Genomic DNA, 288,358 nt, shown 5'->3' on the forward strand with positions numbered 1-288,358 from the left:
GTCTTTCATGGCAATGGTTAACAGATCAAAAACTGCCTTGAGGGTGTTAGTGCCTGACAGTTTTTTTACTCCATGCTGATCCCTTACCCCAATAAAGAACTGGGTGATAATCCTGATGAGACAAGTACTGCCAGTCATCACACTACTACTTGAAAATATTGCAGCACAGATGATAGAGCAATCGTTAACCGACTGACTCGGGACTACTGATCATTCAAGACTGGCTGTAGGTTTAGTTACCCCTGCATCTAGAAAAATTTTACTTTTAATGGAGGTGGAGGCAGCTCCAGTAGAGCCCAAAGCATAGACATATATACACCAGCATTCATAGGTATAGATCTTAGAATATCTCTACCTGGGGTGAGAGGGAGTAGAATTTTGTTTACTGTGCAAGATGGGAGCATTGTCCAAGGATTGACAATCCCAAATAGCTTAGAAGCAGCAGCAGTCAAAGTATACTTGTAAGCAGACATCTCAATAATGCTGGTGTTCAACTTTGTGGAGTCTGCATTTTAAAACATTTTCTCATCAAAATATACCACTGATCTATTTAGTCCTTCCACACTTTGAACGTTGTCTTCACAGAACTCCAGTCCATGATTGATAAAAATGAGCTGCATGCCTTGGTAACCCTGATACATGCACTGATATGTGCCCTGGGTTAAAAAAATTAAACAAAAAACAATAGCTGGAAACTGCATCAGAATTAGCTTACTTGTGTGTGCAAACCATAAAGAAAGATAAAAGATGCAAGCAATTTGTATAAAATTAAGAATGCACTAGTTTAACTTAAAAACTAAGACTACCAAGGTAACTAAATGGAACAATGTAAATCCTTTTGAAAAATTTGAACACCCAGCCCAAGCAAAATTAAAATTAAAAACTCATAATACTCTCATATATCCTATACATATTAGGTAGTGAGACCAATTAAGTAAAATCGCCAACACATAAAATTAGCTAAATAACAAGTTAGCAGAAAGCAGGTTGCCATAAAAAAATAAAATAAATAAATAAATCACAACTTAATACTTGGAAACAGGGAATGATGATGGTATGATACTGCACTACAGTCTGGGCATGAGCAGTAGGGCACTGCCTTTTCCTTTTATTAGCTAGATTGGTATGGGTGCAATTTTTTTATCCAGAATATGGCATCATACTATTATTGTTGCAGTGATCAAATGCTTCTTTATATTAGTTTCCTAATACAAACAAAATATCATGCAAAATTTCCCTTCTGATTATCAGAAAATTTACACATTAAAAGGGGGCTTCCCATAAAATATTCCATTTCAGTGTTAAAATGTCAAAGGATATTAAATCCCCAAAGTCTTGTAAAATATCATTTATTTTACTAAGATTTGCACAAATAGCTGAATATCAAAATTTTTTGCCAAAACCGACTTCCACCTCTTAAAACAGGGACAGAAGATATTTGGTTTCTCAAGTAAAGATAACACGCACACTTACTAAAGATGGAGGACATTAAGTCCTTTCTATCAAATACAACTATTGAAATTGGCAATGGTTCAAATGCATTGCAACATTACATGCAGCAATCCTCCAAACCACTCTTGCTACACTGCTGGTCGTGAATTCACGAGTCACTTTTTCACAATAACTTTTGAGGAGTACGTATCAAACGCCTCAAAATGCGTGCAAAATCTACATCCACTACCACTAGGTACAATTCTGTAGAGGCAGTCACCATCTATACTCACTTCATCATTCAAGACTTGCTTTCACAGTTACACATAATCCTTACATGATACTCTCAACTTGAGAGCTAAATCACATGGCTGCTGATGTCTTCCACCAGTCCAAATATTCTATTCAATTATTGAGGCCATAATATGCACATCTGGTAAATGAAACTGGAGAGATTTGAAATAAAAAAAAAATTTAAAAAAAAGGCAGAGAGAGAGAGACACCTGAGATGAAGCTTAATTAGCACTGATAAAAATGTAACATACATATTCTAAGCTATAAAATGCCTCTTATTTAATCTTGGCCCTCTCCTAACCTGCTAAATACTGAATATATTTTAAAGTGTTAGTGCTTGTGGCATACATACAATATATACATACACATACACAAGGCCATGTGTTTACGTATTATAATGTCACGTTTACGTGCATGTGTGTGTATGTGCACATACATACAGTACTTACAACATTGGCATTTCAGATTACACCTTTTTTCCAACATACTTATTACAATTGGCTGACATCAGAGAAAGACAACTAAAGCAGTAAGCTTTGCAGTTTAACGCTCTTACCTTGTAACTTAAGAAAAAATCTATAATGCTCCTTTCTTTAACTGCATTAATGTTCATTTACCTACATTAATGTTCATGTTGACAATTTGGAAAAAAGAAAAAATTTCAAAGTACAAAGGAAAAGGTTCAAAGTACAATGTAAAGTAATTTCTGCTGTTCCCATGTGCCCTTCCTGTCTGTGTCATATTATATACACACTTACATGCAGTGTTTACATCTGACATTGTCAACAAAACCCTGCATTAATTATTTGTGGAGCAAAGCTTCCTCCAATAAAATCTAACGAAAGAGAGAGAGAGAGAGAGAGAGAGAGAGAGAGAGAGAGAGAGAGAGAGAGAGAGATATTGGTGGTTTAGTTAACACATCTCAAGGACACAACATAACACTGATTATCATCTCCAAAGTCCCTTTTTTATGGAGGGAGAGAGAGGGAGGGAGGATTTTTTTTTTCGTTGTTTTTTTGTTTTTTTTTAATACCTTTTAAGAGTTAAACAGAAACCTTGCCCAATTCTTACAATCCCCTCCAATACAAAGACATTATAATATGAAGATATAAAAATAAACAGGGCAAGCCGATCTACAAAACCAATACGTAGCTTCTGGGGTGGAAATAAAGGGTTATGAATTTCAAAAAATCATGACGACTATCCCACATAAACGAGTTAACCTCACGTGTATTCATATCTCTGCATCTGCTGTATGTGTCTACAGTGTGAGTGTATCTATTTGCACATATACAATTTGCTAACAATTGAAAAAAAGCCTACAAAGAACATAAGCGTAATGAACGAGAAGAGACCATGGAAGTTTCCTTACAAATAAATTGGATTTGACTATGGCAGCATGGCCCCACAAAGTTAAATACTACAAAAACTCAACAAAGACGACCTCACACGAGGACTTTTCTACTAAACGTACATTCAAGGGGTAAACTGTCTCAAAATAAATTACACACATGAGAGTTTCACAATGGAGAGGTTTGCCAAATAACAAGGATTGTAAACAAGCTCCTACTGATATTTCAGACATTGTGGCTCCAATATCAACACTAATAACGGGGCACTTCACTCTAGAGCTAGGCCTTGGTACTTTATGCTGACTAGATGATACTATTGAGATAAGGTAAAAATAATTGACAAGGGAAAAATTAGGAATTTGTCAACTATGCTTTGTACCACAGCACTTTATTCATATACTTTGGGGAACTGACAAAAGGCTAAATTTACACTAAAGATTATGTATGCACAAATGCATTTCCATCTATTACCAGTATCATGAATATCGAATGTAGATCACAAAAGCACATAAATGACTAAAAAAAATTTGGTATGTAGTACTTCCAAAAATGTAAATAATGTGTATGTTGGTACATTAAAAATCCCAAACAAGATACCATGACTAAATACAGTTAGATTTTTCTACCATACTGAAAATGTGGTACCAAGCATTTTAATTTTTTCAGGATTACTCAAGGTTTGACCGTTATGAGCATTTAATACTTGAAAAACACATTAAAATAGGAACTATGTTATGGATATTGTGAGAACTTCACAGTTCAGCCCTTGTTGCTTGCTAAATCTCTCAGATTGGCAGCTCACTTTTAGCAGTCACAACTAAACAAATTCAAATGTTTACTACAGACAGAAATACATACAACTTTCATCCAATATCACAAACTTCGGTCACAAAATTTGGGAAGTCACTCCTTCAGAAATAAGTCACTAATATTGTTGAGGAAAATGAAGTTCCTTTATGTTCTGAACTACTGAATTTTGGGAGATCAAAAAAATATTTTAAGAACAGAAACAGAAATGAGACATTTTAAGAAGTTCTTTCAGCAATTGTGCAAGATCAGACTGAAAGTTAATAAGTTAAAATAATCTCAGCCACATAGACTAAACACAACAGACATCCAGTTTACTTCTCAAGGGCACTTTACTACTTGTAAATCAGCACATTCTTAAAGCTTGCTCAAGTTTTCCTAATCTTTAAACAGTGTACATGAAAAATCCAAATGGGAAAGAGTATTGTCAGCAGAATAAATAGTTCTCAATCTGATTTTTGATCTTATCATTTCATCACCAATGACACTTTCACAGAATAAAGACTAGATATAACTGGGGTGTACCACTAGATATCCCAGTTCTCAAGATCAACCATGACAATACATAAAGTTTTGTGGGTCAGGATAATAAGACATTTTATAGTGGACCTCATAATCATAAATAATTACATTTATACTTCAATACTGTCAGCAGTTTCTGATGAGGTACGACTGGGTAGGTCAAGTTATACCTTCAGCCATTTTGCTATGGTCAGACATTTTTTTTTCTAATTCCTTGATTATAAAAACAGGAACTAGATGGAATAAGTCATCTGAACATGGAATGAAAAAGTGGATTTAGCGTTACAGATGGCAGGGCTGAGTAAGGGCTCCAAATATAATAGAAGAGGAAGGAACTGATAGCTGATTTTTCAAGTGAATCAAATCAGAAAACAGTGTCACTGATGAACTGCAATAATTAAGTGAGCAAGAGACTAGATAACAAACCAGTTGTAGTTCCCCAGTGGACTATGTTGGAGGCTGCCAAAGCACACTAGCATGCAGTGGACTTTAATAACACTCATCTGGTCAGTACACGTAGAAGAACGAGTAACTACCATTGATGCTTTCATCCAAACCCATGGTGACTGCAACTTATGCTTAGCAGGTGGTTTTGTATGACTGAATCTGGCTGGTGTTAATCACTTGTCTAAAATCGCAAGTTTGTGACTGCACAATAAATATGAAAATTAAAACAAGCTCTCTGATAAATGTAAGAAATGTTCTGCAGATTTCAAAGATAGACAGTACCACAATAATCTCCAGTTTACAGCTGATGTCCTTCTGGCATCAAGCATACTACTATGAACAGGTTAACTAACATTAATGGACAATAGGGAAATACTGCAACAAAAACTTATTATCTTCATGATAAAAACATACAAGAACTTATCTTCATGATAAAAACATTAAATATTTATATACTCCTTGTAATTAATATATCCTACATGCACAAGGAAATGTATGTGAAGTAAATTTTGTTCTTTACAATACAAGAATATCAATTTTACTTTATTTTTTAATGTATGCAGCACATATGAGACTGTCACAACTTTTCACCCAAATTTTATTATACATATAGCATATAAAATTTCTGTCCATGACATAAGCCTTTTTGTTAAGGCCTTCACTTTCTGCCTTTAATTTTCAACAGTTTACTTTTTCTTCCCGTCTAGCTGTCAACCTTTTTAAACTGGTCTTGCAACAATCTCCACCTTTCATGTTAAACAGATAACGATTCAACTAGCCTTTGAATCTAAAAAATGACTACCTGATATGGTTATTTGTAAGTTTTTCTACTTATCTTGCACCAATCACGTTCTTTATCTTTTGATATAAATGACTAAAACCCAATGTTGTGACCATTTCCATATCCTGTTCTTTAAGAAACGACCGTATTGATAAAAAATATTTATTATCACTTACTTTTTGGCAGTGGGCCATGAATATATTGTTGACAGACCCTTAAAAAGTTCCATTACAATATTCAAATTATAAAAAATAAATATTTAAATCCAATTCATCATTCCTTACTTTTTCCTTGCTTTCCAATAAATTACAAGCGAAAAAACCATTCATTCAAATAAGTGCACTAAGTACTATGCTCTAATATAGTAAATAAGACAAGCATGCCCTTGATGCTTAGTCGTCAATCTTATCAACTAACAAAAAATAAAGTCAATGCCTAATTTTTCACCGCCAAGCTTAGTTATAAGGCTCATCAACTTACAGGAATAAAAATACATCACCAAAGAACTTTACTTCAAAAACAACGGACAAATTAAAATTTATGAAGAAAAATGTGAAACTGAATCTGTTGTGTTTTTACCAGTGATATGAGACATGACTTCTATGTACACATCAACAAACTGAAAGTAAAGTCATTCAAGGAAGAAGATCAATGTGACATGGTTTGTGATCACACAAAGTTTTTCATACTTGGACCAAACTTCTCAAAAAATAAAGAAATTTAGGTCATACTGCTAGCAACAAATCCCATAACATGAGCTGTGTCCTACAAGAACAATAAACTAGTATGGCAGACATACTCTGTTTGTTAAGCTTTTACAACCCAAGCTTTATAAAATACCTGAATGAACTTTACCAAAAAATGTACTTCTCAGTCGGTTCACATACAGGTAACACAAAGCCTGGAATTAGCTTTAAATCCAGCCAAATATGCTCGGCCTAAACCTAAGCACAAGGCTGAATTGTAATTCTCTATTACTTCGGTAATGAGGAATACAAACTCTCTAGTCTTGCATTTCCTCAGGCAACTCGTGTGGATTTAAGATGCCTGGTACGCTCATCTGTACACGCCTCTTCTCTTCCTGTGCTTGTCTGAGGGCTGCTTCTCTTTCGTCAAGGAAAAGGTCGCTATCATCATCACCAGTTACCTCCTGAAAATTATCAGCAATATCACATATATTTCAGGATGATTAAAGAACTTTACCCGTATAGAATTTAACATGCCTTCTACATAAAGCAAAACATTAAAATGGCAATAATCAGTTCACAATCATGTGTAACAGAAATAAACTTTTCAGTAACTTGCATCAGGATGGAAGCACCTTAGCCATTCATTTGAGAATCATGGATTCAATCATGTGTAAGTTAGAAATTTATATATATATATATTTTTTTTCATAATTTAGTTTTTAATGAACTACTTAAGCTATTAAAACTGAATTAAGGGGGCAGCTGGTACCCCCCATATAGGGCAAAAACAGTCATGATAAAATTCATGGAGCTTCATATGGCAATGGGGAATGCATATACGAAACATTTTGTCAAAATTCCTCTTACTTTCATAGTTACAAGGTAATTAGTAAAAGTAACTCTATAAGCCAAAAACATTGATCCGTACAAGAATATGTAGTATTTCTTCTGTTATCATAAAATTTGATAATTATTATCAAACAAATTGTGAGGAATGGCATCTGTAGATTCCATGAGTCACAAGACGGGAAAGTAATGCTTATACGGCCTTCAGTGCGAGCAGAAACATGAGAGTAAACATGTTTGAATTTCACCTCTGACATTCGCTTGCCTTAACGTGTTTTTCTTTGTTTCAGTAAGAATTTCATCATCCCAATGAGGAAATGACAAGCAAAACATCTCGCTAACATACAGAAGAAAAAAATTCGCTCTAATAAGTTAAGATCATAATATCGGCGATATTAGCCGAGTTAGTGTTGCGTAAGGAGTGCTGTCTCGCCTGGACGCAGTGCCCCAGGCTATGATCCTTGAGGAAAGGGATCTTCATTTATGATTAAATTGTGATAACAGTTTTGGTTTATTAATGCACAAAAAGGAATTTAAAATTCATAGTAATCATGATTTATTAATGTCTTTATAAACATACAAAGAAAAACTTTGAACGCTCATATCTCAAAATTATACTTATTGACCCTCAAAGTCTATCTTCTACCTTTGTTTTAAAGCTTTAGCATTGAAATTTGGTATTTACCTTAAAAAGACATTATAGAACAATAAAATGAACCCCTCTTTCCAATTTTTTTACAATTTTTATTTTTTCCTGGTTTATAAGGTTTATTTTTAATTAGAGGTCTACATCAGGACTATATATGGTAGTAATCCCAGGTCTTAATATTAAGTATCAAGGGAGGAGATAGAATTTGAAAAATGGTTACTTTTGGTTTAAATTGCACCGATGTCACAAAACCGAAGGTCAGAGGTGAAAATCATATGCGATTTAGAGATGTCCCAAGTCACCTTCAACTATACGTACTTGATTTTAGTAGCTGATATACTAAACTGTCATAGGAAGATCTTATCTGATATACTGTGGGCCTTTATTGAAATATTTTAAACTGGATGTAGTTATACATTACTACAATAAAAAAAATTAACATTGGCAAATTTAATTTTGTTGATCTGTTGAAGTTGGTATTAATTTCATTAAGTTTAACAATACAACAAATAATAATTCCAACATAGGCAAATTACAGTCCTACTGTTGCCAACTTTCATGAATCAAAATTTTTAAGAAGACACAGTTCCACTTTCAGATTCATTAATGTTACCTCTGAATGACATACGTACTCTGTTTAATGTCCATTCTGTGCATCCTAAGGTCTATGAAGTCTGTAATAATATTGGGTCTTAATAATGTGCATTCATTTCTAATACTATTCATACTGGCATTCAATGTAAGGTCATTTCTAATACTATTCATACTGGCATTCAATGTAAGGTCAAACAAAATTTTACGATAGAAGAAGGGACTTTAGCTGTGATATACTGCCTATAATCACCACTGCACCATAGTTGCCAGTTGCCAGGGTTTTCATTTTGCGTACATTACATCTTCCAAAGTCAATTTCACACTTCTATTATGAGCTCATGTTTGTATGCAAAGATGCTTTATATTCAACTGCCAGATTTTATCGACAGACAGCTAAATCATGGATTTTCCCTAATGCTATAAGAGAAATACATTGTTAAATTTAGTTAAAGAACTATGTAATGTCTTAGCAAATATACCTAACAAAATGGCAAGATACCTAAGTTTTCACTGATTTGCAAGCAAAAATATTTCTGAAACAATTATGTGCATAATTTTAAGGACAACAATATGCATCCCTCTGCCCATTTTGTACGCTTGATTGTTGCTACTTTTACTATATCCTTTAACTTTCACCAATTATTTACGTAATGAGGCTGACGACACTTGTTGAGTACTGGGTAGTAAAATGAGTTCAACGACAGTCTTGAGGCACTACCTGGTCTTTAGCTGTGGGGCCTGTGATATTGTAATAAATCTGCCTTTTCTTATACTATTTTATAATACTTTATGTTGTTAATTTTTAATATATAACTACCTTATCTATCTTTAGCTATACAATATATTATTCATCTACTATTTTTAATATCAAGTGATTTGTGCATCATTATTTACTCAATTAAAATTAAAGAACTTCACCTAATTAGTTCCTAAACCTACTTCCTAGTTTTAATTAAGATCCTTGTTATTTTCCATAACCAGTAACCCTACAACACCATGTATGAAGTCAACAAGTTTTAAATTTATACACTACCTAAAATACTTTTCAACATGAAAATTTTCATATCAATCAATAAATAAGACCAATTAACTTTGTAGTAACCTTCCAGATTATAAGATGGCCTTATTAGATGCAAAATAAATTATGGAAATGTACAATATGCATCAACAACTACATATATTACATAGCAACTTACCCTTATCTGAACTAAGAAATCTCTTAGATGCTCCTTGAATGCTGGGATGTCCTGGTTGAGATCATTCATGCCTTGAACTGTAATCTTGATTTGATTTTCTGTTAAATGAGGAAACGCTGCTTTCAAGAGGTTAGCCACAAAGCCCTGAACATAAGTGACATTATTTGTACTTGGCGCAGTGGGGTTGGCTTGGTCCAGGCTAATTGTGATTCGGTTCTGTTCTACCAATGTGAACATATATGCCAAGATGGAAGCGTGCATGGTCAAACCTGGGAAAGAAAAGAAAACCAACAGGTAAAACATATTTGAAAACTTTTGCAGTTGGACAACACATCCACACAACTGAACAACTGGATCATATTTTTCCCAAGAACACTTCAAAAACCATGACTAACCTGCAGTATGAGAGGAATCTGTAACGACTGAAAAGATGTGTTGAAGAATGTCTGTGTAATAGGTCTGATAAAAACTGCTAGCTGCTTGTTCATGACTGGAAATATTCTGCAGCAACTGATACAATATCTGAAGTCCAGTGTCAGCAACATTTCTCATTGTATGCTTAAACGCCCAAATGATGGAATCTAAAACGAGCTTGAACTGAGCAGGGGGAATACTAAGGAGTGCAGTAAAGCAGTGGGTATTAACAGCCTGAAAATATAAAAATAAAAGGTTAGAAAAATTTCATAAGGGCATGTTCAACTTATATCTAACATTTCTAGTCACAAACATTGTCAACTTCTGTTCTCATATATATATATATATATATATATATATATATATATATATATATATATATATATATATATATATATATATATATATATATATATATCTTCCTTCTCTTCTGTCCCATACTCTCTATCCAAGATTTCTTATTGATTCCTTACAGGTCCTCCTCATTTACTTCCATAACTACTGGTTTTCTGACCAACTGTTACTCATCCCTTCCAATCAATTCTTACACCTCTAACCTTTGAGATCTGGCATTTTTCAATGTTTCTTGATACCACATCTCCCAAGCAACTCCTCACTCACTATAAAGCTATGAATCAAATGTTCCAGTTACATCTTTTCAAAATAGCCTCAACTGTCCTTGCTTCTGCTGCATAGGGCAGTACAGGCTCTGAACTATTACACAACTTTGTTCTTCTACTAATGGGACATTTTATGTCACTAGCCTAACTAAATCTCAGTTTCTTCCATGCTGCAGCTAATTTTCAGCTGCTCACTCTATACTTCTCCTTCACAGCCAAGTATGCCCCCTAAAATAAACAGAAATGCTCTAATTCTTCTAAGACACGTTACTTTGCCAACCAATAAAAATGAAATTAATAAAGGTTCCACAAAGCCAGCAAATAGAACTCCTAAGACGTTTAAAATTTGAGCATTATAGAACTCTTAAATTGAACAAGCAGAGAAATGAAGGCTTTAAAGAATGCAGTGCTTACCATTGTTGATAGATCAGTGGCTATTATGGTAATTTGGCTTTCTCAGAGGAATGGCAGTATGTAGATGATTTGCAGACCACTAATCTGGGTTTATTATCAAACATAGGTTTGCTTTCACATACTAGAACTATTTTCATAAAAAGGCAATAATGACAAGAGCATATTATGCCTGGCATTATACCATACTGGAAGGATGACAGCATGCATCAAAATCACCACACAACTAAAATACTAACCTGCAAAAGCAAAAAGAAATTTGTTCTATGCTCTGGGAATTCTTCGAAGTCCTTGTTTATCATTGACAAAGTACACTCAAACACTGCATCAAATATTTTTGGAACCTGCTGGGTTATGTGGGACTCCAATTTATTGACAATTGTTGCCATTGTGGACAACACTTCTGGTTCACGTGCAGAAGGAACTCCAGTTCTCTGGAAAGGCATAAAAACAATTGCTTCATTGAAGACTTAATTAACATCTACGACTAAAACATTTTACTTCTAAATACTAGCTCCATACAAATATTGAGCTTTACTCAAAAAATATTTGTCTTGGTGTCAATATGAAAATTTTGTGTATAAAATTTAAGAAATAAGATATTAAATATCACAATACTTGTCTTGGTGTCAACATACAAACTTCAATTGTGTGTACTAGAATTTAAGAGATAAGATATTCACAATACAACAAATTTCAACATTTACATCATCTTCATATACAGCAGAATGGGATCAGCATGCTAGACAAAATTATTTTAGCCAATATCATTGAAGATTTTCTTACCACTTCTAGAAATACTTCAAATGAAATTTCAGTGGTGGCATTTTTTTTTAATAACTAACTGATGGTCATGCTGAAAACAGTTTGGTCATCAACCCATAAGAAATATTCTGTGCTGATTCTCTAGTTGCTGCTCCTGCAAATTCTACTCCAGGATGAGATTTGGAACCAAGAGTATAAATGTCAGTGCAATATTTTTTATTACATAGTTCATAAGTATGCTTGCAATAGTACCAAGCAAATGATTAGAGTTCATGCTTCTGAAGCCGTATTAGATTTTATTTTGGTTTTACAGGGATCCTAAAATGAATTTTTCAGTAAAAAAAAATACCACTGTCCAGTATTTTTCAGATTGTTTAATGCCAATGTTTTTGAGCTATTTATTGGCAATTTTGATTTATATAATGGACACTGTTCAAATATTGATGGTTTTTCTCATTTAATATTATTCTAACCTTTAATATAATATATATATGCATTAACACTGAAACTGCATGGTTTGTAAGTTATAAATTCACCAGAAAACCCAATGCTTTGTTTTCTCCCACAATAAAGGTGATTGATGCTTTCAAGTTAACGTTAAATTTGGCTTTTGAATTCAGACAAAATGAATATACAACCATTAACCACTATACGAGTATCAATGTATATATACACACTGTAGGTCCTAAATTGTGATTTCCAATGTGCAAGGCTTTTGTTACCCATATTCCTGCAAATTACACATTATGTGAATGATTTGCTTGTATGTTGGTACAGGGCAATATTATGACAGCTTTATAATAATTTGATATGTATTGTATGTTTATGAGAAGAAAAAGAATAATACATTAAAAGATCACACCATCAAGAGATGTATGACCCTACCTGTGTGAATCTGCTGAGAGCAAGCTTAAATTTGACAGCACTACTACACCATTCACATATTCAAAAGATGTATGTATATATTCACCTGGTAATCCAGAAGAACAGCTTCCAGCAATGGAGGAATGAAGTTTTCTAACACCAATGTATGGTCGTCTGATCTTGAAACCCATCCTGATATAAGCTTCAATGTTTCCTTTTTAACAACACGCATACTCTTGATAAGGGGCTGTTTCGTGACGCTTTCTCCGTTTAGAGCAATAGCTGCACTGATATTCTCACTCATGACTTTGTACACATTCAGCATATCCAAGTATATTCGGCCAAGCTGTGAGGTAATAATGGTACCAGGTCATAGAAATTAAGGTTAAAACATTATTGAGTACTTCACAACCTCAGAGAGAGAGAGACATTAGTAAGATGAATGTTAAAAACCCATTGGGGCAGTAAGAGATCCTCCTATACATATACAGCACAAGTGAAATAAAACTTTAAAATCATAAATACTGTGATATTATGGGACCTTTCCTCAAAACTGTAAGTAATTAATGCAATACACTAAATTGCAAAGTCAGGTTAATTTCCATTCAATATTAATCACAATGCAAGAAAATTTATTTCCTACCTGGGTTACAAAAGGATGACCAAGGGCTTTACATGCACGGACGTTGGTTTTCAAAATGTTTGCCAATTGCTTCACGACATCAGGATCCTTCAAAATGTCAACATTCTGAAAAGACAACCAGTTACTTCACTTAAAATACCAGATCTTTGAATGCAGCATAAAGCCATAACACTTGAATAAAATTACTTGTTTCACAACTAATGTAACAAGAGGCAAATCTGAATCAATGTGACCATAAGGTAAAAATGTTATTGTTATGATACAATAAAGTTTGTTCATACTTACCTGGCAGATATATATATAGCTGTATTCTCCGACGTCCGACAGAATTTCAAAACTCCCGGCACACGCAGTGGGCGGCCAGGTGGTTAGTACCCATTCCCGCCGCTGGGAGGCGGATATCAGGAATCATTCCCATTTTCTATTCAGATTTTTCATACCACTGTCCCCTGAGGGGAGGTGGGTGGGTACTTTAATTATATATATCTGCCAGGTAAGTATGAACAAACTTTATTGTATCATAACAATAACATTTTGTTCATGAAACTTACCTGTCAGATATATATATAGCTGAATCCCACCATTGGAGGTGGGAAGGGACAGAATAGAAGGATTTAGGAAACACCTCAAGTGCAGATGATTGACATCTTGATTCCTTACCTGTTAGCATAGCTGACTTCTTGATTACTGTCACCGAAGTCTGCTTTTGCTTTACTAGAGTTGCCAACAAGGTAGTGACCTGTGTAGTTGGTGCGCTCTAGATGATCTGTCAACGGGGGCGTGACCACAATGTGACTAGACCATATTGACCATACTGTGAGGGCAACGAAGCTAAAAAACCACCACCTGACCTAACCTATTGAAGTTAGTCCCATAACTTCTAGGCTAAAGAAAGGGAAGGCGCCTCAAGCAACCAACCCTTCAACCATAAACCAACACCAAAATTAAAAAGCACACCTACCCCTTTTCTATAGGGTAGTATTTGTGCTGCTCCCTGCCCCCAACACCATTTCTGCGGATATGTATGGTCCAAGCGACTCGCAGTTCTCATATGCCGTCTTCACATCCCGCAGGTAATGTGAAGCAAACACAGAGTTGCTTCGCCAAAAAGTAGCGTTAATGATATCATTAAGTGCCATATTCTTTCGAAATGCCATTGAAGTCGCAACCGCTCTCACTTCATGGGCTTTTATTTTCAAAAGCTTCATATCACCATCCGAGCAGGACGCATGGGCCTCCGTGATGGTGCTTCGCAAAAAGAATGCCAGTGCATTCTTCGACATAGGAAAGCCGGGTCTCTTAACCGAACACCATAAGTTCTCAGAAGGACCCCGACAATCTTTGGTCTTTTGCATGTAAAATTTGAGAGCCCTGACAGGGCACAGGACTCTCTCTGGCTCTTGTCCGATGAACTCTGTTAACCCCTTGATTTCAAAGGTTTTTGGCCAGGGGTTAGATGGGTTCTCATTCTTCGCTAAGAAATTAGGATCCAAGGAGCACACTGCACTGTGTCCTCTGAAACCCACATCTTTACTAATTGCCTGAATTTCACTAACTCTCTTCGCCGTGGCAAGAGCAGTTAGAAAAATCGCCTTTCTAGTAGTGTCTCTCAATGAGGCAGCATGCATAGGTTCAAAGGGAGCCGACATCAAGAATCTTAGAACTACATCAAGGTTCCATGATGGAACCTTTGATTGTAGTACTTTGGTTGTCTCAAACGATCTCAATAGATCGTGAAGATCTTTATCATTTGTCAGATCTAATCCTCTGTGGCGGAAGACAGCTGACAGCATGCTCTTATATCCTTTTATTGTGGGCACTGCTAATTTGTCCACATTTCTCAAATGCAGGAGAAACTCAGCGATTTGGTTCACAGAGGTCGTGGAGGAGGAAATACCTTTCTTCCTACACCATCTCCTGAAGACAGTCCACTTCGACTGATAAACTGCTCGAGAGGAAGCTCTTCTCGCATTGGCAATAGCCTCTGCCACTGATCTTGAAAAACCTCTCGCTCTGGCCAACTTCTTGATAGTCTGAACGCAGTCAGACTCAGCGCGGAGAGGTTTCCGTGGTACCTCTCGAAGTGGGGCTGTTTGAGAAGATCGACTCTCTCTGGCAGGGTTCTCGGGAAGTCTACCAGAAGAGACATGACCTCCGTGAACCAATCGCTTGAGGGCCAAAAGGGGGCGATCAGAGTCATTCTCGCTCCTGGCGACGCCGCAAACTTCCTTGTTACCTCTCCTAAGAGTTTGAACGGGGGAAAGGCGTACACATCCATCCCCGTCCAGTCCCATAGGATGGCATCTACCGCTATTGCTTCCGGGTCGAGAACTGGAGAGCAATAAATCGGAAGCCTCTTCGTTTTCGAGGTTGCGAAGAGGTCGACTAGCGGCCGTCCCCACAACTTCCATAGCTCTTGACAAACTTCTAGATGTAGGGTCCATTCTGTGGGAAGCATCTGATGTCGACGGCTTAAAAGATCCGCTCGAACATTTTGAATTCCTGAAATGAACCTTGTCAGGATCACTATGTTTCGAGCTTTCGCCCATAGAAGGATATCTCTCGCTATCACGAACAGTGATCGAGAGTGTGTCCCCCCCTGCTTTTTTATGTAAGCGAGAGCCGTAGTGTTGTCCGAGTTGATCTGGACAACTCGGCTCACCAATCGTTCTTCGAAGAACTGAAGAGCCAACCGAATAGCCTCCAATTCTTTTAAGTTTATGTGCCAGGACCTCTGTTCCCCTCTCCAGAGGCCTGACACTTCCTCCTTTCCTAGTGTTGCTCCCCAGCCCACCATGGAGGCGTCTGAGAACAACACTAGGTCGGGGCTCAAAAGCTTGAGGGACATCCCTTCCGAGAGTTTGGTCGGATCTTGCCACCACTTCAGATGATCCTTGACCGTTTTTGAGATAATCAAAGTCGAGTCTAGATTCTTGTCTTTCCAGTTTTCTGTCATAAAAAACTGGAGTGGCCTGAGGTGCAACCTCCCCAGGGAAACAAACTTCTCCAGCGAAGAAATGGTTCCCAGCAGACTCATCCATTCCTTCGCCGAGCATGTTTCTTTCCCTAAGAAGGCTAACACTTTCTCTAAGCATCTCTGCTGACGTTCCTTTGATGGAAAAGCTTGAAAAGCCGCTGAATCCATCTGAATCCCCAGATACACGATGGACTGCGTGGGGATCAGATGGGACTTTTCGTAATTTACTATAAGGCCCAGGGCCTTCGTCAGCTGTAATGTCGTCTGAAGGTCCTCCAGGCACCTTGACTTCGAAGGCGACTTGATTAGCCAGTCGTCCAGGTAGAGCGAGATTCTTATTTTCGATAGGTGAAGCCATTTCGCCACATTCCGCATGAGGAAAGTAAAAACCATCGGCGCCGTACTCAGACCGAAGCACAGAGCCCTGAACTGGAAGACCTGTCCTTTTAAGACGAACCTCAGGAACTTCCTTGATTGGGGATGGATCGGGACGTGGAAATAAGCGTCTTGAAGGTCCAATGACACCATCCAATCCCCTGGTCTCAAGGCTCCTAGCACAGACTGAGAAGTTTCCATCCTGAATTTTTCTTTCTTTACAAAAATGTTCAGTCTGCTGACGTCTAGGACAGGTCTCCATCCCCCAGACTGCTTCGGAACCAGGAATAACCTGTTGTAGAAGCCTGGGGAATCCAGCATCAGAACTTCCTCTACGGCCTTCTTTTCCAACATTTGATCTAGAAGGTCGAGTAAGATCTGTTGCTTCTCTGACTGGTATGCGGGCGACAGGTCTATCGGCTTCGTGCTCAAAGGAGGCGTAGAGAGGAAAGGGATCTTGTATCCTCTCTCGATCACATCTAGGGTCCAGGTGTCCGCCCCTATCGTCCTCCATGCCTGAGCAAATAAGGTGAGTCTCGCACCTACAGGTGCCTGAAGGGCAGAAATGTCAATTTTTTCCCTTCTTGGTAGAAGAGATCTTACCTCTGAAGGACCCCCTTCCTCTCGAGGAACCTCTAGAGGAAGGTGCTCCATGAAAGGGCTTAAATTTCTTCTTGGGTGCTGGAGCTGTTGAAGTAGAAGCCTGAGGAGTAGGTCGTCTTGAAGATTGAGTCAAGAGGTCCCTTGTTGCTTTTTCTTGCAAATTTACCGACAGATCCTTAATCATGGACTGCGGAAATAAATGCGTAGAGAAGGGGGCGAATAATAACTCCGCTTTCTGAGCGGGAGAAACTGCTTTCGCCGTAAAGCTACAATAGAGAGCTCTCTTTTTAAGCAGACCTGTAGCAAAATGAGATGCTAACTCATCAGAGCCATCCCTTACTGCTCTATCCATACAAGCTAGTACACTCGAAAGCTCTTCTAGCGAAATTGAGTCTTGACTCCTCGATTGTACATCCAGCGCCCCGAGGCACCAATCTAAAAAGTTAAACACCTCTAGCGTCTTATATAACCCCTTGAGGTGATGATCCGTCTCCGTCATTGTCCAGGAAACCTTAGCCGATGACAAATAAGACCTCCTTGGAGCGTCCACCAAATTGGCGAAATCTCCTTGAGAAGAGGACGGTGCCTTCAATCCTGCTTCTTCTCCTGTTTCGTACCAGATCCCGGCTCTCCCTTTCAGTCTAGATGGAGGAAGCGCAAAAGAAGTCTTCCCTTTAACCTTCCTTGAATCCATCCAATCCTGGACTCTCTTAAACGCTCTCTTCGCGGAGAGCGAAGTGGCCATCTTAACGAAGCCAGGGGCCTTCCTGGCCTTCGATGAAGCAAATTGTGAAGGTGGAGAGCAAGGAATTGGCGCTTGAAAATTATCTGGGAATAATTTCTTAAGTAAATCCGTCAACGTCTTATAGTCTGACGACGCTGACGCATTTGGTTCGTCATCATCAGTAGGGCAGCGATCACTAGACGAATCCTTCTCTCGGTCATCAGTGCCTTTCAAAGATCGCGATGACTTCGACACTTCAACCTGAGAAACATCCTTACGTTTCGGACTCAACTGTTGATTGTCCTGGAAAGCGTCCCGATATGCAAGGCGCCGTGCTTTCTGAGAAGCGTCCTGCAGATCGTCCTGATGTGAAGGACGCCGTGCGTCCTGAAGAGCGTCTTGCTGAGCGTCATGATGTGAAGGACGCCGTGCGTCCTGAACAGCGTCAGCTTGAGCGTCTTGCTGAGCGTCATGATGTGTAGGACGCCGTGCGTCCTGAACAGAGTCAGTTGGAGCGTTTTGGCGAGCGATCCGCGCGTCTTGAAAAGCTTCTTCTCGTTGTTTAAGACGCCGAGCGTGATCATCAACATGCAAAGCTTGACGTTCCGATCTTGATTCTTGAGCGTTCTCGGCCTTTTGACAAAGACGCTGGCCGCTTGTGCGACAACTCACGTCTCTGTCAAATTCGTCTCTCCTAGACGCCCTTTCATGAGGAACGTAATCACGTTCTCTAATGCGTCGGCTACTAGGAGTAGACTCAAAGGCCGAAAAACGCGGAGTAGGAGCCGGGGACTGCCTAGTTCTCTTAACAGGCAGCCACCTATCCTTCCTTCTATGACTAGTTTCTGCCTCCTTTCTCTCAAAAAAGGAGGCTAACTGTCTCTGCATTTCCCAAAGCATTTTCCTTGAAGGGGAAAGTTCTCGATCAGGAGAAGGACTCATCCTGTGCGAGGAAGATGGGCGAGGGGATGCCCTTTCCTTCAACTCAGGAACAAGCTTAGAGCGACTTGGACGCTCGAAAGAGTCCTCCCCTGATGAAGCCTTGTTCCTTTTCTGTGGCGGAAAAGCTTCAAAATCTTCAGGTGACGAATCTACATAACGATCAGAAGGACGTGAAGCGTCCTCTTCTCTGAAACCTCTCTTAAGAGGGCGACAAGGGCGACGGCCGCCTGTGCGACAACTAGCGCCCCTGCCGCTCTCCCTTTGAGAGGTCTTCCGAGCGTCCCAACCTCGGCGAGGAGAGGAAGTCTCGGAAGAAGAGAAGCACTCTTTAAGTATTCGTGCCCGTGCACGAACACCGGCAGCCTGAGATTCGTCCTCAGTTTCTGCCGAAGGGACGTCAGACCGGTCATTAGATCCCGTAACCCTCCTTCGGCTTTCGGCTGCCCTCTCCCTAAGGCCTGGGAGTCCGGCAGGGGCCTAGGCCTAGAGGCATTATGGGACCGATCTGACACCCCTTCCATTACACTAGATGCACTAACACTTTTATCACAATTCACATTTGACTGTAGAGCAATCACTTTAGATTCCAAGGCGCGAATCGACTCCATGATCGTAACTAATACGCTTCCTTCTGCAGACACTTCCTGATTGTTCGGAGGCAATACAACAGGATCTGGTTGAATTACATCTACAGGAGGATTTAATGGAGATACAATTCTACCTTGACTTCTACTCACAGAAGCACTCCTAGAGGAAGACCTCCTGATTCTATCACGCTCAAGCTTTTTCACGTAAGAATCATATGCCTTCCATTCAATTTCAGTCAATTGCTCACACTCGATGCATCTATCATTCAACATACATACATGACCACGACATTTCGAGCACACTGAATGAGGGTCTACCGAAGCTTTCGGCAACCTCACCTTACATTCATGCACCTTACACACCCTGAAGCTAGCAGCGCTAGATCCAGACATCGTAATCAAAGAAAAGTCAAAGCCAAATCCAAATCAAATCCACTATCACGTATGCCAAGCCAACAAGCCAAATCAAAACCAAAAGTCAATCAGAATACTCAAGTTAGCACAAGAAGTTTCAAAATCCTAGGCGGAGGTCTGTAAACAGTTGTTTACCGACCGGCGACAGAGAAAAATCTGAATAGAAAATGGGAATGATTCCTGATATCCGCCTCCCAGCGGCGGGAATGGGTACTAACCACCTGGCCGCCCACTGCGTGTGCCGGGAGTTTTGAAATTCTGTCGGACGTCGGAGAATACAGCTATATATATATCTGACAGGTAAGTTTCATGAACAAACTAATTATTATGAATTACACTAATCTACTGAATTAACATTCTTGACTCTCATACAGCTGGCCTGAAGGGTTTGTTCTTAATAAAAATAAAGCACTAGATTTTATTTAATATATTGCAGCTACTTAAAAACTTAATAGCCAGACATAGACATTTAGACAATTTTTTTTCTCCTGATTATCAATATCCTTCCTTGCAAGTTGAAAATTGTTCGAACAACAAATTTGACTGGAAGTGTGTTCATACACCAAATTTGACTGGAAGTGTGTTCATACACCAAATCTGACTGGAAGTAGTGTTCTGCAATCACCATGTTCAGGGATTGGGTCATGTGGGTTATTCCTGGAAGACTACGTAAGATCAGTGGGTCCCAGCTGAAGATGGGATAATATTTTAATGGGGTTACACTTTGGAATGAATACCACACACTAACAGTTTAATGGTAATGTCATTCATTACTCCTTGATAGTTGCTGTTTCCTAATAATACCCAACCATTAAGGAAAAGATACTTAGAGCAAAGCACCTCTGATCACTGATCAGAACACATTTTCATCAGCAATTATAGCAGTACCCTTGATTTGCAAGACATCTTATCTCCAGATTTTATTGAGAATATTCTTTGTATATTTCAAGAATCATCATCATCACTCCAACAGTTAACAATTATTACTTATTTCTTCAAGCAACCATCACATATGTGTCCAAAGGATCATTTTTTATTTTTCAGCCTTACTGTTTTTTTTTATCACTCGACTCACTTTACCGTTAGTGCCAAATAGGTTCCTGAAAACTAAATCACACAAATCAGCGTAGACAACTTCTCTACACACTTTTAGTCCAAAAAAAATATTCACTTGTGGGCGACTCACAGAGGTCAATTCTAAACCAACTAACCAGCTCACTAATTCAAGAACAGAATTAATAGAACATTCAGCAGCCTGGTAAAAACTTGAAAGCATCTAATTATACTTACCCTGGATGCCTGGTTGATTATTTCATCCCATACTTGATTAGGCAACATCATATACTTCTCAATGAGGTGCTCTTGAACTAACTGGTCTGTCTGGGCACTTATCATAAAGCCCACCGCTTCATAGAATGTATGGACCTGCCAAAGAGGATCACAACATTATCAACAAGAAATTCCTAGCTTCATGTTGTAAATACAGTGTCACATGATGACAGTAATCCCATATACACAGCATCTTTGCAATCTTTATAACATCTTATTGACTGATGTGAAGTAGAACAAAAATATGTTTACCAACATTCAATAGGCTGTGCACAGAGACATACCTGCTGCGGCTGCAGATCACAAATGATGGAATTTATTGATGACAATATTTCCTCTATGAACGGCATAGCTTCACCCACTTGCATCTGGACAAACTGTCTTCTGCATTTTTGTGCAATCTTGATGAATGTGTCACACGCCATGTCTTGTACACCATCATGAGTCTCTGTTATAAATAAAAAGGAGAGAAATTTTCATTTAAAATACCTTATGACACTTGTAGCTCTCTGACACCCTTTTTCAAGATTCTTCATTACTGGCAAATTCTAGTGTCTACTAATCTGCTGATTATCTAATACTGACTTGACATCACAACTGTCAGGCAGTTAACAGCTGGAGAAACTACATAACCAAAACAGGTTCATATGACAGAGTAATTAAGATTTCTGTAAAGGTCAGAAGAGCCCTGTGGAGGTAGATATAATATAAATATAACAAATTAACAATACCCTGGATGGATTGAGAATAATCAGCAACAGATTCAAAGCAGGTGAAAATCCAATCATTAAAGTGCTGGCCTAAGCATGGAATAACCAAGGAAGAGACAGAAACAAGACTTTGAAATCTGCACTGCAATGATATTGCACAAGGACAATTAAAGTAGGAAAGTAACTACTACAATTTCTGGAAAAAGCTTAATAAATAACTTACTAATATTAACAACTGTCAGCTTGACTAAATGTCTGGAAAAGCAACCAAATAGGCAATCATACTGAAGCATTGACATAAATAAATTGCTATTATTAATTCAACTAATTTAGATAGTCTCTGAAAGAGTAAAGCCCCGTCCACATGGTTGAGCTTTGTCCGATGAACTTTGCTAGATGTGACGTCAGAACCTAATCCACTTTTTCTGTGCTTCTGACATCACATTGAGCAGAGTTCCCCCCAGATGGGCCTTTACAAGGATTAGGATGTCTCAAAGAATTATTGGTCCATCCATGAAGACATTGTGTGCTCACTTACCTCTTGGAGCAGGTTTTACTGTTCATTCAGTGGCCTAATGATTTTGTTTAGCTTTCTTTTAGACTCTTCCACACTGTTGCTGTTTACAACTTCTGGTGACAGTATGCCATGTGTCACGTATCTTGTATGTAAAGAAGTTCCCACAATGGGATGTGTTGTATCTATTCAGTTTTGTTTCCACACATTACTTCTTGTCTGGTTTTTGTTTAACATAAATAAGTTACCATCTACTTTTGTTATTTGTTTCAGCATTTTGAATGTTTCTATTAGTTATCCTCGTAATCGTCATGTTTCTAAACCATACATGTTCAGGCTCTCTAGTCATCATTGGTAACTTATTTGCCTGATGGCCGGATTTAACTTTGTGGCTCTTGCTTGTACTCCTGATCTATTTATGTCCTTTCCTGTGCCAAACTTCCCCTTACTCCTTCAGTGTTTGACATTTTCCCAACTGCTCTGTATAAAGGTTCTGAGGGCACCTAGTATTTTGTGTCGCCTAAGTATTTCTTAAGGAATTTAAGTTGATTTTCTGATAAAGGTATAAAGCAGACAGTAATGCACTATGGTTCACTCTGAACTTTCAGTACGACCACTAGTATCCTATAACTGTGAACCTTTCAACAGGAAACAGACTTTATAAGCAGCTCCAAAACCTTTCAGCTTACTGCCTCTTATGTTTCATTACCTTCCACATAAAGAAAAATATACAAAATCTGCTCTCCACATACTGTATTGTGGATATATACACTGTTAAGTCTGGCAGCAACAAATGCCAGTGATGGGTAAAGTACTACTGCCCCAAAAAAATTGCCGAGAAGATAGCCTTTAAAAGTTTCAAGTTGGATTCTGTAACGTATATTATTGTGAAACAATGTTTCTACTTACCACTCAAATGGACAATATTGACAAGAATAAAATGATGTCTTACTTTTACAATGCCATTTTTGCACTTAGTCAATTATTTGCAATGTTTGTATCTATGAATACATCACTTTCATACATCATTGCACCTGAATGTGTTATTCAGGCAAAAAAGAACAAAGTACTATGAGCTGAAAATTAATTTTTACTTCAAATAAAGTTATGTATGGTAATGTAGTCAACGAATGACCTGAAACATTCTCTGAAAACTAATTTCCTTCAAAAGGCATAAAACTGATAAAAATGACAACCTCCATGAAGATTTTTTAATACTACGTACTGGGATTTTAAGTGTACTTGTTCAATTACAGCCATAAAGGATTGCATTTAGTGATTATAAATCTCAACAATGCAGACAAACTGTACATGATTGGTCATTTTCCTTGGATTTGTTTCCCCCTGTTCTGTCTACTGCACTTACTTGTTGAGTATGAAATATGATTGATATTCTTCTGGAGAAGTTGAAGTCCACCAAAGTGAGGTGATATTTTACAGTTTCTCTGATAGTTCTACCTTTACAATGTTAATAAGTTTTCCTCTACATTTCCACTGCTTCCATTTCTTTTTATTTGCACTACACACATATACCATTTATGCCAGGAACTTCCATGCATTAACACAGACCTTTGCAATGTAAACATTTAAAACATTAATTCCTTCACAAAAAAGAAACAGTTTACCAATATTCCAGTATGTGCTAAATTGTAAGTATAAAATGGAAGAAGAGAATATGAATGAGGTACAGTAAAAGGAATGAAATGAGTTGCAGCTAGGGGCTGAAGGGATGCTACAAAGTACCACAAGTTATGCCTACATCGCACCGCATGAGGTGCACTGATGGCACTACTCCCCTACAAGGGAACCTGCATTGGTACTAGCACAAAAAAATCTCTGGTTATGTCACATTGCTCTGTAAGTACGTACCATGCATAAATTCAAATAACTTGTTGATGACGGTCTTCAGAAAACGCCAGTGAATCCTTAGAAACCTTGGATACTGCCCAACTATGTACATAATATTTGAAGCAATGATTGCCTTGTTATCTTTTCCTCGTTTCTGTTCACATAAGCCCAACAGATCCTTGATAACTATCACCAAAAATCTTTTCTCATCCTCTTCTGGCATTGCTCCACTGATAGAACCAACTGCCCAACATAAAGTGTTCAGATTCCTCCAGGACCATTCTGTGCCATTAACCTGCAAAATGCACGGGTTGCCATCGTTACTAATAACAAGCACGATATCAGTTATTCACAGCAAGTACAACACACTACAAGGAAATGAATTTATTAAGCTTTAACAAAACAGAATAGTCATAGCTGTCTGAAGCAAAAAATGTCTTGTCCCTTTACACTACACTATTAATCACAACCTTATGTATGTTATGCATATTATCAAGAAAAACTACATTACAAAAATCCAATCTTGTTTTATGGGAAAACTACAAAGTAATTTCAGTAGCATACCTGATTAGCTAATTTCTCTGTCATGATGCGTTCAGTGTCTGCATAGTCCAAATGGGTGAGGTAGACCAAAGTTTCTCTCATATTTTTGTACATGTTTATAGAATCTGTGTCACGCATAAACTCTCTAACGACTTCTCCTTGCTCATTTTCCACAACTAACACCTCCTCGGGCTTGGCCATTCGCCCAATCATCAATGCTCGGACCTGAAAAATTGTAATTTTATAAATATAGCAAAATCTCCTAACAGACAAACAATAAAGAAATAGCCATTTCTCATGTTTAAACTAACCGCCGACCAGTACATAGTCAATACATTCATATATTTAACAAAAGTCTCAGCCAAATACAGTCTCACATGGCTGGACCACACTGCTATGATTTCAATCTAATAAAACTCCAAATCCTTGAAAAATAAGATACATAAATGTAATTATGACAAAATTCTGATCTTCCCAAAAACCAAGAAATGGGTTCAACTGTCAGTGTTGATACCATTTTCATAATAGTGCACTGTATGTACTGGGATTGTCATGGGTTAATCATTACATTTCTGGAAGCCGAATGAGTGCAATCAATCAGTAAACAAGATTCATTATTCAAAATACCACCCAAAAATCCTAGATAAAAGGTTTTTGATTAAATTAAATAATCTCTAATAGACTTATCAACTAGTCAAAATAGTTGTAGCTATGGTTGCTGCATTGGCATCTTCACTTTCCTAAGCCAACATTGGCAAAGAAAGTCACACTATAATTTAATATATACAACATTCTTCAAAAATTTATGGAATGAACAGTTAATTTTTGTCTAAAATAAAAATTTTCAGCTGTGGCACACTAATAATTTCAACTATCAACTTGATTGCAAACATTTCTTGAGTTTCAGGGCTCTCTTCTCAAAGGTTAAATCATCTAGCAACACATTACCTTTGTGAGAATAGGCTGGTAAAACTGTCTTCTTGAATTTGGTCTTGGAAGATACAATGGGGAAGAACCAGTGGGAGGAAGAAACGGAGATTCCCTGTACAGATCTGATGCCAGTGCATTCCAATATTCAAGGCATATTTTAAATATTTCAGTGTCTTCTACTTCAGATATCAAAATCAGGTACTGCAATGCCTGAAATAAAGTATTTCTTAATTATTAACACGTCGACGATCCCAATAGTTTTTTAATAGAAATTTTACGTCTCAAGAACTGAAGTGGTCTAATATTTTTTTCTCTTCCTAATGTACAGCCTATCAAACATCCTCTTTCCAGACATGTTCTATCTCAAAATTCTCCTTATATCAGTGCTTGAGACTATCAATTCTGCCCATGCTTCCATAAACCCACATAGATTACATTTGATCCAAAAGATTTCTTTTTCAGTCTTTAAGCATCTCACCTAATGTCAGAAAACTCACTACTATTTACAGAGGATCATGATTCAATGCAATTCACAAGAAAAAATTGGTAATTTTGCTCGACACTTATGTTTTATACGTATTATACTTACTTGACTGTGAAACTTTCCTCGGATTCTGAATACTTATGAAAATGTGATCCACATTGATTTAGCAAGACACTAGTTCCACAGAATACTTAAATTATAGAAGATAATTCATCTTGATCATGCAGTTGTAAACTGAACTGTAAGCGTTAATGTTGAGTTTCTCATAAACTACATTATTTCTTCTGCCTGCTATACAAAAGTTTTTCCCTTCAAAGGAAGGGCAGGAAGAGGGACATAACACAACGAACAAGCCATACTTCACCTTGAGCAAAGAATCACTTAGTTGTTCCTTCTCAACCAAAGACCCTCTTTCTTTTAGAAAAGTACACAAAAATAAGGCTAGGTTCTGGATGAACTGCTGCTCGGCATCTTGACCATTGGCATATGCATCTTTGATGTTGGTACTTAGAGGAAGCATCTGGAATTAAAATTTTATCATTGCATTATTTGATTTCATATACTGCTCAACTAAGATGTGAAAAAAATTCTCTAAGACAGAGACCAGTAAAAATTATTCTACTGATAAACATTCATTAAAAATATTTCATGACAAGTTCTTTCCCAAATTAACCAAATTTTGCTTTAGTTCTGCAGACATGCAAATCCCAGCCTCAATAGATTCCTATTAGTTAAATTCCCAAAAATTCTTAATGGGCATGCTCCATTCTGCTACTGGTACTGCCTCTGCTTCATCCTCACATTTTCAAATGAATTATATCATATTTTGATATATCACAACTCCAATAACCATGTACTGTCTCAGGGGAGGCACTTGCCATACGATTTTTGTAAAAAAATGTTACAATACCTGTTTGTTTTTTCACAACTCCAATTGTCATATATTGCCAGAATACGAAAATGTCAGTGACCTAGTCGCAAGCAGTATACATTATCCAACTGAGGACTTGAGGATGAACAAGTCAGTAATCAGGGGTCATCAATGTATAAGTAAAATGTAATACCATAAATACCATGGTCCTTAGCTAGTAGGTTCTTTTCCATCAAAAAGATGTTAAAGCCAGTAACCTGGATTACTGTATCTTATGATTATATCAGGAGGAGTATACATTCCGTTCTTGGATAAAAATCTTATGTCCTGTAAGCAGAAATAAGGAAATTGTTCTTTCCAAGGATAGAGCACCTTCCTTGCTAACAGCAGCCTAAGGGAGGGAATGTCAAATGGGGCAACAGTTACGACAACAATGTCTTAACTTAACAGCTTCTTCCTTTGACAGAACTGGGGTCCCATGCATGGCTACAAGATGACAACTATTTAGCAAGTCCAAGCTGAAGGGATTCGATCCTAACCCTGTTGTGAAGAACTGGCAACTCCAACAATGTCAGATGACTTATTTGGATTTTCTGTGACTTGGTAGTCTGACTATGACTCATACACTTACATCACTGCCTTCAACACCTTATTTCTTTTGAGGTTTTAACTTTACCAATGAATTACATGTTACTTTCATGGGGATACTCCAAAAGCCTTGTCTACAATACTAAAATGCAATCCCCCCCCCCTCATAAATTTAAGTATTTTAAGATGGGTAAACTCTTCCCAATCCCATATTATAGCACATCTAGCTCCGAGGATCTGAAATAAAACCTATGTGACTTCATAAGAATCGTCCACCAGAGGAGCCTGGCCCACAACCCAATTGAACCTAACTCTCTAGGTGGAAGAAGGTGATGACTGTCATACCAGCATTATTTGGGAGTTTCCAGGATGGCAAGTACTACTAAACTGTCAGCTGCCGTTCTGAAAGTAGCTGGGTCCCGTCCCAACAGAATACATGACAAAACCTGTGGCTCTTGCTGGGAAAAGAAATCACTCGAGGATTGGGCATCAGAAGTGATGTAGGATTACATATCAACTGCGAAGTTTGATACATAATGGAAAGTTTTAATCAGAGGCTTGGCAGGTACTAGACAAATGCTCCCTGAGGAGTCACTCGCACACAACCTCTGCTAAGCTGCCTGTCAGTGACAAGTCTTTAATACTTTTCTGACAACTGCCATCTGATCAGAACACTCATTCTGGACACCCATGGAACAGTCCTAGTCACCAAAACCGGACCTGATACAACAATACAGGTAGTCCCCGGTTATTGGTGGGGGTTCCGTTCTTGGCTGGGTGACGATAAGCGAAAACTGCCATTAACCCTCTTACGCCGGAGCGGTAAATAAAAAATTGTCTCCCGTGTGCCGGAGGGGTTTCGGAGTGAGTGCGGAAGCGGAAAAAATATTTTTTTTCAAAAAAATCACAGCACGCTTAGTTTTCAAGATTCAGAGTTTATTTTTGGCTCCTTTTTTTGTCATTGCCTGAAGTTTAGTATGCAACCATCAGAAATGAAAAAAATTATCATTATCATATATAAATAATGCAATATATGATAGCGCAAAAACGAAATTTCATATATAATTGTATTTAAATCGCGCTGTGCGCAAAACGGTTAAAGGTAACAAGTTACTTTTTTTTTGTAATGTACACTAAATTGTGATCATTTTGGTATATAACACATTGTAAAACGATAAAAGCAACACAGAGAAAATATTATCACAAAATAATGCATGAATTCGTAACGCGCGGACGTAAACAAATATTTTTTTTTCAAAAATTCACCATAAATCTAAATATTGTCCTAGAGACTTCCAATTTCTTTCAAAATGAAGACAAATGATTGAATATTACTATACTGTAAGAGTATTAGCTTACAATTGCAGTTTTCGACCATTTCTGACGAGTTAAAGTTGACCAAATGTCGAATTTTTTTTATATATATATTTTTTATATGCAATTATTTCGGAAATAAGAAAAGCTACAACCTTCAAATATTTTTAGTTTTATTCTACATGAAATTGCACACATTTTCATATATAAAACTCTATGAAATGCCTAATATGAAACGGAGCAAATATTCCGAGAATGGGACGTACGTATTTCGGAGATTTGTGGCGGAGAATCCGCGTGCGGAGGGAAGGAAAGATTTTTTTTTTTTAAATTCACCATAAATCTAAATATTTTGCTAGAGACTTCGAATTTGTTTCAAGATGAAGATAAATGACTGAATATTACTAGACTGTAAGAGTTTTAGCTTACAATTGCGTTTTTCGACCATTTCGGTAGAGTCAAATTTGACCAAACGTGGTTTTTTTTCTATTTATCGTGATTTATATGCAAATATATTTCAAAAATGAGAAAAGCTACAACCTTCAATTATTTTTTGTTGTATTCTACATGAAATTGCACACATTTTCATATATAAAACTTTATGTAACGGCTAATTTAAAATACTGCAAACATTACCACAATCGCACGTATGATTTTTTCGGAAGAGTTACCGCGTGGACGTAAAGAAAATGTTATTTTTTTCATAAATTCACCATAAATCAAAATATTGTGCTAGACTTCCAATTTGTTGCAAAAATGAAGGTAAATGCTTGAATATTACTAGAATATAAGCGTTTTAGCTTACAATTGCGTTTTTTGACCATTTCGGTAGAGTCAAAGTTGACCGAAGGTTGAAATTTTGGCAATTATCGTTATTTATATGAAAATATCTCAAAACTGATAAAAGCTACAACCATGGGTTGTTTTTAGTTGTATTGTGCATGAAATTGCGCACATTTCCATATATAAAACTTTATATAACGGCCAATTTTAAAATGGTCCAAACATTACCACAATCGCATGTATGATTTTTTTCGGAAGAGTTACCGCACGGACGTAAGTAAAACGTTTTTTCATAAATTCACCATAAATCAAAATATTGTGCTAGAGACTTGCAATTAGTTGCAAAATTAAGGTAAATGATTGAATATTACTAGAATAAAAGCGTTTTAGCTTACAATTGCGTTTTTCTACCATTTCGGTAGAGTCAAAGTTGACCGAAGGTTGAAATTTTGGCAATTATCGTTATTTATATGAAAATATATCAAAACTGATAAAAGCTACAATCATGAGTATTTTATTGTTGTATTCTACATAAAAATGCGCACATTTTCATATATAATACTTCATGTAACGGCTAATTTACAATGGTACAAAAATTATGTCAAAGTGACGAAATAATTTCAGAGATGTGTCACAGATACTTTTTAGTGCGGCAAGAAAGAAATTCGCGCTTGCGCGCCTACGTAACGATTGTAAACAAAACAACACCTTGATCCGTGAACTCCCAGCATCCCCAAGGCGCGTGATTCAAAAGTTTTAGGCTGGTAGGCCTATTAAGTATTTTTCCGCGAATTCTAAAAAAAACTTTTGTAAGTTGACGTAAAATACGTCCAGTCGGCACACGGGAGACAAAAAATGTTGACGTAAAATACGTCCAGTCGGCGTAAGAGGGTTAACTGAAACTTGGGCTTTATGGCACTTATGGCTGCGAGTTTCAGTTAATGGTGCCTCTGTTAAGTAGGTTTTGGTGCCATAACTCTTATTATGAGCACCTTATGGTACCACGAGGAAACCATTTCCCGACAGCAACACGCCAGGCATCTCGAGATTTCAGAATAAGTTTCCAAAAACTCACTGAAATTATGGGGTTTCTCTCTACTATCTCTCCCACATCCATCGCTACAACTTCATTAAACGTTTTACTCCAAGAAAAGACTACTACTGGTTTGGCGGGGTTCCTTTTGTATCTTTTACAAACCTCACAATTTTCAATCAGTTTTGTTAGTAACTTTCTTATTTCCTCTTTTTCTTTTTCGATTAAGCCATTACTCCATTGTGCTTCCTCTGTTAGCTTCCATATTTTATCTACACCGATCCTGATCACCTGATCCTAACACGAGGGTTAGTGCTTAAATTGAAAAGACACATCCCCAAACTCCTTTCAAACAACCCAAAGAAAAACATGACATTAAATAAAATTTAACTCACTAGTTAAGGATCAGTATCGGCTCCCTATCCCAGCAACGTATCCGCAGACACGTATCAACCAAGAGAGAAGGATCTCTCGTAGGTTATCTTGACATCCTTCGGGTAATGGGAAGTCAACACAGAGTTGCATCTCCCGTATGTGACAGCTAATATGTCCTTTATGACATATTGTTATGGAAAGAACAAGAATTCGCAAAAGCTCGCACTTCCTGCGTTTTTAATTCTCAACTTTGGAGATCACAATGAAGGAATCATCAAGGCACTTATCAAGTGCTTTGGAGATCACAATGTCTCAAAAAAGACCAGGGCGTTCTTTGATACAGATCTCTTCCGGATGAAGCCTGGAGCCTGGCAGGGGCCTTGCGCCTGATTGGCACCTAGCGCCTGGCTAGCGCTTTTTGGCGCCTGGCGCCCGGCTAGCTCCTCCCCCTTCGCTGGAGCTTCGAGCTTGGCTGGAATCTTGAGGTTGGCTGGCGATGTCCACACCGGACACACTCATCTGTCCGATCTGTTCGTCTCTAGCGCATTTGCGCCAGGCTGGAGGCCCGCTCTTTCTCCACCTCAGACAATAAAAGCGTTTATTTGAGCTGTCTGCCTCAGGCGTTTCTCGCCTGTTTGGCATTTGGTGCCTGGCTGGCGCTACGTTGCCCGAGGATCCTGAGCAAACCACAAGTTTATCAGGAGACTGGAGAAGGGTGGAAGGAACTCTTCCACCTTGAGCCTCTGGCCTCGGACGAGGGAAGGCGTTTGTAGCCAGTTACATCCAGTAGACGATAGGATATCTAAACAGGACAAGAGAGAAGTCTTCCTCCGAGGAGGATCCTTCGTGAGTACTTCCGTTGCAAACGAGATCTATTCCTACCTGTTGAGGTTTCTCGTTGCAGAAACTTCCCTCTCCTTGCCCAAAGGAGGGGAAGGAGCCTGGAATTCGAAGGAGACTCCGAGCTGAAAGTGGGCGAACCCAGGCTTTCTTAGCTCTTATCGTGTCCCTCTGAGTACCTTCTGGGAAGCGTTCCAAGCCCTCATCGCATCCCAACGAATCTGTAGGCAAACGTTAAGCCATTTCTTCTGCTGAAGATAAAACTTACGTACCCTGCCCGGGCAAATAGACCCTTCTATTTCTTCCCTTATCAATTGGGAAAGCCCCTTGACTTCAAAGCTCTGAGCCAGGATTAGAAGGGTTTTAGTTCTTTGCCAGACATAGTATTCTAGCAAGAACCTATCGCCGAATCTCCATTGAATCTGATGCGAGATACCAAAACACAAAAATTCACTTGTCCTCTTGGTAGTTGGTAAGGTCAAGAGAAAAAATGAATTCCCTCATAAAATTTCTAAAAGAAGCTTGATGAGGAGAAGTTCCAACTAGTCGGAACAAGGAATCTGCGGGCCACGAAAATATCTCAACTCGAAGTACATGATATCCTACTCTTGGTCGTATCGAGGTATCGTATAAGATCCCGTAGATCTTAGTCCCTTGCTATCTCTAAGTCCCTTTGCAGAGACGGAGTATAGCCTGCTACTGTATTCTTTGATAGCAGATATATACAAAGGTGATTCTTCTCTCAGAAAGGGAAGAAAACCGTCATGTGGATCACATGACACTGTCTTTCACCTTGAAAAACCTCTCATTCATGTCAACTTCTCATCAGTCTGCATGCAGACAGACTCAGAGTGGAGTGAAGAGGTTCTAAGGTCCTTTTTAAGTGAGGCTGATAGAGTAGACGGACTCTCTTGGGAAAGCCTTTAGAAAAGTGCTGTAAGAAGGACGTGACCTCTGTCAATCCAGCCTCTCGAAGGCCAAAAAGGGGCGAAAAGCATCATCTCCTCTTCCTCTGACGCCATTAATTATCTTAATATATCTGTTAAGAATTTATATATATAGGGAAAAAAAGACTAATGTTTATTCCCCTTTCAAACTAAAGGATGGCGTATCTTGCTACCGCTCTTGGATCGAGAATAAGGAAGCAGTCTAGAGGAAGCCTCTTCGTCTTCAACATTGCGAAGAGATCTATGAAGAAGACGTCTCGCAGGTTTCCACAACTCTCTTTCCAACTAATATTAGACAGACGTTATAGTTATTATCGTCGATCAAGAAGGTTCTCACGGACGTGCAACATCGTGCAGCAAACCTCTTAAGGATCGTTACGTTCAGTGTCTGTGTTCCAAACAGGTTCTCTCTTGTTAACGTGAACAGGGGCGAAAAGAGAGATTCTCGATGCTCCTTGAGATATGAGAGAGCTGTGGAATTGGCCTAATTGATTTAAAAATTCATTTTGTCCCTCCTTGGGATCGAACCCTCCTCCAGTAGCCGGGGAACAAAATCAGGAACGAATCGTGAAGTTACCGAGCCTGCTGTTAGAGAGGCTACTGAACCCTCCGGTTAACAACTCGCTATATCGAGAAATTATCAAGTCACCTAAATTGCTTGTAATTCCTTTAGACTATGTGCCAGAACCTCTGTACCTCTGTCATGGTACCCGGCACCCTCTCATATGTTATTGCCATTCTTGGTAGGAAAAAAAAAAACTTATAGGTGTAATATAGTCCATTCAGGGAAACAAACTTCTGCCACGAAGAAAACGGTTCCCATCAGACTCATCCATCTCACTGCGCATGCTCCGTTCTCTAATACAGCTATGCTTTCGTAAGCATGAGAGCATTATATAATATAGTGCTCTGCCGCGTTAGAATCCTCTATAATTCTGTTACATTGCAGTAAACAGCATTGAAAGGTTGCGAGAAAACTTTCTATTGAAAGCTTCTTTAGCAAAATGCAGACAATGTTATTCATGTTTGCCTTCAAATCCTCTCCATTCGAGGCTAAGTCCGTGATTGTAGGGGAGAGATACGGTTAGCCAGTAAATCCCGTAGGAGAGAGAAATGTAACCAACCGCTCATGACCGAGACCCAGATGGTACTGTGTTGGCCTACAGTGACAGCAGCCTTCAATCGCTGTCTCGCCGTACTTCCTGAGTTGCCAGTTACTCCATTTAATGAAGGAATATTATAAAATTATTATCGAGCCTAAGGAAGTTCTCAATAATGCATATTTAAGCGAAACAACCTTCGTTAAATACAGAAGCTGAGTCGGTGTTGTCGTAACAAACCCTTTAAGCGTAGTCCTTACCTAGGAAACTCCTGGAAGGATACAGGGAATTCAGTTGCCAACCATAGAGGTAACTACGTTAAGCGCATATGACTTGACCATACAGTAGTCCTATACACCATATTCTCTACTACATTCTTTCCTCACCGAGCAGAGAGAGAATGGAAATTTACTATCTTTGTTCTTTTCGTCAATAGAACGATTTAGTATTAGCCGAAGGCGATCCCAAGTGAGTACTGAGGATCGAAGAGAATCTCTCAAGCTTCCTATTCTCTCGGACATAAGGACGTATTCTACGCATCTATTACCTGGAAGTCTCTCTAATCAATGAATGAGAGCTCCTCCGAATCTTGTCCAAGAGAGCTTATATGCTTACGCAATAAGATGTATCGAGATCTTTGTCAATGAGAACTAACCCATGAAGATACAAAGAGTATACATTTTTTGTTAATTATGTGTAATGCACTTACTTGACAATACGTTTAATATCTTCCTAAGGAAGAAAGTTAATCCAGGAACTCGATAAGTCTTCGTGATTTCCATAGAAATCGCGGAAGGGACAGGATTCCTGTTCAGATCCTGAGCTTACGGAAGGAAGATTGATGTTCCCTTTAAGCAGTCATTCCCGAACGCCAAATAGATGAGATTCTTATTAAGAAAAAACTCCCGTAGCTCTTGCCTCGTCATAATGAGGGAAGAGTATGAATGAAGGAGAGAGTCCACACTGAGAGGAACTGCCTGTTACAGCAGTCTTCTGAATATTGGAGAAGGGCTTCTCTCAGTATCAGAATCATCCTAACAAAAGCGACGGCCGCCTGTGCGACATCTTGCGCCTTTGCCAGGAGAAGGCTAATTTTGCTAAAAACTAAAAAGAGAAGCCTCGCGCCTGGAAAGTTCCTTATGCCTCCTAAGCTCTACTTGCTTAGAAGGCTCCTTTCACGCTTCTTAGAAGATTGCGGATCAGCAGAAAGGAACTCTAGCGCCTTGCGCTTGAAGGAAGGAACTCTGGCGCCTCGCGCCTGGTTGCTGGAACGGGGCTCGCGCCTGGCTGCTGGAACGGGGCTCGCGCCTGGCTGCTGGAACGGGGCTCGCGCCTGGCTGTTGGAACGGGGCTCGCGCCTGGCTGTTGGAACGGGGCTCGCGCCTGGTGTTGGAACGCGGCTCACGTCTGGTGTTGGAACGCGGCTCACCCCTGGCTGTTGGAACGCTGCTCGCGCCTGGTGTTGGAATGCAGCTCGCGCCTGGCTGCTGGAACGCGGCTCGCGCCTGGTGTTGGAACGCAGCTCGCGCCTGGCTGCTGGAACGCGGCTTGCACCTGGTGTTGGAACTCAGCTCGCGCCTGGTGTCGGAACGCAGCTCGCGCCTGGCAGTTGGAACGCGGCTCGCGCCTGGCTGCTGGAACGCGGCGTATGCCAAACCAAAGACCCAGTACTTCCCTGCAAAAGACAGCCCAAAAGATCGATGGCGATGAAAAACGAAAATCAAGTCAGGAGGTACCAAAAACGTATGTTTACAATACCGGCGACAGAGAAAATCTGATAGAAAACGGGAATGGTTCCTATTCCTGCCACCCAGCGGCAGGGCGGTAGATCACCTGACCTACCTGTAGCGTGTGCCGCGAAATTCGAATTTCTGTCGGGGACGACGGAGTCTACAGCTAAGTATATATCTGACAGGTTAAGTTGAATATATAAAATGTTGATTTACACCGTGTCCAAAATTGCATCAACCACCTCCCACGACGCTTCCACTATTTTATTAACTTCTCCTACATAAACCTCCTCCTCTTCTGTCCCAGTTTCTGTTTTCAGCTTATTTTCTTTTCGTCTTGTTTCAGTTTTCTTCCTATTACGAAAATTCTGAGGACAATCCCTAGCCCAATGCCATTCCAAGGTGCATATTGCACATATTGTTACATTCCCTTCTTTGTTTATAGGATTTCTACCAACCCTGCCTCGGTTCCATCTTCCCCGATAACTCTGGTTTTCCCTCCCTCTCCCAGAACTGGCATTGCCTTCTGATGACCCCCACCATTCCCGTTCCTCTTTAGTCCCTAATCCCTCAAATAGTCTTTTCATTGTTTGCGACACTGTTTCATACTCTAGCTTTTCTTGCCCACAAGCCGATAATACCATTTGTTTTTGATTTTCTGTGAGATTTGCTTGGTCTATTACATAACCCTTGACTTCCCCTTCAAGCGCGCCTTTCCTCATTGCTCTTTCACACTCAGATGCTGCCTTCTCGTATCTAATTAAACAGTCCGCCATCTTTTCACTAGATTCTCTTCTTATTAGAAGGTATCTTTTTATTCTGCCGTAATTCTCCATTACCGAGTCTTTTAGATAGGCTTCATCTAGTTTCTCTAGGATTAACTTTAGACCCTCTGTACCAGTAAGTTTATCTCTATCTAATGCTTCCACTAGCTCTCGGGCTTTCCCTTTTAAGCTCATTCTCATTTGTATCTTCTCCATACAACAATAGCCAATCTTCGGCTTGACCTTTCCATTCTTTGTATTCTTCTTGTATCCCACTAAACCTAGGACATTCCCTTCTCCATCTAGTAGTCTCCTTTTGTTCACTGTCGGATCCAGGCATCTTTGATCAACCACGCTCTGCTACCAGTTTGAATTTTACCCTAGCCTAACCCCTTTTATTTACACAAATGAATAATCTACCCACCTCTAAGGTTTCTCCAACTTCAGTATACTCCAGAAATCACCTTAGAACAACAAGACTTACGACCCAAAAACTCCTACCAGACAGAGAGCTCTCCCCTACCAACCACACACCATCAGCACGTGCCTTCTACTCCACTTAATATTGTTTACATCCCCCCAACGCCGTCGCCATCTTCTCTATGACGTCACAACACAACTTAAATACATCAACAGACACCTTATAGAATCAACCATATGCTGTCCATATATAGGACACCCACCATATTTCAACAATGCATAAAATACCAATCACAATCATACAATATATAATCAATTAAAACTATGTAGGAACCTGAGCACTCCGTACATATGATGGCACTTGTACCTTTTCTTGGCACTTATGAAGTGGGCCTAAACAGCATCTACAAATTTCAATAGCAAGAGAGATGAATCTTAGACACTAAACATACAAAAGCAGAGCAAAAGTTAACAAATATGTGAATATATTCAGATAATGACAGAATGGTTATAAAGCAAAAAGAATGTTCCTGGGCAGAGTGACAATAACGATGTTTACTTCTTGGATTACCCCGAAGGATAAGCAAAGGGAATGTGGATGTGGACATACCTAACTCTTCTAGGTATGGTAGAGTTTGTGCAACAATGGTTTCATTCATTGGAGGCAAGACCATATATGATTAAAGCGTTTGTATACAAACCGTGTTTTGTACTAAAGTTTATTTTCATAGCAATGAACAAATTTGGTATTTCAAACTTGAATGGGTAAAATTCATCAATTCACAAGGCTAACCCAAGGACAGGTGTAATTACAGATGTTGTTTCAAGGAGGAAAGAAAAAAAAAATTATCTCTTAAAACAGCTCACCTCTTGAAGCTGAGCAATAGTCTGCGAAAACATCATGATGTATGATTCATCATATGAGGGCACTGCAACTCCTGCTATCTCCGTCAAGCATTTCAAAGTTACATTGCGGAAAAGGGGCAGACCCAAAAACTGAAAGAAACAAAAGTTGCTAATTATAAATGTCAAAGGAAAAATATAGTTCTTTACCATTTTTTAATTATCAACCCTTGAGTCTTGGTTACAATGACAGCATTAACCTGTTTGATCCCCATGATTAATGCATAATTTTTGTTTTCAGAACAGAGAAAATAGACTATTACCTTATATATGAGTGTGCTTATTAATTTTGTTTCAAATATATATCCTAATGGTATCCAGTTCAAAAATCTCAATAAGGTTTCCAGAGTTGCACTAACTAGAGTTGGATTCTGGGAATTCTCCTGAAAAAAATAAATATAAAAGATTAATGATAATTTTTTTTATTCATTTATTTTTTTTTACTAATTTGTATTTTTCAGCTAACAAAGCCGAGGTTTTAACATTTGGATAAATTTTCTGGTGCCAGCTGGAAACTGGTCAAAAACAAAGATTGTAAATGCAAGGAACCTGTGGCATCTGGTATCCGATACGTAGAGGTGGAAGAGAGTCAGAGACTATGCTTGAACCTATTGACACATTAGTCTTTATTTCAAAGCCAGGATGAAACATAAGAGGGGTGGCTAGAGGTGGGCAGTCTACGTCTAGACATCAGGACTGTTAGCTATGAAAAATACAACTTGATTAAAAATTTGTCATTTGTTCATACGTGCGAAACAACCCTTTGGTCTTAACAATAGGATACTCATTTTTAGGGAGGTAAGAGAATCCTGAACCGACTGGAGGTTTGGTACACAAAATCAAAAGGAACTATATCTGTTCAAGCAACAAACAATGTTAGCCTTGCTGGGGAAAGGAGTTGAAGCTACTGAAAAGCAGATTTATGTTTCATGGAATATAAAAAGTGCTGTAACAGTATGGCTGCAACGCTCACCTGCATCATGCTAGCTCTAGTGTATGATGCTATTCTTCAAACTGCCCATAGGTATTGAAGAAGGAGAAAAGAGAAAGAAAAAGAGAAGTGAACTAAGTGGGTACAGGGATATAGTTCATCATCCTTCCATGGTCCTAAAGTCTTCTTGGTTTAGACTTAAAATACCTAACCAGTTGAGTAGGTCTCAATAGTACATCTATGGAGTTAGAAAATAATTCTACTCGCATCAGAAAAACGCCTTGTATGATCAGAATTGAATCCTTCTTTGTAAGCGTAAGAGCCATGGTTCCACAGAACTTCACTGTAAACAAACCAACCTATTGACTAGCTGTAACTACTTTGGGTCAAAGTCGAAGTGTTAGGTCAATATTCTAGTAGCAACAATCCAAATTGTTGCTACACGAATATTGACCTAACACTTCTACTTTGACCCAAAGTAGTTACAGCTGGTCAATAGGTTGGTTTGTTTACAGCAGGGATGTCGAACTCAAATCCTTTCGAGGGCCAATTATGCACTTGGTTATGGTCTTGAGGGCCATCAAAGATTTGGTAATTACTTATTCCGTATGACTCATTTATTAAGATTTGCAATAAAAGAGCCTTATTACCAGCAATTATAATATGAAATAAATTAATAAATTATCATATGAATGAAAGGTAAAACTTATGTCTCGTTTCAACAGTTTAGTAGCTTTAGTTAAGTTTTCCTCAGTTCAAACAGTTATAGTAGCTCTAGTTGAAAAATGTCTTGGCACCTCGTGGGCCACTCAAGACCATCCCGCGGGCCATGAGTTTGACACCCCTGGTTTACAGTAAAGTTCTGTGGAACCATTTGTCCTTACGCTTACAAAGAAGGATTCGATTCTGATCATACAAGACGTTTTTCTGATGCAAGTAGAATTATTTTCTAACTCCATACTTCTACTCAGCTGGTTAGGTATTTGAGTCTAGACCTAGAAGACTTTAAGACTATGGAAGGATGATGAACTTTTTCCCTGTACCAACTTACTTGACTTGTCTCTTTTTCTTTCCCTTTTCTCCTTCTTCACTACCTATGGGCAGTTTGAAGAATAGCATCATACATTGGAGCTGAAACGAGAATTCTTCCTACCTGAGAAGGGCTGAAGTCTTCAGGTCAATACAAAGACTGTCAATTCCCACAATGAAGGCCATAGGGCCTGACTGAATGAATTCATAGACTTGTTATGAAGGATACAACAGTTGGAAGATTGATCTTGTATGTAGATGATCAGGATGTTACGAGGGTAACATCCATTTGCTGCGACCAATGGCATTGCACAGGACAAGGGTCCATTTGAATCTCGTACACAGAAGATATGGAATGTCTGTAGGATACCACCAAGGCAACATCCACACCCGGCCGTAACATCTTGAGATAGCCTCCTCCCTGGAACGAGAGTGTTGATCTACAGCTTTCTAGTCATGTATGTGCGTCCACCTCTGACCGTGAAGTCACGTACGCGGGTGTGCCACGACTTGAAGGCGAACATGAGACTTCCGAAATGCAGAAGTGCAAAGATCATCTTCCACAGGAACATATCTGTGTAAATGAAGGGGAGATTCACGTCCATGAGAGGAAGACTACATTACAGCTCTTGGGAAACACATCCATGGACGTCTATAAATTGGAACTAAGGTGACTAACACACGAACGTGCGAGTGTCAAGGCGACAACACCTATGCTGGAAACACATCCCAGAATGTCCAGAATCGCTAACGTCCAACAAAGGAAACTGCATTAACTCTGGCTAGTACGCCGTAGAATCCTTCACAGCTACTTCAAACTGGAGAAAATCTTCGGATGGGAGTTCTGAAGAAAATCAATAATAGTAAGCATCCTTAGTCTTGGTTTCCGCAGAAAACTGAACTTGGATGGGCTTCCAAGCCATGAACAGGATAATTGGTTGCTCCTACCAAAGTGTCAGAAGATACACGGGAGAAGATACTAGTTTGGGAAAATCCCACAACTAGTATAGGTGACACTGGTTATCTCTCCAACTCGCTGACTGAGGAAATCGTGCACCTGGAGCTCGAGTTGCAGGTTCTTGAGGAGAAGCTCCCCACACAAGACAAATCCCCGCTTGCAGACAAGGGAGAGAGAGCACCAAGAGAAGAGGGCCTCACCAGTACACGTACATGTGAAGGAAAGCGAAGAATTTCCCGAGAAATTTGAACGCCTGAGGTAGCAGAAGATGGGTAGCACTTTTCTTGAAACACAGATTCGATCAAAACTATGTCGTTATAAGAACTAGCCACGACGTCACAAGGAAGACTACTCTTACAAAAGCAGAAAACATTGTAATAGCGGATTAATAAAAAAATTGTGATGACAAGTGAACGAAGGCAAACAAGACACCAGAGAAGCAGATGAAGATGCATTGGAGAAGTTGTCTGTTTAGATTGGTACCCCTGAATGACGACGTAAACTTCGCAGGTCACCTCGGAGAAGGGACTCAGATTCTTGAAAGGAACACTGCCATCAGCACTGATGGGGTTCCAAGCTCCCCCAACATCACCAACGAGCATACCAATAATTAGTGAAGAGGCAACTCTGGGAGAGGGAAGCGAACACAGAGGGGGCTCCCAGGATCTGAGTGAAACCCACAGCTGACCGACTGCAAGGCGAGAAGCAGGGCTGATGCTGACAACTGTAGAGCCTGAAAAGAAACAAATGATAAGCCTTCCCCTTCAGGAAAAGAAGTAACCTCCCACCTTGAGAGAAGGAAAAGAAACATATGTAAAGGAAGGGAGTGCGCACGCCATATGACTCAGGCCTGCACCATTGTTGGAAAATATACGGAAACTTCTGATTGGTCCTGAGCAAGTAGTTGGGACCAAAGCAATCAGAGAGCTTCTGCCATCAAAATTCGTGTTGAAAAAGTGAAGGAAAACTTTCATGTTTAGTAAAACAAATCCTCGCACATACCCTTGTCTGCAACATGAACCCATAGTCTTGACCTACACAAAATCTGACAAACTAAAACATTACCATGTTCCTAGATATTGTGTTGCTGAAACAAAATATTGTCTAGCCAGTAAATGAAAAAAATAAAAATATATCGTTACGCACACCTAGAAGGTGTTAGAGAAAAAAGAACAAAGGTGCTAGAGAAAAAAGAACAATGACATACTAAAGCCTACTATGCAGCAAGTTAGAAATATATCAATGAAGAAGAAATAAAACATATTGAAATGTCCCTGAGAGACAGGGCAGCATATACCTAAAACAGTTGATGATGAATATGTTGACAGTCATGGGACATGCTTAGACTGGATAGAACTTTTAAAACAACAGTACAGGCGTGAAGAAAGAAAAAAAAAAAAAAATCAGCACGGGGTAGGAGGAGAGCAAAGCGAATGTTTATTCGCCAAGGAGGTTGCTGAAACTCATGTGTCACTAGGTTCAAGTGCAGTATCTGACTTACTTCCACCTCAAATACATATCGGATACCAGATGCCACAGATTCCTTGCATTTATGATCTTTAATTGTTTTTAACCGGTTTCCAGCCGGCACAAGAAGATTTATCCTAATATTAAGACCTAAGTTGTTCCACGTATCAAGTCTACGTATCAAGTTCCATAGGTAGCTGAGCAAAATTACTGCAGGACATTTTACTGAAATTAAAGATATAACAGCATTTTTTTTTTCTTCACAAATACAATTGAATAATTACAATGTACTCAAATTTTGACGTCTTAATATAAAAGAAGTTGCTAGACCACAACGTACAATTGGACACTCGTAATAAATCGACAAACCACTTACCATAACAAAAAGACAAAGAAGAAACACTTGCTGAAATTCTGAACACATAGTGTCCTTGAGATGTTTGGCTTTAGTTTGTGTCATTTGGCCAGTGGAGAAATCAAACACTTCCTCTGACAATAATTTCAATATGACCATGTTGTTCTGGCACATGGATTCATTGGTTTTACTAGCCCCAACAATGTCTGGAATAAATGACTGCCAGTTCTTAGGCCACTCACGTTTCAAAATCTGTAAATAAATGAATAAATTGTTGAAATGAGATCAAGATGGCTTTCTTTCAAAAGTTTACATTCACAATAACAGACAACTTAAGTCTGAGTTACCATACCACAGACTTCAGAAGCTGGCCTAATATGTATACTAACATATTTCCTTTAATCCATCTGAGTAAAAGATTAGTATATAAAGTGCCAACTTTCCTTCAATATTACCACAAAGAATTTGTCTACTTTGGAAAATTAAACTTGCTATACTATGAGGATACTGCAGAGGTAGTCCTCATGTCCTGTTTTCTATTGGAATCTATTCTAATCAACATATGATGGTAACTGATATCCTATGCATCACCTGTTTTTTTTTTTATATATATAATTCCTCATTTCCTATTAGAAATAAAAGATTGCTGAAATGACATACTCAGTGATTCTGGGACAATATGTTAGGGGTTCTGAGGTTGAGTAGGCATTATACATCAGTAATCCACGAGAACCAAATGGCTTTTGGAGGATTAGAGGGATAATAGAGTCCTTTAAAAGATAAGTCTTCAATAGGTTGCAGAATTTATGGAATCAAGAATTTACTGGGACACAAGAAATTTTTTGTTTGTTTTTTGGTTAAATCTCGAAAGAAAGCACTACAATACATATCACACTAACAGGCTGATACCTGGAGTAAACTGATAAACTTCATCAGCCTTTGGAACATAGGGCAAATGACACTGACAAAATTACTACAAGCACTAATATGTCAAGTAGTAAAGCCAGGTTATACAGTTAACATCACTGGGCTGTTCTGAAGGGTTTGTGTTGATAAATAAAATTATCAGAAGCTTTTAGAAAGTTTAAATATTTAAAAGATTGAAAATTCTGCCAATATTTCCTAAAGATTGTGTCCAAAACTGCAATTCGCTGAAGCTAAAACTTACATAACACAAGTTCCAGGAACATCTACAACATGGATTTGCAACACTTCAATGTACTGATCTACTAATTGTAAACTGGCTTACCTGCACTAGGATCATGTTGAGTTTATTTAGATAAACCTTCTCTCTTTCCAAAGATTCTGGTGTACTAGAGAGCTTTATGATGACATTGACAATGTATTTCTTAATACCTGAAGGATAAGAAAAAAAAAGTCATTATCTAGTTTCATAAAAAAACTGCACACTATAATCGAAGCTGTATTATACATTAAAATCTACTATAAGCTAAGCATAATGAGCTGTCCACAAGTTACTGAATACACCACAGAGAGAGAGAGAGAGAGAGAGAGAGAGAGAGAGAGAGAGACGAGAGAGAGAGAGAGAGAGAGAGAGAGAGAGAGAGAGAGAGAGAGAGAGAGAGAGAGTAACTGTTCACAATAAAAAAATTTCCATTAATGTTAACTATACTTCCATGATATAAAGCTGACAAATACATTTAGCTTGATTACCAATATTGATATTCTATTCTAGTCATTATTACTACTATAAAAAAATTCAATAAATTGAAAACGGCAGTGGACAAAATTCTTCAATGATTTTGTTTCTAAAACTATACATTCTACATTGTGTAATATGCACCATCAATAAATTCTAAATTCTATACACTGGGGCAAATGGACAATCATAATAGGGGAAATGGACAATCATACATAATATACGTAAGCAGATCTAAGAAGTGGAACCAATTCAAAGATGGGATACTGTTATTTCAATGCAGCATTTCCCCCCTAGAATGAAGACCACCACAATCTATTTTTAATTTAATGTTATAAATCTGGCTCATCAATACACACATCGAAGCTGCTTTATCAGCATCTTAATTATCCTTATTCCTACCAAGTTCCAGTTCAACATATATTTACTATAATTTTATCTTCATCATAAGTTTCTAAGCCAGCTTATAACTTATGGAAACGAGAAACAGTCAATCTATATGTGTGATCATAACTACCTAATAACCAATGTTTTCTTGAAGAACAAGAGTATATTCCTCTGGGAATAGGTCAGTTCAGCACCACCATTACAGCACCACTGATTCAGCGCTGCCAACTGCTTCTTTAGATCATTTGTAAATTTGTAAGTGTTAATACTGTATAAACAAGGATTTACACTTATTGAGTCATTTGGTTGTTTCATCATTCTTGGGACTGTCTGTTTTGCTTTTAGAGCTGCAGTACCAAACCCATGTTCTATCTCTTTAAACCTTTGGCAGACTGCATTCTATTTCTTTAAACTGTTTGAATAACCAAGCATAACACAAGAGCAAGTTAAGTTTTGGTGATGCCATGAAGAAGTTACTTAAGTGCAAGTCCAGAATTCACACGTTAGAAAGAGTGGTGATCAAACAGGTCAGCAAACATACTCATCCACTTTCAGCAGTTGCCATCGAAGTGGAAAAGGTCATAACTGATGCTAGAAACCAGACTGAAAAGACTTGAGCCTTCAAGTAAGATATCAACAAGTGCATTGAAAAAATGTCTGTGGCAGGTATGGCATAGCTACCAATCAGGTAAGCAATGTGAAAAATTATTTGTAGAAAACAAAGTGAAGTTAATCAGGCCCATGAAAATCCAGGTCCACACATCATGAATACACGATGTACAGGTAGTGCTCGAGTTACGATAATCCGTTTTACGATAATCCGATGGGGTTAGCAATTAATAAAAAAAAAAGTAAGTTGAAAATGCGTATTTTTAAATTTCGCGCACAGCGAGCGCTGGCAGCAGCGTACTACGCTGTACGATATGTTGGCCCGAGAGCGAGAGGCTGGCGTAGGTACAGCGGCAATGAGTTCGACCTCACTTGCGCTCGTTTTGAACCAAGTAACATTTGGTCGGTGTTCGTTTGTGATTTTTGAGTGTTTTTTTAAGTACCGAAAATTAAAACAAAAAACTATGGTCTGCCAAACAACCAAATAGGTGTCCTGCTGGTAGTGCAAAAAAGAAGAGGCAATCCATCACTTTGGAGCAGAAACTGAAAATAATAAACCAAGCGTGAAGCGGGAAAGGCAGTCATGGTTTATCGCACGTGACGAACGTTCTTTATCGCAATCGACGGTATCCACCATCTCAAGGACAAGAAACGCGCATGCTTTTTGAAGAACTGAAGAAGAATTATGATGATAACCACAACAAAAGTTTTGCAGCAAGTGCGGGATGGATGGTTTCGTCGTTTCAAGAACCAACCATAATTTTTCACAGTGTGAAAATTAGCGGTGAAGCAGCAAGCGCTGATGCCGACGGAGCCGCTAATTTAAGGATGTTTTACACGAGATCGTCGTTAATGAAGGCTACTTGCCAGAGCAAATCTTTAATGTTGACGAAAACCTGACTTTATTGGAAACTTATGCCACAACGGTCCTACATCCACAAAGAAGCAACGGCGATGCCCGGGTTTTAAGGCATACAAGGATCGATTGACTCTTTCGCTTGGGGGGAAATGTGGCTGGGGTATAAACTTAAGCCCTTTATGATTTATCACTCAGAAAATCCAAGGGCTTTAAAAAACATCGACAAGCAGACACTTCCTGTGCATTACCGTCATAATAAAAAAGCTTGGATGACTGCAATATTGTTCGAGGACTGGTTCGTTCATTGCTTCATTCCGGAAGTGAAAGATCATTGTAGGAAAAATAACATCCCCTTCAAAATTCTTCTGATTCTCGACAATGCTCCTGGCCACCCTCAGCACATCGGAGATATTAACGAGAATGTAAAAAAGTTGTGTTTCTGCCACCAAACACAACTTCTCTCATACAACCCAGGGATCAGGGTGCTGCTGGGGCTACGTTCAAGGCGTATTATCTTCGGAACACGTTTGCGCAGGCTGTTCAAGGCTACGGATAACGAGGAGAAAAGATCTCAGAACTTTCTGGAAAGAATTTAGTGTTCTTAACTCCATTATGAACATTGGAAGGGCGTGGAAGGAGGTAAAGAAAGAGTGTATGAATGGGGTCTGGAAAAATCTGCTGAAAGTGTATGTGAACTCGTTTTAAAGGTTTCGATCAGAATGAAGAAGAAGTGGAAATCAATAAAAAGATCTTGATACTTGGGAAAAAGTTTAGATTTAGAAAATTGACGAGGAAGATATCCAAGAACTTATAGATGTGCAAGATGTAGAGCTAACGGCAGAGGATTTAATTGCACTTGCAGAAGAAAAAAAAAAAGCAGAAGAGGAAGAAGAAATAAAAGAGCCGGAGCGAACGTTTACGACTAAAAAACTGGCAGAGGCTTTGCTTTATTTGATCAAGGACTGAAACTTTTAACGTGGAAATGGATGGGGACGAGGAACGGTTTGCCAAAGTTCAGAGGGCTCATCAAGACAGTGCTGCATGTTACCGATTATTTATGAAGAACGAAGAAACGCACTGTGCAACCTACAATGGATTTTTTCTTCAATGAGAACGACTCCAGTGCATTCCGCTTCCCCCAGCCCTACCCCCTCACTTGAGACTCGATCCTGTACGTCTCGGAACAGTTGTTTCCTCGAGACACCTGAACTAACAGAAGAAGAAATTCTATCTGAGGAAGAGCGAATTGATGATCCTGCTGCTTTATCATCATCCTCCTCTTCCGATCTTTAGTTATAGTAGCCATGAACAGCCTGACACCGATCATGTATGCCGACAACGGACCGAATCTTGGTGAGTACCCTTTACGCTACAGTCTGATCCTTGTTCTTATTATTAAGTTTCTTTTTATACTTAATTATCATAAGTCAATCTGCATTGAAAAACACCCGAACTAGCTGATATTATAATTAATATACCTTATTATATGTATAGGTATACTTGGTGTGTAGTGTAGGCTAATCTTCCATATATGTGTATATAGCCTAGCCTATATGGTACTGATTAACTTAGTGTAGGCTAGGCTATATCCGAGATACGATTTTCTCAACTTACGATGGGTTTTTCGGAACCTAACCCCATCGTAAGTAGGAGAATACCTGTATACACTGACCCCAAAAACAGAAGAAAATTTCTGCTTGATGGATAGAGGGACAAACAATGAACGGATTATTGCATTTGGGAGAGAGCAACTTCCAAAACTATTTTATCAAGTGTATATCATCACAGTTAGGGAAAATAACGGAGTTTAGTTTACCCTGTACTGTATGCGCTTTTACAAAACAAACAGTAGGCAACCTATACAAAGATGTATGAGATGGTTACCATCATGAAAGATTCCTTTCCCAGTGTGGAAGTCAGAAGCTGCCTTTTTCATGTCTCAAAATCTATTACAGCAGTTAAATGATTTTGATCTCATGCATTTATATACAGTAGTACCTCAGGTAGTAAAATGTGGAACCTTTCCTTTCAAGTGAGGCAATCTCTGAGTGGCAACAGAGGAGGAGGACAAATGGCAGAGAGCATGAACACTTAACTTTACGAAACACATTAAAAATGGCAGAAAACATTAACATTAAACTTTACGAAACACATTAACAAATGGCAGAAAACATTAACACTTCTTGATTATCTCCATCTTCGTTCTCCATAGAAAGCATCCTCTTCTTTCCGTGAACTTCAGCAACATTCTTGGGACCCATGGTTAATAACGTAATTAAGTTCACAAAACTTACAGTACAACAAAAGCGAAATCACTAACATGAATTTACGTGAACAAGCAAAATACATATATGTGAACAAACTAATTCCGATGTTTACGATAACGCTGCCGCAAAAAATGGTCAAGGAACGCCTTTACATAGAGGCATGATACTGACCAATAAGAGAGCAGGATCTTATGGCAGTGACTAGCATCAGGAACCAATGGGAGAGTGGGAGGAAGGTGGCGAGTCTACTCAGTTGGTGGCGCTTGAGTTTTAAAATTGTTCTTGGTGGTCCGGGCGAATCTTGGACTTTACCCTTTCGCAACCTAAATTATTTTCATATATAGAGGCAAAAAAATCTTCGTCTTTGCTTTCGAAACTTGGATTTTTTGTAAGTAGGAACTTTCGTATGTCGAAGTTCCATTGTATATAACAGCAATCCCGACACTGTATTACGTACATGAAAAAATGGTAACTGGTCAATGTTTTGTGCCAAACTGGTTCGAAGACAATTATATTAACCGCCCTAATCAGCATGGAGCAGGCAGACAAAGTCCTTTATTTCTGATGGAGATGTGGAATATGCATAAAAAAAAAAAAAAAAAAAAAAAAAAAAAAAAAAAAAAAAAAAAAAAAAAAAAAAAAAAACAAAAAAAAAAAAAAAAAAAACAAAAAAAAAAAAAAAAAAAAAAAAAAAAAAAAAAAAGGTTAGATGGAGATAACAGAACAAATAACTACAGTGAGGGGGTCTGTGAGGCGACCAACAGGAGACAGAAAAGTGAATTGGGAAGGTTAATCCCAACCAAATGGATATTCATCAACGTCCTAAATATGTTCAAAAGGGAAGAGACAAGTACTTAGAGAAACTTTCAGCTGGCAATGAACCCCATTTAAGACTACTTAAGGGGACCGGCCGGAACCCTTATATATGGGGGTATAGGGCGAAAAATGCAGTCATGAAAAAATTCATGGAGCTTCGTTTGGCCATGGAGAATACATATACAAAATATTTCTTCAAAATTCATCTTATTTTCGTAGATACAGGGTAATTAGTGAACGCAACTCAATAAGCCAAAAACATTGATCAGTACAAGAAAATGCAATTTTTCTTATCGTAAATTTTGATATTTAGTCAAAGAAATTGTGAGCAATGACGTCTGTAGTTACATGAGGCGGCAGGAGGGAAATTAGTCAGTTTACTACTTTCTAGTGCTAGGAGAACCTCTTGTAGTGTGTGCGTTCGGGTCTCACCTCTGACATTCGCTGGCTTTTATCTCTGTTTCGGCAAGAATTTCATCATGCAAATGAGGAAAAGACTAGCAAAACATCTCTCTAACATACAAACGAAGAAAATGGCCTTAATATGATTACAGGATATTAAAATACATGCGATATTAGCGTAGTTAGTGAAGAGAGAGGGAGGGGTGCATAGTTAAGAAGCCCCCGTCTTGCCTGACGCACGTCGTGCAGTACCCCAGGCTACGGTTCTTTGAGCAAAGGGATCTTCATTTATGATAAATAACATAACTTTGGTTTATTAATACCCAAAAAGGCATATGAAATTCATAATAATCATGATTTATTAACATTGTCTTTGTAAAAAGTGAGTACACATTCGAGTTTCACATCTGACATTCTCTTGATTTTACGTCTGTTTATCTTTGTTTCTGTAAGATTTTCATCATGGCAAAGAGGAAAATACAAGGAAAACACCTCGCTAACATACAGAAGAAAATTCGCTGTAATAAGCAGAGTTAGTGAGGGAGAGAGAGAGAGAGAGTTGCATAGAAAGGAGTGCCCCGTCTTGCCTGACGCAGTGCCCAAGGCTACGATATATGAGCAAACAGATCATCATTTATGATTAAATTATGATAACATTAGTTTTGGTTTATTAATACCCAAAACAGAAATATGCATTCATAATAATCATATTTATTAACATTGTCTTTATAAAAATACAAAGGAAAACTTTGAACGCCCGTATCTCAAAACTATATTTATTGACCTTCAAAATCTATCTTCTCACTTAGTTTTAAAGCTATAGCACTGAAATTTGGTATATAACTCAGAAAGACATTATAGAACAATCAAATAAAGCCCTTTTTCCAATTTTTTTTTTTTTCGTCTTCCCCCCCATTTATAGGGTTTATTTAAAAAAAAAAAACTCATTTGATTGGAGGTGTACATCAGGTCTATAAATGGTAGTAATCCCAGGTCTTAATATTAAATATCAAGGGAGATAGAATTTGAAAAATGGTTATTTTCGGGATAAATTGCCTTGGCATCACAAAACTGAAGGTCAGAGGCGAAAATCATGTGTGTTTTAGAGATGTCTAAAATCACCTTATCAAGTAGTATGAATATCAAAGTCCTGTCCTTAAAAAATGACATAAGCCAGCCAGACAGCCCCCTCCCCCTTATATCCTTAAATATGGAAAAGCTGATGATGTTAAAAATTTTCCCAATATGTATGGCAGCAGGAATGAAATTAGAGTGCCTTTGTTCAGCAAGATTAAAATAAGAGTACCTTTGTTCAACAAGATTTAAGTTTATATATTTGTTCAACAAGATTTAAGTTTTTTTATTTATATATATATCTATATATATATTATATAATATAATATATATATATATAAAATGCCTTTCTAAATATAAGACAGGTTTGCATTTTCGTAGAAATAGTACATGTCATACATGACCAAACTTCCTCTGGAAAATGTCAGGTGCCAACCCTACAAGAACTCATACAGCAAACTATGGCAGAACCTACAAGAAATCAGACAGCAAAGATGGTCATATTTTCCAAGAAATAATTTAAAATCTCACCTTCACACTGGTCCCGTGGCAACACCTTCCATCTTGAATTGATAACTTGTTCAAGAATCTGAAGAGCATAATATTTTGTTTGTTGGTTCTGCGAAAATTCTAGTATCGGCATTCTACACGTGTCCATGCATCTGGGTGTTCTTTTAGTGTGGTCAATACTTCTTGAGCTATCCTTTGCTGGATGAAGGAAGAGCAGAACACAAAACATTACCGAGGCATTAACCATGAAGAAATTTCACTGGCATATATCTCATCTTGTCTCACAAGCTTTCGTTATTGGTCTTATCACAGTTCACAAGCAGTGCTGTGTTCATAATTTTAGCATTCTATAAAATACATGCACTGGTTTTCCCCTCCCATACATATCTAAATCCTGCTAAAAAGCTTCACTATACATCCTAAAATACCAAATTTGTAACTAATTTGTATTTTTCATAACTAACAACCTGAGTCTTAACATTAGGATTACTAGTTTACTAGCGCCAAGCTGGAAACCATTAGTAGAATTAAAATTACCTGTGAGATCCAGGGACTAAATGCATCTATACCAGGTCACGGGGCATGTATACCCAGAATGCCCACGGCTACCTGTGACCCATCAGTTATATTTCTAACCCAGTTTAGACTGCTAGAGGGGTGGTTCGAGGTGGGCCTTTAATGTTAAGACCCTCAGGTTTGTTAGTTATGAAAAATACAAATTAGTTACAAATTTGGTATTTGTTCATACACGAAACAAACTTCGGTCTTAACATTAGGATAGACTTACTATTGGAGGGAGGTAAGTCTCTACAACTGACTGGAAGTTTGCCACCTTATCCATTTCCGAATATATAGGGAAATTCTAGAGAATGGACAATGAACCTAGGACCAAAGATATAAGCGGGTCTATTGGTTTCCTCCCACTGGGTGTAGATACCATTTCTCACTGTTTACTCGTCCCTTGCGACTGGATCCACCTTCACCCTCTTTCCTTATTATCCAGAGGGGTGTGTTGCTACTGGAAAAGTATATCATCAGCTAAGATAGCTTCACAGTATGGCTGACCATCTCACCTGCATCTAGTCCGTTCCAGCACATGACGGTATCTCCTTCATATTGCCCGTAGTTAAAGGAGTAGGAAGAAAGTAGTAAAGAAAAAAGACCAGTCATCCCATTCATTCTACTTTCATACCTTCATCTTAGACTAGACGCAAACTGACCGCCAGGGGCACTGGATGAACTATATCACTTGTTGGGCGCCACCACTGGACCCAAGGAAAAGGTGTCCAAGGATCTATGGGCAACATCTTTCAAATAAAATGAGGTGAGTTGTTTGGCGCTTCCACACGCCAGCTTTCAGAATTTTATCCACAGACATGTTCTACTTAAATGCCAGGGAAGCACTCACACCCCTGATGTCATGAGCTCTAGCTCCCACCTGGCTATCTGACCCTCTGTCTTCTGCAGTATAAGCATTTCTGATTGTCTCCCTTAGCCAAAAGTGATGTATTCTTGGACACTTCCTTCTTGTTCCGTCCTGTACTTACGAACAACCTCTGGCACCGGCCTGAGGTGCCTTGTTCTCTTTAAGTACTCCCTTAGTGGCCCTGACGGGGCACAGGAGCATTTCAGCTTTGTCGTTGTCTACAAAGTCTGCCAAGGAAGGTATGGTAAGGAGTCGAATCTGCCGTCTACTATTGTTGGATTTTGGTCTTTGCCACGAATTCTGGGACAAACTCACACACCATTGATCTCCAACCTCTCGAGGTGCTTTATGAGATATGAGAGGCCATGTAGCTCCCCCACCCTTTTGGTTTGAAAGCCAGGGCCAATAAGAAGACTGTCTTCAGGGTCAGCTCCTATCCGTGACTGCCTTAGTGGTTCGTAAGGGTGGGGTTTTTGTCAGACTACTCAGTACCTTGGTCGATCCCAATCTGGGGTTTTTAGCTCCTTTGGTGGGCATGACTGTTCAAAGCTCCTCATCAGCATGGCCAACTCCCATGAAGACGATATGTTCACTCCTTTCATTCGTAAGACTGAGGCTAGAGCAGCCCTGTACCCCTTCACTGCAGATACAGACATGTTTTTCTGTTCTGAGATATATCAGAAAGCTGCTAACTGCTGAATAGTGTACCGAGTGGAGACACGTTTCCCCTACGACACCAATCACAGTATGCTGACCACTTCCCTTGGTATACTGTCGCAGATGATTTTCTGATATTACCTGCCATCTGAGTTGCTGCTTTCCTGCGAAACCCTCGCTCTCGGAGGAGATACTTGACAGTCTCCACCCGTGAAGCGATAGGGACTTCACCGACTGGTGGTACCCTCTCCACGTGAGGCTGACACAGAAGGTTGCTCCATGGAGGTAACTCTCTTGGCACATCTACTAGGAGTTCCCAGTTAGGTCTGGAAACCACTCTGCTTTTAGGCCCCATAACGGGGCTACCAGGGTCATCTTGAGGTTCTGAGACCGCATTACCCTGTTCAGAACCTGACGGATTAGACAAAATGGAGGAAATGCGTACACGTCCAGATTGTCCCAGGGGTGTTGTAGCGCATCTTCTGCTGCTGCCTCTGCGTCCGGACTACTGAACAATACACTTCCAACTTTTGTTGTACCTGGTTGCGAATAGGTCTATGATCGGTCCTTCCCACAACATGAGCATCCTGTCCACTACCTGTTGGTGTAGGGACCACTCCGTTCCCAGAATCTGATCCCTGCGGCTCAACTTGTCGGCCACATGTTTCTTTTTCCCGGAATATACCTGGCCTTGATGTCTACCAGGTTCTCTATAGCCCACTGGTGAAGTTGAACTGTCATCACATGTAACTGCCGAGAAACTAGGCCTCCTTGCTTGTTTATATAAGCTACTACTGTGGTGTGGTCTGACATCAATACCACCGAGTGTCCCTTTACTCTCTCCCTGAATTCTTGTAGAGCCAGGAAAGCTGCTTTTTCACTCCAGCACGTTTATATGGAGTTCTCTGTCCTTGCAACTCCATTTTGCTGACACCATCAACTCCTCCATATGGGCTCCCCAGCCTTCTAGTGATGCATCCGAGAACAGCAAGAGGTCTGGGGAGGATTGTTGAAGGGGGACACCCACTGGTCAGATTGTCGTCGTCCACCCACCACAGCAAGGCTTTCCTCACTTCTGCCGACAGGGAATTTGCTCGTACGGGTGATCTACTGTTGGTGACCAAAACTCCTTCATCCTCCATTGTAGGGACCGAAGGTGTATGCCTTCCTTCCTTGTGTTACTAGCTTCTCCAGGGAGGTTAGGATTCCCAGCACCACCTGCCACTGTCTTGCTGGCTGTGTCTGCTTTCCCAGAAAGGCATTCACCACTTGTTTGCATTTCTGTACTCTTTGGTCTGTCGGGAATACTTGGTTTCTGTTGTGTCTATCACCATTCAGATATTCCAAACGTTGACATTGGATCCAGCTGCGACTTCTGCTGATTCACCACAATACCTAGGCTGTGACAAAAGCTGCAGGAGGGCCGCCCTGTCCCTGAGTAATTTCTCCTGGACTTTGCTATCACCAGCCAATCGTCCAGATATCTTATCAGCCTGATCCCCTGAGCGTGCGCCCATGCCGACACGAGGGTGAACACTTGTAAAAACTTGAGGAGACGTGTCAATCCGAAGCACAGGACCTTGAACTCGAAAGCTTTCCCTGCAAGACTGAAGCGGAGAAATTTCCTTGAAGACTGTGGACTGGTATCTGAAAGTATGCGTCCTTTAGATCGACTGTCAGCATAAAGTCTCCGATTCTGACTGCTTGTAGAACCGTTTTCGGAGTTTCCATCTTGAAACTGGTTTTCCTTATAAACAGATTCAGCGTTGACAGGTCTATTACTGTCCTCCACTCCCCGTTGGCTTTGGGTACAGGAAAATCCTGCTGTAGAAGCCTTTTTTTTTTTTTTTTTCGGACTGCATACTTGTTGCACAGCTCCTTTTTCCATCATCTTCTTCACTTCGTCCTGCAGAATAGTGGCCTTCTGAGATTTGTGGGCATAAGTGACGTGGGTAATGGTTGATCTGTCAGGGGCGGGGTTTACCTCGAACGGAATCAAATACCCGATCCTGAGAACATCCACCACCCACTGCTCTGCCCCCAGTTCCTGCCACACCTTCCAGTGATTTGCCAGGCAACCCCCCACTGGTGTGGCCGAGTGATGGCAGGCGCCCATCCTATCTTCTTGCGCCTCTCCCCCTTCCTCTGTTGTTTCTATTGTGAAAGGGCCGATGAGTTATCCTCTTTGGGGAAGAGGGTGTCTTGACTCTATTAGGGATGCTATGTCTCACTGGTTTCTTTCGAGACATCTGCTGTTGTCTTCTCCAAAGGAATAGTTTGACTGTTAGAGGTTTTCCTAACTGCCTGTTGCACCAACCTATCGTTAGTGTCCATCCTTCTTCTATCTATTGCTTCTTCCAGTATGACCTCTGGCAACAGTAGTTGCGATTCCAAGATATCCCCATTCCTCATTGCTAACAGGGAATCCAAATCCACATTGCGGCTTAGTCTAGCCAATGCTGCATCTCTCCTCATTAGCAGGATATTTGCCCAAACATTGGCACTTACGTTTGTCAGGTACGCAATCGCCTTGGACCCTGACTGTAGTAATCTAATGAACAATGGTTCATCTACTACTTTCCTTGTTGCTTCCGAGGATGCAATTTTCGCCACTGCTGTTGACCAAAGGTCTAACCAGGACGCAGCCTGAAAGACAGAAGAAGCTGTTGCTTCTAACGTGGCAGCCTCTTGGTACGTCATCGAAGGGCACTCCATTTTAACTTGATCCAAGGGTAATCCAGGCCTTAACCTTACAACATTAGGGTTCATTTGTCTAGACAGCAAAGGGACCTTCGGTGTCGTATAATATTTCCTTTGCTTTATCATTGGAGGGGGAATAAATTTAAAATGATCTATTAGATCTTAAGGAAATTATCCCTCCCTGCAATCTTTGCGTTTACGTGTTTTGCAAGACCGATTCCGCATGAACTCGAACAAGGCAATTCATACGACACCTTGGTATCCCTCTTTAGTCCAAACGCCATGTCAATTCCAGGAGGAAGCATACTGGCCGGTGTTTCTGTCTTCTCCGAAAGGCTATTGAATTGACGAATCAAATCAATAACCTCTGCATACGAGGCCAGAAACTCTTGGTTTTCTCCTTCCTCCGGCTCTAGTGTACCACTCTCCGTCACGAGAGATGTTGTCTCGCCTCTATCTTCTGACAGACGGCCCGGAATTCCACGGCCGCCTGCCCCTACGGCCGCGCCTCTTTGATCTTTGCTGGCCGCTGTTGGCTCGATCCCAGATAGTCAGCAGGAACGAGAACGTCTCACTCTTTCTCTGCTCACGGATCTAGAGCGAGAATCTCGTCTAGATCTCCAAGATGAAGGCTCCCTTAAGACAGAGGTAGTTCGTCTTTATTAGCATTGGCATTGTTTTCGAGCGTCGGCGAGTCCAGACGGACACTGCCTTCCACGAACGTATCCGCCGAGGTTGCCACTCTCTATTTTTTTGTACTTTTAATAGGAGCCTTATCGTCCTTCGTACGTATTTTGAACGGCCTTACGGGCGAAACTGGGACCATGCATTCCATCCTCTGCTGCAACCTTTCGCCGCCAACGTCGATTTTACCAGAGGTATCGCAGTTTTTGCGATCCGAACTGGCAACTCCGCCTCGGCCGCTAGCTCGCCGGCCGTCACCTCTCTCGCTTGTTCGGACTCTTGCGAACGGCTTCGTCTGGCAACCTTGTGCTTAATGCCACTGATTTTCCGACCTTCTTGCTGACTTGGAAATGACAGTCTTCGTCCGAAGGAGAGGAAGAATTGATTCTTCTCTCTTGGCCTGAGGATCCGCTAGGAACTCCCGAATCCTCCTCCAACGCTTGACTGGCGCTCGCCGTGACGTTATCGGACTTAGCGATGACGCCGAACTAGAGGAAGACGAGAAGGTGAATCACTTTTTCTTTTGTCTCTCTTATTCATTCTCTCCTCTATATCCTGTAACTTCTGCATTACAAGTTTGCATTGACGGATCAGAAGGCGTATTAGCGTCTGGGTGCAGCGAAAAAGGCCGAGAATCGGTCTGTGACGTCATCACGCCTGCCATCTCAGAGTTGTGTGACGTATGTTGTGACGTCATCGCTCTCGTAGGGAGAGACTGAGAGGTTTCTGCTGGTAACGCACGTTTGCTGCCAAATTACCTCCCACGTTCTGCATTGCTGTAAATACTGAGTGGGATGGAGAAGCAGCGGCATTAATTCCCATAAATTGCAAGCCCGGGGGATGAGGAACATTCAGCGCTGCCGACCCTGCTGGAACCGTGACATCATATAATGCGCAAGCAGACCATCCAAGGTTGGTACGCCTGGTAGGCCTAGCGCTGACCACGTACCATCTAACCTATGCGCTTGCGTAGAATTACCCAAGGCCCCTCCTGACGTTTCCGATACAGAACCGCTAGGACGAAACCGAAGGGGTATGAGACAATTCAAAAGCAGGTGGAGAAACATATGGAGCAGCCTGGTTTATTACCGATACAAAGAAGGCCGGTAAGGTTTGGTCATCCAAAGATGGCGTCACCCCCATTTCTCTTTGTATTGGCTTTTCCCAATAGAACTTCTTCCATGTTCCACCGACCAACCGCGACAAACAGAACACGGATTAGCAACCGTACATAACGTTTTCCCTGCACCTACTACACGTTGGATGAGGATCCGTCGACACCGAGGTTAGGAACCTAGAACAAGGGAAGCCACTGACTCCTGGGCATTTCCTTTGTCTCCTCTTCGAAGCGGTAGACGATCCGATGTTGAGGCAAAATTCTCCATCATACCACGTATACACTTACCACACACTGATACACTTGGAGAAAAGAAACGGAATGAAAAAATTAAATGGATAAAGAACGGGGCAAACTGAAAAAACCGGCTTTAAATGAGATAGACAGTAACACGTCTTATCTTAAAGGCGGTGGAGGAAAATAACTGATGGGTCACAGGTAGCCGTGGCATTCTGGGTATACATGCCCCGTGACCTGGTATAGATGCCATTAGTCCCTGGATCTCACAGGTGTAATTTTAATTCTACCGGTTTCCAGCTTGGCGCTAGTAAACTAGTAAATCCTAATGTTAAGACCGAAGGTTTGTTTCGTGTATGAACAATTCTTGTTCCATGGTTCGCGGCCATCAGCCGACAAATTTCTTATCAAGTAAAAAATTCCCCTTCGGTTAATGTATATAAAAATATATATTAATTCCGAGGTACAGCAAATGAGATATTCAAGGACATTTGTAGCTTGGTGAGCATACTGTACTGTGTACCTACACCTCTCCTAAGCTGGAAGATACAGTTTGTGATAAAACTTTTATAAAATACAAACCACATTATATCCAACATACCTGTTCTCCCATTCCATTGTACATACAACCGATGACATTGTCTAACAATGGTATATCAAGTTTTTGGTTAAAGTCAAGAAGCTTCGACGCCTCAACAGTCAAACTCATTCTCTCAATCTGTAATAAATAAGAAAAGAAATTGTTTAAACATAAAAAAAACAAAAAAAAATTGAAAACTTTTCATCAATTTGTATTTTTCATAGCTAACAAACCTGTCACCACAAGGTTGCAATTTTTGAGATAAAACTTTTTTTCAATATGGACTTTTCCTTCAGAAAGTAGGAAAAATTGTGGATAATATGAGGGTGTTTGTTAAAAAAAGATTATGGGTAGTAAATCTTGGATAAATTGAATTTACCTTAGAAAAAAAAAAAACTGTCACTAGTCCCTACAAATGCAAACACTTGTCTTTTATTATTATTTTTTTTTTCAAGAGAGGTATTGTCCCTGAAGTAAAAGTGGTGTTGGTCCTACTACCCACATTGCCTGCTTTCCAGTTACTGGCGGACTCTGTTATCGGTGAACTCGTTTAGCTCTATAAAAACGATGATTTATGGTGCCATAACAGGCAGAGTTCCAGTTATCAGTGCCAATAACATACCAAACAGAGATGCCATAATGGTGCTTATGGCGTCGATAACCGGTTATCAATGCCACAAATTGCAGTTTCAATTAATGGCGGTTTTCACTTTTCGGCACTCCCGCTGGTAAACGGGGACTGCCTGTACATTGAAATAATGACTATTACACAGCTTGACAAGTTCCTAGGTATACAGTTAACCTAAATTCTTATGTCTGCAGACAAATGCCACTGTTGGGTCGGAACAAGTTTTGTGCATCCTCACCACAGACCTCCCCATGAGCTCTTTTCACAAGTTCATGACCTTCTGTCACTATTGGCCTTGAAATTCAATCAAATGCCCTCTGCCAACATCAAAATATCTTCTCACAATTTTACTTGGAAGATTATGGAGTGGCATGTTTTCTCTATTAGGAGGGGCATGTCATTTACTATAGTTATCATCTTCACGATTCTCATTCCTTATGTTTTAGCGCAAATTGGAGACATTTTTCCGGAGTACCTGTATTTCCACCTTAGGAGATTATTGACAAAACTGTAAATGCTTTTACAAAATGACAAGCTTTTTAATCAAGTTGTATTTTTCATAGCTAACAAACTTTAGGTCTTAACAAGAGGATAATCTTACATTAGCTGGAAACCAGTAAAAACAATGAAAGATTGTAAAAACAAGGAATCTGTGGCATCTGGCAACTTATGCATATACGCAGTCTTCGACCAAGCACGGAATCCCCGTGATACGCCAGTCTTTCGTTTACTGCCTTGGAGAGTGGTTTCATCACTTCGCTCTCCTTTTCCAAGCCCTTTTTTTTTTTTTTTTTTTTTTTTTTTTTTTTTTTTTTTATTGTAGCCTGCACTTTATTTCTTTTTATTCACACTAGAAGTTCTGTGGACGTCAACTTTTTAGACAAGCCTTCTTTGTTCCCGTGTTGAACTTCCTTGGGACAGATGCTGTTGCAGTAGATACGATACGTCTTTAACTCTGCATCAGCATCGCTTATGTTATGGGCGATAGGCTAGTCCTTGTCCTAAGGGAGTATCGCCCCTTCAGAGAGACAAGACCCCTTACTTCGCTTTAGTGTTTGACTTGAAAATGTGTACTGACATTTATGTTTTTGTATCTTTCACACGTCTGGGAACTTTGTAATGTTTGTCTTTCAGAATGTGTGCGTTTTGGGATGTTTGGGACGAATTCTAATGGCGGACGATTCGATCTTCCCCTCTTCTTGCAGGGCCTATTGGTTTGTCGTCTCGTCTCAGAACTTCCAGCCACTGTCTATAAATGATACAAAATTTTGCATTACACCACCTGGGTAAAGGAATAGACATCTGATCTCACGTCTCCTCTCCATTCAGTCTCATATTGGTTATCTTCATCTCGCTAAACAGATTACAATTCAAGCTATTATGATAAATCTATTCATAAAAATAAGAATATGCGGTTGAAAATTAATATCTTTCCAACTAACCATTAACAATAAAATGTTGTGCCCTCTTCCCACCTCTGAAAGTTTTGTCTGACATTAGGATAGATGAAAATTTTATGAGGTGGTCTGGACATGAGCACTGGGGTCTCTTGTCCTTTGGAATCTAACAAGTTGGGCTGTAATTGCTTAGTATGAAAATGGTTTCATTAAAAAAAAAAAAAAAAAAAAAAAAAAATTTAAAAAAAAAAAAAAAAAAAAAAAAAAAAAATTGGTTTCTTGTGGTAAATGCCTTAATTTTCCTCTTATTATGGATCCCTTGTCTCCTTATGAATGAACTGGGACAACAGATCACACCCATGAAGGTTATGAGGAAATATTTCCTCCCAAATGCTATTCAATACAATCCTACTGACAATGTTATGGATTTTCAGGCCTAAAATATTTCCAACACTGGATTCATATCTAAATCTACACAATCCAAATTGTTTTCTATTCATGTCACAACTTCCCACCAGCACAGCAACAAAATGAAATGCCACATGGCTAGGAAAAACAACAAATTCAATATCACTTAACCATCAACATTCTCAGATTAACAGATTTTAAAACCCTTAAAATAAACCCTAGAAAAGCCAGGTACAAAGTTTAACCAAAAGCAAAAAGTATTACCTCTAAATTCACACACAATGTAGTCTATTGTAATTTACAAATAAACACCATGACTACTGACAGAGAGGAGTACAAAATAAGCCTCCAGCACAAGTGTTTGGGTGAGTAATGTCAGGGCTACCAACTGACAGAATTCTACGATTTAAAATGCTAAAGAAAAAAAAAAATTTTTCTTTAAATATGTGTCATTGTTCTTAATGTTGAAAAAATACAATTAGTTTCTTGATCTTGATTAAGATAATATGTATCACCACTCCAGTGACTAAAAGAAAGCACAACTCATAATACAAGAAACCTTTAAGGTAAGCTCCTTTATGAACAAGAATGCGTTTTGGATACTTAATAGTTCATCCTCATCTTGCATTTTTCAGATAATTAGTATTCTATATATAAGAAGAAGAAGAAGAAGAAGGAAAAAAAAAAAAAAAAAAAAAAAAAAAAAAAAAAAAAAAAAAAAAAAAAACCTGGGCAGTCTCCACCCCCCACCCCCTTAAGAGGGCTTTGTACTCAGTCAAGGACAACCACCTTCCAACCATTTCTAACTGCAAGATCTCTTCATATTTACTACCCTAAATAACCTCTTTGTACAATTAATTTTCCTTAAGTAAGTGCTGCTGCTTGTTAGATATCTATATTGCACTCTGTAGTTCAAAGCACTTTCTTCCCACCCAGAATATTTGATAAAAACCTTGACAAAACTCCACACAGCAGTGTTATAAGTGGCCTGACATGCTAGAAATGTCAGAACATGAAAAAAGAAAAATAATTGTTTCCTGCCTGAGCTGTCATTACGAATCCAAGAACTTGTGCACTTCACAATCTACTCAAACTCCTGTAAATAGAAATTACTTCTCATTGGACATTAGAAAATTACTATGTCAAGACAGAGGTTCTGCATCTTGCTTACTCATGAAAAAGTAAACCAGTATACACCTACAAAAAGCCACAAAAACCCTGCAAATATACACTGCAAGAATGTGTGTTTAATATATATATATAATATATAATATAGATATATATATTATATAAATATATATATATCTAGATATATATATAATATATATATATATATATATATCTATATATATAATATATATATATATATATGTATATAATATATATATATATATATATATATATATATATATATATAATATTATAGTGTAACTGGAAAGAAAAGCTGCTGTTAAAACTAAAGTCCAGGGGCTTTACTACCTAAAATGAGAGAGAGAGAGAGAGAGAGAGAGAGAGAGAGAGAGAGAGAGAGAGAGAGGACAGAGAGAGAGATAGAGAGAGAGAGAGAGAGAGAGAGAGAGAGAGAGAGAGAGAGTGCAATCAATTCTCAAGGTAAAGACCTAACATGCAAGAGCATTCCCCTTTAGCGAATGGCTGAATTGGCTTCAGTCTGTTTCAGCCAGTGCTGTCTGGATTGGTTTTCAGGAGGAAACCTTCAAAAAGAATCCAGAGAATGTGTCAATGCAAAGCAAAATAAAAGCCAAATTATGCTTGGACAACAATGCACTAAATTGCAACACTTGACATCCTTTTCAATAAATAAAAAGGGCATTAGCTATACAGTACCATACATACTGAGACGGGAAAAGGAAATCTGTTGCATGACTTAGCATTTTTAGCCATGCTTGAGAGAGAGAGAGAGAGAGAGAGAGAGAGAGAGAGAGAGAGAGAGAGAGAGAGAGAGAGAGAGAGAGAGAGAGAGAGAGAGAGAGAGAGTAAAACAAGCTGCCACATTTCTGTCCCTTTGCTTTGGGAATAGCATCAAGACAACATGACACTTACAGGCTATGTTGGGTTAATTGGGGACACTATGCTAAATGAAATAATTAAGATTCTGTAACCTAGCCTATCCCATTAAATAAGGCCCTGTCTAACATTAAGGTACAACCAAATAATGCAATGTAGCTCTTGTACAGGATAACAGCAAAAGCTCAACCAGGCTATTAGGTTACACTATTAGAAAGTGTGCGAACATACCTTCTTGTCACATGGTAACATATCTTTCTGAGGAAACATTACTTCTTAGCTTTAATGCAGTATTTAAAAAAAAAGTTCTGTGATTCTAACAAATGAAAATGCCACTGGAAAAGCCATAATAAACCCATTACAATTGCCCTTTGTCTAGCAATAATTGGGGACTACAAAAAGGAAATTCATGAATGCAATCAACTTGCACTACAGCATTGGTTTTGGAGGGTTATTAGATAGAGTACCTCCATTTAACTCTTAAGAAATTCAGACAAGTATTAACCTTAAACCCCCCATAAAATGACCAGATTGGAGAGCCTCCAGGAATTGTCAACCTGACCTGATCTGAGGCACTTCCAAATCAAAGAAAAATTTGCATATATAACTTGGTCATGTTATCTTATTGCTTTTCCCTAAGGAAAAATAGATGGAAATGCCAACCCAGCCCACAGAACCTAACCTGAACCAAGGTCATATATTACCAGTGGTGTCACCTATTATTTGGTACTCAAAAGCAGTATCATGGGTAAAATAAACCCTTCTCACATAAACAATCTCATTTAAATAAAATTTTTGTAAACTATTAGAGTACTAACAATTGTTGCTTAAAATTCCTTAGTGTACCAGCTTGAAAATCCTATAACCTTCAACTAAAACCATCTTTCTTAAATACAGTAAAGGCAGTTCCCCGGTTATTGGCAAGGTGCTGGTAAGTGAAAACCGCCATTAACAGAATCTTGGCAATTTATGGTGCTAACCAAAACCTGGCTTGTTACAGTGCCATAAATCGTCGATCTTATGCCGCTAGTCAAGCGCCATAAACAGTACCCCCAATAACTGGGGATTGTCTGTACTAAATCCATTTCACAGACTACACAGATATTAATCTTTCTTAAAACAACTCCAACAGGGCACCATTGTTACAAAAATATAAAAAATGATAAAAATGACCTAGTAATAAACCAAAAAGGAACATAAAAAAAAAAAATAAATAAACACCTAATACAATTTCTATGAAATATATATATCCAAAGTCAGGGATTTGGTAATATTACTTTGTTAACTAAAGGTGGCTGTATTTCCTTGGTCCTGCTGTTTACGCACAATTTCTATAGCCACTATTGAAGTTTACTGAATGCATAATGGCAAAATTTTTGAATGCTTATGCTGAAAGTAACCATGACATTTTTATAACAAAATAAGATTTTACACATACTACTAACCAAATAATTACATAGCTACGTGTTTAGTGACTACTTTTGCGGGCAATCAAAATTTAAAAAAATCGTGTAGTACTCTATTGTTTTCGGTGTCCATATACTTATATAATTCAATAAAGATGAATTAAATTAGTAAATTAGGTGGCATCTTGTAATGCTTCCTGTGAGGTGACCACAGTAGATCTGTACAGCCTCTGGTTGAAGCTCCTCTAAACAGTCCCCCTCTACTCTAGTGGGTGCTTTGCAACATGGGATTAAACCGCAGGTTGCCAAAGCTAACAATACACACACATAAATATTATATATAATGTGCCCCTTCCCAACACAAATAACCAGAAAACAATTCTACACCAAATTAAAATCTTCCAACCAAACCATTACACATGAAAGATTGGTGGGCACTCCAAACACACAGTGCTCCCAGGATTCCCCCATATAACTACTAATCAACCCTCATACAAGGCGAGGTGTTAGAGAGAGAGAGAGAGAGAGAGAGAGAGAGAGAGAGAGAGAGAGAGAGAGAGAGAGAGAGAGAGGAGAGAGAGAGAGAGAGAGAGAGAGAGAGGAAAAAAAAAAAAAAAAAAAAATCCTTCGCTACCCAATACTGTGCCAGCTGCGAAGAATGGACATTATGTGCAGCATTCTTCATATACTGTTTCAGTATTGTGAAGGTATATAATGCATAGGGAACACCAACTTGCATCTCCAAAATGTGGATTGCAAGATCGTGGAAACGGAGAGAGACTGCCTGAAAGCCAATGAAGTTGCTACTGTGCTTATCTCCTGTGCTTTCGTTTTGCACAACAGGACATCATCCTCTTGAATTTTCTGTTGCACTTCCCAAATGCAGTTCTTAAACTGGGCACAATACCTTCTCCTGGTCTGTTGGGTCCAGTATATCCACCAAAATGTTAATAACAAATGACTGCGGCCAAGGATTAGAGGGATCTTTGTTCTCAGATAAAAATCCTAAGATTAATGAACATAGTACTGCATTCCCTTGAGAGAATTCCACATTTTTGTCAAGGCCTTGCAATTTGGCTACTCTCTCGGTCATAGCTAAAAATAGCATCTTTCTTGTCAAATGTCTTAATGAATAAGACTAAAGGTTCGAACAGAGTGCGACACCCATTCAGGGCCACATCCAGATTCCAGGCGATTATAGTAGATTTCTTTTGCTTCGATGTACCCAAAGACTAAGTCCCCAATATCTTGATTTGTCAACAAGTCCAGTCCTCTATGTATAAATACCAAACTTGACATAGCTCTGTACCCTTTTTCAGTAGATGTAGTCAGTCCTTAGTTTTAGAAGACGAGATGTTATTATCTCAGCATCACCCTCTAAACACTACCTACTTTGCTTGATAGACTGCAGTAGAAGATAAGTCTCCTACAATTTGCAACTGCCTTCACAGCTTCTCTTGAAAACCCCTTTGCTCTGACAAGTTCCCTGACAGTCTGAAGCCTGTTAGAATGAGAATGGATAAGTTTTGGGGAAACCTGTAAAAATGGGGTTGTCGGAGAAGACTTTTCTTCCAAGACAGTCTTGGGAAGTCTACCAAAGGGCCAAGAAGATTGGTGACCACTTCCTCTGCAGCCAAAAAGGAGCCACTAGTGTCGCCGTATTGCTGTGGGACACGAATTTCTTAAGTACGCACCTCCCTCACCATGTTGAATGGAGGAAAGTGTAAACATCTAGACTGGACCAATCTCGTAGCACTGCGTCTCACCCAAGCTTGCAGATCTGGGGCTAGACAGTAGAATAGAGGAAGATGATGGTTCCTCAACGTTGCAAACAGATCTAACGACGGCTCCTCTTACTGTTTCCACAGGTCGGTGCATACCTGTAGCAGTGTCCACGACGTCGGTAGGACCTGCTTGGCGTGACTTAATCCGTCCGCCAGAATGTTCGTCTTGCCTTGGATGAACTGTGTAATAACGTTAAGTTCAGTTTCCTTATGCCCACATCAGATCCTTGGCTGCTTCGAACACAGAAAAATTTGCGTGGTTGCTTGATTCTAGACATAGGGTAGTGCAGTCATACTGTCCGAATGGACCACTACAGTTTTGTTGCACATTTCCAATGCAAAGTTTTGAAGAACCAAATGAATCGCCTTCAGCTCACTGATATTTGTGTGCAACTTCCTTTCGGCTGGAGACCATTTCCCCTGACACTTCCAAGTCGTTGAGAACTTCCCAACCCAGATCCGACGTGTTTGAATACATCATTAGGTTAGGGTTCAGGGGGTGTAGCAATCTTCCTACTGACAGTCTTCTACAGACCACAATCGAAGGTCCTCCTTTATTTCAGGAGTGATGGGAAAGACAAAGGAGTCCGGGAGACACTTCCTGTGCCAGTTGGCCCTCTGGAAAAACCGCAACACCCAAGTATGTAAACTTCCCAGAGGTACAAACTTCTCCATGGATGAGAAACTTCCCAGTAGGCTCATCCATTCCTTGGCTGAGCAAGATAGACGAGACATGAATTTAAGGATTTTTTTTTTTTTTTTTTTTTTTTTTTTTTTTTTTTTTTTTTTTTTTTTTTTTTTAAGGAATTTCTGTACTTTTGACTTATGACAGAACAACTCGAAAATTCAGAAAATTAATCCTCATCCCCAAATAAATGGTTGATTGAGAAGGAACTAGTTGAGACACCTGGAAAAGATGAATCATCTTGTGAAGGTCCATGCCTTGTAGGCTCGATAGGGACTTTTTTTCTCTAATACTGGATGATTTTTTATTTTTATTTTCTTATATAAAATTTATTGTGATAATTCTGGATCTAATAAAAAACAAAGCCATAAAATGATGTGTATCAATCTAGGGCTAAATATATTACGTTGAGGGAATAGAGTTTCATTTATGGCCTCAGTTCCTCGTTGGACGAGAGGATTTTGCACTAGGCTACCAATCCGGTGGTCCGAAGTTTGAGTCTTGGCTCAGCCAACACGAAACCAAATGGTGATGGAAATTCATTTCTCGACATACGTAATGTGGTTTGGATCCCAAATTAAGCAGTAGGTCCCGTTCCTACGTAAACCAATTGGTTCCTAGCCACGTAAAAATATCTAATCCTTCAGGGCAGCCCTAGAAGAGCTGTTAATCATCTCATTGGGTCCAAAACTTATCGAGCTTAACACGTTTTAAGACTACTATGCTAGACAGAAAAACTTATCAGAAATGTGCAATTAACATTAAATACACTGAATTAGTTTTATACAGTGGTCCCCCGTATTCACATGGGATGCGTACCAGATCCCCCCAGCCACCGCAAATAGTTGGAACCTCTATAAAGATGCATAAAACCTATTTTGTTAGTTAAAAATCAAGAAAAACCCACTAAAAATGTTTACACAGTCAGTACCCGAGTTATGACGGGTTCGGCTTATGACGTTCCGAGGTTAAGGTGCTTCTCAATTATATTCATCAGACATTATTTCCAGGGTTACGATGCCTACAACACTCATCTGGCAGGTAAAATATGACACCAAAAATGCAAAAAAAAATAATCAATATTTCATGAAAAATGCAATAAGAATGCAGTTTACATAGTTTTCAATGCACCCAAAGCATTAAACGTAAGGTTTTCTTAAGATTTTTTACGACGTTCCAGCTTACGACGCGTCTCAAGAATGGAACCCCGCCGTAACCCGGGGGACTCGCAACAAAAAACAGGAATTTGTGGATATTTCTCACAAAAAATTCTGTGAATAGGCAAATTGTTCCAGGGAAAAATCTGCGAATGTATGAGTCCGCAAATCCGGAGAACACGAATACGTGGGGTATTCGTACTATAAAATCAGAAAACACTCTACTGATCATAACTTCAACTCCAAGTGCAGTACAAAAAACGGTTGAATTCCTCACAAACACTGAACTAATTATGAAAAATGGCCAAACAATACTTATTTTGACATTTTTTTCACATAATAGAAGGCGTAAGCAAACAAATTGCATATTCACGAATTAAAATAAACAGCATGCATCACCATCTAAGTCTACTTTTGTTTTCAGATGCTCCGTTTCATGGACAAGCACTTGGGAGGTGATGGTTACTTGTTGAATATTCACTGTTAAGGTATAATTGCCTACCAATATAAACTTCTGCACTTTTCATATGTTCTTACACTTAAGGAATTTGGCCATTTTTCACTAGAACCCATCTTAACAATTGCTGCCTTTTATTTGAAAGGTGACACTATATCTTCTCAATCTATTCATCCAGAAGTATAGGAATTCCTACCATTGATGTTTCTCTTACACACGATTAAGAGAAGCCAATTACTGGGAATGTGACAAGAAGAAATGTTTGCATTTTAGCACCCACACAGTTAGAAATATACTGTATGTACTACACCCTTAAGTTCTGTTAGGAACCTCTCTGCAACTGCCATTGTGACATCTTCATCTTTAATGTTGCATTTTGCGAAATACTGATTAGGAAAACGAACCCAAGGATTTTGCGGACGTACTATCCTCCAAGTAGGCTGTACTGTATATTTTGGAACAATTTCTGTAGTCCAATTTGATCAGTTTTTGTGGGTTTTCACTGCAATCGAGCCATAGGCTGCTATAGACAAAAGCTGGGGAAATATAAATATGTGGTTAACACCAACAATACTGGTCAGAAGTACATAAATCACAAGCAATGTACCAAGACCACTAGGAGTATGTATTTGGCAAGACAATAAAGGTATCACTGCAAATTTCTTCCATTTTTTGTTACTGGATAGCCTAACATTCAGAAATATTTGCTAAAGGATTGTCTACTATCTATAAGGCACCCATTGTTTGCTTTACAAAATTTGCTACTAGGGTAAAACACCGCATGGCCTGCATCAAGCCAACGACGATTGTAGCATACCACCCTCCAAAAAAGTACTTATAACGCGTCCTGACACCAGAGATGGGCATCAGTCGCGACTTCTTGTTGGTGAGAAATGGAGCTAAAGACCTCTACTCTCCTTTCGAAGTACTAAGTATTTTTTCCAAAGTTAGAAATTAAGGCCAAATTTTAAGATTTAAACAGAGGGTAGTGAAAAGGGTGTCCAACGCAGTGCAAATCTCACCAAAATGCTTTCAAAATTTTTACTTACGCTTCTTTTTTTTTTTTTTTTAGAAGATTGACGCCATTTCGACGTTTACGGAGTCGCTTGTGTCAACAAACTTCCCATTTCCTGTGATAAATCCGCACACCACTTGTACCCACAGACGCTGGGGCACTTTCATCGCAACAATCGGTACACGGAAACTTACCAGGACATTTTTAAGTAAACAACTGTTTTGGTAGAAGACGACGACGAAGCGTGCACTTAGATAATTTATTAAATAAATAGTAAAACATCAATATTTTACATACGTATTTATGATGATTAATTTGAAAATATTCGTTTTTGAAAAAGTAACTCGATTCTGACTCAAATTTAAGTAATTATTTTTCGGAATTAGAACGTTCTTTTAAGTCCTGTAATATGACGTCATGACATCTTGACTTTTGTACCTATTGTAAATAATTGCTATACTCAACTTTCTTGCAGAACAGTTTACCAGTTATTCATGCAGATTGTTATCAGCTATTAATGTAATTGTTATAATTGTAATGTGCATATATATCTTAATTATTTACTTTTTGGATATACGCAGATGTTTTACTGCCGGATTACCGCCGTAGTGTGACGCAATCGTTTTCGGTCCCTGGGCCTCTGTCTGTTTTCGCATCATAAGAAATTATGAGGCCGAATTTGCAATGACCAGAAAGTCGTTCAAAGAGGAAAGTTAGCAATGAGGGGCATATGTTTTGATTGAGAAAAATACAAATTTATTCAATAGCTAGCTTCTAAAAAATACTTGATTACAAAAAACTTGACTGGCAACTAAGCAGCATACCTACTATGGGTTTCAGAGTCAGTGCAGGCACGTTTTTGGGCAATACCTATTTCTGTAACGAACACTCGAATCAGAACGAGATTTTGCTATAGTGCATTACACCCAGTGCCGTAATTTATTAGGGTATCATGAATCACTAATAGTAAAGAATAACATAAGAACACGCATAAAAAGCTCCACATACCCCCCCCCCCATCCACTGCCACCCATTTCCTTCCTTCTTCCTTTCTTTCTCTCTCTCTCTCTCGCCATTCGGTATGTGTTCACCCTCCAAACTGGGTATAAGATTTACACAAAACGTGGAAATTGGTGAAATTAGGCTATGCATTGGAAGTATATATACATAAATATTAAAGCAATTTTATCATTATTGCATTACTACTATGACAACTAGAATTCATGGAAACAGCTTATAATAATGCATCGGCATATGTGTGAAGCTCCACTAATGTGTCAACGATGATTTTGCCATTCTTAGCATGCAAAGATTAAAGGTTACATTTATTTCTGGCATACAGTTAATAAAGAAAATAAAAATACTAATACAGACTTCGATAATAGACATGAATTAAATTAACATTTTCAAATAACAAAGTAAAGTTGAACTAAATAACGAGAAAAGTAAACAATTTAGGGAATAAAACTTTGCAGTGTCGTCGTCTGCTGTTTGTAACTGTTTGTGGCGCGCGCTTAGGAACCAGGAAGAGAACTTGGTTAAAGTGCAATGTGGAGTGAATTGAGACCAAAATGTGTATAATAACAATCAAATAAGCACTGTGAAGTTTCAGTTGTGATGGCAGTAAGGCTAAAAACCACCGATTACAAGGTAAAAATGAATTCAGTTCAAACCATGACCCCGGGAATAACAAGTTTCATACTTTCACTAATATAGGCAACAAAATGTTGTTTTTATTGTGCTGATTACAACTGCATCTTGAGTAATCAATAAACGTTACATATATACGCTAACATAGTTCAAATGAGTGCTGGGAAGGCTGGGAAAGATGGTGGATAGTCCGTGAACAGACCCTTCCATCCACTCGATAGCCGCCATATTGGATTACAAAACTGCCTTGAAAACATATTTTACGAAGAGCGTCACATGCTTATTTTAGTTCGTATGGGGCTTTCATATATCACATTATGTTGACGAAACTTCAATCTTTTGAAGATCTTCAAAGAATGCAGAACTACACCTCTTGTTTGCTTACGTCAAGCCCCATATTTACCATAAGAGCACTTTTCTATTTCTAGGTCAGCCCAACTTTCCCCCCCCCAGGCTAAGCTACCCTCTATCTTTGTAACCATATCAGGCATGGATCCACTACTGCAGGTTAGGTTTGGAATACATTCTCTGTTTTTGTCATCGTAAATCCCAGGAGCAGTGCCATGCGTCATGGTCTAATGAAACAACACTTAGGGTAAAAAACCGCATGGTACAGGGGTGGACCATGTACGATCAATGTGTACAACCCCAAGAAAAGTACATTATAACGCGTCCTGACACCGGAGTAGAGGTCTTTAGCTCCGTTTCTCACAAACAACAAGTAGCGTCTGACGCCCATCTCCGATGTCAGGACGCGTTATAATGTACTTTTTTTTGGGGGTTGTACAGATTGATCATACATGGTCCACCCCTGTACCATGCGGTTTTTTACCCTATGAGTATGCAGAATTCATTAATGTTACACACAAACACACATGCACAGAACATGTTCCATTTTCCAATCATATTCAAACCGTTCACTAAATTAAATTTCGTATTAGGGTAAAAAACCGCATGGTACAGGGGTAGACCATGTACAATCAATGTGTACAACCCCAAGAAAAGTACATTATAACGCGTCATGACACCGGAGTAAAGGTCTTTGTCTGATGCCCACCTCAGATGTCAGGACGCGTTATAATGTACTTTTCTTGGGGTTGTACACATTGATCGTACATGGTCCACCCCTGTACCATGCGGTTTTTTACCCTATACAAGTTTGATATGGCCTCGGCTACACAATCAAGAGCTTTGTATTATCCTACAATACACGACAAAGCAGTACAGACCAGCGTAGTAATATATTAAGAATAACAACAACCTAATAAACGACATGTCAACGATTGACTGAATAGCCAAACCGATTAGGTTAGGCTGTTCAGTGACATACTGATTAGGAAAACAAACCCAAGGATTTTGCTAATGTCCTATCCTCTAAATAGACTGTACTGTATATTTTAGAACAATTTCTGTAGTCCAATTCGATCAATTTTTGTGGGTTTTCACTGCAATCGAGTGTGAAGCTGCTATTGTCAAAAACTGGGAAAATATAAATGTGTGGTTAACACCAACAATTCTGGTCAGGAGTACATAAAACACGAGCAAATTAGTAAGACCACTAGAAGTACGTATTTGGCAAGACAGTAAAGGTATCACTGCGATTTTTGTTACTGGATAGCCAATGTTCTGAAATATTGGTTATAGCATTGCCTAATATCTAAAATGCACCCAATGTTTGCTTTACGAAATTTCCAACTACTTTCCTCCCATGAGATGTCCATCGCAATTGTATAGTTATCAAGATCTTCAAAGAATGCAGAACTACACCTCTTCTTTGCATATGTAATGCACCATGTTTATTATAGACAACTTTTCCCTATCTAAGTCAATCTAACGGCCCAGGATATGCTACCCTTAATCTTTGTAACATCAGACATGGATCCTCTGCTCCAGGTTAGGTTTGGAATATGTAGTCTGTTTTCGTCATCGTAAATCCCAGGAGCAGTGCCATGCGTCATGGTCTAATGAAGCAATACCTGTGAGAATGCAGAATTCATTATGTTATAGGGTAAAAAACTGCATGGTACAGGGGTGGACCAAGTACAATCAATGTGTACAACCCCAAGAAAAGTACATTATAACACGCCCTGACATTGGAGATGGGCATCAGACGCGACTTCTTGTTGGTGAGAAACGGAGCTAAAGACCTCTACTCCGGTGTCAGGACGAGTTATAATGTACTTTTCTTTGGGTTGTACACATTGATCGTACCTGGTCCACCCCTATACCACGCGGTTTTTTACCCTACAACCACACACGGAGAACGTTCAATTTTATGATCAAATTTAGCACGACTGCGCAATTAAATTTTGTAAATTACAAGTTTGGTATGGCCTAATCTACACAACCGAGAGCTTTTCATCATCCTATGATACATGACAAAGCAGTACAGCCCAGCGTAGTAATACATTATGAATAAGGACGGCCTAATAAGCGACACCACGTTGTCAACGATCAACCGAACAACCAAACTGATACTAAATCATACCCAATTCTCCCTAGCCTAGGGTTAGCCTTGGAAATAATGTGAAATAACTGAATGCCTTCAAGCACGCCCTAGCCTAAGCCTATAGTAGAAATAGACCCTGAACGCACAGAGCCGAGGGGGACCCTAAGCGAACAAAGAATATCACATATATAACCTATATTCCCCTATATGACAAGGCCTAGGCTAGATAAACCTATCCTATGTCTACATCTGCTTTGCGTAGGACGTGGAACAGGGTCTAGTAGGCCTATTCAAAACAATCAGGAAAATTCAGGCCTAGGAGGGAGGAAAACCTAACCTAAAGTGGTAAAAACCAAGGAGGAGCTGGAAATAGGCCTTAATCTGACGTAGGAATAATTCCTCCCTTCGGGATCCTGTTCGGTCTGGGGAAGGTTAGGCCTAAAAGGCTGCGCCCCCAACGAACGATTTCCGCTTCCGAAAAAAAAAAAAAAAAAACCCACGCGACAGGACTTACAACCATGACGACGTGGCGTTCTCTCCTTCTGGGGAGGTCCTACGTGATGGCCGAGGGGCAAGGGAGCCTCTCACGTGCTCCGGAGGGACTTCTCGAAGGGGAGGGAAAATCGGACGGGCGAAAAATCACGAGTTTTCTGGCGGCGGCGGCGACGAGACGTCCACCTTTGGGAGGATATTGCGCGAGATGTGGCGAGGATTTCCCGGCAGGAACGCCAAAGGCGTGGCACGACGGCCGTCCGGAACGAACTGGAACGGAGGAGGAATCCGGGAGCGAGGAGGGAACCCGATGCGCAGCGGCCGAAGAACGAAGCGAAGGAGACGGACGACCCGCCATTAGCCGCGACTCGACTCACCTTCTTCAGCAGGGGTTTCCTTCCTTCCTACGGCTGCGCTGGGGCGGCGTATTTCGGGACATACACACGACAACGCCTCGGGGGGATCGTCAGGCACAACGGGACAGCCCGAAGCTGTGTCGGAATCCGGCAGAGAGGGGCCTGGAGAGGGGTTTTGCGAGGGCGCGTTGCAACACCTTCTCAATCTTTACGCCATGAAAACTTCGGTTTGAAACTGGTGCAAACCGGATCGCGCGAACGAGGAGCCTCTCTTCGTCCCTGGGCATTATTCGGCGCTGCCCTTCGCCGCCGCCCTCGCAACGCCCCTCAGACGCCACTTTTATTCATAAGCCTCCTCTGTGGTGCCCAACTTTGCCAATAGCGATCCGGTAATGGCAAATTTTTAATGTTTTCTTTGTGGTCCCCCTCGCCATAAGCATGGACTGTCTTCCCGCGTTTAACCGCCGCCTCTGATTGGCCCTCGCGGCAGAAATCCGGCCAATCGCCGTCCCGGTTACAAAAAGCCGTTTTCTTTGCCGTGTGTGATTCATGCGCGTTTCTGATCGCTTTAAGTCAAAACATTTCTTCTTTGTTTTTGGCATTTGTAAAATCAACGACATCATTTTTGCGGAATATTTTAACCATTTCTGTCCATTTCAAAACGTCAGATTATGTGACGACAGAATATTGTGACGTCCACGCGGCCTGAGATTACAAATGCAACGCAACTGTGCCGTTGCATTTCCTTTTAACGTACAAAGCGCCATTACCGACATATCTAACTTTTTAGTCATAAGATTGAGCTTATACTGCCAGTAACTACTTTCAGCGGCCGTCTTCTTGCGTATACGAATAGCTGTGTTCCAATACAGATCCGTGTGACATTGGTCTATCTTGCATTTTCAATTGCAGTGTTGTTTATGTGGCGTTGATGTCAGCGGAGTTCACAACGCCCAAATGTAAATGCGTCGGTGCATTATTTTGACTTGTCACTGCAGATCAAGCCTTTCCTTTAAAATTGCGGCTGTGTAATGATAACTAAAGCGTAAAGACGCCTCCAGTTTTATTTACTGGATTACTTCAACGAAGCAAAAGCGATAAATGATGCCATGTGGGTTACTTACGTAACACCCGAGTACCAAGCGGCTGCATCCATAATGCGTTCGTTATATAAAAACATGTTTGATAGATGAACGAAGAGTTTTTAGAGCTTCTGATAACACGGACACCTGAGCTTGGATGCTTAATTTAACGCGATATCGGCACTTTTGTTATGAGGCGCCACGTCATAAAGAAGAATCCCAAACGATACAGTCCCCCCTGCAACGGAAAAAAGTCGTTAGAATAAAAGAAAACGTTTACTTTGGTTAAGAATGACGTCATTCAACTGACGTAAACAGATCGTCCAGATTCTACAAACATCTAGAGACATGATTAAACCTGCGGCATTGCGGGGTCATATATTTGACCAGTGCCTATATTAAATTCCAGTTGGAACCCACCATTTAATTTAGTTCACGTGCAGTTTAATTTATGTAAAGTTTCCCACCAACGGAATGATAAGGCAAATATAGCAGTTCAAAATTGAATTATGGCACCTTCCCTACGTAAATCCTGTTGCCAAAGTCTATAAACTTGCAGCAGTTTCAGAGGAATGGCTCCACCCATAATGCTTCGATCTATGGTCACTTCCTGTCTTAGGACATTGGTTAGCCGGCCTGTTACGTAAGGTCAGGAATACGTAGTCAAAAAGAGAAAGCCCACCTCCTCATTCTTGGCCGTTATTCAAAATCACAATCGTTCCATCCGCAGAAGAAAGAAATTCCGCCCGTCATGCAACTTTTATTCTCCGCCATAAAACCGTCTTCCAGGTGCAGAGAGACAGTATCGTGTTCTTACGCCATGCATAATGAACGGACGTGCCATTGCCATTGACTTTATAATGAGGAATTGTGGGAAAAGATCTAACGACCAATAGTTTTAATATACTTCATACGTACGTTCGGTGTCCATCAAGATTAAGACGACTAAAATTCGAATTTTTTGTTAACTGTTCTTGCTGCAAATGGGGAAAACTGAACCCAATATGTTCTATTTTTGACCAGGAAATGATTCCCGCTGATGTTTACCTATACGCTCCTTCCTTGACTATGATAATTAGCAAGGGAGGTGATCCAGTTGCATAATGTGTGCTGCTGCCGCTGTTTTTATCTTGGTCATTATAATAATAATTTCAGAATGATTAAAATTCATGTCACGTATGACTGTTGCCTTCAATTATAAATACACAAGATATGGTTGTGTTAGGTAAGGCTGGCATCATGCAAGCACGGAGTCTTTGTTGATCTTTGGGCAGAACCATGAGATAATTCTCGAAATATTGAACGTCACTTAAAAAAAGATAGAATGGTTGACATCAAACTGTGTTCCTTTTCTTGCTGTTAAGTACTTTTTCTTTCTTCCAACACTTCAACTTTCTGTGACTAGTGTTAAAAGCTTATCATAAGTTAAGCAGTGTATTTTTGTATTTTCACTATGGGTTTTGCTGGTTATACATGCCTTGACCAATTTGTATCAATTTCATGTTTTTTTTTTTTAACTTAATAAGCAGCTTATGATATAGCCGTTAACCACTACTAATGCTGTTAACATTTCTGTAGATGAAAGTGCTAACTTACCTATTCCAAACAATTTTCGTATTTTGTAAATCGTATATGCTGAAATAAAGTGCGTTATATTTTGATATACGTATATATAAAATATATTATATATATATAATATACTATCTATATATATAATATATAATATATATATATATATATATATATAGATTATTTATATATATACTATATATGTATGTATTTTGGCCTGTTAACATGATAGTCTCCTGGGAATCAAATTCCCATTTAGAGAGTGGGGTAGGGGGAAGGGGGCGGGAGAAAGAGAGCTGGAGGGGGGGAGGGGCTTGTAAGAGCGTGTGAGGTAAGGGTGAAAGGCACAATGTGTAAAAGGAAAGTTAACACTCCTCTGACGAGCATTCTTCATAAGTAATCCGAGGTAATGAAGCTTCAAGAAGTTTTCTGCGTAAGGGTTCACCCATAATTTGGTAAAAAAAAAGAAGTTAGGAGTAAGGTAGTGACATGTCTACTGTTCTGTAGTCCTATGCTGGCTCCTGTTCAGGGAAACAGCCTATGTTGAAGCCAATAACAATCTAGTTACTCAGGTCTGGAATTACAGAAGTAAGTCTGTAAACCCTCGACAATGTTGCCCTAGAAAGTATGAATGGTTTGTGGGTATAGAAATAATACACATGAAAGACGAATAGCACCTGCTGAAGGGTTGTGAAACCCTTGGGTTGAAAGCCATGGCTCACGCGCATATGGTGGAGCCTCCTGCAGTGATGTTTTGCAGGCTAGCCGAGCCCATCATATCTCTTAGGAATGCAGGCCGAGAGGGGCCCCTCACAACAAGGATATCCTTACATCCTCCGGAAAAGCAACCCCCCCCCCCCGGGAGTGGATGGGTTAGTCCTACCCTCCTTGTGGGATGCTTTTCTTGTGACGTCTTATTTTAACTATTCTTTAGTCGCTGCTTTTTTTATAGACACTTGCATTATGTCCCTTGTAAACAACAGTCTTATTTGGCACTCCTACACTCTAAGAAAATTCCATGTTACGCCTTAAACGTAACAGGATATGCGCAACTTACTTGCTTAGAATAGTGCATTGTCACGATCTCCCGATCATGAGACTATGTGTGCAACGTCGCTTTATCTCTCTCTCTCTCTCTTACTTTTTCTATGTACTGTACATGTAAAACAGGATGTTACTCACTCAGACTTTCGACTTCCTATTCGTTTGTCGAAAACACAAAGAGAGAGAGAGAGAGAGAGAATGAAATGTCCTTCACTCATATGATGCTATTATCCTTTCGGGTGTACGAAATCGAGGTATAAAAGTTCTGAGAATTTATGGCGTATAAATTACCTATCGGGAAAAGACCTAATTTGTTTGAAGGTCTATATAACGACACACTGGAGAGTGTTCCAGGTTCCTCCATCAGCCCGTAAACACGAGAGATGCTCTTGCGCCCTCCTTTGTACGGTCAAATTCAAAAGTTCGTCGACGCCCACCACCACGGTGACTTTCACCAAGTCGAGAGCGCGCCAGTCTCGCCCACACGAATGAATGTTGGCTGAGTTTTGAATCTGACCGTATTTTTACAGTATTATGTCTGTGACACCTGTAAGGCAGGTGTTATACTCATTACCTTTTCGTACATATTCGCAGCACAGCATTACTTGGCGTGAGGTCACCTTGTTTTAAAGGATGTGTTAGTCATCAAAAATGGAAGATTCTGGAACCCGCCAATGTCACTGGGAATATGATTCACATAGCGTGTTAATTTCACGAGGTACTGAGGTATTCTCCAGCATGTTTCAACGGGAACCGCCCATCAGATTCGGTCTAGGGTCGAGCTAATGGATGAAACTTTTATTCTCAAGATCATCAAGTTAATTGTTACTTATAAATCCACAAAAGCCATTGTTCCCCAATTTTATATTCCTTAAAAAATATTGTACATCATATTATTCACAAAGACAGTAGAGGATGAAAGCTCCGTCAGCACAAAGTTTTTAAGGCAATTTTTTCCTATCATTGTAGAATTTTCTTAATTCTTATTTAACGTAGACATGAAAATCTTCAGCTTTAGCGGTACAAGATGAGAGATTTTGGTCTAAAAGTCATTCATGAGCAGCTGAGCAGAGGGACAGGTCCTTGAGACTATTCAAACGCATCACATGGCTAACGCCTATAGGCCTAGGCCTCATGTCTGCCCATGTGAGACTTGGGTAAGCCAGGCAATTGCTATTAATGACACGGTAGATAGGCCTATGCGTTCCCAAAACCAACCGCACTCACCCCTCCCCAATAAATGCCCCATGGCCCGCCCAGGCAATGCCTACTACTAGCACACAGGGATAGTAAAGATCGTGTCAGGGAAAATCCATCAATATTTGAGCATGATTTGAACACGTAACTACTCCACAGTTTCGTGTCGTTTCCTGACGTCGCCAGTGGCAATGTGACAAAGTTTTCCAAGAATTCACGTGTGATTCCAGTTAGGAAAGGAAAAGTTAGTCTCTTAATACGATATTTTCTATCTGATTGAGAGAGAGAGAGAGAGAGAGAGAATCTAGGCTAAATGCCAAACGCTTGGATTTATGAGGTCATTCAGCACTGAAAGAGAAATTGACAAATAAGGTCGAAAGGTGTAACAGAAGGATAATCTCGCAGTTGCAATATGAAACACTTGTTAGAGAGAGTGGAAAGTCATACGGAAGAATGAGAATGTTAGCAGGATGAAAGAGGTAGCTATATATGGGCCGAAGGTACGCGAAGAGAGAGAGAAAGAGAGATAATTTCAGCTATTGAAGGGGGAAAGGAGAATGAGGAAACACCAATAATAATAATAATAATGTGCAAATTATAATTTGAAGACTAACTATACCTTCCAACGAAAAACTTAGCAGAGAGAGAGAGAGAGAGAGTACGCAAGATCGGTGTTTTAAGAGAAGGTCGGGATATAAAGACTAATATCTATAGGGACATTACGTAGTACCACCCTGGAACTTAGACCAAGACCCTACATTGGAAGACAGTAAGTCTAAACTTGAACAACGAAACTTGGTCATAGAAAGAAGTGTGACTATATAGAATTGGGGTTTGAGCGAGCGCAGTGATATTTATCATTTCAGTGACTGTACGGAATGGAAAAATCAAAGAAAGACAGACAAAAGGTCACAGAAGCTTTCAGGGGAAACCTTAGGAGGTGTAAGAAACCCCGTTGTACGAAAGCAACAGCTAGCAGCTGACACAAGTCTGGTCTTTCCCGGTTTGTCCTTTAGACTTATTAGTTTTACTCGTGTTGTTCTTCACTCTCATTTCGACGAGTTTTAACATTTTTTTTCAACTGTTCAGAATATTTGGAGGAATATAAGATCTTGCTTCCTTCGGACTGCATTGACCCGTGCGTTTTCTGTCGAACAGGCACTTGTATTGATTTCAGATTAATCTATAATTTTTTTATCAGTCTGAATTAATATTTTTCTTAAATGCCTTCGTCTTTGGCGTCATGAATAATTTCGAATAAATACTTGTTGCACTTAATTCTGACTCTCTCCAAGTTATCGTTTATATTAGTGTTACTTTGCGTTCAAAGTTTTTTTTTTATTGATTTTTTTTTGTATCGTAAACTTTGGTCTTCTAATCAGATAAGGTCAAACCTTACATGAGAAGCAACAATGTCTTCATTTATCACCTTTCCAACATCAGATCTTTCTAGAAATTTTGGGTGAATAAAGAGGTTCAGTGAAGAGATCTGTCTTTTGTCTCCAACAGTCTAAGTTTGTGATGATAAAATTACGGCAGAGACATTTAAACGTAGTATTCGTTTCAATATTTAATTACTGAAAGTCTCTTTCTTGCTAGGTGATTTTATCGTCATTTATCACATACATTTCTCTTCATCTCTGCACCTCTTTATGGCGTTCATTATGACCTTCTGAGTGAGCATATTTCAAGGGTTGTTTATCAACTGATAGAGCGTCACTTCACCCAGAGAATGACACAATTTATTTCGTCTTTTTATCGCAGCCCAAGGCAGGGTGACGGTGGAGTTACTACAAATAACTTTGGCTGATCAAAATCTGTTCATCAAGCACTTTCACGGTTACCTTGAAACTTGACGGGACTGTGTTAGATGTAACTAGTTACATCCAAGGCATCTGGACAATGGACACGGGGACTGTCTTGTCAAAACCGAATTTAGTGCCGTTTACAAAAAAAATTTTTTGTTACTCAGGACATGTGCTGAATCTCATTTTAATTGTTGTTAACTGGTATTTTGTTTATTGAACCTACCTATAGGCTTATCTGTGACCGACAGCGATTCACAATAAATGCATGCTGCACAAAGCGGTGCAGTTTTTTTTAATGTGAAATGGGTTGTTTACTTATCTTGGCAAAGATCTGGAACAGTTTGATTTACCAACACCATTTCATGAATCATGACTCCACTCCATGACACACTTTGAACTTCGTGATTCGGAATACTGTATATGACATGAATATCTTTTTCCTGCTTCTAAGCTCACTTACATAAAAGCTTCTAAGCTCTCTTATATAAAAACAATATCTGAAAACATGTCATCTAAAGCACGTTCTAACCCAATCTTCCCTTAACCTAACCTACCCTGGAGCATTGCCTGGATTCAGCAAGAGTGGGCCTTAAAGCTCCCCGTTCTACAAGATATATTCAACATTTTCGGCCATTTCTGACATGCTTTTATACTACATCCCTTCCCAAACAGTCTGCAATCTTAAGCTAGATACTGCCTGGCCCCAAGATTAACACAAATGGATGGAATCGGTGAAACCATTACTTGAGAGCTGCTTCTCAAAAGTGTAAAAGATTGGTGGCCTCTCCTTCCTGACAACAATATTAACTCCTGGTTTAGGGAGTGAGAATGTGCTTTCCTTGTGCCATGTTTCACCAAGGATCTCTTGTTATGGTCTTCTGCGCCATGTTTTAGAAGTAAGCTATGGTTGTTTTGTAGAGTAGCCTATATACATAATCCATGTTTCAATAAGCTACCAAAGATTTCTTTGCTTACGTCTTCGATAAGTGATACGATTCTGACACTCAAGAAGTTTTAAGTTACTGGATTTAGACTTTTAATCACCAAATCTCTTATAAAAAAATTCAAATCTCTTATAACCCTCTTTATTCCAGACAATTTTCTTCTTGGCTCTATATGTGCATAATTTTGTTTTCATTTATGGTTGTTGATGTTTCTTTGTGGATTTTGCTAGACTCCGCCACTCTTCATCTCTCAAGTAGGCCTATTGGTCTTCTTCTTCTCAGCTTGTTCCCATTTTTATATGGGGTCGCCGTTTCGGATGAGCCCTTTCCATCTATTTCTATCCTGCGCTTCTCCTCATCAATTCCCTTCTCATGTAAGTCTCCTCTCACCCAGTCCTTCCATCTCTTTCTTGGTCTCCCTCTTCTTCTTCCTTGCACCTCCTCCCCCATAGTATGTCTCCCAGCGTGGTCCATATCATCTCAGCCTCCCCTCCTGCACTTTCTTGGATACTTCCACCACCTTAGTCGAACCCCTTATGTAGTCATTTCTGATCCTATCCTCTCTTGTCACCCCAGACATCCACCTAAGCATTCTCATTTCTGCCACATCCATCTTCTGCTCTGTTTTTCTCATGCTTGATGTTTCCGTAACATACAGCATTGCTGTTCTTACCACCGTCTTGTGAAATTTTCCTTTTAACCTAAGCGGCACTCTTTTGTCACAAAGAACTCCAGAGGCCACTCTCCAGTTGTTCCAGCCTGCCTGTACCTGATGTTTTACTTCTTCTTCCATACTTCCTCCAGCGTTAACAAAAGATCCCAAATACTTAAACTTATCAACTCTCCTTATTTGCTCTCCACCAAGCTGAATACTTTCTCTATCATCCCCCTCAGTGGTGGTACACATATATTCTGTCTTAGATCTACTTATTCTCATTCCTCTGTCCTCCAGTACTTGTCTCCATCTTTCCAATTTCACTTCCAGATCTTCCTTGCTCCCTGCACACAGAACAATATCATCCGCATACAATATGTTCCATGGTACTGTCTCCCTTACTTCCTCTATTATAACATCCATCACTATGTTAAAGATAAATGGGCTCAGAGCCGACCCCTGGTGTAATCCTACTCTCACCTCAAAACCTCCTGTCTCCCCACTCTGGTAAATACGTTCCGGTACATTTCTTGTATCAATCGCACATACTTCTCTGGCACCATCTTCTCCCTCAGACTCCTCCATACCTCTTGTCTCGGGACTCTGTCATAAGCCTTATCAAGGTCAATGAATACCATATGTAGGTCCCTTTGTCTTTCCCCGAATTTCTCCATTATTTGCCTCAGACAAAATATACCATCTGTTGTTCCCCTTCCCTTCATAAATCCCATCTGCTCTCTACCTATTTGTACTTCTTCTCTCAGTCTAGCATCTATCATCCTTTCCAGTATCTTCAAAGTGTGGGACATCAATTTAATGCCCCTATAATTACCACACTCTTGCCACTCATTTAGTATCTTTTCCTGTTCAAGGATCTTTATCATAAGATCGTACAGTATATCCACTCCTTCATCTCCTAATGCTTTCCATGCGTCCACTGGAATCATGTCTGGTCCGGTTGCCTTCCCATTCTTCATCTTCTTCAGTGCATTTTGTAGGCCTATTGGTATTTTACATAAAAAAAAAGTTTTTTGCTGTTTTTGTTTTTTCTAATTGTGCTTATCATCATTAAATAATAATAAAGATAAGGATTTTTTTTATCAAGTCAGCCATATCTGTTGTTCATGAAAGTGCGCACGTACTATTCTCAAATCTGATGAAAGATTTGATCTTATTCCCAAGATCGTAATGTTATGGAAATGGAATACTTCGATAAACTACTAATGCAGATTATGACAAACTTTCAAAGTTTCAATAGATATATAGACAGCTCTTCGACCGTCATTTGCAAGTTACTTTAGGCATGTTTGATTATCTTACAAATGAGACTTTGGCGCTTCAAGATCAACGCTCGCAGGACTCACAGTCAATGCTGAGCAAAGAGTATCCTTGCAATTGTTAGCCCTTCCTTGATCTTTAGCAGACTTGACCGCGGGCGTCTGTGAGACTATACCTATTTGTGGCAAGCTGCTTCGTGTTAAATTGCAACCACATCATATTAGTGCTATGCCATCAGCAATCTTGGAAATGAGTGACCACACTTGAGAGTCCTACACTCGGGTTTAGTGTATTTTACTTGTACCTACCTATATATATATACGTTTTACCATCGATTGATTTATTCATAGAAAATAATCCAAGTATTCATTTTTATAAATGCCTTTAATTCCTTCTCCTACGGATCCTTGGCCTATTCTTTCACAACAACAACACTAATAATAATAATAATAATAATAATCGAATTATCGCCTGTGGGTAGAACCAGAGGGAACGTTTTTGTGGTTAACCAACGTGACGAAGGATCGTGACATCGACCCCAAGGCCCTACCGAAGGAGGAAGCTGCCGTTCAGTCCCGACGTCATCTGACGACGGGAAAACCAGAGGCCGGGGTGAAAATATCTATTTATTAAGAAATGGTCACAGTTTTTTTTAATACTATAGGTACTAAAGAAATCCAAGTAATGGAATCAAAACGAGGATATCTATTCTGAGAATTTCTTGACTTAAACTTTCATTTAAAGAATTTCAAATGCATGAATGTTACGAACAAAAAAAGCCCTTGTGATAGCCTTCCATCCCACAGTGCAAAATCTTAACAAAATGAATGTCATTAGTTCGTGAAAAATGAAAGTTTTATGTTTTACTAACACAGGAAGAGAGTTAGTACCAGTTTCCGATCCTTCCAGACATGAAAACAAACTTCTGATGAAGTCATGAAATTGGTTGAAATGTGGGAATTGAATTAAGTTATGCTCTATAGAAAAGGGGCTTCTAAGTTTAGGACAGATAGACCGGGGGGTGATATACTGAGCTGACAAAATACAAGTCATAATTTCCAGTTTCTGGAAATGTGATACGGCGGAAGAATTGGACACGTTAGACCGTCTTGGTATAGACCTATTTCCGGCGTAGCGGCCTACTTTAAAACAGACCAAAGACACAGGGTTACGCCCTCACTTATAACCCAAGATCTAAAATTTCTCTTGACCTTGACCTATGGGCTACTGAAGAGCAAAAGTACTTCGAAGTAACACTTCATACTCACATTGCCATGTGATATACCGATTTCCATCAGCGTTTATTGGCAAGCCTCCGTAACATTAGCGTCTGTTACAGACTAAAAGTGCATAGACCGCAAACCCAATTTGTCTTCTCAATATAACTAAATTAACATGGAGTGATATTTATAGAAGAAAAGGTCCAGTTTTGGGAAAAAACGACCCCCCACAAAAAACTCTGGGTACGGGACTGTTAGCTCACCCAAGATGGACTTGACCCGAACCAGAAAAAATGCACCTAGATGGTGCGACTGATTCCTTAGACATCCATGACCTGCTGATGGCACGTCGCGACGACCACTCGGCAAACTTATCCCCTGGAATGCAATGGGGTCAAAAGACGCCCGCTAGAGGCGCGAGAACCACCGGAAACAAAGCGATGTGGTGGTCCGGAGCACAAAGGAATCCACACATGGAATAACTTCTACCTTTTCCTCCCTCTGTCTTCCAAGACTGGTTTTCGTATGACCCTTAACAAACTACCTGTTCTAAACATAGTTTTCTATATTGAGGTGAATGTAGAATTTAGGACAAAGGCCAAGCACATGGGACCTATGAGGTCATCCAGCGCTGAAATGGAAACAGACAGTAAAAGGTTTGAAAGGTGTAACAGGAAGAAAACCTCAAAACAATTGCACTATGAATCAAGGAGGTACAGTAAAAGGCACGCTGCAAAGAGTCGTAAGTTATGCCTACATTGCACAGCATGAAGTTCACTGACGGCGGTTTCCTTTGTTCCCCACGGTCTATAAGAGCAGTACAATGAAGTTCGTGGAAAGGCTGTTTTCCTATCGCTCGTTGGCTATAAAATAATTTATGAAAATTTGGCTACAAAGCCAAATTAATGGGGGTACTTTTAGCCATTGAGCACTCAAGTGAAAATGAATTGGAGTAGAGCGGTTGGACGTAAGGGTGGAGGTACAATGGCTAGAAAGGTCCAAGGGCCGAAGGGACACGGCAAATAACTCTCAATGATGACTACAATGCACCACGAGAAGGGCAATAACACCAATAAACCCCCGGGAACCAATCTTGGTATGGTGCCATTCAGTCCCTTTCAAGTTTTTACCATTGTGGTCATCTTACATAAATTTAGCATTACAAACTGCCACCAGTATACACCTTTTTTCTCGAGTGTACCAATAAATTTGTTGTTGACTACTAAGCAATTTTAATTTCAATTTACGAGGTACGAAACCATTTGTCTATTAAGCAGCTTCGTATGAATGCAAGAAGGTTGCAATAGCAACATAGTCTAGTGGTTTCAAACATTAACTTCCGGTAGTACCATACACCTTTTGGAATGACTAACGGTTCCTTCCATTTATGACAAAATTAGACTTGGAGCTTTCTTTATCAATTCAAAACTAACCTCCTTATTTACACTGTCCCATTAATAGTACAGTATACTAATACCTCTGACATGTTGAGTATGTTCACACACAATAGAAGAAATGAAGGTTATACATCAAAACTATAGACTCACTTCTACAACTTTTTATTAACACCATCATTTAAGGAGTTACCAATCACTTGGTATTCAACATCAATACACAGTATTGAGTGATGTTTTTTTCCAAAAAAGAAAGAAAAAAAGAAAATTAAAAAAAGTATTGACAAGAGTAAAGAGCGGAATGGTGCTGACGAAGTGTAACCACTAGGCCCAACAGGGTTTGGCCAATGAAATACGCCTTAACCGATCCAACTTCAAAAGTATTTTTTTTTTCATTTGTTTTCTCTCTTGAATCTATGGAATTACAAAGAATCACAGCAATTAGAACAATGCCAACTTCGGTCGTATCAGCACACCACCTCTGACGAGTAACATTGAAAAAGTTTCACTGCGAACTGGTACGTGCATACCAGCAGTAGTTATTTCCTACACTAAATCATTTATTAGCTCCTCAAATTCAGTCAGAAAACTCTCTATATGTTTACAAAACAATTCCTGGAAAAAGCAAGCCACTCCTTGAACAGATGTCCAACTCTTAAAACAGATTTGAGATTGGGTTCAAAACTTCAAATACAACAACATGGCCTCTCTTATTTTTTTTATTTTTTAAATGTGCTGTATGAGTCATGCATACACCTACAAAGAGCTTTTTATTCTTATTTTTTTACACATAAATCCTCCTCTTCTACTTTGTAATGGCATGGACACATTGCCATATTGAAAAAAAATTATGCAAAAAAATGTTTAACAATAAGGAATCCTCATCTACTCTAACCATTGAAATTCCACATCAGGCACCTGCAATGATTGATGTGACTCGGCTCTGTGACACGACAAAATCGTCTCTCTACTGACGGGGGAAACGGTACATCTGCTTCAAACAAAAACTGAATTAATACTCTTGACACCTGGACTAGACACAAAACTGCTGCATTCTGGTCTACTCTTTTTGGCTTCTCTTGCTCAGTAGGTAAGCAAAGGGAAGTTACACAATACAAATTGCACCTGAGGCATAACTGATAAAGCTCTCTCTCTCTCTCTCTCTCTGCCTCCTTTAAAAGAATGATTGCTATCCATCTTGACTGGAATGGTACAGAGCTTGTTACATTATCCCATGTATAAAAAAAAATTCTGGAAGAACAGCAATCCTTGGAAAATTTTCACATTTCACAACTGACAACAGCAAAAAAATGGCAATTACCCACTGATCTGTCACTTTAGCAAGCTTTGCATTATGGCATATGGCCTTAAACATGTAATAACCAAATACTACAAGAAAAATCACTGGCCCGGTACTAAACCAATACATACTAATCAGGAAAAATCAACATTTAGCAGAATTACAACATAAAATTTTGGGTGATAAACACAAAAAAACAACAGGGTAAAATGTATCTGTGGTCAAGGACTAGGTAGGCACTGAATTATTTTAATCACCAAGAGTAATTCACCCTACCAACATAATCTACCGACCAAGAAATGTTAAATTCATCGAGGAGGACACTTAACACAACTGCCAGAGGGAATTGGGGGATTGATTTTGGCATATTCCAAGCATGTAAACACACAATAGTACTGTAATACTAATTCTAAACAGGACATGAAAGTATAATGTTGGCATTCATAAAGCCCACCTTAAAAGAAAAAAAAAAAAATTAAATATAACTGCGATGTGCACAATATAACCATAAAACAATTTCCATCCTGTAAAAAAATGCATTACGTGGGATGTAACCTTCCCAACTTCAGGTATGATTAATAGATCTGCGACACAATTTAATGTAAATACTAAAGGACTTCAGAAAATACTGTACGTAATGTGTTCACCAAGACTGCCGAGCCATGGAGATTCTTGCAAGATTGACCTTTACAGGTTTAAAAAGGTTTTAATGGATTTTTGAGAAATATCAATATCTTCAAAAGGGTAATATTAACTGTGAATTTAACGTGGGAGGTTTACCTATTTTGAAACCGACAACTCCTATAAATATTTAGGTAATACCCTTCGGTTTGTCAGTGAGCTGAATACTATATGCCTTTTTCCTAAAATACCCAGGCAGGGAGATTATGAATAATTCTAATGTTATAAACAAGGTATTATAAAAATGTTGAACATTAAAATCCTTCAGTTAGTGACAAATGTGACAAGAATATATATACAATTCAATTTCAACTGTTGTAAGGATCTAAGCAGTTTCTGTTCCATCCTCCTTTCACTTAAGCTTCTGCATACACCACCACTACATAACCTATTACCAAATAACAGTCATTTTATTACTATAAGAATACAATTCAGTTTTCAAGTTCAACAAAAAAGAAATACATAGGGGACTTCAGAACATACTTCATAGTTACGCAGAGTATGATAGGTGCCTAATTAAACTGAAAATACCATGCGCCGGGACACGATATTGCTGCTTTGAGTGAACAAACAACAACAAAATAACCCATTTGAATATTATTATACCATCAATAAATATACAAACACACTACATAACAAATAAGAACAACTGTAATAAGCATGACCAAACTACAAATAGTATAGGAACTGTGCTCTTACCTCTGCAAACGAAAACTTGACAAGTCCAACTCACTAGTAAACGGATAACCCTTTTAAATTAGCTCCATAACTCTCTCATTATGATACGATATTAATAACAAATCAACCTGAAAAAAACCCATACTATATACTACATGTATAGCATTCTTGATACTCAAAAATTAACTCATATTATAAATGTATGAAGTTTTCGAGTACGAAGAAGCTCTTGCATTTTCTTTTACAAAGTACATAGTTCTTCAGCTTAAGAATAAGAGGTAATTTGTACAAAATGCAAAATCCTTCTTGTACTATACTCACAACTCAGTGATAACGTTAAAGTTAATTTCTAATACCTGATATCATCATTAATTATAAATAACAGAAATAGACCAATGTGAATACTACTGGCTTGACTGAAAATGTTGGATATTGATACAATTTCTATCAGAGATTTGTTTCCAGAGCTGGATATTTGCCGGGAGATGGAATATCACCTCAATGTGGCATTCTTCTGGAAATAACACCATAATCCATCAGTTGATTTCATTTCTATATCTGTTATGGTCATATTCATTATTCCACAAAGCCTATTTGCCTAGTAAGATGGGGTTTTTGAAATACAACAGTAACAAATCATGAATAAGAATAGTTTCGAGTCCAGTCAGGGCAAGTGCCACTTTGGATGCTCCTTATTCCATTTGATGTCTACAAGTGAAGGGGCCAAGCATAATCAACATTTAAACCAGCTACACAATTAATGGAATGAAAACTTAATTCACTGAACAAAGAAATATTCAGAAAAAAAACCAAAAACAATTCCAAAATGCTTTTGTTAACTGCAAACTGCAACAGTGCTGAGGTAGGAAATTTTTGAATAATATAAACTGATGACAATATCGCAGACAATTCTACTGTAAAAAAAAAAAAGAAGATGCATTACTGTGTTAAAGAAACTAGGTTTGTTCTTATTCAATACTGCAATAAAGATTTGGAGTTATCCAAATAGATATAAAAATGTGGGTTTCATGAATTAAATGTTCTTTTGTATACTGCTCTAGAGGTTTAGGGGTACTACATGCATAATATTCAATAAACAATATCTGTATGCATAAACATGCATTTAACCATCATCCATGGAAATAGAAAATCTGGTGAAGAGAAAGTGTCATGGAAATAGAAAATCTGGTGAAGAGAAAGTGTTGTTTACATTTATTGACACAGCTCTATAGCTGATGAGTCCTAGCCTGATTCCTTATTGCACAAAGTCACTGATAAGAGGGAGAGAAGGCTTACCACTTCCGTCAGATTTATTTCAGAATTCCAGCACCCCAGTAGAACACTTCTTTCATTGTGAACTGGACCTAACTTTTTAATCATTCCTTGATTAGTAATGTATGAAGGCCTTTCCATCCCAATCCCTCTTTATCTCACTTATTTTGATCCATAGTTTAAAAAAATAGAACTGCTGCTTCATTTAACAGTGGTAGTTTTTTTTTCTTTTAATAAAATTTAATCAATTTTTGCTTTTGGATTTTATTTATGTAATGTTCCTCTCCGTTCTAGTGAGCATCAAAGATTAAACTAAGAAATTGTCGTTTCATCAGTACCATTGTTCCACATCTAGTTTAGTAAAAATATTTTTCTATTTGATATATATTAAACTTGACAGGTTTTGCCTTTTCTATATATATATATAAAAAAATTAATAAGCCTACTGTTGTGGCCGAGCATCTACTTTAATGAATCCATAAAGCAAGCTCATTAATACAGTTTAACTATTTGGTAACAAAAATCCCACAAATAACGTAATGATACAACTAAATACAGTCTCATGAATACCAAAAAATACAAAACATATTGCTTTCCATATTATGCATATCATTTGAAAAAAGAAAAAAAAACTTTCTGAACTCAAGAAGCCAAATCTACAGAAATTTCTATAGTGATCACCTATTCCTGATATGTTAACAATTTACAATACACAAGGTTAGCCTTGATAATACCTGCAATGACAAAACAGAACCTGCACTCAAAAATTCATTTTCCTGAAAAAACTGACCAGTCACTTTGTAATTATTCTGAAATAGAGCACTACCATTTGAGATGACCAACTTGTCATGACCTGAATTCATTTTTTTAATCAAATTTCCGCATTTCATAAATCCATGGGGCTACAGCATATAACTTAAATGAAAACCATATATTTTGGCAGATAATGTATGTTGTGCATACTAGTGAAATGAGTAAAAACTAATAGAACCCCTTCCCATCACGACACCCATTCAAAACATAGAAAATTAAAATTTCCTACATGTGTCCTTTGATCTGTTCTGAAGCCTGGGCTTCAACATGCATTTCTAATGTATATTATGTTTGTTTGTATGGTGTTTTTACGATGCATGGAACCAGTGGTTATTCAGCAACAGGACTAATGGCTTTACATGAATTCAGAAAAACCACGTTGAGAGTGAACTTCTATCACCAGAAATACACACCTCTCACCCCTCAGTGGAACGCCCAAGAATCGCACCAACACCATAGCGACCACACCAATTATGAACCGTACCTTAATAGTATATGAAAGGGTTCAACAACACTATCATATCCTCAAGTCACCTCTTCTAAAGAATTCAATAGTATTACAAATGAAATCAAAATTAACACTTCTCATAACCAAACACTACACAGATTTCAACTGAAAGTTTAACCAAACACCTGGGATAACACTGTTAACTTCCATAAAGCATTTGTTCTAAAATACACTAGATCTTAATGTCTTAACTACTATATTGCAGTTCCTTAAGAATCTAAAGAATTGGATAGACAGAAATTGTTGTCATATTTCTTCAAAATTTGTTTCTGATACAAGATAAACATTGTTGGTTAAACATTGTGACAATCAGTTCAGATGTTTGATTGTAAAGTGTTTCTCTGCATTCGGGGATTAGGTCATATGGGTTATTTATCATAAGTCCATGGATAAGACAAGTGCGACCAATTTAAAGAAATATTACTTCACTGTGGCATTTCTAATACCTACTTATACAGGTTCCCAAAATATTTCTGGAACTTTACTGCAATAGCCTTGCACAAGTTTTTGAATGGAAACTTGAAAGTTTTTTTTAACAAAATGGGATTACAAAAAATATGTCTATTTGTTGAATATCACTAACTTCTGTGGTGGCACATTTTTAATACTACTGACCATATAGCAACAAATCCTTCACAGAAAGATTTGGTTGTGTCCACAGTGAGACTGTCATGTTGGCCATACCATCTTAGTAAAAATAAAAGAAATACAAACGGTACATCATATGATGTCCACTTGCATCCACCAAAACCTAAACTGCTGTAACATAGTGCAAAACCTTACATAAATTACATCATACAACTACTTAAGAATTGGCCAGAAGATTATTCACCCAGTGAAAGAATGATTCTTACAAAACTTTCTCAATCAGAAGTTTTACAATTAAAAAGGCCTAAAGTAATATCCAAAAGTCCACTTACTCCATGGCAACAAGAAATACAATCTCAGGTGTATTCACGAACATAAAAAAAATTCTCTGGAATAAATGGAGACCAACTCTAAGAGATAGTCTGTGCACCCAGCAATAATACATACCCACTTCTGCTTTTTCTTAAATGTGGAGGCTTAATACACAAGCAACTGTATTTACTTATGTAGTACCAAGAAAAATAAATAATAAAAAAATATGGGGAGGATTATTAGACTTTGGTGACTAAAGACTTATGTTAAGGATAACAGAAGCACGAGCAGAAATCCAAAGATGTGTAACATCTAATAAAATTTAGCAACCTATTACCATTCTTGACTAATGAAGCAAAGAAAGTTGAACCTTTCCTCCAAATAACATTAGGTATTTAACCAAACTGTTGAGGTAATATTCTTAATTCTAGCATGATTTGCCAGAAGAGTTTTCATAAATACATTAGACCTTCAGAAACAGCAACTTGAAAAAGATTCAGTTCTTGGCTTATGTGGCACTATTGCAGAGAATTTACTTGAAATTTGTAGCTGGCTGAAAACTGGACATATAGTAAAGAATATGTTTAATAACAACTTTCATTCTTACAACTAATTCTAAGCTCAATAACACTATAAATTTAAAGTATTGAGTTCCAAAAGTTCTTGTAGCTTTGGCCATATGTAAATTCATCATGAACAACAAAATCTAGGAATTCCACAGGATTAGCATATACTTTTTCTCTCACTTCATTATCCAATTCTTCCATATACTCAAGTTCTTGCCTAGCTTCATTACTGAAATAAGAAAATGTTAGTATGTATGTGTGACCTATGGTTCACCTTCCTCAAATGAATTTTAGTATAACCATTAAAACCTACCTTTATATATTCCTGTAACACGTTTAATCATTATTATAAGTGCCAAAAGGAATCATCTTGCTTTATATCTACAGCAAATGGCTAAACTAAATGTCACTTATTTATTAGCATCTACATTGCACTGTCTCCTGTCAGCTTCCTACTCTACTTGTCTGAATCATTTTGCCTTGGGGGGTAAAACATGGGGTATACTACTCATCTGTCATCACAATCTACTGTTATTAAAAAAATAATTTTATGAGAATTAATTTGGCATTTAGTGTGATACCCTGCAAACATCATATTTAACATTCAATTACCCTGTAATACCATTAGATTTTTACCTTATTCCTTTGTATAAATCCATTTCTTTTAACATTCAGAACATAACTATAAAAATGAAGTTTGAAAATACAAATTTAAATCACAACAAAAATTATTTTTCTCTTTTCGTCCCAGTCAACCCACAAATAGACCAAATATTATAAACCATATCATATAATCATTAACTAAGCTTAACCACACCACCGAGTTGACCCTCTTGTATGAGGCTGGCCCAAACGGCTTGTTCTTAGAACTTTAACACTGATGCTATTAATTCTTTTCCTAAATCAACCTAACTTTAACTATCTTAATAACGGAGGGGTAAACTATGGAATAAATTAGGTACACATTTTAAAGTATAATCAGAAATGGACATAATGACCAGAGCCACACAGTTCATAAATGAAATTTCATACCATCTGTCACAGGATAGATTTTGTTATCGAAATAAAACTGTCACTAAAATTGGACTCAAAATGACACTGATGTTACTCAAACCAAGGTTTATCAAAGAATTTTAGTAATACCTGTATGTATTTGAAGGGGAAGAAAATGGTCAGTCATTGTAAGAAATCTCATCATCAAAGAGATTCTGAATGTGAAGGTGATGAATGCTTCATGGGCAAATACAGGGAAACATATGAAAACATGTTTAAAAAACATTATGCAAAGTCTGGATGAGATTTTCATGCTCAGAAAGCAAAACCTTACAATAACGAAATTTGGAATGGAAACTTATCAGCCACTTACTTTCCTAATGACAGCTTACTGGTAAAACAATTTTTAGTCAAGGAATTGCAAGTACAGTTTTGCCTTATATTACATTTGCAATTTTTTTCCTATTTATGTCATTTCATGTATTAAATCTTTTGTATCTTGCCTTTATATTTCCTAAAGTTATCTCAATTTTCACCTTTATATTCCCAGAAATTACCTGGAGACAGCCTGTGTAAGTCAGTAACACGTACGTGAAAAATGTACATAAAACTTCACTGTACATCAAGATCAGAGGTAAGCAATGAAAATCACCTCACGTAAACTTCCAAATAAATGATCCTATCATAACGAAGTGGATATTTAACATTTTGAATCAAGTTACTTGCTATCCTTTGCTTTCATGTTTTTCCATGATTTCATCCACTGTGAAAGGAAAAATAATACATTTCAATTACTGGATTTCTTTTTTCAAAGACATTCTGGGAAGAGAAAACTTCTAACAACTAATACATCTGTATTTTCATTCGAGTGGACTTATATGTTCATATTCATATTCCAGATTTTATCTGCTTATAATATATATAAAAAAATGAAAAAACAAAGAGCTGAACTGCAATCAAATGGAATTTTCCCTCAAATTCAGCCATGTAAGGCTTTCATTTCCTTTCAATAAAGGTTGAGGAAAAGTGGCTTCCAATATTCTGATTTTTCTTTTTTTCTTTAAATTATATACTGTACTTACAAACAAATGGAACAATTACAACTGATGCCCATGCAAACGTTATCAAGTATTATCAAAACACAAAAAATAAAAATAAATAACTAAATAAAATGTATGCAGAACCCATGTAAGAAAATGCATTCAGGTACTAGTGCTTGATGGAAGGAAAATCATTAGTACACCATACTTGGTTTTTTAACCCCAATTGAAACACAGGAGGTTATATACCTGACGACTCACGAAGAATGTAGGGAGAAATTGTCATATTAAATCTAATGAAACAATATGAAACACTCACTTTAAATATATTATAAAAATATAACATTTGAGGAGCAAAAACAAGACTCATATTTTCCCGAGGAGAAGAATAAATACCCTGGCAGTGTTGAACTGAAGCATACAGGCTTTTACCCCACAGGAATCAAACTATAATCAGAACAGGGAAACAAAGAGCTAATTAATGAACTATATGCACCAGTCTAAAACATTTATCCAACCCCACCAAATACAGTGACAAAAAGCACATAATAACAGGTAGGTCAACAAACTAGCCACAATCATTGCAAGTGCCTTTTTCCATACACACACACACCCGCGATCATTGTCTTACAATGTTAGGAATAAGAATGGCATCATAATAAATAATGAACGTAAACTTCTGCATTAGTTCCTCAAAACAGTACACCTTGAAAAACCAGAAACCGATATTCTTCCCCTAATCAGAAGTTCATCTCAGGACTACAGTACTCAGTCTTTGGAAAGGTATGGCTGAAATGTGTTGTGGTGTGAAAAACCAACTGGTTCTGAAACCTCCTATAGTACAGTACATGAATGAAACGAATGCAGAATCACTTCCCCAATGCTACGCCCACGACGAATTGGAATTTGTGAGAGTCGAGTTCTTGGCGAATCACTGAGACTGGATCGCGGGTGTTTTACAAGCTATTTGTGGTCCAAGTGGGTGTCAGGGATTGTGATTGTGTGAGTTTCATTGCCCAAGATCAATCGCAGCCGTTTCATGGTGGGTCTGGGTGATGCTGTGCTATCTCCATCAGTGCTCTCTCCCTCAGAAATGTCAGATCGGCGACGGTGTTCTCGGTGGTGCTTTTTCCTATGACGTCTGTGATGATGATGGTGGTGATGGTGGTTATCAGTTTGATAATCCTGATTTGTAATACCTTCAACTGTCAAAACTTCGTACTCTGGTTCATACGGTACGCCAGAATCCGAAAGATGAGAACCAACTTCTATTACCTCATCTAGAACAGGAGACCTCTTCATGCGTAACTTTAACTTGACCCCACAACGTGTGCTCTTTTCTGGAGTGACAAAAGTAGCTGGTGGGGATGATGGAGTGTAACCTAATAATGGGTGTGGTGGAGATTCACACTGTGGAGATGATCTGCACTCACTAGTTACATTTCTTCCCCACCTACCACACCCAATACCTACTTTGCCAACTCTGAGAGATCCAGGGGTAGTCGAGTCATCCTCCTCTTCAAATTCATAAACATCTTTTGCTGGTGAATGTTTACTCATATCCCTTTCCTCACTCGAAACAGACTGACAGACTATTGCACTGTCCACGTCTTTTAAAGCTGTCTCTTTGCACTTTGAATGTCTGGCCTTTTTACTAAGGGGTTCCAAGGGAACAACGACCGGGTCTTGAACATTACTAGATTGCTGAGGTAAATGAGAAATTGGCAGTGATTGTTCTGATGGTTTGTCAATGTTATTGTTAAGAATATTACTAGAACACTTATCACTTACACTAATATAACTTAAACTAGAATTATCACATTTTTCACCAGGAGGTCTACGAAGTCTACGAAGAGGTGGTCTCCCGCTAACACTTGTACACTGGGAGGCAGCAACATGAGCGACCTTTCTGCCCTGCTGTAGTGTCTCTCCCGTTGCCACCTGGAGACCATCTGTAAGTTTTACTCTACTGAGATCTACAAAACAGTTTGAGCTGGGTGCTGTCTCTTTACTTCCTTCTCTCTGAGCCAATTCTTCTACACTGTCTTGCGGTAAAGCTGTTTGCACTGGTACGTCGCTCACCAACACCCTAGATTCCTCCTTTGGTGGTACTAATCTATCATCTGACGCCGAAGAATCAGGCTCAGTCAATTCTCCTTCTACTGTGTGCAACTCGGTTGGATCTTTGACCTCCTCATTACTAGGATGACTAATATGATCTCTTTGAGTCTGGGCGTTCACAACTTCCGTCATGGCAGTATTTAGCTGACGTCGACTGCGGAGTTTAATACCTTTGACTTTGTGTAGCCCTTCCTGTTTGGAACAATCTTCTATATTAATATCACTGAGGACAGTACCACTCTTAAGAGGTTCATCAGTCGATCCTACACGGCTTCTTGTGTGTGGCCTCTCTTTATTTACATTTTTCATACATTTTGCTGTGCAATCTGTTTTAGATGAGTCCTCATTGTTTTCACTAGTAAACTCAATGTTTTCTTGTGCACTATCTGAACTTGTTCTCCTATTTTTCGCTTTAGGATAGAGTCCATTAAGATGTAAACGTGCTTGTGAACTGGTACGCTTCCCAGTTATTTGGTCAGAACTTTCAGTACTACCATCCGACTTATCAGAATCTTTCGACCCAACCCTAGTCCTAAGCTCACGCCGCACATTTTCACCATTAACCTTGGCTGAGAGATTAACTTTAAGTTTATTATCACCACAGGTTCTTTAAGACTAACAGCTCTTTCACTTTTGGGCTTGTTTGACAATTCTTCCCCATTATTTTCTTGATTGCGTAATCTTTGTCGACTAATCCTCAGCCTCAGGTCAGTTTCCCGGAGTCTGTATCCTTTCTCAGCACCAGTTTCATTTTTCTTGCTAGCAAAAGCCCCTGTTCCTCTCCTGCAACACACAAAAAAAAAGGGCAATTAAACAAGAGAAAAATACTCTTAAATTTTACCAATAGAATTAGGGACGGGGATGGAGTTTGTTTGAAAGATTTGCAACCTTGCAAAATTTTATTATATTCGAGAACCATAGCTTTTTCATCATTATAAACAGCAGACTCTTCTGCCTGAATTTCTCTCTCATCATGACGAAAAAGTATTTTCGTGCAAAATTTACTAAAGAAAATAACTTGTGACCATGATACAGTCTTACCTTTCGCATGTCAGGCATTCACAATATGAGTTATTATCGCCAAAGAAGTCTTCACCATAAAAACAAGTGATTTCCTCTCCCTCCTCAATATCCCTCAAGACTTTAACGCATGCTGTTCCACGTCCAGTAGCCGTAAACTGGGGAGGTAATAAAGAAAATCAATTTCCATTGGCTGAATTGGAGAGAAACCCTTTAGGATGAATTTTTTCAATAAGGGTCCATTCCAATTATGATATTAAAATGTAGTGATAAAACCAAAGATTCTGAACTGTGAACCTTCCCCTTAAAAACCTATAACAAACACTGACAAATTAAATAACAGACACTGAACAATGAAGTTTTTATGGTGTCATTCCAGGATTTGAGAAAATTTGGTCAAAAAGGACTAAGCACAAAAACCCAAAGAGCACTTACTTTACAATTAGCCCGACAATCATGATTAATAAATGCGGCGGGACCTAGCCACAGCTGAGCACAGTTTTTCCTACATGAATACATAACAGAAAAGTCGTTCTTGCCAGGATGAAGCAGTTGCGTCTCTTCCTCTTCACTTAGCTCGGCAATACACCCAACCAGAAATCCAATTTGCTCATTCTTATACCTGCAATAACAAGTCAGTCTATAACCTTTACATTGTTCACCTTTCATTTAAAAACTCTTTTAAGAAAGCCATTGGAGGGTAAAGGAATAGGGTTCAGTAGCATTCTCCAATAATCTTGAATAATTATACAAGTTTAGCTTCCATACCATTAGACAGATTTGACAAGTCTAGGAACTATATATACATATATATTGTATACTATAATCATCAGATCCTTTTTTCCATTCCATTTACTAAAACATTAGCAGCTGCCTTTTATAAACATTTTGACCAGACTTTCCCCCCCCCCCCCCCATAAAAAAAAAAAAAAAAAAAAAAAAAAAAAAAAAAAAAAAAAAAAAAAAAAAAAAAAAAAAAAATTAGTCTGAACCTTTTTGCAAATCTTTTCTATGTGACCTACTTAGTAAATCTTTTCAGTTTCAATATTCATTTTTTCACTGGATTTCTTATATTTCTTGGAAATACAGTGGACTAAGAAGTTGTGCACATTACAGTTGGAGGACTTCAAGCCACCCAGATCGCACAGCATGTCTGTACTCTGGGTTATCATTTTAGCAAGTAATTAAACCATTCAGTCTAATTTCCAACTAACTGGAATAATAACATCTGGAACAAGATCATTTTAAACCCTGAGAGAGAGAGAGAGAGAGAGAGAGAGAGAGAGAGAGAGAGAGAGAGAGAGAGATTGCTTACCACTTCTTAGTTGCACATATCTTTCCTCCAACGCAGCCTTCCATGGAATACCGGTAACATGCCTTGACCACAAACCCACTTTCTTTATCGAATACACGTAAATAGCGAAGCACATGTTCCTGAAAAAGAAAAAATAATTGAAAAAACTAAAATTTTCAAACATCTCAACATTAAGAGACAAAAAAATACCTGACACAAAACATACATATCTGACTTGGGATATTTCCATTGGACACCCGATAAAAAAAAAATTAAATGAGGCATAATTTTTTTACCTGCACTGCCAACTGCAGTTTCTGTGACCTGTGTTTAGCACATGGCATTTAGAAGGGCAGTGGTCACTTCACCGTCTTAATCTTGAACCACCATCTACTTAAAAGACCCATCATGTTCAAGTGCCATTGTAATAGGACAGAACAGAAAGCCACAGTGGAAACAATACAGGAAATGACGGGTCTCAGGCAAAACCATAAACTGGATAAATGACAGATCAAGTCTCCAATTTTGTAACGAAACTAGATATGAGCTGTTGGCAAAATTTTGAACATTTCCTCAAGATACACTGGAACATTCCCTCTATATAAGGATTAGGTCAAACAAGCATGACCAATTTGAAGACGTTAAAACGTGGTACAGTGGACCCCCGTATTAAGAGTTCTCCGGATTCGCGGATTTCTCTCGGGAACGTTTCCCAGCATTATTCACAGAAAATTCGCACATTAACGGTGTTTTTCTATGAGAAATATCAGGATTTTTTTTTTTTTTTTTTTATCAAATTCATCATAAAATGCACTTATTGTGATAAAACTATTAAAAAAAAACAAGTATGAAAATTTAGTGGGTTTTTCTTGAGTTTTAAATAACAAAATTGGCTGTTTTTAGCGTTTTTATAGGGGTTCCAAACATTCATGGGTTCTAACTATTCACGGGGGTGTGTGGGGTAGTACGCACCCCCGCGAATATGGGGGGACCACTGTACTCTCTTTGGTTTATGGGTCATTTCATCGTAAGGATTTGACAAGTTTCACATAGTGACACACTTACACATCCTTTGATGAATGAAATAGTAATTTAGATGTCCACAGTCATCTCCAAAGCAGTGTGTGTGTACTCACAATAATTCATGTGCAAAAATAAATAAATAGAAGCAAAAACAAACATACCTTGAATGCTGCTTGCACAGCCTTGTTTTTTGTTATGAAAAACGTCCAAGGCATCCAGTCTCCTGATACAAGCTGCTTGAAAGCCTTCTCGTAATCTTGGTGTACAATGAAGTCTTCAATAATTGTTCGGAGTTCATCTTTACTACCTCGAAGTGGTCTATACCTGTGATGGAAAAGATGGTTACATGAACAAATATTTTAATAACCAATACAATTCTAAGGCATGCTAGTGACCATCAAAATGACCAAAGAATTTCCTAACTCCAAAATGAATTTTCTAAGAATACGAGCCACCAGTGGCAGAGGGACAATGATGGAAAGTACCAAATGTTTGTTTGTTTTGTTTGTTTGTATGGTGCTTTTACGTTGCATGGAACCAGTGGTTATTCAGAGTGAACTTCTCCGGAAATACACATTTCTCACTCCTCAATGGAATGGCCGAGAATTGAACCCCCAACCACCGAGGTAGGACACTAATACCATACCAACCACCCCACTGAGGCGCTTACCAAATGAACTGGCTAAGGTGATGGTGAATAAAGATTCTGACTTGGATAAAAAGTGGGAAATGTATCAATGCACTGATTCTTTGGAACTTAAAAATATGTATTGTGTGGCCATTTGACAGTAAAGATTATTAAATGCGACTGTCAAGGCAAGGTCTTCCAGAAACAAGAAAATGAAAAAAGCAACTATCACTAGGAGGAATGTATCATTAATATCACAAGATAGTGCTGGTAAAAATACTTTTGTGAGATTATGAACAAGAAATATGAGGGGAATTACTTGAATGAACACAATGTCTAAAAGATATAATCAAACCTTAGGAAATGGAAAGCAAGTGATAGGGCACAGTACAATAACATGTATGCTATCATAGGCTGTCAATAAGTATATAATAACTAGAGAATAAAAACAATCACTACAGACCTTTCCCAGTTTGTCAAGTGCAATTACAGCACTGTACTAAGTAAATACTCAATACACAAGAAATTGTTCTTACCTTACGTTCATCTTGTGGGTTGCAAATCCTAAGTACTGATCCAGTACTAGGGCTGTGGCTAAATCATCAATGTCAGAGAGCTCTTTGGGGGTCATGCCGCAGCCTGTGGTTGCAGTGCCCCCACCACGCATTAACCGACCCCCTTGAGCCACCACCATTTTGATCACACTGTCACTGTAAAAATACAAATAATCAAAATTAGATTAAGAATTTATACCAACAAATATCAATGTCAAAAAATGATGAATAAGTATGAAGGTAATTTCTTTCAAAACTAAAGGTAAAAATCATAATTAAAATAGTGAAATCAATAAGTCTTGCCCTAGTTCCACAGAGAAATTGCTTTTATGGTGGAATATATATTAAGGTACAAAGCTGACAGACCAGTGGTGAGAATTTGGGTGTGGACAGTGAGTTTCCTGCAGACAAAATTGGCCCACATTCCCTTCTTGGAGGACTAAACCTAAGGTTTCTCAACACATGAACCTACTAAAAGAATTAGGGAGGGAAAATTAATGGTTAAAGAAACAGTGCTTTCAGTATAGACTGTTTTAAGCTGACCTTGAAAGACAAATACTTCAACCAACTGTTGCCACAGTGTCCAGCGGCAGCAGGGAAGAACAACTGCTAGTCTCACCATTCTCCTTCCTTCTTCCATCTAGAATGCAGTGCACACAACTGGAATTTGGAATGGGTCTAGCCTCTACCCGAACCTGATACTAAAGGTGTAGCCAACCCTTAAGACTTGGTAGTCATAGTCCAAAGGTACCAATGGAAACCAAAGTGCAATCACCTCTACCCTCAAACCTAGAACTGTTAATGGAAACAAGTTTGAAGAAAAACCAGAACCAAGTTTGAGAGAACAAACCTATTCAAAAGGCCAGACAGATGATCAGCCTCCTACCCCATCGACTTCTGTGCAGTTAGGAATCGAATGTAGAAGCCAGAAGACTGGTACTCCGTGACTTCTAGTGAGTGTGTTTGCCAGACGACTACTACTCTATGACTTACAGTGCATTCTTCTTCTTCACTGTCTTAACCTTTACTGATAGGGTCAAAGTTTTGGGTGAAGACAAAAGGCAGGCCAGTAGGCAGATCAGTTGGTGAGAGAGGGATGACGGTTTAAAGGACTGAATCTTCCCTGAACCTAAATTGCAGGCGCAACCAGCTCAAATGACTTGGATACTGCTCCTCATAAAGTTCGGGAGGACCTGAGGGGTACAACAGTGGACTGCAAGTATCCAGGCACTCAGAAAGCCTATTCTCCGCTACAAACTGCCTTAACTCTACTCTCCGAAAAGAGTAAAAGGAAGTTCAATATTGATCCATATTGAGAGTTAAGGCTATTGTCGTCTGAAATTTGTTCTGACGATAAGTGTGCTATACACTACATATATCAAGGCTTCTCAAGAGTTACACTGGTTAGAGTTACAGTCAGCAGCCTTCCTTTTGGCACGTAAAATGTACTGCGATCTGAGGAAGTTATGCTGTCAAGCCATGATGCAGCCTGCAAAGAGGCTGGACAATAACTCCACGATTTCTGGCTCTTCTGCAAGGAGGGAAGCAACTTATGCATCTAGTCTCTTGAGGTATATCTATCAAATTATCCACCAATAACTCATATTCTAACTTCACAAAAATGTTCTGCCAGCTTTGTTTGTTTGTTTCTATGGTGTTTTTACGTTGCATGGAACCAGAGGTTACTCGGCAACGGGACCAATGGCTTTACGTGACTTCCGAACCACGTCGAGAGTGAACTTCTATCGTGTTCTCGCTGCAAATACGAGGAAGTGAATACATTACTGTTTTGAAGGTGTTCCATCATTTCTTGGAAAATGTTAACCCATTGTTGCACACAAACCATTCACATGCACTGAGAAACTTTTGTTTTGGTTATGTAATTACTTTACAATTCTCCCATTTCCACCACTTAATAGTACATACATATGGGTATGTGAATATGTGTAAAACAAGGGTCTTGTGTATAGTAAAAGTAAATAGAAGTGAAATAATTTACTTCACTATTTTCCAAATGAAGATGCAGATTTCATCCTTTCTATTGGTAACTGCTCACATACTAAAGGCAATGAAGGGAAAAAACTGGCGATATGTAATGAACTATTAGGGGGACATTGGGAATAAGCTTATTCTTTCAAATTATACCTCAACATACTGAGGTACGAATGGTAAGGGGGACATAAAGGTGGCTACTTGCCAAAGTGTGCACCATTAACCTCAGATATGTTCCTATATTTCACTTTTATGACTTGATGGTGCTCTAGGTAAGGTTAGATGGGGTCTCAGGAACTAGTGTAAGTTAGAATGCATCCTTCTAGATTAGTTTATGATTCATGATGCCCTAATCCAGGATAGGTGGGGGAATCTATGGGCTCAGCTACAACCTAGCACCGAAGTTAGAAGAGCTAAGGTTACGATGTATCCCTGTAATTTATGCTACGATCCCTTAAGTTAGGTTAGGAAATGTAACAACAGGATACAATCAAGTGCAGTAGGTCCTTGACTTACAGAGGGGGACCTGTTCCAGAGCCGCACCATAAGTTGATTTCTGAAGTAGGTTGTGTTTCGTCATTATTGGAGCTGTAAAATGCCGTTAAGGGTGGCAAAAAAAGAGCCTTAAGAACAAATCGGTAGAAAGTCTGTGTCACGAACTATGGTGGGGTATCCGTTCCAGTGCCACACTAAGTTGATTTCTGAACAAATGTTGTGTTTCGCCAATATCAGCGCTGTAACTTGATGCAACATTACGTTACAGAACTGAAAAAGCCTCAACAATGAGCTGCTTTACTGATACTGTTGGTATGTATGTAATCCATGAAACACCTTTGTTCCTTGTCAGGTTATCTTACAATTTTTGCATTTCAAGAGCAATTTGTGTTGTGATTCACTTACTTTCGATACCCATCACCCTCCCCCCCAAAAAACCACCAACTATGGACCACAAAACTACATAGAAGCCAGGGAAAACAAAAATTGCAGTAAGGGGTTTGCATGACAATTCTAAGGCCTCTTTCACACCATGCGGTTTGACACCGAGCCCACACCGTGCCAATAAAAACCGCATGATGTGAAGAGGTGTATTGGACATGTAAGTCGACAGTCACTGTCGACGGTGCGGCCCGCTCCAGTCCAGTGGGGCACTGCAATGCAATGAGGTGCCGCAGTAGTGAAATAACACTACCGTGTTGGTGTAAAAGCTTCATTAGATTATCAGTTGAGAGTACCATGATGCTTGCGGTACGGTTTCAAACGGCATGGTGTAAAAGAGGCCTAAGGAAGAGCTCTGCACAGATACTATTTATCAAATATTTTTGACTGGATAATAAAGAAAAAGTGTGCATGTGATGCAATATAGGTGAGATGACTAGAAAAATTTACTGAAAAAATTTGGAAAATTTCCTCTTTTGTTTACGTTATACAGAAAAGCTCCAAGGGTCACCGATTTAGTATACAAGCCCTTGGGGATTAATATAAGAAAAAAAAATGAAAAAGGGAAATCTCTCATTATTTTAATAAACTTCCCACATAACAATATTTGATATGCATCATCTCTTTGCTGAGCTTTCCAATCATTTACACCAACAACAAATGATATATGTGGTGAAAAATTCAAAAGTTGGAATAAAACGGTTTATTTCGTTCAAGTAAGGCCAGACCAAACAGGTGGACACAAACTGGTGCTACTTTGGCTTGTCATCTAAGTGCAAACTACTCCGAGGTACTAGTACTAAACACGCAGAAGTGCCCTGGGATGCAGTGTTGAGTACTACCCCCTCTGGAATCAAAGTACTATAGGCAGTCCCAGGTTAATGGCGATCCGGATTTATGGGGCTTGTCTAACACCATAACAGGCCGTGTTTTGATAATCGGTGCCATAAGGTACTGATAATAAGTTATGATGCTATAACATACCTAACAGAGGCACCATTAATTGCAGTTTCAGTTAATGGTGGTCCTCGCTTATCAGCACCTCGCCGACAAACGGGGACTGCCTTTATTATGTAAGTAAACCCATTTCTGTATTGTATGGTCAACAAATTATAGTGATAAACAATATCTTCATGCGAGTCTATTATACATTTACCACAGTGTTTAGTACTACCACATCAGTAAGTGATGCATAGATAACAAGCCAAAGTAAAATCAAAGTAAAATCAAAATATTCTCCTGGTAAACCTTAATTTGGCACAACTTCACCTGTACATGATTTACAGCTGGTGGAAAAGAATAAGGCCTTAAAATCGACAAAGAAACAACCTGCCTAATGTCAAATTTCATTAAAATATTTCGGAAATAACCACTGCGGAGAAACAGAAAGCATGTCTACATTAAAACAAATACAATAACAACTGGTCACCTTATGTTTCGGAGTATATTACCTTTATGCTGGCCTCCACCAAGGGTATTAGGTAAATATTTATGCTACATTTCTGTTCATTACAAAGCTGGTGTAATGTTGGTTTTTCTCAGTGTCCTTAGTGAATATGAGTTTCACTTCAATCAGAAATAGGGTAAACAACAGAGTGGACTGGCCAACTCACTGACTACCGCGGTTTTGGCCACCCTCCGAAAAAGTACTACTTGAACACGTCCAGACACCAGAGATGGTCATCAGTCATGAGTTGTTGGTGGTGATAGCAGGAGCTCAAGACCTCTACTCCTTTGGAAGTAAATATTTTCTCCAAAATTAGAAATTAAGGCCATATTTTAAGATTTAAACAGAGGGTAATGAAAAGTGTGGCCAACGCAGTGCACAATACCCCAAAACGCTTTCAAAGTTTTTACTTTCAACTCCAAATATTTTGAAGATTGACGACATCTCAAAGTTTGCGGAGTCGCTTGTGTCAACAAACTTTCCATTTCCTGTGCTAAATCCGCACACCACTTGTACCCATAGACGCTGGGGCACTTTCATCACAACAATCATAACCAGGACTTCTAACCAGTACTTATCCAAGGGGACTACGGCATTCTTTGCGGCGTTTTGCACTCTTCAATTGTTTATGTGTTGTCAATTGGTATGTGTTTCTAAACTGTGTATAAGACTTACACAAAACCGGGGAAATAAGTGAAATTAGCGTATCTATTTGTAGTATATATACATATTACAGCAATTTTATCATTACTGCATTACTATGACAACTAGAATTGATGGAAACAGTTTGTAAATGCATCGGCATATGTGTGAAGCTCCACTAGATTGGCAACGATGAGTCATTTTTCGTCGTGTCGTCTCCTTGTAAGTATACATCAGAAATATTTTTAATTTTTCGTGGTTAATTCGGTTCCAAAAAGGGATAATAGACATTAATTAAATGAACATTTTGAAGTAAAGTTAAACTAAATAATGAGTAAAGTAAACAATTAAGGGAATAAAGCTTTGCACCTCATAAACAGTGTAGTCGTCTGCTGCTTGTAACTGTGTTTGCAGAGTGAGTGCTTAGGAACCAGGAACAGCAACATGGTTCAAGTGCAATTTGGAGTGAACTAAGACCAAAATGTGTATAATTACAAGCACTATGGAGTTTCAGTTGTGATGGCAGTAAGGATAAAACCATCGATTACAATGTAAAAATGAATTCAGTTCAAACCATGACCCCGGGAATAAAAAGTTTCATACTTTCACTACTATAGGCAACAAAATGTTGTTTTATTGTACTGATTACAACTGCAATCTTGAGTAAGATGAATAAATGTTACATATATACGCTGACATTGTTCAAATGAGTGGTGGGAAGGCTGGGAAAGATGGTGGATTGTCTGTGGTTAGAATGGCCAGCCACGCAGTTGCCGCCATATTGGATTTAAAAACTGCCTTGAAAACATATTTTACGAAGAGCGTCACATGCCTATTTTAGTTCGTATGGGGCTTTCATATATCACATTATGTTGACGAAACCTCAATCTTCTGAATGGTATTTAGCTTAAATTTGTAATTGTATTCTTGTTTCACCGATTAAATATTGAGTGAATAAGGCCTGGGCAGCGCGATGACGATGGATCGTCTGCGGTTGTTTACCCTATTTAGCCACTATTAACCCCCAACATCTAAAGGTAAAAGGGCCCACATGAGGAACTAGTAAAATCTAACATAAAACCAAAAGCACTTTTGAAATTTGTTTTAATGCATGCTTTGACCACCTCCGGACACTCATTTTGTTGCATAGCCTATGGCCTTAAATCACACCTGATCTAACCTAACATAGGGCACCAGGTCTTTACCCTAGTAGTTAGCAAGTCATTTTCAAACACACAAACGTCACACACATTTAAAGTACGTCAGAAACATTTAAAGTACGTGTTAAAACATAAGAAAATTATATTCACTTATATTATTAGGCAGAGTAGGAAGAGTAGGTGTTGTTATCTTCACCTCCTAGCAAAAACTTCCAAAGTATAAAAATTCCCCAATGTGCTCTAAACCACCCGAAAGTAACTTACCTGGTTCATTTATGTAATTTTGACGATCGACAATTTATTCCACAACAAGTAAAATTTTCCAACAATACTAAGCTCGATGCTACGTGTTGTGGGGAGGGACCTCCCTTGCCAAGTCAGGTTAGGAAGGTAAGCTCTGATTAGGCTGGACACAACACACTGGGATAGGTTAGGTTAAGGTTGTTTTGGTTAGGTCATAGAGCCCGGCCTGGTCTCAATGGAAATCTAGGTAATTCTACAGAATAGTAACGCACGGACTGCAAGGAACGCAACCGCGGATAATAAGACATCCACTAGGGATTGGGGCATCCAATGTATTTCGCCGTGTTTAGTACTGGCCCCCGGGGGTTAATTACAGTCGTCTGAATAAATATTACTTAAAATTCTTGTTCAGGAGGTAAAACTGCACAGAAAAACCGCAACTGCCATAGTCTAGGCCACTGCAGAATAGTACCCTAGATCTACCGAAATCTAGTGCCGCCAATCTGTTTTCAACATTGCGTTACTGGGGGGAGGGGGACCATCTCCTACCCCCAGGGTAAAGTCAGGTTAGGTAGGTAAGGTGTGAATGGTCAGGACATAGGTAGCATTCTAGAAAAGGTTAGGTTTGGCCCATTCTCAGTCAGATTTCCACCACCCGTCTTCCTATTCTGCAGCTGCTCCTTATGTTCAAGTCCAAGGTAAAACTATTCCAGTTGCACGGCATGATTCCTGCCAGTTGCCAACCAGGACAGGTTACCACCTTTTAGGGGGCTTCGCCCCTTGGCCAGGTCAGGGCATGTTGCCCTAAGTTAGGTTAGGTAGGTATGATCTGGGTAACCTGGCGGATACACCCCATTTCATCACCAAGAAAAGTCCATTGTGAAATCTGTTTCGTCACCATTAATCCAGCTTTCCTTAGACAGCAATAGTACACCTCCAACATTTTATTTTTTTATATCTCTTTGGTTGTACATCAATATTCACTAATCAGGGCATACAGTGCAATTTTTATGGGTTTAGCACTCCACTGAAATTGTGCTTCATTGTAAGACAAGCGTAATAAACTGCTGATCTGATAAACTGTTTGGGTAGTTTGCATATCTGTGGTAAGCAGTTACAGCTCCTATCCAAGTACCCAGTTGATCTTAACCCTAAGGCTAATGCGCGCAGCGAAACAATACCTTTGGCCAAGAATATCTAAATACACGGATAAGGCACGAAGCACCGTTCCACCACATTCTTACTGACAGCACACATTAGCAAGAAAATCGACAGTCCATGGATATTCACTCACTCCACTGTCATCCAAAACAATAATTTCAAGAGTCAGTTTGACCGACATTTTAATACTGTTGCATTAATATTTTTGGTTGTGGTGACGAAACTGGTTAAGAAATTGGGGATCAGGCCGCACAACTAAAGTTTTACCATGAGACATAGATACTTGATATCTAGGCTATTGATTTGTTCATTTTTTTTTTCCAATACTTAGTAAGTAAACTCTTCTGTATTACAATTTCCTTTTACCTTCTCTTACTTCTTTCCAATGAACGCTTGAATTTCAAGTCAATGGCCCAGTGGGATTGTTCCTTATGAATAGAGTTCATTTTGAATTACAACAATAACTTGACTTTCCTAGCCTGACCTCACAAGGGCAATTGTGCATTGACAGAGTTGACCCAAGTACAATAAGGACTGCGAGAGAAATAGACACAGATGAGAAGTGCAATTGCTCTGTATGGCTTCACAGTGTAAACAAAGAACGTTTACGAAACATCAACCTATCACATCCCTGTTACAGGCAATTTTTGACAATTTTTTGCAATTTGGAACACTGCCTTGAATTTTGGCTTTTATGTAAAACCTTTAAATAGGAAGGTGCTTCTGCCAAGTTATAGGGTAAAATACTGAATGGCCAACTAGCGACCACCCCTATCATAGCATGACCATCTTCCCAAAAATCGGAAATTATGGCATTAGGGTAAAACATCACGGACGACCAACCCCTATCACGCTGGACGGGTCTTATTCACTCGATATTTAATTGGTGAAACAAGAATACAATTACAACTCTAACCATACCATTCAAAAGATTGAAGTTTCGTCAACATAATGTGATATATGAAAGCCCCATACGAACTCAAATAAGCATGTGACGCTCTTCGTAAAATATGTTTTCAAGGCAGTTTTGAAATCCAATATGGCGGCTACCGTGTGGATGGAAGGGTCTGGTCACTGATGGACACCATCTTTCCCAGCCTTCCCAGCACTCATTTGAACAGTGTTAGCGTATATATTTAACGTTTATTGATCTTACTCAAGATTGCAGTTGTAATCAGCACAATAAAACATTTTGTTGCCTATATTAGTGAAAGTATGAAACTTGTTATTCCCGGGGTCATGGTTTGAACTAAATTAATTTTTACCTTGTAATCGGTGGTTTTTATCCTTACTGCCATCACAACTGAAACTCCACAGGAAGGACAGGGATGGCGGTGTAGGGGGGGAGGGTAGGTGGAGCTTTTTACGCGTGTTCGTATCCATTTCTGGATAATGGAGTTTTTGTCTCTTGGTACAAGGACAAGTGTCGTTATTCTTTACGATTAGTGATTCACGATATCCTTATAAATTGCGGCACTGGGTGTAATGCACTATTGCAAAATCTCGTTCTGATAAGAGTGTTCGTTACATAAATATTGCCAAAAAAACGTGCTTGCACTGTCTCTGAAACCCATAGTAGACATGCTGCTTAGTTGTCAATCAAGTTTTTTGTATGCAAGTATTTTTTACAAGCTGGCTATTGAATAAATTTGTATTTTTCTCAATCAAAACATATGCCTCTCAATGCTAACTTTCCTTTCTTTTACGACTTTCTGGTCATTGCAAATTCGGCCCCATGATTTCTTATGGTGCGAAAACAGACAAGAGGCCCAGGGACCGAAAACGATTGCGTCACACTACGGCGATAATCCGGCAGTAAAAAAACCTCATTTATCCAAAAAGTAAATAATAAAGATATATATGCGCAATGCGATTATAACAATTACATGAATAGCTGATAACAATCTGCATGAATAACTGGTAAACTTTTCTGCAAGAAAGTTGAGTATAGGAATTCATTTACAATAGGTACGAAAGTCAAGATGTTGTGACGTCATAATACAGGACTTAAAAGAACGTTCTAATTCCAAAAAATTATTACTTAAATTTGAGTCAGAATCGAGTTACTTTTTCAATAACGAATATTTTCAAATTAATCATCATAAATATATATGTAAAATACCGATGTTTTACTATTTATTTAAAAAATTATCTAAGTGCACGCTTCGTCGTCGTCTTCTACCAAAACACTTGTTTACTTAAAAACATACTGGTAAGGGACCAAGTTCCAATTGTTGTGATGAAAGTGCCCCAGCGTCTGTGGGTACAAGTGGTGAGCAGATTTATCACAGGAAATGGGAAGTTTGTTGACACAAGCAACTCCATAAACATCGAGATGGCGTCAATCTTCTAAGTTACCTAATCGTAAGTAAAAATTTTGGAAGCGTTTTGGTGAGATTTCCACTGCCGTGGACACCCTTTTCACTAGCCTCTGTTTAAATCTTAAAATTTGGCCTTAATTTCTAACTTTGGAGAAAATACTTACTTCAAAAGGAGAGTAGAGGTCTTTAGCTCCGTTTCTCACCAACAAGAAGTCGCGACTGATGCCCATCTCCAGTGTCAGGACGCGTTACAATATACTTTTTCGGAGGGTAGCATGCATTGATCATTGTTGGCCAGCTGCAGGCCATGCGGTGTTTTACCCTATAGGGTAAAATACCGAATGGCCACCTGGCGACCACCCCTATCATAGCACAACCACCTTCCCAAAAATTGGAAATTATGGCATTAATTTATGACTTGGGAGGAAAAAACCTTACTTCGAGAGGAAGGTAGAGGTCTCGAGGTGTTGCCTCGACAAACGCTGGCTCTTGACTAATGTCTATCCCAGGTTACAAGACGTGTTGAAAGTACTTTTTCGGGAAGGTGGTCACGCTACGGTAGAGGCCGCCCATTCAGTATTTTGAATTATGTATTTCCGTAAAAATTTAAACAATGGATAAGTTTTCAATTTAGAAAACTGATGATACTACTTTCAATCTTGATTGTTTCAATATCTGAGATTTTGGAATATTTCTGCTTCCTTATGAACCCAACTAGTATAACGACTGAACCACAGTACACATGTATGCCCCACCCCTCAAAGACTAAGGTAGGTTAGGTAGACACATTAGCCCATCTGCAAAAATGAAATTAAGGCCTATGCTAACCTTGTTTTTTTTATATATGAGAAATAAGAAATTTAATGGGCTAGGCGTTCGTCTTCTGAATAGCCCAACAGTACAGAGGTACTTCAGCTAACGGCCATGAGCAGCCTATGAACAAGAGACAGACAATTCTTTGTCACGTCAGTCACATTGATTTCTTTGTCAAACAAGCCCCCACTCTGCTTAGAATTACGTCTTCTGGCAATTCGTTCGTCGTTAAGATTAATTTCCCTTCGCCTTGCTTTGACAGCTGTCTGTCTGCTTAGGGTCGCCCCTCGGGCGAGTGCCGTCCATTAAAGAGAAAAAAAGAAGTGCAGAAGGCGAGTCGAATCGGATTTACGATGGTTTGAATAATTCCTCGACATTATTCACACCGTTTCGAGGTGCGAACGACTGCGTGAAAAGCGCCCACCAGCCAAAATTACGTAAAAACACAGGAGGGTCCTTTTTCCTCCCCATCAGCTGATGGTGATCTTAAGGAGACGACAAACGATGGGACCCACACACCCACTCCTCCTCTCCGACGCCTTTCGGGCCCCCAACACCCTATTCCACTCCGTTTTGGGCGGACCGACACACCCGCCGGGGAACACACGGGCTTTTTCGCACACCCCTCTTCGCACAGGTCCTGCCAAAAAGCGACTCTAAGGCCAAGGACGTCCCGCGGGTGCAACAAACTCTATGGCCCTCCTGAGCGGAATTTTGTTTTCTGGACAACTTTCCCCCACCTCCATTTCTCTCGCAATTTTCGGGGTCTTACCGCTCTCCTGGATCCTCTTCCGGCCGATATGAGTCTCAACGAGTTACTTGCGAACACGTCCATACACTTTTAGTTTTCCATAATGGCAGTACAGAGTGATATTTCCACGAATTTACATTTTTCATGCACAGAGAAAAGTGAATCTATAGAGACATCATGGCTGACTATTTGATGTAGCAGGGGGGCCAACCTTCGTCAGAAATCGTAGCTGCAAACCTAACAAATTTTGATGTTCAATAAAGTTGTCGTAGAATGTATGCTGATAATAGTGTATTCATTGTAAATTACACTTGGGAATGCAGATAAATGCACTGGAAGATTGGAACATTTTGTGTCTAAGGATTTTCACCTGTTTATGAAGTATCACCTGAATGCAGGTGCATAAATTAGCAACGAGTAAAGCTAGATGTATTCACTTTTATACATAAGTTAATAATATTTTCCCTTTACAAAATACTATGTAATGTGGGAAAAAATCCCATTCATCATTATTCACAAATGAATAACCTCAATATGTTGGTATGTCTGAAGAGACGAGAGCCGCACTACGCAGTATTGGTGCGCTATTACTCCCAGGCTTAAACCCCTGTTTTACATGGAAAATTACCAGTTGACATTTCATACAATTATATGATTCCTTTTCCTACACTTTATCATAACTTTTGACTATTAAGAAGTATCGTATGCTACTTTGAACGTCAAAAAGACTTTGAGGAATAGTGACGTAAGGTAGATGACCGCACTACTTTTATTGGCGGATAGCCATAGGTTGTAATAAACAAATGAATTTTCCGGACCAAGAGATCCTAATACAATAAGGGGTGAATTTTATAAGTCCAGGAAATCATAAATCAGTGAAACTCTTCATTTATACCGAAATCATAGCATACTATGATGACAGTGAGTTGTCACGCTGGGTAGTAGACGGACTTTCTAGCCGATATTTAAATGTGCTCAATACGTCAAGCACAATTTTACAGCAGGTGAAAGGGAAGATATTATTTTAGGGTTTTATAATGACTCGAGTGAGAAAGAATCAAATAAATATATTGAAAGCGTATTGTGTAACGACAAAGGAAAGTAACACTTTGTCAAGTACCTTTGTCAAACAATGTTTTTTTTTTTCTTTTATCTAAGCAGGGAAATTCGTTTAAACTGAAGCAATATCACTTTAAGAAAATTTTTATACATTTTATCCAACAAGATTTAAAACACGAGAAACGCAATGCTTTTTCTTGTCGTTCAAGGAAAATTTTGAAGCAGCTGTGCTAAACTTCCGTCTTTTCATGATCAATGAGAAACCGGCTGACAGATTTTTTTCCTAGTTGAAAATGAAAGCACACACACATACACAAACACAATTTATAATTAGCTCAGCAATTAGCAGATTCCCTTGACAATGAATGACTCCAGAGGAAATGAAACAAGACAAAGAATGGTAGTACCACATGCTTAGGACAAAGGTCAGTGCCTCTTACTATAAGACAAAAGGTCAGTAGACTACATGTTCACATCTAGAGTCATGGGTATTGAAGGGGGTCGTTGCCCTAAACCTAGAGGATACCCTGACCAGCAGTGGGAAATCGTTGAATGTTGGCGAAATTCAGATCAGAAGGGGGCGGATTCACGAGAATGAATATGTATACGAGTTATGGGTAGAAAAGTAACGTACCTAGATTTACACGCAACTTGAATGGTCACAATTTACTTACCAGCTAACGAGCTACGTCAACCAAAGGATGTAGTGTGTAATTACATGGAACAGGTATAAAGGGTAAAAAGGTAGTTCAGCTCTTAATTACGTGGTATTTGCGAGTCACAAAGAGCAAAAAACACCTTCCTGCAAGTTCCTGGTTCAGAGAGCAGCATCTCTCTCTCTCTCTCTCTCTCTCTCTCTCTCTCTCTCTCTCAACAATTTTAGTGATTTCTGTAATGGCTTCTATTCTACAAGGAAAGAGGATGAACAGCTAGAGAAGCAATATGAAGCCACAAATAACATTGTAAACAAGTTAACAAACTACCTAAGGAAACGTACTACTCGGTCCAAGGTGCGACAATTTAACTTAATTGCTAATTTAGCTGAATATCGGTCGATAAAATGGTAAAAATTTCTCACCAGAACAGCAAGAAAACTATATATGTTGCAAGTATAGGCCTAAGGACCATGCCCTCTCGGATGGTGTTAACGTGGCTTCAGAAAGACGGCAAACAGCCAGTAGCCAAGAATAATTTTCAGATTATTGCTTACAAATCAAAGACACAAGGGTATTGAACCTGTCGCCACCATTTCACCAAATATTATATCAATTAATATACGAGCTAGGGTCAGATTTCACTCTTTCCACCTTGGCACCGTTTTCAGCCTAAACTCAAACACCTTTAAAAAACACATACCACACTTGTAATTCATCAACTATTACTTCTTCAGCATCTACATAGAACTACATCTATAGGCTGACTCCAGATGATGGCCTCCGTCTTCTGTTTACTCACATATATATAGTCTCACAAGACATATCTGTGGCATCAGGCCGTCTATGACACCACATTTTAGAGTTCAGGTCGTGATATCCAACACAGGATAGACAGAAGGACTGTCATCATCGGCAGAACTCTAGCTTAAACTTTCTCCTCTTATGGTACAAACCCACCATAGTGATTCCATCAGTGTTTTTTTTTTTTTTTTTTTTTTTTTTCTTGGACTCTTCTCTCGCCCTGCTCCAGTTAAGTAGCCTTTGTCAACAAAAAGGCCATTGCTGCCCGCCCCTACCCGCTAGAATCTTGATCACTGGCAGGGAACTTTGGAGTTTGGATTACTAAACTGCCGAGCGGCTACCATGGAGTCCAGCAAGTTAGCAACACCCTCTGATAGTTTTCTAAAGGCTTGTCCACACTTAGACATACATACATATGTATGTATGTATGTATGTATGTATGTATGTATGTATGTATGTATGTATGTATGTATGTATGTATGTATGTATGTATGTATGTATGTATGTACAAAGTTACAGCCACGAAGGAAAATTGTATGTATGGATGTATCTATCTATTTTCAATTCCGCCAGAAGCAAGTCAGCATGACGCTCCTTTTCCTAAAAACTTCCTTTTACCCATCTCTTATTCTTTCTCGTATCCCTCCTCGAGTATATTAAAATAGCCAAGCAGAACACAAGAGGCTACTGCACCGATTAGCTTTCTGACGTCAACTGAACTCTTGACTGTGGACAGGAAACAATTTTTCCTTGTATGAACAGGTCTTTAAGAGCACAAGCTTGCAACGTGGTCTACTTCAACACGCTGAAAGCAAATTACTTTGTTTTTTGGGACTTTTGGCTCTTCAATTCTTCAGCATGTGCAGTCCATTGTATGTGAATCACCCATAAATATCTACGGAATCACCTACCCTTGAACGTTTGCCCCTCCCCTTTTCACCAAATTATTTCTTCTTTTAATAGAGTAAGCTGTCTCATCACTAGGCTCATGTATGTCCATTTTCAGGTAACTGCAGCGAGAACCTGTTTTCCTGAGGTCATCATCCTAGGCCTAGCCATCAACTCACAGAAATGGATTCAATCTTAAGCACCTGCCGCAATGCTACTGATATTTGATCGAGGAAACCATCCACAAACTCTTCCTTTACAAATTAACATGCCTGACTATCATCGGATATAGACGATTGTTTCGCCATTTTGAAAATTGTCCAAAAGGTAATGCACACTGACTCAAGTTATGATGATTGCCCAATTACTGCAGTTAAGGACTTTTTAAAGCAGTGCTTCGTACTAACAACAGTTGCCGAAGATTGTACTACACCCAGGATCCATACAGAGAATGTGTATGGATCTTGACTACACCAAATGTTTCAAAGCTTTGCAGATTGTTTTCATAAAATAGTGCATTGTCTCGTTTTCATGCAGTTTGTAGTACAGTTTGAATTGCAAAAAGGTGTAATCTTCCCGCCATAAACATTAACCTGCTACTAACTTAACGCCATCAACCTCTTGAACCAGCTGCAAACTTCCCTTCTGTAAAGGCCTCATTCATGTTAGTTTCTGTCTGCTCTGCAATTATCTCTGTCTTATATATCTCTAGATATCGTACTAAGACATCTCCCTCCAAACACATTGGTATGAGACTTGCCACAACTACATACTGCTGCATTGTCACGAATCTCGCCTTTATTAGCACAACTACTGTAGTATCACCGAATGATTTTCTCGTTTTTGCTGCCCATTTCCACCTATTTCAACACGACATAGGCCTAATTAGTTTATGATGTGATATTAAAAAAAGACCAGCAAATAAAAATTAGTTCTTTCCTGTTCCTGAGTCACAGGAGTTACCCCACGACAGCCGAAGATATCCACATTCTATAAACTTTAACAGTTACTTCCTCCCAATAATACCCCGTAGTGGGGTAGCGCCATCAGTGCACCTCATTTGATGCAATGTATGCATTACTTAAGGTTCTTTGCAGTGTCCCTTCGGCCCCTAGCTGCAACTACTTTTAACCCTTTTACTGTATACCTCCATTCATATTCTCTTTCTTCCATCTTACTGCCCACCCTCTCCTAACAATTGTTTCATAGTGCAACTGCTTTGAGGTTTTCCTCCTATAACACCTTTCAAACCATCTACTGTCAATTTCCGTTTCAGCGCTGAATGGCCTTATTTGCCACAGTGCTTGGCATAATGCCAAAAATCTATATAAATAAAATCAAATCAAATCCACTCAATAATATCGATGTATTTGCAACATTCACGATGACCTCTCAACAAATTAATTTCGCCACACTTTTTTGTACACGCTTAAGAAAGTGGACTGTAGTAATATACCTCACTGTCAAAACCCTATTTACAGGAGGACTCGTGACCAAGCTCCATGACCCTCCACACAGGAGGTCGGACTGAGATTCGTAAACCAAGCATCAGTGACCAACTGGATGATAAAATAGTGGGGTTGGCGGGTGAGGGGACGTTATAGTTAGCCTATCTCAGTGCTTATCCCGGCGCAGTGTATCGTTTTCTACGATCAGGTTTAATATACGTACTCAGTTGCCGGGAGTGTTATCATGGCTACAACTGAAATGTAGAAAATTGCTGCAGGATCTTCTGGTCTTCAGATATCTAAGCGAAGAGCAAAATGCATTTCTGCTTTCTGCTATAGTCTCCTGAACTTCAGGTGTAGTACTACTGGTTTTGTCTTCTACATCCTCATAGTTATCAGCCTATCTCCTTTTTCTTTAACACCTCTCTCTCTCTCTCTCTCTCTCTCTCTCTCTCTCTCTCTCTCTCTCTCTCTCTCTCTCTGTGTGTGTGTGTGTGTGTGTGTGTGTATCTGATTTCCCTTTGGAACCCTCTTGGGTTCATGGTCTAATCACTGTCCATATTTTGGGTTTTCTGCTGAAGATTCAAAGAAAGAAAGGATAAATGGGCAGAGTTGGAATCCATTACACATCTACCAAAACCCCGACTAGAATAATGATTAAGCTGAGAAGAAGAAGAAGAGGAGGAAGAAGGAGTGTCCTGTTTCATCATTTTATCAGGCCCACAATAATTCATTCTAACCATTAAACCATAGCCTATAGATAAGAGATTTAGGTGATATTTGATATGTGGCAGTATAGGCTTGCGTAATGTCTCCCATCATTTTCCATCATTTTTGATATCATGGCAATTGGTAATTAAATATAAGCGATAAAAGCTTAACATTTGAGAGTATAAGATAGCCATGCGTTTAATTAATAACGTGTTTTATTATGATGATGATAATAATGGGAAAGTAAATCCACGGTAGTGTGCCTGTTTGATTTGTATATAGATATATATATAGTATATATATATATATAATATATATATATATAGATATATAGATTATATAATATATAATATATTACCAACAAATATTTGGTATGGCCATGGGTAACCCTTTATCACCTCTCCTTTCAAACTTATATATGGAATTTTTTGAAAGACGAAACCTCCCGAGTATCACACTTGTCCCCTTAAAATGGTACGGATATGCAGATGACATCTGTTGGTATCGATGTAAATGATTTATTGTCTAAATTGAATAATTTAGTGCCATCCATAAAGTTCACTGTTGAAATTGAAAATAGCAATGTCATCCCTTTCCTAGATGTATTAATACATAGAGAATCTTTCCAATGTAAATTCAGTATTTAAAGAAACCCCACAAATAATTTAACATGTGTACATTTTTATTCTGTCCACCATCTTAATATTAAAATTTCAATTTTTCTTCTATGTTCCTACATGCTTTGCGTATCACGAGTCCACAATATCTTGACCAAGAAATAGAATACATAAAAAAGATAGGAAACGATCTCTGCTACCCACCTCACATAATTGATTTATGTTATCAAAAAGCTCACAAAAAGTTTTATAGTGTTGCTATTAATGAAAAAGAAATGCCTAAAAATGTACTTAGCTTGCCTTACTTTCGTGGATTTGAAACCATAAAATCAATATTTAAATCGTTTAATGTTAATGTAGTGTTCTCTTATAACAATACTATTAAAGATGTGCTAATTAAGAATATTCCCGTAACAAATAACAACATCATTTACAAAATTCCTTGTGAGGATTGACCATCGTTTTACGTTGGTCAGTCAAGTAAAAATTTATGTGTACGTATTAAGCAGCATACATATTCAGTTAGAACAGCCCAGACTTCAAATGCACTGTTTATCCATCTGAGTGAAAAATCTCATTGTATTAATTGGGGTGATACCTCTGTAATTGCTAGATCTAATGATTATGTTTCAAGAAATTTACTGGAATCGGCAATTATACAAATCACTAATAAAAACAACCTAAATCTTAGTCTGGGATTGTACCATTTGGACCCGTATATTTGTAAAATGTTTATGAAGGACCTTAAAATAAATGAACTACTAATTAATTATAGTCCCACATGTATATAGTTATTCTTTCTCTCTCTCTCTCGTCTACTCTCATCTCTCTCTCTCTCTCTCTCTCTCTCTTGCTCGATATATTTATATCCTTTTTTCGTCTTTTCACTTTTTTTTTTTTTTTTTTTTAATTTCACAGTAATAAGTTGTATATGCCTTCTTGTTTTTCAAAATGTATTGTTTTCTGGACGAATCATCTGTTGACCACGTATGGGCTCCTGCAAGGTGTGGTTGCTTAAAAATCGCTTATTCTGCCCTCAGGCGTTTCCTCGTTTCTGTAGAGTGAAATCGACCTTTTTACTAATCTTGTAATGCCAGTTTGGATATTAAGCCTACTTTGACTATGTTTTTCCTCTGTACGATCAGTTGTGCCTGAGTAAAGGGTCGCACTAGACCGAAAGTGCTTGGCTATCTCGCTTTTCATTTTTTCCTTCTTGGCAAAAACCTTTATTTATACATAGCATCACGTTTTATATACTTTGTGATCAAGTTATATATATATATATATATATATATATATATATATATATTATCTATATATATTATATATATATATGATATAATATATATAGATATATATATATATATATATATATATATATATATAAAAGCAGAAAAGCTTTCGATGACCTAAACAATTCTCATCGTCAATCTGACTAAATTACAAAAAGTTGACTACATAAAAATTTGTTTCCGACTTGTTTACAAATAGGAAAAGGTGTACTGGTTCGAATCTTTTATTTACTTATTTATTTTTAAGTTGATAATAATTTCGTCCCCTCACTTAAAAATAAATAAGTAAATAAAAGATTCCCCTTCGGTTAACATACATGAATATTAATTCCGAGGTAGAGCGAATTGGATATTTAAGGACATTATTGTAACTTGATGCATGCATATGAATCACGGTGATGTGATAATGTGTGTGTGTGTGTGTGTGTGTGTCTGTCTGTGTTATACTTGACGTAGACGAAAGCTACAGAAATCTACATACTACAGCTATAGATAACGTCAATTCTTCAACCACAGTAAAGAACGAAATACGATAAGATCACGCCTTGAGATCACAGGCAAAGCAAAAGCGTCGTAGATCACAGATAATCGCCGATAATCACTAGATAGCAAACACCTTTATCTAATCAGCGGAGTGGTCAGTGACCTTCAATGCCTTGGTTACCGGCTTTCGCTTTTTATTTGGAGTTATATTGTCGTATCACCACGAGCAATGCCCTTCGCTACGCTTGTTAAAGCTATAAGAATTTTAACTTATTTACTGGTTAACTGAATTTATTCAGTTATAATCGTAAAACCTCATACCAGATGAATAATAGGTCTAGTGGTTTTAGCCATATCTCATCAGCAAGTTTCAGGATCGATCCCGTGAGAGGGTAATAGGCTGCGCTTAAGCTTATGCGGGGTATTTAGTTATTAACTAATCAACTGATTTGTTTATTTACTTATAATCGTAATATCACCAAAACAGATAGATAATAGGTCTAGTGGTCGAATGGTCCTAGCCACACCTCATCGGGAAATCTCAGGATCGATCTCATGTGAGGGGTTATAGACTGCTTTTATATAGTTATAAAGAATTTTTACTTACTTACTGGTTATTTATTTCGTTATCTATTCATTTATTTGTTTATTTGTAAGCGTAAAATCACCAAATAGATAAACAATGGGTCTAGTAGTCCAGTGGTTTCTCTTAACCACACCTCATCATATAGTCTCAGGATCAATCCCGTGAGAGGTTAATTTTTAAAGTTCATATAATGGAAAAAGAGAATTCACTGTGCCGTTGTTCACCTAAGCGGCGGATTACATAGTTGGTCGTTAGTCGACTGTGGTGAATCACAACGAGGTTGGGAAGATGAAAGTACCTCCAGGAGATGGTCTTGTTCTCTCTGCCTCCATCTTCTTAATTTTGAAAAGCGAGAACGGCTATTGAATAGTAATGATTTTAGAATAAAACACGAATTCCAAAGGCCACATTACTCTTGCCTCAGTCACCATACCACCATAACTTATTGATAAAGACCTTGTCTCTGGTTCGTAGTAGTGGCCAAAAAGAATGCCTCGCACACACGCACGCACGAACATCCACTCTTCTCGGGAATTCTTTAATCATCGATTACATGCATATTGTCCTTGTAAGAATAGACAACGTGCTTTTTCCTTAGAAATATACACCATGAATACACAACTGTATAATATTTTTACTAGTTAATATGGTTTCATTCATTATACTTTTCCTTACAGGTAACCAACAGAGACTTGCTATAAGCTGCATAAATATAAAGGCTCTGTAACATGTGCCACAGTTGTCAATAATGACCGTTGCCAAATTGGGGGAATCTTTCCGATATTAATTTCCAGCGAATGACGAAAATGCAGCCCACTTGTCGTATACTGAAATATATATAAATATTAAAGTACTAACGCGAATTAATGAAATTCATAATCGATTAGGTTCATGTTAAGAAGAGGGGAGGGTATGTAGATAAAACCTAACTGGCATCTCGTCATCCGGGGCCCAGGTAACCAGCGAATTCCACAGTGAAGTTTTGGTGAGAAAGACGGGTGCAATTGTTCCTGTCTACCTGTAACGTATTTCGGGGGCACAATAACCTTAATTAGTGATAAAATCATATTTATTTCGCCCACTGAATCCAGATTCAATTGTGCGTCTCCGTGGTTTAATGCGTTCGATTATGTAGCCTCGTGTTTTTAAATGTAAACATCTCATAGCATGTAAACAAGTGACAGAATTTGGTGGTCATTGATAAGGATTGTGATATGTGAGTGATAAGTGAATTATTCATTGTAGGTGAGTCATTGTACGTCCTTCGAATGTTTCTTATTGTGATATGGGTCGTAGCGTAGGCCTAATCCATGCTTACGCAGCAATATTGGAGCCGAAAATTAATTTATATCGATTTAAAACAAATAGTTGCACGTGAATTTTTCATGACGATTCACGGAATCGGTTGTTTATTTATTATTATTTTATTCAGTATGGAATTTAACTCAAAAGAGCGTAAACACGTGAAACATATTAACCAACTGGATTTAGACCGAATTTACTCTGACCAACGCAGCTGTGTAGAACTTTTAGAGAATTTTCTGATGAAAAAGGGAATTTTAGACCATATTTTCGGAGACATATCGAGTGTAAAAAGAGGAAATATATTTAGACAATGTTACTGGACAATCCACATAGACTAGTGTGTGTGTGTGTGTGTGTTGTGTGTGTGTCCATGAGTAAGAAGTGAGTAATGACTCATCAGTTGTAAGTAAATGCAACAGTAACTATATACACGCCATCCATAAATCCATCTGTGTAACGGTAAAATGTTTCTGAAAAAAATGTACTTCAGCAGTGTTAAGAGAGAGAGAGAGAGAGAGAGAGAGAGAGAGAGAGAGAGAGAGAGAGAGAGAGAGAGAGAGAGAGAACCCATTCACTCAAGTGACATGAAACATGAGTCAGTGAGCGCCCTTAAGATAACCTTGAATTATGCTATCGACTAATTCAAATGGAACCATTGTACCTATGTACTATCTTGAGTTGATTGAAATACGTTACGTATTTAGTAAAAAATAAAACTCATTATTTCAGGGATATTAAGAAGGTCTTGAATGGCTTAGATCAGAGAATTGATAAGTACTACGCGAAAGAGAATAGCAGTTGTTAGACCTATGAAGTACGCATGTTCTGTTGGTATATCTCGTGTGACACATGGCGGTATGGCATGAGTCTAATTTTACAGCGAGGAATGTAAGCAACCTTGTGACTGTGACCTTTGGTTCTGTTAAATTATGCTGGCCTTGTGCCACCAAGAGTATTTGGACCTTGAGTTTACTCGTTGATATAGCTTTTAACTTAGCTTCACTTTTAACACACTCAGTTTTGCCGTTAAGTTCGTTTGGTGAGTTCCAAGAGCTGCTATGGAAACCTTGCCTCAGCCCAAATAGCAAGTTCGTCACATTTTGGCTGTCCTTCAATTCTTGCTTGGGTATTTGCCACCATGCCAGTGATTTTTTAGCTACCCAAAGCAGATTCTTTAGAAGCTTAAAGCATGTGCTTTAGAACCACAGAACAAATCCTTTAGAATCTTAGAGCAGATTCTTTAGAAGCTTAAAACAGGTACTTTAGAACCTGAGCGCAAATTCTGTAGAATCCTAGATTCTTTAGAAAGCTAAAACACTAAATAGTTTAGCCAGCGAAGAGTGTGGCTCAAGTGTTTGTTGGTGAACACCTTTGTGGGGAACTCAGACAGTGCATGTGGTACACATTGACCTAGTGAAAAAGATGAGCAATACGTGAATAGTGCACAGGATTTTTCATGTACTAAGTTTATACGAAAAAGGTGAACACGTATTAGAGTTTGTACGTAAAAGGGAGAGTGACTAATTTTTCGTTATAAAAGTGGGTCGGAGACAAAGGTGTTTTATGCCAGCTTGGCTGTTTCATATTTCTATGAAAAACCATGGAAAGAACCGGAGACGAAATTCAAGTTTGTTGGGTAAAAAATGGTTTTGTGACTGGAATATAGTAGCTGATCTCTGCGAAAGACAATGTAGGTACACTTGGTACTAGTGGAGAGAATCTCTTATAAGCCGATTCCGATAACTTCCGTGAAGAACTACTTCAGTGCATGATCGAAGTTATTTAACAACAATTTGATCATCGGAAAATGTTGATAAAAGTTGGTCAAAGGGTTTGAAGCTGTAGTTGAAAGTGTACGAAAGTTTATGAATACTAAACGGAGACTATATTGACAATCATTGATTGTTAGAAAAAAATGGAAGTAGTTGATCTGTGTGGGAACTGAGGGTAGGATGACAATAAAGAAATTGGAAGCAAAATCTGACACGTACGCAAGGACGTAAATTTTTAAGACAGTTCTCCTGTTTGGAATGAAACGTTGATGTGTCAAGTGCAAGTGAAAGGCAGAAAGTGAAGCAGGTGAAATTGATTATTTGCTCATTGTGTGTGGAATAGGAAAGGCTTAATGAGTGATATGTGTGATAAATGTAGTGGTACACACGACAGGCCATAAATGATTTTTATGAAAGTTCTGTGATGGGCCCATTCTTGTTTCAGTGTTTAAATTTCTGCCTGCCGCTCTTGAAGCGCTATGATTTTTTTTTAGGCCTGCGCACTTGATAGTTGGTTTTTACATTATACGTGGTATTTTATTATATATATATACACACACACACACACACACATATATATATATATATATATATATATATATATATATATATACTATATATATATATATCAGTTACTCACATAGTGACTTTGCAAGAAGGATGAGGTAATATAAATTTTCTACTAGGTCTGCCTTCTCGCCTCCATTTTCTCCACATGGACAAACCATCTATCTGGCAAAAGTGTGCGTCCTTTTCTGATCTCTGCGCTTGATGATTAAGTAACATATAATTTGTCAGGAAACATTTAACTGCTACTTGCAGTGCCAGCTTGTTGTTACGTATTGGGTCATAATATGTCCTTGCCATCCTGTTTCTTAGTCGCATTAGGCCTAGGTCATAACAGGCCAGTAAGTTTGCTGTCATGAACCAAGTATATAGTACTATACATGTCCGCCAATTTTGATGTACCTCAGGTGAAAACTATATCAACTGCTTTTATGCATGCAATTAATATATATACATACATACATACATACATACATACATACATACATACATACATACATACATACATACATACATACAAAATAAAATCTATAATTCAAGTGTGCAAAAGTGAAGAGCAATTACCCTGTCGGATCAGAAGGCAAGGTCAGACAATTATCATTCTTCTTCTTCTTGACTTTCCTCCATTATTCCCAAGTCATTTGATCCCCTAGTTTTTAGGCGTCATATTCGTCACTACTCATGAGGAAGGAAGTTCCACAAACTCACTGTTATTTGCAGGAACACAAAAAAGAAAACCAGGTAATTCCATGATGAAGTATGTGAGTAATTTGTATTGTTTAAAACACGTTCCTCAGTTCAGGACATTAGACTCATGACCTCATACGGATCATTACCAAAATCTAATATACCAAGGGCCCCACCAACATAACCTCGACATTCCTAGAGAGAGAGAGAGAGAGAGAGAGAGAATGTCAGCATTCCTTACAGCGAAAGGTAGACGGTGTTGAATTTGTCGTGTGTCACTAGGATATTCCACTGAACATGCGTACCAACGGATTACTACCTCTGACATCGCTCTAGCAACAGTCTTTTTTTTTTTTCCCTCACATTGTCTGCTTTCCAGGCTATATTTCCAAACTCCTGTAATGGCCCAGAAGTGGTGAGAGCTTCGGGTAACACTGTAAGAGTTTTAAATGTCGTGAAAAAAATATGAAATATATCAACGGAAGGTTATTTACTCCAAAGAACCTGAGACGACCAATCAATAGCACGCTCAAGGCTAACGTAAGGGGCTTTTACTGGCTCATACTTCATGTGACACGAACTGATTGGATAGCTCTTGTCTCTGTATGCTTCTCTGTCTGCGTATGTCTGCGTGTGTGTTTGTGTGTGAGTGTGCTAAAGTGTATACCTGTCTGTGCTAAACTTTGATTGATATACAATGGTTAAAACATGAAAAAAGCAAATAATTAGACTAAGGACAGCTTTAACATTTCTTATGCCAGGTTGTATTGTATTCTAAAACTAATGGCCCGCAAACGTTATCCTCACTGTAAAAATGGCTAGAGTTCTTTCATTCATTCTTAAACAGCGATACAGGGCTTGTTGGTTAGAATTTGGGCCGAAATTCTCAGAATAAAGTGACGTCCATGAAATAAGCAATATTATTGTAAGAAATTGTGAGCGCTCAAAGTTCAACGCTTAAACGAAGAGGCTTCAAGGCCACCAATCAGCTACAAGGATAAATTGCATTCAATTACAAATATTTGACTTCGGTAATTCTGAAGTTACCTTGTAAAGGTCACACTTTGACAAGGTATAAAGCCTGTCTAGATCTTAACTCGCTGGGCTGACGCTGTGGTGCTTGGCTAGGTAGGCAAGTCAAAGGCTTAAGTGTGAAGTTCGTTGGGTTGGAAGTAGGACATTACGAACAATTTGATTTTGACGAGACAAGTTATGTGCACACCAGGAGCAGCAACACTCACTGGAGCCATTCTGAAAGCTATTGTACAAAAGCTCTGCCTGAATGATTTAGTGAGTGTTTTAAAGCGCTGACTGATGTGAAGATAATCTATTATCCTCGCCTAGCCTAGGCTGAAGGGGACAAGTAGCAACAGTTAAAATTTTTGTTATTGTTCGATTTGTTTGTTGATCAATATTTCACTGATTTAGCTTTTCATATCTCATACTTAATAATTTGATAGAATGAGTATTAGAACAATGGCTACTTCAGAGAGGTTAGAGAAAACTTGGGATATAATAACTGACACTTTATCACTGAACTTGTGAGACTTTTTCACTGTACTGTAGAAAAAACATTACAGTTAATTAGTTTTCTATCCTGCTGTTGACTGAGATTTTTTTTCATTTTGTTTAATAAAATGAAATTGAAGGTTCAGTTTCTTATTTTTCAGGGAATTTCAAAGGCTTGCCCTATAGTAAAGAACAGATTATGCCAGAGCCATCATACTAAGAACGCAGGGCTATCGGTGTCCTCTTGACTGAGTTCCAGAACAAAAGTGCTATTGTCGATGGATTTTCTTTGTAAATTCTCCAAAAATAACAAACAATGAAGAGAGTCAGATTAGAAGTAGACCTTCGTTCTTGTAGGTCGAGATGAGATTGCTTGTAGACCTATGTTTCTGCACAACAAGATAAGATTGTACGTAGAGTTGTGTTCTGCATTTTGAGATGCACCTGTGCGTAGACATATGATCCTGTGCTCCGATGATTGTATTTATGCCCACCTTCTTATAAGTTGAAACAAGATTGCACCTAGACCTATGTTCTTGCACAGTGAGCCACGCTTTTGAGACATAATGCATTCCAGTCCACATCAAGTGTGATAACGCAGAGGCCTCTATATGATGGAAAGGAAAGGTCATTTTGAAACGAGCTTCGGCAAGTCCCTACTGCCAGTCAGATGGAGGACGGTGTGAGTCTTCCCAACCAAAATGCGCGGCGGGGGCGGTGGTGGTGATTCACAAGGCTCAGCCCGCCGCGCCTCCTCTGGTTCCGGAGAGAATAACGAAGAAGGAGAGGAAGAGGAACCCAAAACCACCGATGAGCCGCTGCCTCAAGTCAAGGAGAACCTCCCTCCGGTGACCACCCATGGCGGCTACGATGCCAGAGACGCCATCGTTCTCGACTCCTCTTATAATCCTCAGGAGGACGACTTTGGCGAGGATGAAGACGATGATGATGAGGAGGAGGAGGAAGAAGAAGAGGAAGAGGATGACGCTTTGGAGGTGGTGGTTGAGACGCTGCTGGGAGACACCTTCCGAGTGAGGGTGTCCCAGTGGGACACTGCAGCCGGGCTGAAGAACCTTCTCTTCCGAACTCAAGGTGAGGAATGGAATATTACTGTTAATGCAATCTTTTAGTTGTTCAGCTTTCTTCTAAATATATGCCTTTTATTCTTGACATTGATAAGGTTCTGTCCAGGAATTAATATTTTGTAAATATCTCTGATGCCTCCTGCTGTACAAAATTAAGATTCATTACCATATTCGTTGTTGTATAGCCAGAGTATATCTAGGGGATATATATATATATATATCTATATATATATAATATATAGATATATATATATATATATATATATATATATATATATATATTCCTTTGTATCCAGACCTCTGATGGGGTGAAAGATGAAATGAGACTTTATTTAAGACAAAATTAGCGATAAAATGATAAAATCTTCTGATCTATAGCTCACGTGAAGTCTTCATTATGGCAGTTCAGAGATAATCAAATGAGAATCTTTAGTCATACTTGAGATTTATGAAAGAAAAATAAGTAAAAATATGGCATTGGAAAATCTGTATTTTCCTGTATAAAGTGACACTGATGCCTTTATTGCTTTTAAATATGAACATCATATTCCCTGCTGAAAGTTAGTTTTGTTAAAGTGGTACTAACGGCACCTCTGAATTCTGTTGTAAGTCTTCGCATAAAAAAAGTAGATACAAGCGCTGTCTATATCCACCTTTTTTGCTCTTAGGGGGTGATAACACCAGTCATAATACTTTAATACGTATAGCGTCAAAGATATGGAATTCTCCTCCCGCTTTCGTGTTCCTCGTGATCAATCAAATTAAGAAAATTTTGCACCTTGCTTTATTTTGCCCCTCACCAAAAAGAAGTCAGGTGATCTTAGGTAACCTAAATTTACCTTTACGAACCTTTCCGATGATCAATGCTTTTGAGACGCTAGTTAACAGTTCAGATCAAATCAGATGCGGGGAGCAGCTATGTTTCCCCAACATAGAAACTGGATCCAGACCTTGTGCGCGTGGCGATGCTCAAATGTCACGAACGTCGTGCGTTGTTAATGATTTGATGACGTTGTTTCGAAATATGATACAATCCCGAGGGAAAATAGCCGAAGGTTATTTAAGAAGCCCAAACAATAGACCTATGTGTAAAGTAGACCTACCGAAGCACCAGCACTAAAGCAATCTCCACTGACAGCGAAATAAAGGAGTTCAAAAATGTCGACGAAAAGAGAGAAAAATGATCGAAAACGAGTTAAGGGAGAAATTAAAGGAGGAAATGTGATAAAGTCTCCACAAATAAATGAAATGAGCTTGGTAGGAAGAATAAGCAGGAAGCAGTATCGAGAGGTGAACTCTGGGCGAAGGATGCACGAGTCACGGGGAAAGTTAGACTCATAATGTTATACCTTAAGGCTAACTTCTTTTGATCAGCGCGGAACTGGAGAGAGAGAGAACAATCGACAACCATTTTGGTCTCCATTAGAAAAACCCGTTCTGAAGGCATCTTTTTTTTTTATTGTTCGTGATTCCTTACTCGTATACAGAGTTTAACTGTCATAATATCTAGTCTTGTATAATGCAGAACGATTAGAAGATAAGAAATAAAAGGTTAATTAAGAATCCAAACTGTTTGCAAGCTAGGTGCATGTGTACATATAATTATATAATATGAACATCTACCTATGTATTTATGAATATGTACATATGTATATGCCCTACCAGGGTGTATATGTATATGTACACAAATAGTATATGCAAATATGTAAGTACGTATGTAAAATTGTAAATATGTATTAAAATATATGGATGTATGTATTTATATTACACATACATATATATACGTATGAATATGTATATACATACCGCATATTAAGAAAACATATACATACATATAATAATACATTTGTGTAGAATTATATATCTATCTTTATCGGATATTTATATATCTATATATATATATATATATATATATATACACACACACACACACACACACAGAAACACTATAAATTAGTAAAGAATGGCGAAAGAAAATTCAAGATCAGGTGAAACTAAGTAAAATAAGTTTTCTGTAAAATGTAGAGCATAAAAAATACGCGGGAAAACTTGTCAATATATCTGCTTGAGACTTAGACTCTTGCATCGACAAACTGCGCCTCTCTTGAGGTCAGCACATTTGATTTTAATGATTTATTTATTAATGGTTTATGTATAGAGCACCCATGAATAGAGACGCTGTTGTTGAAGGGTACCAGTTAAACAGAATAATCTATTGTGTTTGTTTTCGTATGTTCTGTTTGTTTGATCCAATCCAGCCATCCATCAATAGACGCAATTGTGAACGTGTACCAGCATTATTATTATTAATTATTAATACTATTATTCAGAAGATGAACCCTATTCATATGGAACAACCTCACCACAGGGGCCACTGGCTTGAAATTCCAGCGCCCAAAGAATATGGTTTTCCTTACACAAAAATGACAGAAGGTAATGGGAAATACAGAAAGGAGTGATCAGAATAAATTAACAAATTGATAAGTAAATAGACAGAAATGTAAGTAAATTATTAGAATACGAAAATTGTCAAAGACAGGACTTAAAAAATATCGCGTGTTTAACAAATCTCTTCTGGTGCAGTAATGTATAGTTTAGCAAATACGTGCCATAAAATTAAGCCAATCAAAGCATTTCCAGCAAATGTCTTACACGGAGGTGTCCTTACTGTCCCCCCCTCCCCTCTCCCTTTCCTAACCCTTCTCCCTTAACTTCCCATCTCTCTCATTCTCCCTCGTCCTTCTATCTCTCTCTCTCTCTCTCTCTCCCTCCACCCTCTCCCTTTCCACCAAATATCACTTGCACTGAGGCCACCTCCTTTCCTCGCAGGCATCCCCATGAGCCACCAGCACCTGCTCTTGGGCCAGACCGAGTTGTTGGACGACGTCTGCCTCATCAACCAAAATGTGGTGGATGGCTCCACCCTCAGGTTGGTGCTGCACATGAAGGGCGGCCCGATAAACGCCCGTCGCTTGCCCACCCACCACGACATCATACGGGACATCACGGAGTATGTTGACAACGAGCTGGAAGGGTAGGTGGCTGGGACGTGTCGAATGTGACCTAGGCTGAGGTTACTTTGCATTTTTTACTTTACTTGAAAAATCTTCCTATATTTTTTGTTATATGTCTTTTGTTTAAGATACCAGAATGATATATTAGAAGAAAATTAATCATTGCAACTTCAAATTGTAATATCACTCATATAGCCTAATGCGTTTTGCACTGTCTAATTTTAGTAGCGTTGAATATATTTTAATTAGGCAAGAAAATAGCAGCATTCTTTAATGGAAACGATATTGATTGTTGCATAGAAATTTATGAAATGGTATAGCATGCAAAGAAGTATGTTTAAAAAACTCGTCTAAAAACGGCACTGGACATAAAAGAATTATATTTTTAGCCATTCTGTAAAAGTGTTTGATTAAAATGAGTGAGAATAAACTGCTGATGAATTATACGCTTCTCGTTAAAAGTAATATATTTTTTATAACAGTTTCACAAATTTAACCAATTGAAAAATACATGATACCTAAACATCTAGAATATTTCTGGTAAATATGAGTAAGAATGGACACAGCTTATGATAAAAGATTTAATATTCATATGTATTAAACATATGCACTGGAATAGTTTAAAGAGCTTAAGCACAATTATGAATTTTGAATTATAAATCGAAAATTGCGAATTTGTCTCAATTCTATACACTTTTGAAAAATATTACGGATTAATAATAATGAAAAAAGATATGGAGCTGTGTAGAAGTTTTTAGAGATGACTAACAATTTTAGCTGGACATGGAAAGCAATCAATATATTGATATATTGTGAATAAAATATATAGAATAATATGGGTTGGATGAGTGATAAAAAAGGAGGCATAATGATAAAAGACTAGATAAAAAAAAAAAGCAGCGAAAATTAATGATACAAAGAGCTAATAGTCAAGAAAGGGAGTAGTTTTTTTTTTTATCCCTGAAGATGGAAACCTATTGTAGTAAAAATGCAACGTAATAAATGTCGTTTTCGTAAAAAAAAAATCCATACTATAATCATGTTCACAGTAATTCGTTAAATATATTTTCAGTGGGAATGCAGTCGAGTCCATTTTCCGTACTCTACATGAATGTATAATTATATACCGAAAACTCCCAACCACAACCTTGTCTTTCAGGGAGAAACTGGAGGGGAACGGAGGTCGTACAGTAACGCTTCTCGTCCTGCGAGATGGCGACAACATCAACGTGTACAGGGTTGTCGAAAACAATGATGGATCCTTCTCGCCTCTCAACGAATCCTTTAGCTCTGTGAAGAGGTATAATGTTAATTTTTTTTTATCTTCTTTTTTAAAAATCTTAGTTGAAGGAAGAGGTCATTGCTGAGTGGCAGATTGCGCTAGATCTACAACTTGCGTCTACAGAAGCTGTATCAAGAGTTACAGGACTAATTAGGAGTTAGGAGTATGAGACTATTAAGAAGTTATGCAACTGTTTAGAAGTTATTGTTATGAGACTATTTAGTAGTTATGAGGGTGAGACTATGTAGTAGTAATAAGTGTGAGACTACTTAGGAGTCATGGATTATTTAGAAATTATGAAGTTATGCGACAGATTAGAAGTTATGATTATGAGACTATTTAGTGGTTACGAGTGTGAGACTACTTAGGAGTCATGGATTATTTAGAAGTTACGTGTGTGAGACTTTTAAGAAGTTATGAGACTATTTATAAATTATGAGTATGAGACCATTTAGAAGCTATGAGACTGTTTAGAAGTTATGAGTATGAGACCATTTAGAAGCTATGAGACTGTTTAGAAGTTATGATTATGAGACTATTTAGAAGCTATGAGACTGTTTAGAAGTTATGAGTATGAGACCATTTAGAAGCTATGAGACTGTTTAGAAGTTATGAGTATGAGACCATTTAGAAGCTATGAGACTGTTTAGAAGTTATGATTATGAGACTATTTAGAAGCTATGAGACTGTTTAGAAGTTATGATTATGAGACCATTTAGAAGCTATGAGACTGTTTAGAAGTTATGAGTATGAGACCATTTAGAGCTATGAGACTGTTTAGAAGTTATGATTATGAGACCATTTAGAAGCTATGAGGACTGTTAGAAGTTATGATTTATGAGACCATTTAGAGCTATGAGACTGTTTAGAAGTTATGAGTATGAGACCATTTAGAAGCTATGAGACTGTTTAGAAGTTATGAGTATGAGACCATTTAGAAGCTATGAGACTGTTTAGAAGTTATGATTATGAGACTATTTAGAAGCTATGAGACTGTTTAGAAGTTATGATTATGAGACTATTTAGAAGCTATGAGACTGTTTAGAAGTTATGAGTATGAGACCATTTAGAAGCTATGAGACTGTTTAGAAGTTATGAGTATGAGACCATTTAGAAGCTATGAGACTGTGAGAAGTTATGATTATGAGACTATTTAGAAGCTATGAGACTGTTTTAGAAGTTATGAGTATGAGACCATTTAGAGCTATGAGACTGTTTAGAAGTTATGAGTATGAGACCATTTAGAAGCTATGAGACTGTTTAGAAGTTATGATTATGAGACCATTTAGAAGCTATGAGACTGTTTAGAAGTTATGATTATGAGACTATTTAGAAGCTATGGGACTGTTTAGAAGTTATGAGTATGAGACTCCTTTAGAATTTATGGGACTATTTAGAAGTTATGAGTCCATTTAGGGTATACTGTGCTTCAACCACCAAAGCTCGTCAGTCACCAATGTTTCTGGAAAACTGCTAAAGTTTTCTAAAGTCACTTCTAATCAGAATGCAGCTTAAGATTTCAGGTAGATTCAACATAGGTATATAGAAAACACTCATTTGAAGCCTTTTCTCAGTTTACTAGCTTTGATTTCTGCTTGCAGTCTTGAGCAAATGGAGAAAGACACGCTGCAGGCAGCAGAGGACGGAGCAAGGACCAGGGCGCGCATGAAAGAACTGCAGGCTCGCATGGACGCTCTCAAGAACAAGAAAAAGGTAAATAAATGAGATAACTCGAGAATTGACAGGGGAAGAACATTCTAGTATTGTTTAGATAATTGTACGAGTTGGTTCTTCAAGGGTTAGTGTGTAATATAGGTGTGGAGAATAGTGTAATAATAGAAGTACTTGGGAGCAACATAACTTTATTTCAATTCCTGTTCCGACATCGTGAATTAACAACCAAAACCATGGCGCAATCTTTTAAAACATAGATTGTTCCAAAGTTAAGGTACATAGTGCATTATAGAAAATGGGTTTTTACAGACACTACAGTTAGGATCAAGAGAAAAACTGTATGTGGCATATATGTAGGCCTGGCAAAAGAATATCAAAGGATAAACTATGCAATCTTGGCATTGTTGATGGCGTATGCAGCAAAAGTGGGTTGATTTACATCGATTAAAGTTTTTTTATACTTGAAAATTGAACTTTTCATGGAATACACAGATGTGGAGTGACTGGCTTGGTGTAACAGTGGATCTCAGACAAGGGTAGGTTATGTCTCCATAGCTGTTATTATTTTTATTATTATTATATTATTTTTGCTCTATCACAGTCCTCCAATTCGGGTGGGTGGTATTTATAGTGTGGGGTTCCGGGTTGCATCCTGCCTCCTTAGGAGTCCATCACTTTTCTTACTATGTGTGCCGTTTCTAGGATCACACTCTTCTGCATGAGTCCTGGAGCTACTTCAGCCTCTAGTTTTTCTAGATTCCTTTTCAGGGATCTTGGGATCGTGCCTAGTGCTCCTATGATTATGGGTACAATTTCCACTGGCATATCCCATATCCTTCTTATTTCTATTTTCAGATCTTGATACTTATCCATTTTTTCCCTCTCTTTCTCTTCACCTCTGGTGTCCCATGGTATTGCGACATCAATGAGTGATACTTTCTTTTTGACTTTGTCAATCAACGTCACGTCGGGTCTATTTGCACGTATCACCCTATCTGTTCTGATACCATAGTCCCAGAGGATCTTTGCCTGATCGTTTTCTATCACTCCCTCAGGTTGGTGCTCGTACCACTTATTACTGCAAGGTAGCTGATGTTTCTTGCCACAGGTTCCAGTGGAGGGCTTTTGCCACTGAATCATGCCTCGTACTGGTTTTGTGCAAGTGCCGGGCATTCGCTTGCTATGTGGTTTATGGTTTCATTTTTTGTATTGCACTTCCTACATATGGGAGAGATGTTATTTCCGTCTATCGTTCTTTGAACATATCTGGTTCTTAGGGCCTGATCTTGTGCCGCTGTTATCATTCCTTCAGTTTCCTTCTTTAGCTCTCTCTGTAGCCATTGCCAAGTGTCATCGCTGGCTGGTTCTGTAGTCTGTTTCATGTATTGTCCGTGCATTGGTTTGTTGTGCCAGTCCTCTGTTCTGTTTGTCATTCTCCTGTCTCTGTATATTTCTGGGTCTTCATCTACTTTGATTAGTCCTTCTTCTCATGCACTCTTTAGCCACTCGTCTTCACTGATTTTCAGATATTGCCCCAGTGCTCTGTTCTCGATGTTGACGCAGTCCTTTATACTTAGTAGTTCCTCTACCTCCTTCCTTTCGTGTATGTATAGTCTGTCCGTATTTGCTCTTGGGTGTAGTGCTTTGTGTATTGTCATATGTTTCCTGGTTTTCTGATCTATGCTGCGGAGTTCTGCCTTCGTCCATTCCACTATTCCTGCGCTGTATCTGTTTACTGGCACTGCCCATGTGTTTATGGCTTTTATCATATTTCCAGCGTTGAGTTTTGACTTGAGTATCGCCTTGAGTCTGCATATATTCTTTCCTGATCGTGTCCTTCATCTCTTGGTGTTTTATATTCCCTCCTTCCATTATTCCCAGGTATTTGTATCCAGTCTCATCTATGTGTTTGATGTTGCTCCCATCTGGTAGCTTTATCCCTTCGGTTCTCGTTACTTTGCCTTTTTGTATGTTGACTATGGCGCATTTTTCTATTCCAAACTCCATCCTGATGTCCCCAGATACAATCCTTACAGTCTGGATTAGGGTATCTATTTCCTTGATGCTCTTACCATACAGCTTGATGTCGTCCATGAACATCAGATGGTTGATTCTGTTGCATCTTTTCTTGAGTTGGTACCCGGCATCCATCTTCTGCAGTACTTTTGTCATGGGAATCATGGCTACTACGTAGAATAGTGGAGACAGTGAGTCGCCCTGGAAGATCCCTCTCCTGATATTAACCTCTGCTAGTCTTATTCCAGAGCTTGTAAGTATTGTATTCCAGTTGCGCATTGTATTTTTGAGGAAGCTGATGGTGTTTTCCTCTGCCCCATATATTTTCAGGCATTCTATTAGCTATGTGTGTGGTATCATGTCGAAGGCTTTCTTATAGTCTATCCATGCCATGCTTAGGTTGGTTTTCCTTCTCCTACTGTTCTTCATTACCATTTTGTCTATCAGGAGCTGATCTTTTGTGCCCCTACACTTCCTTTTGCAGCCTTTCTGTTGGTGGGGGATGGTGTTTGTCTCCTCTAGGTAGTTGTATAGCCTTTCACTGATGATACCTGTTAGTAACTTCCACATTATTGATAGACAGGTGATAGGCCTGTAGTTACTGGCTATATTTCCCTTACTCTTGTCTTTTTGTACTAAGGATGTTCTTCCTGTGGTCATCCATTTGGGTGCATGGTGATTTGAGATACAATGCTGGAGTTGTTCTGCTATTCGTGGGTGTAGGGCCTTGAAGTTTTTGAGCCAGTATCCATGGACTTCATCGGGACCTGGGGCTTTCCAGTTTGGCATTTTCTTTAGTTGGTGTCTGACTGACTGTGTCTGTCGTGATCTCTGTGAATCTTTGTTTTATTCTCCCTGTTTCTTCTTCCTTGACTTCCTGGAGCCATGTTGCATGTTTGTTGTGTGATACCAGATCGCTCCATATGTTTTCCCAGAGTCTCGTACTTGGTTCGACTTCAGAAATTTCTTGGTGGTTGTCTTCCCCTCTTAGTTGGCTGTATAGTCTTTTCTGGTTGGTTCCGAATAGTTTGTCTGGTGGTATCCCTTATTCCTGTACCGTTGGATCATTATTAATTATTATTATTATTAGTTATTATTATTTATTATTATTATTATTATTATTATTCTTATTATTATTATTATTATTATATTATTATTATGGTTGAAAAGTCAGATAATAAAAATGTTAGGTGCAAACTCTGAGATAAGGAAAAAGTTTAAGAGTACTTGTACATTGGAAAGTTAAACACTGATGTTATATACCACAATAGATGCAGAAAGGGGAAAACGCAGAACAAAGTTATGGTGAAAGATTGGCTAGAGTACTTTAAGGTTATCTGACCATGCACAAAATGAAAGGAGGAAGAACGGTTTCATATCTTATAAGTTTTGTGGTATTGGAGGAAAGAGAGACAGATAAAATGGCGGCTAAGTAAGATAGTCAAAGAGATGTTGGAACGGAAGAAAGCACAAGAGGGTCTGCATGACAGAGGTATACATAGAACAATAAGATGTATGAAGTGACTGATGCTTTTATAAATATTTCTTACAAGGTCTTCATTCTTGGTTTAGCAACTAAGGGATAAGTTGGAAGTCATTATACTGCCTTGTTCTATATTCTAGCATCTTCCTGGTGGATAGGGATTTTTTTTTTTTTATTGGGAACTTCCGAATTAAGTTGCTTATAATATTTTAATACCATTTGAAACCAATGAAATGTGCAAGGGCCTGCCTAAATTCAATCAATTTCTCCCATTAGGCTAAAAGTGAAAAAGGCAAGCTACCACCTTCTCAACGATCTATAAGTCGTGCCTCCAGGGGCACGGTAGACCGACAAGAGGACAAACCCACTGTTCAGGCTGATGTGTCCCTATCACCTGTAAAGACAGGTGAACCAGGATCACGCCCAATTAGTACTAGTAACCGCCGCATCCCCAACAGTGCAAACGGCAGGCGCGCTTCCATCATCTCCCACCGTGGTGGGAGGAGCTCTAGACCGACGACGCAGGAACGTCGCAACAGCTTATCGAAATCTTCGACAATACTAAAAGGTCTGCCCATGGCTTACCCTCCCGTGCCCGTAGATTTTAGCGGGAGGAGGCCTCTGGACAGCATACCAGCGCGCACGGAGAGGAGTCGCCTTTCTGCAGTAGACGAGGAGTTCCGCAAACGGCGGGACACAGCCCAGTCGCCAGACTCGCTCAGCAGAAGCGTCAACACCAAGAAAAATTATGAGACGTACCGCAAGTCCCTCATCCATCATGGTTTCGCAGACAGAGGTTCGAGGAATGGTACTAAAGACTCGAGGGAGGCGTGGCCGAGACGAGAGGCCTCCATGCCTCTGTATATGCCCACCTATGGTTCCAGGGCGAGGCGTTACGAGGGAATGAGACTGAACCGCTCGCACAACCAAGATCTCTTGCGAGTGGCCCGTGTCAGCACTGCCGTCCGCCCTAAAACATCCCCCGAAGTGCTCGAACACCGACCCAGTACCTCCACCGGACAAGGGAATTTAAGCGAACGCTTGCAGTTACGTGCTCCCGATGAACAGTTACGTGAAATTTGCACAATTCTTAGTAATTCGCGAGGAAATTCCCGCCAGTCGATGCGTTCGAATGACTCCCCCCCACCCACAGCCCGTCCACCCAGCCACTCAACCAGCTTCTCTGGGTCCAATGGTCTCAAGAGCACCACCAAGAACAGTTCCGTATCCGTGTCTTTATCCTCCTTACGAGGGCACGGGGGAACGCCCCCTTCGCCCGCCAACGGCGCTCTGGTTGCTTCGGGCTCGAAGGAGCAACGCGAAATCCTCCGCGAGATTATGAGAAACCAGACGGGATCCTCGAGGCGCACCACTCCAGACAGCCACAGGAGCCAAGTCAAGAGACCGGGCAGCGGGCGGCTACACGCCACGCCGCCCTACCTGCCGCCCGTGACGCCTCCTCGCAGGGGGCGCAAGCAGAAACCGAAGTGTGCTTATTGCTCAAAGCGTATAAAGTTAGTCAATACTCATGTCTGCAGGTGCGATCGTATTTTCTGTACGCAGCATCGGCTTCCGGAAACACACGAATGCACTTACGATTTCAAAACGGAGGGGCGAAAACTGATAGAGATGGCTAACCCTTTGGTGGCATCACACAGGCTGCCTAAAATATAGTGAATTAGACGTGTTTTTGTAGAATACAAAATATAATTGTGATAATGCCTCGATCAAAGTTAGAAATCCCTCTAAAATCCCAAAATGCATTTGGTATCAAGTGTTACTCGCAATTATACAATCAGCGCTCTTTTATTCAAACATATTGGCATCTTTACTTTGAAGAAATTAATAATCATGATTATAATGCCATTTGGTGCTTTTTACCTAAAGAGAAACACTATAATCGTCTGTGAAATCCAGTTATATTTGTTTATAAGTAATAAACTCTTAACACGTGATAAAGGTTAGCCATCTTAATATTGTGATTTTCAATTGTGGTTGTGTTCTTAGAAAACCTAAGTGCCTCCATGTATAATAGATTACTATGTAAGGAGATACGCTTCTCGCGCAAGACTTTAGGATTAGGTATCTACGTCATTGTACTTTGGACTACTGTAGATATTGTTTATTATATATAAAAAGTCATCACATATATGTATATTCTTGAGAGAATATTTGTACAGCTACCTAAATATATATATATATACATAGGCCTATGATCCTACGGCGTATAGGCAGTTTAGTTGCCGTATGTTTGGCAACATCTTGTGTAACAATAAAAAAGAAATCGACTTCATACGCTGATTTTCAGAAATCTCTTTTAATCTTTGTACGAAATTAAAACCACTTGGTAATGAGAAACTAAAGAGTCGGGATTTAGTTAAAAAGTGTTATATTAATTTTCGTAGCTAATCATTCAGCTATGTACATTGTAGAACTACGTGGAGAATCTTTAGACCTAATTGTATGAAAAGGACCACTCGCTGCCTTAATGCTGTATTATAGTAAACGTTCGAATCCATGTTATTGATTGAAAATAATTTCCAAAGTTGGGGTGCGGGGTGGGGGTGGGGGAAGCGTGTTTGGCATTTACATTGGGAATATATGGATACAATCTATTTGAAGAGTTGTTGTTTTCGTTGTATATCTTTAATGACTTATTGTTATTTTCAGAATTGAACACTGATATCTTTCCTTGGTATTGTAACGAAAATTAAAACTATCATTAATACTAATTTATTTATTAACATATTCATTTTACAAACAACAATTATTATACTTATTATAAAAAGACATTACACACACACACACACACACACACTTACTTGTTCGTAATTTGCAGCTTGTACGAATTCTATCTAACACGTTAAATTATTTCTAACAATTAATTTAAACAATCAAAAATAATTTTCAAGTCTGTTGCCTTTTTGAAAAAATGATTAATTTTACAAATTGTGTTTATATATAATCCTTTCACTGTCTCTCTTCGCATGTTTTTTTTTCCATCTGTCCATCCGCCTGTGGTGTTTGCGCATGGTAACACTGTGTCCGGGCTTTAAATAACATCCTATTTCGAATATTAACGGTGTAATTCGCATACAGTAAATCATTAAAACACTTTTCAGTTCCAATGTAAACCTAGATATCCTTTTATTTACCCAAAACTTACACATGGCGTAACTATTTAAAGCCCGGGAGGCAGTGTTACCATACGCGACTACCACTGGTGGATGGGCAGATGGAAAAAACAGTATAGTCGGTCGCCAAAGGAAATAAATGTTAGAAATACGGCTTCACTTATCATAGGAATAAATTAAAATGACCAAAGGGCCTCCTATGCATTGGTTATATATGAGGTATTTAACAAAAATAAATACGGTAAATAAATAAGTGGAAAAAAAGGGAAGAGAACATTAAAAGTTAGGCCTATAGTAACGCGCCAGGTTGAAGTTTTATAAAATGTTAAAATGCACGAGGGGGCGTAATTGAAATTACTTCTATATGCATCGTCATTTGCCAATTTAAAATAGATTGACTCCCCAAAGTGACCCAAGGACTCTGCCATCAAACCAGATTGTGACTGTGTCAAAATAAATCTTCCGTCGTCTCGTTCATTTAAAAGAACTTCATATTATTAATCTATACTGAAAATAATAAGCATGCCAGGGCTCTAATTTACCCTAACCGTTGTACCTGATAGCGAGTTGTTATTTAGTCTTAGAGTTAACATTGGATTTTGTCCTAAATATCCATTTACAAGTTCTAAAGATCATTGGCTCTCCGCCATCCTATACAGGCAAGCCATCCCTGTAAAAATTTGTAAATAAACCCTCGTGAATTTGACCATATTGAATTCACTCCTATTCAATACCTTTGAAGTTTACCGGTAACAGATTCAATATCAATTACGAAAGACAAACTAAAATGACTTTATCAGGATTCATTTAAAGCAACGAAAGGAAAATAAATCTAGAAAGGGAGCCGTTTCAGAGGTAAATCGTGCCGACTACTAATACTAGCATCTCGGGCACCCTATTCATGTCAGAATTGTTGTGTGTCATTTTTTTTTGCAATCTCTGCTTCGGCAAGTAGATAAACCGGCAAATTTTTCTTTGTTTTCCACGATTTGATAAATCTGTGTGTTTATCGTATCTTGACGTAATGCTGGGAATTTGGATCCCTAAACTAGGCAGTAGGTAGGGGGAAACACCGCAGTGGATCCATCGCCATCGCGTGGATCAGCCTCATTCACTCGATATTTAATTGGTTAAACAAGAATATAATTGCATCTTTAAGCATACCATTCAAAAGATTGAAGTTTCTTCAACATAATGTGATATATGAAAGCGCCATACGAACTAAAATAAGCATGTGAGGTCTTCGTCAAATATGTTTTCAAGGCAGTTTTGAAATCCAATATGGCTGCACCCGCGTGAGGTGCCGTTCGTAACCGCACCGGAAACACCATCTTTCCCAGCCTTGCCACCACTCATTTGAACAATGTCAGCGAATATATGTAACGTTTATTGATCTTACTCAAGATTGCAGTTGTAATGAGCACAATAAAACAACGTTTTGTTGTCTATATTAGTGAAAGTATGAAACTTCTTATTCCCTGGGTCATGGTTTGAACTGAAATTCATTTTTACCTTGTAATCACAACTAAAACTCCACAGTGCTTATTTGATTGTAATTATATATGTTTTGGTCTTAATTCACTCAAAATTGCATTTGGTTCCTAAGCGCTCACTCCACAAGCACAGTTGCAGGCAGCACACGAGTACACAGTTTATGAGGTGCAAAGCTTTATTCCCTTAATTGTTTACTTTACTCATTATTTAGTTTAACTTTACTTTGTTACTTTAAAATGTTTATTTAATTCATGTCTATTATCCCTTTTTTGCAACCAAATTAACCCCCTAAAATTGCAGAATTTTCTAAATTAGATACGAACAGACTACGGCAAAATGTCATCGTTGCCAATTTAGTGGAGCTTCACACATACGCCGATGCATTTACAAACTTGTTTCCATGAATTCAAGTTGTCATAGTACTGCAATAATGATAAAATTGCCCTAATATGTATATATACTACAAATAGATATGCTAATTTCACTAATTTCCCTGGTTTTGTGTAAGTATTATACCAAGTTTGGAGGGTAAACACATACCAGTTGGAGCGTGAACAACGCCGTAGGTACTGTTCACAGCAAAACTGTTGATATTTGAGTAAGGAATCTATTTACTTTTTCAACAACAAATATTTTCAAATTAATAATCATGAATATGTAAAAAATTTATGCAATTCATGACCTTAGACTGCATTTAACTATTTATTTAAATAATTATCTAGTGCACGCTTCATCTTCTTTCTACCGAAAAAGCGTCAGTTTCCTTGGATCCCTCAAAGCCATCGTCATTGTTGACGATTGTTGTGAAGAAAGTACCCCAGCGTCTATGGGTACAAGTGGTGTGCGGATATACGACATGGAATGGAAAGTTTATTGACACAAGTGACTCCACAAACATCGAGATGGCATCAATCTTCTAAATTGTTAGTGTTATAAGTCAAAATTTCGAAAGCGTCATGGAGGTATGTTTGCACTGCGCATGGCTAGACTTTCACTAACCTCTCTTTAATCTTATAATAGGGGAAACAACCGACTGGACTAGCTGATCCAGTTTTCACCGCGTGTGCCCTCACCACCAATGACTCGTGACTGGTGACTATCTCCGGTGTCAGGATGTGTTAAAGTGCTTTTTTGGAGGGTGGATCCACATGCGGTGAAAACTGGATCAGCTAGTCCAGTCGGTTGTTTCCCATATTTTCAGATTAAAGAGAGGTTAATAAAAGTCGAGCCATGCGCAGTGCAAACTTACCTCCCTGACGCTTTTGACATTTTTACTTAAAACAACTTGCGCGTAGAAGATTGACGTCATCTTGATGTTTGTGCTAGTTGTGCAAAATCCGCACACCACTTGTACCCACCCATAGACGCCGGGACACTTTCTTCACAACAATCGTAAACAATGACGCCATTCACCCTTAAGTCCAAGGAAACTCGCGATTTTTCGGTAGAAAGAAGAAGCGTACGCTAGATAATTATTTAAATAAATAATTAAACATCAGTATAAGGTCATGAATTGCATAAATTTTGTGCATATTCATGATAATCAATTTGAACATATTTGTTGTTGAAAAAGTAACTAGATTCCTGACTCAAATATCAACAGTTTTGCTGTGAATAGTACCTACGGTGTTGTTCGCACTCTCTTATTGTTTATCAGTGTTACCAATTGTTATATATGTGTTTACCCTCCAAACTGGGTACTATAAGACTTACACAAAACTGTGGAAATAAGTAAAATTAGCATATCTATTGGTAGTATATATACTTATTAAAGCAATTTTCATTATTGCATTACTATGACAACTAGAATTCATGGAAACAGTTTGCAAATGCATCGGCATATGTGTGAAGCCCCACTAAATTGGCAACAATGAAATTTTGCCATTCCTAGCATGCAAGCATTAAAGGTTACATTTATTTCAGGCATAAATACAATTATTAAAAATAAAAATGTCAAAATAGTCATGTAGACTTGAATCAATGAAAATTGCTGTAAAAAATAAAAAAAAATTTGTCATAAACAATCCACTAATCTGTTGTCTACTCGCCTGTGCTTTTGGCAGCCATATGTACGTACAGGGTGTCGATGCAGATTACGAAAGGGAAAAAGACGCCATATTGGATTTAAAAACTGCTTTGAAAACATATTTTACGAAGATCTCACATGCTTATTTTAGTTCGTATGGCGCTTTCATATATCACATTATGTTGACGAAACTTCAATCTTTTGAATGGTATGCTTAAAGATGTAATTGTATTCTTGTTTCACCAATTAAATATCTAGTGAATAAGGGTGATCTACCTGAGTACGATGGATTCAAGGCGGTTGTTTCCCTTATTAAGACTTTACCGTTATTTTTGGGGGGTCGACTATAATTAACCCACAGGGGCCAGTACTAAACACGGCAAAATACATTTAACGTCCTAATCCCATATTCGCGGGACCATTCATCATCCGAGGATTATACAAATTTTTTTAAGGATGGATAATGAAACTTTCTCCAAGACATGGGATTAGTAACACCATTACATTGTAAAACATGATACCAATATGAGAGATGCCGTACTGCCATGTCAGAGACTTTCAAGTATACTCTGCGGTTCCTTGCCTCAAGCCAAACTTTTGAAGACTTGGAATTTACTACCCGCATATCTGCACAGAGGCTTGGCAGAATTATACTGGAGACATGCCGTGCAATAATAAAGGTGCTCAAATACAACATTAAGGTAAGAATGCATTTGGTTTGCAAATTTTACCTTTTCTCTCTTGCATTTAGTTTTAGTACACTATGTTATAGATAGCATAATATAGGTATATCGTATATAGATATAAACATATTGTACAATGTACGTATATTATTGTATATATACTATATATATATATATATATATATATATATATAGATTATATATTATATATATATATATCTTATTATACATATATATATATATATATACTTATATGTGGTCTACGTAGTATAGGCACAAATGAACATGAAATTTTTATAATGATATTTAATAGACATGTGGAAGATGAAAAGATTTTTTTTTTTTTGTAGATGATAAAGATTGCAAAATGAATCTGAAATGTAATGTAATTATGCTCATTGTACCCCTTTTAGTCAATACTATTTCCTTCACAAGAAAATAACAGATATGTTCCTCTCATCTTTGGCCAACACTCTGCCAATTCTCTAACACTTACTGGTACATATTGGTGCTCCTTATTTTATTATGCAATATGTTTGACTTTGGACATGTTTCCTTTTCCTCCAGATTTTTCTGTAAGTAGTGCTTTTAGAATTGCCATTGTTGGTCTTGAGTGAGACCTCACGTTGTAGAGTGGCTTCTGATTTGTAGTCCTTTATGGCCTTTTCAAAAGCAATTTGCATTTTTAAAATGCATTTTTGATATTGAAATAAATAGTTTTTAAAAAGATTTTTTAAATGTATGAATTTGCATGATCTATATGCATTACATAGTAATACATTGCAGTGATAGTGCTGAATGGCTTTTTTAGCCCCCATGCTGGGTCATATGGCCTATGTTTATTCATTCCTTGCTACTCATGGCATTTCACACAACAGTCACTGGTCCTTTGATGACTCCTGTTGTCTCTCTTGGAAGGCAGACTCACTCTGACATAGAATAGTTCCCCATTTTATGTTCTCTGCAGTGTGAAAGTTCTCTGGGCCTGCCTTTGTTAGATGCATTCTTTTGTCTCTTTAGCCTTTGACTGTTCCAAAAGGAGTTGAGATTAGATTTTGGTGAAGATCGTGTTGTTTTGGTCATGACAGTCCCACCTTGGACTTGTGCTCTGGCTTTTTTAGGGGGCCTTCCCTCTTTGTGGACTAGGGCCATGGATGTTAGTATCCTTTCATCTGCCTTAGCTTTTTCATCAGCTGGGGCCCTCTACCATCTTTAGGGTAAACATGTGGTGTTGCCAGACTCTTTACACGGATTTTTTCCGCACATGGTATCATTCTACGTGATATTTTTTTATTTACTGTTGCCGTGCAAGATAAAGCTATAGCTAAGCAATTACTTGGTAAGTATTGTATATATGAAACTTAATTTTATTTTTAAAATATCATTTTCCCCCAAATGGTATCACTCTTAACACCGTGGATCTGCTTTCTCTGTGGGTTATTATCATTATCGGACTAGCCATGCCCTCATCTTGGATATGGGATTATAGCCGTTGTCTCATTCCTTCTCGTAATCATTCATAAAACATCTAGCATTTTGGAATTTTATACCCAGTTTCCCTTGCTTACATCCTGTGTGTTAGTGGCTGTCCATCTTTTCGGTTTTCTTCCACAACAGACCTGTAGCTTATGGGAATGCCATTAGCCTTCAGATCCTTCCATGACAACCCTTTAAGCAAGCAAGCATTATGTTTGGACCTGCCCTCACCAGCTCCATGTCTTCATTCCATTCCTTCTGATGGACTTCTAGCAGCTACATCTGTCATATTGCTCATCTGCTTTGCCCTCCTTCTAACTAAATAACAATTCAGGCTGTTTTATGATGATTGGGTTGCATAATAAATCAAGATTTTATACAGACTCATTTATCATAAACTTTATTGCCCACATCTCTTCCTCCCTATTCTCTCCCATGAGAGGAGTATATCAATAAATATGACAAATTTTTAATAAATTTCCACTTTTATATAAGTTACTTACCAAGTAATTACCTACATTGCTCTGATAATGTAATTATGCACTTGATAATTTTATATAATATTATTTGAATGAATGAGGTATTAGTTTCTGAGTAACTTGATTGAGGGGTGGCTAGAGGTGGGCTATATAAGTTAAGATGGCAGGTATATTAGCTATGAAAAATTAAAATTTAATAAATATGTCATTTGTTCATATGCAGAACAAACCTGGGTCTTAACTTTTGGATAGACTCACTTATGGAGGGAGGAAGAAAGTCTGGAACTTACTGGAGGTTCAGCACACCCGGTGTCACCCAAGAAGTGATTTTGCTTTGCTGATTTGTCAACAGTATTGTTACCTTTATTGCTTTGGGGACATCGGAATTACTTTATTAATATGTATTGTTATATAGTAAATATTAATTAATAATAATCAGTTTACGCTAATAAAGGCAGTTGGGGTTTTTACATCTAAAACTAGTCGTTTAGGAACCATATGTTCAGTTTTAATAATTGTAACAGGACGTTGCATAGTCACTAGGGCCAAAAAGATCACTGCTTTTTCAACAAATGACGAGAGAAGTGAGAGCATTGAAGGATGGGCATGGCAGTTTTGGCTGTAGCAGCATTTTGTTAAAAGAGTGAAGATAGACTTTTGGCTTACTCATCGAGTGCCTCTACGTCTAGGAGTATCATGGCTGGAGAGGCCAATGCTAAGGAAAAGTCTTTGGCACCTTGCCTGAGGTGGCGAGACCTTTTCAGATAGCAGTGTAGTGCTTCGACAGGGCAAAGGAGCAATTCGTCCGGATCGTTGTCAACAAAGTCATTAAGAGATGCAATGGAAAAGGTCTCAAATCTATCACCATGCGAAGAGGGGTTTTGAGTGTTAGCCACGCATTCCGGGAAAAAAAGTAAAGGCTATGGACATGCAACCCCTTGTATGTTTGACATTAAAGGGTATGCCATGGAGTTCACCAACATGTTTTTAAAGAGGCCAGGGCCAACAGAAAAACCTTCTGGAGAGTTAGGTTCCTGTCTGACACACAGCATAGAGGCTTGAACAGGGCATGGGTGAGGCTGCCCATTACCAAAGTCAGGCTCCAATTGGTTGGTCTAAATTCTTTTGGAGGATAAGGTTACTCAAAGCTCTTAAGCAGCATTGAGATTTCTCATGAGGAAGGAGGGTTGACATTCCTTATGCGAAGAACTGCACTCAGGCAGCTCTTATGGTTCTTGATGGAAGACACGGAAAGGCATTTCTCTCTGCAGAGAAAAACAAGAGAGTCTGCTGCTTGCTGAACAGAAGTTCTGATTGGAGAGAGACCCTGTTGATGATGCCAACCATAGTAAATGGCCCCCCTTGCCCTGGTACACAGCTGAGGAAGATCTTCCAAGATAGCCATACATCTCTGATGCTGCTCTGCGAGGATATGATGTATGACGCAGGATCTGTTCCAACAGTTGGTTTTTCACCTTTAATTTGATATTGCATCAAGTTATAGTACGTAATGTTAAAGGCTGTTAATGATGCTGGAAAAGCGCTGAAAGATCAAATAGAGGTAAGTCAAGGATGAACTACTGGATAGTCTCCAGCCATGAAGAGATAGGACGTTGTGGTATCCCTAGAAGTGGGGTTGACACTGAAGGTTGTGCCACAGAGGAATCTTTCTTGGAGCCTGTGACAGTAGGGTTAGGAGATTGGGGAACCATTCTATGCGAGGCTACATGGGAGCAACTAGGGTCATTTTGAGAGGCCATCACTCTGTTCAGAACCTGGTGGATTAGGCAAAATGGAGGGAAGGCATAAACCTCCAAATTGTCCTATGGGTGTTGCAGAGGGTTCTCTGCCACTGCAAGGGGATCCAGAACCACGCAACAGAAGAACTTTAGTTTCTTGTTGAACCTTGTTGCAAACAGGAATATTCAGGGCCTTCCCCACAGATGAAAGAGCCTGGTGTAGAGACCACTCTGTCCCTATGACTGTCTGCCACTGCATTCCTCCTACCTTGTATATACCTGACAGAGAGGTATATACAATAAATGGTATTTAATTTTGAATAGATTTTTCTAATGTCTTTGAATGTAAAAACAGGTTTTGGAGGTAGAAGGCTGCTGCCAAATTTGCTTGCACTATCCCTCCAACAGTTACACATGCACCAGTGTCAGACTGGATAACATCTGTCAAACCATTGATATATCAAGATTGGAAAAGAGAATGGTTCTTGGTGCTAACCGCAATTACGCTTAAAAGTATAAAAACTGAAGTGTGTGCATGGAGGACATCTTCACACAAAGAATGATCAAAAGAGGTAATCCTAACGAGGCTCCATATAGGACACACAAGATTCTCGCATGGTCACTTGATGACGACACGACATGCTGACCCAATGAAATGTAATAGATGTCAAGCACCCATGACAGTGCGACATTTACTTGTTGAATGCCCAAGTTGGACCCAATAAAGATAAATTTATCTACAGAATTAAAAAATGAAAAATATTCATGCGGAAAGCAAAGATTTTTCAATTAACATCATAAATTTTTAAAATAAAACAGATTTCTTAAATGAATTTTTTTTGCCCTCAAGATTAATCCCTGAGAACCAGCCCAAGAAGTCTACTTAAGACTCAGAGGTCTGGAAAAACTAAGCCCTATTAATAATAATGGAGGTAGAAGGGTGGTGAGTTACCAGTAGAGGGAGGGTACATTGTGCTTACAGTATTTGGGTGAAGGTATCACCTTATTTTTGTAGCTTAGAGGAGAATTTGATTCACCTGTTTGTTCCTCTTGTGTTGCTCTAAGAGCAAGCATCTGTGACAGCATTAGTTGGCATAGTAAACAGAGACAACTCTTGGGCTGCTCTCAGTCACTGACTTTGTCATAGAATAGACTGCTTTCAAGGAGATGAGATATACAGATTAATTAATTATTGTGTGATAACTGAAATACTATTATTCCTTTTTATTTCAGTTATTAAAAATGTTATTGCACTCTTATGGTACATGATAAGCAATAGGTAGCCGTTTTTAAATTTAATAAATTACCAGGTATTAAGCTATAAGAATTTACTAAATTTTGATAAGGTGACAAACCATTTATAAGTGAGAAAATGGGTCATATATTATTGATATAATGGAAATTGTTGAGATATATTTTGCCTGTTTGCTGTTTTTACCAACATGGCCTCTTGAGAGTAGATAAAGTTAATTAGACATTGTTCACTTCAAATTGAGAATAGAGGTCTTGAGGCTTGCTGTAATACCTGGTAAGGGCCTTATAACATTTCAAAAGTAAAGTGTTAAAATGACTGGCATTCAATGTTTGGTATTATGGCATTTGATGGTGTCAAGAAATTATATAATAATATTGACCACTGTACAGTATATCCAAACCTTACCTGTCCTTGTAGTATGAACTAACTCTGAACAAACTGCCTCTTTACATTAGCATAAAGTATTATCTTAAAAATGTCCTTACAGGTTGTTGGTCGTCATCGTACAGCCCCTACCAGTTATGACACAGTTTTCTTCAAAAGGTTGATTACTTTTATGTAGGTATGTTCTTAAGATATATTTACTTAAGCTTTATGATAGAGGTAAGTTCCTACAATGTATTTTAATAACTGGTTATAAAGTGGTAATTAATTCTACACTTGTGTAAATGGAAGGTTTAATGTAAATCTATACAAAAATTAACAGTTGTACATACATGAAGAAAGGCTGCAATATGCAGTTGTCAGCCATGAAACAAAAGATAACAGAAAGAAATCTAGTCCAAATAATGGATTAGAAAAGGCAATTTAAATGCCATATAAAATGGCTGAATAACATTCTTAATCATATGTGTTAACAAGGAATTTATAAGCATGATACATGATAGTAATTCAAAACAGCAACTGAGAAATTTGTACACAGATTTCTGGAAAATTATAGATGTGAGCACTGAACTTACTAATCATGGGCAAAATGGGAGTTGTTTTTACAGTACAGATAAAAAGTAATCAGCCCCTAATTCATCATATATGTATATTTGCTGTCAGTTCAAATGGTTCACAAACCCACACATGTACTTATGCATACTTGTAGACCTACCACCAAATTGCTATGGCACAAGTGAGCAATGGCAGAATTGACAATACAATACATGTATATAACAGCCGAAGGTAAGTAGGGTTGACTTTCAACTCCAGTAATATTACATATCCATTTTAAAACTACTATTAATACTGCCAAAAAAGTAATATTGCACATTCCAGTATGAAAATATGCATCTTATATTACGTAGATGTAATCAACACACACACAAGTAAACGTAAGACTTGGAAGTGTATGTTAAAGCTATTAAGATCTTACTTCTAGTTAACCAGTGCTACTACAATATGTGAACTTACTGGAGTAACTTGAAAAGTGGTAGGTAACATTAAAATATATGTATCCTATGTACTATAGTCAAATACAAAAGTACCATTTGCTTGGATAAATACACATTTGACTGGGGTGATGGTTTTGTCATATAGACATATATTTATGTTTATTTTGGACGTGTTTGAAGGGTTGGTTTTTGAAATGTACATTGATATACAAAAGACAAAAAGTATAAGTGGATAACTATAAATATGGTTTAGATGTTTGTCACTTTTAGTACACAAACATGGGCAGTCCAGTATATCAACCCACATTAGTTATTTAAGGACTGTCGGCAACCAATATGACTAGCTATAAAACCTTATGTAAATCATTAGCATTAACAGAATATTCAAAATAATAATGTTGTCCAGAAAAGTAAAGTGTTACCAGCTACATATGTTACTATTCATGCGAGATAAAAAAATCTCTGAATAGGAAGTACATTATCTACAAAAAATATGGTACAGTTAGTGTATTCCGTATGCATGGGGTAAATGTACAAGGACCGTAAAAATTCTAAAGACTTGAACTTAATGAATATGTTCTTATTAATGTATTACCACTAATAAATCTTCACATAGAAGCACAAACAATTACAACGCAAAACAATTGAATGTGTATTTTGTGTTTAGTACTGATAATGGCTTTAAAGTCTAAATATGTGGCATTAACCTTTTTTTGCAGTAATGGACTGCATTTGATTTCTACTTTATCAGGTATTGAACCAATTTTATTTATTTATGTGTAGTCCTAACTGGAAAATTTTAATAGAAATTGATTTACTAATTTCATACATTTTCATTGTATTTCACATATAATTTTTACAAATAACTTCATGTTGCAGTATGTCTTTAGGTAGTTCAGAAAATATTTTATTAATGCATCAAGTAATATCACAGTAAAATTTTAATAAAAATTGATTTACTCATTTCATACATTTCCATTGTATTTCACATGTAATTTTTACAAATAACTTCATGTTGCAGTATATGTCTTTAGGTAATTCAGAAAATATTTTATTAATGCATCAAGCAATATCACAGTAAACAACTCACAAGTAGTTTTAATATACGTACCAGTTTTTTATTTTCTAAAGTTCAATATTCACTGATGAAATTTCATACCATTTAAAGTTTAATGTAAAGCTAGTTAATAATCTAATGTTAAATTCACCTGCATGCCACAGAGGTTATCATTCAGCACTGGACTAATGTATCCAACAATTTGAGTGTTGTTGTCGAGGTATAACAATGAACTGTGTATATGACAGAATTTGTCTTCTTGTGGACTTCCATACGGGTAACTAAAAACTGGTGAACTAATGGTGCATGAAATACAGTGGTCCTTTGTATACTGTACCAGTAAAAAAGCCAATGTATGTTTATGAAATTCATTAGTTTAGTGGTTACACAGTGCTAATTTATCTTGCTAGTGTCTGTTTACTTTCACTTTGGAGAAAAAGTGTTGAAAATCAAGTGCCTGATAACATTTTATTTGTGAATTTATCTCAAATTTACACTACACTGATTTGAATATACAGTAATAATGAATGAACATAGCATGAGGAAATTTAGGTTTTAAATGGCTAAGCTACAATCAACTATTGTCTTCACGAGTTACACAATATAACAGATTTGTTATGGAAATAACTACATAATATACTAACAACCTTTGCCAAACTGAATGTATGAATAAAGAAGACACAGAAGATAAGATGTTTGTAGTTGTAACGAATCCAACTAAAGATTTTAAGAGGGATATTACAGCTGCATCACGGTGGGTTACAATTAAGCACTATTTTGAGATAATTAAAGCATTAACAAAGATTACACAGTTTTATTTTCAACTTCGTCTAATTACACATTCTCATATTTGAACCCCAGAAGCACTGTCCTGTATCATCAAAATACAATTAGTACTACAAGTACAAATTATGTTTCATAAACAGTTAACTGCATTTTAAGTGCAACACAATGAACTGCAACAATCTGCTGATGCTCAAGGCTGTTCTCAGAGGCACCTCAATGTTGGTGATTGGAGGCGTTCAGTCAAGTTAAAAGTCCTGGTGAACGGGCATTGCCTCACAACTGGTCACATCAGACTGACCATTAGCACAGTGGACATTTATGTTCCTGACAAACTGTGCATATGGAAATCAATTAAAATAAATCATCGTCTGAAGAGCTCTTTCTCTGTTTCCTACTTGCAAAGCCCTCAACATACATTCCAAGATTACAAAACTGAATGTGGACGTAGGTTTAGCCTTCCACATCAGAAAAAAAATGCACCGGATGCATGTACAAATGAATCCCCCACTGGTGTCTGTATTTGCATATATTTACATATAATTTTACACAATATATATATAAATATGGTTAACAGAATTACTATTTTTATACAAAATAGATATATGTATTTATATAATTAAACACAACAGAGAAAATATAAAGGTATATTTCTCTTCATGGCAACAAAAACTAGACCAATCCCTCACAAAAGAAGGGACATTTTAACTAGCGCTCTATTTATCTACAGCCCCTTACCTCCTATTATGGTGATCCTGGAAAATAAAAATAGTGTGCATGAGTACAAAATAGTCTTCATTTTCTGTATAAATCTTTAAAAATGTTCTCTGAGTGGTTCACAAGGATTAAATCTGTATAAATCTTTAAAAATGTTCTCCGAGTGGTTCACAAGGATCAAATCTGTATAAATCTTTAAAAATGTTCTCCGAGTGGTTCACAAGGATTAAATATATAGTAGTAACATCACACTCAATTCTCTTAAGAAATTCCTGTAAACAACTTGCTACTTCTTTTTCCTTGAGGGAAATAAAAACATTATTTTTTAAAGCCTAATTGAGGACAACATTAAAGTTAAAATATTTTTACCCCACTCTCAAAGGCATTTTTGTGATTTATATTAGTGTTGATTTATGATATTCATACATCATGAATTCAAAAGTGACAATTCATACTACTGTAATTCAGTTGAAAAATTGGAGAAATGAATCAAATCACTACCATAGAAAAGCATCACACACAAAACCTAGGCAAGTTTCAAGATTGATCACTAACCTTCAGGACCATTCACAGGAGAATCTGTAACAATACCTCTGTATTTACTTGACAATGAGGCACTTGGGTTTGTGTTGTTATTCTGTATGGTTGTGGTTGTAAAGGTTGCACTGGCAGCATTACTGGTAAAAGGTTCTTTTGAAGCAGGACTTGAGCTGTTTGAGGGGATGGGACTTGGGGGTAATTCCTGAGCATGTAAACGTTGGCGAATATTTGAGCGTGTTAAGGTCGACGTCAATTCGTTTTGTAATTGATCTCTAGAAGAGCCATCATATTTACTGGTGCCATTCACATCAACATTAACACATGTTGAAGGAAGGAAGTCCATTTTCACTGGTGCGGGTCTGTCATTGGGTGATGGATACGTGCCAATAGAAACAAGAGGTTTGGAAGAATTTTCCTTGTGTACATCAAAGTATGTGTCAGGGGGACATAATGAAGATGATGACATAGCTTTCTCGCTCATCTTAAACTCTTCCATTACCACAGACTTTCCATGCACTGGTTGTTTAGTTTTTATTATAACTGATGGCTTTGGAGTAGTGCTTCTACAAATCTCATCTTGCTGCTGTAAAAATACACAAGGGGATTAGTGCCACTATTAATTATTTTCCTTCAAACTGCTGTATTGCTTAAAGTTCTGGAAGTCTTTAATACCAGAGAGGCTCATACTGTGCATAAACGATATATTTTTACTAAAGTTTTCTTACCTCAGTATAGCAAAATTAAAATAAACTCTAAATACAGTACATATTCAAGTATATTACTGCACTCTCTTCAAAACACAAAAAGCTGTGGTTTTAAGCATACAACTAAGAAAAAAGAAGAATATGGTAATAAACTCACATCTCGTCTCTCCTAATTACAGATCTGTTCTAAAATAGTTTTGTCTGCACAAAACCCAAGATAAGAATGAGAGAGAAATAGGGTGAGTTCTTATGGCAATAGTCTGTAATTATGAAATAAATTTTGTCTTACAATGGACACACCATTTGAAACTTTTAATCTTAGTAATTACCGATAAGGGTGTCTCCTCTCTTAGCTTTCTGTAATATTACTATGGATCCTTTGTCAATGACAGCAGTAAAAAAGCAATTCTCACTAAACTGTGGCCTCCACCTTCACTTTCCAAAGAACTTCATAACAATTACATTACATTTTCCTTTAATACTACACATAACTGAACAAACTACAACAATTACCTTTACACTTCATAACCCTAACTATACAATATTATATAACTTTCAGTGTGGGAAAACAGAACTTAAGAGGAAACATCCAAACTTACAGTAGAGGGAAGCACAGGAGGCACCGTGGGTAAACAGGATGCAAAGGAGAGGGTTCTTGGTGCTGAAGCATTAGATTTTGTACAGTGGGATGATGTCTTTGGGTCTGATCTGGACTGGGATATGGAATGGGCACTAGAAGCTACAGATGAAGCAGGAGCAGACCTGGATACATGATGGGATGTATGTACAATGTTTTTGGTGGGTTTATCAATGGGTAGGTACAGAGAATTTTCAATCATCTTCTGGGATCTGTGGGGAGGGGAAACAGAAGTAGGCAGTGGTGGGGGAGGTGGAGGTGGTGGTGGTGGAGGAGATGGTGAGATAAAATTAAGTAAATGAGGAGGTACCTGGCTTTCTCTTGAGGCCAATGATGCACTGGGCTTGTGACCTGAGACAGACATGTTATTAAACATCTCTTTCCTTTTGCTGATAGATGTCATATCATTTATTTCATGTCCAGAGTTAAGGTTATCAAGATTTTGGACATTACTACTACTGGAAATATTTTTACTGATGGCACTGGGCACTTTGCTCTTGACTTCCACTTTGTTTGTTGACAAATTTTGATTCAGCCTGTCTATGATTTTGGAATTGACTGGTGTAGTACTGGCAGGGGCTCTTGAAAGTTTCTGGTGCCCTTGAAACCTCACCACCGGTTTCTCTTCTTTCACCTCTTCCTCTGACACTGGTTTTGCGTCAAACATACGTCTGTGAGCCAACTTGAACTCTTCCATTAGCTGCAAAATAAATTTCTATATTAATTCTGCACAAAAGCTTGAAATAACAGTCATAAAAACCAAATAATAGTAATAAACTGTGACAAACATGAAACAAACTTATAACGAAGAGACGCTATCCTGCACCACAAACATAAATGTCACAATTTATCATAGCATATTATGTTAAGTTGCGAGTTTTATATTGCCATAATACTTAGATTTGGAAGTCTAAACATGGTTCCTTTCTTCCTCAATCTTATAACCTTCCATACTTCAAAAAGGCAGGTTTATTCTATTACTAACATCAAGGATAAGCCCTACTCTTTCTTTAGGCATGAACATCAGGTAAAATAGGTAAACTGTCCCACTGGTAATCAGTAAAAGTATTGTGAAAGTACTTACTTTATCATGCTGAGCTCTCTTGGGATCAATAGTTACGCTCTTTTGTTTGTCCTTTTTGAATGCATCAATCTTATCTTGAATCGCCTTTGCTTTTGTTTCATCATCAACATCACCTGACAGAGACTCCTAAAGATAGAATGAAACTACTGAGTTCTTTCAAGTCCAAAATGGCTTTAAATATTATAAGTTACTCGCACAAACTAGTTGTGAAGTCAACAAATATTGATACCATGATTAAAAAAGTAAAACTTTACATTTGAATAAATTCATGCTACAATTATACAGGTATACTTAAAAGTTTTAAAGGCACTTGCAAGATTTTAAATCACCTTCCTTATGCAACTACTAAATGTTTGAGACACAAAATATGGTACCCGAAATAAAGGTAATTATAATCTGCTGTCTATGCAGCTTAGAGTTATCCATCACTACAGGACAGAACTGATAAGCAGTATACAATTATCCCTCATACTTGCCTGATTTTTTGTTTTACTGTACCATATATGGGAAAGATAAGAATTCAAATTAAGGTTTCAATAATGGAGAAAAATAATTTCCAAAAGACTATTATTCAACATGACAGTGAACAAATCTTTGTTCAAATATTAAGAAAAGAATTTTTCTCAACTTTACAATTTGTGCCTGTGCAAAGTAATGGTCATTCAAAATAAACAGTAAGTACGGTAATTGTGAATTTGGTTTAATCGCACCACTGATTCCCATTTTACACTCTCAAGCCTGGAACAAAGGATTCCTTTTTAAAGGAACAGTGAAATCTGAATTAAAACAGGTACAATGGTTAGGCAGTTAGGAGCCAAAAATAGATTCGAATCGAATGTGGGTGGTAAACATCTCTTGGGTAAATAGTGGTGAGGACTTGGCAGTGGCTGTAAATAAATTAAGTCAACCTGAATAGAGTCAAATTTGCAAGTGCAGTTGAGCACATAAGTGGAGCCTTGTACAAGGGAAAACACCCAGAATGAGTCACATACATGGGCACAGGAAGTTGAGTACACCCAGATAGTCAAAGCTACATGGCAAGGATGGGGTTACTCAGATGACATCACTGACAATCCCGTAATAACAGACACAAGCAATGAGACAGTTACAGCATAGATGAAGTAAAAAGAAGTAAGACTGCAATTGACAAATCCAAGAATTGGTACTGGAACACAAGAGAACCTTCTTGAGGTGAGCCAGGAAAGTTGTCTGCTGAACAAAGGGACTCCCGAGAAGGAAAAGGAAAGGGCACAATCTCAGAAGCAGAGGATGAGTTGGAGGAACAAATTTTTTAGTCAAGGGAGCAGGCGAGCAGACAAACACTCTCATAAGAGTGAAAGGGAAAAGTTTCTGGAAAAAGAATCTTCCTTGGATGCAAGGCTTCATTAGGCAATGAGACTAGAAGGGCTGCTGAGGCCTTAGACCAACCTATGTGACCTACTCTGAGCACTCTTGATACAAGGAGGCAGCATGGTGGTTGTGGAAGCTGAGCACAATGCGAATCAAACTTTGACATGCATCTGAATAAGGATTTTCTGATCAGTCCAAACACATTGAACAAATCTTTTGTTGTTAACAATGCTGGAGGGCACTTTTAATGCATGTCCTTATCCAAGAAAAACATTAAGAAGAATGTATGACTTACCATCTGAGCAAAAATACTAATCAGAAGAAACAATACCTTATAGAAAACTTAAAACACATGGATGAAAAGCCGAGACAGAAATGGAAAACTGAAGGGAACTGCTGTGGACTAGTCAACTAAAATCTATAAGCAGCATTTGAAAAACAATTTACCAAATATGGATTGGAAATAACCAAGCAAAAGTTACAAGCTGAAATTAACCGAATCTCACAATTCATGAAAATACTGCAAGCCCTGCAAATTAAAAGCAAAGGAACCCTTTGATCAAAAGAAAAGTAAAAAGAAGAGAGTGAGTACCTACTTACTACACTGCAGTAGTAAACATCATGTCACCAAGTGAAGGAAAAAAGGCACTCAAGTGAGTGTTTCATATTTACCAAAAATTTGGCACAACACACGAAGCATAATAGATGAGGTATGTAATGGATCGAAATAATTCTTTGGGAACGAGGCAACAAAACTGCTCAGGGCAAAACCACATGAAAGAATGAAATGGACATCTTGTAGGACTGGATTGACCAAAAATGAGGAGAGAGACAGTTAACAGGGACATGCGGGAGAAGAACGTGAGTGAGGTAATGGTGCATAATCACAGAAGATGGAGAAGACTAATAACAAACAACAACCCCATATAAAGATGGGAAAAGCTGAAGATGAAGTAGGACTGTGGATTGTGGTTTGGACACTAATAGTAATTTTTTTTTCTAGATATATGAAGCCGTTGGTAATGCTTGGAGTCATTCGTATGGAATAAGGCTCCAAGATGAAAAAGTTCAAATTCTTTACAATATCGTCCAAACACCAATGAAGGTCTTCTCTCACTTCCAGAGACAGGAACCATTAACAGGGGAGTCCCCCGCCGGAGACCAGAATTCTCCCAGTCTCCATTGCAGAGACCAAAGATGAAGACGCCCATAAGGGACCAGCTTCTCCAGGGAAGACAACACTCGCAGAAAAACTTGCCACTGATGAGCTGACTGATGTAACTGACAGGAAGTTGCGCGCCACCGCCCGAGAACGGACGCAACTTCTTCAATCTCTGATCCGACGGGAAAACATTTGCTACAGTGGGTATGAGGTTCGACTTCTCCTGGTTGACTATGATGCCCAGTTCCAGACAGAACCGAAGTAGATGATCCCTGTCCTGCAGCAGCTTTTCACTGGAAACTGCCAAGACCAAGTAATCGTCAAGGTACCTCAGCAAACAGATCCCCAGAGCATGGGCCCAACTTGACACGAGAGAGAAGACCCTTGTGAACACTTGAGGGGCTGTCGTCAGCCTGAAGCAAAAGACTGACCTCGAAGACCTTGTCCCCAAGAGCGAAGCGAAGGAACTTCCTGGACGTGGGATGAACAGGGATTTGGAAGTATGCGTCCCTCAAGTCTATCGACAGCATGAAGTCGCCTTCCCTCACGGCTGTCAACACCGAGCGCGGGAACTCCATCTTGAACAGTGTCTTCCTGATGAAGTGATTCAAGGTGGACGAGTCAATCACAGGCCTCCATCCTCCCGACACCTTGGGCACCAAGATGTGACTGTAAAACACAGGGGACGGACGCACTACTTCCTCTATCGCATACTTGTCCAGCATTTTCTGCACTTCCTCCCGAAGAGCCAAGAACTTCAAAGAATCTGGAGGATATGCCTTCCTGAGCTGCGGCTTGTCCGACAGAGGAGGAGAGAAGTCGAATGGCAGTAGGTATCCCACCCGAAGGACATCTACCACCCACTTCTCCACCCTATAACTCTGCCACTTGGCCCAATGGCCTGCCAGGCACACCCCTCACCCGTGGCGCAGGAGAGGGAGAGGCGCCTAACCTACCGACGGCCCCCCTTTACCTCTGGCCCTTGAGCCCCTTCTTGGCTTAAAGGAACGAGAGCGAAAGGGGCGTTGATCTTCTGACTTAGGCTGTGTCGAACGGGAAGGCCCTGCCGAACTCGAGGTCCTCGATGGCCTACCAGGCGACAATCTCCTTGACTGCTGCTGGACAGGGTGAGGAGAAGCCAGATGTCTCCGAGGACAAGACTCCGACATAGACACAGCCTGATGCACCAGTCTGTCTTTGGTGTCAGCCCGGCGCTGGTCTATCACACTCTCGAGCTCTGTCCGAGGAAACAAAAATTGGGAATCCAAAAGATCTCCATTCCTCAATGCCAGCAAGGATTCTGTGTCGAGCGATCTCTCCATCCTAGACAAAGCCGAGTCCCTTCTAATCAGAATAAGATTAGCCCATAAATTAGCACCGAGGTGAGCCAAATATGAAAACGCCTTGCCCCCGGACTGCAACAGGAGGCACTCACCAACCCTTACAGGGACCTGTCGGAAGCTATCTTGGCAATAACCACAGACCAGAAGTCCAGCCAAGAAACTGTCTGCAACATGGAGGCTGCTGTAGATTCAATGCTGAGGCATCTTGCGGAGACAAGGACGGAGCCACTGACCTCATCTGTTCCAAAGTCAATCCCGGCTTCAGATGAATGACGTCTGGGTTAAGATGGCGTGACAACAACAAAAAAGCAGAGTTCGTAGCATAGTACTTCCTATGTCTCATGAAAGGCGGGGGTAGTAGTTTGGTAGAGCCCTTAGAGCAAAGCGAACCGGCCCGGTCCAAAACAGAGGCGTTAACCTTCTGCAGGACTGACTGAACGTGCCCCGACAAAGGAAGCTGAAGAGATGATTTGGGGTCCTGAGTAGCTCCCACCAAGGCTTAAAAGCAAGAAGGACTGTAAGACAACCGAGCCTGAGTCCTACTTTCTAAATTGTTAAACCCACGAATGAGATCAACAACTTCTGAAAAGGAAGACAAAAACTCTGCATGTCTCCCTCCTCTGGCAACGGAGACCGGCGATGAGAAGGATGTGTAGGCTCCTCTAAGGCACCTTCCCCACCAAAATTAACGGAAGGGTTAGCAGCCAAACAGCCTGAAACCCCAACTAACCTATCTGGGCTGGGTCCATGCGTCGGCTTCCGAGACGAACCCACTATAACACTAGGAACATCGCTTACCTCAACAGATGACTCAACATGTCCATGAATGGTCACAGGCGTGGCTGACGTACGTACGCAAGATGGGGGGAACCCAAGCACTTGAGATTGAAGGAGAATCCCCTAAAGTCGAACTCTTGGAAGCACCAGTGAGAGAGGTAGGCAAAAACTCCTGCTGCACCAACTCTGCGCTCACTAACTTCGACCTCTTGACAGGCGCCTTGAGATCCTTACGGCGACGAATAGGCCTTGGAGAAGGAGGAGCACTTGCATCACGTGCACGGGCAGGGGAGGTTGCAACACGCATCCCCTGCAGATCGCACACGGGAAGGAACACTAACACTGCCCGAAACAACAGCACTCTTGGGAACATGTCCACGTTGTTCCTCCCTCGAAGGCAAAGGAAGGGCAAAGTCCTTAGCCTTCCAACGCTTGATATGCCGACGGGGCATAGAGGGGGAAGAGGTAGAGGAAGACAGCACTGTTTTCTTATGCACTATGCACACTCTTCTTAGGAGGCGGGGACGAAGCAACACGTTTCCTACCAATCCTCCCAACCGATAAGGCAGCCAACTTTACATCCAATACAGAGTCCAACCTCTGAAGCACTGCCTGGCATATGACCTCAGACTGATGTGCCAGAGAAGGCTCCGATGACAAGGAAGGGAGATGTAGCGAACTGGGCGGCAGTGATTACGTCATGACTGAGAAAGGCAGATCAGAGGAGATGACTGGGAGAGACGTCATCGATAGGAGTGACGTCAAAAGTGGTGGTGACATCACGGCTTCTCCTCGGTGCGAGGGGGAATCAGACGCCACTGGCGGAGGAATACACAAAAATGGATCCCGTGACAGCGTCAACTCCGACTCAAAGAAGCGACAGCAGACACTGGCGGAGCAATACAAGATGGCTGACTTCTGCTACCCACGAAGACTAGGTCGGGAGGTGGGGGGATGGCCTGCCCAGACCAGAGAGGGGGGGTGCGACCCTTCACAAAATGCGCTAGCAACCCCTCCAAGGACGGTGGAACCCCTAGCCCGAGCATCTTCCAAATCGCTGCCATTTTGGACGCCTTCAACTCTGGAAGAGAAGAGATTGATGAAAAAGCCTCACCCTTCTTGGGAATCAAATAAACTCTCAAGGAAGAAGGGGCTACATAAACATTAGCCTGGTGGCCTCCCAATACTTCCATTGATGAATCAATGGGAGAGAGAAAAGGAAGGAGACGCAAGGAGACGCAGGGACAACGCTACTATGGGGGTTGACTACTGCAGGAGACGAAACATCAGGAAGAGGCGAAAAACCTTCCCAAGTAGGAAGAGTTGAAACCCTCCGATGTTCTCTCGTGCCATAAAACGACCTCCACTGCTCCTTAGGCCATGCTCAGCATTCCATCCAAGGATTTGTGATGGTACAAAAATTAGAACGACACATACTGTATGTTATGCGAGGTTCAGTCGCTGCCGAAGCCAGAAAACGAGAGAACGGAAAACCTGGAACTCCGGGGCACATACACTAATGCCAAGGAGGAGCAGAATCCATAATATAAGGCAAACACACACACACACACTAACACAAGCGAAACGGGCAATGAACTGGGAAAAGGCCAAGAGATGTTGACACGACTCTCGCCCAGGTGGTCAAAAGAAAGACTGGCGTAGCGGCGTCGTCCTTGACCAATCCTCACCCGAGCTATGCATGCGTTACCAGATATCACAAGATTCCTTGCTTTCATCTGCTTTTTAACCGGATCCAGCTAGGCACTAGAAATTATCCTATTGTTAAGACCAAAGGTTTGTAGCTATGAAAAATACAAATTGTCTTAGAAAATTTGTCATTTTTTTCACTTATACCAGGCAGGGAATCCGTAAATGCTGTGCTGAACATATCAAGGAGCTGCCCAGTTAAGGTGATTAGTACAGCACAGCTGTTCTTTTTAGATGTTTGAATGAACTTATTTTGATGTATACTGGTAAGACAGTCCCTGGTTTAACGGCAGGGGGTCGACCCCGTTCCTGGTGGTGCACTGTAACCCAAAAATACACTGTAAACTGGATCATCATAATAATAATGGGAAATAAATGGTACTAATGGCACATAAAATCAGGTTAATGGCGGCGTAAAGTCAGAACACTTTAACCCGAGACTGCCAGTACTGTAGTGTTGGGGGCCAAAAACCCTGGTTTTCCACTGATGTCTCCCAAATTATTAGCTGTGAGGGGTGAGGTAGAAATGAATGTCAAAATCACTCGGGGTAAAAAACTATGAAAACCATGTTTCCATTATCAAGTTAACTCTTCTTCCCCACTTTTGAATTCTGTCAGTGAATGAAGGCATGAATATCTGCTTTGTCATAGCAACTCAAGCTGGTTACAGAGCTATTTTGTAGCTCTGAGCTCCAACATGCTCAAGTTCTTCAATCAAAATTCAGTGGCGGTAAAGTTTATGAACCCAAACATGATGTAACTTCTGCAAAAATACTTAAAAAGGAAAAATCTAAAGCCAGCAACTGCAGAACTTATATTAGCTATGCAAAATGTTCTGCTATTACAATTGCATGACAATGCAACAATGCATACTAAAATGTGAATGAAGGCATACTGGATTATAATATAGTTTAACAAGACCAACAAATCACATTTCAAAACTTATTGAGTTAGCACAAAGGATTTGCTCTTATAGAAGGTGAAAACCGGAGCAAAGTTAACTTACATACTGTTTGTTGACACTTTAAATAAAAAATGGTGCTCTGAGAAATATGCTAGACCTTAGCCTATCAGAAGTTATTTTGCAGTGAATAAAATTACAGTGCTAGCAATACATTTGTTAAGGAATGCATGTGAAAATACAGAATACATACATACATGTGATTTTACAATTAAAAATCTTAATATTTTTATCTTCCATGAAATGTCAATTTATTTTATATATGAAGTAGACAAGTTTATTAGAAAAATGTGAGCAAATCTTTATACCCATGAAAACTATAAATACAAGACTATTTACTTTATCTAATGATTCTTTAAGAAAATGGCAGCAAGATGCTGCTTCTGTGTACCATATGTGGATACTTGAAAGAATGAAAATGAATAAAAATGACACTGCAGTATCTTCAAGCTTACCTGTGCAGAACGCCGTTCCAGTTCTCTGCTAAGGGCACTGGCTAAACTGGGTTGATGATTATGAGAAGGCTGAGGGGGTGGTGGAGGTGGAGGAGGGGGAACCCCCCTTAATATTTGGGTTTCATTATTACTATGTTGTGACATCTGAGGTGCTGATGGCTTGGGTGGGGGTGGAGGAGGCACGGTAGACTGTATAGTACAATGAGAGTTGTTGATGGAGGACGACAGGTTGCCGGTTAAAGGCAGGTCTTCCCAAACGGTACTTTCACTACTACTGGCCGACAGTGAGCCAATGCTCTTACAGCGCCGAGGGGGAGCACCTGAACCACACAATGACCCTACACCACTACTACTGCTGCTGCTATGTGCTGGAGAAGCTGGAGGTGATACTTGATGTGAATGGGATCGACAAGAGGACAAAGTAGTGGTGTTTTTACGAGGAGGTGGAGGAGGAGGCGGGGACTTTATGAGAACGCGAGTTGTATGGCGCCCACTGGCGATGGAAGATGTAGGGCTAGGAGGTGCCTGATGATGAGGGAGAAGGGACTGGCCGGAGCAGCTGATCACAAGAGGGGTCAATGGAGCACTCTGGGTATGCACTAAACCACGACGTCTCTCCTCCTGGTAGGTTGGTGGCCAGCACAAGGAGGAAAGTGAATAAAGAGGTGCAAAAGCAAAGACAATAAAAGAGCAGCACCTGTTTTAGGGTTCCACACAATTCCAAATCATTATATCAAATTATTTCAAGACTATTTTACAAAATTTTAACTAAAATCATGTTAGGATTTGGATTTCAAACCCAAATCCTAACCTCATCTGATCTTAAATACACCTTCATAAATGAGAACTGAAAAATGTTCCCCTTAAATGTTTCATCATTATTCCAAGGCAAGCTTCACTATTCCTATACTTGAAAGGAACATGTAACTTCCATCAACATTCAAAACTACATAATATCTTACAGTAATAAACATACACAGCACAACACTTCTCGGGCACTAAAAGTATGTAGCTAGGATTAACGTCAACATTACATGATCTGTCGTGGCAGGTTATCTTATCTGGTCATATCACACTGTGGATCTCTATTATCTCGACTTTCAAATGATAAAAATTTAGGGACTGTCAGCTGAGGAAGTTCCTGCAGTTCGTAACTAGTCACGTCTGATCTTATCAGTGTGAAAGACATGATCTATAAATTTTTAATAATGTGCCTCTGTCAATAGTAAAATAAATGCTTGTGTAAGTCTGTGAAAAGAAAATTGCCATATTAAATGTTTAAACAAATCATGCATCAACTAGTACTATATTACTGTATACGTAATTACAAATGTGAAATAGTAATGAATTTTTATGGGGTAAATTAGAATGTACAGTAATCCCCCACTCAACTTATCAGACTTCTTTACTTATCACCTACTTTATTACAAGGGTTTTTTGCTAGGCTACCTTTCAAGATATGGTCCATTTCCTGGATAAATCCCTTAAACTGTTGTTAAGTAACCTTTACAAAGTCTTTGTTCCCAATTTGATATGTCTGTCAAGTTTATGGGAGTGTTGTACTTCTTTTAAATAAAATGCAAGCAACTAGGATATTTATCAGCAGTAATCTTCATTTTTCTATGAGAACTGTAAATAAGCTCAGTAGTATGGTTAAAATATTTTAATAATAATAATAAAATAATAATAATTCTTCTACTTTATTCCTAACCTGCATTATGCATCATATAACTATGTAAAAGGCCGTGAAATATGAGACTACTTGTTTTAGAGTGTGCAGTGCTACTTCATACTGACTTAAACAAGTACCATTTTTAAAAAGTAGTAGTTTGATCAGATAACAATCAATATTCTTAAATATTTTTATTTTTTTAAATGTTAAGTTTAATTTTTTTTTTTTTTTATACAAAGCCATCATACTTATTCAGTCCACACACCTGATCTCTCTTATTCCTCAGACACAGCAATCCTTTGCCTAACCAATACAAGAATGGGATCTCACTATGCATACGCCAACCTGGATCTCAGATACTCGTCAAGCACCTGTTAATATGCTGAGGAAGAGTACTGTTTGTGAATGTATTGGTGTAAAGTGATTCAAGGAATACAAACACTACATATATTTGAGGCACAGATCTGAGTAACCCCAGAATACTGTCTCTTAGGATACCACAAATGAAAGAGTGAAAACAGTAATGGCCTGCTGTTACTACAGATCCCAAGGAATATGAATACTGTACATTTATTTACGAGGTATATCTCTGAGGCAAATTTTGTACAAATAAACTAGCAACTGAAGGTTCTTACAAATTAAAGACGTGGAGATGGCTCTCAATTCCAGGGACTAGAACGGTTGCTATAAACTAAGGATGACTTGCAAGAACCTATAGGACACGCACAGTTCCATGAAACATGTTTTATTGACGAAGGTGTAAACTGAGAAAGTATATAGGAGTTGGTTATGGAACCTTTGGAGTAAAAGGCAATATAAAAGATGGCAAACAGTTCTGTGGAATGGTTCCTAGAGGTTGAGTCTCCTACAAAGTCAGCAGTGAATGACAAACCTATGAAATTTTAGATATGTGTGTGTGTAAACGCTGCTGATCTGCCTTTAAGACACAATGGTAATGGGAAAAGGGTCCTAGTTGGCAAGCTTGGATGACTTCAAGCTATCTCCTCAAAAATACTATATTTATATAAACCTTTTAACTTCAATGAAAAACCCAATTTAGTCACAGAGCACAAAGAAATGTGGTAGGGCAACCCTGTAGCCCTCAAGGGCTGAAATTCTCACTTCCAGCACTTGAATAAGAAACTTAAGATAATATCCTATGGAGGGTAGTGGAACTGACGGATAACACACATCTCACTGCTCCAGTTATGGAAGTACCCCACTGAACATGAATAATTTAAGGGTTAAGGTCACCAAGGTCCGGAGACTGACTGGCTTCCTCTGTAGAAAACCCTCACTTGAGGCTTTGCTGAATACTCTCCATGCATATGCTGCTGCAAAATCTCCAAGTTTTGTGGAATCTCCAAAATTTTGAAAGACTAGGCAACTTTTCCCACTTAGGAATTCTCCTTGTTTTATCTATCAACATTGCTGGAACCAGTCATGGCTCAAACCACAATCACAACCATGGATAAGACTCTGACCTGAACAGTTGCTTCCAAGACAAAAAATGGCTGGGACTCAGAAGCTTGATATCTTCAAGCATGGGTTGTGGAACTCAGGTGAGTTTTAGCAGTGATGGTGGAATAATGTGGGTGGCATCAATTGATAGTCTGAAGTGCTACTGCATCAAATCCTGAAGAGGAGATGGGTTCACCTTCAGAGAGGTCATGTAGGATTCATTTCCAGCAAGGTAGACGACTGCTGGCTAGAGCACACAGTTGTGTTAGATGGGGCTGCTCCTAGATGGTCAGTGTGTGTGGGATATCTCATCTGGAGATGAGTGGTCCTTAATTGCTACCAAGGAAGAGGAAGATCATTCTGCTGTCCATAGAAAGTCAGAGATTCTTGGGTGAAAAAGCCAAACAAATGGGGGCACCACTCCTGGGAAGTCTCATCATAAAGGACCTCCTGTGGAAAAGTGACCTTGAGAGACCAGTCCCTTGTTGGCGAGGTAAAGAGGACAGACCTGTCAACATCATCTACACAATGAGTGTCCTTGTATTCTACAAGTGACATTAAAAATGGCTGGGTTTACCTTAAGACCCTTAACAAACTAGCTAAGACTTCAAAATGTAGAATGAAAAGTTAATAGAAAATGGCACAAAACTGCAGACACTGTTAGCATACAAAACATGAAAGTACTGCAGTGGGAAATAATGAAGATTACAGTATAACTCATTATAAGTATTTACAAAAGCAATGTCAGGCAAATACAATTATGAAATACTGTAACCTCATAAGTGAAGCAAACAAAATTAAAGTGCAATAATAACTAAAAAAAAAAAAAGGTATATTTGGCAAACTAGAATATCCATACCCTAAGATAACAATACCTGCTCATTTGCATTTAGGTTGAAAACAACCCGAACCCAAAGGGTGAAAAAATATGAAAACTTTCACCTTTTCCATGGAGCACTCAACATATGCAAAAAGCAGAAAGTTAGCAATGAAAACAGGAGCTAACTTCAGATTCATTAAAGCCAAGCACTAATCCTAGTTCAGATTATAAACTGTAAATTTACCTAATATGTACACCCCACCCCCAAAAACCTTTCATAAATGCTAGAACTATTGCCAACCATTGAAAACTACAAAGCTGACAGAAACTTGTGCAATCCTGTAGAAAGAAGAACAATCTGATAAATCTGCACAGCTGTTGACAGCTCTGCATACATGAAAAGTGAGACACTGAGTCAGGCGTCAGATCAGGACTTTTGTCAAAGTGGAGCCTACGCACATGTTAGGCCACTGCTCTTCTTGTCTGCTAAGAGGATGCAGTGTGTGAGACATTTGAAGACCAAAAATGTGGGCTGCATGAGAGATGAGTTTGGTGTGAAACAATTCCTTGAAAGTTTATGCATTCATAAAACAAAAGTACATGAAGGTCTGTTGCTTGTACAAGTACAATCATACTGTACTTATAAATAGGCTGCAATGTCTAATAATAAATGTAAATCAGATGTAGTTAGTATTAAATACTTTGAAGAAAAATCAAAATGTTCAATTTTTCCTAGTTATTAATTAATGCATATCAAGGATTAATATCCTGTTAAGTTAGGTTATCCACTAAAATATTTCTTATTTCTATTCCAGATTCTTCACTTGTGAAGAAATCAAATCTTGATCCATGTTCCTTACAAGAATATACAGCACTCTTCTTCCATATGCCTAATTGTAAGTTTTGGTTATTTCCTAACAATTAAATACAACTTTCAATGATCCTCACGGGAGAATTAATTAACATGCAGTCTGAAAATTATTCAAGTTCACCAATGGAGCAAACGAGTAATAATTAAGAGAGCCACTAAAAGAAAACCTAGGTGATTATTATTGTCTTTGAGGCTAACTCTATCTTATAATTTCCTGAAAGCTGCATTTTACACTTTCACACAAGACTGCTACAGAAGGTCTTCGAAAGGAAATAGTAGGGTCCTACTTATAACTACTAAACCGTTTATATTCCTAAAAGATACTAGTATATCAATATGAAGTACCAACATTGAACGCATTTGGAAAATTTAACGTGGAACCCAAAAACAGGACTGCACATCAGCTAGATTGTGCAATTTTTTCTTTATACAAATCACAATTACCTTATACTCATCATTCTGATAAGTGAAATTTCTAATCATTTCCTTGAGTAAATTAAAACAATTTGATGTAGTAGAAATTCAGAATATAAGGTAATAAATGGTGGAAAAAATTGTGCAAATATACATTTAGTAGTGAACAACACATTGTAAATGGTTGACTTGTGCAAGATTTATATACATAAAGAAACAGAAGATTGTGACAAAATACAATACATTTAATATTAAAATGAGTGAGATAGCAAAGGCAATTTTTGATGTGTAAATAAAATTAGACATCCCTTTATTTCATTTGTTAGATTATCACACCAAAGACTTCTAGTTATTTGTGGCAAAGCCCCATTATCAACTTGGAAAACACATATGTACTAATACAGTAATCTACTGTCAAATTAAAAGGAAAACTTACTTCAGCGCAAAATTGGTCAAAGTAACTCGTTATTCCACCCTTACCTCAAATTTTCTTCGCTCCTCTGCCAATAAATTAGCTTCTTCCTGCAGTTTTCTCTGCTCTTCCCTGAGTTCCCGTAATTGCTGTTCAACCAATGACTCTGTTACTTGCAGTGAGCTACCACTACTGGAATTTCCTGCTCCCAAACCCATGCTACCAGATGAAGACCTCACTGTCACCTGAGAAGTTCCACTGCTAAGTGTTGACGTCTTTAAAAACAAAAAAAGAAAAGAACAAACGGGATAAAATTTTTTTAATTTACTTCGTGCAATTCTGGTTACTTACTTTAACACTTACACTTAAGAGGATGATTTGAATTTGACACAAAACTTGGCAGCCAATGAGAAGTTCCACACTACATACACCAGTATGACTTCCACAAATAATACTGAAATAAATGCAGTAAGTCATACATTGGGACCAACTCCTGGTCAACATTAATTCCATTGCGAACACCAAGAACACACACAGAATTCACCCTCTTAATTAAATGAGGAGATTTCAGGTAAACAATACTTCCTAACTGTTAATGCTTTTCTGCTTGTTTTTACAAAATAAGCAATGACAAATATGTTTTGTACTTACCCACTTCAGTGACCCTTGGTTCTCACCTGACCTACTGCAGCTCTAATCAATCCCTTCCCCCTTTTTTACTTGGCAAGGTATAGACTCCAAATCTTACAACTGTCTCTTATACAGCTTCATAGGTATGAGTATAGAATCAAAACCCTAATATTACAGAGTTAAAACTTTGAAACACCCACTTAAACATTTTTTACAAACCAAAATTTATGAACTACAATCGAATTAGTATGTAAAGTATGATCATAATTAAATACTACAAAATCCTTTACTGTTATTGAGAGTAATCTTAATTTGTATAATGACCATTAAAACTACATAACTTCTTGCCATGTTTCTTTGGTATAACCATATTCCATAGATACTGTAATTATAAAAATCTCTTTTCCCTTGCTTATGTAATGTATTCCATAGTATAGCTTTCATCTTTGATAAGAACAAATACACTTGGTACTTAAAAAGAGCCATTAGGGATTAAATAAAAACTAACAGCAGCACATACTTGTCAGGTTTTTAACTATAATTTATGTGACAAATAACTTGGTTACCACTCTACTTCGAGAACCTATCTTTGCAATCCTATCTGTATCAACCTCAAGAGAGTTCATTCTAATTTTTTGGAGAGATATAAAAGGTTCCAATGACACTATATAAAAAATCAAAAGTAAACTGCAATACATATGCTGTACCTATATACATCAAATTCCAATTTGTATGCAGACCTCTATTGGTTACCATCATCCCAGCAGAGGATACTGCCAAGTGTGTCTTTCCAAAATTGAAGCTTGACTACAGTTTTAAGCAGCACTTGTTCAGTTCACAGCTCCATTGTGTCTGGTTTTACTTTTCACCTGATATCTTTGCTTTCTTCTTACTTGCTTCTCTCTTACTGGACTAGCCAAATTCTTCAAAACATTACAAACACTTAATTTTTGTAATGCCTGATAAACCTTTTGGCCAGAATTGTGTGTCTTGAAATGACACAAAGTAGCTTGGTTCAATAGTGAAATAATAATACTAATAAAATTACTGTGCTGCTGACAGCTTCATCGCACTAACAACAAAAAATTGTAATCCTAATAGTAACAGCACTCTAGTTTCAATGTATCAACCCAAGGGGTAATTGTGTACACAGTTCATATGGAACTCTGATATAATGCTTCCTCTTATTGTTGATCTCCTGTCTTTGGAATCTTCTTATCTAGCTGCCCAACTAATTTAACTTTACGTGAGACTACGTCCTTCCTTTAATAATAATACTAAGGAAAGGAAGGACTGAACTACAGTAACCATATGACCAGGTGATAAAGCAGACCAGAAGAATGAGGTCCAGATTGGTTATAAGATGGAAGAGTGAAATTGATAACAGAAACGAAAAATCTATGAAAGAAAATCAAAACCATGGTGATAGGGGTGAATGCAGGAAGTTGTCAGGAATGCCTAGTTTGGTACCCACAAGAAAAGCTAATGGTAATGGGATGGATCAGGACTTTGTTATGACACCTGGAGAGGCCTAGAAGGATGCAGACATTTGTTACCTTGGTGATCAACTGGATTGTATTACCAGATTACTGGGGACTAGTAGTATGTACCAGCCTGGATGAACCAGAAAGAGATAGCTGGATTAATGGTAAATATCCCATTAGTTAACAGGATGAAAAAAATTATGAAGAGCATGATTTGTGCTTCTACATGCAGTGGCAACAAGATTGCTTAAATTCATGGTTGGAATGATTCTGTTACGGCTATATAACAAATGAAGTGGTATCACAGTGTTCAGAAGCTGGAAAAAGAAACAGATCTCAAGAAAAAAAAATCTGGGCATATGAAACAGGGAGATACAATCACCTGGGATTGGCAGAGCATCAAAAAGTGGAAAAGCCTATGAAAACCATGGAGAAAGGATTTATAAAATTGGACAAGACTGCAATTCAAGAAGACAGTGCACAAAACAAATGTGTGGAGTAAATTTTTCAGATGCCAAACCATGTGAAAGGAAGGCCTGACATAGAATGTTGATATAGACTGATGATGACGATGATGCTCATGGTGGAGGTGATGAAAGTCAAAGTACTGTACAAATGAAGTCCACTTTGGAAAGAATCAATCCAGACTTACCCTACTGGCAGAAGGGCTGGAAAGTTGCTCCAGTCTAGAAACTGCATCTCTCTCATTCTTAGGTCCACCTGTAACTACAATGTTACTGACGTGTGGATCATGCGAAGTCACTAAGGCTATTTTATGACTTGTGTCACTCGATACATCACTACTTGACCTTGTACTCCTAAGAGCAGGTTTGTAGTGAGTGTGTGCTGGAAGACGAGATGCTGAGGGTACAACAGGAGAGTAAGGATGCCCTGTATCCCTGAAGGCAGTGGACTCTTCATTATCATCGTCTCTGAAGCCAACACTCAAATTACACAATGACCTACTGTTGGAGGCATTAAGCCTGTGGTTGGCATCCCTCTGAAAATTAATATACGTATATGTCACTGGCCTGAAAAATTGTATTTCAAAATGCCCGAGGACTCGAAAACCTTGGAGGATAACTTTTTTTTTAACTATGTTTTGCAAGGTAAAACTGCTTTATTTTGTACTTGTAAAAACACTTTATGATACATTTAACTCATCTCCATTGCAGCACAAGCTAGTAATAATCAATCCTTTGATAACCAGTGCTGTGCTAAAATGAAATAATTCTGGGCATTTGATATGCCATATTAAATGCATGTACAGAGATTTCAAAATGGTTAATATCATAGGATACAAGTATAATGCTAATTTATCATGCTGAACTGCCTCCAACATTTACCTCTGGTGTGAAGACCCAAATACTAGTAGTTTTTAATTGATTAAATGTTACAAGACACAGGCAAAACATTGTCCCTGATGCTGATTAAGACCCATGAAAAATGTGCATCTTCCCAAGGAAAAATTGTTTTCTGGCATATAAGATTCATATTCATATATTCATTAAATGTTGCTTTCAGCACCCAAACAAGAACAACAAGTGTCTAGTAAGAATTCTGTATTTTTCTTATTAAAAATAGTATAGCAAATATCTGAGATGGGGTTTATTTAGAGTACATCAATATGCCTTATAATCCACACAAATACAGTGCTAATCTTAACCAACCTCTAAAGAGTGCATCAATATGCCTTATCATAATCCACACAAATACAGTGCTAATCTTAACCAACCTTTAAGTAGTGATGGAAAAAAGCCCAAACTTAAGATATTTTCTACAATGTACCCATAAAAAGAGAACCATTACAATTCCCTACTGCCAAAATAATAAGTGATCAAAGCAGCAATGTACACAGGAAAGAAAAATAAAACTGCCAAGCTTTTATCCAATACAGTATAACATAAAAGCACAATGTAAAATGAGGTAACCCTGAAGAGCTATCATTTACAACTTGAGAAGCTGACAAATAATGTCTAACGTTATTATACAGGTACATAACATTTGTTCTATCTATTTTAGAATGAAAACTGTACATATGACTCTGAATCAGGCTGTTTTCAAAGGGTTAGATTCTATTCAAAATGACTTACTATGGGGTAGGTAGTAGAACAAGACCAAAGAGTTAAAATACGGTAGTACTAAATTCGAAGAGGGGTGGCACAAACGTTTTGCTCTTTAACAACATTTAAATCTTGTATAATGACTTGCAATTCTTGAAAAATTTATTTGGATGAATAAAAAATCGAGATGGGTTGATGACAATTCTTTGACTTATTTCCAAATCTAACCTTCTGTTCATATGTTTAACTTTTAGTGCTTACCTACACTCTCCGCATACAGGAGCAGACCTTAATGACTTTAGTAAATAACCACGGGCCAAACAAGCTTGAATAATTCAACGACAAAATAAATTACCACTTAAGTACAGGTCTCATTAAGCTTGAAGAATGCCATAACCTAATGGTATGTTTGATCTTCTTTTAATTTGTTTCTATTATGGCAGGTTTGATCTGCTTTAATTAGTTTCCATCCAATTCCTTATTAAACATGATGGGTGTTAAACAATGATCACTTTAGATGAAGTTACAGCAGTTAGCACTTGTTTGGTACAGATAGCTAGTTTGTGCATTTGGCGATGTGACTGAAAATTCGAAGCCTAATTAGTGATCTGGAATCAATATAAATTTTGAAGGGTAAACCTTGTTCCTTGTTCTTAATTTCTTTCTGGGTCAATATAAATTTCAATGTGTAAATCTTTCTGCCTCACTTGTTCTTAATTGCATCCTGTCTATGAACTGGTTATACTAATTTGATTTGTTATTTCATGACAAAGTCCCACAGGGAGAACACTTACAATGACACTAATAATATTTTGAATAATGGCCTACATACTTTTTAACCATAGTCAATTACAAGGCTTTGAATAAAGTCCACGACTGAAACTTTTAAGAATCTTAAAGAAATTTCATTTTATCTTACCTAATTTAAATTAAATCTAAAAAAGTTATTTAAATGAGGTCTAATAAGAATTAAACATTATTTCAATGGTAGGCTTAAAATGTAGAAAACAACAACATCGTAGTGAAATGCTTGAGATCTTGAAAAAGTATTTGTGGACCATTGTTTCATTAAATCTTTCATGGGAATCCAGATACACCTGAAGATCCATTTGCTCTGTACAGTACTTAATTTTCCATGCAAACATTAGGCAAATAAACTGAAAACCGTGAATACACATTGAAATGCTATATACTACCTTAATAAACCTGAAGTTACAGAATTCAAAAACTTTTCCTTTCTCAAGAGACCCTTGTGCTGATCATAACTGACATTTTCATTATGAACAAAAGAAAAAGCATTTTCAGTCCTTTAAACCTCTGTATATAGCATATCAAGGCCTATCAATGAAGGACTCACACCACATAGGTGTTTAGTAGTAAGGCAGTCCCCGGGTTACGACGGGTTCGGCTTACGACGTTCCGAGGTTAAGGCGCTTTTCAATTATAGTCATCAGAAATTATTTCCAGGGTTACGACGCCTACAACGCTGATCTGGCAGATGAAATATGACACCAAAAATGCAAAATAATCAATATTTGAAAGATTTTTGGATGAAAAATGCAATAAGAATGCAGTTTACATAGTTTTCAATGCACCCAAAGCATTAAAAGTAAGGTTTTCTTAGGATTTTCGACGATGTTCCGGCTTACGACGATTTTGGGCTTACAGCGCGTCTCAAGAACGCAACCCCCCTCGTAACCCGGGGACTGCCTGTAATTAATTTACTTCCATCATACAAGTTAAGCAATAAAGTCCACAACCATCATTCTAATCACCTTCCTAGTTAAAGAAGGAAATGTTTAGCAGTAATCAATAACTAACATTAATATGAACCAAGGAGCCATTAAGAACACATTCCTACTCACTTGAGCACGAGTTCTCAGAATCCTCTGAGCCGACTGTAACTGATGTCTCTTCTCAGCTGCTTCTGCATCTGCCCATTCCGCCTCAATTTCCTTCCAGCCTCTTGAACGATCCAAAGACAAGTGCTGACTAACAGCACTCAGTCTGTTTGTTGGAAAGTAAAATAACCACTTTTCCATCACCTACAGCATTCTTGAATATTCTTATACATTAACACTACAACATAGCCACCATTACTAACATTAACCTGTAAGACTTTACAGTACTGATATCAATAGAGTAAACTGAAGTAAAATTAAGTGTGTAAGATTTCAAATCTTTCTTGGTAATTTTATCTTCTCCCCTAAAGATACAACTTTACTATGACAATAGTTTAGTTGAAAGAGACCTTAATCTCTTGGTGAGAGGATGGAGAAGGCGTATGAAATTCCTTACCAATGACAGGAAAGTACACAACTGATGTTTTCATTACACTAAATAAGTTGTGGCTGAGTGTCGTGAGTGGGAAGATTGAATGTTCTCTAAACTTTTAATCCACTACTTTTGTACAGCTACCAAGATGTCTACCAAACTGTCTAATTACTAATTCAAAGTATTGTAGCATTGCTTTGTTCTTCTTCCTTCCCTATTTCTTACTCTTAATCATAAGCCTACATTATAATATGAAGGGTGACTCTCTACTTTTGAGATTCCATAGGTAATCATCTTGTACATCATGCTAAATAAAATATGAATGGGGGTATATCTGTAACCTTCTTTACACTGTTTATTTCAGCAAATAATGAAATTAATTGCACTATTTCAATCAACAATCCTTTTCAAATTTACCACTGTACTGCAAGATTTCAAAATCAGAATTCAACTTAAAAGCAAAACTAAAAATTTGAACACTACAATGGGTTTTACAGTAAAAATGAGATTTTGTGTATTACCATGAATGAGGAAATATTTTTTTCATCAAAATCCAATACCATAAGCCTCAAGTTAAATTTTCTTAAATAATCACCTGCTGGTAACACTATGATCAGAATCCCTTGGGTCAGAAGAGGAGGAAGGAGGAGTCTGGTCTCCAGCGATAGATGAAGCTGAAGAATTGTACCCTGACGATTCTCCTGCAACAAAGTCTAGGCCAGCTCCTCTAAGGATGTCCAGAACCAAATGTGGTGATGACTTTAGGACATAAACAGCCTGAAACGAAGTCAAAGTTTAAATGATAATCATCTTATCTCAACACTTTTGAAAAAGAGCTAAACAGGCACAGAATGGAAATTAAATATTAAAAATTACAACCCACTTACTACTAGATTAATGTGAAACAAAAAATATAGGGAATCAAAAAGGAAACTACTGGTTAATGGGAGAAGTACACAAAATAACAAGAAATTGAGATGCTTTAAGTAATAAATTATAAAACCTTACCTTGCTCAGAGAGAGAGAGAGAGAGAGAGAGAGAGAGAGAGAGAGAGAGAGAGAGAGAGAGAGAGAGAGAGAGAGAGAGAGAGAGAGAGAGAGAGAGCAAATCTGCCAGAAAGACCAATGGGTGAAAATTCAAGACTGCTTGTATAAGGACAAAATGGATTTGAGTAGCACGAGAGCAACAAAAGCTTCAATGCACTGAACAGAGTAGTATGGGGATCCAAACTAACAGGTCATCAGTGTTATAATTAAAATCTAAATTCATATGAAATTCGCGTTTAAAGATATTAGTGTAATAATAGCTAACAGTGTGAGCGTGTGACTGATCATTTACAAGCAATGGCATTTGTGTTATTGTAAAAAAAGAAAATTTCTGTGCACTTTATTCAAGCAGATCTCCATTAAAAGCACTAGTTCATACATACAAGGAAAATTTTATTTAATTCAATGAAAACTGCTAACTTTATTTTATACAGGTCATAAGTGCATTACCGTTAATCAAGCAAAAATTCTATTTCAAGAGCAAATGTTTATGGTATGCAATAAAATTATACTATATATGCACTTACCTCTGCAAATTCTAAATGGGTAAAGCTGATGTCATTGCAAGCAAGAATCTGGTCTCCTGGCCGTAGTCCAGCACTCTTAGCCACTCCACCTGGCTTCACACTTTGTACAAAGATTCCTGGTTTTTCAGGAGGGCCCTTACATATGCTGAAAAAAGATGGCAGCAACAAGTGTTATATTACAAACTTTAAATGCCTAATGCATTAATTGTTATTAAACAGGAATGTGGAGATTAAGAATTACTAAGAGACAAGAAACTGATGTTTACAACTGCAAATAGCAAAAATGACATTCTGGAAAAATCACCATGGATACGAAAAAGAAAAATGGTGCAAACGCAACACAAGACACCTGATAAAAAAATCTGAAACTAAAACACAGGTGAATAGAGGAAAAAAATCAACTTTATCCAAGAAATAAAAATTTTAAATCTGTTTGAATTTTTCATATATACGTAGTACCAGACAATTTATCCATATATTAAGACCAAGGTTTGTTCTGTACATGAGCAAATAAAAGCAAGATATTAAAGAAGTGATATGTAACATTATACTGTGTCTATATTTTCCAATCACTACTGTTTCTCTTTCAGACATTTAATAATCACTTTCTAAACAAATCACGAACTACTTTGGTCCTGTATTCTCTACCTTCCATCAACATTGCAGTTATATTTCTGCCTTATTTTCTCTCAAAAGTGATCATCAGCTCCTTGTCTATCCAAATCACCCATGACTGTACTGGATCTAAATTCTGATAGTACGTAACTCTTACATACAGTAAGTCTTTCTTCCTCAGTTACTGTCACCAATTCTCTCTCACAAACATCATGATTTATTTTTTTTATTAATAGCTGTTGTCATTAATCACAATACCAACTACTATTTCGTTCAGTCTCCATATAAAAAAAATGAATCTCTGTTTTTTACATGGTGTTCATTCCCTTTTGTCTTCCCACACAGCTCTCCAGTTTGTCTAACTTGACTGATCAAAGTTCTAACTCGCCCTTAAGAAAAATCCTAAGCCTACGAATGCAACTCTTGCGGTCTCAATTCACTACAGTATGTGAAAATACTGTAGACCTATATCAGTGTTCCATTTTTGACTCTCACCTGCATCCAAGTCCAACTTTTCCACCACAGGATATAACCACCTGAGCGCGGCAGTTGTTGGCTGCCGCACTGCCACCATGGACATGAGAAGGCTCGTGACTTGACGACGAACGGAATCCTCTGTAGTCATTTTCCTGTCCAGAATGACTGTATGGATCTGCAGCCCCATTGGAGAGATTGTCGTCCTCATCTTCATCCACCATGAGCCACGTCAGTGGGTCACCTCGATGCCTGCAATGTTAATGTCAACTGTGAAAAGTTTTACCCTTGTGTTGTCCATATCTCTTTTTCATAATCATAACATACACCTTGAATTAATGGTTTGTGAATAAGCAATGTTACAAATGAATTACTGGTAACATCTCACTTCATTAGGTATAGTCACACTTCTTTTTCTTTGACACATTTTTTTCCTTTTTCTGAGGGCCTCGGCAAGATTGGGACATTCAGTTACCAGTCTGACTGACCATTGCAAAAAATATACTGTATAACCTAAAGAGTATAATATACTGTATAACCTAAAGAGTGTAATATACTGTATAACCTAAAGAGCATAATATACTTTATAACCTAAAGAGTATAATCTACTATGATGCAATGTATGTATAAATAACCTTTCAAATTATATCCTTATATCTTTAATCTGCAGGACAGAAGATCTGATAGCTTGGCCCAATGACTACATATTCTATTACTGTATACATACAGTACTGTATCCGTCAATTCCTGTTAGTATAAAAAACTGATTTAGTTAGAAGAGATGGTTTTGCAATACACTGAACTTAAATTTAATTGTTCGCATTAACGGAATTTACTTCTTTTGGAAGAAGAAAGTTAAATGATTCACAAAGCACTGAGGAAGGTAAAGAACTTCAAATTCTGGAAGTGATAAGGTATGGAGGACTGACTGTACTGGTTATCTCTTGCACTGAATGGGGCTTACCAAGTAATTCTTATGCAAGTGGTCTGCTTTCCTGAGCCTTCTCTCTATGTATAAGCATTTTAACACAGTACAGAGCAAACATCAATGTACACAATATAACGCATACGAAAGCCTTCTATATATCTTGTCAGTTATGCTACTACATGATTATATAGGAAAGAAGAGATATATGTACACAGAAATTATCAGTCTATATTACTATTTTTTATATTATTAATATCTGACCAACACTGCAGTTATCTCCAATACAGCTCATCAGAACATCCAACAGCTTACAATATCTAAATGCTGATGCTGTATGCATATGCAAATCTCTTTAGCTGTTGCTATCACTCACATTCTAAGTGTTATAGTTACAATATATAGGACCTTTATCAAGAAGACCTCACAGTAATTCTGTGCGTCTTGAGAATGAGATAAGAGGATACTTCTTCTAAAACGAGTAAAGTACTACCAGCAAGATTACTCCAATAGCAGAAGATTCAACCAGAATTTGTTTTATGGGCTGTGTGTGCATTTATCTAATGGAGATGGTGATTTTCTTTAAGTCACAACTGATAAAAGTTTACTCATACTTACATACACCAAATCATTTAAAAAATTCAACATAATAAACTTCATCAGATACCAATGTGGATTCTCATTTCAGAAATGTTAATAGTGCACATGTACAGTACTTGTGATTCCTGACATACAACTGCTGTACTTTGATTACTCATCACGTGAAATCTTCTTTTGATAAATTTAAGTCCTATTAAATGAAAAAAGGTCATTGCAAGTTAGACTCTGACAATTTGTTGTTCAAAACAATGATCTCATAAAAATAACAGAAAAACTCAACCGGTGACGGGGCTAAGTTTATCAGACCTGTCAAATAAATATTAAGCATGAAAGCTTCCTGATGAGTGTGTATGCCTTTGCAAAGTACCTACATATTCATGTGCTCACAAAATTCTGAATGAAATAAGCAATTGGAGGGGAGATGATGTGGCCATGACCCTGGCAAAAGCCTTAAACGCCCATTTCAAAATGTACTGCAGATCATACCAGAATGAAAAAGTACACAACACTTACTCTTTAACAGGGATAATACCGGTGCTTTTCACTTTCAAAATCACACTGGACTTGCTTTGGACCATTGCAGTGACCTCGCGGTGTATTGCTTTGTCCACGCTGATGTTATTTACACTCAACAACTGGTCCCCTGCCTGGAATTGTGAGAAAGCAGCTGTTAACAACAAAGAAACTCACGGCAGATTCTTCTGTGCTATTCAAGAACATAAAATTCGCTTATACAGACTGAGCCGTCAGTATATATACTAATAGAAGGTGGACAATTCTTCTGACAAAGCGCTCATGACAAAAACAGCCGACATAAAACAAGGCATTTCTATAAATATTTACTGGTTATTATAAACAAACACTAAAAAAAAACACATAAAAAAAAATACTACAGCAGAAGAATAATACAGCCTCACGGCAAATACAATGTTTACATTTTCATATTAAGTTGCATTTTTATGAGTCTACGTAACTTAAAGCATAGGATTCAAACCCACATAATTAAATTACATCATTAAATCCCATGAGCTATTTATTCAATGCTACTGCACTACTGACTAAATCTTTGCTTTTCTGGTATAGTATAGGCCTAGCTTTAAGAGAAAAATATTTTCTGGTATAAGCCTAGCTTTAAGGCAAATATGTACGGCTTACCCCCATCCCTTAAGCCATTTCATTACGAAAAGAAAGTATATTAAGTATAAAAAAGGCTTATTACAAAATCATTGTTCAAAGAATTAAGGAACATAGAAGCAGCATGTTGAGAACTCCACACATCACTAGGTTACCAAATCTTTGCTGCTACAGATTTTTTTTTCTAGATTAAGCTGGCCTTATGCCAGAGCAGGATTTTAATCCTGTTATTAACTCGTATATACCCACAGACAAAGTCATATCACCTCTTGCAATATGTTGGTGGTGAGGAGAGATTAGGATAGAGATATATCTCTATCTATCTATCTATCTATCTATCTATCTATCTATCTATATATATAATATATATATATATATATATGTATATATAATATATATATATATATATATATATGTGTGTGTGTGTGTGTGTGTGTGTGTGTGTGTGTGTGTGTGTGTGTGTGTGTGTATACCATAACGGGTCAACAATGGCTGTACGAGAGAGAGAGAGAGAGAGAGAGAGAGAAGGATAATAATACGATAATTATTATAACACATTTACAACACCTGGCAGTTCTATGTTAAAACCTGTCACAGGAAGGGGTCGTCTTTGTGTAGCAGAGGTGTCGCTGCCCGACGCGTCACCCACGCGTGAAGTTCAAACATTTATTGGTTCACCGAGTTCTCTAAACGGACTCTAGTCTCATGTCCAACTTTTTTTTTTTTTTTTTTTTTTTTTGGCGAGAGTGGGGGGAAGCTTTATATTTCTAAATTTGCCTAAGAATTCTGACGATTATCTAACAAAAATCTGGGCGAGATATATGATTCAGACGAGGTAATCTGGGTCACCTTTCTTGGGTGGGAAGGTAAGATTTATATTTCGAAAATCGCCTAAGAATTCTGATGATAAATTTACTTTCAAAATGACTGTACTAGTTTTCTATGATTGTGACTTGATGTATCTTTGTTTTAATAACGGAAGCTTCACTTTCAAAATCGTGAAGACGATGGAATGAAGAGTTCTCGGTTATTTAATCGGTCTAGTGTGACTGTCACAAGTTTCATGATGAAAAAATGGCGGGAAATACACTGTTTTCCCAGAGAGATTCTCTCGCTCTCTCTCTCTCGTTACGGTTTCGTACGTTGGTACGTACATACTCTTTGAATACCTAAAGTAATTCTTCAGAATAGGAAGGTTAAGACTATTACTAGACTATATATAAACAAAAATGAAATAAATGCCTCATAGAACCGCGATAAAAGACGATAAAAAAAATTAAAAGAAAAAATGGCTAAAGAAGTCACTCGAGCAAGAAATTGAGAGTTCAGCTGCTCGAATCAAGATTCGTCGAAAAGAAAATAAAAGAAAAATATTTGACAGTCTGGTGGAGTCTTTTAAAACAAGAGAAAGGTGAAGGAAGTGGAGGTTAAGAAATCTTTTAAAAGTTCAACGTCCGGCATTCCAGCGTTTCTGGAATTACTTTGAGAGTTAGTTTTGTTTCAAAACATGTATATAATGTTTTACTCCAAATAAGGAATTACTTATTACTACCAAATGCTCTTTTTATCTTTTGTTTGATAGCGGTACTGACAGGTTGTTGTTCTGCGTGAATGTACGAGGGAGCCGCTGCTTTTGTGCATAAATAATAAAGCATTATGATAATTTTAATGTTATTACTTTTTTTTTTTTTTGAGACTTCGACTGCTGATTTTACGAGTAAACATTCCATTTTCCCATAACGTGTTTATAGAGGAAAAAACGGAGGTTACCGGTTCATTAGTACTATTAACTGCGGTAATTCGTACTGACTGATGTGAGTACTGACGAGACGCTGTCAAAAAGAATAGAGGATAAAACTTCTACTATTGCTGCTGAATTACATGCCATTCATGAAGGGTTAACCTTAGTAGTAAACAAGATGAAAGACGTGTTTGTTTTCGTAGATTGCCAGAGGGAATTAGTAAGTGTAAAGAACTTGTATACGCAATTGAAGATCAAGGGTATTTTGTCAAGTTTTTCTGCGTGCCATCTCACGTTAGTATTCAGTTGAATGTGATGGCTGGTAGTTTGGCAAAGGATGCTACAAACAAAAATAATATTGATACAGAATGCACAATGACTGAGCAGAATAAAGAATGGGCTAATAATGAAGAGGTCTTTGTGGGAAGCGGCTGAAATTCGACAAATTTTAAACAATGGTAGTGTCAGTATGAGACACTATTTGGTTGTGTCCGAAAACAGCGATATTGTATATGGAAGGGCATTATCTAATTATCAGGTAACGTTTGGTATATAAATGTAAATTATGTGGTGAGTTACGGAAACATACTTTACAAATCAAGTACGTTATTTTCTGAAAAATGACGTTTGTTCCAAAATTGTAAAGAAATTTCCTAATTTATTTTGGAATAAATAATTGTGAGCCATTTGCCTGTCCTTTAGTATGATTTTTATAACTTGATTTTTTTGTACCATTTCTTAACATTTTTCTTTTAATATAACGTTTACTTTTGTTACATTTGTTTTGTATGACTTTTGCCTATTGTAATTTTGCTATAGTATATTATCAACATTTGATTTGTATAAAATTTGCATTATAGCTTGGCATTTGCTTTTGTATAAATCGGGTTCAAATTCTTCTCATGTAAAATATTTGCTTTTCATTACTGTTTTTTTTTTATGTTTTTTTCCCTGGAATCTTTTGAATTTTGTAGGTGAGTATAGCAGCATGCTGCTACACTCCATTTGATGTATATCAATAAATTTTTTGAATTTGAATTGAATTTGTCTGTTTTATCACCTTTACCCTAGAGCCAAAGGATTATTTACTTCACCCATTTCTTTGGATCCTTTCCCTCAACCAAATATACCTTACATAACCTGCTCTGCCACTCAATCACAATAACTCTATCACCGGCGGTTCAACCAAGTTGTCCTTCCATATTCCAACTTCTTAAATGCAGTTCCAACATCTTCCAAGAGTCATGTCATATAGGCTCTTGAATTTGCGGTTGATAAAATGCCACAGGATAGAAAGGCTAGAGAGGGAAGGGGTTGGGAGAGGCTAAGAGAAGGAAGAGATGAATGGAAAAATGTCAGGAAAGATAATAAAGTTCTGAGAAGTGGCTAAAACAAACTGGAAAAAAAGGGACAAGGAAGGTCTAGAAAGAAAAATATGGCGAAAGAAAGGATACATGAAGAGTAATAAAAGATATGACAGGTAAAAAAAGACGAATTAGACAAGAAAGATAGACTTATGAACCGGCTAGGAAAAGGCTAAAAAGACCAATGAAAGGAGAACAACTCCATAAAAGACTGAAAAAAAGGAACTAAGGAAGGCCTAGACAAAAATTATGGCCTTAGAAAGGTTACATGGAAGAGAAATAAAAGATATGCCAGGTTAAAAAATGATGAATAAAACGAATTAGACGAAAAAAAATAGACTTACGAACAGGCTAGGAAAAGGCTAAAAAGACTGATGAGAGAGAGGAGAACTGTTGCAACTCTGCAATAGACTTATTAACCCCCCAAAACTCACCCTGAGCCCCTGCATGAAAGCCTCGGACGCAGGCTCCACGTGCGAGATGAAGAAGCCGGTGCCGTGCTCCAGGCCTCCGCGGAGGCTGAACCCGTAGGATTCATTCCTTTTGCGCACCAGCCTCACGAACCTCACGCGGCATCCGCCAACCGAGGAGGAAGCTCCCGAGGCTCCCGAAGAGGAGGAGACCGACGGCATCTGAGAGACGACGCTCCGAGCTTGTTGGTGAGGGTAGTGGTGGTGGCGAAGTAGGCCGCTCGGTGGCTCCATCGAGTACTCTATACTTGTCATGTCTTGGGGAGCATTGCTTCTACGTAGTTTTCACGTCTGCAGAAGAGATACGATGGGTTAATAACTGCAATAAAAAACTATAAGAACTCCACTTATACATACGTAACGTTGCTACATACTTGTATATTCGGAACGAGATTTATACTGTCCACTAACTGAATAGATATTAAATGTGTTAAGAGCATTCGATGGAACTAAAACTTTCTTAGTTAAAACAATATTCGACGGGGCTAAACTTTCTTATTTTATATATTATTTGCAGCTAGTTTCGTTTACTCAAACTTAATTTTAATCATCGTTACCATCACCTGAACTTATTCATTTACGCTGGACGATAAGGTCAAAATACAAAGACCTTGCAAAGACCTACCCAGAAACTAACCCGAGTTTGTAGCCTATAGAATACCACTGCTACAAATACAATAAATCTGGGAATGAACTCAAGATATTTATGGGTATTCAGAATCGAGCTATTAACGTCTGGAGATAAGAACAGGCCAGTGCTACTAAGAAGACTGTGCCTTGAGTTACGTAAAATGTAATAGTCTAAGAAGTAAGTTTCTCTATACTCTGTTTTTTTCCATCTGTCCATCCGCCTGTGGTGTTTCCGTATGGTAACACTGGTCCCGGGCTTTAGATTGTTACATTCAGCTTACATTCAACAATAATAATAATATCCTATTTCGTATATTAACCGTGTACTTCGCATACAGTAAATTATTAAAACACTTTTCAGTTGCAAATGTACACCCAGATATCTTTTTATTTACCTAAAACTTACACATACCGTAACTATTTAAAGCCCGGGACGCAGTGTTACCATACAAAAACACCACAGGCAGATGGACAGATGGAAAAAAACAGTGTCTAGTTGCAAAATCAATCCTTTGAGCGTACCAAGGTGCAATTAGGCCTATGTACCATCGCTTTTCAATGCAACATCAAATGCAATATCAAATGCCAACTTGAACTGAGAGAGAGAGAGAGAGAGAGAGAGAGAGAGAGAGAGAGAGAGAGAGAGAGAGAGAGAGAGAGAGAGAGAGAGAGAGAGAGAGCTGGTCAAATGGATAAAAAAATAAAACCGATATCGGTTATGCACAATACCCAGACATAATAAATCTTTACTAAATTGTTGCATTTGTCAATGGCTGACTTCGTCAACACCAATTGCTCTCTTATCTACAGGGATGTTAGGTTAAAATAACCGAAGAAATTAACTAGAATCTTAAGTAATGCCTACGATTCTCTCATCAACTAACTTCCTGACAGTCCTTCTTGCAGCCGAACAGATCTCGATCATCATCCAGTAGTTAAAAATCAGGGCAAAACGACTTTTTTTAATTCTTTTTTTGGTGAGCAAAGGTGTGTGTGTGTGTGTAAAGCCGATGTCTGGGAGCCACATTCCGATATTAGCAATCCAGGGCACCTGTGCAGGTGTGGTAGCACCACGCGTACCCAACCCACAACAACTTGGGTGTTTTTCTTTGGATTTAGTAGTAGTAGTAGTAGTAGTAGTAGTAGTAGTTGTTGTTGTTGTTGTTAGCAATGAGACCTCAAATGTTGAATTGTTTACTCTGCATGTTTGTTTGTATGGTGTTTTTACGTTGCATGGAACCAGTGGTTATTCAGAAACGGGACCAACGGTTTTACAAGACTTCCGAACCACGTCGAGAGTGAACTTCTATCACCGGAAACACACATCTCTCACAACTCAATGGAATGTCCGAGAATCGAACTCCCGGTGCATTTTTTTTTTTCTTTTTTTAGGTCAGGCACTCTACAGGACCCTTATTCTTATTTGAACTAACCATATATTAGTAAAGACGTTTACTGAAGAGCTCTGCATGTTTTTATCACAAAAATCAACAACAGGAATGATACAGTGTTTGTACACGAAAATCTTATTGACCAAGAGACAACCAACGAAGAAATTAAACCCCATATTACCATACTTATGTAGACATTAAAAAAAGATTAATAACTTAAAACAATTTGCAGCGTTCAATTTGAAACCAATATCTACGATCAGTATCTGGGCTACTCTCTTTTGCTATGTCCAAAACTCAGCACCTTCTGGAATTCAGAATATTTATCCGTTACCGCCCTCCCAGCAGAATTAATCAACACTAACTCGACTAATATTTTTTAAAAACTGGCATTTATTCCCAAGACCACATCACTGCCTGACAGGACTTCGAGTACAAAATACTTTTGAAAAGATGTTTACACATAGGTTTCTGAGACCGTGCTACCACACGGCTGGTTTTAAGCGAACACCACTCTTTTGTGTTACGACATTCACTATTTACTTTCAGACACGCATGGACACACACACACTCTCCCTCTTTCTTAGTCGAATACCTATTGTACCGACAAATATTCCACGAGAGAGAGAGAGAGAGAGAGAGAGAGAGAGAGAGAGAGAGAGAGAGAGAGAGAGAGAGAGGTGTTACAAAATAAGGACAACCACCTAGTAGTATGTGTCAACTCAGACGTGTCGGCAGACGTAATTGTGTCTGACTAATTTATTAGTTTCTTTATTAATTTTAGGATGCGATTTATTTCGTTGCTACGCGTTGATCAATTGTCTCTAGAATAATGCATCAAGTAGTCTCCAGCTCTTGCTCTCGGGTAGTAATTACTAATAATTCAAGAGAGTAAGCTACCTTTGGCTACTGATAGAAAGGTTTCATGTACAGAACGTTATTTCCAAGTGGCCACTATTATAATCGGCCATTCCATTGAGGAGTGAGATATGTGTATTTCTGGTGGTAGAAGTTCACTCTCGACGTGGTTCGTAGGTCACGTAAAGCCGTTGGTCCCGTTGCTGAATAACCACTGGTTCCATGCAACGTAAAAAAGCACCATACAAACATACATACAACCAACTTTTAAAAATAGCTACTAATTACTAATTTAGCGGTTATTAGTAATTCAAGAGTTCAGCAGCAATGAATATGGACTTTTATTTCAAGTACCAGGTAGGCTACTAGGAAAACTGCGAGACTTACAAAATACTGAAGCGCAACTGAAAGTTGTGAGTATCAGTGACTTGCAGTAATGTAAAGAAGACAATTCACATTAGCTCGAAATGCAACACTCACCAATAGCAACGTTTCAAACAATACTGATCAGTAATTCAAACGTCTTAGCAAAGGCGATCGACTACTAAACTTCGAAGAACTGGTTTGTAGTTCACTCGGTAGTTGGTCCTAGTTTTTAAAACCAGACCTGAGTCAATTAACATAATCATTGCTCCGGTAACAGATAATGAAGACACCGGGAACTCAAAGGAGTTGTTTTGAGTCCATATATGGTTATGGCGAGTGTGGAACTGTGTAGGTCCATATGGTTGTTGAAGGACAGTGCAGACCTTACCAGCTCATGTAGAGTCAATGTATAGGTTCTCCATCCCCCCTTTTTTTTTTCAAACAGCAAGGGTGACTTAACACCGCCCTGCGGTATCTCCCTACTTACGGCGAATTCAACTGACATGAGTCACTCACCATTAACTTTGCATCATCTGCTTTCATTGTAGTTTCCATTGGTATTCCATATTTAACGAGAATGCTATAATGATGCAAAACTTCCATCCATAATGTTGGTCTGTGGACACTGTAATATGTTTAATCGTAATCACCAAAAGTCTTCAGAAGGGGAATTCTCAACTCCATACATTGTTGCTAGTGTCTTAACACAAATGTCTTGACCCGTGCAACTGCCTATTCTAATGCCAGATTCAATTTCTAAGCATTCTGGCAATTTTATATCTTTGCCTTTCTGACATGGATGTCCGGGTGTTGGAGAGATTTCCATCTCACCCCTTTCTGGATGACAGGTGTCTCGGAGTACGAAACTGGCCACATGTTCAACTACCTACTAACTCTCCTGTAGGAAGTTTCGGTGTGTGCCCTTACGTCACTCTAAAGACCCGTTGTCCAGAAAGGGGTTGCATGGAATTCAGCTCAATGTCCGGAGACATCCATGAACTTATATTGAGTGACTATACAATTCCTATATAGTAAAGTTGTGGCATTCAGTCAGATCACCCTTTCTATATATAGACTATGGCTTTGAATTTCTAATAAACATGCTTTGTTTTTTCATTCCACATTCCATTTTCTGCAAAATAATCTAATTAGGTGTGCGAAATCTCCATTCTTAGCCGCTAGAATTATCTCTACATCTCTACAATGATTTTATGGTCCAGTTTTCTTTCTACAGCCAAATTGTTTATCAATGATTCTACTTCGAAAACTGTGAATTAATTTATCAGTAAATTCAGGTCTTCCTCAGCATCTGGTTTATCAGTTAAATTATAAACCTGAAACTTACTTTCCTGTCCTTGTCATCCATAGACATTTCACTACTACTATAGTAGATTCACATCAACCGTGCATTTAATGTCTAGACCAGTCCCTTGTGACGCTCCTGATTGGCTGTTGATAAGCCAATCACAGGGCTGGAAACTCTCGGTCTCTCTCGAGCGTTCACATGGGTAAGATCTATGTTCCATCTCTCCTGAGGAATAATTTTGAAAGACGTATGCCCCAGGAGAGATGGAACATAGATCCTACCCATGTGAACTCTCGAGAGACAGTTTCCAGCCCTGTCATTGGCTTATCAACAGCCAATCAGGAGCGTCTTAAGGGAGTGGCCTAGACATCAGATGCACGGGTATTGTGAATCTACTACTATAGCTCTGTTGGGCAACCATGACACTAAATGCCAGACAGTTTTTTTTCCAGGAATTCTACTTCACTACCTAGACTTTAAAAGAGTTCTTAAGCATGTTCTCATAGAGTTCTTCATCTCCTCTCTGAAATGATTCAAGCTGTTTTTTTCTTGTTTCTCTTTTTATTGTATCCCAAGTTCCATCTGATGCTCAAGTTGTCCATCTTGTTTGTTTGTTTGTATGGTGCTTTTACGTTGCATGGAACCAGTGGTTATTCAGCAACGGGACCATCGGCTTTACGTGGCTTCCGAACCACGTCGAGAGTGAACTTCTATCACCAGAAATACACATCTCTAACCCTTCAATAGAATGCCCGAGAATCGAACTCGCGGCCACCGAGGTGGCAGGCCAAGATCATACCGATCACGCCACTGAGGCGCTTGTCCATCTTGTTAAACTACGTCCAAGTCCTTATGTACCAACAAATCGATATTGTAGTCCACTCTTCACTGATTGTCTACTCCAATCTAAGATATGGGTCCTAAAACTACAAGTCTATTCGACTATCAACAGTTACAAAAACCATTCGATATTCCCCTTCAAAAGTCTTTTTGTATCAAACCTAAATTATAGGTATGCTCAACCTTTTTCTCGGAGCTTTTAATCTCAGTTTCGACGTGACAATCAATGACAAGTGATTACTGCTCTAATCTGCGCCTCTCCAGTTTCTTACATTCGTTGATATATATATATATATATATATATATATATATATATATATATATATATATATATATATATATATGGTTTGGATTAGTAAGAAACACAAATACACTAAAGAAGAAATGTGTGCCTTTGTGAAACAAATAAATTATGTTATGACAGGTAACTGTTATTAAGAAACCTATAGTAAAGACAAAATTCCAAATGTATTCAGTAAAAAGTATATATTGATTTTGTGTTCTAATTCTTTTTTATAAATCATAATATTTTGTAAATCTCGTAGGTATATATTTTTTTTTAATATCTCGGTAATATCCTATAGTTTATAAAAGAAATCAATGTTTTTCTGATAAAAGATAAAAAAAAAGTTCCTAACATTCCTGGGCGTTCCTATTCTCTCTAACGATCAATGACTACGTGATCTCATTGTTTTCAATGACTGACATCTTGAGATGCCCAGGTGGTATTAACGGAACGGGCCCCTCCAATTTATGTATTTCATCCTTAACATTCGGCAGCTTATATAAAATTTCATCTGCAAAGAGCACTATAATGCTCCTACAGCATTGTTCTGATTTAGGTCTAGCGAGAAATAATCTACTGTTCACTTCTTGTCTCCGTTTCAAGCTGAGATCGTGTCTACTACTTCACTCCGCCAGTCCAACAACTCTTCCTGAATAAACAAACCCATCATTCCCCCATCTATCACATTCCCCCCCATTTTCTTCCTTCGACACCTTCCTAACTTGATTTATGGACCCCTCGTTCCAATTTCTTATTTTCAAAACATTTGATTTATAAACCAGGTTTGAGGGTGCACGCGGTCCTGACTCATAGGTCTAAATGCTACCATAATTTGGTTTTATGTTTCTACAACGTGTTCGTGTGGAATTCTCTAATAAAGGGAACTGTTGTTCGGTGTTATTCTATGCTTTTTAAGCCGTTTCTACTTTTGCGTATTTGCCAACGCAAGTGTGTGGAGTTTATTCGATAAAAATGCCTTTGAAACAAAAATTCTTGAAGGTGAACATCAACTATATCCAGAAATATAACCGATAGACGAGCAGATGACCTATTGAGAGAGATATTCTACCTCCAAACCGAATGGAATCCTCACCCACGTAGGAGACTGACCCTCGATGGCAACTTTCGCTAGCAGAGAGAGAGAGAGAGAGAGAGAGAGAGAGAGAGAGAGAGAGAGAGAGAGACCTACCTAAAACCACCTTGTAGAATGCCGCACGAACCTACACCAAACCCCCCCCCCCCCTAACCCCCCCCCCCCTTTCCACCGTCCTCCCTACCCCCTTCCCCAGGACACACCTCTCCCAAAATCCCGAAAAGAAAGACACTCCGCTCACCGCTCTCTCAGTTCTAACGGTACGGTAGTCTCTGGCTCAACCTTGAGCCATGGATGCTACAACTTCCTACCATTTCGCGAATGGTGTTCGATAAAAACTACCGTGATATGTACAGTACCTTACAATACTGATCCACCTAGACCGATGATACTATTGAAGAACAACACAACATGGATGCTTATACGGAGAACAACACAACACTGATGAACCTATAGACCGATGGTACTATAGAACACCACCACAATGGTCAGCCTACATGTTGCGTTAGAAGACTAACGCAACATGGATGCTATACGAAGAACAACACAACCCTGATTAACCTAGACTGATGGTACCTATAGAAGAACAACACAACATGGATGCTATATATACGGAGAATAACACTACTGATGTACTGTCGGCCAAAAAACTCGTGGCAGAGTTTCATATTTTTCGTTCACCTGCCTGACGACACGATTCATGCTTATTTATCTATTTTTATTTTTTCTTTTCAAAGGTGGAAGAAATCATGTGTAATGACGTTAAAAACAGTCACTGATATCTTTAGAACATTATGTTATGTTATTGTGTAAAACTATTTTCCATATAGCAAAATGACGTGAACGAAACGAAGTGATAAAAAACGTCATATCACAACCATAGATATACATTAACAAATAGATAGGAGGACACCTATCACTAGTAGTATCGCATAAACATAGTCCTTAAATTATCATTTCAATATTAAGTTCAAGGCAGTTGAATATTCCATTTGTTAAATTTTACAGAAAACATTGGAATCTCACAAAATGCTATCAAATTTCCAAAAACAAAAAGAAAAAAATTAACAGCGTGAACCAGGCGACCTCACTCTATTGCTTTTGATATCATGTGCACGGGAATCTAATGTCAATGTGTCATTTATCGGTCTAAGAAACATCCCTCGATGAGCGAGAGAATTATTGCACTGCATTCGGTGCTAGTTCCTGTTGGAGAGATATCAAGAAAGCTTAATAAACCAGAAAGAACCATACATAGATGAATAAAATTGTTTAAAGAACGGCAAAATTTTAGGACATGGGCCATAGAGGTGGAACACCTCGAAGCACCACATGAGAGCAAGACAATACAGTAGTGTAAATGTTGTGAGCAGCATTCATATGTGAACTTTGAATCCTAGTGCCTCATCACGACATTGCTTATGACTGGTGTCTGATGAAAACTTTAGATGGAGAGGAAGAGATTTTTAAATCTATACTTGAAGTCTTTGGTAGTTGTCTAATTCATAAGTCTAATGAATAAGCAAACTTATCTTTGATGGATGAGAGATTCAGTTAGGCTTACTCTTTTAGTTTTGTTTTTTATCGGTGGCCAGTGAATACCGCGGATAGGGAGGGAAACGGTTTCAATTGCTGCATGCATTTTTTTTCTTCAAAACCTAAAGAATACATTTTATTGGGAGATCTTTATTAACATCGGCCTAATCGTTCCATCACTCCTATACGCCACCTCCGCTCTCTTCTACATCTCAGGCGACTAGATCCGACTTCTCACTACGAACTCCTCGTGAAAGCACCACTAATGATAACGGTTATTTTAAAATTCCCAGCACCGACAACGGACGCCTTAAAATGCATGTTTATAAATTATTTTCTGTTCAAAGAAACTTTATCTTTCATTCCACATGTGCATACACTCGTGTTACACCCTGTAGCCGTCAAAGAGCAACCCTTGATTAAAGCAGTAGGTTTTTCATGACAGAAAAAAAAACATATGAACGAGAAACGTCACCTTTCATTATTTCTTATCCTCTCAAGCTACTTATAATATGCTTATTGTAGTAGGTCCTAGTACGTATACAGTTGAAACTAATTTGAATTAATTTCTATTTAGAAGAAATGAATAGCTACAAAAAAATCAACCTAAGAAAGCTTTAAGGAAAGTAAGCCTTTCTTAATGTATTCGTCAGTTTTGACTCCCACAGCTTTCAAGGTGTCCAAATGAAACAGGATGATTATGCAAGGAATTCGATAAAAAATAAGACTGAATTATATTCGTTTGATTTTTTTATGATTGCTTTTTGACTTTGAATGGCTAGGTATATATATATGTATATATATATATATATATATATATATATCTATATATAATATATATATATATATATATATATATATATATTTTGTCAATTTAAATATTCATTAGTATTACGTATCCGGAGAGAGTATACTGCTGAAAATAGACCTAGGCAAATCATGTGGGAAAAAACAGAAGTCCAATTTAGGCCCACTAAATTTGTCATGCAAATTATTTTATTGATCAAAGGACAAAATTGTTTAACTAAACATCGTTTTTCAAAGAATTTTAATGCCTTGATGTATTATTTATCGGCTGTAGGAGACGAAATGACAACACCCCAGTGCAGTACGATACGTTGAGTCAAGACTTGAGTGGCAGCAAAGCCAACTTCAAATCAAAATCTTCGGTATGCTGTCACGAAGTTAGAGTTGAGAATAAAATTAGAAATCATGGACCCATCGGTATATGTTTTCCTTACTTTGCAAAATAATTATCTTTAATACATTGAATAAGTCTACTCAGTTCAATGTAATAATTTATTTCAATTATATCACCTTTGAAAGGAAATGTTATTTATTGTTAAGTAAATAATCTGGCACCTGCATATGGCAATATTTCCACAAACGAACAATGAATTAAGAAACTACGCCAATTCTTTGTTGGCCGTCTGTACCTAGACCGATGGTGCTATGAACACCACCACAATGGTCGGCCTACATCGATGTTAACTATAGAAGACTAACGCAACATGGATGCTATACGAAGATCAACACAACCCTGATTAACCTAGACCGATGGTACTTTAGAACAACACAACATGGATACCAACTATTTTACAGACGAGGAACAACACAACATTGATCAATCTAGACCGATGATACTCAAGGCCAATAATAATGATACTGTACGAAGAACAACCAACAGCGATGATAACAGAAGAACAAAACAACAATGGTCAGCCTAGATCGATGATACTATAGAAAACCAAAACAACACGGATCAACTAAGACCGATGATTCTAAACAAAGACCAACCCAACACTGATCAAGCTAGTCCGAACATAGCAAATAACAAATAACAAACAATAATGAGAAATTTATAAACAAATTACTTCAACGTCACATCCTCCTAAATTCTTGTACTGAATTACCTAACTACTCTTCGGAGTTACACTTTTAAATTTAAAAATTCGAATATGGCAAAAACAACAGAACTTCAATTCCGTGTACCCAAGAGGTGCCAGTTTTTTTTTTTTTTTTTCAATGACGTCGAATGTTCGTTAGTTTTTTCCAAAAAGTTTGAATAAATTTTAATGTGAAGACACGAGATACCTCAAAGATTACAAAAGACCTTTAATGTTAGAGTTCTAAATAAACAAACTAAAATGGGCGTTGAACCACCTCTTGTATTAAAAAAATTCCGTAACCCATTTATTTTATAATTGCTTTATAAAAAAAGCAAGCAATTTTTAAAATTAAAGACTTGAAAATCTAAAAAAGAAAATGATTCCGTAAACATAATTATCCATCAAAATAATCGTTCAATATTGAAAAAAAATGTGTCTGTTAATTCAAAATTTACTTACTACCGCCGGTACTAAACCAAACGTACTCCCGCCATTTCTTAGACTCGCACTATGCAAGGCTGCAAGAATTCGCTAGAGCGCTCTCTCTCTCTCTCTCTCTCTCTCTCTCTCTCTCTCTCTCTCTAAATGTATGCTATCACCTGCGTTGCGCGTGCTTGTTCCAGCCCCCATGCCTCGTTTGAAAGAGTTCGTGCCTTCACGCATGCGTGTTTTAATTTGAACATAAAAGGCTCAAGTGGAGCCGGAAGTAAGGAGTTTTGTGTATTCGTAGCAATGTTCGTGCGAATCTCTCTCTCTCTCTCTCTCTATATATATATATATATATATATATATATAGAGAGAGAAGAGAGAGGAGAGAGAAGAGAGAGAGAGAGAGAGAGAGAGAGAGAGGAGAGAGAGAGAGAGAGATACACACATGGATATAAAAAGTCAAACAAAAAAGTCGAGCCATCACAAGGCCACTTTACCCTCTTTTTCAATGTTCTTCAAATAACTTCCCATGTTCAATATAAAATAAAACATTTAAAAAGACTTGGCTAACAAAAGACAAACTAAACAACTTTCGACAAAAAACTCAAAAAGATTAATCGCTGAAGACCCTTAAGTCATCCACACACCACAATGGCTGTCACCCGCCAACACGTTCTTCGATAATGAATAAACATCCACCTGAAAAGGGTGAAAGTGTGGGCATTCTTTCAGTATATACGGCAAACAAAATCATTGCTTTTATTATTACTTGTACACAATGAGAGAGAGAGAGAGAGAGAGAGAGAGAGAGAGAGAGAGAGAGAGAGAGAGAGATCGTTTTTCCAGAACCACACAATAAGCAAAATCATTGCTTTTATATATAACCTGTAAACATTGAGAGAGAGAGAGAGAGAGAGAGAGAGAGAGAGAGTCATCCGTTTTATAACTTAAAAACGAGAGGTAAACAAAATCATCGTTTTTATATGGTAACGTAAAAAAACGAGAGAGAGAGAGAGAGAGAGAGAGAGAGAGAGAGAGAGAGAGAGAGAGAGAGAGAGCGAGCGTTCAGGCCTCTGGCGTCGTGGTAGCTGAACACCTTACAAAGACACTGACTAGTCATTTTCGCTTAAGTTACAGATACCTTAATTAATGGTCCACGAATTAATTAATCTTTTGTGTTTTCTCAATACCGAGGATGATGTAAAAGAATTACATATATAAGTTTCCTTTGATACATTTTTCTAAAGTCAAAATTAATCATGAGTTTCATTTTCAAATAAACTTAAAAGAATATGCTAACTCGAGACATATACAGTTCAGCTATATCCTCTATTATATATTATAATAATATAGAAGATAATAATATTTAGGCCATCAATCTATATTATATATAATATATATATCATATATATATATTATATATATATATATATATATATAGATATAATTATAATGTAATATATATATATATATATTATAATATATATATAATATATATATATTCTATATATTATAACTTTTAATGCACTGAGCATACGATTCGAGTCATGTTAACATCATAGACATTGTTCAAAATCTCAGTCCGTGGACGTAGCTAGGAATTTCTCTATGAAGCACCAATAACTTCCACAAAGATTGGTAAACCCAAAATTCGTGGTAAGAATGGTCTAGGTACCGACACGGCACTCACTTCCCGAAAGACAAAAAAAAAAAAAGTCTAAAGCAAATGTTGGAAAAGTCAGCGCTTAACAGGAAACAAACAGTCAAGATACCAAAGGCGGTAGTACTTACTACGTGCCTTTCCATTCAGTCATTTCCTTCTGAAAAAAAAAATGAAGTTCGCAGAAGTCAATGTCGCTTTCTTGCCTACAACACATTTAAAATATTCCTCACCGCTCACATAAACTGATAGATAGGTAGACAGATAGCTAAACTGATAGATATAATGGCATACCGACACCAGAGATGAGCGCTAGGCCGATAACTAGTTTATAACGTCAAAAACCAGTCCTAATTAATAACTAAACGCTTGACGAAAACACGAGACACGAAAAGGGACACGCGGTCACGTTAGTAAAACAAAATAAACGACGTCAACACATAGTAAATGCCCGAGATAGTCTAGTCCAACGCTAATGTTCAAGATAGAGGGCGCGTGGGCGGTTGGCTCCAAAAAGGGAGATGACGTGCCGGAGACGGCTGAAGGAGGGGGAGGAGGAGAAGACAAAAGCTGTTGTTGGGCTCTGCTGGAAGACAGCAGACAATCTCTTCCTGGAACCGTCACAAGAGCCCGGGCTTGCTTCCTTCCATGGGCATGATGCGGTGGATTTTATTCATGACAAACGTCGGGGGGAGGGGGGGGGACGTGATGGAATTCTCCCCTTTTCACGAAAACAGTCGGAGTGATCTCGATCATTCCCTGGTTTTCATTTCAAACCGATCAGCGTCGCCACAACATTTTCTAATCTTTTTTCAGAATGGTATTCGATGAATGTTCGAGCGTGGGATGACGAGTCATAAAAGCCATTAAGCTTGGTGAGTAAGCTTTTTCAAACAGTATGTCCTTATATGTGAGGACATACAGAAGCCAGCAGATCAGATCTGTTGTAATAATTACAATGCAGATAAAAGAAAAAAGAATGTAGCTCTAAATAAGCCTTTTCTGGTTTTTTGTTTATAAAACGATGCTGCTTTTTGCGAACTGCAATCAAAAGAATCTCTAACCTTGATAAGGACCTAATCAAAACACGACAATAATCACCACTTCAACGAATGTTGAATTTGTTGGTCTGTAACGACATGGCTAGACTAACAACACAAAACGGATATAATCGTGAGGACTGACACGCTTGGCGGGTTATGAAAACAACGAAACCCATCGAGCGAGGCAATTAGGATGAGAGAATTCTTTATGCAATTCCGAGGAAACTCTGCTGTGTTACTAAACACATCCACGTTTGGTAGAAGAAAAGGCTACTGATTGCATGCAACGTTCGTGCTTTTAAGATGTAACAATAGGCGCAAGGCTTACTCAGAGTCCTGAGGTCTATAGCTGGCCTTTTATTAACTCTCATTCCTTACTATCACCTCCTAGGAATCAGCTAAATGACGGCATAAGACCAGCCAACCGACCTGCAGTGAACGTTACGCCAAGCAGCTTTGTATCTGACCGATAAATATTATTAAAAATAATCACGTATACTGCGTACATGGCAACTCTATCCCAAGTGGGTGGCCGGTAGGCGGCAGGTGCTGCCTTTTTCTTTCTTCATCAGAGGCTTCTTCTTCGTCTCACACGGCGAAGTTCGTATTTAATCCCACACGAAAGTTAACGTATGGTGGATTCCCTCGACAAAATATCCCTATAGCTAACTCTATGTAGGGTCGATGTTTCTGGTAACTTTTCTCCACCTGGCTCGGTCAAACACATCGGCCTATGACAATGGTCTGTCTTGCAGATCTTTAGTTACGTATCAACTATCAAAATTATTTAAACGCCAAATTCTTGGAATTTAAGCACGGAGGCCCATTAACTCTACCGCTATGACTTCAGTCCTAACCAATCAACTACACGCACTATTGCAAATATTCACAGATAATTACACAAGTTATCGGGCATTCTTCCAGATGAGCCAAGCTGTGGTACTAGTACTACTTGTTCTTTCTAGAGAAGGAAAACTAGATGTGGTACTACTGCTGGACATTCTAGAGAATGAAAACTTGATTTGGTACCTAGACAATTCCAAAGGCAGAGTTGACCTCACTGTTAGAAATGGCAATCAAAATAACGAAAAGAAATGGGGAGGTGGGGAGGACTTCGAGGTATTCCCCATCCGAGAGGAACTGAACCCTTTTCTGGTTTAGAAATGGATATATAATAAAAAATAAGCGCCTATCCTTTCCAACGAGACTATTTAAGCACTTTCAAAATACTTAACACAGTTCCACAAACCGAACTTAACTTCATTTCTTTTGTTCTTTGTTAAAAAAAGGATCCTCCTGACTAAAAGGCATTTCCTGATTCCCAGCCTTCATTCAAAACTGTATCACGATTTTCAATTCGTTCCCAGGAACTTGGTTACGCTGTCCGATCCGGTTTTGCGCGGTTCACACGAAATATACATTAATATATATTAATATTCGAGGTGTATATTCACACACTGGGTCCGCGCCGGCTAACGAACAGAGCTCACAAAACCCGAAGCACATTCGAGCAGAATCCCAAGATGTCTTTAGTATGCCGTGGCGTGATAATAAGATTGCTTGGCAGTCGTTTAGCTTATTTTATTACTAGTTAATGCATTAAATAAAATTTAAAGATGAAGTAGTTTGATTTTGGCACTAAATGCACTGACACTCCGATTCGGTAGAAGTAGTACTGACCTCGTGACAGTAGGAACAAAAGTACTAAACTTGTAATATCTTGAAAGAGAAAACTTCTTGGTAACTCAAGTCTAAAGATACAGAGAAAAGATGAGAGAGCTTCTGGGAGCGTCAATATTCCTCAGGCATCGGTTTGGTTTGGGGCTCCCGTGATAGGCCGACGTTCTTGAAATGTAGGCCTATATTTTTCTGTCTTGATGGAGTAGAGCCTGGCACGACGGAATAAGACTTCATTTAGGCCTTTGAAGAGTCAATTACCAAACTCGTTCCTGAAGTAGGCCTACAAATATTGGCGTTAGTGGCTGATTACCTATACGATTTTTCTCTCTGGCTTTCAATAAATGTTCATATACAGGGTGACCATAATGTCCCAGTACCACTGCCATTGCTTGTAATGGTACTGGGACTTTATGGACACCACGTACATCAAAAGCTAAAGGATTAAAACAAGCGGAGTAAATTGTGAGGCGTAACCTCAAGCAATGCAACTCCAGCGTAACCTCAAGCAATGCAACTCCAGAACTCTCAAGGCCAAACAAAAAAATTATAATAATAATAATTACTTGAGTGGTTATTATTCAAACTGCAAGTGCATGATACGTGTGCGGATTTGCAGGTGAATTCGTTATATGTGCAGGTGGCAAAACATTGAGTTGCTGTTCATGTCTAACTGAATATACAGATTTGGTTCAAGTCTTGTTTTTGAAGAGCACTGCCCGAGTCAACGAAAATATTCGATAATAGTTGCAATAACAGAATCTACTAAGAACTTAAACTGTGTCAGAAAAGAGCGGGTTAGTTAACCTCAGATCCTATTGTCTCTTCATTAAATTTTGTTCCTCGTCTGAATTCAAGTCTTGTAGTGAAAAATGTATAAAAAAAAAATATGAGGGAATGGAGAATTTTGATGATGATAGTGACTTTTACAATATCATCAATCTTGTTCTTAAACGCAACGCGAGTTGCTGAAATATTGAAGTAATATTGAAGATATATTTTAAGTAATATGGAAGATAAGACATTCCTAAAGACTTGACCCCTTGCTGTTCTCAATGAATGTATGAGATTATAGATGCCTTAGTATTTTCCAACGGAAAATACTAATTTCTGTCACTTGTATAGTACACTGTCCCTAGTACTAATTTTTGTCACTTGTATAGTACACTGTCCCTAGTACTAATTTTTGTCACTTGTATAGTACACTGTCCCTAGTACTAATTTCTGTCACTATATACGCTGTCCCTAGTACTAATTTTTGTCACTTGTATAGTACACTGTCCCTAGCACTAATTTCTGTCACTATATACGCTGTCTCTAGTACTAATTTTTGTCACTTGTATAGTACGCTGTCCCTAGTACTAATTTTTTAACATATAGGCTGTCCTAGTACTACTAATTTTTGTCACTATATATGCTGTCCCCAGTACTAATTTTTGTCACGTACGCTGTTCTATATAGCTCACCAAAACGGCAAACAAGCAGCAAAACTTTGCAGAAATGACTAATAATGGCGGTAAAACGGAAGTCGCACTTTGTAAGGACATCCGGGCTTTCACGGTAACGTCACCATAGAAAAAATGGATATTTATTTGAAGTTCGAAGGTTCGAGATGCCAAAATATTCGATTGAATTCTCTAATAAGAGTTGGCATTTCGTATTCTGAGACATCTGAACGTCATTCTTCTTCGTCTTAGCCGAGACTGTTAGAGAGAGAGAGAGAGAGAGAGAGAGAGAGAGAGAGAGAGAGAGAGAGAGAGAGAGAGAGAGGATGCCACCAATTTGTCAAAAAATGACCATTAGGCCTACGATTAATTTCTGGCTTCCTACCTTAATTACTCTGTTCTCTACTCTCTCTCTCTCTCTATCCTATCTCTCTTCTTCTCTCTCTCTCTCTCCTCCTCTCTCAAAAAAAACTAATTTCAAAAACAATTAAACCTGTTTCAACTTAAAAAATTTCGCGGGGGCAGAAGAGAAAGTGACGAAATCCGGATTATCAAAGCATGTTCGTTCAGATAAGCGTTGTACCGGTTCGATTATACCTGAGATGGCCGAAAAGCTCTGTGTGTGTGTGTGTGTGTGTGTTATTTTCGAGGTGGAGCGAATACAATGTCACGGAATATATATATATATATATATATTATATATATATATATATATATATATATATATATGTATATATATATATATGATATATATATGTATATATATGTATATATGTATATATATATATATATATATACATATATAGTATATATATATATATATATATATATATATAGATATATATATATATATATATATATCTATATATATAATATATATATATATATATATGCACAGATCGAGAAATATTAAGTAAAGAGAGAGAGAGTCAGACTAAGAAGTCGTGAGGGAACACGCACTGCCTGCTCTCTTAATGAATATGAAGAAACTCCTTTCTCCTACTCGTCACACACTATTATAATACTACTCCTTTCCTTTCTTGCCGGTCAAGATACGCAATTATACGCCCAGCTGCGCGCCCACGGTGGTGGTGGTGGTACCTCTAGGAACCCCGTAAAAGTCATGATCTGTGATATGGAAAACGTTTGAGTTACGCCGAGGAATTCTTTTTGCGTACGCGGTAGTAATGACAAGATCTGTGCGCAGATATGTAGATTACTTGTTTATAAATATACAGTTATATAGTTTGAAGTCTGTGTGTGTGTGTGTGTGTGCGCTAGTGCTGCGAGTACAGACAAATATGTAGATATAAAACAGCCACATGAAAGGTGAAAATTAAAGACCAGGTACACACACACACACATATATATATAAATATAATAAATATATATATATATCTATATATCTCTATATATATAATATATATATAGATATATCCCTCAGGAGAGGTTGAACATACATACATCCTGCCCATGTGAACTCTCTCGAGAGAGAATTTTCAGCCATGACTGGCTTATCAACTACCAATCAGGAGCGTCGTAAGGGACTGGCCTAGGGATCAGATGCATGGGTGAATCTACTATAGCTACATTGCTGCTGCTACTGTTCTTGCTGTTGCTGTTCTTGTTAGGTGGGAGGGGTTAGGAAAGGCCTATGGAAAAGCCTAAAAAGGTCTGAAAAAGTTGCTTCGCGTTAAGTTAAAGATACAGGAACTTTAGGATATTTATGATGTTTTCATTAGAATGAAACGTAAAAAAAAAATAAACAATGCACCTGTTAACTAGTACAGAACAATTATTTCTCAAAATATAGCGTATCTATTTTAGTTTTCGTTGGTGAAAGAACGTGCTATTTGACCATATATTTTAGCACGTGCTCTGTGTAAGCTGGAGGTCGGATCACGCCTTATTCATTTACACACCGGCATTTCATTTTTGTAAACATTTTGATCAACAACAGCAATGACGACAATAATAATAATAATAATAATAATAATAATAATAATAATAATAATAATAATAATAATAATAATAATAATAATAATAATAATTCAATCGATATATAATCAAATAGTAAGTATGCCACAGTATGCAAATATCCAAACCTGATCAAAATAATTGGCAGTCAGTCTCTATGCCCTACTTAAAAATAAACAAAACAAATATAAATAAATAAATAAAAAAATACATATGTATATAATAATATATATATATATATATCCTATATATATATATATCATATATATATAATATTACAAAACTCAAAACATTGTTTGGTTCACAGGAAAACTCAAACAAGTTGTGGCTTCCACATTACTTGTTATTAATAGTATTAACTGCCGTTTCGCGGATGAACACCCCCTCCCTACCCCCTGGGCAATGAACATTCACAAAAATGGGCAGCTTCACGCTTCTACAAGGTAGAATAGAGCCTACGGGCTCTATAGACCGAGCCTTTCACCTCTGTACCTCGTGAGTAGTACTCTCACGCTTTCTAGTGAGTACGAGAGTAGTAAATCTCTTCCTACAAGTCTTTTGAGACATCCTAGTCCTGTAACTCATTTCTCCCATAGGCCTAGAGTCTTTCACTCTAGCTGGATTAATGCACGCTACGAGACGGTTGAGCCATAAATTTTAAATATTATTTAAGCTGCTCGTGTCATTGACTCCAACCTATTTAGTCTGATTTTATTACTCGCTACGAGACGGTTGAGCTACAAATTTTAATTATTATCTAACCTGCTCGTTTCACTGACTCCAATCCCTTATACCTGATTTAGTGCTCGCTACAGATTTAAAATTTAAGCTGCTCGTTCCATTTACTCCAATCCTTTAACCTGATTTATTGCTCGCTACGAGACGGTTGAGCTACAAATGTTAAATATAAGCTGCTCGTTTCATTGACTCCAATCTCCTTAACCTGATTTTTTTGCTCGCTACGAGACGAGCGAGCTACAAACTTGAAATACACAACGACTGAGCTGTAACTCTTAATATTACCGAGCTGCTCGTTTCATTGACTCTAATCCCTTTAACCTGATTTGTTGCTCGCTACGAGACGAGGGAACTACAACCCTTTAAAAATATTGTTTACCTCGACCCGAGTTCGCCATTGTCTGGTTTCGTAGTTGAGACACGAAATGTGGTCTTTGGGAGAGGGGAGAGGGGAGAGGTAAACAATATTTTTAAAGGGTTGTAGTTCCCCCGTCTCGGAATTAATATGCTTTTTTATATGTTAACCAAAGGGGAATCTTTTGAATCCACGGGAAGATGAAATTATCAACTAAAAAATTCCCCTTCGGTTAACATATGAAAATATATTAATTCCGAGGTAGAGCGAATTGGATATTAAAGGAAATTTGAAGCTTAATGCATGTATATGAATCACGGTGATGTGATAAGAATTCATAGACATATATATATATATATATATATATATATATATATATATATATATATATAAAATGTATTATATATATATATATATATAATATAATTAAATAATATTATATATAAATTAATTATAATTCGTAATAGGCACGATGCCCTCTTAACATTCTCGAATATATAAATATATATATATATATATATATATATATATATATATATATATATATATATATATATATATATATATATATATATATATATATATATATATATATATATATATATATCGTGTGTATTTAATTGAACCTTACACCTGCCTCCTACCGAGAGGTAGAGAACTAAAAATCAAGGAAAACGAAAGAAATGGAAGAATCCCAAAGCTTAGTGACGACGAAAAAGTAAACAGACAGTGCAATTTGATTTCCAAAAAGTGAATTTGGCCAAAAAAATATCAAACTGTCAAACGAGAGAGAGAGAGAGAGAGAGAGAGAGAGAGAGAGAAGAGAGAGAGAGAGAGAGAGACCTCTCTCATATGATCGTTTCGTCATAATCGCTTGAAGGAAAAAAAAAAAAAAAAAACAGGAACTTGTATATATATATTTCGTGTGTTCATTCCAGGGACTTCAAGGTTCGCACGCAAGTGAGACAATATCTCGTTACCAGAGAGCTCAGGTCACGTTCAGTGTGTGCGTGCGTGCGTGTGTGTGTGTATGTATGTGAGAAAATATTACTATTACTTTATTGAGTATAATGGCAGAATTTATATAATTTATTTTGTACGGAATACATTCAATTCTCATGACTTCTCTGTCATATAATCACTAGAATTGAGAGAATTCTGTCCAAAATAAATTCTGTAAATTCTTCCATTATATTAAAAAAAAAAATTGCTTGAAAGAAGGTCTGTTTCCAGCATATTATTATTAATATTTTTGGAGGTCTATCAGTCCTACAATTTGACTGGGTGGTACTTATGGTGTGTCTGTGTGTCTGTCTGTGTGTGTGGGGGGGGGGGGGGGGGGGAGGGGGAGCGGTTCCGGGTTGCATCCTGCCTCCTTAGGAGTCCATCAATTTTCACACTATGCGCACTGTTCCTAGGAGCACACTCTTCTGCATGAGCCCTGGAGCTACCTCAGCCTCTAGTTTTTCCAGATTCTTCTGGACACCAGAAGAACAGAAAATGAGTATTTCAAACTGAACACTATTATAACAGCCATCAGATTCAATAAAATACCCTTAAATGGAGGGTTACTTCCGATTTATATTGTTGTTATTATAATCATGCAGAGGATGAAGCCTATTGATACGGAACAAGCCCACCAAAGGGGCCACAGACTTAAAATTATAGCTTCCAAAGAAATGTGGCGTTCACTAGAAAGAGGAGAAGGTAGAAGGAAATTAATAAATAGATAAAAATGTATTCAAATTCAAGGAGAGCAGCATTACCATATCTATCATCACTGATAAAAAGTTATCGTTGAATTTTCACGTTCCAGTTGATATAAAGAGAGATAACTATTCACTTACATTCCAGTATCGTACTTTTACTGATGATGAGCAATTTAAGCATTAATCCTCTCAACTTACGATACTTCCCAGGGACACAACAAAGACGATATAACAATAGCTATCGTAAGCTGGGAGTAGTCAAGTCATAACAAGGACGCTCTGTAGATGTGATCTTTTGAATGTCTATAGATAGAATATTCACTTTAGGCTCATTACTTTTATTTTTATGTAATAATTTTATTTTTCTTGTTATTTTTCTATTCTTTTTATTTTCATTTTTATTATTATTAATTTCATTTTATAATTATTATTTTCGCAATATTACTTTCATGTTTATTTATTTTATTTTTTACTTTTTTCTTGTATTATCAATTTTTATTTTATCCGGATGCCAAGAGCTGGGACCTAAGAAGAAGGTTGAGAGTTGAAGGTTTGACAGGTGCAACAGGAGATAAACCTCTCGGTTGCACTAAGAAACAGTTGTTGGAAGAGGGGGGAAAGTAAGATGGAAGGAAGAATATGAATGAAGTACAGTAAAAGGAATGGAAGGGATTTTCTATAGGCGCCACACCAGGGCTGGTGTAGGCATTAAGCCAGCTTGAACTGGACCATTAATGGAAAAGATATAAGTATTTTCTAAAATCTTCATTGAAGTGAAGTGTGGCTGGAGTATAAAAAGAGCTAGAAAAAGGTTAAAACTGTTGACATTAATTAACAGATGTTTTAGGACGGAATGCACGTAGCTTAGGCTGATGTGGCATAAGAACTGAGATGTGTAGAACTAAATAAAAGCAGAGGTTAGAACAGGTGACAGGATATAACAGTGGGTTCCGAGATGGTCTGGTCAAGTGGAAAGACTAGATAATGATAGGCTGGGGGAAAGTGTGAGCAGTTTAGTTCTATCGATTTAAACCGAGGAAGTTAAGATGACATAGAAAGCGCGTGATAAGATGGCGAGTAAGAAGTTTATGGAAAGGAAGAGCCGTAATATCAAGAAGCACGGGAGTGCCTGCAGAGAGAGAGAGAGAGAGAGAGAGAGAGAGAGAGAGAGAGAGAGAGAGAGAGAGAGAGGTGGTTGGCTTGTTACTGGTAAACCCGGTACGCAAGTTAATGCTTAGAGACCAACCAAAAACCAATGTTTTTGAAAAGTACGACAATACATCGGTCTATCTCTCGGAACTAAATCCAGCTCTACTCTATGGTTATAGGAGAGCATTCTAGAAAATAAACTATCCGAAGCATAACATGCCATCAAACCTTTTAAAAAAAATGAGAATAAAACTATCAATATCCCATCAATACTTTTGAGGTTAAGCCCTCAAAATTTCCTATCCCTTCCAAAAGTTTAGTTCAGGTTCAGTCTACAGACGGGATTCGGACCGGCTGTCCCATCTCAATTCCTCTCCGATAGACTCTAAGCGGTTACACAATCGATGGTATAAGCCCGAGACTGTATAGGAACCGGGTCCCAATACGATATATTAGGAAGACAGGTCCAAGAGTACAGGAAGAGACCAGTACTCATTATCAAGTGCTACACGGTATTATAAACAAACTCACGAAATGACGTCACCTATGTGACCGTGAGGGATTCATTCTCTCTCTCTCTCTCTCTCTCTCTCTCTCTCTCTCTCTCTCTCTCTCGATGAGCCCGTGTCCGATCTCAAAATCGAAGGGTTCCTTTAAAACCTAGACTTACTTTACTGACCAGAGCAACGAATTAACTCCAACAGTTGTTGGACTGTTAATATCAGCGAGTGTAATTAAGGGTTTCATCTTTGTCGTCGGAATTTAAAATTATTTATTTTGTGCTTTTCCTTTCTATACTTGATGTAATGCAAATAGAGAAATACTAATCAAAATAACTAATCCTAAGACACCATAGGCAAAGATTAAATTTAACAATTTGCCTTCTGAACAACGTAACCGGTATTGCGCAATTAGTCTACCAATCAGTCCTTCAGTACAACCTGCGTTTATATTATTTCACATTCGAAAACCTACTTATGGAAGTACATGTCGTTTCAAAGGTCACACCCCACACAATTGAAGCTGCTTTAATTAAGGATTCTAGCCTACCAACACGAATCTCTCTCGCAAGGGGCTTGGAAACCATATGAGACTAACCATTTCCGTTGTAGATTCCAATACAAAGAATATATTGTCTAAGATTGGGAAACTCCTTGTAGATGAAGTGTTTCCTGCTTATACGAAAGCCAGTATTGGTTGGAACGGTATATATAAAGTTATTACTTATAATTTCCCTGATTTTTCAACTTCAAAAACACATACACTTATACAATACACTGTGGACACTTTATATTCAATTCCTATCCTGTGGAGTAACTCGTGCATTTTGACGTTTGAAACTAATGATAAAACCATTGCTGTTTCATACATTTCTTCAGTTTATTTCATGTGAGACCATATTTCTCATAAGATAAATAATCTCAACCATACACCTTGCAAGATAACCACCCAATTTTCATCAGAGTACTTCAGGGTGAGTTTGCTATGCCCGTGCTCTTTCTTCACCCTAGTACGAACTCACTATAAAAAATATAAATAATTGTATTGATTCTGTTCATAAATTAAATATTTCGTATGTGTATTTATTGTAAAAAGACCTTTAAAGTGTATTTTTTTTAAATAAAAGATAAAAAAAGTACGAACTCACTACGGTCTGCAAGCGGGTACACACAATTCACAGCTTATCAAACAGAACCATAATGTGTTTTTCAGGATACGGGCCCAGGCAAGTATAGTTAAGTCGTCATCCCCAATGTGATCTATCTCAGGTCTAAGGCTAGCAAGGAGAGGTACATAACCACTGGCCCAAGGGACCACTAACTTCGTATGTAAACACAAGCCATCAGCGACTATCAATATCTCGGGGACTATAATCACTTACGACGGAAGTGGTATACCAATGGTAAAACTGGTGAGATAAAAAGAAATAACACGATAGAACATAACTAATTATAACGGCCATTTTTGTGAACACTGTTAACAGTGTTTTCCCCCCTTTACTACCAGGCTTTGGAATTCTCCTACTTTTTGTTAATCATATGGGAATTCCCAATCATACAACAGCAGTGTTTGAAGAGCTTCCTGCGGGGTTGGTATAATTCGCCAAAACTAAGACAGAAGGAACAAAACTTCAGTAACTTGACAAAAGTATAAATTTGGAGAGAGAGAGAGAGAGAGAGAGAGAGAGAGAGAGAGAGAGAGAGAGAGAGAGAGAGAGAATTTTAATTATCCAAAATCATGTAGAAAATTTGTTTTTAATCAGTAACGTGTCAAACGTACAAATTTTCCCAATCTATTTTGTCCAGTCTCCATGGAGCCTTCGAATGTACCGAGAAGAGAGAGAGAGAGAGAGAGAGAGAGAGAGAGAGAGAGAGAGAGAGAGTATCTCGCTAGCGCTCGGGCTGTGAGTGATGGGTCTAATAACGAAAAAAAGTGTAACAAAGATCTCGCGGTGCAAGTTCCGTGCACATTGCTCTTGCATGAAATCATGCGGAACCTCCGCTATGCGTCAGAGATGGAAGATAAATCACTGCTGAAAATATCACACTTAATACACAAAATTCACCAGACTGTATTCAGTATTTTGAAAAGCATAGCTGTAGTCTGAGTACAAATAGGCCTAGGCCTAAGCAGATTCTATCAGCATTCTCATACGTAAACAAAAATGAAATAAATACGAACTTCTGTATCTACCCTTTCCCAGAGGTATACGGGTTTTCCCCACCACCTGTAGCCTGTCTGTAAATACAAGTGGTTTACCTCCCCACCAACTGTAGCCTGTCTGTACATATATGATGAGTGGTTTACCTCTCTTCGGGGTCCCACAGCGAGCCGGTTCGGTCATTGTTCTGCTATAAGACGTTACTTTCATGGAAAAACATTAGTTCATAGGTTAATTTTGATCAAACCTACAAGTACATAATTATTTAGTAACATAGTTACAATATGTCTAACTATAACCTTTCCTTTAGTACTAGGACTAGGCTAAGCCAGGCTCCACTCTTCATCGAAATGTCCTTGACGTTGTTTTTTCCTAGTGCGCTGAAAATACCTTCCTACTTGACCTGTCGTCAAATGATTGGTATCACCACGTTTCTGATACGATCTGCAAACACGCTACGAAATAAAATAAAGCATCGTTTGGTTTTACTTGCGAAATAAGTACGTATAGGTCTATAGGAAAGTTACAAATTAGGATTCGCTATCAACCATACAACGGCGAGCAAAAAAATAAATAAATAAATAAAATACGCTTGCAACATTAACGTGCAAATTTCGGCCTGTAGTAAGAATTTAAGTTTGAAATCAAATGGTAACGATGTTAAAACTGCCTCAATGTAAACTCCCTTTGGTCAACATCGTAGAGAACGCAGCGTATGCAAGTCTTATTTTTATTCGTAACCTACGTAGTACGTCCCTATAATAAATAACTTTTAAAAGGTACATTTAACTCTCGAAAAACTCTTGAATTCCATGCGATTGAGCACGCCGTTTATTAACGAAAAGAGTCTGTAGTTGGAACGAAATATAAAATTTAGGCCAAAGGTCAAGAGCGGGGACCTCTGTCTCAGGTCACTCAGTGCTTTCAAGGAAACTTGGAGCAACAATGGTTTTAATAAGAAAACCTCAAAGCAGTTACGCTGTGAAACAATAATGTGGAAAGTATGATGGAGGGAAGAGAGCGCAGGTAGGTACAGCTCAAGAAATGAAAGAGGTTTTAGCTATGGGCCGATAAGTAATGCATACAGTGCACCGTCTATAGTCTGCAATTGGAAAACGTCAACCTGCTACAACGTTCAAAGTTTAATTCTACTTCTTTTTCCCCTACAGTGTAGAAGTTAGTAATCAAATCACAACAAACAAACAAAACTAAAAACGGAGAAAGGATCGGTCAATAGTTTGAGCTAGTCACCAACTATCGAAAACAAGATATCGATCAGTAGGAGGGCTCCGTTCAAATCTGCCCCGGGGGTTGTGGGGGCGGGGGGGAAGTGGCCGATATCTCGGATCTTGGGCTCTATAGTCTTTGGGGAAGGGTGAGCTGGTGAAGGGAAAGGAATGTCGAGAGCAGAGAGCAAAATAAATTTGCATACGGGGATCAAGGACAACACATGGTACTACTACTGGTTCGCGAAGGTAAGCTGCGGTGAGTTGACAAGGGAGGGTAAATGTCCGGAGTAATCTTTATTATTATTATTATTATTATTTCTTGACCTTCTCGTTTTCCTCAAGCTGCGTTATGTGCGTACATTAGTAAACACCGAAGCCACGTGGGACTATAGACCTATATGAAGTGAATTTAGCCTTCAAGGGTTCTAATGCTACCTCGGAAGGCTAGTCTCACATATTTCTAGTTCAGATTCAAAAGCTTAAAAGAGTATGTTAATAAGCATATCGAAAAGGCTTTCATTTTTTGTATCTGTCGTCATCGTTAAGTAGAATAACAAGCCGGGTTCTTGAAACAACTAAAAGATAAAGTCATAGTCATATGCACATATACGTAGGTATATCTACAGTTAGCTACAAAAAATATAAGGATTTAGCTCGTTGTCCATCTGGCTTAATGACTGCCATATTTATATATTTTTAACCGTCGAATACGAATGATTCATCCTTCCTGTTAAAATCATTATTATTCAATTTAATGCATACACTTCCCGACACACCAACATTTAAAAAAAATAGATAAATAAAATGCTCGTAGTCAAAGTATAGTACTACGTACTACGGCCTCTCCGAAACAAAAACTAGTTAAAAATAACTCCGGCGGAATCGAGTTTTCTGTAGTGTAAAATCCTGTATGAACCATGGCCCATGAAGCTTTCAGGCCAAGGCCCGGTGGTGGCCTGTCCTATGGCGTTACCAGACGCATGATTATGGCTAGCTTTAACCTTGAATCAATTAAAAACTGCTGAGGCTATAAGGCTGTAATTTGGTATGTTTGATGATTGGTGGGTGATGGAGCAACATGCCAATTTGCAGCCCTCTAGCCTCAGTAGTTTTTAAGATCTGATGATTGGTGGGTGAAGGAGCAACATGCCAATTTGCAGCCCTCTAGCCTCAGTAGTTTTTAAGATCCGAACACCAATTTGCAGCCCTCTAGCCTCAGTAGATTTTAAGATGTGAGGGCGGATACAGAAAGTGCAGACGGACAGACAAACCCGTCACAATAGTTTTCTTTGACAGAACACTAAAATATGCTGACGTGGAAGTTGCTGTGAAAAGACAAGTAACACAAGACACTGTGATATTAAAATGAGCAACAGATTCAGGAATTAGACCAAGCCAGCGAATTCCACATTCTGGGAGTGGGCGATTATGAAGGACAGATCAGACGAGCTGACATTAGAGAGAGAGAGAGAGAGAGAGAGAGAGAGAGAGAGAGAGAGAGAGAGAGAGAGAGATGAGAGGGAGAGAGAGAGAGATGAGGGAGGGACGGGATGGGCATAGCCACCTGCGAGAGTGCACACATACCCTTATCTAACTTCGACAAGGCATGAAAATATAGCTCGTATTCCCAGTTTTACGTAAGTTGGCAATGAACTGGATTATGAACCACATATATTATTCCGTTATTGACAATACTGTTATTTATACGAAGTCAAGAAATGGTTAGAGAGAGAGAGAGAGAGAGAGAGAGAGAGAGAGAGAGAGAGAGAGAGAGAGAGAGAGAGAGAGAGAGAGAGAGTAAAATGTACAATTGACATCTGAAATCTTGGTGCAACAATGAAATAGACTACACAAAATTTACAATTCCATTACTCAAGCATCTGGCACTTCATTGTATTTATAACGATGTTTTTCCTAAGAATTTCCACATATTTCCAAATAAGGATGATTACCGTTAATGATACGTTATTCCTTTCTAATGAGTGGGTCTCTTGATTTCAATTCTTTTTCTAGTTCTTGGGCAACGTTATAAAATAGTTGGTGGGGTTTACTTAAACGTCTATTTTGTAGTGTCTATAGGCTCTATAGGCCTATACATTATTTAACATGTAATTAAACTTTCTGTAGCACTAAACTGCTCCAGGAATGGAATATAGAAGAGTTCAGGCCAAAGGCGAACCACTGGGACATATGAAACCATCCAACGCTGGAAAGGAAATGGAGAGTAGATAAGTTTTCAAAGTGTAAAACAGGATGAAAAACCTCGTCGATGCACTTTGAAATAATTGTTACAGGAGAGGGTCCTTACCTTACAGACCTCACGGCTCGTTCGGGTTGCCCCAGGTCCCTCAGTGTGAGGCACCTCTAATGTCTACCAGAGTTAAGTATATCTTAGTTTTACCAGACCACTGAGCTGATTAACAGCTCTCAGAGGGCTGGCCCGAAGGATTAGATATTTTTACGTGGCTAGGAACCAGTTGGTTACCTAGCAACGGGACCTACAGCTTATTGTGGGATCCGAACCACACTATACCGAGAAATGAATTTCTATCATCAGAAATAAATTTCTCTGATTTCGCGTTGGCCGAGCCGAGAATCGAACTTCGGACCACCGGATTGGCAGCCGAGCGCGAAAACCACACGTCCAACGAGGAACTACACGTCTACCTGAGAATTGCTAATGCATCTTCCGGTATATTTTGCAACTTCCAATCTTGGATGGTCTGCGATGCTGCTTAAGATATCTGTCGAGCTTATTCTTAAACACATCTACGCTCACTCCTGATATGTTCCTCAGATGAGGTGGATGGGAAGATGAAGGAAGAAAAGATAGTATACAGCAAAAGGAACGAAAGAGGTAGCAACATTTCGATTCATAAAAAAAAAAAAAAAAAAAAAAAAAAAAAAAAAAAAAAAAAAACAGGAACAGCGATGGCGTCACTCGCCAATCAATCATTCCCCTGCCACTTGATTGATTTGTTAGTTCTTACTGGCGTCGCAACGAGCCCTTGCCCCTGCACTTCTAGATCATCACCACCAGCTTTGCCGAAATGCGATACACACCACACGGTTGGTCCTCACAGCCGTTTATGTCAGTTTGTTGGGTATTCATTTATGGAGTTTTATTACCACTTATTATCATCATTAATGGTTAATATACCATGATCTTGCCCAACATGTTGGGCACAGTATTAGACGGCCACGTATGATAAGAAAAGGCTCAGAATCAGACGATGATTATTCAGTGAAAACTACTGTAATAGGACATAACAAAAGGTAAAAACCAACGTCTAATAAGCAAAGAAAACTGTGGGCTATTCTAATAATATATATTATATTATAAATATATATTATATATATATATATATATATATATATATAGATATATAGTATATACAAAAAGCCAGTGCACCTTAAAATAAAGTCGTACCTACAAAGCACATATACTGCTTCTATTGATATACACAGAACCCAATTTGACATTAAAATCACCAAAAATCACTTAAGACAATTCACCTTACTCCCTAAAAGCCACCTAATGTATTTTAAATCATATTATAATGCGCAAGTCACACCAACTGTCTCTGAAAATACCTAAAAAACAAACTAAATGCCTTAAGAAAATTTGTAAATCATCCTGAAACATAAACAAAATTGTACCAACCATTTGCGTGTAAAATTTAATTTCAAGAAACCACACAAAAAGAATAAGATATATGAAATATAATTCATAAAGTAACGCCTAATTGATTAGCTTCATACTGCTTTTGTTCAAATTCAAAACTACTTTTTTTCTGACATTCTACAAAACTACGTTCTTATAACATGCTACTGTAAATAAATTTTTACGACATTCTACAACGTCCTTCAAGACTTTGATATACGTACTTATGTTATGCCCTAAGAAGGTCTGTTTATGTACAGGCCAGCCTAGCCTAATCTATGCCCAACCTAACCTACATGGTTTCAGAGCCCGTCGTTAATTTAAATACCTGAAAATAAAACATTCAGTAACATTTAGATATTTCATACATACTGAACAGAAAAAGAACACAATAACACTATACTATAACCATATGTACATGCATTCAAAATATCTTAGGAAACCTCATTTGCATTTGTATTATCACCACTCTTACTGCTCTAAATTCATTAGAGAACATGAATATTCAATATTAACCACCAAAACTCCCCCACAGATTTCTCCGTTACATTTTTTTCCCCACTAACTGACACTAATGACTTTGCCAACGAAGAATTTCTCCACTAAGTAATTCTCGGCTGAAAACATCCCTACCGCGACTCACATACTGATTGAGACTATTCTTGTATACAATACTAACCAAGTTTCTTTTAAAAAAAGGCCTAGTAAGGTAAGTAAAAGGCTGAAAATCAAGTTTCATACTTGGTGTGTTAACTCGCCACTAGATCCCATGGGTGGGACAGGTGTCATGCAATGAATGACATATTCCCACTTGGACCTACACATGATACCTAGCTCTTATGCTACAATTTCTTACCTAAACTGTAGCACTGTAGTGAAGTGTCATTCAAATTACCATATCATTTATCTCTTGTCATCAATAATCGTCAGAAATATACATATGCATAATCAATTCTTTGCACTACATCACCATATTGACATCTGAATGCATATGCTGTAGCTATACTCTTACAATGTCTTATTGCCCATAAACAATTAGCAATAGACAACTAAATCAACTTGGCCTTTTTACAATTAGGTGCACCACTATCAATATCACAAGGAAAAACCTTATGTCGAAATTAGTCTATTCAATACATTGAAGACTTTACAAATAGTAACAGGAAACTGGTACATAAAAATTCATGGATCAAATCAAGCATAAAACAATGAAAACCAACAAGTCCCTCACCTCTGAACAGAAAGCACCTCTTACGAAAATAAAATAAAACAGAATGACTCACGAGAGCCGAGACAGTGCAGTAACTAGTTTCAAACTAAATACCACTTTTTTTTTCAGGAAACCTGGACTCTTTTTATCAGGCGTTCAATCCCCGTGCTCTGGAGTGGAAAAAAAAAAAAAAAAAAATAAAAATAACACCCACTGCAAGTGAGCTGGCAGGGCAATAAAACAGGATGGGGGGACAGCTGAGGTCTTTCTGAAACTGGTTTTATCACAGTTTCTTGCTGGATGCCAAGAAATACAGATACTGCACCTTAGCTCAAAATGGGATTTAGTTCAAGGTCCTCCTCCTCCTCCTCCTCCTCCTCCTCCACCTCCCACTCCTCCTTCTTCTTCTCCTCCTCCTGCCTAGTCAAGTCCTTGGGAAAACTAGGGAGACCTCATAGCATATACCAGAAGGATAACAAACAATACCTTTACCATCCAGTGCCAGGAGCCAGCATTCAAGGATTATTGTTAGTTCAGGATGACAACAAGGTATACGTATAATTCAAAGATCCTGATGTAAGCAAGTTCAGATCTCAATACAGGAACGATTGAAACAAATCAGTAATGCAGCCTGAACCGGAGATTCTAAGCATTACTGTTATGTTTGCAATAATATATACACAATTATTCATGTGCTGGACATTCACCAATACCTAATAAAGCCATGATAACGTGGAAAAGTTCTTGAAACTTCATATTTTGAGAAAAATTTTTATGACATTACCTTTTCTCAAAAACAATTTACTGAAAGGCACTAATGGGAGATTCTAATGAAGAACAAAGGAGAAATGGTCCATTTCTGCTTAAAGACGTCTTCAAATAACTACACCTGTCAGAGAAACGTACTACTAATATTGAGACAAATGTTGCACACGCTTGGGAATGGATGGTGCAATCTCCACTAGGTAAGTTTTGTTAGAAGATAAGTTGCATCATTTCTTTCACAAAAGGTCATTTTCTCTAACCATTCCATTAGTCTAACAGTCTCTGATTATAAGAAATATAACTAAAGAACTATTTTACTATCTGAGGACCCACCAAGTGGTGTCTGTGATAAAGAACTCAATATAACTAAAGGACTGGTGTCATTAGCTATATTTAACCAACCCAGGACCCAACAAGTTAACACTTGCAACCTACACTTCCTCTGCACTTCTCCAAAATCAAAATATGTAGTAGTACCTCGTCATTCATCCATATTGCTGGTACGACACTCAGAAACAATGCAAGCACAAAACCTTACCCCTGGACAATTTCATCAGAAACAACAATGCAACCCCACTTACAGCTTGTTCATCAACTTATCAAAAGCAGATTCATTACCTTACTGTGTGGTGGCCTCTTCGATATTCAAACCGTACAAATCCCCGTCACAAAAAAGTGACATCTCTAACTATAATTACTCAGAATGCCACGCAGATGGCATATCCTACCATGGTCATTACTACACATTAAGGTACATCACGCACCAAGTGTGATCCAGCATCCATCGAAATTACTGGACATCTACGTTCGTATATCAAACTCTCTCTACTCTATGAGGGTATCTTGAGCATAGGCAACACTGCATATCTATATCTAGATGATGCATCACATTGATATTCGCACGAGAGAGAGAGAGAGAGAGAGAGAGAGAGAGAGAGAGAGAGAGAGAGAGAGAGAGAGAGAGAGAGAGAGAGAGAGGTTTTACTCTTCATTCACAGCGTTCTAATGATTTTCTATAGCTTTCTTTTAAATAAACTCTTCCACACTGTTGCTGTTTACAAATTCTGGTGTCACATATCTTGTATGTTATGAAGTTCCCACAATGGGACGTGTTGTATCTCTTCAGTTCTAGTTTCTATCCACTATTTCTTGAGAGAGAGAGAGAGAGAGAGAGAGAGAGAGAGAGAGAGAGAGAGAGAGAGATTCTATCACAGTGACAAGGAGTATGTGAAATTCAGGGAGTAGGCTAATTGCAACGTGAGTGTACTTGCACTTGTCTTATTTGCAACGAAAAAACCCTCTAGTGAAACTGTGATTTGGCTGAATATATAACCTAGCTTTTCGATGCTATAACTACCTTCTTGAATGAAATGTCTAAAGCAACAGGCAGTTACGACGACGATGCTCAGCATACCAGCACCAAAATAAACATCACTGTCTTATTGAAAAATCAATATCCAATTTTTTTGCAACAATCTGGCGACAGTACAAACAGTAAAATAAGACATTATGAAAAAAAATCTGTTTAGGTCTTTCAAGGTTAAAACTTCATGGGACAGGAGACATTATATCCTCTTCTCCCACAATTCTTAAGAAATCAATAAAGAATTATAGGAAGAACAGTGGAACGCAACCACGAATAGTAATAAGAATTCCTCTCTTAAATTCAAAAAAAAAAAAAAAAAAAAAAAAAGTTAGGAACAATGAAAAACGAATTCCAAAGACTGGCAATAGAGGGAAAGAAACTACAACCAAAAATCCCAATAGATACACTATAATTATGGCCTATTTTATTTTAAATGCAAATTTAATAAAGAACTAAAGATTTTCAAGAATTACCTTTATTTCGAAAACGTACTACATACAAGGGCCAGCCAGAGAAGGAATCATCCCTGTGGAAGGCTGTAAAGTGGGGCTCAAATCTCATGCGACATGATTCTTTTTGTATCGTCCATATTCTCAGACTCAACGTGACGTTGCCAAGTAGTGGTATTTTTTTCTTTTTTTATTTGTAATGTCATTCTTGTCGAAAAGTTTGCGAATTCACAGCTAGCCTTATTATCCTTATGGTTAAATAGATATGATCCCTTTTATGCATTGGTATAACTCTTAATTTGTGTGATTTGAATTGATTTTTTTATTTTTTTTATCTTTACGTTGCTCAGTTCAAGTGTGGTGGGTGATAAGGGTTAGCGGGTGCAGCAATGAAAGCACACTTAACATGCTCCTCGGACTGGTCAACATATCCATGTCTGCAGCATTGTGACAGTAGACCTAATATGCTCAACAGTCATAACAATTTCAATGAAGGAATATGAATTAAAACAAGTTTTATCTGAATGTTGAAGATTTCGGCTGCGTTTAAGCTGCCTGTATGTTGGAAAATGTTTTATAGGCCTAAAAAAATAATCTAAGCCATCTGAGATGTGATCTGTTACTAATGAATTTATTTGTAGAGATCACCTGTTCTTTAGGGAATACGAATTACAACCAGTTTTCTTTGAATGTTGAGTTTCAGGCTGTATTTAAGCTGCCTGTATGTTGCAAAATGATTTATAGGCCTAGAAAATAATCTAAGCTTTCTGAGATGTAATCTTTACTAATGTTTTTATTTGTAGAGATTACCGTTTCTTTGAGGAATAAAAGATGATGATGATTTTGGTTATATGGAGAAGGTGGTTATTAATATGGTAAGTATTAATATCAAGGCATATGGAACACTTGTTTTTCTTTTTCTTAAACTGGTTTACAATATTATTTTCTTAAAAGTCCTTCTGCTCGCTTTTGGTGTATACTTTATTCTTTCTACTAACTTGAAGTGCAAGAATGTGTAGATAAACTCATTTGTCATTTCTGGCCAGAAATTGTTAATATAGATGTGAATGTTAAGTGTAAAGTAAAGAAATCTAACACCTAGGCCTAGGAATAATATCTTGGCTTTGAAAAATAGGCGAGTATTTGCTAGTGTGCTATCAGCTTTCAAATATTTAAGAAAGATAACAAATAATTAGGTATGAAAATCCAAATATTCCTTTAACACATAAAGTAAATGTTTTCAAGATAATTTAATGGTCGCTACTCGTTGTAGACCTACTTATATACCAGGTGGTTGTTGTTGCAACCGACACTGATACGTCCACCCAACATGCTCCCCTCACACGTTGATATCGGTGGGCGCATTCTACTTTTGTATATTACGTATTTACATTTTTCAGCGTTGATGGTTAAAAGCAATCAAATAAGGACTATTTCAAATTTTATGTTGCTTTGGAAGCCTTATTAATGTTACGACAATTTTTTTCGTTCTTTCTTTATTTATTTAACATTTGAACTGAGGTTTGATGGCGACTTCGTTTTGGTCAAATGCTTCAGCAATGAGAGAACGAAAGTTTTGAAAATGTTTCGTAAGGGTTTTTCTGAAATTTGGCTACACGTGACATTTTCTTTTCTTACAATTTTTAAATATATGACAGATTTTACTCTTGTGAAACATATTATGGCCTTCCATATTGTATGCGATACTCGCGTTTCGATTGAAATAAAAGATAAATATGGAGCATGCTCAGGGTTGCCAGTTAGTGAATTTTGAACGAAATCCTATGGAGTCTCTCGCATTAGATTTGAGCATCACTGTACATAAAACCAAACTGTGAACAATGAGAATAGGGCTTTCGAACTTGTATACTATAAGGACATTCACAGAAGATAACCCTTTAAGCCTACTGTAGGGTTGAATATTAAGATGTTGACCCAACCATTAGCTTACTAACCTTTAACCTAACCTGCTCTGTGGCAGTATTCATCAACCCCCAACATTTGGACTCTCACTAACCTAAAATATTATTTGTACCAAAGTTCTTTCAGCCAATGAAAGGTCTTGGCCTGAGAGCAGTGTAAATAAAATGGATATTGTATTGCTGCCAAGTCAAAATTAGGAAATAAAATCCACTATATTTCGTACGGACAAATCAGGCTGAAGAAAAATCACACGTTAAATTAGCCTATCTGCCAGCCTACCATTTAAGTTTATTCATTCTGGTCTTACTGAGACCTTCAAATATGTCTTCTTTTGGTTCATCAAACATGCTCTCTATTGAGACAGTTAAGAGGATAGCTCTGATATACTGTAGTATTTTTCAAAGATTGACATACCCTCAATTTCTTGAAAGTATATAGGTGTATATATGAATTAATGAACAAAATTTAAATTTAAAAATCTTGGGGGGTCTCAGTAAGGATATAAAAATCTCCAATAAAAAAAAAAAATTTCACGTAGTGAATATCAATAGTGAGGTCCATAACTAGGCCTAATTTTCTTTGTATAATACCATTTAATTCTACGAACAATCAAAATGGATCCGCATTCGAAAACATAAAATGTATCTAAAGCGCATACATTCTTATACAGAAGACATTTAACTTTCAAAAGATATGGAAATAAAAGGCATAAACCTACATAGGCCTAAGAGAGCCGATAACATTTTTTTTATTTTTTTTTTTTTTTTTTTTTTTTTTTTTTTTTTTTTTTTTTTTTTTTTATTTTATTTATTTATTTATTTTTTTTTTTTTGCACAGCGCAGTAAATAGGTTGTGGGTGGAGTTCGGTAAAAGAGCGGTATTTAAACTTGGCCTCCTCCCCAAAACCCCGGACCAGGTACCGTACATTTACAGCAAACACGGCTTGGAAGTGACTATAAAAGTTCTACTACAGTCACTTATAAAATATAAGGCAGCTGCGTCCAAACTTATTAATTAATTTAAATAAAGTAAATAACGTTTAAGTCAAGTTTTGTATCTAGCTACTATGTCGGCATTCATTAATAGTTGTTCAAGAATACCAAAAGAAAATAAATAAATAAATAAAACGTCGGTGACAAATAACAACTAATATGCATACAACTGGCTATTGTTAAAGTTAAAACTAAATTAGTTTTGAAAATTATTTATATATATATATATATATATATATATATATATATATATATATATATATATATAATCTGCTACTGGCTAAACCTTAGGTACCTATACTATGTCCGAGTACAGTTTTTTGTGTGTATAGGATAAAACGTACTAACTCACATAAAACTAACGGTTTAAAAAATTACATAAAACTAAATTTGCTATTCTATAGTTAGTATAATAAATTCGACAGCCTGTAGGCCCTCGTATCATACATGAAACTGATAAGATAAATATAGCTGTCCGTAACCTATAAATTTACCGATATGAAAACTCATAACATTTACCTTGGCTTATAAAATTAACAAAATTACAAAAAAATCGTTAATAACAGTACTTACGCCTACTGGCGTATTGAATAAAACGGCATAGATCATTGTAGTAATTCATACCACTGTAGCAATTATACTTACGATACGAAAAATCATAACATTTACCATGGCTTACAAAATTAACAAAACTTTCTAAAAATCCGTTAGTAACAGTATTTAGGCCTACTGGCCTATAGGAAAAAAAGGGGGGCATAGATCATGGTAGTAATGCATACCCTTCTAATATAATTATACTTACGTTTATCTAGCAGATCCAAACTTGATACGATACCCTCACAATGGCTGCAAAACCCAGACACTCAAGACTATCCAAAATTCAGCAATTTTTTTGTATCTTTATCCAACTTCTACGTCCACCAATTTGCACAAATCACACACAGGAAAACCAGGCAGTGAAAAAAAACCACGGGTAAATCCACGTCAAGTCTTTGCAAAAAGTAGGGGGAGATATTCACTTAAAATTTCACACTCCCCAGTCCTCCATTTTCTGTTTTCTCGAGTCACTTCAATGAACTTCCTTTTCCAGCGGCTGCCTGTGTCGCCCCCATGAAGTTTTCAATCGTTAATTCACTCGACAATGAAGTGATGAAAACTGTCACACAGCTGGGGCTATCAATTAACCCCCCCAAATAAGAGCATATATGGAAATCGGGTCCCGAATTTCACTTCATTCTGAAGTTCGTGTACCACGACATTCGTCAACATTCCATTCTGGTTTAAGAAAAGAATGATTATTAAGGCTCGCAGAGCAGCATGAAACGTACTATGACATCGTAAATGTATTAAACTACGTAAATCAATGCACTGGCAATAATTATACACATAAAAAGGGAGAATTGCGACAATAACCACCTCACACTACCACTCCACAACCTAGACTGAGAGGGTCCAGTCAGCGCGCTGCTGTTGGGGCGGCTGCTGACTCTTGACAGGTTCAGCCGGAATGGAATGGGGTCCCTCAGGGCTACGTCCCTTCTCCCCACCCCCTAAAAAGAACCACCTTCCCCATCCTCCAGACAGCTTCCCAAATCCCCCAACAACCCCCTGTAGACAAGTAGGAAGCACGTCGCCGAAGAGGGAAGGCAGGAAAGCGATGGAATGCCCCCCTTCCTAGGATCAAAAGATAGGTCTAACATTTCGGTGGTGCTGTATATACCACCTGTCGATAGACTTAGTTGCTGTTTTAGAAAGTCAGGAGACAATTAATTATATATTAGAGCTAGGTTTCGATTGCTCTTGATCATGCAGTGAAGTATGATAATAATGATGAAGACGACTCGATGTTTTTTGGCTGTAAGAATGCAGTCTCAATGACAGATGTCCAAATTTGTGGATGAGAAACGGAATTGCTCGAAATCAGGTTGAGTTTCGATAAGAAAGAATTTTCAGAATACGAGTGTACTAATTCCACAATTTTAATCATTTCGCTAGATTGCATGAATTAATAACTCAATCAGCTGACAGTAAAGTTTATAGCAATCAAAATTGCTTGAATAATTCGAGAAAACATCAACTCGAGGTGATAAGAAATCGCGTGCATAAATTTGTCAGCGCCATCTGTTGGCATCTTGTTGAACATGAGAAGTTTGGCATCCGTTTTTCTGCCGGCTTTCCCGTCCTCGGTGTGCTATACGAATCTCTCAGCTTCCTCCAGGCTCCAGGTATATACCCAGGTCCAGAAGTTCCAGCAGAACTGGCTGGCTGACTGACCTTCATAAGGATTTCCACCGCGGATTCCTTTTTCCAGTCTGACCGCCTCCCTCCCTCCCTCCCTTCCTTTCTTCCCCAGGCTTTCATAGCGCCCTCGTGGCGTCATATCTCCATTTTCCAACGAATAGTTATTTTTTAAGTTATAATGGCAGTAGGATTGACACTTCCGTTTTTAACTGTCTGTAAACAAGACCGTTAATACTAGACAAAGCCACGATGCAGCTCAGAGCATTATTTAGCTGCGGAGAGATGTGGGTTGGGGAGGAGGGAACACAGAGTTACTTGAAAGTTGGCGGTTTTTAATTAATTAATAATATGATAATCTACGATGTGGTTTGAAAAGTTTAATAGAAAACCATTGGCTATATACCACTTTGAATCCCTTTGCCCTACAGTAAAATGCCAAAAAGTGCTTGAACAAATAACATTGACATACGAGAATAATAAGTAGTACTAGTTTTCACAAGCACAACTGGCCTGATGGAGGATTATATCACACACAAGAAATTTAATGAATGTTAAAATACCAATAGTACAATAGAATGGCTTCATTAACTTACACAACATTGAAGATGGCGAACTAACCCTTACTTCCCGTATTAAAATGTTACACTCTTTGACATCCAGAGAGTGAACGAAGATGAAGCAGTGTTCGTGTAGAGGAATGTAGGTGTTCGACGTTGCTGCTGACATTCCTGCGTAGGTGTAACAAGTGTGTTAAACGTGTCTTATGTTGTGGGAAATTTTCCATACAGGAATTTCTGTTACAGACAGATAACGTAACCAGGCAGTTCAGGCACATAGCGAAATGCACTCGTTTAGTGCCCCAGGGGGCCAAATGTATTTCGCCTTGTTTAGTACTAGTCCTCTGGGTGCCAAATGTATTTCGCCTTGTTTAGTACTAGCTCCTGGAGGTCAAATGTATTCCGCTGTGTTTAGTATTAGTCCCCGGGGTGCCAAATGTATTTCTACGTGTTTAGTACTATACCCTGTTTTTTTTTCCATCTGTCCATCCGCCTGTGGTGTTTGCGCATGGTAACACTGCACCCCGGGCTTTAAATAATATCCCATTTCGAATATTAACGGTGTAATTTGCATACAGTTAATTATTAAAAGACTTTTCAGTTTCAAATGTACACCCAGATATCCTTTTATTTACCTAGAACTTACACATAGCGTAACAATTTAAAGCCCGGGACGCAGTGTTACCATGCGCGACCACCACAGGAGGATGGACAGATGGAAAAAAACAGAGTATAGTTCCCAGAGGGCCAAATGTATTTCTCCGTATTTAGTATTAGTTCCAAAAAGCCAAATGTATTTCGCCGTGTTTAGTACTAGTCCCTGGGGGTTAAATGTATTTCACCGTGTTTAGTACTAGCTCCTGTGGGTCAAATGTTACTATGCATTTCACTATCTGTCTGAAATTTCAGGCAGTTCGTGCAATGCCTGGTTTCGCTATCTGTCTGTAACAAATCCACCCTTTCTTTTTTCTAGAGCCACCTTCTGTTGTGTGTGAAACGTTTTCATATAACTGCTATATAATTTTGATGTGTTACAAACTTTCATTGCATGAATCAGTGTCGTAACGGGGAGCCAGGCTGACCAAGATTATCTAAAATTTACCTAATTATCTGCACCACACGTTAGGTTCCAGACACCATTAGGTGTCCTTGTCGCTTAAGAGGCACTTTGGTGGTTGAGCTGTTAAAATTAACGTTAGAGTTTTGATGTCAATTAAATTATTTGATGACGAATATATTTCTGTCAACAAATATTAAGCAGTTGTATTTTATTTATATTTTAAACTGGTTTTATACCTTGTAAATCCACGCTCATATTCAGACGCGTTTAGAATGTCAACGTAGGCCTATAGTTTATCAAAAGGAATTCGTCTGATAATACGAGTGACAATAGCACTTACGGAAAATAAGAAAAACTTTGGAAATGTAATTGAAAGCCATCTTAATAACTGTAACTCCTGTAAATTACGATGCAGTGACACAGCATTGCCGTTATTCATTGGTTTTCATTGTTCAGCAATTTCCGGTCGGAGAAACATTACTTGCAATTATCTAAAATTAATTATTTGAGTGAATAGGATATACATCATGTTTATGTAATCTATTGTAATAAGAATGTGCGTTTTTTAAATATGTAATTGAAGAGAATCTCTAAAGTGTGATATTTATATCTCGAACATGTTTCAGGTAGGGTGGCCAGACAATATATCGGCTTTAGGAAGGACAATCCTGTTTTTGAGCATTCTGTCCTCTGTCCTGCTTCACCTTAAGAAGGTCGCTAATTTGTCCTGCTTTTTGGGTTTGTCTAAATAAAAATATTAATGCTAAAAATATAAACAAATACATATACGAAAACAGATGGGCAAAAGAACCATTTATTTTTTTTTCATGAGGCCAATAATTTTATATAGTGGCTGTTGGCACAGTTAGGAACACTAGGCATGGAACCGCAGTGTACTTGTATCTGTCCAGCCATTTACAAAAGACTTCTAGCCAACAGAAAACTCTTAGAGATGGCAAGGAAAAGGGCAAAATGCAAACATCAGATTGCTAATTCCTTTAGTTTCCGAAATAATGTTAATTTTTTCACCCCAGTTATGTAATAAATTGTTCCATCTTCAATACAATTGAATATTAATCAATTTCAGTTCTTTATTCATACACTATTTGAGATTTAAACACTCAAGTCAAGTTTTATATATATATATATTATATATATATATATATATGTATATATATATATGTATATATGTATACATATATATATATATGTGTGTATATATATATATATATATATATATATATATATATATATGTATATATATATATGTATATATATATATATATGTATAATGTATATGATATGTATATATATATATATATATGTATATATATATATATATGTATATATATATATATATATATATCATATATATATGCATTTTATATTTCAACTCCTCAATAATCATGCTTAATTTAGGTTAAATTGGTGTTGGCAAAAAAAACAAAAAAAATGAGTCCTTCTTTTTGGGAATTTGGAAATGGCCACCCTAGTTTCAGGTCCTGCGCACAGGCTTCCAATTGGAAACTGTAGCTACGGTTAGCGTTAAATACCACTAAATCACAGAGTACTGTGAAAGACAGGTGAAACTGTTATTCTTGTGGGCGGTTCCTCTTTCATTACCCGTTTCTCCTTTAAACTCGACAGTCTCTATGTTACAGAACTGTCTGTATTTTTCTGAGCACCAATGCTAGTACTATTGTTTCCCAACATTGGTCTAATTGCGTCATTTAAAACTTGGGTATTTCAGTGTGCCTAAATATTTACGTTTTGGTTACCGTGGGTTGGACGCCATACAGGTTATTATAATGATTTCATCTTTCATTGATGTTATTCCCAAGAGACAAATGTCAAAAACAGAGGAGGAAGAAGAATGCACGGTTCAAAAATCAGTATGGCCTAATTACTACCAAACACCAGATCATGGTTTAAGTGACAAGTTTCAGCTCTGTTGCTTCCACCCTGTTTCCGTCTCCCCCCCCCCCCCCCGCCCCCAACCCGACCCCATCTCCCACCTACACCCCCTTACTTGTTAGCCTGGGCTAGAACGGGCGTTAGACAAGCGCACCCCTCTGGCCTCTGCAATAGATTAATATATCTGCCGTCTTCATCTCTCCATTTTATAACTTGTATACATAATGCACCTATATACTGCTTGGGACACACTGAATAATTTTAACCTGCATGTAAAGTGAATTTCAGAATGGTTGTAACATGAAACAAGGCATGATCCGACCTCCAGCTTACTCGGGATGCATGGAACGCATAAGTTGTAAACGTTATATTCCCATCTTAACGTGAAGTGCTCTTCGTAATTATTACTCGTACTTAGCACTGCTTATACTAACGACAAGGATTAAATAAAAAGAACCCAAATTAAACACATTCATATATTCTCAGTTATAAGTGGAATCACAAAATAATTGAACAGAAATAAATAGATTAAAATAAATTAAAACACTCTAAAATCTACAGCTGAATAGAGGTGTTTCACCAACGAAAATTAAAATGTTATATTTTCTTAGAAATAATTTTTCTGTACTGTTTATTTATTTTTAAAAATTTTCCTTCTAAAGAATAAATCATAACTATCCTATCATAAAATTCCTGTATCTTTAACTCAACGCGAAACACTTTTTTCAGATCTTAAATTTTATAAGGCTCTTCCACAGAACTTTCCTGCCCCCTCACAAGAACAGCAACTATAATAATAACAACAACAACATAGTTTGTAGGTTTACTCCCCGAGTAAGTGAACAGTTTAGGGCCAAATGTGAGCGAGATTGGGTTTAGGAGGGTAAATGGAAACTAGGAAGATGGAGCAATGATTGTTAATATGGAAGAGCTTTAGTCTCATAATAGGTGTAGCAAGAGACTACCGTAGGGTGTACAGTATAGGCGAAAGGGCCGATCATCACTTTAAGATGGTGTGGTCATGTGGAAAGAATGGAGGACAATATATCGGTGGAAAAAATTAAATAAACTGAACATTTAGTATGAAGCTAATGGCGTGGAAGTTTTTTCTTTTATGGCGCTTCGATTTGGTTCGTTTAAACTAAGTCTTCTAAAACTGGCGGGAATCTGACCGTTGGCGTTATATCCGTTGACCGCAGAAGTACCTTGGATTCACGCGTCATTATTATCCATGATCCATCATCTACAACCTCCAAAGCCATCGATAATATAATTATAATGCAAAGGTAATAGCTTTTTTTACGAGGGGAAATTTCTACGGATATCAAATCGGACCTTGCGTTCCAATAATGCCCTTGGTTTTCGTTTGAACGTGATTTATTTTACGCATGACACTGACGAGTAGTATTTATGCCATATCTCTGTTTTTAAAAAGATTGTTTATTCATTGCAAGAATTAATGCAACGAACAAGACGCGTGAGAGCCAGTACATTAAAACGAAGATGTCTCTCCCAAACATCGGTCTTAAAGGCTGACGAAACTCGTTCGTGTTCGTCATAATATCTTTACGCAATACGTTTTTTAAACAATCCGATTAATGTCACGGCGAATGTCCATTGATGTTCCGAGCCGACGATGGCAGCTGTGTTGACGCCCGGTTTGTGGACGTTACGTCAGAGAAAGTGAAAACTGAGCGAGAGAGCTGCTGCTGGAAACTGGGTCAGCAGCAGCATACCGAAGCCGCCCGCCATGCTAGTGCGAGTAGTAGTAGCACCAGCACCAGCCAGCCTCTCCTACTACTACTATCTGTCTATTGTGCACTAAAATGCGGGTTTTGGCACGTTTCGCATGAATTTTTATAATGCGCACTGATCGATTCTCTTAATTCTTATCACTTTTACTCATTTCAACCGTCCAATGCAGTGCGTAAATTTTTAACCGGTTGCTATTTTAGCACTTGCCAGTGCGACTAACGTAGACTAAAACGGGTTTAGATTCATTTGGTATATTTTTATAACGGCACAATCTACTACCGTCTGTTGTAAAGACAAAATGCGGGTTTTGGTACATTCTACATCAGTTTTATAAATGTACATTGAATGAATCATAATATTTTTATGTATCCTGACTCATTTTGACTGTCAATTTTTATCACTCCCTAGTACTACGCATAGGCTAAAACGGGTTTACTAGATTCATGTGGTATATTTTTTAAAACGGCATTATCTACTACCGTCTATTGAAAAGTGTAAATGCGGGGTTTGTTACATTCTACATCAGTTTTTTAAAATGTACACTAAATAAACCATAATATCTTTACGTGTTCTTATTCATTTTGACTGTCAATTTATATCACTCCCTAGTACTTTAGAACTATACGTAGGCTGAAATGGGTATAGATTCATCTGGTATATTTTTAAAACGGTTAATGAAGGCTTAATCGGTTTTGTCTCCGTTATAAACAGTTTAAAATAATCGTTAATAACTTTTTTTTCTCTGTTTGAGCAGCTTAAAACCATCGTAAATAATTTAATGTAAACAAGTTATTTTCCCTGTAAAAGTATGTCTCATACCTCAGTAATCACAGTAATCATCTACTTAATCATGCTAATAAGTAATTTAAGCTTGAGAGTGATTTTGGCATATGCGAGACGATTAAGTTAAGGGTCAACGTCCTCCAGGGTGAACTCCTGTTCAGCCATCTCGGGGAGATTGTAGCAACACCGTGAATTTGGAATTTCGAGAGATATATAATTCACCAAGGCGAGTTTCTCAGCGAATTCAGAAATCGTGAGATAGACGATGATGAATATATCCACCGTGATTCACGACATTTCAGACTTCTAAGGAGTCAGTTTCTTATGGGATATTGATGTGTACGGCTGTTATAGGTTATGCACTAGACACACACACATAGTGCATATATACATATTTGTACTAGACCTATACACAATCTCTCTCTGTCTCTCTCTCTCTCTCTCTCTAGATATATATATATATATATATATATATATATATATATATATATATATATATATATATAGAGAGAGAGAGAGAGAGATTCAGCATAGGTCTAGCACATATAAACAGAGAGAGAGAGAGATTGTGTATAGGTCTAGTACAAATATGTATACAAGTGTGTGTCCTTGTATTTGTTATTTATAAGGGAACAAAACCCAGTAAATGACTGGAGACAACTTGTGACGCTAAAAGCGCCGCACGTTCGTTTTGTTTGACCTTTGTGTCTGTTGACCTTTGTTCGACTTTTGTTTGTTGTTGCAAAAAACTTCCACCCGAGTGGTTTGTTTTTCCACGAATGTGAGAGAAATTACCCAATCCGCATATTTTGTCGCGAAATAAGGGAATTTCAGAAATGATAGATGCACTTACAGAATGTCTCCCATCCATTTTTTTTAAAGATAGTACTATATGACGCCATGATGGTTAAGTTTCGCCAGAATGTGTGACTGCAACAAATACGCTATTAAAGATTGGTCGACTACGGTTTTTAGGCCTATAATCACATGAAAAAGATTATATCAGTAGTTTTCTTGATTGTCCATTTTTTTTTATGGCAAAGTGGACGAAGTACTTCCCGGCAAAATAACCGTTAGAGCCAATGCGTAAACACTGCTTTGAACAGGTTAGTTTATCGAGGTGAATTCATTGCCTATATAATTAGTTAGTATTTACAGTTTTCTCATCTATGGATGGCTGAATGTAATTTTAGCATACCAAACAGTGGTTTATTGAAATCGAGTTATGTTGCAAACAGAAAATGACGAAAAACTATCACACAGCTATAGGCCTAACCACCTCAGTCCTGCTCTTACATAATATGCTATTGCCGACAAGAAGGACATAAGGACCGGGCGAGCGTTATTCAGTGACGTAATTTTATTTCATGTATCTTATGTATAATATATGTAATTATTCGTAACATTAATATTTGGTAGGACTGAACACAATATTGAGTAATCGTGAACATGAGACTGGTTGAGTTCACGTGGAGAATGGAAGGAGTGGTTTAGAAATCACATGGTTAATCACTCAGGTTTTATTTAAATCAATGAAATAACGGGCGCCTGAAATGAGTGAATAATTATAACAATGGTTAAAAATGGCACAATTAGGGAGTGATACAACACGCTCCTCATTTCTCTCATTTTGTGACCGGAACTGGTTCACTGGAATGCATCAGTACTACTCTAGTACTATTCTTTTTGCATTTTAATAGTTTTTTTTATCTATTTATCTATTTATTAATTTTTTCCTTTTTCGATAAGTGGGATCTCTTGTCTATGTGTTTTTCACTCTACTGCCTCTTAATTCGTCGTAATTAAGCTTTGGAAGCCTGAATTCCAAGTCATTGACCCCTTTGGTGGGTTGTTCTATATGAATAGCTTTCATCTACTGAATAATAATAATAATAATAATAATAATAATAATAATAATAATAATAATAATAATAATACTTAAATTACTTAAGCGAAGTGTATTCTATTACCAGTGAAGTTCCACTTATATTTCTTCTTCTTCTTCTTCTTCTTCTTCTTCTTCTTCTTCTTCTTCTTCTTCTTCTTCTTCAGCTGATATCTGAACAACGAAATGTTCAATAACCTCTCTATGGGTCTATATGCTTATCTTTCAAATACAACACGCTCAATATAAACAAAATGTTACCAGAAACTTTGAATGAATTGACGATATTAGGAGAAAAATACACACACACACGGATTGATAAATCACTCGTATCGACGTGGGAACACTTCAGAAATCTCTTGAAGATTCCTCTGAGCTGTGGCCTTGGTCAGCCTAGATTCCAGAACAGATGGCCCAATTTGAAATGTCTGTCGACTGCATAGATAGGTGTGGTCTCATTCTGTATCCAGTGAGAGAGAGAGAGAGAGAGAGAGAGAGATGCTCCATCAACGTGACACAACAACATCTCGTTCGCCAGGTCATCTTTTCTCACACAAGACCCATGATTTGCGGTGAGGACACCACTGCTCTATACCTTCCCAAGAATAGTGAGAAACACTCTAAGACGCAAAATTTCGGTAATGTCTGACGGTACGAGAGCAGAAGGACCTTCCCACGGCTGCTAATATTGTTACGTTTCCTTGGGCAATTGTTATGCAACGTTGTGCAACAGCTAGAGACGTTTATTTTAGATCGACTGCAATATGCGACTCCAGATCGTTGATTGTCTATACTTTGCAGTGTGGCAATGTTGAAATTTGTCTGAAATCAGTATAGGCTCCGGGCCACAATATTGGGCAATTTACCTAGCCACTTTTAAGTCAACAGATATATGTCAATTCTCACAGTATTGCTACGATCATTTGGTCACGTGACCCTGATTTAACTCTGTTTTGTCAGTCCTGAAGTTTTTGGCCCTGAAGTTATGGCCACAGTTTCTTAACCTTTCTCGGTGTATCAGCTCTGAGGTCACTACCCTGAAGTTATGGCCACAGTTTCTTAACCTTTCTCGGTATATCAGCTCTCAGGTCACTACCCTGAAGTTAGGGCCACAGTTTCTTAACCTTTCTCTTTATATCAGAAGTTAGGTCCACAGTTTTCTTAACCTTTCTCGGTATATCATCCCTCAGGTCTCTGCCCTGAAGGTAGGACTCATAATCTACAATAGATTTCTCAGCATCCTGGCAAAGATCCTTTGCAAGTATCCTTTGCAATACTGATAACTCTTAGTGATGCATATGCATGGATTTTTTGGAGTAAGGCTCTTAGCCCAACACACATAACTACCCTGGTTGCTACCCACCGAAGTCGACTGGCTCCCAGTAACATATTTCACCTGAAGGACCCATTGGCAATCAAATATGTACGCATTCAAGCGGAATACTCTCAGATTCCTCTAGACTTGCTAAAGGAATTCTGGAATTACACAACGGAAAGGCTAATACTACCTCGTAACATTTCAGAAGATGTGAGAAAATACTCCTCTCTATTCTCACTAACGAATTGAATGATTAAGTGGTCTGTGTGGCGAAACGATCGAATTCCCGAAATGATTCCCAAGATTATAATATTATTTATTAAGTAATTCCAACGGCGTGACTCGTGTGGAATGTCTAGCTAGGCATAACGATTGCTTTTTAGAGGTGACAGTTAGCGAGAAAGGGAAAAGTATTTCTTGAAGGTGACTGAATGTAACGGGAGAGAGAGAGAGAGAGAGAGAGAGAGAGAGAGAGAGATATGGTTTGTGTGAAAAAAGATTATTTCACAAGCTTGAATTATGGGACATTCTTATGCTTTAGTAACAGTAGATTACGATGAAGAAGAAGAAGAAGGAGAGAGAGAGAGAGATTTAAGGTACCTCTCTTATTTCAATATATATATATATATCTACTATTCTATAGGACGTTTATAGCCTTTGATAGGACTCGTATAACCTATATAGGACTTATAACGCCTTTTTTTTAAGGAAGCATGTAGCTTTGACAGGATGTATATAGCCCTATCTATATTTAGCCACTATCTATATTTAGCCACTATCTATATTACCACTACTTTATAGGACGAATGTGACCTTTTATAGGACGCATATATCCACTATTTTATAGGACGCATACAGCCACTATTTTATAAGACGAATATATATACACTATTTTATAGGACGAATATAGCCACATTTTATAGGACGAATATAGCCATTTCATAGGACGTATATATCCACTGTTTTATAGGACGCATACAGCCACTATTTTGTAAGACGAATATATATCCACTATTCTATAGGACGAATATAGCCACATTTTATAGGACGAATATAGCCTTTTTATAGGACGTATATAGCCACTATTTTATAGTACGAATATAACCACTATGTTATAGGTCGAATATGGCCAGTTTTATAGGACGAATATAAGCCACTATTTTATAGAACGAATATGGCCTCTATTTTATAGGACGAATATATAGCCACTATTTTATAGGACGAATATATAGCCATTATTTTATAGGACGAATATGGCCACTATGTTATAGGTCGAAAATGGCCACTATTTTATAGGACGAATATATAGCCACTATTTTATAGGACGAATGTGGCCACTATTTTATAGGACGAATATATAGCCACTATTTTATAGGACGAATGTGGCCACTATTTTATAGGACGAATATATAGCCACTATTTTATATGACGAATATGGCCACTATGTTATAGGTCGAATATGGCCACTATTTTATAGGACGAATATATAGCCATTATTTTATAGGACGAATATAGCCACTATTTTTGGGACGAATATAGCCACTACTTTATAAGACGAATATAGCCACTATTTTATAGGACGCATCTGACTTTTTCCTTTTATAGAACGCAAATCATCAGTCTTACTGTTCGTTTATAACCACTCTATCACAGGACGCACACGTCCTTTTATATAGGACGCAAATATACCCTTTTATAGGAGGCATATTATATCCTTTTATAGAACGCATTTTGGATGACCATCAAAACAAAGATCGGGCGATCTGCGCTCTCTCTGGCGCCCACAGACGAAATCAAAGTCATTATCGTCGATAAGGCGAGAGAGAGAGAGAGAGGACACGAAAAGGAAGTCGACTAAAAGGACCACACAGGATATTCGCCAAAATGAGTCGACCTTCCTTACCTCGATGTCGACAATGATGTCGACTTAAGCAACTTGATTTCGACATTCTTTCTGTATCATAAATGTCGTTTTGTTGATTTTATGGTATTATTTGGCAGCGTCTGTTATTTTTTTTTTCGGTCACCTTTCCAGGTAGTGATCAGACTTAAACATTCTTCTTTTTTTTCGGTCACCCTTCCCGGTAGCGATCAGACCAAAAACTTGATCCTTTTTTGTTTAGGTCACCTATCCAGGTAGTGGTCAGACCTAAAAAAGGTTTTCAATGATCATCCTTCGACCAAAATATTCTCTCTTGTCGGTCACCCTTCCATGTAGTGATCAGACCAAAATATTCTTTGTTTTCGGTCACCCTTCCATGTAATAGTCAGCCCAACATATTCTCTCTCTCTCTCTCTCTCTCTCTCTCTCTCTCTCTCTCTCTCTCTCTTTTCTTGCAAAAGAAAAAAATGCATGAAAAGTTATAGAACTAAAAAGTAAGATAGAAAATGCAGAACAAAAGATTATACAATCAAAAGAAAATGAAAAACGGGACTTGGAAGAAAAAACCCTATTAAATATCAAGCAAAACCCCAAACTATTATACTCATATGCGAAGAAGATGAATAAAAGAAGAATAGAAATAGGCCCTCTGAGAATTGAAGGGAGATTAACGAATGAAAAAAAAGGAAATTTGCACATACTGGCAGAACGATATAGAGAATTCACCCCTAGAATAGATAATGAAGATAATGATATAGAAGTAAGGGACGAAAATAGTGAATATCTAGCTGACATAGAAATTAATGAAGCTGATATTGTGCAGGCTATTAATGAAATTAAAAATGGAGCTGCTGCAGGGCCCGATGGAGTGCCTGCTATTTTGTTAAAGAAAGTAGTTCATTCTATCGCAAAGCCACTTGCAATATTATTAAGACAAAGTGTAGATACAGGCAAGATTTATGATGAGCACAAATTAGCATATATCACCCCTACTTTCAAAAGTGGATCAAGACTAGAGGCAAGTAATTATAGGCCTGTGAGTCTAACATCACATATTATGAAAGTGTATGAAAGGGTAATGAAGAAAAATATTATGAAACATTTAATAAAAAAATAATTTGTTTAATAAAGGACAACATGGTTTCGTACCCGGAAAAAGTACACACAAACCCAACTGTTAGTCCACCGTGAGAACATATTCAAAAATATGAAAAGCGGAAATGAAACAGATGTGGTTTATCTAGACTTTGCAAAAGCTTTTGACAAAGTAGACCATAATATATTAGCGAAGAAAATTAGAAAACACAATATCGTGGATAAAGTAGGCAGATGGTTAAAAGAATTTTTACACAACAGAAAACAGATAGTTATTGCAAACGACGAGAAATCGGATGAAGCCAAGGTAATATCCGGTGTGCCACAAGGTACGGTGTTAGCTGCAATACTGTTTGTTATTATGATTGAAGACATAGACAGAAATGTTAAGGATTCGGTAGTGAGTAGTTTCGCAGATGACACAAGAATAAGTAGAGAAATTACTTGTGATGTAGATAGGAACGCTCTACAAAGAGACCTTAACAAAGTATATGATTGGGCAGAGGTAAATAGGATGGTATTTAACTCTGATAAATTTGAATCAATAAATTATGGAGACAGAGAAAGAAAGCTATATGATATAGGGGACCTAATAATGAGACAATCACAAATAAGGAAGCAGTTAAAGACCTTGGTGTGATGATGAATAGGAACATGTTATGCAATGATCAAATAGCAATTCTGCTGGCAAAATGTAAAGCAAAAATGGGAATGTTGTTACGGCACTTCAAAACAAGAAAAGCTGAACACATGATTATGCTTTATAAAACATATGTTCGTAGTCCACTTGAATATTGCAATATGATATGGTACCCACACTATCAAAAGGATATTGCACAAATAGAGAGTGTACAAAGGTCCTTTACAGCTAGATAGAAGAAGTTAAAGACCTTGACTACTGGGAAAGACTACAATCATTAAAATTATATAGTCTAGAAAGGAGAAGAGAACGCTACATGATAATTCAGGCATGGAAACAGATAGAAGGAATAGCAGAAAACATCACGGAACTAAAAATATCAGAAAGAGCAAGCAGTGGTAGATTAATAGTGCCCAAAACAATACCAGGAAAAATAAGGAAAGCACACAGGACATTAATCCACTACGCACCAGCATCGATAATGCAGCGTCTATTCAATGCGTTGCCAGCTCATCTGAGGAATATATCAGGAGTGAGCGTAGATGTGTTTAAGAATAAGCTCGACAAATATCTAAACTGCATCCCAGACCATCCAAGATTGGAAGATGCAAAATATACCGGAAGATGTACTAGCAACTCTCTGGTAGACATTAGAGGTGCCTCACACTGAGGGACCTGGGGCAACCCGAACGAACTGTAAGGTCTGTAAGGTAAGGTAAGGTCTCTCTCTCTCTCTCTCTTTCTCTCATATATATATATATATATATATATATATATATATATATATATATATATATATATATATATATATATATATATATATATTACTTTGATATCCAGACCCACACCCGTCCCAAACCCACCCCCCGCCAACACCCTCCTCCCCTGCTTCTTCCTTTCGATATCCATCGCAAGAGAACTTTCCCACAATCATATCCCAGTCCCACATACTGTGTATTATAACTCAGCCCATCACCCACAGTGGGTGTATGTGTGTTTGTGTGAGTGTGAGAACACTTAGCAGCCGCCCGTGGGTGACGTCCTTCGGGAAACCTGTTATGGTTGACGTATCCTTCGGGCGTTATATGAATAGAGCGTCCTTTCCCAATTTGTAAATTGTATCTAGTGGGAGTTGTTCTTGTTCCAATTCTGAAATTGTAATAAGACCTCAACTATAAAATTAGCGCAAGTTGTTCGACTATTCAGCGCAAGGCCAACTTATGAAACGCAAAATTTCCCCTAAAGAAAGTATTGTAGCTAGCTAATCCTCTTTGCTGGATTATGATCTTTATTTCTTCCCAGTTTCAAATGACTGTGATTGGATAGTCGATGACATGGCAACTATATATAGGCCTACACTGAGCTCGTCAGTTGGGTTTATGCAGATGACATTTTGAGATTACCAAATCCGTTAACACGTCATCAAATAGCAGTTGTATTAGAATTAGCGGAAGTAGTACTAGCTGTCCTAATGTCTTAACCTCACACGCCTAAGAAAGTAGTACTAGCTGACCTAATCCCTCACACGCCTAAGAAAGTAGTACTAGTTGTCCTAATACCCTAATCTCACAAGCCTTAGAACATAGTACTATCTGCCCTAACGTCCTAACCTCACGCGCCTAAGAAAGTAGTAGTACTAGCTGTCCTAATGTCCTAACTTCTTACGCCTAAGAAAGTAGCACTAGCTGTCCTAATGTCCTAATCTCACGCGCCTAAGAAAATAGTACTAGCTGTCCTAATCTCACTCCTCTTACACGGAAGTAAGATTTCCAATCAGAATCAGTTGTTTATTAGGTGTCGCTGGTAAATAAACTGGCCACTTCCGACGAGATGAGTCTAGGTTGGGAATCTGGTTTCCAAGATGGGTTCTCTCTCGAGAGAGTTTTAATTACAGTAAATGGAGTGTCAACCGCTGGATGGCGCGTGACGGTGACACAAACAACGGAAAACCAAGAGGAAGAAGAAGAATGAGGAAGACGGAATACGGAAACTTTAACCTTAAAAGACAGCTCTCCTGCAATGCACAAATGCACAAACAATCTCTAGCAAATTATACATCTTCTCCGATATTATTATAGCAGCCATAATGACCAGTTTGGGCACCAGGAACCGCGGTTCAGAGCTCTTCCTCATCGCTTCCTAATTTCGGTCGACGTGCATCGCCATTAGTACGATGCTTCTCGTTACTCTCGGCAGAACCTTCCGACCGCAGAGCGATCCACGACTTCCACTTCCTTGTGGTTTTGCATCCGAATTTCACACAGCATCTCGTCGATTGATTGGATGGTTTGAACGCCGTAACCTGGCGTTGCGAGAGCAATGGTCATAGAGGCAACGTTCATATGAAGGTCTTTTCCATGTTGCTAGTTAACGTACAGGTCTTTGTTCGAATAAACTGTCCTAATTCGTTGCGCCCAGAACAGCCAAACGTATATGTTGGTTACCTCTATGAGTAATAACTATAACTAAACTGTATACTTATCGAGAATTCATAACTTTTATTTGCATACATGCGACCCCATGTATAATGCAGGGTGATTTAAGTTGCATTCAGTCTAATATTTTATCTAATAATCTGTCGACTCACATTGAAAACAACAGCTCAACCAAAGAATGTTGGCTAATTTAGGCCTATTTGAAATTTGGCAGGTATGAGGATATAATTTTTCATGTCTGTAAATCCACATGAAAGTTCTAAGGTGAGCTGGATCTTCATTCTATTATTATTATTATTATTATTATTATTATTATTATTATTATTATTATTATTAGCCTGTTCGACTGGGTGGTGGTATTTATAGTGTGGGGGGTTCCGGGTTGGATCCTGCCTCCTTAAGAATCCATCATTTTTCTCACTGTGTGCACTGTTTCCAGGAGCACACTCTTCTGCACGAGTCCTGGAGCTACTTCGGCATCTACTAGTTTTTCCAGGTTCCTTTCCAGGGATCTTGGGATCGTACCTCCTAGTGCTCCTATGATTATGGGTACAATTCCCACTGAATAGTCCTATATCCTTCTCATTTCTATTTTCAGGTCTTGATTAATTATTATTATTATTATTATTATTATTATTATTATTATTATTATTATTGTTGTTGTTGTTGTTGTTGTTGTTGTTGTTCTAAGCGGATAATCATTGCTGTAGTACTAGTCAGACTATGCATAGCGCAGAGATCGAAAGAGGTACTACACTTGTCTCGCATAGTAAATGTCTGATAACATGCAACGATCACGCAGTTGAATGTTAGATTTAGATAAATAAATAAAGAAACTAACTAAACAAACAAGTAAACACACAGATAAACGAGTAAATAAATAAATAAAAAAAAGACAGGAAAAGAAAACGTATCCGAGAGCGCACCGTGAAACTCAGACCTCCAGACCTCCAGAAGGCCAAGCGAATCATGCTCTGCGCCACCACAGGAGCGGGAGGTATTGCTGGGACGTGACTAATCTCTGAGCGTAGATTAACAAACAAGAAAAAACCACTAATAAATAAAAAAAAAAGGGCCCATAACACTTGATTAAAAGTTCAAGTGGAAGGCCGGCTGCAGCAGCAGGCAACGGTCAGCAAAAAAGTCGAATATTGTTGAGGAGAGAGGTTGGCTCTGAGGTCACACTAGACTAATATATCGAAGTTGGGGCGAGAGGTTACAATTGGGAAAGTAGATCAAAGTGAACTGAGGTTATAATCAGTTATGAAGATACGGCTTTGAAGGAAGTGGAGCTCTTTTATTATTATTATTATTATTATTAAGGTATTAGCCTACAACAGCTTGGTAGGGAGTATTCTATAGAGCACAACTGCAGAGGAATGAATTGTTTTATACGTGGAGCCACGTATATATATATATATATATATATATATATATATATATATGTGTGTGTGTGTGTGTGTGTGTGTGTGTGTGTGTGTGTGTGTGTGTGTAGAGAGAGAGAGAGAGAGAGAGAGAGAGAGAGAGAAAGAGAGAGAGAAACTCTTCAATTTAAGACCGAATAAAGTCAAAAGATAATAATTAATCAGTGAAATCTCCCTTTCTCTGTCTTATGCGGCCTCTCATATCCGGTCCATCTGCCCAGAGAAATGGGACTTATGATATCTCAAAGTGCATATTGCAAATAAGAAGAAGATGAAATAATTAAAGTATATGAATCTGGGGTCATATTTCAATATTACTAAAAAGTATTGAGGTCGACTGGCTGATTGGCACGGAAGGTAGTCTTCAAGATATTGAATCCTTCGTGGGGAGATATATTGCTTCAGTGCACCTTACGCGGTGCACTGTAAGCGTTGCCTAAGGTACTTTGTAGTGTCCATTCGGCCCCTAGCTGCAACCCCAGTCATTCCTTTAACTGTATCTCCGTTCATATTCTCTTTCTTCCATCTTACTTTCCACCCTCTCCTAACAATTGTTTCGTAATGCAGCTGCTTCGAAGTTTTCCTCCTGTTACACCTTTCAAACCTTTTCACTCTCAATTTCCCTTTCAGCAGCGAATGACCTCATAGGTTCCAGCGCTCGGCCTTTGACCTAAATTCTATATTGCAATCAATGAAGACCCAGATAATGTGGGAATTCAGGAATGAAGTGCACGAGAAAGAAGACAGTAAAGGAAAACACATTTCTCCTCAAATGTTATAATGATACAGGCAGAAATAAGTGAAACTCACAACTGAACACTTCCAAGTAAAGAAGAAGTAGAAGAAAAAAAAAACTAAACTGAAACAACTGTTAAAAAAACAGGCTACCAGCACATCTAGTTATCCTTGGTAAGCTCCGGCACTTCCTACCAGCGGAAGTACGTGAGGATTAAGGAATCGTGACGACTTAACCTATCACACACACACACACACTTGCCTTTCTCTGGGACTGACTCTGTGACTCATCAGGCCTCTGAGAAACGTCCAGAGCTTTGGAGTTGCAAGAACAGGAAAAGCAGAGACAGGACTTGGAATCGGAATATAAACTTGAGACCAATCGCTGGGATTGACGAGGTCACTCAGGTTTAACAGGATGAAAACCTGAAAGCAATTGCACTATGAAACAATTGTCGAGAGAGGATGGAAAGTAAGATGGAAGAAAGAGAATATGAACGGAGGTACAGTTAAATGAATGAAAAGAGGTTGCAGCTATAGGCCCAAGGGACGCTGTAAAAAAACCTGTAAGTAATGCTTACAGTGCACGAGCCCACCAGGATGTTTGATGATTAGCCGCATAAGTTAAGGGCAAAAACTGTATTTACAAAAGCAATCCCCTTTGGAAATCATATTTCAAACCTATGCATCTTGACTTAGCAGAATTTTAGTAAATTTGTGAGATACAGTATAATAAAAACAACCACTCTTTTGGGAGAGAGAGAGAGAGAGAGAGAGAGAGAGAGATCTGTTACAACAAAAAGCTATTGTCTCAGAGGCAGACTATATAGTTTACAGTTCTGGTTTTAACTGGCTGTGTGCTAGCATGGGCCTATTGTCACAACAGAGACCTTTTTATGCAGATATCATTCTGGAAGTGAAAAAAGAGATCAAGGTCCTAGCTTCAGTTTATTTCTAGGGAGGGAGGCGGGGGTGGGGGGGGTGGGGGGGGGGGGGCGGAAATTAAGTACCTATGAACTACAGATAGTTCATAGGTATTGCCACAACAGAGGGCTATAAATACAGAAAGTATTTTGAGAGAATAAGCGACCCTGCCTTTGGCTTCAGTTTATTTTTGGAGGCAAGAAATTCACTCAGAAATCAACAGACAGAATATGCTCTAGCTTTATGCTTTGCACGGGCTCTTGACCCAGAAGTTCTCAAAGGAATAATTGACCTGGTTTTGATACCTACACCCATTCCAACAAACAAATAAACATTCAGCCAATTGTCTGAAATGCAGAATTATTGTCAATTTTGCCATTGCAAAAATCATTGTCCATTTTGCCATTACCAAAATTATTGTTCCTTTTGCCATTACCAAAATTATTATCCATTTTGCCATTACCAAAATTATTGTTCCTTTTGCCATTACCAAAATTATTATCCATTTTTGCCATTACCAAAATTATTGTCCATTTTGCTATTGCCAAAATTATTGTTCCTTTTGCCATTACCAAAATTATTGTCCATTCTGTCATTATCAAAATTATTGTCCATTTTGCCATTACCAAAATTATTGTCCATTTTGCCATTACCAAAATTATTGTTCCTTTTGCCATTACCAAAATTATTGTTCCTTTGGCCATTACCAAAATTATTGTCCATTTTGCCATTACCAAAATTATTGTCCATTTTGTCATTACCAAAATTATTGTTCCTTTTGCCATTACCAAAATTATTGTCCATTTTGTCATTACCAAAATTATTGTTCCTTTTGCCATTACCAAAATTATTGTCCCTTTTGCCATTACCAAAATTATTGTCCATTTTGCCATTACCAAAATTATTGTCCATTTTGCCATTACCAAAATTATTGTTCCTTTTGCCATTACCAAAATTATTGTCCATTTTGCTATTACCAAAATTATTGTTCCTTTTGCCATTACCAAAATTATTGTCCATTTTGCCTTACCATTATTTTCCTTTTGCCATTACCAAAAAATTATTGTTCCATTTTGGCCATTACCAAAATTATTGTCCATTTTGCCATTACCGCCAAACCCTTCCATTGTCCATTTTGCCATTACCAAAATTATTGTCCATTTTGTCATTATCAAAATTATTGTCCATTTTGTCATTACCAAAATTATTGTCCATTTTGTCATTATCAAAATTATTGTCCATTTTGTCATTACCAAAATTATTGTCCATTTTGTCATTACCAAAATTATTGTTCCTTTTGCCATTACCAAAATTATTGTTCCTTTTGCCATTACCAAAATTATTGTCCATTTTGCCATTACCAAAATTATTGTCCATTTTGTCATTACCAAAATTATTGTTCCTTTTGCCATTACCAAAATTATTGTTCCTTTTGCCATTACCAAAATTATTGTCATTACCAAAATTATTGTCCATTTTGTCATTACCAAAATTATTGTCCATTTTTTCATTACAAAATTATTGTTCCTTTTGCCATTACCAAATTTATTGTCCATTTTGTCATTACCAAAATTATTGTCCATTTTGTCATTACCAAAATTATTGTCCATTTTGTCAATACCAAAATTATTGTCCATTTTGTCATCACCAAAATTATTGTCCATTTTGCCATTACCAAAATTATTGTTCCTTTTGCCATTACCAAAATTATTGTCCATTTTGTCATTACCAAAATTATTGTCCATTTTGTCATCACCAAAATTATTGTCCATTTTGTCATTACCAAAATTATTGTCCATTTTGTCATTACCAAAATTATTATTCCTTTTGCCATTACCAAAATTATTGTCCATTTTGCCATTACCAAAATTATTATTCCTTTTGCTATTACCAAATTTATTGTCCATTTTGTCATTACCAAAATTATTATTCCTTTGCTATTACCAAATTTATTTGTCCATTTTGTCATTACCAAATTATTATTCCTTTTGCCATTACCAAAACTATTGTTCCTTTTGCCATTACCAAAATATTGTCCATTTTGTCAACACCAAAATTATTGTCCATTTTGCCATTACCTAATTTATTGTCCATTTTGTCATTACCAAAATTATTATTCCTTTTGCCATTACCAAAATTATTGTTCTTTTTGCCATTACCAAAATTATTGTTCCTTTTGTCATTACCAAAATTATTGTTCCTTTTGTCATTACCAAAATTATTGTACATTTTGTCATTACCAAAATTATTGTCCATTTTGTCATTACCAAAATGATTGTTCCTTTAGCCATTACCAAAATTATTGTCAATTTTGCCATTACCAAAATATTGTTTCTTCAACGAAAATTGTTATTCCTTTTGCCATTACCAAACATTGTTATTCCATTACCAAAAAATGATATTCCGTTTGTCTTTACTTAAATATTATTGTCCCATTTTCCATTGGAAAAAATGATTGTCCGTTTTGCCACGGCCAAAAATGATTGTTCCAGGAACAATAATTTTGCATTACACCCCCCCCCTCAACCAAACGTCATAACGAGTAAAAAAACATAAAACAATAATAAATAATAATAAAAAAAACTAAGGCAACTTGATTATCCACAACATACGCAATTCGAGAGTGGAAAAGAAAAAAAATATTCGCACACAAGAGTGCACGTTACGAAGTAACGGAATAATACCTTGCAATCGGGTTTCGAGAGTGCGTAATTATTTTAGCAGGAGTGCATGACGTAACAGCGCACGCGCACTGTACTGGAGTGACCCCTGGGATTGAGACGCCAAGGTTACGGTAATCCGCGTTTGTTACCTCACGCTTGTTGTTGTTGTAAATCGATGGTGGAGTAATTCCCGTTGGTGATGATAGTGATTGCATTGGTGTTGTTTTCTCGAACCTAAGTAATGCTTACAGTGCGCCGCGTGATGTGCACTGACGGCACTACCTGTTGGAGGAAACTGTTCAATATTTATAAAAATTTTGTCAAGTTCATCGTAGCAGGATATCACCAGTAAGCCGAAACGTCATTACAGCTTGGTATGACGTCCATGTTTCCAGAATAAATTTCAAGGACTTCCTAGAAATATACGTCTTAAAACCTTTTTTATTTGTAGGACTTACTTGTGATTTATTTCATTCTTGGAATCTCTAGTCAAGGTTGTTGCTTTTCAATGTAAAAACTGCAATAAAAGTGTGACTAATATAATAATAATAATAATAATAATAATAATAATAATAATAATAATAATAATAATAATAATAATAATAATAATAATAATAATAATAATAATAATAATAATAATAATAATAATACTTTTTTCTGAAGATATGGTTTGGTTATTGGACAAAGACATAGGCCTATATTCTCAACCACGATTTTAGCATAACAATGACAATTATAATCGGTTGAACAACGAATATTTAGACCTAATAATAATAATAGTAATAGTACTTTTTTTTCTGAAGATATGGTTTGGCTAGTGGACAAAGACATAGGCCGAATATTTAGGCATAATAATAATATAATAATAATAATAATAATAATAATAATAATAATAATAATAATAATAATTAATAATAATAATAATAATAATAATACTAATCTGAAGATATCGTTTGGCTAGTGGACAAAGACATAGGTCTATTTTTCTCAACCACGATTGTAACATGACAGTGATAATCGGTTGAACAACGAATATTTAGCCCTAATAATATAATAATAATAATTATAATAATAATAATTTTTTTCTGAAGATATGGTTTTGCTAGTGGACAAAGACATAGGCCTATATTTCTCAACCACGATTTTAACCTGACAGTGATAAACGGTTGAACAACAAATATTTAGCCCTAACAATAATAATAATAATAATAATAATAATAATAATAATAATAATAATAATAATAATAATAATAATTTTTAAGATATCGTTTGGCTATTTTTCTCAACCACGACTTTAACATGACAGTCATAATCGGTTAAGCAAACGAATATTTAGGCATAATAATAATAATAATAATAATAATAATAATAATAATAATAATAATAATAATAATAATAATAATAATAATAATAATAATAATAATAATAATACTTTTTTCTGAAGATATCGTTTGGCTAGTGGACAAAGACATAGGCCTATATTTCGCAACCACGATTTTAACATGACAATGATACAAAGAAAGCTCATAATCACATGAGTCATCGAAAGCTTTCGGATTTGTATTGTAAATAACAAAATCAAACTGACATACTGTGGATTTACTTTTCCATGACAATGGCAATGATAATTGGTTGAACAACGAATATTTAGCCCTAATAACAATAATAATAATAACAGTGGTTCTCTCAAAACCGTGAGAAAAAGGATGTGAGAAGATTCTGATGGAAGTTGGGGGCTCCATCTATAGCTTTTAAAATTCCTCGTGACGTCACATCCGGCGCTCACCTTCACCCCCATAACCCATCACGTCTCCGTGCGGACGCGGAATGCAACGCTGGAATGAAAACGAAACTTCTAGAGAGCCTAGATGTACTTCTAGTAGAGTGTAGAGATAAACTTCCACTGCCTATTTCTATAGTACTATTGACGCTGCTATAACCGTATACAACTGCTGATCCTCATGTTACGGTTAAAATCACAATTTTGGTATTATAGTCTAACATATATACATATATATAACATCACACATGCTTCGATTTGAAACCATTCATTCCTTATTACTACTTAGATTCCTCCTGAATTAATGCGCTGTGCAGACTAGCTAGAAACTTCTAAATTCTAGAGATCAATTACTAAAACTATTTCAACTATTAGTACTACTGTTTCTATGACTGTTGACGCTGCCACAACTACTGATCCTCACGTTATGGTTAAATTTACAAAATTATTATTATTATCAATCTAACATATAACATCAAGTATGCCCGGATTTACAAGCCAATCACATTCCTTAGTACTATGATTCTCTCGAGACACGAATAGAGAAGTTCGTAGCCGTTTTTTTTGGTTAAAATGTATCACATTCCACTAAGAAAAAATTATCCAACAATATTTTGTGATCTTTCCAAGATCACTGAATGATTTCAACATTACAGAATAACGGCACAAGCTAGTACGATATATATATATATATCACTCGGTCACAAGATTACGAACCTCCTGTAAAATAACTCCGAAGATTTCTGCAGAATCATCTTCCACAAATAACTTTTATTTTGGGTTGCTAGAACTAGCTCTTTTGAGCGAGAGTCTGTGGTATCATAAGGTCAAATCGGTCTTCAAACAACTATATATTTCTCAAAGACAAGAGACGTGCTAACAAAAGGCTAATTAGACCTAACCATATTATAAGATACAGTGCACTACATAGATAAATATAATACATACAAATAAAAGTATTCTAAATAAAATAAAAACTCTATAAGATTATAAAACGGTTTTCGTTGGCATTCATATTTGTCATTACAGAAAAAGAATTAAACAAGTTATCCGTTATCATATAATCAGATAGCAAGCAAAGATGACTTTAATATAAGATAAGATATAAAAACTTTATATTCATATATCAGTTAAGAATTCATTTAAAAACGTCCTCCATTCTCATACATTAATGATGTGATAATGTATGGAGGTATTGTAACCAAATCAAATAGAATTCATAAAATCACAGAGCAATATAAAGTCATTTATCAATGTGTCTGCTATAACAGCTTAAATAATAATGTAGATATCCACAAAGTCATCCTACATAGGCCTACAGGTGTAGGAGCTCTCTCTTATAGGTCTAGTTAGTTATTTTATTGACAAAAAATATACAATTATAAGTACAAATTTGTTCACAAAGAGACATAACACAAAATAAACAAAGTGGGACAGTAATCTCTTCTGTTCTCGCAAGTATACATGGCCTACAAAGAAAAAATACACCAAGAAATATACAACTACAAGCGCAAATAACATAAACATACATCCGCGATGTGAAACGGCGAGAGAGAGACCGTAAGGGACCAATGGAAGACCTTGCAGCACGCCCGTAATGCACGGGAACCATTTCCTGACGTAATTTCGTCGTTGCGCAATGGTGGCAGTCAGTGATGGTCAGGTGATGATGCCTCGGGTGTTCGTTATGAATGGTAAAGCGGGCCTTCCGGCTGCACTGCAACAGCTGACGATCACTGTCATTTGCAAATGCAAAGTGGCTGTCACGCGCGACAATTGCCGTCGGATTTGCCACGTTCAGATTGGTTGTGTGACTTTCGGTTTTCAAGGTGAATTTGAAACTGCTATCTTTTTTTTTTTAGCAGGTCAGATTATTATAACTTGCAACAGATGATTTGGTTGGTAGTTTCGAGTTTTGGTAGAATCGTTAGCGAACTGATAATACTTTTATTACATTTTTGTTTCCAGGAATATATACGTATACTACATACGGAAGAATTCTTCATCTTGAGTATGAATAGTTAGACGTGAGTTTGCATTATAGACTTACACAAGAATGTGGAGGGTGGAAAAGTACCGTAAGACCTCTTGTTGCTTCATTAAAACAAATTCGTACTGTTTTTCCTTCTCCCAGTAATTAATTATAATCATTTACCGAGATAAAAATGCTTCATCATTAGCAGATGTATAGCCTATGGCTTTTGAGTGGCATCCTTAGTACTATGCTCTGAAGCATGTCCTTGTCGGCCTTATTCTCGGCGCTGTCATGTTCTTAAAACAGGATATCTAAGCGGATTTAGTCGTTAAGAATTTCACAATGAAATCATTTGTTATAATAGCTTAGTAAGTGGATGAATCACAATGCCGATGAGTCAAGAAACAGTCTCACGTTCGGTCGATAATGATCTGGTTTTAATGAAGGATAAAAGGGAAGTCGACTTTAGTGCCGAGTTCTTCAGCAGGCGTTTGTTGTCGAGGGTCTGGAAGCTTTCACCTTGGAATGTGATGCATTCATAAACTGGAGAAACTGTTTTGAGAACTAGAATATTTTTTAAGAATGAAGCCTCTGGAAAGAGAAGTTCGACAAGGAAGTGTGTTGGGTTTTGCCCTGTTTTGCATTGCCTCAGTCATGAGCTTTGGCACCAAGGTCTAGACTTTGTTTGGCACTAATTCTCAAATTGGTATCATGAATGCAAAACAGTGCAAACAAAGCAATTCGGCATTGTAGTATACCTTCGTTGTATCTATAAAATAAGTAGACACTCCTGAATATGTCTGACAAATGGTAGGAATTTAGAGAATGTCCTACTGATCTTGATGACCTTCAGTTTCTGTACATTTTTTTTTTCAAAAGAAAATATCATGATAACTTTTCCCGTGTCGTGCCAACTGTAAGCAGTTACAATTTTATTTCTGTTCATCACCACTGAAGGGTTTCAAAGAGTTTTTTACCTATATGTTCATATTTAGCAATCCTTCCCTAACTCCCATCTATGAACATAACTGTATTCTCAAGATCTTTCAGTAATTATTCTGCTCCTGTAGCACCTAGGCCTAGTTTACTTATTATATTAAAAATATATTCATAGTACGAAGAAATAGGACTATAACTTCGTAGCTCTTGGGAGTTGTCGGTAGAGGTAACACTACTATACTCAGTTTTTTTTCATCTGTCCACCGCCTGTGGTATTTTCGTATGGTAACACTGCGTCCCGGGCTTTAGATAGTTACGCATGTGTAAGTTTTAGGTAAATAAAAGGATATCTGGGTGAACATTTGCAACTGAAAAGAAAAATGTTTTAATAATTTACTGTGTGCGAAGTACACCGTTAATATTCGAAATAGGATATTATTATTATTGTTGAATGTAAGCTGAATGTAACTATCTAAAGCCCGGGACGCAGTGTTACCATACGCAAACACCACAGGCGGATGGATAGATGAAAAAAACAAAAACAAAGTATAGTTAACGAATAAAGTTGACAGAAAACCATTAACGCCCGAGATTGTCGTCGAATCGATAGCTATAGTCGACTGCGACTACAAACAGGTCGTCCTACAAAGCTGTTGCTCTTTGATGTTCGTATCTGTTAAATTTACAAGCAATATGAAGTCATAAGCATGCGACTATTATAGGCCAACCTCCTGCCACAGAGACAGAAGGCAAGAAGACAAGTTCAGCAAGTGTTTGAGTGGCTATAGATCTGTTCCTCATTAACGGCGATGATAATCCTTCATTCAGACTGCCTTTAGGATAACCTTCTAGCAAATTAATTGTAAAAGGATTGACATAAGGCGGTATGTAGCATAGTTTTACAAACACGGACGATATGAAATCATATGATTCAGCGCCAGATTTTGAGGATTTATCGTAATGTCCTGTTCGTGAACGGTACTACCAACAGTAACTTTTATCGTCATTTTTATTTCGATAGTGTTATGCTGATTTCACCCATTTTTAAAATAATAATATCATATAAATACAAGTTTTTGTAATAAATTTACTCAAGAAATATCGCCATCACTTTGAAAAATCTTAATTAATGCTCCCTGCAATCGATTGGAGGTTGGTAAACATTGCTCATCTTCTCTCGGGATCAGTTGACGACTTGACGTTTGTTTACCTGTTGTGTTCTGTAGCCTAACGTGTTGTTAATGTTTTCGATGCTAAACTATTGTAGTACTACAAAACTCAATTCGCATATACATATACATTTACAACTGGTCCTTTTTGCTTTGTCTCTGACCTGGCTATGGCTAAAAAAGAAAAAGTTGGAATAATAATTCTCTCACTGGAGTTCAACGTGACGCCCACCGAACTTAGCCTATAAAGCTAACTACCTATATTTCAAGTCTGTCAAACATAAAGACGGCGTAAGTGTCAATATATTGTTTTCTTGTGTGTATGTTTTTCCCCATTTCTGTGTCAGGTAGACTGTATAATTTTGGTTGGTATTTCCTGCCGTGTCCTGTCTGTCTTTCAGGAGATCGTCAACTGTGTGATTCAACTTGACAAAGGCTCTTTTATGGTTTTATATATTAGCATTTTAACAGAAAACTCTTGAGCTTTCTCTTACGTAAAATATTAAGTTTTTTAGCTTTCAAGCAAAATGTTACTGACTCATGAAATATTAACCCCATAACTTTCTGTGCGTAATAATATTAGTAATTATCAGCCCAAGAGTGTGTATTCCCGACGTCTTATCTTACTACTACCTGTCGTGGCTTTTGAGTTTATTAGTGGTGTCAACAATCCCTAATCCCATTTTTTAGGTGACCTCTATTGGAAAACTGGACTTACATGTAAAATTGTATAGGTAAAAACATAGAACGCAAACGTGTTCTATAACTCACGACCCAACTCAATGTAGGGTACTGACCAAGAAGACTGTAAATTGAAATACAGGGATATATTCTGACCTAGTCTTCCCTAACCTAACCTAATGTAGGGTGTAAGGCTCTAACAGGCGAATGGGGCTTCCTCTAGACTTGGGGTTCTTCTTAACATTTTGATGACTGCAGACCCACAATGAATTGGCCAATATGGTTTCATACCCCCTTTACTTAAGTCCACTTAAGGGTATTTCTATATAAGCATTCCGCATGACCGCATTGTTCGTCCCCGCGAATACGAAAGCCACCAGGAATTGGGGTGTCAAATGTATTTCGCCATGTTTAGTACGAGCCCCTGGGGGTTAATTACAGTCGTCCGAATAAATATTACTTAAAATTCTTGTTCAGGAGGTAAAACTGCGTAGAAAAACTGCAACTGCCATAGTCGAGGCCGCCGCGGAATAGTAATAGATCTACCCACTAAAGTCCTATTTGTTGACAATACATAACTTAGTATACTTAGTTTTATACGTACAAGTCCTATATTTGTTGAGAGTATAACTTAATATACTTAGTTTTACACATACAAATCCTATTTGTTGACTTAATATACTTAGTTTTATATGTACTTCAGGTATGAATAGCTAGGAATAGAACATACAAGAAAATCAAAAGCATTTATAGTCATATAGTAATTTATTTACAAAATGTACCTATGTATACAATGACACAATTAAAATATAACATATACAAATATCCAGAGATCAAGTCCCATACCCCCAGCATGAGGGTCTCATACCCCCAAGGGGTATGGGTACCCCCCTGTTAAGAACCCCTGCAGTAGACCATGCTCTAACATTGCAATGGCTTAACATAAGTACTGTTCATTTTAAGTTTGGATATGGTTCACCAGTAGGAGAAGGGTGTTCTTGAGATATTGTTTAAGCAGATTGTCCATCCTATTCATGGAAAAGAATTATGAGGTTTGAATAGAAGGGGCTGATGTGTTGCTGGTGATAATTCTTTGTAGGTTTATTAAGTTGATGGTGTTGTGGAGATATTCTACACGTGGCTACACTGAAGACTCAGTAGGTAATGTTTAAGGGTATCAGTGGCCAATGTGTTTGTTTTTGAAACTATGATGTGTTAGTAGGAAATAGGTTAATGTCGAATACACACATCATATATATGTATATACATATTATATATTATATATATATTTCATACCTTTGTCAAAATATCCTAATTTCTTAATTAATTTGGATCTAGGCCTATTAGTTGTCAAGATTGTCTAAGGTGTGAAGATACCGAGAAGTTGTATTGATTAAATTTACAGAAACACACACAGTATGTATAAATGTATTTATACATACAAAAATAAATACATGCATAATCATCCCATTCATGTAGGCTAAGACGGTAATCCAGCATCATTTTAAGCCATCAGGTAAATGACTAGGCATTTCAACAGCTGTCGTCTCCCTCTCCCGTATAGAATGACGGACAGCATCTGTTTCCTATTATTATATTCCTGTCCCGTCAACTCCACGTCTCTGGGCTACGTAGCAGACAATGGGACAGAGATGGAAAGGAAAATTACTCGAGGTGAAAGTGAAATAACAAAGGGTCCGTTTTTTTTATTTATAAGATTGCTCGGGCTTTAAGGAGAGCTATATTTTATATATTGTAGGTTGGATTCGTACCTGGGGGAATTGGTATGATTATTATTATCATCATCATCATCATCCTTATTTATATCTACAGGGCTTGGACCCTCTGGTCCCCCAACCCCCCGACCCCCAACCAAGACGTCTTGGCAGCTTGATATTATGCTTCTCTTGAATAATAGGTTTTCAATAGCTGATAGGCCTAATTCTTTATTCTTTTTTTAGAGTAAGCTTGTCTTGCATTACGTTTGCTGTGTAGGTATTAGGCCTATTTCTTTGTTTTTTTGTCTTGCATAACGGTTGTTGCGTAGGTATTAGGCCTATTTCTTTGTTTTTTGTCTTGCATTGTGGTTGTTGTGTAGGTATTAGGCCTATTTCTTTGTTTTTTGTCTTGCATAACGGTTGCTGTATAGGTAATGGGCCTATTTAATTTTTGTCTTGTATAACTTTTTTAGAATAGGTTATAAGCCTATTTCTGGGTTCTTGACTTGCATACCATTTGTTGAATAGGTAATAGGCCTAATTGTGTTTTATTTTGCATATGTTTTGTTGCATAGGTGACAGGCCTAGTATTTCTTTGTGTTTTGTCTTGCATAACGTTTTTTGAGTAGGTAATAGGCCTATTTCTTTGTTTTTCAGAGTATGATTTTCTTGCATACGATTTTTAAAAGTGGTAATAGGCCTATTTCTTTGTTTTTTTTTTAGCAAGCCTTTCTTGTATACTTTTTTAAAAAGTGGTAATAGGCCTATTTCTTTGTTCTTTTAGCAAGCTCTTCCTGTATACTTTTTTAAAAAAGTGGTAATAGGCCTATAGATAAACTAAGCTTGTCTTACACAAATTTTTTTTTTTTTTTTTTTTAGAGTAAGCTTAACTTTTCTCGTATACATTTTTTGAATAGGTAATAGGCCAATTTCATTGTTATTTTAGTAAACATTTCTTGCTTATTTTTTTTAAATTTGTGAAAATCGGTAATAGGCCCATTTCATTGTTTTTTTTAGAGTCAGCTAGTCTTGCTTAATTTTTGTTTAATTGGTAATAGGCCTATTTCTTTGTTTTGTTAAGTATGCTTGTCATGCGTAACTTTTTTTTATTGGTAATAGGCCTACTTCTTTGTTTTGTTAAGTAAGCTTGTCATGCACAACTTTCTTTTTGAATAGGTAATAGGCCTATTTCTTTGTTTTGTTAAGTTAGCTTGTCGTGCATAACTTTTTTGAATAGGTAATAGGCCAATTTTTTTTTTTTTTTGTAGAGTAGTCATGTTTAAATATCTTAAGTTTTTTGGTAAAATATTCTTTCATTCGTTTTAGCCTTAGTTGGCCTTATACCGGCACTGGCCCTGTCACCTTTGGCGCCTTGTAAACCTAAGTTAACTAATTTCCTATAGATTAAACTTTAAAACTTCCCAATTCCCTTTGTAAACTTCTAAGTACTGCCTTTTGGGGATGAAGTTGCTAGCCACATATCCTGTTAGACTGTCATAGTAGCTTTATGCGTCTAGAGGGTTTTGGTATCTATCCGCGGTCACCCATCCAGGCTCGGACCAAAGCTAACGTTGCTTAGGAAGAAAATGTTTCGTAAAAATGTTTATGATTTTTTAAAGTTATTCCCAAAAACACGACCGTAGGAAACGCCTCTCAGAAAACGTGATACTATATCTTATCAAAGACTTGAATCAATCATAGTGGAAGTTGGCTTTCGTAAGCTAAGAGATAGAGTCTGTAATGCTACTTTAAGCGCTCTCTCTCTCTCTCTCTCTCTCTCTCATTTTTTAAGTATTTATGTAACGATATATACTACTGTAACTGGAATCTCTCTCTCTCTCTCTCTCTCTCTCTGAATTTTTGAACATATAACGTTATATACTGCTGTATCTGGAATTATATTCTCTCTCTCTCTCTCTCTCTCTCTCATTTTATAAGTATTTATTTAACGTTATGTACTGCCATTTCTCTCTCTCTCTCTCTCTCTCTGATTTTTGAAGAATGTATATAACGTTATGTATTGCTGTAACTACAATCTCTCTCTCTCTCTCTCTCTCTCTCTCTCTCTCAGCGAGATAGCGCCTTTGTAGGCCCATTTTACTGATATAATTATATAATATCTATATATATATATATATATATATATATATATATATTATATATGGACTGGTAAAAGTGTTCTGTAACAACAGAATTCCATCTAATAAAAGGAGCCCATAAAAACACCAAAATGTAGAGAGAAAAGTACTATATTTCAGAGACTGCTGTCTCTCTCTTCAGGTATATGAACCTGAAGAGAGAGACAGCAGTCTCTGAAATATAGTACTTTTCTCTCTACATTTTGGTGTTTTTATGGGCTCCTTTTATTAGATATATATATATATATATATATATATATATATATATATATATATATATATATATATATATATATATATATATACATACACATACATACATACATGCATACATACATAAACAAACAGCAAAGAGGAGGAACACACTGACGGCGGATGAAAAAAAAAGGGCTAATAATACAGACACGCAGGGAAGCAGTTAACATCGACGGCTCCGCGCGCCTAAAAAAAGTCGTCTCTTAGAATCGTGCGGAGAAAGTCGGCGGGCGACTGAGTCTCCCGCCAGGAAGCTTCAGCGGTTGGTCGGCAAGTTACGACGAGCGTAAAAAAAATAAAATAAAAATAGATTAAAAAGTAATGAATGAAATAAATTATCAAGAGAGTTCCGACGAGCCTAAAAAAATAATGAATTGAAAATGACAAAAATGAAGGCAGAGAGTTCCGACGAGCGTAAAATAAATAATAATAATAATAATAATAATAATAATAATAATAATAATAATAATAATAATAATAATAATAATAATAATAAGGAAAAGTTTCGATGAGCGTAAAATAAATAATGATAATAAGATAAAAAGTGTTCCGACTAGCCAATAAAATTATTAGAATATAAAAAAAAAACAAAAGCAGAGTTACGACGACCCTAAAAAAAATATTAATAGAAAATTAAATATAAATAAAAGGAGAGAGTTCCGACGAGCCTAAAAAAATGAATAGAAAAATCAAATAAGAATAAAAGCAGAGTTCCGACGAGCCTAAAAGAATGAATAGAAAATTAAATAGAAATAATAGCAGAGAATTCCGACGAGCCTAAAAATAAATACAAAATGAAAAAAATAAAAGCAGAGTTACGACGAGCATTAAAAAAAGAATGAAAAAATTAAAAGCAGAGAGTCCCGACGAGCATAAATATCAAACATGCCAAAAAACAAAAAAAACGAAAGAGTTCCGACGAGCCTAAAAATATATATAAAATGAAAAAAAAATAAAAGCAGGGAGTTATGACGAGCGTAAAAATAGCAGATAAACACAAAATAAAAAAAAAATAAAAAATCAGAGAGTTCCGACGAGCCTAAAAAAATAGAAAACATGAATGTATAATTTATTATTATCGTACCGAGGCGAAGACTTTCTTCTTTCTCTTTCTTAGACGCACCTAAAGGAATACGTTGATTCAGTGAAGATATTTTATTCCTGTCTCCGACAAGAATATAAAATTCTTTTCATGTTGAAGGCTTTTATTTATCTAAAGGTGCGGTATTTGGAGAGTTAAGTGGTAAATTTCTATCGTAATTTTGCGATCTTTTCCATTGTATTTTATTATAGATTTTGGTAAATTTCTATTGTATTTTTTCGATCTTTTCCATTGTATTATATAGTAGATTTCAGTTGTAAAATTGCATAATTTTATTTTTAAAATTGCATTGTATTGCTGTCTTGTATCGTATCGCCTGTACTGTATATTGTAGATTTACATGGTAAAATTTTATTATTTTTATGTTTTTAAAATGTATTGTATTGTAGGTTCAAGTTGCAAAATGTTATTATTTTTAAGATTTATTTCTTTGAGTTTTCGATAAAGTTATTTAAAACAATGGCAAGCATAGTTGTACTGAAATTAAAAAAATTGAAAAACCCATTATGGAAATTACTAGAAATAAACATTTACAACTCTATTACCTGTTATGGTTGAAAGAATGATTAGTTATAGGAATCGATATGTAGGAATCAGTTTTAGTGAGGCAACGTGTATAGCCTACAGTTATTCAAATGATTATTTTTGGTGCATCATACAAAATTAAACCTATTGCTGAAAAAATGTAAAAAAAAAAAGGTAATATATTGATCAATTTGTCGAACTCCTTTATTTATATTTTATTTTTTTTTAAAGTTTCAAAACGCTGGCCGCACAGTCGTTAGGCAAAATACAGGGTGTCCATAAAGTCCCAGTACTATTCTGAGCAAAAAATGCTTGCAATGGTACTGGGACTATATGGACACCCTGTATGTGTATTGGTAAGTGAAACGTATATATATGTATTAATTCATTTATCCTAATCCATTCACATATAAATTAGAGATGCAGATAGGCATGGTAAATAAGGTATCATTGTATATATGAATATATATATATATTATATATATATATATATATATATATATACTATATATATATATTGTTTGTTTTCGTTGAACATGCAAAACAATTTCTCACTATCGGCGATGCCTTCAGCGGCGGAAACATATAATGAGACATTTCCTTTCATCTTTCTAGCTAAACTGTGATAGGTACGTCACGTGTATTGGCGACGTACACACACACACACACACACACACACACACACACACACACACACACACACACACACACACACACCCTAAGAAATACGAAACGCGTACTGACATTGAAAACGTCTGTAACATTAACCAAATCCTGGGTGGATGGGGAGGGGGTGGCTTAGTTCCTTCCGCCCAGAGACTCTTGTATACATAATATCCAGCATATTTGTTGAAACTACATTCTAGATCCCCCCCCCCCCCCTGCACCCTAACCCCCTCAACCCCGCTTCATTTTGAGGCGTATAAATCATGCAGTTTTCACTAACCTATCGCCCTCTGTTCTTCCTATGTGGCCGAGTCATCTCATAACATTTTGATATATCCTTTTATCTACGTTCAACTTCTTATTCACTTCTGTAATATATCTCCACATTTTTCATCCATTCAGTTCGCCCTATGGGACACAACACTAGAATTTTGATGTCAGCATCTTTAGCTCTGAATTTCATTCATTTGCATTCACCATCCACACTTCACTTCCGTACAGGATATGTGGCTCAACAATTCCCTCGGACACTTCCATCTGGGATTCCACAGACACTTCCAGTTTCTAGATACTTGTGTGCATCAAGCGCTTCCACCATTTATACCCTGTATAAATACCGTCAGTGGACATCATGCGGTGCACTGTAGGCATTACTTGAGGTTTTTTGCAGCGTGCCTTCCTTAGGCCCCTAGCTGCAACCCCTTTCGTTCCTTTTACTGTACCTCCTTTCATATTCTCTTTCTTCCATCTTACTTTCCATCATCTCCTAACAATTGCTTCATAGTGCAACTGCTTTGAGGTTTTCCTCCTGTTACACCTTTCAAACCTTTTACAGTCAGTTTCCATTTCAGCGCTGAATGAACTTATAGGTCCCAGTGCTTGGCCTTTGGCCTATATTCCATATTCAGTTCAATCCACCATTTATACTAATATTCTTTACCTATTTTTTTCCTGGTTTCGGTTTATTTCCATAACCTTACTATTTCTCACATTGACTCTCAGCTCCATCCCCTTGCAAACGCCCTTCATTTTCGTTCACTAGTTCCTGCATTTCCTCTGCACTATCTCCAGTCATGTTTGCATCACCCTCAAACATCAGTATTTCATTACTCCATAAACGACTCGCTTAAACCACAACTTCACACCTACATCAAAATTTAACGCCCCCTTTTCAGACACATAGATATGTTAGATAACCACGTCTCAGACCGACTTGAACACCGAACCAGTCACTCTCTCATCTGCATTATTCAAACACATGCTTCATGTCCATCGTACAAATCTTACAAGATTCTCATCACCTCTGTGTCAGTTCTATCATTTTTTTTATGGGTCTATGTATGTATGCCTCTCATGTACATTTTGGGAGTGGTATTATTTTTTGATTTATGTCTATTTAATTTTTCGTGGACTTAAATATTTATTCAAAGTAAGTCTGTCTTGTGCAAGATTATTTCATATAATGTAAATAATAACAATGTATTCCTCTAGCTTTGTAAGTCTGTTGTGATAGTGTTATGGTTTAGTCAAGTAATAATATAATAATAATAATAATAATACATAATAAAATAATAATAATAATAATAATAATAATAATAATAATAATAATAATAATAATAATAATAATAATAACCGTTCCATAACGAATAATGGGTCAACCCGTCTGTCCCACGTCTAGACTCAACTTGCTAAGCCTTCTGCTGTCTGTCTTATTCTGTCAAAAACATTCCATGTGTGGTCATACCCCTATTATTCTCACAGTCTTCGCCAACGATTATATATATCCTTTTATAAGCGAACAAATAATATAAGTATATATATGATATATATATATATATATATAATATATATATATATATATATATATATGTGTGTGTGTGTGTGTGTGTGTGTGTGTGTGTGTGTGAAAGGGCAGTGAAAGTGAAAAGTTAAGCATCGAGTTACGTGGCGGTAGAAAAGGTATACCTTGTAAGGGTTCGTGTGGAGAGAGAGAGAGAGAGAGAGAGAGAGAGAGAGAGAGAGACCGCAGACTGGACACGCATGATGGAGGAGGAGGGAGTTGGGAGTGGGGGGTATTGGAGGTGGGGACGGAGGAGGGAGAGGGTTAGAAATCTAAGGAAAGGTGGCGGTGTAACGGTGATATATATATATATATATATATATATATATATATATATATATATATATATATATATATAGGAGAGAGAGATAGAGAGAGAGAGAAGAGAGAGAGAGGACCCATTTAATCTGGATGCTACATAACTGGAAATTTTATTCACAAAAGTCACAAGATTTCAAGGTCTAACTGTCCCCATCGACCAGTAGCCTTTTATTCTTTGCATGATTGCACAGTACAGTTGTGCAAGTGATTGAGTTATATATATATATATATATATATATATATATATATATATATATATATATATAATATATATAATGTAAAAAGAAGCAGCGAAGCATTTAAGCGAAAAAGAACATACGAGTATCAGGGCAGCGTCCCGTGGAAGAACGCAGAAAATAGGCTCGAATTAATCACCATTTTCCTGTGTGGATTCAACAATAGTTCCATTATTAGCTCAGGGTCACCTTCCCTGCGTCAGCAGCGCCGTTCTGTTCGGCGCAGCAAGGTTCCCCGTAGAAGGAGGAGGAGCCCCCTACACATCACCCAGTCCTGTAATCTTTCCTGGATAAACTTTGTAATTTAACCCCGAGCTGCAGTTTTGTTATTGCCAGAACGTAAGATGCAGCAACGATGTTAGTCAGTGACGATGTTAGTCAGTGCTTTGAAAGGTTTCTGCAGATTCATATATGGATAGCTAGTAGTAGTAGTAGTAGTAGTAGTATTAGACGGGATTTTCCTCTGGAACAGCTCTCTTCTACCTCCAAGCTCTCTTACTGTTACCTGTAACCATTAATGAATTACTAGTAATAATAAATGAATAACTATACTCTGTTTTTTTTTCATCTGTCCATCCGCCTGTGGTGTTTTTGTATGGTAACACTGCGTCCCGGGCTTTAAATAGTTACGCTGCGTGTAAGTTTTAGGTAAATAAAAGGATATCTGGGTGTACATTTGCAACTGAAAAGTGTTTTAATAATTTACTGTATGCGAATTACACCGTTAATATTCGAAATAGGATATTATTATAATCGTTGAATGTAAGCAATGTAACTATCTAAAGCCCGGGACGCAGTGTTACCATACAAAAACACCACAGGCGGATGGACAGATGAAAAAAAACAGAGTATAGTAAGTAGTAGTATTAATAGTAGTAGGAGGAGGAGGGATTTGCCTTTGAAACGGCTCCTTACTAGTGTGTTACCTCCAGTATCATCTTGCTCTCCAGCTTCTCTTAACTATTACTGCGGACAATAGATTCTAAAATGAGTAACTACGAGTGGTAATTGTAGTAGTAGTTGACGGGATTTTCCTTTGAAACGGCTCCTCTCTATTTTAGCTCCATTCCCGCTTCCTGCCTTCAGTCTTACTCTCCAACCTTTTTAAACTTATGACTTCACTTATGTCCAACTGTTGGGATTTCTCCCAATTCCAGCTTCACATCCTTGTACTTCAGTTCCTTTATTCTCGCATCTCTTTATCTAACTGTCCAACCACTCAAACTCTGTTTACATTATCTTGAGTTCTTCGTTGTGAGAAGTCGGTTACGTGCTCGACTAGCGTGCTTTGGACCGGGTTCGATTCCCCGCTCTTCTGGCGATAGAAATTCATTTCTCGATGTGGTTTGGATCCCACAATAGGCCGTAGGTCCCGTTGCTAAGCAACCAGTTGGTTCCTAGCCACGTCAAAATATGGAATCCTTTCGGGCCAGCCCTAATATCGGAGAAGCTGGTAAAAATAACATAGACTCGACTTATTCGTCGAAATGGCGAACGTCTCCAAGTGCTTGATATGACAGTATGAATGTTATAGAATTCATTTATAAAATTATATTCTTTAACGATTTTTAGGTCCACATGGATAACTTACACGTCAGGCAAAAGGTACATGAATGATAATTTCGAAAATGATGATAACTTGGCCCCAGGGATAAGTACGTGTCGGTTATAAATAATTTAGAACATAACTGTTTGTACCTCTATCTCTAAGATGTCGCGTCACATTATTAAATTAATTTTTTTTTTTTTTTTTTTTAACGATTTTTAGGTCCACAGGGATAACTTACCCGTCAGGCAAATGATACATGGGTGATCATGTCGAAAATGATAACAATTTAGTGCCAGGGATAACTTCCTTTCAGGTATAGATAATCTAGAACATAACTGTTTGTACATCTATCTCAAAGATGTCTCGTCACGCGTCTCCGAGATCACACATGTAGACTATGAAGCGTGTATTACCGTACTTCTCAAAAATATTAGACAGATGGCGACAATGTGTCAGATTTTAAGTACATTTTTTTAAATTTAGTTTTTATTTGGAATGGGATTTGAATTTACCAGATTCTAAAGTAAAAATTCTGCTATGGAGTCAGATTTTACGTATATATTTTTTAAGATTTAGTGTTTATTTAGAATGGGATTTGAATTTACCCGATTCTAAAAAAAAATTCTGCTATGATACTCTACTGTAATGAAGTAGATTGAAGTAATTTAATATATGAAGGGACAACTAAAATGAATTATTTAAAGTCATTAACCTAAGTATATAAAATAAAGTGCATTAACTTAAGTACACTAACATAAGTTCATTAACTAAACTAACTTTACGTGCGATTAAAGTCTTTAATCTAAGTGCATAAACTGAAGTGCATTAGCTTAAGTACACTAACTTAAGTCCATTGACTAAACTTACTTAACGTTAGTGCGCCAAATTTAGTTCATAAACTTTTTTTTTTCAGAGTAGGTCCCGGGTTAAGGCTGAGAAGCACACCGTGACGTCATCGAAATGACGCTGATGACGTCACCATTCGAGAAAGGGTGGCATTATTATTATTATCATCATTATTATTATTACTATTATCATCATTCTGGAGAGTCTGCTATGTCATGCTTCGGTAACTTCCCGCTGCTCATACTTTCCCTGTATTATCTGTGGATGAATTCATTCATTCGTTCAGTCCCTGAACTCTCTCTCTCTCTCTCTCTCTCTCTCTCTCTCTCACCGGACGTTATATGTATCTACATTTTATATGTAGATATATATATGTATATATATATATAAATATATATATATATATATATATATATATATATGTATATATGTAGTATATAATGCATATATATTACATAATATGTATATATATACATGTAATTACGTATATACATGTATATTTATGTAAACTGTATATATACATAGTGTATATAAATACCATGTAGTATATATATGTATATAAGTATAGTATATATATACAATATATATATATATATATATATATATATATATATAATAATATATATATAATTCTTCACGTAACATTAATATTACTGAACAGATCATATAAAACATAGCGAAACTTACGTAACATTTTCCAATAGAAAATGTGACCGGTCTGTGTTCCGATCGAGCGAGCGGTTACGCACAAGTCCGAGCGCTCACAAACGAGCGCGCGAGCGCGCATGGAGAAACATGGTTGGGGGTTTCTTTCTGCCTATTTTTGTGTGCAGTAGTAGACGTGGGTGGGTACGGGACGGTGAGGGCTAGGCCAGCCAGCCTTTCAATGTTCATTCTTTCTCTACTTTCTCTTTTTTCTCCTTGGGGTCTCTCCCTCTCTCTCTCCCCCCTCTCCCTTCTTCTCTCTCTTCTCTCTCTCTCTCTCTCTCTCTCTCTCTCTCTCTCTCCTCTCCTTTCCTAGAGGCTGTGTAATCTTCATTGGATCCGGCCATGCAAGCTTTTATATATGTATATGTGTGTGTATTATGTATATATATTGTATATATATATGTATGTATGTATATGCATACATCCCCCTACGTATGCATTTCGAGACTGCCAGCCATTTCACAATTTAGACGAAAGCAAATAAAAGCATATCAGAGATTCCCGGTAATCATCGTAATAACCTCCTGATTACCGTGTGAGTCGAAGAAGAGAAATTTCCGAGTCGAGTTCTGTCCACAGTCTGCTTTCGAAGGAATTAGTACCAAAAGATGGTGCCGGTTGTCAGATCTTGAATTTAAAAAAAAATAAAAACTCGTGGAAATGTAGACCTAGACAGACTCTTGTAGGTGCAATTCACTTATATTATTTTATTGTAATTTCTCATTGTGGTATTTTTTTGAATTTCTTTGGGATGATTTGCTTAGTATGTTAATCTTTCATGTTGTATACATATTTGCTTAGAATGTGAATTTTTCATGTTGTATACATATTTGCTTAGTATGTGAATTTTTCATGTTGTATACATATTTGCTTAGTATGTGAATTTTTCATTTTGTGTACATATTTGCTTAGTAAGGTAAGCTTTTATGTTGTATACATATTTGCTTAGTATGTTGATCTTTCATGTTGTATACATATTTGCTTAGGATGTTAATTATATCTGTGCTTTGCTTATAGTTTTTATATTATTCTATGGGGTATAACAGCTTTCTTCAGTGTTTTGCTTAGTACTTTGATTATTCTATGGTGTATAACATGTTTGCTTAGTGTGTTCATCATCTTATGCTGTATAACATTTTCTTCAATGCTTTGCTTAGTATGTTAATTTTTATATGTGGTATAACGTGTTTGCTTGGTGCGTTAATTATCATATGTTGTATAACACATGGGCTTAGTTTGTGAATTATCCTATGCTGTATAACATCTTCAATGTTTTGCTTATTATGTTAATTTTTATGTGTCGTTTAACATATATCTTCAATGCTTTGCTAAATATGTTGATTATTAAATGTTGTATATTATGCTGCTTAGTATGTTCATCATCATATGTTGCGTAAACATTTCCTTCAATGCTTTGCCTAGTGAGTTAATTTTTGTATGTGGTATAACTTGTGTGCTTAGTGTATTTTTTATCATATCTGTATAACATATTATGTAGCTTGATTATTGTATGTAGTATGTTAATTACTACATGTTGTATAAAATATTTGCTCAATGCTTTGCTTAGTAGGTTAATTATTATATTAATGTGTTTTGTGACATAGTTTCTTAGTATGCTAAATATCATATTTTTATAACTTTCAACTTACTAAACAGCTTTTTTTTTTATTTATTTTTATTTTTTTTTTACTTTCACTGTATTCGATCGTCAGTACTTACAGTCTATTTATATCCGAAAAATATTTTGTTCTCTTCAATTGTGCAACAGACTCCATGACAGTTTTGCTTCATCGGGAATAATTCCGTCAAAGAAGAATAAAAAAAAAAACATTACTGATGAGCTGGAGTTGAGAGACGTTTTGTAATGTTTTTTTTTTTTTTTAGGTAAAGAATTTTAAATTATTATTTATTTTTTTGTCATCAGGAATTTTTTTTTATCATTGAGAAATATTTTTGTCGTAAAAAAATAATAATAATACCACCTTTTCTGATAAGCTAGAGTTGAGATAGATTTCGTGATTTTTTTTAATTTTTTTGTAAAGGGTTAAATACTTTATTATAAAGAAAGAAAAAAAAAAAACCTTTTGTTGAGCTAGCGTTGTTGAGATACGTTTCGTAATGTTTTTTTTTATACGTTCTGTAATTTTTTTTTTTTATCTCGTTTAAAGAATTTTAAGTATTATTTATTTTTTTAATCTTCAGGAATCATTGCTGTCGAAATTATCTATTTTTATCTAAATAATTATTTGTATCGAAAAAATTTTTATCAAAAGAGAAGAATAACTGTCATCCAATGTTATCATCAGGAAATATTTTTGTAAAAAAAAAAAAAGAAAATAAACTTTCATCATATATAACTTCTGTAATATTTCGTCTTTACGGAATGTTGAATATTTTTTTTTATTGAGATCTGTACCTCGATATTATTAATTTCTTTGTCATTTCCGTTATTCACTTAAGGATTAATTTGAGGTTTGTTCTGTGAAAGTGACGAGGGTACAATATAGGTTATTCGTCCAGGATTTTTCTACAACTTTTTTCTAAGAATTATGTTGATTTTTTTTTTTAGATTTAACAGACTTCAGTTATTGTATTTTGAAAGGACGTACAGTAATTTCTGCAATGACTGACAGAGAAGAAATATGTGAACGATAGTAATTTATAAGTAAATATAATGATTTATGGAAATTATTCCTTTCGTAAAGGAACAATTACACAACTTAGAATATTTAGCTCGAATAATTTTATATTCTTATTAAAGGTTCATTATCACTGGTTAAAAAATAAATGAAAAATGGGTTTGAACGAATCCTAATTTGCAAAATTTGAGCTACGAGTTTGACCTTAGAAACGGCATAACAAACATTATTAAGATATGATAACATTATCCCAAGCATTTAAACAAATGATTAAGTCATAATAGCAGTATCCCAAGCACTTAAACAAATGATTAATTTATTATAACAGTATCCCAAGCATTTAAAGAAAAAAAAAGTACAAATAAAGAAATAAAGTTATTTGAAACGATGCTACGTTCTGGTCCTATGTTACAAGATAAGAATCAGGTACCCACCCCCAACCCACCACCCATCCCACCGAAAAAAAAAACACAAACCCCCAAACAAAAAAAAAAAAAAAAAAAATGAGGGAGAGTCAGCGACGTGTTCGTGCATAGTCTCGTGCGAGCTTTCACTTTTTGAGTTACTCTCTGCATCTATTGAATGGGAGGTTCGTTTTCCTCATCTTGTTGTTTGAGTTTCTAAGATATAAATCCAAGTCGAGGGTGAAACGAGCAAGAATTGAGTTTTTAAATGTATATTTTGTTATTAACATCTAAATACCAGATTTTTTATCAATGTATAATTTCTCTTAAGACTTGATAATGAATGTCTTTTAGTTTGTATAAATTCAAGGTGGGAGAAAATGAACAAAAATTGAGTTTCGAATATATATTTCGCTATCAACATCTTATAACAGAATTTGTTATATCAATGTATAATTTCTCTTAAGACTTGATAATGAATTTTTTTGTTTAGTTTGTATAAATCCAAGTCGATAGTGATACGAGCAAGAATTGAGTTTAGTTTTGAATATACATTTTGTTGTTAACATCTAAATAGCATAACGTTTTTTTTTTATTAATGTACGTATAATTGCTCTTGAGACTTGATAATGAATTTTTTTAGTTTGTATAAATTCAAGTTTGGAGAAAATAAACAAGAAATGAGTTTTAAATATATATTTCGTTATTAACATCTAAATAGCATAATGTTTTTTTTATGTATAATTGCTCTTGAGACTTTATAATGACTTTTTTTATTTTGTATAAATTCAAATAGGAAGAAAATAAGCAAGAATTGAGTTATAAATATATATTAATTGAGGTTTAGACAAATTTTTATCAATGTCCGATTTCGTTCAAGTTATTGTAATAATCTGAAATTTTTTGTAGGTCCTTTGGATAAATTCAAGTCGAAATAATATAACCAATAATTGAGCTCGAGACAGTTTTTTTGTCATCTTTATCCAATTTTGTTTAAGGATTGGTAATTATTATTTTTGAGTTTGTAAATATAAATTCAAGTCGAGGGTGATATAGGCAAGCATTGAGTCCGTATAAATCTTTGCCACTATCTAATTTACTTTAAGAATTTGTAATATACTATGTATAATTGATATATATATATATATATAATATATATGTTATATATATATATATTTTATATATATATTATATATATATATATCTATATATATATAATATATATATATATATATATATATCTAGTAATGATTTTTTTTTTTTCATTTATTTTTTTGAGTTTCTAAGCACAAATTCAAGTCGAAAATGATACAAGGCTGATATATCAGTAAGATTGAGTTTTAAATATGATTTTGTTATTATCCATTTTAGCTCAAGCGTCGGTAATGATTTGTGAATTAATATTTAGTTACAGAATAAGCCTATGGACTGTAGATTTTATGGGCTGTGGACACACACACACACACACACACACACACACTTCCATCTATCTCACTCAGACGGATAACTGGTTCATGTCTAAAACTTCCGTAAGGAATTAGACCGATGTTGTATGTCTGGTACTTTTAATTATTTGATAAATCCCTTGGTCTGTAGTACTGCTAATAATCTTCGGAACTTTCGTCTTAACTCAGTTTTCCCGGGTATACATAATGCCCATATCTATCTTTAGGACTGAATAAATGTGTTAGATCTACTGATCTATTAGTCCTTCGTATTGACAACAAACAATATCTTTCAGTCATATAGCCACTGCATTAACTAAAAGAAGCATTATGCTTATATTAAGCTTATCTTTTGTGGCAAAACTAATAATGAATTATGAAGAATGGAACGTTAAAATAGTCGGCAATTAGTTGATTAGTTGAACATGGAATTTCATACAGTCGGAATAGTACTAAGGCAACAAGGCTCCCCTATCTCTGGCTCTCTCTGTCTCGCTATCTCTCTCTCTCTCTCTCTCTCTCTCTCTCCCTCTCTCCCGTCTCGTCTCTGCTACCCAGAGAAAGTTTCCAGTGCCAATGACCTAGACTATCACCTAAGGCATCCCAGGGAACAGCTTTTTATTATTTTCTTCCCATTTCTACCGTGTGTTCCAGCGTTTAAATTCTACAGTAAGTTAGTTATTTTACGATTTGGTCTAATGCCTCGCACGGTGCCGTTCGCAATAAAAGCGCGAAGAGCATAGAATTGTTAAGAAATGAGCGGCTCGGTCTAGGGACGAGTTCTACCCGCGCCAAACTAAAAGTAGACAGACGTTCCAACAACTCCCTCGGGAAACGAGGAGCAGCGGACATAACTGGCTTTCTTCTTCTTCCGTTCGTTCGTCGAGTCTTTGAAACTTTCATTGAGTCTAACAAAGGCTCCTCCGAGCTCCGACGAGAGACTTTATAGTCTGGTTCGCTGGCAGGAGCAGTTGTTGTATGTCATTATGGAAACGAAGATTAAAAAGCAGATCCGTCGAGATATTTTTAGATGCAGCTCTCTTTCTCTCTAGAGGGAGATGCAGGCTATTTTTAACACCATTTTTACATCCTGGTCGAGGCCTAGAATTAGTCATAATTAATGTTTATTTCACAGAGAGAATAATAGACGCGTTGACGCGGTTTTACTTCTTTAGTTATTATAAAGAATCAATACTAATTGTACCTCATATCATTCTGTTACGGGCTGCTCTTGGAGCAAGAGACCGTGCTGGCATACAGCCAGCGTAATCTTCAACTAACCAAGCAGGCTGCTTTAAGGAAAAAGCTCTCTAGAATTACATTTTCTATCATACAACAAACTTACTGTGATAAAAACGCCGCAGAAGTCATTTTCGTCAGGAAGTAACCATTTGACGTCAATCTGACGCAAATAAATCGAGAATTTTATGCTCGAATCTTGACGTCAAAATGGCCACTGCAAGGTAAATGCATATTTTGACGTCAGTTGACGTAAAAATCACCTTGACGGAGTGACTTATGCATCCCAGGCGTCATACAATGTGGAATATGCTAAAATACCGAGTGGCTTAGCCTAGCTAAACACCTATTGTGCAGTTCAAGTGTTGTCCTTCCCCTCCCTCCCCTCCCCCATCTCGCAATCAATGACATCACCCCCCCCCCACCCTCCCGCCGCGTCACAGGGCGCATGGGGGATGGATTCTACCGACCAAAGCTATAAGGTTTTACAACATTTATAGAATTACACTCAATTCGAATTCAGGGTTTAAGTTCTTTGGCTTGATTGAGGCTTTCGAATATCACATGTTAGGCCTATGCCATGCATATATTTATATGTTTGAAGGTATATTATGAAAAGTGAAATGACTAGTATTTTGTGTGGGTATATATATATATATATATATATATATATATATATATATATGTGTGTGTGTGTGTGTGTGTGTGTGTGTGTATGTGTGTGTGTGTGTGTGTGTGTGTATAAAAAGCAGGTTGGTGTATTTACGTATCCCGGTACGCAGTTAAACAGAACAACAACAACAACAACAAAAATCTTTCGATTCAAGGTTGAGTTTGACAATTACCTAACAACCAAACCGTAAAAAGAAAAAAAAAAAATACACGCGAACTACGTCACTGAAACAGTCCTGCTTCCCTGCAGGTAAAACCGCGGAAGAGAGAGACTTTGAAGGAGAGTAATTACGTAATTGTCTCCCAATTGCCTGACGATTTTTTTTCCAAGTTAAAATTTCGTTTTAAAGTATTTTAACATCATTCTCCGTTTCCTGTTCGAATAAAGAGCATTTCAGATTTGCCTCGGGTGCCAACTGTATCTATTCGATGATGCTCTTGAGTGAAGCAGTCTCGTTTTGATATATTTAATGCCATGTTTACGTTTAAAATAGTCTCTTATATACCTAGTTTATGGTGGTAATGTGTAAAATAGTCTCACTTTTTATTTTATGATATTTATGTGTGAAATAGTCTCATTTATATTTATTTTAAAATGCTTATGTTTAAGATAGTCCATTTATATATATTTCAAAATGCTTATGTTTAAGATAGTCTCATTTATATTTATTTTGAAATACTTATGTTTAGAATAGTCTTATTTATTTTTATTTTAAGATAATGATGTGTAGTCTCATTTTTGTTTATGATATTTATTTTTAAAATAGTCTCATTTGTATCTATTTCATGATACATATGTCTAAAATAGTCTCATGTCTATTTTATGATGCTTATGTTTAAAATAGTCTCGATGGGTTAGGCCTAGTCCAGCGGTACACACCAGGCATTTTCTCCTTAATACTCTTACCTCACTAACCCTGTAGCAAGTACCCACGCTGGCATAAGGCCAGCTTATTAAGCCATCTTACTATCGTCCTGGGTGGGTTGGAGCCGAGTCTGGAGGTCCATGCTAGGCTTCTCATTCCCCCTTTACAGTTTTATACCACTTTTACATTGTAGCAAGAGGTCGTGATGGCATAAGGCCACCTTAATCTTAACGAAGTAACCCAAGCATCTTAATTCACTCGTCTTGTTTGGCTTCACCAGGACCAGTGGTCCACGTCAGGTCTCTTGCCCCTTTGAAGTGTTCACATATAAATGTATGTATTTACAAGGGTAGGTATTTATAAACATACATGTAAAAACAAGTAAGCAAATAATTATATATATATATATATATATATATATATATATATATATATATATATATATATATATATATATTTATTTCTGGGTATTATTACTGCATACAGACCTTTCCTTCAATATTCTTAATTGTAAGAGACGAAATAACTATCTATTTTTGGTCTGTTCAAGGATTTTTTTTTTTGAATAATTCAGTAGGAAAATGTGATTTTTGAGCATTTATTTAGAAAGTTGGTTTTTTTTTTTTTTTTAAGGAAGCTGGTTTCTTTAACATTTATTCAAATATAGATTTTTTTTTAAACTTCGTAAGAGAAAGTTGAATATTAAATGTTTCTTTGGAAAAAGTTGGTTATTGTACAGTTTTTTTTTTTTACTTTTTTTTAAAGTAAGTTGATTTCTTTAGCATTTTTAAAAGAACGTTGGGTTTTGTACCAGTTTTTAAAGAAAATGGTTAATTAAAACAAGATAAAAATACTTTTCTCGACAATATTTAAATATATGTTGATGCTTTTAAACCTTCATTTAAAGAATATATATAATTTTTTCAAAATACGCACGTTCTAGGGCGGTACTTTCTCATAGAAAGTGACTTTGCGAAAGAACATTTTCATGTAGAAAGTGATTATTCCCTCTCTCTCTCTCTCTCCTCCCTGACTAAAGGTCAAGAATGCCCGTCTGTTGACCAGGCAGCCAATTAGACCCTTTCTCTCTCTCTCTCTCTCTCTCTCTCTCTCTCTCTCTCTCTCTCTCTCTCTCGTTGGTTTGAAATTTTTTTCGCTTTTTCTTTTGCGACTGAAATTGAAATGTCTTATAAGAAATTTCTGAACAAAATATTTCTTTTTATAAAGTAATTCATCATTCTAAGATATGTTTTTTTGTTAAATTATTTTTTTTTCAAAGTTATCCAACGTAATGAGAAGTATTTCGTGATGAGAGATGAGTTTGTAATAATAATAATAATAATAATAATAATAATAATAATAATAATAATAATAATAATACTGAGTTCTCATAGTCTGTTTTTTTTTATAGTGGTTAGGACACTTAGTCTCCCCCAGCGAGGAGACACGACGGGTTCGAAACCCGACTGTGGAAAAACGATATAGGCACAGTCTGTTTAAGACTCACTGCGCCCAAACGATGAGTATCTGGTGGTTAGTAAACTGTCATTGGTCGCCTCTCGTGTGTGGAGTAGAATAAGCTGGCAATCTTAACCAGAGAGAGAGAGAGAGAGAGAGAGAGAGAGAGAGAGAGAGAGAGAAGTTAAGTATATTTTAGTTTTACCAGACCACTGAGCTGATTAACAGCTCTCCTAGGGCTGCTGGCCCGAAGGATTAGATATTTTTACGTGGCTAGGAACCAACTGGTCAACTAGCAACGGTGACCTACAGCTTATTGTGGGATCCGAACCACATTATATCGAGAAATGAATTTCTATCACCAGAAATAAATTCCTCTGATTCCGCGTTGGCCGAGCCGAGAGAGAGAGAGAGAGAGAGAGAATGTTTCGCATTTCAGATCGTTCATAGATTCCCGGAATTAAAACAAAGTGTGATTATAAATAAAGAAATGGAAAATGAAAGACTTAAAACTTCAAAAGAACATGGCGTGCAAAGATGACAGTCGCATGCGCCTAATGCTTCGTAATTATTCGTGGCCAGAACGACGCTAAAAAAATTTGGATAGCTGCGTCCAAGTGGACTCTCTCTCTCTCTCTCTCTCTCTCTCTCTCCTTACTAAGGACCTTTTCTTGAGTTTTAACTGTTGAATCCGGAAGTTGCATTTACAATTGCATGTCCGACCGCGGAAATCGCTCGTGTGTTTGTTGGAAATATGACGATGAATCTTTTTTTTTTTAATAGGATGTATGTGAAATTAAAGCTTCTTATTTTCAGTTTATTTTATAACAAATTGCTCTGCAAAGGTGTGCGAAGGCCAGGCATTAAATGTGCAGTTTCTGTAAAACACACACACACACACACACACACACACACACATATACATATATATATATATATATATATATAAATAACTGTATATATACTATGTATGTATGTATGTATGTAATGTATGTATGTATGTATGTATATATCTCTATATTATACATTTGTATATTATATATATATGTGTATATCACTAGTATATATATATATATATCATCTACTATCTACATCTCTCTATATCTCTCTATAGTATGTATGTATGTATGTATTATGTATGTATGCTATTAGTATCTCTATATATACATATGTATAATATATATATATATATATATATATATATATATATATATATATATATATATATATATCGTACGTACGTATATAATCTATGTATGTGTCTATGTATGTGTATATTGTATATATGTATTATTCGCAGACTATATATATATATATATATATATATATATATATATATATATATATATATATATATATATATATATATATATATGTATGTCATATACACCTTTTCCAAGCTATTTTATTATTGGCAAGTTCATGGAGAAATCCTCTCATTCCGAACGATGCACTAAGTATACCTGGAGGTTGGTCAGCTGTGGTGTATTGCATCGAGGATAAAAGAAAATAGGACGTATGGGTAGCAACCTCATCCCAAAAATGCAAAAAAAAAAAAAAAAAAATCGGAATTTTATAAATACATCCTTCCCGCCTGTAACTGCGTAGCACATCTATATGACTCTGCGAATTTCCATCTATTCGCTGTACTGTCATATAAAGATATAATCGTTCTCGTCATGCACATGGCGACGTCATCAGTCGTAAAAGTCGACAGCGATTAATACGTAACTTTCCTTTAAAAAGACAAAAAGTGAGGACGTTCTCGTAAGTGTGATAGTTTATGTTGATATGTATATAGTTCCTTGTTAAATTTATTTATTTTTTCTTTTAAATAATAGTAATATATCTTCTCTTTCCACTCCAAATTATCAATTTCGTTTTAGTTCATGTAATGTCATTTAAACATAGAAAAATAAATTATAATTAGAATAAATAATCACTCAAAATTTAATTTAGTTTTTTGTCTCTCTCTCAAATAACATTAGTTATTTACCTTCTCTTTTGAGTTCGTATTTCAAATTTAAATAACAGTAATATAACTTCTCTTTGAATCCACATTATAAATTTCGTTTTAGTTCATGTAATGTAATTTAAACTTTAAAAAGAATCTATAATTACAATAAATAATCACTTAAAACTTAATATATTAAAAATAATCTATAATTACAATAGACAATCACTTAAAACTTAATATATAAAAAGTCTATTGTTACAATAAATAATCACTTAAAACTTAATATATAAAAAGAATCTATAATTAAAATAAACAATCACTTAAAATTTAATATATAAAAAGAATCTATATTACAATAGATAATCACTTAAAACTTAATATATAAAAAATAATCTATAATTGCAATAAATAATCACTTAAAACTTAATAAATAAATAAAGAGAAACTATATAAAAAGAATCTATAATTACAATAAACAATCACTTAAAACTTAATATATAAAATGAATCTATAATTACAATAAACAATCACTTAAAACTTAATTTAGTTTTCTGTTTCTCTCTCAAATAACATTAGTTATTTTACCTTCTCTTTCGCGCTGGCATTTCAAATTGTATTCCAGTAAGCTTAAGTAAACGAGAAAACGTCTATTCTTTGTTTACTTATGCGAAAGTGAGAAAGTGGAATATTGACTGATAAATAATCATTCAGTGCTGACGAATTTAAAATATCTGTTGAAATGCAAAGAGAAATCGTGAGAATCGGTTTACAGCCCAATGTAAACAAACAAAGATAATATTTACAAGATTTCTGTCGTTATTTGAGATGAGATATTCGTGAAAAATTAATCTTAATGTCAAGATAAAGATAATGAAAGTGAAGGATACGGTATTCCTAGCAGAAACTCTATTGGTTAGAAATAATTTTGCCGTTATATGAGATGAAATATTAGTGAAAAATTAAGCGTTATGTCAAGATAAACATAATGAAAGTGAAGGATACGGTATTCCTAGCAGAAATGATGGTATTGGTTAGAAATAAATTTGCCGATATTCGAGATGAAATATTAGTGAACAAGGCATAATCCGACCTCCAGCTTACTCGGGACGCATGCTAAAATCCACGGTCAAATAGAGCGTTGTTTCACCAACGAAAATTAAAATAGATACGTTATATTTTATTAGAAATAACTGTTCTGTACTGTTTAACATGCACATTTTTTTTTATTTTACATTTTCATTCTAATAATTGAATCGTAAATATCCTATACTAAAATTCCTGTATCTTGAACCCAACGCAAAGCAACTTTTTCGGACGTTTTTATGCCTTTCTTCCATGGGGCATTTCTTATCTGCCCAACAAGGACAACAACAACAACATCAATAACTAAGTATTAGTTTGTAGGCTTACTCCCCAAGTAAGCGAAAATAAAGTTTAATGTTAAGCTAAAGATTGTAATGAAAGTTAGGGATAAGATATTCCTAGCAGAAACTAGAACACTACATACTTACCAGCCTACGTTGCTCTTAATATTTTTACGGAAAAGGCCGATATAATTTTCTAAAAAAAGCCTTTCATAGGAATAAATGCCGACGTGTACAATAATATTTAAACAGTATTTGCACAAGGAACGTATTTATAAATATTTATTCCAATATTATAAGTGGGAAAATTCGAATATCTTGTAACACTTCTCAGACAGATTCGAATGGATTTGAAGGCACTAGAGTTATAAAAGTATTGAAAAATATCTACCCTAATATATTAAAAGACATTTGTAGCTTAATGCTTGTATATGAATCACGGCGATGTGACAGAATTTATTCATAACATGGTAGAGGTGGGTTGATATCGATTCTAAATACAAATACCTGTGTTGGACAGTGATTTGTGGGTGGGAGTCGGTATCAGCTTATACCTCCCTTGATGGCCGTGGGGTTTAAAGCGACTCATTGTAGTCCCGCGTTCTCGTCTTCCGTGGTTCGACCCCACTAGACGAACTTATTATCAACTGAAAAAATCCCCTTTCGGTTAATAAATATGAAAATATAATATTTCCGAGGTAGAGCGAATTGGATATTAGAGGACATTTGTAGCTTAATGCTTCTATATTTATCACGGTGATGTGAAAAAATTATATGTATATATATATATATATATTATATATATATATATATATATATATATATATATATATATATATATATATATATATATATAATATATATAAATTTTTATCATGTCACCATGATTCATATACACGCATTAAGCTACAATAATGTCCTTCAATATTTAATTCACCCTACCTCGGAATTAATATATCTTCATACATTGTTAACCGAAGGGGAATTTTTTTTAGTTGATAATAATAATAATAATAAACAATAATAATAATAATAATAATAATAATAATAATAATAATAATAATAATTTCGTCCTCTCGTGGGTTGCGAACCACCACCGCCCAGCGGACTGAGGAGACGTCGGGGACTTCAGTGAAGTTATCGACTCGGCAACAAGAAGGACATTTGTAGGTTAATGCATATATATATATATATATATATATATATATATATATATATATATATATATATATATAAATTTCCAAGGATTATTATTAACTTTGAGGGATGTAGGGAGTTCTTGGAAATATAGATAGCGCCAAAGATAAGACAGGAAGCCTCTCTAGTTTCCTGGCCTCCTTTCGTCCGGAATAACTCCTGTGCCTTTCATATTTCTACCCAGAAGTGAAAGGCTGACGATTAATGGATAACGTCCCAACTGCATCTGCTAAGGAAATGACGAGTTTAATGTTCATTCATTGCAGTGGTATTACATGAGCAAACATCGACTGAAAAGTGTAGGTAGACTGCGATGCTGGGTTACCATTATACACACACGCACTATATATGTATATATATATATAATATATAATATATTATATATATATATATATATATGTGTGTGTACACATATATATAAATATTATTATAATATATATATAAATATATATTATCTATATATATATATATATATATATATATATATATATATATATATATATAGTGTTTGTGGTTTTAAATGCATCATCTAATATCAGAGATAATAAAACAGACAATCCACCCTTTTTAATGGACCAAAACAACCCTGAAAAATATATATATATATCATGAATAGAACTCTCTCTCTCTCTCTCTCCCACAAGAGAATTCCCAAAATTAGTATCGCCTATGATCTAGAAAAAAAAATTGGGACTCACAGACGAACGTCCTCAAATTCCACAATGACACTGCACTCTTCAGAAAGACAGCCCTGCTCACAAAAAATATAAAAAGTGATCTAACGATATATTTCAAAAACGGGACGAGGAAAAAATTAAAAAAAATAAAAAACATAGACAAGAGAAAGCCACGAACCGCAGGTTTCCCTTGATACTTGACCACAGGAGAAAATTGGTGTGATTGCGAGGTTACAGTAGACTGGGATTACCAGGGATTACCAGGGATTACCACCCGCACACTCTCAGACAGACAGACAGACAGCAAAGTAAACAGTCATTCCCTAGCAGCCTCATCCGTGAAGCAAGTGACAAAAAGAAAGGGCTTTACTTTTACTTTGCAAAGTCAGTGAGTTTCGGACAGATGAAATCATTATTAGAAAAGAAGCGTAAAATACTCTCATGGTGTTCGTTTTGTCTTGAGGTTTGTGACGACATCGGCGCTTTCAGATATGATGAAGTCTAGGCTGATAACCTTCAATTTTTGGAGTCTAGCAAGGAATTAATTGTAGGCTGATAACCTAATTTTGGAGTCTAGCAAGGAATTAATTGTAGGCTGATAACCTAATTTTGGAGTCTAGCAAGGAATTAATCGAAGTCTGTTGGACAAAACGGCTATTAAAAAGCGGAAGAACGTTCGTTCTGTAGGAGAAGTTTAAAACATCGACGCTTTCAGATCTGCTCAACGGTCGCGAAGTCTAGGCTTATAACCTAGTTTTTGGAATCTAGCAGAGAATGAATCGAAGACTGTTAGACAAAACGACTATTAAATAGCGGAGGAACGTTCATTCGGTAGAGAAATTGTTGAAAATCGTCCATAAGAAACGCGCCCGATGACGAGTAGGGATACAACGAACTCCGAAGAAGAAACCGTTCGTTTAAAAAACAGCGCATTCCTGAGAATCACCTCAACCTTGCGTAGTCGTCCACGTACAGGGTTGAACGAGTTGCTTAAACACAGTCTTTCTCTTTTCCCTTCTCTCTCTCTCTCTCTCTCTCTCTCTCTCTGCGAGGCGCATCTTACGAAGACTTCTTCTTCTTCTTCTTTTTCTTGCCGTCTTGGGCGAGAAAACACGGACTATAATATAGTCGCAGATTTATGTATTCCTCCTTGAACCGCGGACCTGTCTGCCTGCCTGCGTTCTTCGCAAGAACTGACCCTACTGGTTTTTCAGTGGTGAAACTTTTATACTGAATATATATATTATCTTGCGCTACGGAAAGCTCCTCTCCCCAACGATTGGAAGAGATTGGAAAACTCGGATTACAGATTGGGTACATGTTGGGATTATTGTGTTATAATAAAGATTGTGAATGCTAAGGTTTTTACTGTTCTTAGGAAGTAGGCCCTCTCTCAAGCGTACTTTATTTAAAGTAATGGCTACTTCAGCAGCGTTATACTTGTAGAGATTCTTCTCTATGTTTCGAATACCGTGCTTTTTTCCGTGCTACTTAAACAGGCTATTGTAGATTCACATCAACCGTGCATCTGATGTCTAGGCCAGTAGTCCCTTACGACGCTCATGATTTGCTGCTGATAAGCCAATGACAGGGCTGGAAACTCTCAGTCTCTCTCGAGAGTTCACATGGGTAGAATCTATGTTCCACCTCTCCTGAGGGATGCTTTTGAAAGACGTATTCTTCAGGAGAGGTGGAACATACAACCAATCCGGAGCGTCATAAGGGACTGGCTTAGACATCATATGCACGAGTGATGTGAATCTACTGTAGTAGTAGAGCGCCTATAGAGGTCATTATCAAATGCAGGATCAAGATCGGTGGGTTAGACACACATACACACACACGCACGCACTCACAAACAGGTGTAGGGCAGATGTCAGGAGCTTTCAATTACCTCATACATTACTATATATATATATATATATATATATATATATATATATATATATATATATATATATATATATATATATATATATATATATATATATATATATATAATAATAATAAAAGGAGCCCATAAAAACGCCAACAAACAGAGAGAAAATACTAAATTTCAGAAACTGGTGAAGAGAGAGCCAGCACTCTGAAATTTAGTATTTTCTCTCTATATTTTGGCGTTTTAATGGGCTCCTTTTATTAGATGGAGTTCTTTTGTGACAGGGCATTTTTACCGTCATATTATTATTATTATTATTATTATTATTATTATTATTATTATTATTATTATTAATAATAATAAGTAATGGACACACAATGACATGTGGGACAGAAATAAATTCCTGACTCGCGTCAGCATCGAACCCAGGTCTTTCAAGTTTGGGTAGCGGGCGCCCTAGGCTGCCTTTCATCTGAAAGGCCTGGGTTCGATCCCGATGTGAGTTAAAAAAAAAGAAAGAAAAAAAAAAAAAATATATATATATATATATATATATATATATATATATATATATATATATATATATATATATATATTGGGAAGGTAAATGTTTTGTATTCAAAATCTAAGTATTTGGGTTCATCCGCCATCCAAAACTAAAATCATAAATGTGATGGGAGTTGCCTGCAGAAATCGTGTAATAATAATAATAATAATAATAATAATAATAATAATAATAATAATAATAATAATAAATTATTCTCCCCGTTGAATAAAGATAGCAATAAGTCACCTAGACATTACTCGAAGATCCTTATAGTAATGTAACTGTTCTCCTTATTCAGAGAATGACAGCAAATACAGAAAAAAAAGCATTTTAGTATATGTACCTTTACACAAACCTGGCGATTTTTGTAGCGTAATTACAGGTATTTTGTACCGTAAAAATGCTTTATGACACCTATCATTCATGTAATGAAGGTGTACAAAAGAATTATAACATTTTCTGTGCTAGCTTTGACGAAAACTGATGCATCATCGTGTTGACGTAATAACAGTAGGGTTGTAATACTCATGTTGTTATGATTATTATATGACGCATTATGTAAATGTAAAATGAAACTGTCAATACAACGAAATACAAGATAGTTTTCTACAGCGGCTGTTTTCATTGTTAAAAATGAGATAGTAAGTTGAGCTTTAATACGGAGTTTAAAGATTTTAAAAGCTAATATGAATTAAACGGTAATTATATTTTCCTACCGCAAATGTTTTTATTGTTAAAGATGAAATGGTAAGTTGAGCTTTAATACGGAGTTTAAAGATTTTAAAAGCTAATATGAATTAAACGGTAATAATATTTTTCTACAGCAAATGTTTTTATTGTTAAAAATGAGATGGTAAGTTGAGCTTTAATACGGAGTTTAAAGATTTTAAAAGCTAATATGAATTGAACGGAAATATTTCTTTTTCAGCAAATGTTTCCGTTGTTAAAAATGAGATGGTAAATTGAGCATAGATACGGAGTTTATAGATTTTAAAATTAAAATTAAACGGAGTTTAGAAGCAAAATGTAATGTGAAGAAATCGTTGAGTTGTAATTATCATTCTAGAGTTTACCGGTTAAAGTCGAACAGCTCTGACCTTCGTGTTTTAACGAAAGGGGGCTCGAACCCCCACGTGTGGGGGAGGGGGGGCGAGATCAATTCTTTATTTCCGTTTTGGATTTCAAGGCATTCAGTATTATCAGTTTATTTTGGCAGTGCATTTAACCTATGACATTGGCCGCATTAGTTATACCTTGTGGTTGCAGTGCTGACTCTTTGCATCATTGTATCAGAGGATCTTTGTCATTAATTATGATGTATGCCAAGATAAGCAAGTGTATAAGTAAATGAGAAATACAAATTTATTGAAATGCTAGCTAGAGCAATTAATGGCTATAATGGCGATTTAAAGTTCCTCGCTGGACGAGTGGTTTTGGCGCTCGGCTGCCAATCCGGTGGTCCGAAGTTCGAATCCCTGCTCGGCCAACGCGGAATCAGAGGAATTTATTTCTGGTGATAGAAATTCATTTCTTGATATAGTGTGGTTCGGATCCCACAGTAAGCTGTAGGTCCCGTTGCTAGGTGACCAATTGGTTCCATGCCACGTAAAAATATCTAATCCTTCGGGACAGCCCTAGGAGAGCTGTTAATCAGCTCAGTGGTCTGGTAAAACTAAGATATACTTAACTTAATGGCGAGTTAAAGGACAAGTTGAAATTGAGGAGAAGAGGTTCAAAATGTGACTTTAAAATTAACTGGGATAAGTGAGTTGAATGAAGAGGAAGGGAGATGAACGCATAAGGTCAAAATGGGTGACATATGGGCCAAGGTTAATGAGACATAAGAAGAGTAAATGAGGGAATTTGAACCATGAGGAGTCATATGGCTCTGAGGGGCGTGTCCATCGGTATGAAGAAGGTAGGAAGAGGGGAATGAAACAGTAGGTATAGGGAGAGAGTGGAAAAAAGCTAATTATATCTTAGTTTTACCAGACCACTGAGCTGATTAACAGCTCTCTTAGGGCTGGCATCGAAGGATTAGATATTTCTACGTGGCTAGGAAACAATTGGTCACCTAGCAACGGTGACCTACAGCTTATTGTGGGATCTGAACCACATTATATCGAGAAATGAAATTCTATCACCAGAAATAAATTCCTCTGATTACACGTTCGCCGTGAATCGAACTTCGGACCACCAGATTGGTAGCCGAGCGCGAAAACCACTCGTCCAACGAGGAACTAGGGCGAGAGAGGCAGAGAGGGAAGTAACGGGTAAGCGATAGTTCCCCAGAAATGATTGTGAACTATACACAGCGTAAGACGAACTTGTAACGGTGGAGGAACGAGGGATGACGTAGTTCCTAGGTGAGTTTGAATACATAATGATAAAGATAACCTATTACTTATGCGGTTAGATCATTAATAAACTATTTCAACAGATTTGTATTTAGAATTAAAATATACTCACATAATATGTCTTAGAATATAAATGAATACTTACCAAGCCACCAACATATCTGTCATTCTCAGTCGCAAAAAAATATCAGCGCGTGTACAGGGTGTCCATAAAGTCCCACTACCATTCTGGGCAATAAATACTTGTAATGGCACTGGGACTTTAAGGACACCCTGTATAACCGATAACGGTAATCAATCAAAGTTACAAATCTCATTAAACGTCACCAAATCTTACGCAATTCAAATTCTCCATGAAATGAGATAATGCGCGAATTAAAATTCCTTGTGGGTGATAGCACCCCGTCTGCAGCTCTTCACTATCACGTTGATTACGAAAGATATCTGTTTTTGAAATTTTATTTGACGAGTGACGCCAAGTGATATACAGGGTGGGCCAAAAGTAGCCTCACAGTTACTTCATGAACTGTTTCTCATTCAAAGTACTCTTCAATAGAAAATTAATACTGTGCCATTAATACATGCTACTTATTTTTATCCTTTTCATGTCACTCATTCTTAAATATGCCACTTATTCATGTCTGAAAAACTGAAAAAGTTTATGCGTTTAATAAATTATTTTTTATTTCTGTTTTAACTGTGGAGGCTACTTTTGTTTGGCCCACCCTGTATACATATACATATAAATATACACACACACGGACACACACACACACACACACACACACACACACACACACAGATATATATATATATATATATATATATATATATATATATATATATATATGTCACTAGGCCGTCCTGATTTCGTTCCCGTCCGACTGGACGGTGGTTCGATCCCATGAGGGGACGAAATTATTATCAACTAAAAATTCCCCTTCGGTACATATATGAAAATATATCAATTCCGAGGTAGAGCGAATTAGATATTAAAGGACATTTGTAGCTCGAATATATATATAGTATATATATATATATATATATATATATATATATATATAGATATATATATATATATCGCCTTCGGATGTATATATCACCATCAACAGTGATAATGGGTGTTGTCGATCGAAGTATTCCAGTTTCCGTTTCGATTACTGGAATTCTGGAATCTCTTGGTCTTCCGGACGAGCGAGCCGTCGTGGATTGTCGGTAGGTGTAAAAGGTTGTGCGATGTAGGTATATATAAATAATAACGCTTGTAGTTTTGAGCTTATACTTTTATTGATGTTTGTCTAAAAAAACACACACACATATATATATTATATATATATTATATATATATATATATATATATATATATATATATATATATATAATATATATATATATATATATTATATATTCTATATATATATATAGTATAATTATATATATATATATATATATATATATAGGTATATATATATATATATATGCATGTATTAGCCATGTCTCCAGAAAACTGAATTAATAATAATAATAATAATAACAATAATAATAATAATAATAATCACCTGAAAGATTGTGACAGAAGTTACTTCATTGTTTTTTTTAATATCAGGATGAACTTGTCATAATATTTTTCTGGCGATTATTATTATTATTATTATTATTATTATTATTATTATTATTATTATTATTATTATTATTATTATTATTAATTTACTTTTCTGGAGACATGGGTAATGCCTTATCATGGTTCAGAGTCTGCAAACGTCAAGTTAATGAACAATATCGAAGGATATTGAAATAAATCTCCCCTTCTTAAAACCACGAAAACGCAGAGAAGAACGTATCAAACAGATTAAGATAAATCAGTAAATAACAATATATAAATACACAAATATCACAACAGGTCAGATAAAAATGTAAGGCGATGATGCATGACTGTTCAATGTGGCATTGCAAATTGCGTATGAGTCGTACGGTGAACAGTCTTAGACTATCAGTATTTTGTTTTGCGCAATATTTTCCGCGTCACTTATTTTGCTCGGAATTTTTTTTTTCGCTTCGATATTGCGTAAGAAGCCTTCAGAGATCACCCGAGACAATCAGACTGTTGTTGCAATGCTTAAAATTGCGTAAAAATTGCCCTAATATAAGTACAACTCTCAAGAAGAAGATTGTTCAACAGCTTCATAGTAGTAGTTTGATGAAAGCACAAACCTTTGCAAAGCCTCTCCACCTCTTCTTTACTCAACGCCGTGCCCCTGCCCCAAGACGGCTTATAAATAGTGCAAAGGCGTTAAAAGGGTATAAGAGGGTCTTTCTTGGAAGTCTTAGATATCACCTCTGCCCCAAATTTGATAAGATATGAACGGGAGCCATAGGCCTAACAGATCGCTGTTTATTATGTTTTACTGTTTATTACATATTCCTTGTGGAGGCAAGTAATTGCATTCTCCAAAAATGGCCATTTCGGTATAAAGTATATTTTATTTTATATTTTTTAAATATTTTTTTTATTTTCATGACTCCACGAATAAGCTATTTCTGATAGAACATTTCCCTTCTCTCTCTCTCTCTCTTTCTCCTCTCCTCAATCCTCATCCTCAATCTCTCTCTCGTCTCTCTCTCTCTCTCGCTCTCTCTCTCTCTCTCTCTCTCTCTCTCTCTCTCTCTCTCTCTCTCTCTCTCCTTTTCAGTATAAAGCCTTTTATATATATAACATATATATATATTATTTTCATTCTTCCTCGAATAAGCTATTTCTGATACAACATTTCTCTTCTCTCTCTCTCTATGAGAGGGTGTTACGGGCTACTTCAAAAGCAAGAGCCCGTGCTGGTATCCGGCCAAATAATCTGATAACAACAACGGAAACTTTTTAAAATCTCATATCATACTCAATTTTTTTTGACGCCGATAATATTCCATTTTTCAAAATCGTAGTCAACAGATTTATTCCCTGGTCTTAATTTTTACACGAAAAAATTAATATATTTTACCCTGCTGACTAAAGTAGATTTATTTCTTAAGAGCTTCCTAAGTGATTATTACATACGCGATAAGATAAATGTTGGAATTACTCATCATTAAGTTAAAAGATTGGAAAAATCAGGAGACACCAGTCACTGTAACCTGAGGTCAGCGCTGATATTGCTACATTCAGCAAATTATTCAGTAATGATGAGGAATACTTGAGATATCTTTGTTAAAAAAAAAAAAAAAACGAGCAATCTATCTTAAAAATCTCTCCGTCCCAAATCGCATTCCTATGCAAATACTGGCTAATTCTCTCTCTCTCTCTCTCTCTCTCTCTCTCTCTCTCTCTCTCTCTCTCTCTTTGAGAGAGCAAGCAAGCAAGCAAGCATGCGGCTGACCTACTAGAACCTTCCTCCCTCTCTCCTCCTCACATCGGCATACCGGTAGAAGAGTAATTTCTCATTTCTCTCTCTCTCTCTCTCTCTCTCTCTCCTTCTTCTTCCTTTCTCTCCACTTATCTGCGAGCGGCGCAGCGGACAAGAAAGGCATATTTCCGAGAGAAAGCTTTATGCCTTTGTAAGTTGCTTGTAATGGTCTGCTATGAAATAAGTTTCAGTTGGCTTGGTTACATGAACCTGAGGCTTATTACTGCACGGGCTCTTGCTTGAAAGGCAGAGGGCCAAAGGGTTGTAAGTAGTAGAAGCCTGGTGTGTACCTCTGAACCTGACCTGACCGGACACAGTATCTTGGCAACTCTCAGTTCTGTAGCAGCTTAGGCCTATATTATTATAAGAATAGGACTTTCTACAACCAGCTACAACCCACAACAATCGACCAACCACTCTTAATCAATTGAGAAAACCCTGGATTTTACATCCCCCACCCCCGTCGGACTCCCCAGTCCCCTAACTTCTGAGCAAGAGCCCGTGCAAACACAGGACGCTGTTCCATTGGACAGCTATCATTTATCTATCATAAAACGAATTACGAATTGCAATGAGTTGGTGTTTCATGTTTTGTTTTTATAGCAAAGTCGAAAGGGACTAGTGACCTGGCGTATCTTAATAGCCCAGACCCGAAGCAAACGTAAAAGCGATATACTTTCAGCCCCTTAAAAAAAATTATGAGAATCTAGGAGCACATAAGGAGAAAAGGAATCCAGAAGCCAGGCAGCAGCCAGAAAGGTAAGAAATGATCACTAAACCTTGCTGGCTTAAGGTTGTTGATTACATAAGATTAAATGTGGGAAGGTCTGGCCCGTCGGGTGTTACGAAACGCCTGAAAAAAAAAAAAAAAAAAAAAAAAGTGTGGAATGATCTTGTGTCACAGAAGGTTTTTTAATTTAAATCACAAGATTATTATGAAATACATAAATTTAAGAGGAATTCATGAGTCGTGGAAGTTTAGTGCACATGGGTTTCATCCCTGAGCCAGCAGTCTTGAGGAGGAATGTGTGGCATGGACCGCTGCCTTGGATTTCCAGTAGAGGTCTTAGGATGTGCTGGAATGAACGAGATACCCTCGCGGATAGCGTTATCGTAGATTTAACAACGGCGGGAAGACTGGTAGAGATCTCTTTTCCTCTGAAGAAGTTTTGTTAACAAATATATTACAATATTCTTAATATTTTAATTTGTTCGCAAAAATATTTTCAAACTCACCTTGTAAGGAGGCCTCAATCTTACGCCATTGTGATAGAATAGATTTTGGAAATTTTTATGAACGTTTAATAATATATTTTTGTAGTTAAAGTTAAAATAT

General features: G+C 37.4%; 4 protein-coding genes and 1 long non-coding RNA gene across 19 annotated transcripts; 2 read left to right on the forward strand and 3 right to left on the reverse strand.

Annotated features, from left to right (window-relative positions):
• Positions 1–1,333: 1,333 nt before the first annotated feature.
• Positions 1,334–74,622, reverse strand: LOC135218615 (exportin-1-like). Its single transcript, XM_064255049.1, is given in 20 exon segments — positions 1,334–6,784; positions 9,609–9,877; positions 10,004–10,256; positions 11,293–11,487; positions 12,789–13,028; positions 13,326–13,430; positions 21,238–21,372; positions 21,561–21,724; positions 24,370–24,643; positions 24,913–25,116; positions 25,840–26,031; positions 26,670–26,825; positions 37,938–38,066; positions 38,237–38,356; positions 42,735–42,965; positions 43,963–44,069; positions 51,319–51,424; positions 51,427–51,495; positions 58,720–58,836; positions 74,274–74,622. Coding segments are annotated over 20 exon segments (3,219 nt in total). The 5' UTR covers positions 74,280–74,622; the 3' UTR covers positions 1,334–6,637.
• Positions 74,623–95,858: 21,236 nt separating this feature from the next.
• On the reverse strand, positions 95,859–116,356 carry LOC135217898 (uncharacterized). The gene is given in 8 exon segments (XM_064253935.1): positions 95,859–98,272; positions 98,275–98,453; positions 98,712–98,848; positions 99,126–99,312; positions 100,006–100,124; positions 101,169–101,331; positions 102,172–102,345; positions 116,328–116,356. Coding segments are annotated over 8 exon segments (2,733 nt in total). The 5' UTR covers positions 116,342–116,356; the 3' UTR covers positions 95,859–96,512.
• Positions 116,357–118,753: 2,397 nt separating this feature from the next.
• LOC135218458 (AN1-type zinc finger protein 4-like) lies at positions 118,754–141,539 on the forward strand. Of its 7 annotated transcripts, none has more exons than XM_064254777.1 (6): positions 118,754–118,861; positions 128,198–129,128; positions 131,951–132,155; positions 133,295–133,435; positions 135,019–135,130; positions 138,867–141,539. In XM_064254777.1, exons 2-6 carry the CDS (start codon positions 128,738–128,740, stop codon positions 140,262–140,264), a joined length of 2,247 nt encoding a protein of 748 aa, XP_064110847.1. In that variant the 5' UTR covers positions 118,754–118,861; positions 128,198–128,737; the 3' UTR covers positions 140,265–141,539. The 7 variants fall into 7 exon arrangements, with proteins under 7 accessions (XP_064110847.1, XP_064110841.1, XP_064110842.1 ...); XM_064254771.1 differs by lacking the exon at positions 118,754–118,861 and adding an exon at positions 123,162–123,441; XM_064254772.1 differs by lacking the exon at positions 118,754–118,861 and adding an exon at positions 123,162–123,412.
• Positions 141,540–142,603: 1,064 nt separating this feature from the next.
• On the forward strand, positions 142,604–180,324 carry LOC135218598 (uncharacterized). Of its 2 annotated transcripts, XR_010315363.1 has the most exons (4): positions 142,604–145,945; positions 151,364–151,438; positions 170,301–170,381; positions 180,168–180,324. It is a non-coding gene; the product is annotated as an uncharacterized LOC135218598 (long non-coding RNA). The 2 variants fall into 2 exon arrangements; XR_010315362.1 differs by lacking the exon at positions 180,168–180,324 and having other exon boundaries at positions 170,301–171,256.
• LOC135218597 (protein scribble homolog) lies at positions 151,537–224,724 on the reverse strand. 8 transcript variants are annotated; one of them, XM_064255020.1, is made up of 15 exons: positions 224,584–224,724; positions 223,970–224,442; positions 186,495–186,821; positions 182,335–182,468; positions 180,318–180,548; positions 179,208–179,352; positions 178,229–178,410; positions 177,225–177,366; positions 173,949–174,296; positions 171,251–171,457; positions 165,533–166,153; positions 157,778–157,903; positions 157,004–157,393; positions 155,368–155,935; positions 151,537–154,850 (listed from the first exon to the last, which is right to left on the reverse strand). In XM_064255020.1, the coding sequence occupies exons 3-15, from the start codon at positions 186,783–186,785 to the stop codon at positions 154,840–154,842; spliced, it is 3,396 nt and encodes a 1,131-aa protein (XP_064111090.1). In that variant the 5' UTR covers positions 186,786–186,821; positions 223,970–224,442; positions 224,584–224,724; the 3' UTR covers positions 151,537–154,839. The 8 variants fall into 8 exon arrangements, with proteins under 8 accessions (XP_064111090.1, XP_064111091.1, XP_064111092.1 ...); XM_064255021.1 differs by having other exon boundaries at positions 224,572–224,593; XM_064255022.1 differs by lacking the exon at positions 224,584–224,724 and adding an exon at positions 224,552–224,571.
• Positions 224,725–288,358: the final 63,634 nt, after the last annotated feature.

The sequence above is a fragment of the Macrobrachium nipponense genome, chromosome 9, assembly GCF_015104395.2.
Source record: "Macrobrachium nipponense isolate FS-2020 chromosome 9, ASM1510439v2, whole genome shotgun sequence".
Classification (NCBI taxonomy): domain Eukaryota; kingdom Metazoa; phylum Arthropoda; class Malacostraca; order Decapoda; family Palaemonidae; genus Macrobrachium; species Macrobrachium nipponense.

Bases quoted from the DNA above. Each gene is read 5' to 3' on its own strand.
- LOC135218458 (XM_064254777.1), top strand. From the start codon at position 128,738: ATGCGCGGCGGGGGCGGTGGTGGTGATTCACAAGGCTCAGCCCGCCGC. The intron at 129,129-131,950 runs GTGAGGAATGGA...CTTTCCTCGCAG, and splicing joins CCTTCTCTTCCGAACTCAAG to GCATCCCCATGAGCCACCAG. The intron at 135,131-138,866 runs GTAAATAAATGA...TTCTCCCATTAG, and splicing joins CTCTCAAGAACAAGAAAAAG to GCTAAAAGTGAAAAAGGCAA.
- LOC135218597 (XM_064255020.1), bottom strand. From the start codon at position 186,785: ATGACAAGTATAGAGTACTCGATGGAGCCACCGAGCGGCCTACTTCGC. The intron at 180,549-182,334 runs GTAAGTGTTGTG...TTAACATTGCAG, and splicing joins GGTATTATCCCTGTTAAAGA to GCATCGAGGTGACCCACTGA. The intron at 171,458-173,948 runs GTAAGTCTGGAT...TTGTTTTTAAAG, and splicing joins CCAGCCCTTCTGCCAGTAGG to ACGTCAACACTTAGCAGTGG.